General features: G+C 43.4%; 2 protein-coding genes across 3 annotated transcripts in view; both read right to left on the bottom strand.

Moving 5' to 3' along the window:
- Window positions 1–355: 355 nt before the first annotated feature.
- Window positions 356–157,653, bottom strand: LOC138680656 (enoyl-[acyl-carrier-protein] reductase, mitochondrial-like). The gene is made up of 10 exons (XM_069767966.1): window positions 157,471–157,653; window positions 136,277–136,374; window positions 106,935–107,066; window positions 84,490–84,633; window positions 81,386–81,488; window positions 41,526–41,628; window positions 41,265–41,338; window positions 39,654–39,714; window positions 13,373–13,445; window positions 356–750 (listed from the first exon to the last, which is right to left on the bottom strand). The coding sequence occupies exons 1-10, from the start codon at window positions 157,644–157,646 to the stop codon at window positions 587–589; spliced, it is 1,128 nt and encodes a 375-aa protein (XP_069624067.1). The 5' UTR covers window positions 157,647–157,653; the 3' UTR covers window positions 356–586.
- A 23,703-nt stretch (window positions 157,654–181,356) lies between these two features.
- The window catches only part of LAMA2 (laminin subunit alpha 2), a 1,496,617-nt gene continuing 1,389,615 nt past the window's right edge, over window positions 181,357–288,358 (bottom strand). For both annotated transcript variants that reach the window (XM_069726054.1, XM_069726053.1), the window contains 13 exons: window positions 287,433–287,553; window positions 269,215–269,391; window positions 267,647–267,792; window positions 230,785–230,961; window positions 222,240–222,402; window positions 212,683–212,742; window positions 209,401–209,510; window positions 209,028–209,217; window positions 206,357–206,512; window positions 192,471–192,624; window positions 191,788–191,918; window positions 185,618–185,840; window positions 181,357–181,673 (listed from right to left, as the gene is read on the bottom strand). In XM_069726054.1, coding sequence (XP_069582155.1) covers window positions 181,522–181,673; window positions 185,618–185,840; window positions 191,788–191,918; window positions 192,471–192,624; window positions 206,357–206,512; window positions 209,028–209,217; window positions 209,401–209,510; window positions 212,683–212,742; window positions 222,240–222,402; window positions 230,785–230,961; window positions 267,647–267,792; window positions 269,215–269,391; window positions 287,433–287,553 — 1,960 coding nt within the window. In that variant the 3' untranslated portion in view covers window positions 181,357–181,521. The remainder of the gene's footprint in view (window positions 181,674–185,617; window positions 185,841–191,787; window positions 191,919–192,470; window positions 192,625–206,356; window positions 206,513–209,027; window positions 209,218–209,400; window positions 209,511–212,682; window positions 212,743–222,239; window positions 222,403–230,784; window positions 230,962–267,646; window positions 267,793–269,214; window positions 269,392–287,432; window positions 287,554–288,358) is intronic.

Consider the following 288,358-nt stretch of genomic DNA (forward strand, 5'->3'; position numbering starts at 1 on the left):
AGGCGTGCATTGAGAGCTTGAGGCATAGCTGTCTTCCGGCTAGTCGGAAGCTGTGGTCACAAGATGGCGCCATGGGACCGGAGAGGCAATGCAGAAAAGTGACGACCTCGGAGGGAGAAGTTAATGGTTGGGGCAGGAACCTTACATTGGATTCACCACTCCAGCACTGGAAAAAACAAAACGCTGGAGCTTTAAGCCTATAGTCAGATTCATTGAGGTCTGTTCACTTTTCTTTTTTACTAGCATATAAAAGCAATTTGTCTTTTTTCCCCAAACCCATTACCTTAGCAGCTTTTACACAGAACTTCCAACAGGTGTCCATTACACAAATGAACAGGTTTATAGAGAAATTGCTTTACATTTTTATTTTGTCTAGTTTTAAATATATCCATTTTGCAAAACATAGTTGACATTCTGCAGACATCAAAATTTCTTAGAGATGAATGTCTAGTGTCATTCAAACTTGAAAATATTAGAATATAAATAGATCTAAATGTTTTTTTGCAAGTCTGGCCAGCCCTGGAAGAATGAGTAGAAGATTATTTCTACTCTTTCTGAATTATACAGGGCAGACATACATTCTGTATTAATTCATGATTAATATATGTTTGACACTATAAGGATCCATGCAGGCTTGTAGCGCTATTTTGTAGTCCCGGAAAGGTACTTCGGTGCATATGGGCTCCAAAAGTTGTCCTCTTCTTACCATCTCCGATAACGCTGAAGCCATAATGTTAAGTTTTGTTAGATCTACAAAGATAAGAAAGGTAAAAAAATGGGAATATGTGGTCATGGTGTTTTGTACAGTCTTCAATCTGAATTAAATATATGCTTTAAAAAAAAAAAAAAAGGCTGGTCTCACATGTTTATAATACGATAGTCATTTTATAAAATCGCTAAACCAAGTTAAGGCTCTACGTCCCCTTCCCCCCAGTAGTATGGGTCGATATATTTTCCTCCTCCAGGGTGGTGAAGTCTGGGAGAAGATGAGACAGCCTCCTGAAGTGAATGTCCCTCACTGGAGTTTTTGGTTCACCTCAGCAAGAAATGGGCTTCATGCTCCACAGTCTCCTGGAGGCACTGCTGGCAGAGTTTGCTCTCTCAGGGATTGTAGTTATGTCCACACAGGGCTGCTATCAAGGCATTACTATCCTTACTGCTGTATGGGGCCCTGTGAGCAGCAGTACAGAGGGGGGCCCATACCCCGCCTCTTATGCTTCTGTTCACTGGCCACCATCGTGCACTAAAGTGCACACACTTTGGCACTGGGGCCTGGGAGCCTCTCGCAGAGCTCCACTGCTGTCTAATCTTGATGACTGTGCGGCTCCAGCTCCCTTCGCCTTCTCTGGACTTCGGGTCAGGCGACTGCACGTATGTGCCAACATTGTATGAGGATGCTAGAAGCAGAGCTGTGCCTGCAGCGGATCATCGGGAAAGTAAGTATGAAAAAAATTTTTTTTTTCTTAAAATAAATTAAATGGGGGAGGGGAGGAAGAGAGGACTGCACATGATGAAGTGGGGGGAGGGGACTTGCAAGTAGGGTTGAGCGACTTTTAGTTTTTCAGGGTCGAGTCGGGTTTCACGAAACCCGACTTTCTCAAGTCGGGTCGAGTGAAATCGGCCGATCCTATTGAAAAGTCAGGGTCCGAGATCGGCCGAAACTCGAAACCCAATGTAAGTCTATGGAGGTTTTTTTGTTTTTTTTTTTACATTTCCTTCAGGGCGATATAGCAGAAAAGCCAGTAATTCAATTACCGGCTTTTCATTTCTCCTGCCAAAACCCGACATGATATGAGACATGGTTTACATACAGTAAACCATGTCATATCCCCCTTTTTTTGCATATTCCACACTACTAATGTTAGTAGTGTGTATATGCAAAATTTCAGCGCTCTAGCTCTTAAATTTAAGGGTTAAATCGCGGAAAAAATTGGCATGGGCTCCCGCGCAATTTTCTCTGCCAGAGTAGTAAAGCCAGTGACTGAGGGCAGATATTAATAGCTTGGAGAGGGTCCACGGTTTTTTTTTGCCCCCCCCCCGGCTAAAAACATCTGCCCCCAGCCACCCCAGAAAAGGCACATCTGTAAGATGCGCCTATTCTGGCACTTGGCCACTCTCTTCCCAGCAGAGGGCGCATCACCGCAAATGAAGGTAATAATGGGTCATTGACCTACATTACTGTTGTGAATTCTGTTGTCAAGCTCCCTCCTGTGGTCATGAATGGTACTTCGGCTGGTTCTGTCCATGGGCTTCCTCTGGTGGTTGTGAGTGGGGCTGCGGCTTCTGAGTTTCCTTCCACAGGTGACGAGGTTAATTCGTTAGCTGGCTGCTCTATTTAACTCCACTTAGATCATTGCTCCATGCCACCTGTCAATGTTCCAGTATTGGTCTAGTTCACTCCTGGATCGTTCTTGTGACCTGTCTTCCCAGCAGAAGCTAAGTTCCTGCTTGTTTTTCTCTTGTTTGCTATTTTTCTGTCCAGCTTGCTATTTTGATTTTTGTCTTGCTTGCTGGAAGCTCTGGGACGCAGAGGGAGCGCCTCCGCACCGTGAGTCGGTGCGGAGGGTCTTTTTGCGCCCTCTGCGTGGTCTTTTTGTAGTTTTTTGTGCTGACCGCAAAGTTACCTTTCCTTTCCTCTATCTGTTCAGTAAGTCGGGCCTCACTTTGCGAAATCTATTTCATCTCTGTGTTTGTAATTTTCATCTTTACTCACAGTCATTATATGTGGGGGGCTGCCTTTTCCTTTGAGGAATTTCTCTGAGGCAAGGTAGGCTTTATTTTTCTATCTTCAGGGCTAGCTAGTTCCTTAGGCTGTGACGAGTTGCATAGGGAGCGTTAGGAGCAATCCACGGCTATTTCTAGTGTGTGTGATAGGATTAGGGATTGCGGTCAGCAGAGTTCCCACGTCTCAGAGCTCGTCCTATATTATTGGTAACTATCAGGTCATTCCGTGTGCTCTTAACCACCAGGTCCATTATTGTCCTAACCACCAGGTCATAACACATTACCTTCATTCGCTGGGGTTTACAGCCACAAGCACAGCTGCATTAGCAGAGCTTGTGGCTGTAAAATATTTTAACCCCTTCAGATGGATTTACAACGTGGGACGTTACAGATCTACGGAAGGTATGGATATTGTTGGTTTATTATTTTTTATTTGTTACAGAGCGAGGGTCTTCAGCGAGTGGATTGAGCGTACAATAAAATATTAAAACAACCTGTGGTTTTATTTCATTAAAATACTTTTTAATAATGTGTGTTTTTTTAACCATTGAATGCAAATGGATTAATAATGGATAGGTGTCAGAATTGACGCCTCTCCATTATTAATCTGGCTTAATGTCACCTTACAATAGCAAGGTGGCATTAACCCTTCATTACCCCATATCCCACCGCTACATGGGAATGGGAAGAGAGTGGCTAAGTGCCAGAATAGGCGCATCTTCCAGATGTGCCTTTTCTGGGGTGGCTGGGGGCAGATGTTTTTAGCCAGGGGGGGGCCAAAAACCGTGGACCCTCTCTAGGCTATTAATATCTGCCCTCAGTCACTGGCTTTACTACTCTGGCGGAGAAAATTGCACGGGAGCCCACGCCAATTTTTTCAGCGATTTTAACCCTTAAATTGCCTTTAACCCTTAATTTTAATAGCTTTCAGCAATTTAAGGGTTAAATCGCTGAAAAAATTGGCTCTTTCTTTCGCTCTTTTGTTTTTCTTTCCCCTCTTTCTTTCTCTCTGTTCTTCCTTTCTCTTTCTGTTCATTCTTTCTTTCTCTCTCTGTTCTTACTTTCTCTCTGTCTCTGTTCTTTCCCCTCTTTCTTTCTCTCTCTGTTCTTCCTTTCCCTTTAACAACTATAGTCATTTTTCTATCTGGTCAGATTAATATTGAGGATCTGAGAGGCCAGTGGTACCTTTTTAACAACCCCCCCCCCCTTTTTTTCTCTGTTCGTTGGTTATAGGGCACTTCCTTCACTGTGGTACCCCTTTGTTTTTGTTTGACTAATTTGGCTTTTTACAATTATACCTAATAAAGGACAAGTTTTAATATGCACCTTTCTACACAGATAATCTATTTTGTGGATTGTTCAATTTCTGTTTTATATGCTAATTAAGGGAAACTATTACTACAGTGATGTATTTATTTTATTTTTTTGAGGATACTGTTTTAAATAGGGGAGGCGGTCCTGTTAATGTGCAGAGCAACACTGTCGCTTTTTCTCTTCTTCTGGTGTAGCTTAGACTTTGGGATAAAATTAAGTAATGTGTTCTGGAAGTGGTGCTCTAGAGAACTTTGTTATTTCCTGCAGAGGAGATGAGCCCTGGCTGGAAGACGTGATGGCAGTCTGTGCTGGATGAAGATTAAAAGCAAAGATGAAGGACTTCACCTAGAGATGTCACTGGTGAGTTAGTGTATTACATGTACACGCACACTATACACCGCATACTATATACAGCAGTCCAGTGTATAATGTCACAGGTGATCACTGTAATACCTGCACACTGACATTGTATACAGAGCTCCTGTGTAAAATGTCACCGGTGATCACTATATTACTTGTACACTGACACTATAGACAGAGCTCCTGTGTACATCACTGGTGATCACTGTATTACCTGTACACTATACACTATATACAGAGCTCCTGTGTATAATGTCACCGGTGATCACTATATTACCTGTACACTGACACTATATACAGAGCTCCTGTGTACGTCACTGGTGATCATTGTATTACCTGTACACTATACCTGTACACTATGCACTGAGCTACTGTGTACAATGCCACTGGTGATCACTGTATTACCTGTACACTGACACTATAGACAGAGCTCCTGTGTATAATGTCATCGGTGATCACTATATTACCTGTACACAGACACTGCATACTAAGTACAGATCTCCTGTGTATAATAGCACTTAAGGTGATATTAGTATTGTGGGTTTTTTTTGTTAATGATCAGTATTGTAGTATTCAGTCACTATGTGGTGGTAATTTGTTGTCCGGCTATGGTGTGGCGTTATTTGTTCCTTGTATGTGGTGGTAATATGTGGTCTGGTCATGGTGTTGTGGTATTTGTTTCTTGTATGTGGTATTATTCTGTCACTGAGGTGGTAATATGGTGTCTGGACATGGTGTGGTGGTATTTGTTCCTTTGTATGTGGTATTTTAGGTCACTATGTGGTGGTAATGTTTGGTTTGGTCATGGTGCAATGGTATTTGTCCCCTATTTGTGATATTATTGATCATTTTAAAAATTGAAAAATAAAAATATACCTAAATTGCATTGGATATTTTAACAAATGTTTAATACGTTAGAGTAGAGTAGAGCGTCGTGGTGGAGGCTTAAAAAATCTTTCCTATTTCCTAAATATATTCCTATTTAAAAGTGTATGTATTGTACATGTGCATCAGGTTAGGCTAGTAAAGAGTAAAGCAGATTTATTTGTACTGATTTTACGATGGGGGGCGCCATTTTGCTGTTCGCCTCGGGCAGCAGAGAGGCTAGGTTCACCCCTGATAGCTCCTGTGTATAATGTCACTAGTAGTGATGAGCGAGTGTAGTCGTTGCTCGGGTGACCTCCGAGTATTTATGACTGCTCGGAGATTTCATTTTCATCGCGGCAGCTGAATGATTTACAGCTACTAGCGTGCTTGATTACATGTGGGGATTCCCTAGCAAGCAGGCAACCCCTACATGTACTCAGCCTGGCTACTAGCTGTAAATCGTTCAGCTGCTGCGATGAAAACTAAAACTCCGAGCAGTCATAAATACTTGGACGTCACCCGAGCGTGCTCGGGAAAACAAGAGCAACGAGTACACATGCTCATCACTAGTCACAAGTGATCACTGTATTACCTGTACACTGACACTATATACAGAGCTTCTGTGTATCTCACTGGTGATCACTGCATTACCTGTACATTTACAGTAAATAAAGAGCTTCTGTATATAATGGCAATTTGTATTTTTTTTTACATTTGTGATCAGTATTGTAGTATTCGGTCACTATGTGGTGGAAGTATATGGTCTGGTCATGGTGTGGCTGTATTTATTTCATGTATGTGGTATTATTCAGTTGATATGTGGTGGTAGTATGTGGTCTGGTCATGGTGTTGCGGTATTGGCTGCTTGTATGTGGTATTATTTGGTCACTGTGTGATCTGGTCATGATATGGCTGTATTTTTCCCTTATATGTGGTAGTATTTAGTCGCTATGTGGTGGTAATATGTCATCAGGTCATGGTGTGATGGTATTTGTCTCTTGCATATGGCATTATTGGTCATTGTAAAAATAAAATTGTGACGTTCCCTTAAAGAAAAATATATAAAAATATGCCTAAAAAGTTTTTGGGATATTTTAAGAAATATTTAATAGGTTAGAGTAGAGTAGTGCCTGACCAAAAGAGTCTACCTTGTCCCAGTGGCGGCTTAAAAAATATTTTGGCCAGAACAAAAGCTGCTGGCTATGTATGTGATCTGGTGTTTGATGGGAACTGTTATTCTGATTGGTGAGGATGTCGTGCAGAAATTTAGTTTTTCCAAGAATGAGCGGTAGGACTGTGTAAGGTTCGAAGGGTTGAAAACGCAAAAAAGCACAGCAAAACCAAAAACACTCTGTTGCAAAAAAAATCACAGTCGACAGCAAGTGCTGGTAAAAAGATGGAAAAAACAGGGTATTTGGTTGATACGTTTTTTGCAAAAAATGTATATTAAGCCGCTCTACCAAACGTCAAGGTATACCCATATCAGAGCAGTCCTAGCTAATGTATGTAATCCCTATCTGATGTATTTAAAACCTGGTCATATGTACAATACCTGTATGAGCAGGATTCAGAAAAGGAATGTCCATGTGGACACGCTGGACAGAACGGCTCCTGTGCGCACAGCTCAAAAAAAGAAGGGTGGAGGCCTCCCCAGTTTTGATTTTTTTGCAACAGAGTGTTTTTGGTTTTGCTGTGCCTTTTTGCGTTTTCAAGTCTTTTGGTGGTGTGAACATGTCTCTACAGGCTTGTTCACTGTGCATGCAGCTCATGTGTTCTGGTTTCAAAAGGTTTGAAGGGTGTAGGTGGAGCTCGGGTAGAGCCTGGGTGGAGTCTCAGGGGGGCCTGAAAATTTTGCCAGTATGGTGCCCTTAAATTTCTAGTGGCAGCCCTGTGTCCAGATTCGATGAGTAGGCTGTGGGCACTCAGTCCATATATCGTCAATTTCTGTGATGTGTTCATGTTGCTCTACAAGACGCTGAGATATACCACTTTGTCTGTGTACCATCTTCTGGATTTTGTTTTTTGTCAAGCCATGCAGGTTGGTGGCTTGGATAGGCTGTTTTTTGATGGTTTGTGTTGGGGGGGGGGGGGGGGCTTTGCTCTCCCAGGATTTCTGATGATAGAAGCTGAGCTACTACTTTGTAGATGAGTCTTGAATGATAGCACATTCTTCAGGATCTCAAGGTGCGGTGGAAATCTGCCCAGTTCTGCTTCACAGTTGCTGTGTGATTTGCTCCGATGGACTTAGGGTACCGTCACACTATACCATTTCGATCGCTACGATGGTACGATTCGTGACGTTCCAGCGATATCGTGATATCGCTGTGTCTGACACGCAGCAGCGATCAGGGATCCTGCTGAGAATCGTACGTCGTAGCAGATCGTATGGAACTTTCTTTCATCGCTGGATCTCCCGCTGTCATCGCTAGATCGGTGTGTGTGACACCGATCTAGCGATCTAGCGATGCGATCCAGCGATGCGTTCGCTTGTAACCAGGGTAAACATCGGGTAACTAAGCGCAGGGCCGCGCTTAGTAACCCGATGTTTACCCTGGTTACAAGCGTAAAACAAAAAAACAAACAAACAGCACATACTTACATTCTGGTGTCCGTCAGGTCCCTTGCCGTCTGCTTCCCGCACTGTGACTGCCGGCCGTAAAGTGAAAGCAGAGCACAGCGGTGACGTGTGCTTTCACTTTCACTTTACGGCCGGCAGTCACTGAGTGCGGGAAGCAGAGACGGCAAGGGACCTGACGGACACCAGAATGTAAGTATGTAGTGTTTGTTTTTTTTTACGCTGGTAACCAGGGTAAACATCGGGTTACTAAGCGCGGTCCTGCGCTTAGTTACCCGATGTTTACCCTGGTTACCCAGGGACCTCGGCATCGTTGGTCGCTGGAGAGCTGTCTGTGTGACAGCTCCCCAGCGACCACACTACGATTTACCTACGATCACGGCCAGGTCATATCGCTGGTCGTGATAGTAGGTAAATCGTATAGTGTGACGGTACCCTTAGACAAGGTGTTTGTAGAACTTATGTGGAATATTTCTGTTGGCCTAGTGTCCCACTGTGACCAGTTTGAATAAGCAATTGCGCCTATGGTATCAAAGCATTTTAGCCAGAAGGATACAGGTGCCTTGAGATGGTACAGATGTTTTCTGATGGCATAGAAGTCTTTGCAATCCTTGTTTTTCAACAACTCTATGGCTTGCTTAAAGCTTCCTGATCAACTGAGTTTTAGGCCCAGGTAGGAGTGCTTGTTTGTTTCTGTAAGTGGACAGTTGTCTATTATGAAGGGAGATGGGCAGCTGGTTTCTGCTTTCTTTTCTGGCAAAACCATGATGTTAGCTTTCTTCCAGTTGATTGGCAGTGCCGATGTGGGGTTTTCAAATTATCTTGGATGCCTTTCTCAGTGATAACAGCATGAGGACATCAGCATTCATCAGAAATTTCACCTTGATGTCATGGAAGGTGATGTCACGGGTGTGTCAGAAACGGCAGACAGTCGCATAGCATCTGGCTGCAGAAGGTCTCTACTGTTAGCTTTGCAGATGCCTTCTTATTCCTTCAGACTCTTGGACCCAGTGGCAACCTCCCCTGGCTCTAATTAATACACCTGGACCTGGTGGACTTTCCTGGCTGCTTTTGGGAATCGCTGGTGATATTTGCATTTCCCCCTGTTGAAGCTTGCATTTAATCGTCAGTAGCTGTAATATGCCTGAAAACTTCAGCCTTGGGTTGTGAGACAGGCAACCCAGACTTCAATCAAAAACTGAAAAACATTGATATACAGATCCTCCTGGAAACATGGAGTGAAGCAGATAATGAATCCCTTGTCCTCACCTGATACAGAGAGCACTCTGTCCCTCTGAGTTCACTCTTTGGTGCTGTTGGAGGATGTCGGTGTTTTCTCTCTGAATCAGCTCAGAGGGACAGAGTGCTCTCTGTATCAGGTAAGGACAAGGGATTCATTATCTGCTTCAGTCCATGTTTCCAGGAGGATCTGTATATCAATGTTTTTCAGTTTTTGATTGAAGTCTGGGTTGCCTGTCTTACATCCCAAGGCTAAAGTTTTCAGGCCATGGATATTACAGCTACTGATGATTAAATGTGACATTGTAAGCGTGGTCTTTATCACCTCCATGTCAGTAATTGCTTTACTCTGTGTGGGGAGGGTGGTGTCTTCTATGGTTTGTTTCCCATGGCCTAATTTTGGGTACAGGTCACCGTTTCCAGTTTGCTGTGCATAGTCCGTTTTAAGTCTATTTGTTGGTGGTGCTCTTTCTACAGGTTTTTTATTCATGTGGGTTCCAGGTCACTGGACTCTGTTTAGCACTATGTCTTTGATTTCTTAGACAAGAACTCTGACTCCTTGGTTGTTGAGATGTTTATCACCATACAGGTGATGGAGATTTATGGCAGGATGTTGTGAGCGATGTCTGGTGTTGAAGTGATCTTGGCTGCTAGCTCTTTGATGTATTGGGCGATGTGTCTGGGGACATCTTTTCTTACCAGCAGAGATGACAGGATGATCTTACAGCCTGGGAACTTTTGTCTCGTAGGCTTTGCCTAGCTGGCACAATTGTCCAATATAGATTATAGATTACAGTGGGGCAAAAAAGTATTTAGTCAGTCAGCAATAGTGCAAGTTCCACCACTTAAAAAGATGAGAGGCGTCTGTAATTTACATCATAGGTAGACCTCAACTATGGGAGACAAACTGAGAAAAAAAAATCCAGAAAATCACATTGCCTGTTTTTTTATCATTTTTTTTGCATATTATGGTGGAAAATAAGTATTTGGTCAGAAACAAACAATCAAGATTTCTGGCTCTCACAGACCTGTAACTTCTTCTTTAAGAGTCTCCTCTTTCCTCCACTCATTACCTGTAGTAATGGCACCTGTTTAAACTTGTTATCAGTATAAAAAGACACCTGTGCACACCCTCAAACAGTCTGACAGCTCTTTGGTCTTCACCATAGTGGAGGACACCAGAAACAAAATTGTAGCCCTGCACCAGGCTGGGAAGACTGAATCTGCAATAGCCAACCAGCTTGGAGTGAAGAAATCAACAGTGGGAGCAATAATTAGAAAATGGAAGACATACAAGACCACTGATAATCTCCCTCGATCTGGGGCTCCACGCAAAATCCCACCCCGTGGAGTCAGAATGATCACAAGAACGGTGAGCAAAAATCCCAGAACCACACGGGGGGACCTAGTGAATGAACTGCAGAGAGCTGGGACCAATGTAACAAGGCCTACCATAAGTAACACACTACGCCACCATGGACTCAGATCCTGCAGTGCAAGACGTGTCCCACTGCTTAAGCCAGTACATGTCCGGGCTCGTCTGAAGTTTTCTAGAGAGCATTTGGATGATCCAGAGCAGTTTTGGGAGAATGTCCTATGGTCTGATGAAACCAAACTGGAACTGTTTGGTAAAAACACAACTTGTGGTGTTTGGAGGAAAAAGAATACTGAGTTGCATCCATCAAACACCATACCTACTGTAAAGCATGGTGGTGGAAACATCATGCTTTGAGGCTGTTTCTCTGCAAAGGGGCCAGGACGACTGATCCGGGTACATGAAAGAATGAATGGGGCCATGTATCGTGAGATTTTGAGTGCAAACCTCCTTCCATCAGCAAGGGCATTGAAGATGAAACGTGGCTGGGTCTTTCAACATGACAATGATCCAAAGCACACCGCCAGGGCAACAAAGGAGTGGCTTCGTAAGAAGCATTTCAAGGTCCTGGAGTGGCCTAGCCAGTCTCCAGATCTCAACCCTATAGAAAACCTTTGGAGGGAGTTGAAAGTCCGTGTTGCCAAGCGAAAAGCCAAAAACATCACTGCTCTAGAGGAGATCTGCATGGAGGAATGGGCCAACATACCAACAACAGTGTGTGGCAACCTTGTGAAGACTTACAGAAAATGTTTGACCTCTGTCATTGCCAACAAAGGATATATTACAAAGTATTGAGATGAAATGTTGTTTCTGACCAAATACTTATTTTCCACCTTAATATGCAAAAAAAATGATAAAAAAACAGACAATGTGATTTTCTGGATTTTTTTTTTCTCAGTTTGTCTCCCATAGTTGAGGTCTACCTATGATGTAAATTACAGACACCTCTCATCTTTTTAAGTGGTGGAACTTGCACTATTGCTGACTGACTAAATACTTTTTTGCCCCACTGTATGGCTGTTGCTTCTTCTATAGTTGAGCAGCGGATTTTGGAAACCCTTTTTCCTGAGAAAAGTCACGTTGTGTGGAGGTATTTTCTATTGTAGTCTATAATCTGGACTGTATCACGACGTGGTGATTGGCTTCTCCCATGTGGTCTTTTGTTTGCATTCTGTTTGCTGCTCTGTCATGTTGTAGGGGCCCGCTGTCGTTCTAGACTTGGGGTTTTTAAGATGTTTGGCTCTGGACCACCCTATATTTCTCGGTTACTTTCAGCATTGCTCGCTATATTTAGGTGGTTATTTAAGTTAGTGGTGTTATTGTTGTTGGCTCTCACTTTGTCTGCAACTTTCTTCTTCCCTGGGTCCCCCTCTTGGGTTACGGGTGGTGTCCAGCTGTTTAACCTTGCAAACTCTCCTCTTAGTTTTGCATTTTCTTGCCCCAGTTCATGTAGTTCACGTTTGATTTCCTGGACTGCTGAGTCTAGTACACACTTCAGTCTGGTTATCTCTGCATCTATGTGGTTATTTGTCTTTGGAGTTGCTCCTGAAATATTGTAAAACTCCTCTCCAGCTGTGACAGGCAATCTATGGGGTCTCCAGTGTGGGTGCGATCATCATTAGGGCTTTGGGCAGCAGAGGGATCTCTGGTGGTCCACTCTGTAGAAATCGGCTCTTCACTGTTCCTACATGCTGGCCTTACCTCTTTGTGTTTGAGCCTTGACTTTAATATGAGGAAATATTTATTCAAATGCCTGAAGGATGCCCTCATTGTCCGACATGACTATTGTGCCAGAGTGGTGTAAATTACTTGTGAGTGTGACGTAGTCATTCTGTTGGTCTTTTACTCTGATTTGTCAGACCCTGCTGATGCCACATTTTAAAATGTTTTTATAGTGTTTGCACAGGGCTGTGTGCCAGGCAGAAGGCTGCTCGCTATAGAAGAGGACATTTGTCTTTCTCTTATCTTCTTCCTTAAGCAAAAACGATTTCTGTTTTTTGCCTGATGGTGGAGTGTTTTATGGTCTTTCTTCCACTCATGCTCTTGTGGTCTATCGATGTTATCTCATGTCTCCCGAGCCGCTGCTGCTACAATACTGACCTCTATACTAGGCTCAGTTACAAGGCTAGGATTCTGTGTGTACAAAATTTGATTTATTTCCACATTTTCTTTTGGGCTTGGCCTCTAGAGGGAATCTATAGGGTTTGGACATGTAGAGAGATGTAGCAAAATGGCTTTACCTCTTGATGTTCAGCTCTGGGGTCTGTCAGACTTGATATTCTTTGCTGCATGCAGCCTGTGCTGTGAAGTGGGTACAGTTCTCGCTTGTCATCTAAAATTCCTCTTTAATCCCGGTTTCTTCTTTTCTTTCTTAGATATGTTTCAGTTCTGCTCACTTCTGCCTTCCATGGAGCCGGTATTTTCCAGATTTTGCCTTACAGGTTGTTTTTTGCAACGTATAAGTTGTTAAAATACCAGTAGCTCATGTTCAGTGCAGCTCACTCCTGGGAATCCTGGGTATTGCTCTCTCTTTTACTGTCTCGCTTTCTCTCTTTCTCGCTCTCCATCTCCCCTTCTTCACCTCTTCTCTGTAGCTATTTTAGACATAAGCCATGTTCTTTACTGACAGCTTTTCATAAATCTCATTATCATCACAGGCAGGATTACAATAAGAAGTAACACCTCTATACAATGCTGATTGCACAGAATTCACCATTCATAAAAGGTGATTTCACAGCTGACCCTAATCCACCACCTTTGCACTCACCCATTATATTCTTCACTAAAAAACATATTGTTGGAGACTATTGCTGTGAATGTTCATATGAAGTTCAGATACAGTATACAGAGTTGTCTATTTGATTCCAAACCTCTATAACACAACGGACTGACTCTGCTAGTGCTTCATGTTTACTTACCATGCATGTGGTTTCGCTTCCATTGTGTCATCCAAAAGCCACATACTTTCATGTTTTTAAATATTAATGCTTTCTAAAATAAAGCAAATGTTGATAATTTTATGTTCAGAAGACAGAAGAAAATTCTAGTAAAATAAGTATAAATTGTATCAATATTATAGACTCAAAGTCTGAAGAATGGCGCTGGTAGATTGCTGTAGGTAATTCCAGGAAATAAAATATGACACCCAAACAGCAATTTTAAGAGTTTGCTATTTTTCCAAAAACTGCATCATTCCCGAGACCCAAACCCAGGCAACAATTTCGATTTCAGTGGTTGGACTCCACCAAATCTAATAGTGGGTAAATTCCTTCAACACCTTCATGCCATGGCCGGTTTTAATTTTCCTGACCAGGCCAAATTTTTCAATTCTGACCAGTGTCAATTTGTGAAGTAATAAATCTGGAATGATTCAACACATCTCAGTGATTCTGACATTTCTTTTTCATGAAAAAATCAAAAATCAATAACAACCTAAAGGCCAAAGGAAATCAAGAATACAAAACAAATTACCTTAATCCTTATTGATATTATAGATAAAACATGACTTTAATCAATACCTTTAAAACCATGAAAGACAGCCACAGTCAAACATGACAGACAACCGTGCTCTCTGGATATAACCCTGGACAAAGCACAAAGAGAGAAAGACACGACCAAAAAGTGGTATGCACACCCAAAAAGTATAAGAATAAATATATAGTCTTTAATAGCACCTCAAAAAACAACAAACACAAAATAAAACCATTAAAAATGGCCTAAATGTAGGACCAATGGGCCCCACCCCTCAACAATGGTACAAAATATAACAAAATGCAACAATATATCAAAAACACTGGCATAAATGGCTAAATATAGCAACATATAGCGTCCTTAACACATGGTATATGGTATAACACAAGGCTGACAAGACATGTGACACATAGATCTAATAAACCCGATCACAAAAGGGGTAAAAGGGGTAATAGTATGCAGTAAACTTCAAATAAAGTGAAATCCAAAGGATTATTTACAAAAATCTGCACCTATAAATAATAGCATAACTGATATCGGGCATGTGCACATATTGTTAGTATCATACCAAGATGTAAGTCATAGTCATGGGGTACCCATAATAATAACCAACTAGCAATGAGTGTACCCCTGTAAAGTCAGTCAGAGAGACAGCTAATACTACCGGAAAGATAAGAGAGGTAGCGTAAATGCTGGCAGCTCAAGTCCGTAACCCATAGTCAATAGGACGCAAGACCAAGTAAGGGGTGAGGCGGGAGCCCCACGCGTATCGCTGCTAAGCGCAGCTTCGTCAGGGGAAGTGGGTAGTCAGTCATTTTAAGAGGTATATATACAGATAGATAATTATAGAATGGATACACACCGGTGTGCAGAACCGGGAAGAGACGCCAGGCGCGGCCCCCGCATGGAGGAAAACAGGAAGTGGCTATAGCCGGAAGTGTATATCGTTGTCATGGTGCCATTGCCCATACGCAACGAATACACAGAGGGGAGTGTACCACACACGCGTCGCTGAAAGCACCGTGGTCAGGCATAGAGACAGACACAACACCCGCTGCGTACAGAGGGAGGCAAAGACAGTCAAGTATAACAAACGTAAAAGTGAAGGCAAAATATATGAACAAATACATGGCTAACTCTAGATGACAATAATATTATATTCGGTCAGGGAACACCAACAGGAGTAATGACGGGCTAGTATTCAAACCCAAAGTGCAGATGGAAATATCATGCCATAAACCTCCTGAAAAATCGCATGAACAGGGGAATGGCAATAAATGGCATGGTGTTGCAAGTAAAGCAATACTGGCACCAGTTAGAAAAAATAATAAAACTATAAGTAATCGAAAAATAATGATCAGAAAGCAAAATACATGTACTGAAAAACTATTGGTGTAATAATATTGTGATGCATTCACGATGTATAGAATTGGACTGTGACAAAGATATTTGCACCAAGGCATAAGGTACCAAACTGTAACCAAGGACCTGATAATAAGGCACCGGACAATGTGATAGAAAAAAGCCCGGTATAGGTGAGTAATGAACCAACTAATACCCATATCACAGAGCAAATAGATAGTAAGCTGCTAAGTACAAATATAATAATCTTTATTATTAAATAGAAAATATATGAATAACAACCAATAAATTAAAATCGTATACAGTTCAGCAAGCAGTTATATATACTGGAAAAATTATTAAATAAAGAATATATGAATGATAACTATAAACCAATGCATTAAGACCATGTGCAGTTCAGCAGACAGTTATGTATATTAGAAATATGGACTAGCAAATGTGGACCCCAATATGCCAGTACTGAGAGATGTGAGCAGTTCATCCTTGCCAAAGTACATATTGCATGAAGGACCAGGGAAGGGATAGTTGAATAGTGACGGTCCAAATGTAGACGTCCCGTAAGTCGATGTAAGCAATGAGGAAGCCAAGAGATCCATCCAGAGTCACAATCCAAATGTAGACATCCTGTAAGCCAGTGTAGATATTGAGGAAATAATGAGATCCATCCGAAGTCAAGAAGGTACCATGATTAGCCAAAGCTAGGAGTCTCCACTTGGAGGAAGGACGACAGAACTGGGCCTGACTGCATGTGGGTGATCAGTCTTATGCAAGGTCCATGTCCCACCAGAATCAAAGAAAGGAGATGATATAATAGAGCTATATAGGCTCAGATGTAGACGACGGTCAATGGAAGCCTCGAGATGATGTGGTCCGATGATCAACAAAATAAAAAGCACCTAGGTGCATAGCATAACAGAAGTTGATCCTGTAAAGATAAATAAATGAGTACCATAGAATGGAAATAGAGTACTCTTATTCGCAAGGATCAGCATAACTGTATAAGTCCGATGATAGCCAGAAAACTGAGCACCCATCTCAACCCAGGAACCCTGTAAATAAGAGCTCTTCATTGAGGCCCTGTGGCGCCATAGACCTGAGGTTGAAAATCCACCTGGATTCAATCCGAAGCAGTAGCTTATGTGGATTCCCACCCCTCCCACCATATAGAACCCTCTGTAGGCCCACAACACTGATATTGGAAGTAGAACACCCATGGACTGCCAAAAAATGTGCAGCTACCGGGGTGAGGGGCTTACCCTTGCGTTGGTCTGTAGCCGCCAAGTGGATGGTAGACATATGTTTCTGTATCCTTTTTCTCAATTCCTGAGAAGTCTGACCCACATAAGGTTTACCACATGGGCAAATTATGACATAAACAACATCCCTTGTCTTGCAGTTGATGTAGTGCTTGAGGGAGTGGATAGTCGAGTCTACCGGATTAAAAAACGTATTTTTAGTGGGCGTCATAAAGGCACAAACATTGCACCCACCACAAGGAAAGGACCCCTTAAGTACTACCCCCCTATTTAATCTGACTGTGGGCCTAGAGAAGTGGCTGGACGTAAGTAAATCCCGCAAGTTTGGGGCACGTCTTGTCACAAGTAGCGGCCTGTCACTAGTGACCTCTGCAGTCTGGGCATCAGTCCTGAGTATAGACCAATGTCGATTAATGATGTTCTTTACCTGATACCAACTATTATTGTAGTCCGTGATGAATCTGGTGGTATGATCAGGTTTTCGTGGTCTGGGGGTCAGTAGTGATATTTGATCCTCCCGTCGTGCTCTCTGGAAGGCCGATGAGATCACTCGCTTTGGATATCCCCTCTGCTTGAAACGTCTCGTGAGATCGTGAGCCTGTGTTATAAAGTCGGCATCATGGGTGCAATTACGCCTCACCCGCAAAAATTGACTAATAGGTACACCCACCTTCGTATGTAGAGGGTGAAAACTATTGAATTCAAGCAGAGAGTTGGTAGCCGTGGCCTTGCGAAAGAGGTCCGTGATCAACCGATGACCCTCAACAGAGATCTTCAAGTCCAGATATGTAGCGGACACTGTAGACATAGAATGTGTAAGTAGAATGTTATAGGTATTCATATTTAGATCCTGCAAAAACTGTACACACTCAGTCTCAGTGCCCAACCACAGAAAAAACACATCATCGATGTATCGATGCCAGTGGCGCACTTTAGCTTGAAACATTGCAGAAGGGTATACCACCGTCTCCTCCCACCAGCCTAAGAAGATGTTCGCATAGGCTGGCGCACATTTAGCCCCCATGGCGACACCAGATACTTGAAGGTAAAAAGTCCGATCAAACAGGAAGAAATTGTGATGTAAGACAAATTTCAAGAGTTCAAGAAGGAACATATGATGTTGGGTGTCTTCCTGTTCCCTTTTAGACAGAAAAAAGGAAAGCGCATTGATGCCATCCGTATGCCTGATGTTAGAATATAAGGATTCCACATCACATGTGACCAAGTGAAAATCGGTGATGTGGAATCCTTATATTCTAACATCAGGCATACGGATGGCATCAATGCGCTTTCCTTTTTTCTGTCTAAAAGGGAACAGGAAGACACCCAACATCATATGTTCCTTCTTGAACTCTTGAAATTTGTCTTACATCACAATTTCTTCCTGTTTGATTGGACTTTTTACCTTCAAGTATCTGGTGTCGCCATGGGGGCTAAATGTGCGCCAGCCTATGCGAACATCTTCTTAGGCTGGTGGGAGGAGACGGTGGTATACCCTTCTGCAATGTTTCAAGCTACAGTGCGCCACTGGCATCGATACATCGATGATGTGTTTTTTCTGTGGTTGGGCACTGAGACTGAGTGTGTACAGTTTTTGCAGGATCTAAATATGAATACCTATAACATTCTACTTACACATTCTATGTCTACAGTGTCCGCTACATATCTGGACTTGAAGATCTCTGTTGAGGGTCATCGGTTAATCATGGACCTCTTTCGCAAGGCCACGGCTACCAACTCTCTGCTTGAATTCAATAGTTTTCACCCTCTACATACGAAGGTGGGTGTACCTATTAGTCAATTTTTGCGGGTGAGGCGTAATTGCACCCATGATGCCGACTTTATAACACAGGCTCACGATCTCACGAGACGTTTCAAGCAGAGGGGATATCCAAAGCGAGTGATCTCATCGGCCTTCCAGAGAGCACGACGGGAGGATCAAATATCACTACTGACCCCCAGACCACGAAAACCTGATCATACCACCAGATTCATCACGGACTACAATAATAGTTGGTATCAGGTAAAGAACATCATTAATCGACATTGGTCTATACTCAGGACTGATGCCCAGACTGCAGAGGTCACTAGTGACAGGCCGCTACTTGTGACAAGACGTGCCCCAAACTTGCGGGATTTACTTACGTCCAGCCACTTCTCGAGGCCCACAGTCAGATTAAATAGGGGGGTAGTACTTAAGGGGTCCTTTCCTTGTGGTGGGTCCAATGTTTGTGCCTTTATGACGCCCACTAAAAATACGTTTTTTAATCCGGTAGACTCTACTATCCACTCCCTCAAGCACTACATCAACTGCAAGGCAAGGGATGTTGTTTATGTCATAATTTGCCCATGTGGTAAACCTTATGTGGGTCAGACTTCTCAGGAATTGAGAAAAAGGATACAGAAACATATGTCTACCATCCACTTGGCGGCTACAGACCAACGCAAGGGTAAGCCCCTCACCCCGGTAGCTGCACATTTTTTGGCAGTCCATGGGTGTTGTACTTCCAATATCAGTGTTGTGGGCCTACAGAGGGTTCTATATGGCGGGAGGGGTGGGAATCCACATAAGCTACTGCTTCGGGTTGAATCCAGGTGGATTTTCAACCTCAGGTCTATGGCGCCACAGGGCCTCAATGAAGAGCTCTTATTTACAGGGTTCCTGGGTTGAGATGGGTGCTTAGTTTTCTGGCTATCATCGGACTTATACAGTTATGCTGATCCTTGCGAATAAGAGTACTCTATTTCCATTCTATGGTACTTATTTATTTATCTTTACAGGATCAACTTCTGTTATGCTATGCACCTAGGTGCTTTTTATTTTGTTGATCATCGGACCGCATCATCTCGAGGCTTCCATTGACCGTCGTCTACATCTGAGCCTATATAGCTCTATTATATCATCTCCTTTCTTTGATTCTGGTGGGACATGGACCTTGCATAAGACTGATCACCCACATGCAGTCAGGCCCAGTTCTGTCGTCCTTCCTCCAAGTGGAGACTCCTAGCTTTGGCTAATCATGGTACCTTCTTGACTTCGGATGGATCTCATTATTTCCTCAATATCTACACTGGCTTACAGGATGTCTACATTTGGATTGTGACTCTGGATGGATCTCTTGGCTTCCTCATTGCTTACATCGACTTACGGGACGTCTACATTTGGACCGTCACTATTCAACTATCCCTTCCCTGGTCCTTCATGCAATATGTACTTTGGCAAGGATGAACTGCTCACATCTCTCAGTACTGGCATATTGGGGTCCACATTTGCTAGTCCATATTTCTAATATACATAACTGTCTGCTGAACTGCACATGGTCTTAATGCATTGGTTTATAGTTATCATTCATATATTCTTTATTTAATAATTTTTCCAGTATATATAACTGCTTGCTGAACTGTATACGATTTTAATTTATTGGTTGTTATTCATATATTTTCTATTTAATAATAAAGATTATTATATTTGTACTTAGCAGCTTACTATCTATTTGCTCTGTGATATGGGTATTAGTTGGTTCATTACTCACCTATACCGGGCTTTTTTCTATCACATTGTCCGGTGCCTTATTATCAGGTCCTTGGTTACAGTTTGGTACCTTATGCCTTGGTGCAAATATCTTTGTCACCGTCCAATTCTATACATCGTGAATGCATCACAATATTATTACACCAATAGTTTTTCAGTACATGTATTTTGCTTTCTGATCATTATTTTTCGATTACTTATAGTTTTATTATTTTTTCTAACTGGTGCCAGTATTGCTTTACTTGCAACACCATGCCATTTATTGCCATTCCCCTGTTCATGCGATTTTTCAGGAGGTTTATGGCATGGTATTTCCATCTGCACTTTGGGTTTGAATACTAGCCCGTCATTACTCCTGTTGGTGTTCCCTGCCCGAATATAATATTATTGTCATCTAGAGTTAGCCATGTATTTGTTCATATATTTTGCCTTCACTTTTACGTTTGTTATACTTGACTGTCTTTGCCTCCCTCTGTACGCAGCGGGTGTTGTGTCTGTCTCTATGCCTGACCACGGTGCTTTCAGCGACGCGTGTGTGGTACACTCCCCTCTGTGTATTCGTTGCGCATGGGCAATGGCACCATGACAACGATATACACTTCCGGGTATAGCCACTTCCTGTTTTCCTCCATGCGGGGGCCGCGCCTGGCGTCTCTTCCCGGTTCTGCACACCGGTGTGTATCCATTCTATAATTATCTATCTGTATATATACCTCTTAAAATGACTGACTACCCACTTCCCCTGACGAAGCTGCGCTTAGCAGCGATACGCGTGGGGCTCCCGCCTCACCCCTTACTTGGTCTTGCGTCCTATTGACTATGGGTTACGGACTTGAGCTGCCAGCATTTACGCTACCTCTCTTATCTTTCCGGTAGTATTAGCTGTCTCTCTGACTGACTTTACAGGGGTACACTCATTGCTAGTTGGTTATTATTATGGGTACCCCATGACTATGACTTACATCTTGGTATGATACTAACAATATGTGCACATGCCCGATATCAGTTATGCTATTATTTATAGGTGCAGATTTTTGTAAATAATCCTTTGGATTTCACTTTATTTGAAGTTTACTGCATACTATTACCCCTTTTACCCCTTTTGTGATCGGGTTTATTAGATCTATGTGTCACATGTCTTGTCAGCCTTGTGTTATACCATATACAATGTGTTAAGGACGCTATATGTTGCTATATTTAGCCATTTATGCCAGTGTTTTTGATATATTGTTGCATTTTGTTATATTTTGTACCATTGGTGAGGGGTGGGGCCCATTGGTCCTACATTTAGGCCATTTTTAATGGTTTTATTTTGTGTTTGTTGTTTTTTGAGGTGCTATTAAAGACTATATATTTATTCTTATACTTTTTGCGTGTGCATACCACTTTTTGGTCGTGTCTTTCTCTCTTTGTGCTTTGTCCAGATTAGTTTACAGACCAGGTTTTTGCACCCTATCTTGATATGTGCGGGAGTGCACCCCTTACATATATATTTGCAAAAGCTCTGGATATAACCCTGTCACAAACCCTATATCACACTACCTATCAGCGGAGGTTGGCACCCTAATACACAAGCGAGATTGGTGCCCCCCGCTCACCTTCGGCTGCCCCTAAATCTCCTGTAATTGCCCTGGACTGGTGTCTCAATTAGGCTATCAATTACTCAGCAAAAAATAGATAAATAGGAGATAGAGGTTGAAAAGAGCCGATATTGGCTATTGCTTGCCAAAGACTAGATTGTGACAGGGTGAGAGACACAGACAAAAAAGTGCAAAAGTGCAAAAAAGTGCTCAAGTGTACATAAATAACCTCACTATGCTGCTCCCTGCTCTCATAGATCCTGCCTAACTGTGGGGGTTGGTACCCTACTGTTCAGCAGATATGGCTCCCCCACTCCATGACGGCTGCCCCTTAGAAGCCCTATGGGTAGCTATATAGGCAGGAATTATACACACTGATATGTTTTACATTAGAAGCCATATCCATATATGTCTGTCGTGTTTGACTGTGGCTGTCTTTCATGGTGTTAAAGGTATTGATTAAAGTCATGTTTTATCTATAATATCAAGGATTAAGGTCATTTGTTTTGTATTCTTCATTTCTTTTTCATGACACATTTGGCTTCATGATAGTAGTAAAATTAAGTCTATATGACTAGCGCTTGTTTATAAAAATATCGAAAATTTGACAAATGTTGAAAAACTCACAATTTTTGAACTTGGAATTTTTATGCCCTCAAAAAAGTCATACTGCAGAAAATAATAAATAGCATGTACCACATGTATGTATGTATGTGTATATATATATATATATATATATATATATATATATATATATATACTGCCACTTTACGGCAGCATTATTATTAAACATTTTTTTAGAAGGGTTAAAAAATGAGGAATACTTTTTATTTTTCGGTGAATATTGGGGTGTTCGCAGAACCAAAGTGAACCCTGAAAGGTTTGCTCATCTCTAGTAATGACAATTCAATTTCTGTGGAACCACGATGTACATCAATCTACTATATAATTTTCCAAGGGTCACTTCCATCTGTCTGTCTATCATGGAAATCCTAAGTCACTGATTGGTCGCGGTCAAACGGCCACGACAAATCAGCGACGGGCACAGTGCGGCCGCGAAATGGCCACTCCCTAGTCCCCTGCCATCAGTGCCCGCTCCATTATGCAGCGGTGTAACGCACTCCGTTAACGCTGCTATTAACCCTGTGTGACCAACTTTTTACTATTGATGCTGCCTATGCAGCATCAATAGTAAAAAGATCTAATGTTAAAAATAATTAAAAAGATTAAATCATTATATACTCACCTTCTGTCGGCCCTCAGATCTAGCCAGGCCTTTCCCGCTCCTTGCGATGGTCCGGTCCATGCATTGCGGTCTTGCGAGATGATGATGTAGCATTCTCGCGAGACAGCTACGTTATCATCATCTCTCAAGACCGCAATGCACTCTTGGGACCGGAATATTGGTAAACGCCTGGGCTGGATTTGGGGGCTCATGGAAGGTGACTATATAACTATTTTTTATTTTAATTCTTTTTTAACAGGGATATGGTGCCCACTTTGCTCTATACTGCGTGGGCTGTGTTATATACTACATCTCTGTGCTATATACTAAATCTTTGTGATATACACTATGTGGGCTGTGCTATATACTACGTGGCTGTGGTATATATTACGTGGCTGGGCAATATACTACATTGCTGTGCTTTATACTACGTGGCCTGGGTTATATACTGCATGGGCAGTGTTATATACTTTGTGTCTCTGTGCTATATACTATGTGGTTGTGCTATATACTACGTAGCTGTGCAACATATTACGTGGCTGTGCAATATACTATGTGGCTGTGCAATATATTATGTGGCTGGGCAATATACTATGTGTCTGTGCTATAATACTACTTGTCTGTGCTATATACTATGTGGCTGGGCAATATACTACGTGGCTGGGCAATATACCATGTGTCTGTGCTATATACTACATGGCTGGGCAATATACTACGTGTCTCTGCTATTCACTACATGGGCTGTACTATATACTATGTGGCTGGGCAATATACTACGTGGCTGTGCTATATACTATGTGGGCTGTGCTATATACTACGTGGCTGTGTTATATACTAAGTGGCTGTGGGCTGTGTTATATAGTATGTGGGCTGTGTTATATAGTACGTGGGCTGTTTTATATACTACGTGGCTGTGCTATATATTATGTGGGCTGTGTTATACGCTACGTGGCTGTGTTATATTTCTCTGCTGTATCTGTGCATCATGAATCGTGGTATGTGTTAAAGAGGGAGGCCCAAAACCTGGAGCCGGCCCTGGCTTCACTGATTAGTCACGCCCGGCCGTGAACAATCAGCGACAGTCGCAGTCCGCCTGCGAATTGGCGCAGAATTTGAACCATGCTTCGCTAGCTGGTCTTGGCCGGCCGAATCCGTTGTATAAATTGCATTATTCTGAAAACTTCATAAATAAACTACATTCATATCCTATAATACCCAATGCGTTAGAATCGGGCCACCATCTAGTGTACACATAAATACGCACAGATAACTATTACTATAAAAACTGCTAAGACATAAATACATGTTCATTAATAAACCAACTTCTCTGACTATTGGGAAAACATTAGAGGTAAACAAATCTTTTGAAATTCAAGCTAACCAGCTTTGCAAAATTCTTTTTTCTTTTTTAAAAATTTGATTTGCAATGAATCAAAAGAACCGCAAAGCCTTCAACTATCTTGAAAAGATGTGTAGATCACTCTAAGGTCCCCTAGGATTGTATGCATCCCATTTCAAGCTCCATAATGCAAACACACCCTAAGGCCACATGCGCATGTTGAGTATTTGAGTTTACCTCCGTATTCAAAAGCCAAAACAAGGAGTGGAACAGTCAAAGCAAAAGTGTAATAGAAACAAGTGCAACACTTCTGCATGTTTCACCCACTCCTGGTTTTGATTTACAAATTCTGTAGTATTAAACTAACCAAATACTCAACGTGTGTGTGCCGCCCGTGTCTGTAGCGCCACAAAATACCTACATGTGTGATATACTTATATATGTATTGCTAGTTATGGAGAGGGCTGGTTTTTCTGCTGGGAAAAACTGCATCCACATATATTATCTGATCCCTTACTGGAAGATAGAGCTCTTTAGCCTGCACCAGGAGGTGTGCACGATCCCTCAGAGGGGAGGAGATGCTTCTGACAGGTTGCCATATGCAAACTGCCTCTTCTGAGAAAAAGAGGACTTAACTCTATAGCGCCACCTGTTGGAAGTAGCGATCCTACAAGTCACAATCAACTCTTTGAGTCGTGCAATATGACTTAGGATACAAGCCAAATTAGTAGACACGGTGTTTTGGGCTGTTGGCCCTCGTCAGTGTGAAGCATGAGAACTAATTTGGCTAGGTGAGAGGCACTGGACTGGGGTCTAAGGGGTATCGTTTCTCCTAATGGAGAGTGACATACCATCTCTGGCTTGTCAAGGTAAGGAGGCTTATTCGCCATGCAATGCTCCTCTGAGAAATATAATATGCAAATTGCCTCTTCTGAGAAAAAGAGGACTTAACTCTATAGCGCCACCTGTTGGAAGTAGCGAAGAGGCAATTTGCATATTATATTTCCCAGAGGAGCATTGCATGGCGAATAAGCCTCCTTACCTTGACAAGCCAGAGATGGTATGTCACACTCCATAATGAGAAACACCGTGTCTGCGAATTGAGATACTAATTTGGCTTTTATCCTAAGTCATATTGCACGACTCGTTAAAGAGTTGATTGTGACTTGTAGGATCGCTACTTCCAACAGGAGGTGCTATAGAGTTAAGTCCTCTTTTTCTCAGAAGAGGGTGTTTTCCACAGGATTCAAGCTGCCTGCTCGAGGGAAGGGATTACACATCCAGTAACTGTTTACCTTGGATTCCTGGGAATTCAAGGAATGGTTTACCAGAGGTATAATTAGCAGCAGGAAGGCTACACTACGTCACAGCAGAGAAACTGCTGACCAAAACCCTGTATGGAATTGTAAAGAAGATTCTAGAACTGTTTGCAGAACTTCAGTAAAAGGTATCAACTGATCATTACCCTGTCTAATGCTGATTATTCTCTGCTGCACCATTCATGCTCCAACTCCCCTGGGAGCCAGTCCTAGTTGGGAAAGGGTTAATCATCTGGCACTGTCCATTACCACCTAAGTCCCAGGGATCCTCATCAGTGCCCGGCCATACCAGGCCGAACATCCCAACTTCAATCACAAACTCTTTTATTAATATTATTATGAAACCCACAATTGCCTAAGACTGGCGCATGCCCCCGGTCGGACATGACTAGCACTCGGAACCGCCGTGACCCAGTATCATTACCACAGCAGCCCGGCTGGGGCAGCACATGTGCACGTGGCCTTAGTAATGTCAAAGTAACCTCAAGATGTATAGTTGCAACTCCTATTGCAAATTAGCAGAATGTACAAACTTTCCTTTGTTTGCCACAAACAAAACAAGAACAATGTACAATTTAAATAGCTCAGCCCAAATAAAGTAACAAGTGATTTCTCTAAATTCAACAAAAAATGCTTCTTTTAATGACTAATATGGTCTCACAATTATTTAACCCTTTCATTACAAGCATTTTTAGTATTTAGAGCTCCCTAGGCATCATGGTCTTTCAAGTTATTCTCCTGCACATATGCACTTTATTGATTTCCTAATATCTCTGTGGATAATTTACATATTATCACATGATGTTGTTTACCTATTACTTGATACTGATTTTATAATCACATTTTGCATACCTTTGGTGCCTGGAATTCAAATTATATACTTTTTACCATTATTGTGTGTATACGATTTCAACATGTGATTGTCCCTTGGGTCTGCGTTCACTGTTTCACCTGGTTGTTTAACGCACTCTTACCAAATTTTATCTTTTTGATCATTTTAGTGGCATCCTCAAATGGTCTTATGTTATGATCTGGTGGCCTTGGAGAAGCATGAGACGTACTCTGGAGAAGGTGGAACCTGTACTGACCGCAAACCCTGCACTTAACAGCGCAACTAGAAGTAGCCGTGGGGGGTACCTAACACTCCCTAGACCCCTCGACACAGCCTAAGAAATAACTACCCCTAAAGACAGAAACAGGAAACCTATCTTGCCTCAGAGAAAATCCCCAAAGGAAAGACGGCCCCCCACAAATATTGACTGTGAGAGGAGAGGGAAATAACATACGCAGATATGAAATCAGGATTTAGCATAGGAGGCCATACTAGCTAAAAAGAAAAAATAGAACAGAGTACTATGCGGTCAGTATTAAAACACTAGAAAATATCCACCACAGAAAATACAAAACACCACATCTGACTAAAGACATGGAGGGTATATCTGCATCTCCAGAGAAATAGCTAGGCTGCAAAAAAATCCTTCACAGACTAAGCTGGAGAAGACAAAAACATGAAAATGCACAGATCTATAAGGTCCACAGCAGGTGGACAGCAAAAACAAAGCCAGGACTTATCTTTGAAGAAAAGCACAGCAAACAGGAGAGACCAGAAGGGATGTGAATCCTCCAAAAACAATGGACAACTGGCACTGACTAAAGGATCAAGCAAGGCTATATAGCCCAGCCCAGATTGCAAAAAATAGATACACCTGATAAATGCTGCAATCCAACTACCGCAGCACTACCACTCATAACCACCGGAGGGAGCCCAAAAGCAGAATTCACAACAGCACCCCCCCCCCCTTGAGGAGGGGTCACCGAACCCTCACCAGAGCCCCCAGGCCGATCGGGACGAGCCAAATGAAAGGCACGAACCAAATCGTCAGCATGAACATCGGAGGCAACAACCCAAGAATTATCCTCCTGGCCATAACCCTTCCATTTGACCAGATACTGAAGCCTCCGCCTCAAAAAACGAGAATCCAAAATCTTCTCAACCACATACTCCAACTCCCCATCAATCAACACCGGGGCCGGAGGATCAACAGAGGGAACAACGGGCACTACATACTTCCGCAACAAAGATCTATGGAACACATTATGGATGGAAAAAGAGGCTGGAAGGGCCAAACGAAAAGACACTGGATTGATAATCTCAGAAATCCTATAAGGACCAATAAACCGAGGCTTGAACTTAGGGGAAGAAACCTTCATAGGAACATGACGGGAAGACAACCAGACCAAATCCCCAACCCGAAGCCGGGAACCAACACACCGACGACGGTTAGCAAAACGTTGAGCCTCCTCCTGAGACAACACCAAATTGTCCACCACATGAGCCCACATCTGCTGCAGCCTGTCAACCACAGAATCCACACCAGGACAATCAGAAGGCTCAACCTGCCCTGAAGAAAAACGAGGATGAAAACCAAAATTACAAAAAAAAAGGCGAAACCAAGGTAGCAGAACTAGCCCGATTATTAAGGGCAAATTCGGCCAATGGCAAGAAAGCCACCCAATCATCCTGATCAGCAGACACAAAGCATCTCAAATAAGTTTCCAAAGTCTGATTAGTTCGCACGGTCTGGCCATTTGTCTGAGGATGAAATGCGGAAGAAAAAGACAAATCAATGACCAGCCTAGCACAAAAGGCCCGCCAAAACCTAGAAACAAACTGGGAACCTCTATCGGACACAATATTCTCCGCAATGCCATGCAAATGAACCACATGCTGAAAAAACAACGGAACAAAATCAGAAGAGGAAGGCAATTTAGGCAAAGGTACCCAAATGAACCATCTTAGAAAACTGGTCACAAACCATCCAGATAACAGACATCCTCTGTGAAACCGGAAGATCTGAAATAAAATCCATAGAAATATGCGTCCAAGGTCTCTCAGGGACCGGCAAAGTCAAAAGCAACCCACTAGCGCGGGAACAGCAAGACTTAGCCCGCGCACAAATCCCACAGGACTGTACAAAAGAACGCACATCCCGCGACAAATAAGGCCACCAAAAGGACCTACCAACCAAATCTCTGGTACCAAAAATCCCAGGATGGCCAGCCAACACAGAACAATGAACCTCAGAAATCACTTTACTAGTCCATCTATCAGGAACAAACAGTTTCCCCACTGGACAGCGGTCAGGTTTATCAGCCTGAAACTCCTGAAGAACCCGTCGTAAATCAGGGGAGATGGCAGAAAGAATCACCCCTTCCTTCAGAATGCCGACCGGCTCAAGAACCCCAGGGGAATCAGGAAAAAAACTCCTAGAGAGGGCATCCGCCTTAACATTCTTAGTACCAGGAATGTACGAGACCACAAAATCAAAACGGGAGAAAAACAGGGACCATCGAGCCTGTCTAGGATTCAGCCGTTTGGCAGACTCGAGGTAAATCAGATTCTTATGATCGGTCAGGACCATAGTACGGTGCTTGGCCCCCTCAAGCCAATGTCGCCACTCATCAAATGCCCACTTCATAGCCAACAACTCCCGATTGCCGACATCATAATTGCGTTCCGCAGGCGAAAACATCCGAGAAAAGAAGGCACACGGTTTCATCAAGGAACCATCAGAATTCCTCTGAGACAAAACGGCCCCTGCCCCAATCTCAGACGCGTCAACCTCAACCTGAAATGGAAGAGAAACATCTGGCTGACGCAACACAGGGGCGGAAGTATATTGGCGTTTAAGCTCTTGAAAGGCAGAAACAGCCGCAGAGGACCAATTCGTCACATCAGCGCCTTTCTTCGTCAAATCGGTCAGAGGTTTAACCACACTGGAGAAGTTGGCAATGAAACGACAATAAAAATTAGCAAAGCCCAAGAATTTCTGAAGGCTCTTCACAGATGTAGGCTGAATCCAATCATGAATGGTCTGAACCTTAACCGGATCCATTTCTATAGATGCGGGAGAAAAAATGAAGCCCAAAAAAGAATGCTTCTGCACTCCAAAGAGGCACTTTGACCCCTTCACAAATAAAGCATTATTACGGAGGATCTGATATACCATCCTGACCTGTTTCACATGACACTCCCAATCATCAGAAGAAATCAAAATATCATCCAAATATACAACCATGAATTTATCAAGATAACACCGAAAGATATCATGCATGAAGGATTGGAACACAGATGGAGCATTAGAGAGTCCGAATGGCATCAGAAGGTATTCAAAATGGCCTTCGGGCGTATTAAATGCATGTTTTCCATTCGTCACCCTGCTTAATACGAATAAGATTATATGCCCCTCGAAGGTCAACCTTAGTAAACCAGCTAACCCCCTTACTCCTAGCAAACAAATCAGTAAGCAAAGGCAACGGGTATTGAAATTTGACCGTGATCTTATTCAAGAGGCGATAATCAATACAGGGTCTCAAGGAGCCATCCTTCTTGGCAACAAAAAAAAACCTGCTCCCAATGGTGAATAAGATGGCCGAATATGCCCCTTCTCCAAAGACTCCTTAATATAGCTCCGCATGGCAGCATGTTCTGGCACAGACAGGTTGAAAAGTCGGCCCTTAGGGAACTTACAACCTGGAATCAAGTCAATAGCACAATCAAAGTCCCTATGTGGTGGAAGAGAACTGGATTTGGGCTCATCGAATACATCCTGGAAATCTGGCAAAAACTCAGGAATTTCAGAAGAGGGGGAAGAGGAAATTGACATCAAAGGAACGTGACCATGAACCCCCTGACAACCCCAACTAGTCACAGACATAGATTTCCAATCTAACACCGGATTATGTAGCTGTAACCATGGAAAACCCAGCACAATATCATCATGCAAATTATGCAACACCAGAAAACGACAATCTTCCTGATGGGCTGGCGCCATGCGCATGGTCAGCTGTGTCCAAAACTGAGGTTTATTTTTAGTCAGCGGTGTAGCATCAATGCCCCTGGCAAATTCTAAGTCCATTAAGTTCAGAGCGGCGCCTGAATCCACAAATGCCATAACAGAAAATGATGATAATGAGCAGATCAAGGTCACAGATAACAGAAATTTAGGTTGTACAGTACTGATGGTAACAGAACTAGCGATTCTCTTTGTACGCTTAGGGCAATCAGAAATAATATGAGCAGAATCGCCGCAGTAAAAACACAACCTATTCTGACGCCTGAATCTTTGACGTTCAGCTTTAGACAAAATCCTATCACACTGCATAGGCTCAGGTCTCCGCTCAGAGGACAACGCCACAGTGTGCACAACTCTGCGCTCACGCAAGCGCCAATCAATCTGAATGGCCAGAGACCTAAAATCACTCAGACCAGCAGGCGTGGGGAACCCCACCATAACATCCTTAATGGATTCAGAAAGACCCTTTCTGAAAATTGCCGCCAAGGCATCCTCATTCCATTTAGTCAGTACAGACCATTTTCTAAATTTCTGGCAATACGATTCTGCCGCTTCTTGACCTTGACACAGGTCCAGCAAGATTTTCTCAGCTTGATCCACCGAATTAGGCTCATCATACAATAACCCCAATGCTTGAAAGAAAGAATCAACATTAAGCAAAGCAGGATTGCCAGTTTCCAGGGAAAATGCCCAATCCTGTGGGTCACCACGCAGCAGGGATATGATGATTTTAACCTGCTGAATGGGATCACCAGAAGACCGGAGTCTTAATGCAAAAAAACAGTTTACAGTTGTTTTTGAGACTCAAAAATTTGGATCTGTCACCAAAGAATAAATCAGGAGTGGGAATCCTAGGTTCTAAGGCAGGAGTCTGAACAATATAATCTGAAATACCCTGTACCCTAGCAGCAAGCTGATCCACACGAGAAACTAACTCCTGAACACTCATGTTATTACTAGGTTCTGCAGCGACCCAGAGATTAAGAGGGAGGAACAGACCAAACAGGCTAAGGAAAAAAAATGGCTCAAAATCTTTCCTCCCTTCTTCTGAGATGCAATTAACTCAGTGGGCCAGTTGTACTGTTATGATCTGGTGGCCTTGGAGCAGCATGAGACGTACTCTGGAGAAGGTGGAACCTGTACTGACCGCAAACCCTGAACTTTACAGCGCAACTAGAAGTAGCCGTGGGGGGTACCTAACACTCCCTAGACCCCTCGACACAGCCTAAGAAATAACTACCCCTAAAGACAGAAACAGGAAACCTATCTTGCCTCAGAGAAAATCCCCAAAGGAAAGACAGCCCCCCACAAATATTGACTGTGAGAGGAGAGGGAAATAACATACGCAGAAATGAAATCAGGATTTAGCATAGGAGGCCATACTAGCTAAAAAGAAAGAATAGAACAGAGTACTATGCGGTCAGTATTAAAACACTAGAAAATATCCACCACAGAAAATACAAAACGCCACATCTGACTAAAGACATGGAGGGTATATCTGCATCTCCAGAGAAATAGCTAGGCTGCAAAAAAATCCTTCACAGACTAAGCTGGACAAGACAAAAACATGAAAATGCACAGAACTATAAGGTAAACAGCAGGTGGACAGCAAAAACAAAGCCAGGACTTATCTTTGAAGAAAAGCACAGCAAACAGGAGAGACCAGAAGGGATGTGAATCCTCCAAAAACAATGGACAACTTGCACTGACTAAAGGATCAAGCATGGCTATATAGCCCAGCCCAAATTGCAAAATATAGATAAACCCGATAAATGCTGCGATCCAACTACCGCAGCACTACCACTCATAACCACCGGAGGGAGCCCAAGAGCAGAATTCACAACAGTCTTAGTAATGGTCTCCAGCTGCCAATGGCAATTTTAAAGTAACTAAGCTCTAGTTTGCCTGCTTTGGAATATAGCAGTCAATACAGATGATTGAATATATGCACAGTTTAATTTCATTGCATTGTAGTGTCATAAATTAGGCTAGGAAAGACTGGAGGGTGTGCTTTGCTGAATAAGAACAGTGGAAATGCCCTGACACTTTTCTGGCCATGGGCATAATCTTCTTGAAGCCGAATTTAAAAAAAAAAAAATGTGTTGCCTGAACAAATTTAGGATGTACGCCACACAGAGCGCATGCCTTCTATTTCAAAACATAATGCAACCAGAATGTTATGACCATTGTTGCTTACTTTAAAACTCTCAGTCTGCTGAAAATCATCTTTTAACTTCCATCTTTTAAATTACATCTTTTTAATTATGATTCTGAATTAGACTGAATTCTAGAATGCATTTGGCTACTCATCACTACTACAATATTATCATCATCTGCACCATCTAATCGAGCTGTTCTCCTCTTCCCACAGGTATGCACTGACTTTACCCAGCTCTCCCTGGCTCCAGAATATCTCTGTATACTGCATTGATTTTCCATGGTATGCACTGACTTTACCCAGCTCTCCCTGGCTCCAGAATATCTCTGTATACTGCATTGATTTTCCATGGTATGCACTGACTTTACCCAGCTCTCCCTGGCTCCAGAATATCTCTGTATACTGCATTGATTTTCCATGGTATGCACTGACTTTACCCAGCTCTCCCTGGCTCCAGAATATCTCTGTATACTGCATTGATTTTCCATGGTATGCACTGACTTTACCCAGCTCTCCCTGGCTCCAGAATATCTCTGTATACTGCATTGATTTTCCATGGTATGCACTGACTTTACCCAGCTCTCCCTGGCTTCTGAATGTCTCTGTATATTGCACTGGCTTTTCTATGCTTCCCCTGGATCTGAGTGTCTTGGTGCAGCACATATAATCCTTTTAGTATGCTTTCTCACCTATGAGCTTGTTTCCATGACCTGTTTTGATGTATCTCATTGTGTGATCCTGGCATCTCTTTGAGTGGTCAGTCTTACCCCTCCCTCACTTTATGACCTTTGCTTAACTCTCTACATCTGGTCTCCCATACCCAGCCACCCCCTCATTCACACCTGATTGCCCTTAACTGGGGATATATTCACATGCAGGAGTCTGCTATAGACTCAGTCTGCTGAAAATCATCTTTTAACTTCCATCTTTTAAATTACATCTTTTTAATTATGATTCTGAATTAGACTGAATTGGACTGGAATTGACTGGAAGGTAACAGACTACTAACCACTACAATGTTTCGGTTTCTTTTCTCTTTCACCCCCATACTACTTTCCTTCTTACAATCTCCTGCAATCACTCCACCTAGTAAGGAACTAGTCATTTCTTCCTCCATACTCCCCAGCCATCTCACCTTCCCCTCAGAACTGTTCCTCCACATACAATCCTTTTTCTCCAGACACACACGGCCACATCATGTCCTATCCTGCTCCCACCTTCTAATGATCTGTCTGTTACTCCTCATTGCTGGTGACATATCCCCAAATCCCGGCCCTCCCCAATTCATCCCCACACTCGTTTCTAACCCCCTGCCACGATCCTCCGCACGTTTTCCCAACCACGACAACCTCATACCCATTCATCCAGCCCCCACTCCCCCGCTCCCCCTACTTGGAGCACTATGGAACGCACGCTCCATCTGCAACAAACTGCCATTTATCCATGACCTCTTCATCACCAACAAACTCTCCTTCCTCGGCCTCACTGAAACCTGGCTCACCCCCTCTGACTCGGCCTCTCCAGCTGCGCTCTCCTATGGCGGATTCCACCTCTCTCACACCCCTCGCCCCAGCAACAAACGCGGTGGAGGAGTTGGCTTGCTCCTGTCCGACACCTGCTCCTTTACTCCAATCCCGCTACCACCCTCCGCTACTCTTCCCTCGTTTGAGGTGCACTCTGTCCGCATCTATACCCCCTCCAACCTCCAGCTGGCTGTCATCTACCGCCCCCCAGAACTAGCCATCTCCACCTTTCTCGACCACTTCACCACCTGGCTACTTCATTTCCTCTCTGTTGACATCCCCACTATCATCATGGGTGATTTCAATGTCCCCATTGACACTTTCACCTCAGCTACCTCTAAACTTTTATCACTGACTGCCTCCTTTGGCCTCACTCAATGGTCCTCTGAGGCCACTCACAAAGATGGCCACACGCTGGACCTCATCTTCACCCGCCTCTGCTCCCTTACTAACCTCACTAACACACCCCTCCCCCTGTCTGACCACAACCTACTGACATTCTCGTCCCTCTCCTCTCCTAGTGTGCAACCCCCACTCCACAAACTCACTCACCCTCGCCGAAATCTCAAACATCTCAACTTACAATCACTCTCTGAGTCCCTTCTCCCTCTCACAGACATAGCTTCCCTTCATGACACAGATGCTGCTGCCACTTTTTATAACACCACAATAACAACAACACTCGATTCGGCCGCCCCACTCATGCATAGTAAAACTCGTACAATTAACAGGCAGCCCTGGCTGACCAGCCTGACCAAAGAATTGAGACGGGCTTCCAGGATTGCTGAGCGGAGATGGTAGCGATCCCACTCTGCCGACCACTTCACTGCATACAAGCAGTCCCTCGCCAGCTTCAAGTCTGCGCTCACTGCCGCAAAACAAACTTACTTCTCATCCCTCATATCCTCCCTGTCCCACAACCCTAAACAGCTTTTCAACACTTTCAATTCTCTACTCCGTCCCCCCGCACCTCCTCCTTCCCCCCTCATTTCTGCTGATGACTTCGCCTCTTTCTTTAAACAGAAGATCGATACGATCAGAGAAAGCTTTGGCCCACAGCGCCCACTGACCCTCTTAGCTGCTCAACCCTGCTCCTCCAAAACCAGCTTCTCCACCATGACAGAAGATCAGCTCTCCACCCTCCTGTCAAGATCACACCTCACCACCTGCACGCTTGACCCGCTCCCATCCCACCTCATCCCTAACCTTTCCACGGTCTTCATCCCAACCCTAACGCACCTCTTCAACCTCTCACTCACAACAGGTGTCTTTCCCTCATCCTTCAAGCATGCCAAGATCACACCCATCCTCAAAAAGCCCTCCCTCGACCCATCCTCTGTGTCTAGCTATCGCCCGATATCTCTTCTCCCTTATGCCTCCAAATTGCTGGAGCAACACGTCCATCTTGAACTGTCCTCCCACTTCTCCTCCTGCTCCCTCTTTGATCGGTTACAATCAGGCTTCCGTTCCCATCACTCAACTGAAACTGCCCTAACTAAAGTCACCAATGACCTACTAACTGCCAGGAGCAAGCGACACTACTCTGTCCTCCTTCTCCTGGACTTGTCTTCTGCCTTTGACACTGTAGACCACTCCCTTTTGCTACAAATCCTCTCATCCCTTGGCATCACAGACTTGGCCCTTTCCTGGATCTCGTCATATCTGACAGACCGAACATTCAGTGTCTCCCTCCCCCACACCACCTCCTCACTTCGCCCCTTGTCAGTCGGTGTTCCTCAAGGCTCTGTTCTAGGACCCCTACTCTTCTCCATCTACACTTTCGGCCTGGGACAGCTCATAGAATCCCACGGTATGCAGTACCATCTCTACGCTGACGATACGCAGATCTACCTCTCCGGACCTGACCTCTCCTCCTTGCTTACCAAAATCCCGCACTGTCTGTCTGCCATTTCAGCCTTCTTTTCTGCTCGCTTTCTACAACTGAACATGGACAAAACAGAATTCATCATCTTTCCCCCATCTCACTCTACCCCTCCACCAGACCTATCCATCAATGTCAATGGCTGCTCACTATCCCCAGTCCCACACGCCCGGTGCCTCGGGGTGATCCTCGACTCTGCCCTCTCTTTCAAGCCACATATCCAAGCCCTTGCCTCCTCCTGTCGTCTCAAACTCAAAAATATTTCCCGGATCCGTGCTTTCCTTGACCGCAACACTGCAAAAACGCTAGTGCATGCCCTTATCATCTCCCGCCTCGACTACTGCAACCTCCTACTCTCTGGACTCCCCTCTAGCACTCTGGCACCACTCCAATCCATCCTACACTCTGCTGCCCGACTAATCCACCTGTCCCCCCGCTATTCCCCAGCCTCTCCCCTGTGTCAAGCCCTTCACTGGCTTCCTATCGCCCAGAGACTCCAGTTCAAAACCCTCACACTGACATACAAAGCCATCCACAACCTGTCTCCTCCATACATCTGTGACATGGTCTCCCGGTACCTACCTACACGCGACCTCCGGTCCTCCCAAGACCTCCTTCTCTACTCCCCTCTCATCTCTTCTTCCCATAACCGCATCCAAGACTTCTCCCGTGCTTCCCCCATACTCTGGAACTCTCTACCCCAACACATCAGACTTGCGCCTACCATAGAAACCTTCAAAAAGAACCTGAAGACTCATCTCTTCCGACAAGCCTACAGCCTGCAGTGATCCTCAACCTACTGAACAGCCGCACAGCCAGCTCTTCCCTCTCCTAGTGTATCCTCACCCACCCCCTGCAGACTGTGAGCCCTCGCGGGCAGGGTCCTCCCTCCTTATGTACTCGTGTGCCTTGTTATCTGCTCATGTTTAATGTATTTGTCTATATTTGCCCCGTATTCACATGTAAAGCGCCATGGAATAAATGGCGCTATAAAAATGTATAATAATAATAATAATAATAATTTGTAGTTGACAGTAAGCAATGCCACATGCGATTTGCTGCTTAATGCACATAAACAACTTTTCGGCAGTATAGCTTTTGTCACCCATGTTCATAAGCTATAAAACAGCTTGGCAGTTCAGTCTTTTCATTCTTGTAATCTGCAAAAGGTAAAGAGCATCTGGAACGTTCTGTGTTGTGATAAAGTGATGCAAGTTGAGTAGGATATTAATGAGGTAAATAAACACAGCCTGGTGTTGGAACCAGACTAAGCACCCAATCATGAAATTATCATAAAATGTTCTGGTCGTAATAGTTTGAAACAATGGGTTATGGGCCCATGAATGTCTGTACTTGCACTCCATGTGTCAAGGATGCAGTGGCCTTTCAAGCTGATTGAGAACTCTAGAGACTGGCCTATGTTCTCCTATATGTAACAAATCAGATTAACATTTCTGTTTTTGAACCAAAATTTCCTTTTTTCCGAAAAACACCAACCGAGAAATGTTACTTTCTTGTTAAAAAAAAAATTAAAGCAGCAACTGGCCATAGTATTGGTGTTGGTGTATGCACACCAAATTAGACTAATTTAAAAGATGTGCAAATATCAATAGTATGTGACTTGTACACTTTGTGTGCAGACATGGCAAGTTATATTTTTTTCTTTCAGCGACATTGGTGGCTTGCTTCTGCATGAATGCCAAAAAATGTGTAATTAAAATGCAGAAACAGTACTTACACTTATCAAGCAAATAGCAGTGCCAGCTCTGAAATCTCTCTCCTTCTAAGCATTAAATCACTATATTATTCTCTTTTCTTCATGCACTATTCGTCACTACGGTGTCCTCACACACACTATTTGTACGATTTGTTCACTATTTTATAACTTTCCTATTTCTATGGCTAAGGTGAGCTGAGACATGTTCTCCCTATCCAGGTTTACCACAAAATAGCTATTGCATTCCCTGCTTCAACATTTCTGCAGGCTATGACAGTCCCTCCTGATTGGCTGACCAATCATGAGATGTGATAGCTGCAAGGTATCATGGGGTAGTCCACCTGCCTGTCTGTAGTGAAGGTCGCGTTATCTTTTTCTGGCTGATGCAATCTTATGCAAGGTGTAAAATGGCAGTGTCAATCTTAGTAGATTCAGATAAAGTAAACTTCAAATTGTTTAAATTCTTCCAGATCAGTGAATTCCTAAATTATTTTGTAAGGCTGATTTCACATTTGCGTTTACATCCGCAGCGTTTAAAATACATCCGCAAGTGGTGAAAAAAACGCATGTAAGCGCGTACAAACGCTGCATTTTTTAGACGCATGCGTTGTCGCATGCGGTTAAAAAAATGCAGCGTTTGTACGCGTTTACATGCGTTTTTTTCCTGCGTTTGCACTTTTGGTACGCATGATGAGAAATTTCACAAGCTGGTTTTTGTTCATTTTGCTTCACAAAAATCAGAATAAAAAGCAATCAAAAATGTCACGTGCACGAAAATGTTACTAATAAAAATGTCAACTCGTCCCGCAAAAAACAAGACCTCACATGACTCTGTGGACCAAAATATGGAAAAATTGTAGCTCTCAAAATGTGGTAACGCAAAAAATATTTTTGGGAATAAAAAGCGTCTTTCAGTGTGTGACAGCTGCCAATCATAAAAATCCACTAGAAAACCCCTTATAAATGGAAATCAAACCCCCTTCATCAACTCCTTAGTTAGGGAAAAATTTAAAAATTTAAAAAATGTATTTATTTCCATTTTCCCGTTAGGTCTAGGGTTTGGATCCCTTTGGGGTTAGGGTTAGGGTTTGGATCCCTTTGGGGTTAGGGCTAGGGTTAGGGTTTGAATCCCTTTGTGGTTAGGGTTAGGGTTTGGATCCCTTTGGGGTTATGGTTTGGATCCCTTTGGGGTTAGGGTTATTGTTTGGATCCCTTTGGGGTTAGGGTTAGGGCTAGGGCTAGGATTAGGATTAGGGCTAGGGTTAGGGTTTGGATCCCTTTGGGGTTAGGGTTAGGATCCCTTTGGGGTTAGGGCTAGGGTTAGGGTTAGGGCTAGTGTTAGGGTTTGGATCCCTTTGGGGTTAGGGCTAGGGTTAGGGTTAGGGTTTGGATCCCTTTATCACCTTGATGGTGGGGGGTGGCTTATCAGTGTCTAGACTTGTTTTTCTCTACGGAAACGCATGCGTTCAAAAACGCAACCAAACGCATGTGCTTAAAAACGCATGTGTTTACATAGACAGCAACGCTTTTTTTAACGCAAACCGTGCGCAATCGAACGCATGCATTTCCTGGCGGCAAATAGACGCCTCTAAAAATACTACATGTTGCATTTCTGCGCCAAGCCGCAAGCGACAAAAAGACGCATGCGTCGTCAAACGCAGCCAAACGCGAACAAGAAAAAACGGATGAGTTTTTAATGTTAAATATAGGAAAACACGATGCATGCGTTTATATGCGGTACAAACGCAGTGGCAAAAAACGCAAATGTGAAACCAGCCTTAATCTGTAATAAATACCCTATAGATACATTTGTTATTGACATGTTAAGAAAAAATGTGGTTAGTTAGTATTAAGACAGGTGCCATTCTGGAAAGTGGATAAATTGTAATAACTTCAATACTAAGGTGGGAAATGTGATCTGGTCGACAAGGTAATTAAGACTGATGCTTATGGTTCTACTAATGTATGTGAATACATACTGCAGGTAAAGGAGTTGGTTTTCTTGACATTCCTCCATATGTTACCATAGTGCTCCCATCCCTATGGAATACATAATAAAATGATTTGTAAGCATAATTTGTAAGAGGAACATGGGTTGCTATGTATATACTGTATAATATAGATATTTATAAATTATTTTTTATAGAAATAGGAAATATTTTTCATAATAGAAGTCAAACAAAATGTGCTAAGAAAAAAAGATTACTTCACAATGGGAAAAAGTGCAAAGCACTTTTTTTTTTTTAAGATTAATAGCTCTGTACTTATAAAGAGCCTTACACAATGATTTATGCCAAAAAAGCATGGCATCAACTCCTCCCTGGATCCTCAAGAAGGGTTTATTTAGGCTCAAAGGGATCTCCAACTAAATGATGTCCTGTATTTGTGTGACTGTTATGTGCTCAAGCATCCACTTCCCCCTATATATTTACTGGGAATCCGCTAGAATATGAACAGAAAAATATACATCTTGTTTTTTCCATTAAGAGCTGGTTATATTGAATAGGAACCTAAGCAGTTTCTCTGGAGTTACCCAGGACTGACCCCTCAGGAATAACTTGAGTGGATCACGTGTAGCTTGACCCTCTGACTGGATCTACACTTATTGTGGATCACATCCCCTAACAGGAGTACAGTCAACAGTCAGTTCCTGCTGCAACAACAGTTTACCTAAAGAAAGTCTATCACCAAGTTTATACTGCCCCATTCCCTTGGCAGTCTTTCCTTAGTAAAATAAAATAATTTAAAGGGCATTATCAAGTTTGGAAGTTATCGCCTATCCATGGGATAAAGGGTAACTTCCCGATAGCTGAGGTTTCAACTGCTAGGTCTTTCACACATCTCAAGAACTGAGGCTCTGACGAGCCCTGTGTAAATGGAATGGTGGTCGAACTGGCATACTCTCATTCCATTGGTCTTATGGCCGTGCCGAAGGCAAGACGAGAGCAGCGCTCAGCTATCACATTAAGAATAAATGGAACGAACAAATGCATTCGCTCAAACATGAATGTGCAAAAACTGTATATTCGTTCTAGCAGGTCTGCTCCAAGCACCACTGCCAGGGCCCTTTTTGTCTTAAAGGGAACCTGTCAGCTGATACATGCTGCGCAAACCCTTGTGTATGCCTGATGCTAGGATTCATAAGTCTGCAGTCATAAAGAGTGGCTGCAGACTTTTACCCTAAGACCTAACAACTCTTTTAACCCCTTTTCCTTTTTGGGCATTATATAAAGATGTTATTTGGATATTAAGTCGTTAAAATATAAATAATGTGATGGATAGACATAATTTTTCTACATTTGTATGGAAACCAGGCTCTGGGTAGCTATTCTGTTTGAGTGTTTTGCAAATGGGCACAATGCCCTTTATACAGATCAAATAAAGCTAGCTTTCTTATTGACAGGCAGTTTCATACTTCTTTCCTAATAAGTCCAAGTATCAGCTGCTGTACTAATAGGATTTCTCCAGCCGTGAATTGTAGACTGTATTCAGGTCTGCTTCCTAAACAAATCATATAGAGTCATTATCAGGTTACCAGAGTTGATTTTTACAGGTAATACACAATTTATACTCAGGTAAGTGACACCTACTTGAGATGGCAGAAGAGATTTCCAGCAGCGTTTCCTCCTACACAATTCAGAGCTAATTTCGGCCTTTCAACTTCCTGAAAAGGGATATGAAAGCGTGGTCAGCTTGCTTCGCATAGCTGTGTACTTTGTATTGATAATTACTTCATACTGTCACTTCTTATTGCTAGTTACAAGCTTGTACTGAAATCCAGCCACCGCGGATGCTTTACAGCTGTAAATGGAATCTAGAAAACGTACAGGGAGTACTGTGTACAGAATTACCTTAAACAGATTTGCCATTTCTGTTTTCTCCAGCATATCCTCAGTAATAACATAGCTGGCACCCAGGGACAATAGTTTCTCCTTCAATTCGGCCAAATTAGGTCTTCAAAGTACAAAGAAAATGAATATGGGTAAATAAATACAGCAGAAAAGCGAAAATAGTTTATCAAACAGCCACATTATTGATTACATTCATATTTTTTCAATTAAACTGGAATTACATTTGAAGCCAATAGAAGAAAAACAGGCTTGGTGCAAGTACAATATGAAGCATGGACGCAACTTTTTTTTTAATCTTATCCACTTTCAAAGGCAAAATATTATCTTGTGTTTTCTATTTCATCCTAAAAAGAGTAATAGTTATATGTCAGGTGGAAAAAAAGAAGTGAGTCTAGTACATACAACAGACTGTATAATCATTGTATAATCCTACCATGTTGATCTAGAGGAAGAAAAGGCTCTCCTATGAGGCAATTGCCAATTTTCTCAATAATTATGGTCAAAAAATCTTTCCCAAATTAAATGATTGGCCCCAAAATAAATGCCTGGATTACAGATCTAATCGCCAGGAATCCAGGACATATACAGTGGGGCAAAAAAGTATTTAGTCAGTCAGCAATAGTGCAAGTTCCACCACTTAAAAAGATGAAAGGCGTCTGTAATTTACATCATAGGTAGACCTCAACTATGGGAGACAAACTGAGAAAAAAAAAATCCAGAAAATCACATTGCCTGTTTTTTTAACATTTTATTTGCATATTATGGTGGAAAATAAGTATTTGGTCAGAAACAAAATTTCATCTCAATACTTTGTAATATATCCTTTGTTGGCAATGACAGAGGTCAAACGTTTTCTGTAAGTCTTCACAAGGTTGCCACACACTGTTGTTGGTATGTTGGCCCATTCCTCCATGCAGATCTCCTCTAGAGCAGTGATGTTTTTGGCTTTTCGCTTGGCAACACGGACTTTCAACTCCCTCCAAAGGTTTTCTATAGGGTTGAGATCTGGAGACTGGCTAGGCCACTCCAGGACCTTGAAATGCTTCTTACGAAGCCACTCCTTCGTTGACCTGGCGGTGTGCTTTGGATCATTGTCATGTTGAAAGACCCTGCCACGTTTCATCTTCAATGCCCTTGCTGATGGAAGGAGGTTTGCACTCAAAATCTCACGATACATGGCCCCATTCATTCTTTCATGTACCCGGATCAGTCGTCCTGGCCCCTTTGCAGAGAAACAGCCCCAAAGCATGATGTTTCCACCACCATGCTTTACAGTAGGTATGGTGTTTGATGGATGCAACTCAGTATTCTTTTTCCTCCAAACACGACAAGTTGTGTTTCTACCAAACAGTTCCAGTTTGGTTTCATCAGACCATAGGACATTCTCCCAAAACTCCTCTGGATCATCCAAATGCTCTCTAGCAAACTTCAGACGGGCCCGGACATGTACTGGCTTAAGCAGTGGACACGTCTGGCACTGCAGGATCTGAGTCCATGGTGGCGTAGTGTGTTACTTATGGTAGGCCTTGTTACATTGGTCCCAGCTCTCTGCAGTTCATTCACTAGGTCCCCCCGCATGGTTCTGGGATTTTTGCTCACCGTTCTTGTGATCATTCTGACCCCATGGGGTGGGATTTTGCGTGGAGCCCCAGATCGAGGGAGATTATCAGTGGCCTTGTATGTCTTCCATTTTCTAATTATTGCTCCCACTGTTGATTTCTTCACTCCAAGCTGGTTGGCTATTGCAGATTCAGTCTTCCCAGCCTGGTGCAGGGCTACAATTTTGTTTCTGGTGTCCTTTGACAGCTCTTTGGTCTTCACCATAGTGGAGTTTGGAGTCAGACTGTTTGAGGGTGTGCACAGGTGTCTTTTTATACTGATAACAAGTTTAAACAGGTGCCATTACTACAGGTAATGAGTGGAGGAAAGAGGAGACTCTTAAAGAAGAAGTTACAGGTCTGTGAGAGCCAGAAATCTTGATTGTTTGTTTCTGACCAAATACTTATTTTCCACCATAATATGCAAATAAAATGATAAAAATAACAGACAATGTGATTTTCTGGATTTTTTTTTCTCAGTTTGTCTCCCATAGTTGAGGTCTACCTATGATGTAAATTACAGACGCCTCTCATCTTTTTAAGTGGTGGAACTTGCACTATTGCTGACTGACTAAATACTTTTTTGCCCCACTGTATATTTTCATATGAGTTCTTTATTTTTTTTGCAGCCTTGTATCTTTTATGCTATATCAATTACGAGGAACCCAAAGTGACTGGTCAAAGAGGTAGGTCCAAGTGGCTTCTCTTCACCCTTCTCCCCTTGACTGACAAGTCCCTCTCTAACTAAATACAAATTTATGGGAGGAGTTCTGTCAGTCTAGGGGAGTGTGGCATAAAGTCACTGCTGTGGCCCTGCGTTTTTGACTAATTAACGGTCATGATAGGACTGGAGAGTAAACTGGGACCAGGGGCACCTTTCCTGGCCTTAGCACTAGGGGGCGCCCTAGCTCGTCCTGTTCCCCGGGATACCTCAGATGGTGAGGACGCCGGGGCCTTTGCCCTGTCTCCTAGCTGCAGCCTGCATCTGTCCACCTACCCCACCCATGGAAGAGAGGCGCTACTGTGTACCTTAGTACACCAACCCGACAGACAGGAGAGCAAAGACAAGGGTAAAAGAAAATTCCACTCACACAAAATATACTCTCACAAATAACAGAGGTATTAACCAGGGTGGGAAGGATGGGGGAAGAAAATAAGGCAGATAAGGATGAGGAATTTCCAAGCATACAAACCAAGCAACAGTTGCACAATAAACTCCTCCAGCTCTCCTTATCCACACCAGTTCCTCTCACTCCAGGCCTATGTAGCAAGTGCTAACTCAGACAAGGACCTGGCTAGAAGGCCTAGCTGTTATAGGAGAGAGGAGTGGCTAACCGAGCACAGCTGAATACAGGGATTTCCACATGGCCGATTAACCCCTGTCCTGCTGAAAGAAGTTTGTGTGTGTGCCACATGAAAGGCCCGAACAAGTCTGGCCGCATGGACGTCAAAAGCTGGAACCCACATCCTCTCCTCAGGACCGTACCCCTTCCAATGTACCATGTATTGAATTGACCAACGAACAAGATGGGAGTCTAAGACCTTTGTTATCTGGAACTCCAGATTACCATCGATCATGACAGGAGAAGGTGGCAGAGGTGAAGGTCCTGCAGATGTCACGTACTTCTTGAGAAGTGAACAGTGAAAAACATTACGGATTTTAAAAGAAGTTGGCAGTGCAAGTTGGAATACTACTGGATTGATGACAGCTAAGATTTTATAAGGACCAATAAACCTGGGACCCAATTTTCAAGATGGAACCTTTAGCTTAAATGGAACCTCTCACTCCTCCGGGGCCTATGAAAGTAAAAGAGCCACCTTCAGCAGCACTAAGGTTGCATTCTGTGAAGGTGGCTCTTATGTTTATTATCCCTAGGAACGCTGAAATAATGAGTTTTATAAATTTCCCGCCATACCTCTATTGAGTCAGGGAGATATGTTTTCACCCCCTGACTCAACTGCCTTTCAGCAGTCCATCATCCCCCTTCTGGCACCACCTCCTCTCTTTCTTGTGATGTCACCGGTGCCTGTGCTGTGCAATCAGTTCTTGGGCATGCACTGTGCGCGCTGCCTGGGAACTTTCATCAGTTGATGTAAGGATATCTTGCCTGCGTGTAGCGGAGGCCCCAGATTCCAAGCCCCACAGTGTGAATACATCAACACTGTAGGGTGGGATCAGGGGCCTCCACTACACGCAGGCGCAATATCCTTACATCACCTGATGCAAGTTCCCGAGCAGCACGCATGGCACATGCCCGAAAACTGATTGCAGAATGCAGGCACCGGTGACGTCACGAGAAAGAGGAGGCAGCGCCAGGAGGCCAGAGGGGGATGACGGAAGACTGTGAGGCAGTTGAGTCAGGGGGAGAAAATATACCTTCCTGACTCAATAAAGGTATGGCGGGAAATATTTAAAACTCATTATTTCAGTGCTTTACTTTCAGTGTAGCAAATTCACACCAGAAGTTCATTGTGGATCTCTAAATGATCCAATGTTGTCCTAAATGCTTAATAATGATAAGTATAATCCACCTGTGTGTAATCAAGTCTCCGTATAAATGCACCTGCTTTGTGATCGTCTCAGGATTCTGTTTGAAGCACAGAGAGCTTCATGAAGACCAAGGAACACAACAGGCAGGTCCGTGATACTGTTGTGGAGAAGTTTAAAGCCAGATTTGGACACAAAATTATTTAAAAACTTTAAACATCCCAAAGAGCACTGTGCAAGCGATCATATTGAAATGGAATGAGTATCATACCACTGCAAATCTACCAAGACCAGGCGGTCCCTCTAAACTTCCATTTCAAACAAGGAGAAGACTGATCAGAGATGCAGCCAAGAGGCCCATGATCACTCTGGATGAACTGCAGAGATCTACTGCTGAGGTGGGACAGTCTGTCCATAGAATAACAATGAGTCGTACACTGCACAAATCTAGCCTTTATGGAAGAGTGGCAAGAAGAAAGCCATTTCTTAAAGATATCCATAAAAAGTGTAGTTTAAAGTTTGCAAAAAGCCCCCTGGTAGACATACAAAACATGTGGAAGAAGGTGCGCTGGTCAGATGAATCCAAAATCAAAATTTTTGGCAACAATGCCAAAGGATATGTTTGGCGTAAAGGCAACGCAGCTCATCACCCTGAACACACCATCCCCACTGTCAAACATGGTGGTGGCAGCATCATGGTTTGGGCCTGCTTTTCTTCAGCAGGGAAAGGGAAGATTGTTCAAATTGATGGGGTAATGGATGGAGCCAAATACATGACCATTCTTGAAGAAAACCTGTTGGAGTCTGCAAAAGACCTGAGACTGAGATGTGTTTTCCAACAAGACAATGATCCCAAACATATAGCAAAATCTACAATGGAATGGTTCACAAATAAACGTATCCAGGTGTTAGAATGGCCAAGTCAAAGTCCAGACCTCAATTCAATCGAGAATCTGTGGAAAGAGCTGAAAACTGCTGTTCACAAACGATCCCCATCAAACCTCACTGAGCTCAAGCTGTTTGCCAAGGAAGAATGGGCAAGAATTTCAGTCTCTTGATGTACAAAACTGATAGAGACATACCCCAAGTGACTTGCAGCTGCAATCGCCGCTAAAGGTGGCGCAACAAAGTATTAAGTTAAAGGGGCTGAATAATATTGCACGCGCCACTTTTCAGTTTTTGAATTTCAACAAAAATTTTAAATACCCAATAAATTTTGTTCAACTTCACAATTGTGTTCCACTTGTTGTTGATTCTGCACCAAAAATTTACATTTAGTATCTTTATGTTTGAAGCACGATATGTGGGAGAAGGTTGAAAAGTTCAAGGGGGCCGAAAACTTTCGCAAGGCACTGTATAAACTAGCTGGAAGGAAAAAACAAGTCTTTCCCACCGAGGCTATGAGTACAGCCTAGTTGCCAACCTCCCCGGATCCTGGGCCCTCAAGTTTTCTGGCGGTTGTTTAACCCCTTCCCGACCTGTGACCCAGCGTATGCGTCATGAAAGTCGGTGCCAATCCGACCTGTGACGCATATGCTGTGTCACAGAAAGATCGCGTCCCTGCAGATCGGGTGAAAGGGTTAACTCCCATTTCACCCGATCTGCAGGGACAGGGGGAGTGGTAGTTTAGCCCAGGGGGGGTGGCTTCACCCCCTCGTGGCTACGATCGCTCTGATTGGCTGTTGAAAGTGAAACTGCCAATCAGAGCGATTTGTAATATTTCACCCATTATAACGGGTGAAATATTACAATCCAGCCATGGCCGATGCTGCAATATCATCGGCCATGGCTGGAAATACTAGTGTGCCCCCACCCCACCGATCGCCCCCCCAGCCTCCCGATCTGGCCGGTACACTGCTCCGGCTCCCCTCCATCCAGTGCTCCGCTCCCCCCCGTGCTCTTGTCCGCTCCCCCCGTGCTCCAATCACCCCCCCGTGCTCCAATCACCCCCCCTGCATTCAGATCCACCCCCCCGTGCTCCGTTCCACCCCCCCATGCTCCGTTCCAGCCCCCCCGTGCTCTGTTCCACGCCCCCCGTGTTCCGTTCCACGCCTGCCGCGCTCCGATTCCCCCCCCGTGCTCCGATCCCCCCCCTGTGCTCCGATCCCCCCTCCCATGGTCCCCCCCCACCCCATCATACTTACCGATCCAGCCGGGGTCCCGTCCGTCTTCTCCCTGGGCGCCGCCATCTTCCAAAATGGCGGGCGCATGCGCAGTGCGCCCGCCGAATCTGCCGGCCGGCAGATTCGTTCCAAAGTGCATTTTGTTCACTGAGATAGATTATATCTCAGTGATCAAAATAAAAAAAATAATACATGACCCCCCCCCCTTTGTCACCCCCATAGGTAGGGACAATAAAAAAATAAAGAAATTTTTTGTTTTCCACTAATGTTAGAATAGGGGTAGGGTTAGGGGTAGGGTTAGGGCTAGGGGTAGGGTTAGGGCTAGGGTTAGGGTTAGGGCTAGGGTTAGGGCTAGGGTTAGGGGTAGGGTTAGGGCTAGGGTTAGGGCTAGGGTTAGGGTTTCGGTATGTGCACACATATTCTGGTCCTCTGCGGATTTTTCCGCTGCGGATTTGATAAATCCGCAGTGCTAAACCGCTGCGGATTTATGGCGGATTTACCGCGTTTTTTTCTGCGCATTTCACTGCGGTTTTACAATTGCGATTTTCTATTTGAGCAGTTGTAAAACCGCTGCGGAATCCGCACAAAGAAGTGACATGCTGCGGAATGTAAACCGCTGCGTTTCCGTGCAGTTTTTCCGCAGCATGTGTACAGCGATTTTTGTTTCCCATAGGTTTACATTGAACTGTAAACTCATGGGAAACTGCTGCGGATCTGCAGCGTTTTCCGCAGCGTGTGCACATACCTTTAGAATTAGGCTATGTTCACAAGGTGCGGATTTGGCTGCGGATTGGCCGCTGCGGATTCGCAGCAGTATTCCATCAGGTTTACAGTACCATGTAAACATATGAAAAACCAAATCCGCTGTGCCCATGGTGCAGAAAATACCGCGCGGAAACGCTGCGTTGTATTTTCCACAGCATGTCAATTCTTTGTGCGGATTCCGCGGCTTTTTACACCTGTTCCTCAATAGGAATCCGCAGGTGAAATCCGCACAAAAAACACTGGAAATCCGCGGAAAATCCGCAGGTAAAACGCAGTGCCTTTTACCCGCGGATTTTTCAAAAATGGTGCGGAAATATCTCACACGAATCCGCAACGTGGGCACATAGCCTTAGGGTTAGGGTTGGAATTAGGGTTGTGGTTAGGGTTGTGATTAGGGTTATGGCTACAGTTGGGATTAGGGTTAGGGGTGTGGGGGGGTTAGTGTTGGAGGTAGAATTGAGGGGTTACCACTGTTTAGGCACATCAGGGGTCTCCAAACGCAACATGGCGCCACCATTGATTCCAGCCAATCTCGTATTCAAAAAGTCAAATTGTGCTCCCTCACTTCCGAGCCCTGAAGTGTGCCCAAACAGTGGTTTACCCCCACATATGGGGTATCAGTGTACTCAGGATAAACTGCGCAACAATTACTGGGGTCCAATTTCTCCTGTTACCCTTGTGAATCTAAAAAAATGCTTGCTAAAACATCATTTTTGAGGAAAGAAAAATGATTTTTTATTTTCACGGCTCTGCGTTGTAAACGTCTGTGAAGCACTTGGGGGTTCAAAGTGCTCACCACATACAGTGGGGCAAAAAAGTATTTAGTCAGTCAGCAATAGTGCAAGTTCCACCACTTAAAAAGATGAGAGGCGTCTGTAATTTACATCATAGGTAGACCTCAACTATGGGAGACAAACTGAGAAAAAAAAATCCAGAAAATCACATTGTCTGTTTTTTTAACATTTTATTTGCATATTATGGTGGAAAATAAGTATTTGGTCAGAAACAAACAATCAAGATTTCTGGCTCTCACAGACATGTAACTTCTTCTTTAAGAGTCTCCTCTTTCCTCCACTCATTACCTGTAGTAATGGCACCTGTTTAAACTTGTTATCAGTATAAAAAGACACCTGTGCACACCCTCAAACAGTCTGACTCCAAACTCCACTATGGTGAAGACCAAAGAGCTGTCAAAGGACAACAGAAACAAAATTGTAGCCCTGCACCAGGCTGGGAAGACTGAATCTGCAATAGCCAACCAGCTTGGAGTGAAGAAATCAACAGTGGGAGCAATAATTAGAAAATGGAAGACATACAAGACCACTGATAATCTCCCTCGATCTGGGGCTCCACGCAAAATCCCACCCCGTGGGGTCAGAATGATCACAAGAACGGTGAGCAAAAATCCCAGAACCACGCGGGGGGACCTAGTGAATGAACTGCAGAGAGCTGGGACCAATGTAACAAGGCCTACCATAAGTAACACACTACGCCACCATGGACTCAGATCCTGCAGTGCCAGACGTGTCCCACTGCTTAAGCCAGTACATGTCCGGGCCCATCTGAAGTTTGCTAGAGAGCATTTGGATGATCCAGAGGAGTTTTGGGAGAATGTCCTATGGTCTGATGAAACCAAACTGGAACTGTTTGGTAGAAACACAACTTGTCGTGTTTGGAGGAAAAAGAATACTGAGTTGCATCCATCAAACACCATACCTACTGTAAAGCATGGTGGTGGAAACATCATGCTTTGGGGCTGTTTCTCTGCAAAGGGGCCAGGACGACTGATCCGGGTACATGAAAGAATGAATGGGGCCATGTATCGTGAGATTTTGAGTGCAAACCTCCTTCCATCAGCAAGGGCATTGAAGATGAAACGTGGATGGGTCTTTCAACATGACAATGATCCAAAGCACACCGCCAGGGCAACGAAGGAGTGGCTTCGTAAGAAGCATTTCAAGGTCCTGGAGTGGCCTAGCCAGACTACAGATCTCAACCCTATAGAAAACCTTTGGAGGGAGTTGAAAGTCCGTGTTGCCAAGCGAAAAGCCAAAAACATCACTGCTCTAGAGGAGATCTGCATGGAGGAATGGGCCAACATACCAACAACAGTGTGTGGCAACCTTGTGAAGACTTACAGAAAATGTTTGACCTCTGTCATTGCCAACAAAGGATATATTACAAAGTATTGAGATGAAATTTTGTTTCTGACCAAATACTTATTTTCCACCATAATATGCAAATAAAATGTTAAAAAAACAGACAATGTGATTTTCTGGATTTTTTTTCTCAGTTTGTCTCCCATAGTTGAGGTCTACCTATGATGTAAATTACAGACGCCTCTCATCTTTTTAAGTGGTGGAACTTGCACTATTGCTGACTGACTAAATACTTTTTTGCCCCACTGTATCTAGATAATTTCCTTGGGGGGTCTAGTTTCTAAAATGGGGTCACTTGTGGGGGGTTTCTACTGTTTAGGCACACCAGGGGCTCTGCAAACGCAATGTGACGCCCGCAGACCATTCCATCAAAGTCTGCATTTCAAAAGTCACTTCTTCCCTTCTGAGCCCCGACGTGTGCCCAAACAGTGGTTTACCCCCACACATGGGGTATCAGCGTACTCAGGAGAAACTGGACAACAACTTTTGGGGTCCAATTTCTCCTGTTACCCTTGGGAAAATTAAAAAATTCTGGGCTAAATAATTATTTTTGAGGAAAGAAAACGTATTTATTATTTTCACGGCTCTGCATTATAAACTTCTATGAAGCACTTGGGAGTTCAAAGTGCTCACCACACATCTAGATAAGTTCCTTTTGGGGTCTAGTTTCCAAAATGGGGTCACTTGTGGGGGGTTTCTACTGTTAAGCCACATCAGGGGCTCTGCAAACGCAACGTGACGCCCACAGAGCATTCCATCAAAGTCTGCATTTCAAAATGTCACTACTTCACTTCCGAGCCCCGGCATGTGCCCAAACAGTGGTTTAACCCCACATATGGGGTATCACCGTACTCAGGAGAAACTGGACAACAACTTTTGGGGTCAAATTTCTCCTGTTACCCTTTGTAAAATAAAAAATTGCAGGCTAAAAGATCATTTTTGAGAAAATAATTTTTTTTTTTTATTTTCATGGCTCTGCGTTATAAACTTCTGTGAAGCACTTGGAGGTTCAAAGTCCTCACCACACATCTAGATTAGTTCCTTTGGGGGTCTAGTTTCCAAAATGGGGTCATTTCTGGGGTATCTCCAATGTTTAGGCACACAGGGGCTCTCCAAACGTGACATGGTGTCCGCTAATGATTGGAGCTAATTTTCCATTTAAAAAGCAAAATGGCGTGCCATCCCTTCCGAGCCCTGCCGTGCGCCCAAACAGTGGTTTACCCCCACATATGGGGTATCAGCGTACTCAGGACAAACTGGACAACAATATTTGGGGTCCAATTTCTCCTATTATCCTTGGCAAAATAGGAAATTCCAGGCTAAAAAATCATTTTTGAGGAAAGAAAAATTATTTTTTATTTTCATGGCTCTGCGTTATAAACTTCTGTGAAGCACCTGGGGGTTTAAAGTGCTCAATATGCATCTAGATAAGTTCCTTGGGGGGTCTGGTTTCCAAAATGGGGTCACTTGTGGGGGAGCTCCAATGCATAGGCACACAGGGGCTCTCCAAACGCGACATGGTGTCCGCTAACAATTGGAGCTAATTTTCCATTCAAAAAGTCAAATGGCGCGCCTTCCCTTCCGAGCCCTGCCATGTGCCCAAACAGTGGTTTACCCCCACATATGAGGTATCGGCGTACTCGGGAGAAATTGCCCAACAAATTTTATGATCCATTTTATCCTACTGCCCATGTGAAAATGAAAAAATTGAGGCGAAAAGAATTTTTTTGTGAAAAAAAAGTACTTTTTCATTTTTACAGATCAATTTGTGAAGCACCTGAGGGTTTAAAGTGCTCACTAGGCATCTAAATAAGTTCCTTGGGGGGTCTAGTTTCCAAAATGGGGTCACTTGTGGGGGAGCGCCAATGTTTAGGCACACAGGAGCTCTCCAAACGCGACATGGTGTCCGCTAACGATGGAAATAATTTTTCATTCAAAAAGTCAAATGGCGCTCCTTCCCTTCCGAGCCTTACCATGTGCCCAAACAGTGGTTTACCCCCACATATGAGGTATCGGCGTACTCAGGAGAAATTGCCCAACACATTTTAGGATCCATTTTATCCTGTTGCCAATGTGAAAATGAAAAAATTGAGGCTAAAAGAATTTTTTTGTGAAAAAAAAGTACTTTTTCATTTTTACGGATCAATTTGTGAAGCACCTGGGGGTTCAAAGTGCTCACTATGCATCTAGATAAGTTCCTTGGGGCGTGTAGTTTCCAAAATGGGGTCACTTGTGGGGGAGCTCCAATTTTTAGGCACACGGGGGCTCTCCAAACGTGACATGGTGTCCGCTAAAGAGTGGAGCCAATTTTTGATTCAAAAAGTCAAATGGCGCTCCTTCCCTTCCAAGCCCTGCCGTGCGCCCAAACAGTGGTTTACCCCCACATATGAGGTATCAGCGTACTCAGGACAAATTGCACAACAACTTTCGTGGTTCAGTTTCTCCTTTTACCATTGGGAAAATAAAAAAATTGTTGCTAAAAGATAATTTTTGTGACTAAAAAGTTAAATGTTCATTTTTTCCTTCCATGTTGCTTCTGCTGCTGTGAAGCACCTGAAGGGTTAATAAACTTCTTGAATGTGGTTTTGAGTACCTTGTGGGGTGCAGTTTTTAGAATGGTGTCACTTTTGGGTATTTTCAGCCATATAGACCCCTCAAACTGACTTCAAATGTGAGGTGGTCCCTAAAAAAAGGTTTTGTAAATTTCGTTGTAAAAATGACAAATCGCTGGTCAAATTTTAACCCTTATAACTTCCTAACAAAAAAAAATTTTGTTTCCAAAATTGTGCTGATGTAAAGTAAACATGTGGGAAATGTTATTTATTAACTATTTTGTGTCACATATCTCTCTGGTTTAACAGAATAAAAATTAAAAATGTGAAAATTGCGAAATTTTCAAAATTTTCGCCAAATTTCCGTTTTTATCACAAATAAACGCAGAGTTTATTGACCTAAATTTACCACTAACATGAAGCCCAATATGTCACGAAAAAACAATCTCAGAACCGCTAGGATCCGTTGAAGCGTTCCTGAGTTATTACCTCATAAAGGGACACTGGTCAGAATTGCAAAAAACGGCAAGGTCTTTAAGGTCAAAATAGGCTGGGTCATGAAGGGGTTAAAGAAGTGACGGGTAGGACATGTGCTCACAAAATTACCCTTTATGCAACAACAGAAACACACTCCTCCTTATGCTGGATTAATGCAAGTTTTCTAGGTTTGGATGCCGCAGCCACCTGCATGGGTTCCACAGTAGAGTCAGTACTGACCACGCTTAAACTTGGACCTCCTGCCCCCAGAGGTAACTCCCTATGTCTCTGGCAAAGAAGGCAATCAACCTGGATCGCCAGAGACATGGCCGCCTTAAGGGAGTCAGGAGTCTCATAGAGCGCTAACGCATCCCTTACTTTCACAAAGAGACCCTCGCAGAACTGACTATGGAGGGAAGGGTCATTCCACCTAGTGTCGGTGGCCCACCGCCAGAACTCGGAGCAGTATTCCTTCGCCAGATGGTCTACTTGCTGAAGTTGGTGCAGAGAAGACTCAGCCAAGGAGACGCGTTCAGGGTCATCATACACCAATCCCAAAGCCTGAAAAAAGCCCTCTTCTGTCTGGAGTGACTGAGTCAGATGAGAGAGAAAATTCCCATGCGTTTGGGTCCCCAAGCAGGAACGAGATAACAATCCCTACCTGTTGCTCCTCTGTTCCAGAGGTTACTGGACACAGCCAGAAATATAATTTGCAGGCCTCACGGAACACAACAAACTTGTCTCACCCACCAGAAAACCTGTCTGACAGCACGACCTTGGGCTCCACAATGGCTTGCCTGGAAGGCGAGATCCTCACACCATATATAACAGGGTGCTGTGAAACCACCATGTTTAAATCTGCCATCTCAAAACTGAGCTGCTGCAACTGCCCTGTCTGTGCTGTGATAGGATCCATAATGGATCAGAAAAAGGCTTTCGGTCACGATAGGACTGGCGAGTAAACTGAGACCAGGGGCACCTTTCCTGGCCCTAGCACTAGGGGTGCCCTAGCTTGCCCTGTTCCTCGGGATACCTCAGATGACAAGGATGCCGGGCCTTTGCCCTTGCCCTGTCTCCTAGCTGCAGCTCTGCATCTGTCCACCTCCCCCACCCCAGGAAGAGAGGCACTATTGTGTACCATAGTACATCAACACGACAAACAGGGGAACAAAGACCAAGGTAAAAGAAAATTCCACTCACACAAAATATACTCTCACAAATAACAGAGGTATTCACCAGGGTGTGAAGGATGGGGGAAGAAAATAAGGCAGGTAAGGATGAGGAATTTTCAAGCATACAAACCAAGCAACAGTTGCACAATAAACACCTCCAGCTCTCCTTATCCACACCAGCTACACTCACTACATGAAGGTCTATGTAACAAGTGCTATCTCAGACAAAGATCTGACCAGAAGGCCTAGCTTTTATAGGAGAGAGGAGTGGCTAACCAAGCACAGCTGAATGCAGGGATTTTGGCCGATTAACCCCTGTCCTTCTGAAAGAAAACAAACACATTTAATACACTAGAGAAGTGCTTCTTCTCAGCGGCGAAGCAGGAGCCATCAGACGCTGCGGTCTTCTGGCACTGTTCTGTTGCGTTAACTCTGTGACATTATCCTAGTTTAATCATCCCCGGCAGGCTTCTAAATGTATGTTTTCTCTTAAATGTCACAGCGTTAAACAATTGGAGATGGAAAACTGGAGCCAGTCTCTGATTCATGCTGCTTTTGGTTCAGATGTCAGGCTCTATTTAACCTCTTCCACACATGGCCAATTTCCATTTCTTTTTCTTTCTTTTTTCCTCCCTTTCTCTCAAGAGCCATAACTTTTTTATTTTTCTGTCAACATAGACATATGAGGACTTGTTTTATGCGAGACGAGTTGTACTTTTGAATGACACCATTCTTTTTATCACATCGTGTACTGGAAAATGGGAAGACAAATTCCAAAAGTGGTGAATTTGCCCAAAAAATCCATCACATTTATGACATTGTTTTTTTTGGGAATTGTTTTTATGGAGTACAGTTTGTGGTAAAAATGACCTGGCATTCTCCTCATCAGATTACGGTGACACTAAATGTGTATACTTTTTATTTATTATTTTACAGGTGGAAAAAAAATCAAAAATTAAAAAAAAAATGCTTTGATTGTGTCGCCATTTTCTGAGACGTGGAACAATTTAATTTTTTTGTTTTGTAGAGCTATGTGGACTTCATTTTTGCAGGGTGAGACAACATTTTTGTTGATACCATAGAGGGATATAACTTATTGATCTCTCACTTGCACCCACACAAGTCTATGGATGCATGTGAAACATTGGACTGCACTCGGATGTCATTCCAGTGCAGTCCGATTTACGCAAAGACTGGTAATGGAGGAGATGGAGAAATCACTTTCTCCATCTCCTCCGCAGCTGTGCTCTGATTCTCCCTCGTGAGAGCATTGGAGCACAGAGCTCTGACACTCACCACAGAGCTGGAGCCGAGGGACATTGGCATATCGCATCCATTGCTTTCGCTTCTGATGTTATACGCTTGTGTGATTCCAGCCTTAGTTGCAGTACCAAGAGAAGTTGCTACTTTACACACAGCAGGGTCTCGTAGACAATGTCTCGCAGACAATGAAGATGAAGCTGCGCTCTCCATAGTGCTATGGTCTGGTCCAAAGTGACCACATTAGCTATATTTTGCTTCTATGGGAAAAATATGCACAGAAAATTTTGCATATCTGCAAGAAAAATGGACATGTTGGGAATTTGAAGCATGCACTGCAGGTCAGTTTACACTGCATAAAAAAGCCCAGTGGGGAGATTTTTATATGGTAAATCCCATTCACACTTATGAACTGTAAGATGCTGCGTTTTTGATGCAACAAAAATATGTAGTGGCAAAAACACATCAATATCTGAGAAGCCGGCAGTGTTTTGGGCACAGTGGACATGTGCTGGTCCAAAGTGCTGCCTAAGGCTGTGCGCACACATTGAGGATTTCTGTGCAGATTTTTCTGCTAAGTTTTTAAAAAATATGCGCACTGCATTTTACCTGTGGATTACCCTTGGATTACCCGCGGATTTCTAGCGTTTTTTGTGCAGATTTCACCTGCGTTTTACCACCTGCTGATTCCTATAAAGGAGCAGATGTAAAACGCTGCGGGATCCGCACAGAGAATTGACATGCTGTAGAAAATACAAGGCATGCGGTATTTTCCGCACCATGGGCACAGCGGATTTGGGTTTACATAGGTTTACATGGTACTGTACAATGCATGAAAAACTGCTGAGAATCCGCAGCGACCAATCCGCTGCAGATCCGCAGCCAATTCCGCTACGTGTGCACTTAGCCTAATACTGAATGTCTACACATACCCTTAAAGTGAACCTGACTGCGGATATCTACTGTGTGACCCATGGGTAGCATGTGTCCGGCACCGGCTGTACGATCTAAGCCAGGTATGTTTGCCTCTGAAACACTGCGGCATCACAGAAAAAAACATGTCTGACTTCACCCCTCCGGCTGCCAATGACTGGTGTGTCTCTGTACTCGCACGCAGGAATAAACTTGTCCCTCAGTGGGAGCGAATGGGGAGAAGCCACCAGGGACCCGCCTGTCTGACTAGTCACCCGTGTGGCCTTGGTCCTCAGCGGGTCTTAAAGTATGTTTTCCCTGAAATGCAGCAGCATTTCAGAGTCAAACATACCTTTCTGGAATCATACAGTCAATGTCTGATACAAACGACCTGCGGAATGAGCAGCATGTATCAGGCATCAGATTCCTTTTAAGATCCCCCATAGGTGCCATTTATATCACATGACTATTATCCATATCCCTTTATCCCTTTAAGGAGCACTATAACTCCCAACATGTACAGAAGCTCCTATGGCATGCTGGGAGTTCTAGTTCACCACAGGAGTGGTGATTTTCTCTTGAATTAGGGTATGTTTCCACGGTCAGTAAATGTTGTGGATTGGACGCTGTGTACAGCCGCAGCATCCAATCCGCAGTGTAAAGATGTTACACCATAGTGGAGAGGATTTTATGAAATCCCATCTCCACTATGCGTGCAAGGACACCTATGGCTTCCCTGCGGAGACAGACATGTGACGCGTCTTTCCAGAGCGCAGCATGTCTATTTAGCTTAGGCTACTTTCACACTAGCGTCGGAATCTCCCCGTCGCAATGCGTCGGGGAGAGATTCCGACGCTAGCGTTTAACGCATTGCACAATGGAGGCAGCGGATGCATTTCTCCGGCGCATCCGCTGCCCCATTGTAAGGTGCGGGGAGGTGGGGGCGGAGTTCCGGCCGCGCATGCGCGGTCGGAAAAAGCGGTCCGTCAGGAGCAAAAAACGTTACATGTAGCGTTTTTTGCTCCCGACGGTCCGCAGAAGCACGACGCATCCGTCGCACGACGGATGCGACGTGTGGCAATCTGTCCCAAATGCGTCATCAATACAAGTCTATGGGGAAAAAACGCATCCTGCAAGCACTTTTGCAGGATGTGTTTTTTCTGCAAAATGATGCATTGTGACGGATTGCAGAAAATGCTAGTGTGAAAGTAGCCTTACGGAGACACTCAGTCTCCACAAGATAAATATCACCGTTCTATGTATAGGATGCGGTGATTCCGCACGCTTCAATGAACACATGCGGAATTACCGCACGTATAAAAGCCGGCAGCACTTACGACGGAGCGATTATGTGCTGCGTCCAAAGCACTGCCGTTACTGACTGTGGGGACGTAGCCTTAGTGGAATTGGAGCAGAGTGAACACAGCTTTTTTTTTCTTTTAATTCTATTAATGCTTGCCTTTTAGCAGCTTCTTTTTTCCTAAGTACAACTCCAGGGCTTTCTGTGCTTCTGCTCAGGACTTTAAAGGGACTCTGTCACCTGAATTTGGAGGGAACAATCTTCAGCCATGGAGGCGGGGTTTTCGGGTGTTTGATTCACCCTTTCCTTACCCGCTGGCTGCATGCTGGCTACAACATTGGATTGAAGTTCATTCTCTGTCCTCCATAGTACACGCCTGCGCAAGGCAGTTATTACCTGACGGTTTACTCCGTGAGCCCACCTCATACACTCGCTATCGACTTGCGCAGTACATGTACAGCGGATGTTGGTAAGGGGAGTGGTAGATTGGCTCAGTCAGTTGCTCACATAAATAGACACAGGAACTTTTCTCATTTATATATTCTACTGGTTTATTAAAAAGGTACAACAAGTATTCCAGTATCAGGGTCTTCCTAAAAGCTTGAAGTTTATTAGGTAAGTATAAAAATACATAGCAATTTGTCACAACCCCACAGGGAGATATTAGCGTTAGTGATGAGCGAAGGTGCTTGGATACCATCTTTTCCGAGCACGCTTGGGTGTTATCTGAGCATGTGGGCGTGCTCATATATTATTTTCGAGTCTGACTATTTACCTCCTAGACCGCACCCTGTGGTGGAGATATGGTGAACAGCCTCTCACCCACTCTTTAACTGTTCACAAAAAGAACAGCCCTTAACATGGCTGATTAACCCCTTTCAGCACTTAGTGTGCTGGAGCATTTTTCCCAGGTTCATATCATTGAAGTTATCATCCTCAGTGATACCTATATCTCCCTACTAGTACTTTACCAGTGACCTTCTAACAGGTGTTATAGGGACTCTGTCAGCACAGAATGACTGTTTAACGTAAAGGCATTTGGTGCACTCTTGGCCAAATATTTAAGAGCAACTACCCACCTGCATGTTTTCCATCTGTCTATGCCATATTTTGACCCTAAAAAGTCAATCAAAGAAGAGGAAGGATGGCGATAGAGGGAAAATAAGCAGGTGCAAAAGGTGCATTTAAAGGGACACTGTCCCCTGAATTTGGAGGGAACAATCTTCAGCCATGGAGGCGGGGTTTTCGGGTGTTTGATACACCCTTTCCTTACCCGCTGGCTGCATGCTGGCTGCAATATTGGATTGAAGTTCATTCTCTGTCCTCCGTAGTACATGCCTGCACAAGGCAATCTTGCCTTGCGCAGGCATGTACTACGGAGGACAGAAAATGAACTTCAATCCAATATTGCAGCCAGCGGGTAAGGAAAGGGTGTATCAAACACCCGAAAACCCCGCCTCCATGGCTGAAGATTGTTCCCTCCAAATTCAGGTGACAGTGTCCCTTTAAGTGGTTGGCTTTGCCATGATGCACAGACTGCCTGTAATTAGTTTGAACAGTCATTCTGTGCTGACATACTCCATTTAACCCCTTAGTGACAGAGCCAATTTGGTACTTAATGACCGAGCCAATTTTTGCAATTCTGACCACTGTCAATTTATGAGGTTATAACTCTGGAACGCGTCAACGGATCCCGCTGATTCTGAGATTGTTTTTTCGTGACATATTGTACTTCATGTTAGTGGTAACATTTCTTCGATATTACTTGCGATTATTTATGAAAAAAACGGAAATATGGCGAAAATTTTTAAAATTTTGCAATTTTCAAACTTTGTATTTTTATACCCTTAAATCAGAGAGATATGTCATGAAAAATAGTTAATAAATAACATTTCCCACATGTCTACTTTACATCAGCACAATTTTGGAAACAAAATTTTTTTTTGTTAGGGAGTTATAAGGGTTAAAAGTTGACCAGCAATTTCTCATTTTTACAACACCATTTTTTTTAGGGACCACATCACATTTGAAGTCATTTTGAGGGGTCTATATGATAGAAAATAATGAAGTGTGACACCATTCTAAAAACTACACCCCTCAAGGTTCTCAAAACCACATTCAAGAAGTTTATTAACCCTTTACGTGCTTCACAGGAACTGAAACAATGTGGAAGGAAAAAATGAACATTTAACTTTTTTTGCAAACATCTTAATTCAGAACCATTTTTTTTATTTTCACAAGTGTAAAAACAGAAATGTAACCATAAATTTTGTTATGCAATTTCTCCTGAATATGTCAATACCCCATATGTGGGGGTAAACCACTTTTTGGGCGCACCGCAGAACTTAGAAGTGAAGGAGCGCCGTTTGACTTTTTCAATGCAGAATTGGCTGGAATTGAGATCGGACGCCATGTCACGTTTAGAGAGCCCCTGATGTGCCTAAACAGTGGAAACCCCCCACAAGTGACACCATTTTGGAAACTATTTCAAAAACCTGACCTGCACATCCAAACATAGACTAAGTGTGAACAGGTGCTAAACCTAGAGTCGCCAACTCGTATATAGTTAAATAAATAAGGCAGCACACTGCAGCGCTAGAACATACAAACTTGAAATACGAAATTTGAACTGCATTACTGCATTAGAAATATGAAAAATGAGAGCGTTTAGCGCATAAAAATGGCCAATTTTATGTGTACCTGGTAGCCACTTTACGGCATCTCTCTTATACCAGGTCCTACGTTTGCCTTACCTCGCTGAGAATATTCTGTATGTTCTAGCGCTGCAGTGTGCTGCCTTATTTATTTAACCATTTTGGAAACTAGACCCCTTAAGGAACTTATCTAGATGTGTGGTGAGCACTTTGAACCCCCATGTGCTTCACAGAAGTTTATAATGTAGAGCCGTGAAAAAAAAAAATCGCATTTTTTCTACAAAAATGATCTTTTTGCCCACAATTTTTTATTTTCACAAGGGTAACAGGAGAAATTAGACCACAAAAGTTGTTGTACAATTTCTCCTGAGTACGCTGATACCCAATGTGTGGGGGTAAACCACTGTTAGGGCGCACCGCAGAGCTTGGAAGAGAAAGAGTGCCGTTTTACTTTTTCAATGTAGAATTGGCTGGAATTGAGATCGGACGCCATGTCGCGTTTGGAGAGCCCCTGATGTGCCTAAACAGTAGAAATCCCCCACAAGTGACCCCATTTTGGAAACTAGACCCCCCATGGAACTTATCTAGATGTGTGGTGAGAACTTTGAATGCCCAAGTGCTTCACAGAAGTTTATAATGCAGAGTCGTGAAAATAAAAAAAAAAATTTTTTCCACAAAAAAGATTTTTTAGCCCCCAAGTTTTTATTTTCACAAGGGTAACAAGAGAAATTGGACCCCAGAAGTTGTTGTCCAATTTATCCCGAGTATGCTGATGCCCCATATGTGGGGGTAACCCACTGTTTGGGCGCACGGCAGAGCTCAGAAGGGAGGGAGCACCATTTGACTTTTTGAGCGCAAAATTGGCTATCGTGTTTGGAGACCCCCTGATGTACCTAAACAGTGGAAACCCCCCAATTCTAGCTCCAACCCTAACCCCAACACACCCCTAACCCTAATCCCAACCTGATCCATAATCCTAATCACTAACCCTAACCATAATCACAACCCTTACCCCAAAACAACCCTAATGTCAACCCTAACCATAACCCTAATCAAAACCCTAAATCCAACACACCCCTAATCCTAATCTCAACCCTAACCTCAAACCTAACCCTAATCCCAATACACCCCTAATCACAACCCTAACCTTAACCCTAATCCCAAACCTAACCCTAATCCCAAGCGTAACCCTAATCCCAACCCTAGCCCTAACTTTAGCCCCAACCCTAACCCTAGCCCTAAGGCTACTTTCACACTTGCGTTGTTTGGCATCCGTCGCAATCCGTCGTTTTGGACAAGAAACGGATCCTGCAAATGTGCCCGCAGGATGCGTTTTTTGCCCATAGACTTGTATTGCCGACGGATCGTGACGGATGGCCACACGTCGCGTCCGTCGTGCACTGGATCAGTGTTTTGGCGGACCGTCAGCACAAAAAAACGTTCAATGTAACGTTTTTTTGTACGTCGCATCCGCCATTTCTGACCGCGCATGCGTGGCCGTAACTCCGCCCCCTCCTCCCCAGGACATAGATTGGGCAGCGGATGCGTTGAAAAACTACATCCGCTGCCCACGTTGTGCACAATTTTCACAACGTGCGTCGGTATGTCGGACCGATGCATTGCGACGGCCCCGTACCGACGTAAGTGTGAAAGAAGCCTAACCCTAAATTTAGCGCCAACCCTAACTCTAAATTTAGCCCCAACCCTAACCCTAAATTTAGCCCCAACCCTAACCCTAAATTTAGCCCTAATCCTACCCCTAACCCTACCCCTAGCCCTAACCCTAGCCCTAACCCTAGCCCTACCCCTAACCCTACCCCTAGCCCTAACCCTACCCCTAACCCTAACCCTACCCCTAGCCCTAACCCTACCCCTAACCCTAACCCTACCCCTAGCCCTAACCCTAACCCTAACCCTAACCCTACCCCTAGCCCTAACCCTAACCCTACCCCTAACCCTAATTTTAGCCCCAACTGCTCTCCTCCTGCCGGCCGGCAGATGGAGACAGATGGCCTGCGCATGCGCCCGCCATTTTCTTTTGCCGGCGGCCAGGAGGAGCAGCAGGAGGACCCAGAGACACAGGTGAGTATGGCAGGGTCCCCGAATCCCCCTATTTCTCTGTCCTCTGATGTGCGATCACATCAGAGGACAGAGAATTAGACTTTGACTTTTTTTTTTTTTTGCGGTCGCCGGTAAACAGTTAATTACCGGCGATCGCAAAACAGGGTCGGTAAAACCGACCCCGATCATGCTCTTTGGGGTCTCGGCTACCCCCGGCAGCCGAGACCCCAAAGATTCTCGCAGGGCCGGCCGGCGGGCGCACTGCGCATGCGCCCGCCATTTTGAAGATGGCGGCGCCCACGGGGAGCCACGAGGAGCATCGGGGGAGACAGGTAAGTATTGGGGGCCTACCTGGGACCCCTTTTCTCTGTCCTCCGATGTGCGATCACATCGGAGGACAGAGAAATTAAAAAGAAATCGCGTTTTTTTTTTTTTGCGATCGCCGGTAAACGGTTAATTACCGGCGATCGCAAATGCGGGGTGGGTTAAAAAACCCCCGAATCATGTTCTCTGGGGTCTCGGCTACCCCCGGCAGCCGAGACCCCAGAGAAAATCCGACTCTGGGGGGCGCTATTTACTTTTTCCACAGCGCCGTTAATTAATGGCGCTGTGGTTTAAGTACCCTTAGCGGCCGCCGTTAAAAGGCGTATCGGCGGTCGCTAAGGGGTTAAAGGAACTCTGTCAGCACAGGATAACTGTTCAAACCAAGTAAAGGCTCTTGATGATTCATGGCAGGGCCACTCGTTTAAATACATTTTCCCACCGACTTGTTTTCCATCTATATCCAGTGTTTTCTGATTCTATGAAGCCAGAGCTGTCAATCAAAAAGAAAGGGGTAGAGGTAGAGGGGAAAACAAGCAGGTGGCAAGGTGCACTTAAATGTTTGGCCATGGCAAGGGTGAACAGATCACTTTATTTGGCTTGAACAGACATCCTATGCTGACAGCGTCCCTTTAAACTCCAATGAACTGACCATTGCAACATCCTATGAGAATAGTGCATAATCTCACTTACTTTTTAGAATATTAACATTTTAATAATGATGTTAAAACCTTCTTGTTTCTAGTGTGTGGGAGAACACAGAATTAGGTAGAGTTTTCTTAATGTCTAGTGAGCTGGGATTTAAACATGTCTCAGCGTCTTGTAGGGAGGTTTCAGATGTCCTGTAGTCTGGTGTTCAGCAGTTCAGGATTACTGCTGTCACAAAAAGTAGAGTAATCAGAGCAAAAATCTTCAAAATGTTTTTACAGTTAGTATGAGTAACTACTGACAACACCTTGAACTATTTTTGTCTGACAACTCCTCAATCTGTAGAAGAATACAATGGTGGCTAGAACTTCACAGGAAAAGAGCAAAGTCAGGTACAGTGGGGCAAAAAAGTATTTAGTCAGTCAGCAATAGTGCAAGTTCAACCACTTAAAAAGATGAGAGGCGTCTGTAATTTACATCATAGGTAGATCTCAACTATGGGAGACAAACTGAGAAAAAAAAATCCAGAAAATCACATTGTCTGTTTTTTTATCATTTTATTTGCATATTATGGTGGAAAATAAGTATTTGGTCAGAAACAAAATTTCATCTCAATACTTTGTAATATATCCTTTGTTGGCAATGACAGAGGTCAAACGTTTTCTGTAAGTCTTCACAAGGTTGCCACACACTGTTGTTGGTATGTTGGCCCATTCCTCCATGCAGATCTCCTCTAGAGCAGTGATGTTTTGGCTTTTCGCTTGGCAACACGGACTTTCAACTCCCTCCAAAGGTTTTCTATAGGGTTGAGATCTGGAGACTGGCTAGGCCACTCCAGGACCTTGATATGCTTCTTACGAAGCCACTCCTTCGTTGCCCTGGCGGTGTGCTTTGGATCATTGTCATGTTGAAAGACCCATCCACGTTTTATCTTCAATGCCCTTGCTGATGGAAGGAGGTTTGCACTCAAAATCTCACGATACATGGCCCCATTCATTCTTTCATGTACCCGGATCAGTCGTCCTGGCCCCTTTGCAGAGAAACAGCCCCAAAGCATGATGTTTCCACCACCATGCTTTACAGTAGGTATGGTGTTTGATGGATGCAACTCAGTATTCTTTTTCCTCCAAACACGACAAGTTGTGTTTCTACCAAACAGTTCCAGTTTGGTTTCATCAGACCATAGGACATTCTCCCAAAACTCCTCTGGATCATCCAAATGCTCTCTAGCAAACTTCAGACGGGCCCGGACATGTGCTGGCTTAAGCAGTGGGACACGTCTGGCACTGCAGGATCTGAGTCCATGGTGGCGTAGTGTGTTACTTATGGTAGGCCTTGTTACATTGGTCCCAGCTCTCTGCAGTTCATTCACTAGGTCCCCCCGCGTTGTTCTGGGATTTTTGCTCACCATTCTTGTGATCATTCTGACCCCACGGGGTGGGATTTTGCGTGGAGCCCCAGATCGAGGGAGATTATCAGTGGTCTTGTATGTCTTCCATTTTCTAATTATTGCTCCCACTGTTGATTTCTTCACTCCAAGCTGGTTGGCTATTGCAGATTCAGTCTTCCCAGCCTGGTGCAGGGCTACAATTTTGTTTCTGGTGTCCTTTGACAGCTCTTTGGTCTTCACCATAGTGGAATTTGGAGTCAGACTGTTTGAGGGTGTGCACAGGTGTCTTTTTATACTGATAACAAGTTTAAACAGGTGCCATTACTACAGGTAATGAGTGGAGGAAAGAGGAGACTCTTAAAGAAGAAGTTACAGGTCTGTGAGAGCCAGAAATCTTGATTGTTTGTTTCTGACCAAATACTTATTTTCCACCATAATATGCAAAAAAAATGATAAAAAAACAGACAATGTGATTTTCTGGATTTTTTTTTCTCAGTTTGTCTCCCATAGTTGAGGTCTACCTATGATGTAAATTACAGACGCCTCTCATCTTTTTAAGTGGTGGAACTTGCACTATTGCTGACTGACTAAATACTTTTTTGCCCCACTGTACGTGTCACATCCTGGTTATTTGTCCATGTCATACCACCAAACCAATAGTGCGAAATAAGAAACTAATGAGATAGCACTCTCTCGTATGATGCAGATTATTCCAAGTGTCATTATTCTAATATTTACAAAATTTCGACTGCATATTTCAAACCCACAATGCTTTTTTCAGGCATGTAACCAAAATGTTGAATCAGCTGGAATAAAGTCACTTGGATTTTTGCATCATTTGAAAGAGGGCTCCACAATCTGTCACACAATTCAAGTAGGATCAGGACATTATTTTCATTCTGCTTTGCTTATATAGTGCTATCTTATTCCGCAGTGCTTTACAGACATTATCATTGCTGTTCCCAATGGGGCTCATAGACTAAAGTCCCTATCAATGTTTTTGGAATGTGGGAGGAAACCCATGCAATCACGGGGAAAACACAAAGTCCCTGCAGATGTTCTCCTTGGTGGGATCAGTAGAATTTACTTACAGATTTGGTGTGAGATAACCAGCTTTGAAAAAAAAGAAAACCCATAGTTTCTGTCTGGAGAGTTTATGGGTATGTGCACAACTGCACACGTTGCGGATTTGACGCTGCAGATTCGCAGCAGTTTTCCATGCGGTGTACAGTACCATATAAACATATGGAAAACCAAATCCGGTGTGTACATGCTGCGGAAAATTCCACGTGGAAACGCCGCAGTTTATTTTCCGCAGCATGTCAATTCTTTGTGCGGATTCCTCAGCGTTTTACACCTGTTTCATAATTGGAATCCGCAAGTGTAAAAGCGCAGGTGAAATCCACACAAAATCCGCGGTACATCTGCAGGTAATCTGCAGGGCGTTTTACCTGGGGATTTTCCAGAATCCGCGCGGAAAAATCCGCACACGAATCCGCAATGTCTGCACATACCCTATTGCTTATGTTTATATGTTTCACCATCAGATAGTGATGTGTTTTGCAGCCTACGGAACGGTTTCCTAGAATGGGACGAGAACGGAATTTGTACAGTTATAAATTAGAATACTTAAACGGTTATTTTACTGTGTTATCCTCAAGAACTTTCAAGCCTCCCGGCTTCCTGGTTGCCATGGGCAATAAGTGCCTGAAGATTGAAAGTCCAGACCAGAAGTATGGTATCACCACTGGTCAGAATTGTGCATTCTCCAATGCAGCAGCATCAAAGGAGCATAGGAACACTAAAGCTGGCCAAATTGTATGCTCCTTCAATCGGCTCAGCTTTAATCAGTGTTTACAGTGCTTTATTGAGAAGCGCTTGTGAGCACTGCACATGCTTGGCCACGCAGCTAGACTGCACCGGTGGCCGGTAACCAAGGCAGCAAGCATTAAACAATAAAAGCCTACACTGTTATGTGTGAAGTTTTTGCAAGCACTTTAACAATTTTAACGATTATTGATGTAGATGTAGAGAAATTTCCTATAATGACAATTATAGAAAGAAAAGTGTGGACACATCAGTACATTACTGGCATAAGTAGAACACCATATCAGAATATTTGATCTGCAGTTCTATAAAGTCTGGGATGGGGGGTCTTAGATAGTTTCGCACTGTGTGTACTACATTCTGGTATAACCCCCAACTTCCAGATTGTCCAAGTAATACTGTAACTGGCCATGCCCACTCAAATTACAGTGCTCGTTTCTAGAACTACAGTAGTTCTAAGCAAACATTGCTGTGGTACCGCAAGGAAGGAAGCATCTGTCGAGCTCCCAATGTAACTAAGCATAATTTTACATTTTTTAAAATATTTATAAGTGACAATTATAGGAAGGTTTTTAAATTATCATTTATATGATCGTTAATTCCAGTTTTCAGCCTACTGTTTACATGAGAGGATGTGCTAAAAATCAAGCATGATTTTTATGTCCTAAAAGATGCAGTCAATGAGTAATGAAGAGATTTTTTTATTGACTCACAAGATCCCAGCAACGACTGGGAACTCTCTCTCTGTCTATTTGGGAGTTTATCAGTCTGTGTAAGTTCTTATGATGAGTTTTTGGTGAGTTTTTAGCGCTGCATAAAAACGCAGTTTCTTACAGTTCAGTTACAGCAAAATTGATGGGATTTATAGAAATCTCATGTCTTTTTAAAAAAAAAAAATTTTTACGCACCATAAACTGATCCGTAGTGCGTGTTTGAAATCCACAACATGTTGGTTTCTCTTGCATATATGCTGAGTTTTATATAATCAATTTCAAGCAAACTGACAAAGTTACACCAAATAGAACAAAAGCGGCCATGAGGCATAGTCTAGCCAACTATATAATGGAAAAATCCAGCAACTAGTATAATTCCTATATCATAAACATGGAGTCATAGATTCACCAGATTCCAGGCTGATGAATGCAAATTTGCCTCCAGTAAATGCTGATAAAATGCTGCATTCATCTTTCCTTCAATTTTGACCAAGTTTCCTGTGCCTTTGTAGCTCACAAATCCCCAAAACATCAGCGACCCTCCTCCATGTTTTACAGTAGGAATGATGTTCCTTTCATCATAGACATTGTTGACCTCTCTCCAAATGTAATGTTTAGGATTGTGGCCAAAAAGTTCAATTTTGGTCTCATCACTCCAAATTACCTTGTTAAAGAAGTTATGAGGCTTGTCTCGGTGTTGTTTTGCATATTGTAGATACTTTGTGGCATTTGCACAGTAATGGCTTTCTGGCACCCTGACCAAGTAGCCCATTTTTCTTCAAGTGCCTCCTTATTATGCATCTTGAAACAGCCACATTGCTAGTTTTCAGAGAGTCCAGTATTTCAGCTGATGTTGTTTGTGGGTTTTACTTTGTATCCCGAATAATATTCTTGGCAGTTGTGGACAAATTTTTTGTTGGTCTACCTGTCCGTGGTTTTGGTTTTACAGAGCCCCTGATTTTCCATTTGTTAATCACAGTTTGAATGCTGTTAACCAGCATTATAAATTCCTTGGATATCTTTTTGTATCCCTTTCCTGTTTTATACAGTTCAGCTACCTTTTCCCGTAGATCCGTTGACAATTCTTTTGCTTTCCCCATGACTCACAATCCAGAAATGTCAGTGGCTGGATGAAAAATGCAAGAGTCTGTCTGGATCCCAGAAATTTACTAAGCGTTTATGCACACACACTGATTACAAGCAAACAGGTCACAGGTGAGAATGTTACCTTTAGCAGCCATTCAAACCCATGTGTGTCAACTTCTGTGCATTTTATCAGGCCAAAATCACCATGGTATGTAATCTTTTGATCAGGGTCATTTGGATGTTTTGGGTTGTCATTATGATTTAAGAAGAGAAAACACAGTAGTTGGACAATAAATGGCTTCACCCAACCACTAACCATGAGTGGAGGAAAAGTTTTGGTGTTATCATTCATATTCTCTGAAAAAAGGGCAAGGAAGCAAAAATTCTGCTGGAGTATGTAAATTTTTGAGCGCAACTGTAGATGGCAAAATGAGTGCAGATAAACAATTTAGGAAATGAATCAGTCCTTGTTTTCACTTTCACCTTACAATGATCATAAATGAGTAAGCATGAATGGTCTGAAAGAATGCAAAATGCAAGAGTTGGCAACTTGAGTATTTATTTTTTTTCTGGACAGCTTATAAAAAATCACGGATAGATAATATTTATTTGCAGACTCATTGCAGAACCATAGCAAATTATTTTAATTATAAGTGATATGTATCTACTAGGGTAGAGCGAAACGGGTCGGCCACTTTCAGAAGTCGCCGACTTTTGGCAAAGTCGGGTTTCATGAAACCCGACCCGACCCCTGTGTGGGGTCGGCCATGAAGTCGGCGATCTTCTGAATCTGGAATCGGATATCCGATACCGATTCCCGATATGTTTAAGATATCGGGAATTGGTATCGGAATTCAGATTTAAGTGTAAAATAAAGAATAAAAATAAAAAATATCGCTATACTTACCCTCTGACGCGCCCTGGTACTAACCGGGAACCTTCCTTCCTTCGAATCAGCGCTTTCAGGACCTTGCGGTGACGTCGCGGTTTGTGATTGGTCGCGCGACCGCCCATGTGACCGCCGCGCGACCAATCAGAAGCCGTGACGTCACCGCGACGTCACCGAAGGTCCTGGAAGCGCTGATTCTTAGGAAGGAAGGCTGCCGGAAAGAAGCAGGGCACGTCCGAGGGTGAGTATATTCCTATTAGGTATATACTCACCCTCGGACGTGCCCTGCTTCTTTCCGGCAGCCTTCCTTCCTAAGAATCAGCGCTTCCAGGACCTTCGGTGACGTCGCGGTGACGTCACGGCTTCTGATTGGTCGCGCGGCGGTCACATGGGCGGTCGCGCGACCAATCACAAACCGCGACGTCACCGCAAGGTCCTGAAAGCGCTGATTCGAAGGAAGGAAGGTTCCCGGTTAGTACCAGGGCGCGTCAGAGGGTAAGTATAGCGATATTTTTTATTTTTATTCTTTATTTTACACATAAATATGGATCGCAGGGCCTGAAGGAGAGTTTCCTCTCCTTCAGACCCTGGGAACCATTGGAAACCCAATGCACTGCATTGGGTTTCGAGTTTCGGCCGACCCCGACTTTTTTATAGGATCGGCCGATTTCACTCGATCCGACTTTTGAAAAAGTCGGGTTTCGTGAAACCCGACCCGATCCTATAAAAGTAAAGGTCGCTCAACCCTAGTATCTACAACCCATAATTCTGATCTGAAGACAATAACTGCACTTATTGTAAAATGGTGATAATTGCAGTGAAAATAATCTGTAGACATTTCTTCGGCTTCCAAAAAATCACACAGGATAAAAAGTGCCCTATTTAATGGACTGTTAAGGAATTTCGGGACAGTTGGCAACCCTTTTCACTTCCCCTTATTTTTTTTATTAGAAGAAGCACATGCCTTTTTTTTACACCAGGATGAATTCACAGATGCTCATTACTCAAACTGAGAAATTCATAATTCGAATGCTCATTTTGAGTAACTAGTATAATGGGAGTCAATGGGTAATCTGAGCATTTTTTCTGGCAGACTTTACAAGGTGGTATGGGGGCAGTGAAAATGTTGAAATGAACAGAAGGAGAACAGAATGGGGAAGATCCCTGGAAGCATCTCCTACTCGCAGATCGCTGCTGAGACCCATGGAATCACACTTTTACTCCACTTTAAGGACTGACAATAAAACATTCAAAATCGAAGAGAATTTGGAGATAACAGGAAAAAAAAGTCAATAAACAATATTTCCTGTATAATTTAAGTAAACCAAAACTTACATTTTTATTTAAAAAATGGAAATGTCAGTGTAATTTATGAAGGAAACAAGAAATGGCAAAAATGTGATGGATGGAAAAGGTTATCAGATACACCTTATATTAGATATAAAGGAGGGCTTCATACACATTCTGTTCAAATTGTCATGTAGTGGTACTCCTAGACTCATAAGGGCTATGCAGTAATTGCAATGCCTGCCAAAATTTATAAGCAGGGTCATCCATACACCCTTTAAGCCACTAACTGTAGTACCTCATTGTAATATTCTGAACAAAGTATAGTTGTGGCCCTCCTACACTCATAAAAAATATGCACAGTGCAAAGCCTGAGAAAAATTACAAGCAGGGTCATCCATACACCTTTGAAGGCATTCAAATATTGCAACAAAGTTTAGTTGTGGTACTCCTACACTCAAAGGCTCTGCACACAGTACAAAGCCAGGAAAAAATTATAAGTAGAGTCATTCAGTCATCCATAGACCCATGCAGGCAACAACTGTCAGGTCTCATTCAAATATTAAACATTAAAAACACTTCATGTTCTGCTGTCATCTGGTGGTGTGGAAAAGTGGGGGCTAATCCAATCTTTGTTCATTTTTATCAGAGTGAGCCTGTCAGCACTTTCTGTTAATAGCTTAAAGCACCTATCTCTTTTGACCCCTAACCTGCTCAAAACCTGCTCAAGCAAGACGCTAGAGGCAGGGCAGCACAATACCTCCAAGGCGTAGAGGGACAGTTTATGCCCAGTGTCCAGCTTTGAGACCCAATACCTGAAGGTTAAAGAGAAATTAGGTAGTATGCTGGTTTTGTTGATCAGGTATTGCTTGACCATCCTTAAAATGTTTCCCTCCTTGTCAAAAATACCAGTCATTAGGGCCTGTATGCTGGGATGGTGTCATGAAATTGACCCACGCCTTTGAAAGTGTTCCCCTGCCTCTACTCGGTGTCTCCCTCTCCTCTCCTCCTTGGTTGGGCAAGGAGGCTTGCCCCCTGCCACTAGCATTGTCTGATAGCACCATTTTAATAGACTTTTCTGCCTCAGAAAGGAAAGATGTAAGGTTCTCCTTGTAGGGTGGGCCTAGCAGGGTGAGAAACCATTACTCTTTTTTGGACAAGCTGAATGTAACACGTAGGCCACATGAAAGACAGCAGTACATAAAATCTGCCATAAGTGCCAAGTTCCCTACAGCCAACACTTCCCTGTCTGCACCATGATGACTACTCTCCATCTCTTACCCCTCATTCCCCTCCTCAGTCCATCCACGTAGGAGAGATGGGACGAAGCTTGTGTAGGTACTAGCCTCTATTGCTCTCCTGTTTCTCCTACTCCTCAGCCTTCACATTCTCATTGTTATTCATTCTGTGCTGAGCATATGAGATGAGGCAGGGATGGGTAGTATCTCCACCTAGTCTGCATGGAAAGCTTAAATATTAGCAGTGACTGTTTAAGTAGGCACAGAAGTCGGATCGTTGCACTGATGATGGCATCATCGCCGCTTATCATCTTTGTGGAGTTCTCAAGGTCTTGGAGAACTGCACAAATGTCAGACATCCATGCCCAGTCTTCAATTTTATTTGCAAAGGCTCACTAAAACACCCAACGACATGTTGGACCTGGTTTACCACAACTGACCTCTACTGTTCACAAAGCCTTGCCAGCACATGCAGTGTGGAGTTCCAGTGTGTGGGCACTTTGCACACCAGTCAGTGAGCTGGCATTTGCATGCAGTGCTACAGAACTGCCAGAATGGCAGCAGCTGTAGCTGACTTGCAGAAATGGCCATTGATGCTGCATACCTTGACCAGAAGCTCTGGCAAATTTGGGTAGGTTTTCAGAAATCACTTCACTACCAAGTTGAGCACATGGGCCAAGCATGGCATGTGTGTGAGCTTGTCAAGCTTCACATACGCCACCAGGTTGTGGTCATTAGTTTAGTGGCGAGAGCCACAGATCAAAGCCAGGACATGTCAGCTGTTTTGAACAGCTGACATGTGCCCGTAATGGGCGCGGGCAGAATCGCGATCTGCCCGCACCTATTAACTAGTTAAATGCCGCTGTCAAACACAGACAGCGGCATTTAACTGCCGCATCCGGCCGGGCGGCCGGAAATGACGGCATCGCCGACCCCGTCACATGATCGGAGGTCGGCGATGCTTGTACATTGTAACCATAGAGGTCCTTGGGACCTCTATGGTTACTGATCGCCGGTAGCTGTGAGCGCCACCCTGTGGACGGTGCTCACAGCACACCCGATTTTCTGCTACATTGCAGCGAACAGCAGATTGCTGCTATGTAGCAGAGGCGATCGTGCTGTGCCTGCTTCTAGCCTCCCATGGAGGCTATTGAAGCATGGCAAAAGTAAAAAAAAAAAAGTTAAAAAAAATGTGAAAAAAATAAAATATAAAAGTTTAAATCAACCCCTTTCGCCCCAAACAAAATAAATCAATAAAAAAAAATCAAATCTACACATATTTGGTATCACCGCGTTCAGAATCGCCCGATCTATCAATTAAAAAAAAGCATTAACCTGATCGCTAAACGGCTAAGCAAGAGAAAAATTCGTAACGCCAGAATTACATTTTTTTGGTCGCCGCGACATTGCATTAAAATGCAATAACGGGCGATCAAAAGAACGTATCTGCAGTAAAATGCGATCATTAAAAACATCATCTCGGCATGCAAAAAAAAAAAGCCATCAACTGACCCCAGATCATGAAAAATGGAGATGCTACGAGTATCGGAAAATGGCGCAATATTTTTTTTTTTTAGCAAAGTTTGGAATTTTTTTTCACCACTTAGGTAAAAAATATCCTAGTCATGTTAGGTTTCTATGAACTCGTAATGACCTGGAGAATCATAATGTTAGGTCAGTTTTAGCATTTAGTGAACCTAGCAAAAAAGCCAAGCGAAAAACAAGTGTGGGACTGCACTTTTTTTTGCAATTTCACCGCACTTGGAATTTTTTTCCCATTTTCTAGTACATGACATGCTAAAAACAATGATGTCGTTCAAAAATTCAACTCGTCCCGCAAAAAATAAGCCCTCACATGGCCAAATTGACGGAAAAATAAAAAAGTTATGGCTCTGGGAAGGAGGGGAGTGAAAAACGAACACGGAAAAACGAAAAATCCCAAGGTCATGAAGGGGTTAAACTGTATGGATGAAAAATTGAATCCATAAAATTCATACACATATTTCTGTATGGAAGAGTAATTGAATGACAAATTTTTGAATGTTTTTTTGGAGTGTTATATTCCACCGTAATGTCACAGAAAGCAGTCAATACTCTATGGATGATTAATTGAATCCAGACACATTTTTCAATGCTTTTTTGGAGTGTTATACACAACCGCAATATACCACAAAGCACAGAATACTATATGGATTAGTAATTGAATCCAGAAAAATATTTAACCTTTTTTTGGAGTGTCAAATACCACCGTAATGTAACAAGAACCGTGTTAAATCATATAGGTGACTAACTAAATCCAAAATGTAAAAAAAAAAAATGTACTCCAATATTTTGAAAGTTCAGTTGATGTAATCATACACTCATAAAGGCTTTGAAGAAAGTGAAAAGGCAGGGAAAAAATAATGAGGGTCATCCATAAATGCCTGAAAGGAAATATTTGGTGTGCCTCATTCAAATATTTTTAAAGTGTAGTTGCTGTACTCCTACACTCATAAAGGCATTGAAGAAAGTGCAAAGGTGGGAAAAGAATATAAGGAGGGTAATGCAATAGTCTTTTTCAGGTCTCTGCTTCCTCTTCTCTTTCCTTGGGAGGCTGGGAGTGCTGCCTCCACATGCCTCCTGGAGCCCGATTTAGAGGTACCTGGGCTTTACGTTACCCGGTTTTCCAGTAGTGCCAGAGCCCCCAACATGTAGAAATGGGCACCAGCCCCCTGTGTCACCTGCACTATTGCCTGCTTTCACATAAGAGGTGGGGAACCCCAAGAACAATCTTATCTCTGGGGGGGGGTGGTAGAAGCCCCATCTTTTGCCACCTCAAGGAGACTCTCCTAGGCCATACATTCCTCAGGAAAGTTTCATCCTGCTCCCTTCCTTCTCGGATCATGCCCACAGAATACCAGCAATGTTGCCCCTCCATTTTTTGGAACGTGACCTTGTTTCAGTAATCACCTCTTGCAGCCGTCTAGGCAAGTGTTCTGTCTCTACTGTCCACTGGTCCCAAACTCTTTGATGGACCCCCATCTTCACTGCCGGTCACACTTAACGACCTCCCGCCGGGATGCCAGCAGTTGGTACCTTTTGGCTGGATGGCCCAGTAGCATTTATCCATCCCTGGTCCTGGCCCACCTCCTTGTCCCTTCTGACCAGCCTAGGCCCTACAGTCCGCTCACTAGTTACCAGTTTCTGGCTGTCTCTTCTGCAGGTCACAAGAATCCCTGGTGTGAAAGCTGCGGTCTGGATTCGGGCCTTGGTGATACCAAAAAAACTTTTTCCGGACCACAGACTCCTACCACTCCGCAGTTTAGCCAACTTCGTCTGGCTCTGATATCTCTCTGGTCATTCCTTTGAAAGTCTCTCATGATTCTGTCATCTTTGATGCCCACTAAGTAAATTACACCATATGAAGTGTTAAAAGAAAATGTACCACAAAGCACGTAACACTGTATAGCTGAGTATTGAATCCAGAAAAATTGTATAATGCTTTTTTTGTGTTATATACTACTGAAATGTGTCACAGAGCATTTAATACTGTATGGAAGAGTAATTGAAGCCAGATAAATGTTTCAACACTTTTTTGGAGGGTTATATAATGCAGAAATGTACCACAAAACACGTAATAATGTATGGATGAGTAATTGAATCCAGAAGCATTCTACAATGCGCATCAAAATGTACCACAGAGCATGTAATACTGTATGGATGAGTAATTAAATCGAGAAAAAAAAATTCAACTCTTTCTTTGATTGTTATATATCAAAGAAGTGTCCAACAATGCACATAATACTGTATGGATTAGTAACTGACTGCAGAAAATTTTCTCAATGCTTTTTTTTTAGAGCCTTATATATCACAGAAATATACCAAAAAGCATGTAATAATGTATGGATGAAAAATTGAACCCCAAAACAATATTCAATGCTTTTTTGCAGCGTTAGATACCACCAAAATGTACCAAAAGCACAGAAATATTATATGGATAAGTAATTGAATAAAGAAAAATGTTTCAACTCATTTTGGAGTGTTATCAACAACAAAAATGTGCCACAAAGCACGTAATGCTCCATGAATGAAAATATAGTTAATTTTTTCACCCATTGAAAAAAAGTTGTCACGTGCAGCAGATACATATTTAGCAATTGACTGCAAACCCTAACCCCTGCTTTAGGGTCTGTAGTCTGTCACTCTCCCTGCTCATTCAACTGTCCCTCCTTTAGCTTGTTGATACAAGAAGCAAAACAGTCTGACTGTTCATAATCAGCACCAGTATCAACACTAGAGGACTCTGAGTCACTCAATTGTGCACACACAGCCCTGAACAAGCACTCCCTTCCTCCAATAAGAACTGACCCTGTGCTGTGCAATGGCGTCAGTAAGTCAAGTACGGTGGCGCCTGTTCCTTTATAACCTCTGATGATGTCATACTGCCAGCCAATCACAGTAATTCCACTACCAAGATGGCTACGCATGCTCATTAAGGCCGGTTTCACATTAGCCTTTCTGTGCTCAGCTTAGGCCTGCGTATTTCTTTTCTTAAGATCCCCATAGATCTGCATGCATCTTGCTTAGCTATATTTAACATTGTATACGCATATCTTGTATGCGGATGCATCCCCGCAAGATGCATGCGGATCTATGTGGATCTTAAGGAAAGAAGTACGCAGGCCTACACTGAATTCAGAAACGCCAATATAAAATCGGCCATACTGTTTCACGGGCGACAAACATGTGGGACTGGGATTCGAGTTTCAAATTTGAACCCCCGCTAACGAGTGCCAAGCCCCCAGATATTTCAGTGACATTCGAGTATCACCAAGAACATTCGCTCATCCTTATTTCTGATCAATCTTTTTTGCTCACATAAAGATTGGTCACAGCACAGATTTACTTTGAACAATGATCAAGAACAGACTTTAATTAGAGAGATCAAGGTCTCATGAAAATGGTGCTCAGTAGTGGGAAGACTCAAGTGGAGGAGTCCATCTGAGACATTATTATACCAAAATTGCCCTTGAATTTTTGGTTTTGTGTAAATCCAGAAATATTATAAAAGGCAAATGGGTTTCCCTTCACCTAATTAAAGAAAAAAAGATATATCAGGTCATACACAATCATTTTATAGGTTCTGTTAAAGTGTTTTATATAAGCTAAACATGTACAGTCTATTTTATCGCTTTCTGCATACATAATTATATTCTATTGCATTTTTTTGGGGCTAGAGAATTCTCATCACATATTTCCTGATCGCTTTGTAGCACCCACACTAATAAGAACAGCATATTATCTGTTTTACACAACATAGATTAACTGTGTGTCATGAGCACAGACCTTCTAATAGTTCTGTCAATAAATCAATCTGCTCCAGTACAGAGGCCTTAGTAAAACCCAGAGTGACTTGTTTGGCACAGGGATAAGTTTCCACATTGAACATAAGAGGGCAGTATATGACAACATGAAATAGATCATTTTTCTAGCTCTTTTTGTCTGTTTTAACCTTTGCCAATATGAACATAATACATGATTGTAATTGAAAAATCACAAAATAGTCAAATCCAAAATAGTCGAATTATCCTATGATTTATTGAAGCCGGGCCTTCCAGCTGCAGTGCAAAGGGCAAGCTCTTAGTTACCAATTCTGACTCCACGTAAGCTGTAGCTTAGTTTTATTTTTCTAAAGGGCACTGTTTGAATCAGATTCATAGAATCATTGAATTTTAGAGTTGGAAGGGACCTCAATGGTCATCGTGTCCAACCCCCTGCTCAATGCAGATTAGGAATCATGCAACATTTTTGGGAAATTGATACCTCACATTACATTTATTTAAAAGAGAAATATATAGACATACTGTACACTCACAGATATAGCCTGTCTTAAAATGGCAACTATGCATGAAATGCATAAAAATAACTTGATATATATTTTTATATATATATATATAGTGTGTGTATGTATATATATATATATATATATATATATAGTGTGTGTATTATTATTATTATTTATTTATATAGCACCATTGATTCCATGGTGCTGTACATGAGAAGGGGTTACATACAAGTTACAAATATCACATACAGTAAACAAACTAACAATGACGGACTGATACAGAGGGGCGAGGACCCTGCCCTTGCGGGCTTACATTCTACAGGATTATGGGGAAGGAGACAGTAGGTTGAGGGTTGCAGGAGCTCCGGTGTTGGTGAGGCGGTAGCTCCGGTGTTGGTGAGGCGGTAGCTCCGGTGTTGGTGAGGCGGTAGCTTCGTTGGTGATGAGGCAGCAGCGGTGTCAGTGCAGGCTGTAGGCTTTCCTGAAGAGATGAGTTTTCAGGTTCCGTCTGAAGGGTCCGACTGTGGTTGATAGTCGGACGTGTTGGGGCAGAGAGTTCCAGAGGATAGGGGATATTCGGGAGAAGTCTTGGAGGCGATTGGATGAGGAGCGAATAAGTGTGGAGGAGAGAAGGAGGTCTTGGGAGGACCGGAGGTCACGTGAGGGAAGATATCGAGAGATTAGTTCAGAGATATATGGAGGAGACAGGTTGTGGATGGCTTTGTAGGTCAGTATTAGCAATTTGAACTGGATACGCTGAGGGAATGGGAGCCAGTGAAGAGATTTGCAGAGGGGGGAAGCGGAGGAGTAGCGAGGAGAGAGATGGATTAGTCGGGCAGCAGAGTTAAGGATGGACTGGAGAGGTGCAAGGGTGTTAGCAGGGAGGCCACAGAAAAGGATGTTGCAGTAGTCAAGGCGGGAAATGATGAGGGCGTGCACAAGCATTTTAGTAGATTGGGGGTTGAGGAAAGGACGGATCCTGGAGATATTTTTGAGCTGGAGGCGACAGGAGGTGGAAAGAGCTTGGATGTGTGGTTTGAAGGAATGTGTATGTGTATATATATATATATATATATATATATATATATATATATATATAGTGTGTGTGTGTGTATATATATGTATATAGTGTGTATGTATATATATATATATATATATAGTGTATATATATATGTGTATATATATATATATATATATATATATATATATATATAGTGTAAATGTGTATATATATATATATATTGTGTATATATATATTGTGTATATATATATATAGTATATATATATATATATATATATATATATATATATATATATATATATAGTGTATATACAGTGGTATGTAAAAGTTTGGGCACCTCTAATAAAAATTACTGTTATTGTGAAGCAAGTTGAAGATGAAATTATTTCTAAGGACTTAACGTTACAGATGACACATTTCCTTTGTATTTTAGGCAAAAAAAATGTATATAGTAATTTTTTTTCATTTTAAAAATTAGAAAAAGAAAAATGGTACAATGCAAAAGTTTGGGTACTCGGAGATTTCTTTGTTCAGACAACTTTGAACAAGGTTTCAGACCTTAATTAGCCTGTAAGTCACCATCATCGTTAAGAAAAGCAAGATGATATAAATTGAAATAAAAACCCAGCCTCCTCTAATCTTGTGCCAAAAAACAGCAGCCATAGCTAAGCATCTGCCTATCACTGTGAAAATGTAAATAGCGGAGGCCCAAAAAGCAGGAGAATGCTATAAGAAGATAGCAAAGCGTTTTCAAGTTGTCCTTTCCTCAGTTCAAAATGTAATTAACAAATGGCAGTTAACAGGAAATCTGGAGGTCAAGATAAGGTCTGGAAGACCCAAAGTCAAGTCTACTCCAGCTGAGACACAATATCTGAACGCCGCAGGTCAAACACTGGAGGATGAACGTGAATGACCATACGGAATTGGGCTTTTACCGTGGTGATCAGGAGATGGGAGTGAACTGGTCCGTTACCAATGTAGACATACATTACACGGTGCAGGCCTGCCAGTGTGATGAGCATATATAGGGTACTAAGTAACTTGATACTAAGAACCTGCAGATTGGCTGGAAATTCCATGACCCCCATTAAGTGCCAGTATAATATTCGAAAATCCTTGAAGAGCGCATTGCAGTGATGGGCCTACATTTGTGAGTGCTGCCCGTGGAAGCTAGAGACGAAAGATATTAAAGCTCCATAAAAGCTAGCACAGAGGAGAAAATATTGAGACTGTTATATTGTTATTGTCATTGCCATTACTGCTAATATCCGTTGCTGACAGCTCCCTTTGCAATTGCGGACCAATGATGTCCCAGATGTGCTTAACGGTAGACAAATCTGGAGATGCTACACAGCTTGATAACATGTTTAGGACACGGAAGCTGCCCACAGTAGCATGAGCAAAATGTAGCTTGGCGTTGTCATGTTGTAAAACTGCTCCACTGAGACTTTGCGGAAATGTCTGTACCACAAGTTCCATGATTGATCCATATTGTAATGCAAGTGAAATTGCGCATCACATTCCAAGCCTAAGGTGACAAACAGTGTCTACTAATACCATCAGAAGGCATTTGTATGACATTGGGCTTATGAACTGAATGTAAAGCTAAAGGTGTCCCATTGACCCCAAGCCACTGCTCTCAAAGACTATCATGGTGGAAAGCAAGACAGCAATGGAGGCTGGAAAAGCATTCAGTATGGCACAACATTCCTCAAACAACGATTAATAACCTCGTTGACAGCATGACAAGATGTGTAAGCGCATGTATTTGGCATGTGAGTGGCACTGATTCTCAACACTGAATAAATCGAGATGTTTTGAAAGTTTTGTTTCATCATTTGCATATCATTAACATGTCTTTCAATACTGTGACTTCCACAGTTCCACAAGTTTGCCGTCTAACTTTTGAAATTGCAATGTTAAAAAGAAACACAAATATTCAAATGTAACCTGCATATTTCTTATAATTTTCACATACTTGCGTGGATTAGAAAGAATACTGATCATCTCTAGTAAGGAAAAACGGCGCTATTATGTATATATAGCATTATTTCTTTGTGAGCAATGGAAATATTAAGAATTAAATAATTCTTACCTATCTCTGATTACATTAATGGTATTCACACCCATCGAAGCACAAATCTGAATAACCGCTTGACCGACAGCACTGTTGGCTCCATTTTGAATCACTGTGTCTCCTAGTGCAGGTAAAAACAGTTTTCAATGGCAAAAATTAAGACCCTACAGATTATTATTGAAACATAAAGCACACGAGGCAACTCTGAAAATATGCAGATAAAATAAATAATATTGTGACATTTCTTAAATCCTGCATGTACTAATCCGAAACGTCTGATAAACTTGAACTTGCTTGCAACATAGAACTGTAATATAATGAGACATTTCACAAGGCTACTAGCACAAGGGTATGTTCTTAAGAGGCTGAATTTTTGAGGGAATATTTATAGCAAATTTTCCCCAAAAAACTTATTTGGCGCCGATTTACTATTTTCATGCAGAACAATCCCCATTCAAAGTCTGCCATGATTTTTCAATTAACATTTGGATGAGATTTGGTAATACTGTAACCGATTTTTAATTATTTTTCTCACTTACTGTATACAGCACCATTAATTCCGCTCACAGGAGTGTAGTTTCTCTCATGCGACAGAGCAGATCGATTATTTTATGACATTTGCGATCAATGTCTGTTCAGAGCTTTATCAGTGACAGCTTAGTGTGCTCTGGCTTCTCTCAGATGAGATAATCGGAGCAAACTGTCCGGAGACGGTGGAGAACAAAAATTCTCCACCATCTGATTGCAGTCCGATGATTTCCACGCACACATAGACTTGAATGGTTGCATGCCATCCAATTTGACCAGCAAATCGCAGCATGCTACAATTTTTTTCTCATGTGAACAAAAATGCTCATCAGCACTGCCCCATAGAATAACATTGGTCCAAGTGCTATCCAATAAAACTTCAGATAGCACTCACCCTGTATGTATACACTCGTTTGAGTCAGAATCACCTTTGGGGCTCACAGTCTAAATTCCCTATCAGTATGTCTTTGGAGAACATACAAGCTCCTTGTAGATGTTGTCCTTGGTGGGATTTGAACCCAGGACTCCAGAGCTGAGAAACTACATTGCTATGTATAAAGCCACCATGCTGCTAATACATTTGCATTTTTTTAAATCTCTGTAGAAAATCGGTGGCTTGTGTGTGACCATACAGTACCTTTAGGCAGGTTCCACATGTGTTACATTCATGATCTGACTACATACCACAATGCATGGTCATTAGTTCCTTACCTGAACTCAACAACCTCATCATGATCCCATTACTCTAATGAGGTTGGGTCAGGAGACCCACAGCCGGACTGGCATTGTGGTCTGTCCTTAAGGTACCTTCACACTAGACAACTTCACAACGATATCGCTAGCAATCTGTGACGTTGCAGCGTCCTGGCTAGCGATATCGTTGTGTTTGACATGCAGCAGCGATCAGGATCCTGCTGTGATGTCGTTGGTCGCTGCAGAAAGTCCAGAACTTTATTTCGTCGCTGGACTTCCTGCTGACATCGCTGAATCGGCGTGTGTGACGCCGATTCAGCGATGTCTTCACTGGTAACCAGGGTAAACATCGGGTTACTAAGCGCAGGGCCGTGCTTAGTAACCCGATGTTTACCCTGGTTACCAGCGTAAAAGTAAAAAAACAAACATTACATACTTACCTTCAGCTGTCTGTCCCCGGCGCTGTGCTTCTCTGCACTCCTCCTGCATCCTGTGTCAGCGTCGGCCAGCCGGAAAGCAGAGCGGTGACGTCACCGCTGTGCTTTCCGGCCGCTGTGCTCACAGTCAGTGCAGGAAAGCAGAGCGCCGGGGACAGACAGCAGAAGGTAAGTATGTAGTGTTTGGTTTTTTTAATGTTTACGCTGGTAACCAGGGTAAACATCGGGTTACTAAGCGTGGCCCTGCGCTTAGTAACCCGATGTTTACCCTGGTTACCGGGGACCTCGGGATCGTTGGTCGCTGGAGAGCTGTCTGTGTGACAGCTCTCCAGCGACCAAACAGCGACGCTGCAGCGTTCGACATCGTTGTCGGTATCGCTGCAGCGCCCCTCAGTGTGAAGGTACCTTTAGACAATGAATGTCAGACATGACCAACTGGTCTAAGAATGAGTGGAGATAATCTGTTAGGACATTTCCCTTATTAAAAACAGGTTGCTCTGTCTTCTCAAAGCTTTTCTACCTTTATGAACTTTTTAATATTTTTTTCTGACTCATAATGCAGAATTTTAGATACTTTTTCACCTTTCAAGGTCTTATCGATGTTGGATTAAACTATTTTTATCCTATATTCATATCTTCTAGATCATTAATAATATCAGATTAAGATCTTTACTTTGACATTTATTCCTATTTGTATCAGATATGGAGCTAATTCAATGGCTCTAAAAGGAATCTTTCTTGCAGTGTCGGTGTCGTGTGTAATGTTTGAAACCGATTTGGTTTCTATATTGTAATTCTGTAAAAGCTCATTAGATAAGGGTTAGTTAAAGAACTGAAAGGAGTCATCTGTTCCAGAGAGGGAGCTTTGTGACTCCGCCATATGTGGCGTACGAATTCTCCCTGCGCTGTAGACAGGTGAATATGAGTGTGGCAGCTGTAAATGTGAGAGCCTGTCAGATGTGTTTGACAACAACAGCTGTGTATTCTTTGGGAGTTCTGCATGCATATTTATTACCGGTTATTTATAACGTGTGTTCTCTAGTATATGTTTAATAAAAGTATTATTTGAAGAGGCATTCGAAAAATAAAAAGACCTTTTTACGATACGAATTTGAAGCTTAAAGGGAACCTGTCACCTGAATTTGGCGGGACTGGTTTTGGGTCATATGGGCGGAGTTTTTGAGTGTTTGATTCACCCTTTCCTTACCCACTGGCTGCATGCTGGCTGCAATATTGGATTGAAGTTCATTCTCTGTCCTCCATAGTACATGCCTGCGCAAGGCAAGATTGCTTTGCGCAGGCGTGTACTATGGAGGACAGAGAATGAACTTCAATCCAATATTGCAGCCAGCATGCAGCCATCAGGTAAGGAAAGGGTGAATCAAACACCTGAAAACTCCGCCCATATGACCCAAAACCAGTCCCGCAAAATTCAGGTGACAGAGTCCCTTTAAAGTGACATACCGACATTCAGAGTTTCAAAGTCCATGAGCATACGATAGCCAGTGCAAGGGTTAACACCGAGCGTTGCTGCGCTGAGGAGAGAGATGTCTTTACTTATGGAAATGACGTCACTGGTCTTGCAAACGGCTTCGGTTCTCCACGTACCTATTGTTTAAGGAAACAAATCTTACATGCGGCTCAGTAATTAAGTCGTAAATGATTCGAAAAAACAAAATTTCATCAACTGCGCTGATGCTGTAGCGAATAATGCTTCAAGGAGCATTTCTCAGTACAAAATGACTGTTCAAACCAAGCACAGGTGCCCAGTGCGCCATTCGCGTGGCCAAAAGGTTCAGTGCACCCCTCTACCTACTTTTTTCTATTTCGGACTCCTACTTCCTTGATTTACAGATTTAGCCTTATAGGAGGTAGAGGAATGGGAGATACTGATGCAAAAAAGTGGAAAGATGCACTGAACTATTTGACAACGCCAAGGGTGCCCAGAGTGACTGTGCTTTGTGCTGACAGACGCCTTTAAAAAGGACTTGTCCCTTTGGTTAGCAGTGAGTTAGGTGCTGCAGGTCAGTTGGAGGTATTGGCTGGAGGCCTATACAAAGAAAAGATCAACATTGATAGGCCATCAATACCTCCACCACCCTGCAGCATATAAAACAGCACTGTCCATATAAGTGAGTGTGCGACTGGTATTGCAGCTCAGTAAGGGGGGTGCGCTATCTCAATACACTTGTATTGAGTGAGGATATATATGTCTAGCCAGCACATGACCGACTGTATGCCACCCACATACCTCTGGTCACGCACCCACTGCTTCTACATTCGAGCCCTGGAGAATCCTTACAGAGCGCTGTGCATGCGATATGAGGATTCACAAGTCTGCAGTCAGATAGTCACTGCAGATTTGTAACCAAAGGTTTGACCGTGTATAGCAGATGTGGGTTTCTTACCTTGCAACTGTCCCCTTTCTGCACCCAACCCGTAGACCATTCTACCCTTTGAAATTTAACATTACTCATCAGTTCTTTGGATAATATTGGCCACAGCGGCCAGTTTATTAACAAACAATAACAAATAATAAATACATATCAATTATTGATATAATCTGTAACATGAGGGGAGGGTTCTTGGAGCTAAAAGATCTAGCTTTTATTTAGCAATATCCAATGAAGTTCAAGCACCATGTTACCCTCAGCCGTAAACCACCAGCTCGAGGGCACCAAACAACCCATTCAGGGAAGACTAACCACCAAAAGCTCCCAGGGTAAGACCCCGTCCAGAGCCCATAGCCGAATGCCAGATCAACTCCACCTCATTTTTACTGTCCAGAATTTACTCACAATTCCTTCCCCCGATGAATCAGCGTCAACTCCAGGAACCCCACCACATGCCAACCTAGCCACTGTGACGAAGTACTGCTCTACTCCATCTACTAAAACAACCATCATTCACATACAATTTTTTATCCTGCTCCACTCGTAACAAAAAATTTTATATTTACTTTTATTTTTTATTATATAATATATATACTATAAACAACCCCTTAAAAGATAATTGTAAATAATAATTCCACCACACCTTAATCCAAACCACCAACAACCAAAAGGGTGGTTCTTCACTCTGCGGTTTCTTTTTGAAAATGACGATATTCCTGCACTTTTTCCAGCCCAAACTAATCCCTAGGCCTGCCCCCCTATAACTCCCCTTCTTAACTTCCACCAACCCCTGTCCGTCTTCTGACACCTCCTGGAAACCCCTCCTAGCCAACTGCAGTCATGTGGTGCTTCCATCTAGCTATGCCTATTCCAGCCCCCATCTAGACAACCTCTTTAAGCTAAACATTCACATAAAAAGGTAGGCTAGTGATAATTATATGCATAGATAGGTAGATAGACAGAAAGACATTCATGCCTAATACAGATATGCTAGTAGGTTAATGATAGGTATTATTGAGAACTTTTTATTCTTCATGAAATAACTAGAAAGAGCATCCTTTCTTTATACTGTTCATGTACTGTTCCTCTGATATTCCTCTTAGAAACTTATGAATAAATTGACAACTGTTACAATTTGCTGTCAGTGTGTCCCTACAAACTCTCACACTGTTCAATCAGTGCTGATAGTGTCAGATCTGTCATGTAAATCTCTATTATCCTGCAGATATGGTGTTAATCTGCCGGTTAATAGTGTTCTGAACTTGCCCGTCACCCGCACTGATGGACCAGTTGCCAGAAGGAAATTAACTTTATTCCTCGCGGCAGGCTTGGGCTTTCAGTCATGAAGGTCCGGTTGCCATCAGCGCTCAGTGCATAGTGACTGGCGGTTGTAACCACGCCCACTGGCACTGACACACCCGACTCAGCAGTGCATCAGTTCAGAGCCGGCTGTCAGTCCCGGAGAGCAGTTACAGTCGCCACTATGCACTGTGCTGGTAGGTTTAATGTAGCTTAGAAAATCTCGAAACATTTGAATGTAATAGCTCCAATACTTCATCACATAGTGTAGAACACGTGTAGAGCTTCTGGCTCCGGTAACTATTCTTATGCCGAATCTGTTGCTAATAAACACTCATGTTGACTACACTTTTTGTGCTTTTTTCATCATATAAGCAATACATTAAATACAGTGAATTGCAAAGTAATATTATGCTACTACTCAGCAATACCATATGCCTTTAAGCATGAAATAGATTGGATTTGGAGAGTATTATTGCAACTTGATGTCTGTGCTAAATTGTTTAGAGAAAGGTTAGAGCGTTGCTATGTGTATTGATTTAGTATATATCTGGAACCTTTTATTTTCTCCTGTGGTCTTATTTTCTTGTTATTAGTGTATCTGGAGGGTAGACATTTTCATCCAACATTCAGAAATCGAGAGGCGCTGTATACTTACAATTTGCTGAATATATTTCCAAAGATAGATAATATAGAAAATAAACCCGATCTGCTTCACGCATCAAACCCATTATGCGTCTTCTTAAGAGCAGCTGATAATGGCACAAAGTATCATAAAGTTGGTTGGCTGGATATTGTCTATCATGTTCATCAAGATTACTTACCTCGAGAGTGGAGATTCAGCTGTCTCCTCCTGACAGCTGTGACACTTTCATCTCTGATGTTCCTGAAATTGGATATTCTTTACTAAAACTACCAGCAAGTGAAATAATAGGCTCCAGTTCTAATGGATGACAGCACCTGCCTTTTTATGAATTCCATTAGAGCTGCTTATATTGATGATACCTGTACATCTCTGCATATTTTGACATTTATTTGCCTGACACTAAAAGAAGAATTTTGATAGAAAGCAAAATGATTGATAGGAATGGTCGTTAATAAACTGAATAGGGAGGCAGCAACTGCCTGCTTTTTATGGAGATAAAGGCCTACACTATATAAGTGTTAGCTCACATGAACCTAACGAGTATTTATTCAGTGCTTGCTGGAAGAGGATTCTAGATATGCAGATTCATTGAAATGTTCTGTGAAGAGTGTATGACTGTAAAAACCTCAGATGTCAGAATTGGACTGGTGTCACCTATTCCTTTAAAAAAGTAATATAACTGTAAAGAAGAATGATAACTAATGAGATGAATCCTACATTCTACTGAGCAGAAGTATTTTTCCTATGTTCATCAGCAGGACAATTATATGGACCTGGGAATTGGGAATCAAAAAAGTTTGGATTGACTGGTACAGTAAGTAGTAATGAAGAACTGAGCCTCAGGTTCATACCACTACACTATACAAAGAACCACCAGAAGGTCATTCAACCGTAACCACTACACCTTACAAGAAAGATCCTCTAGATGGTCATTCAACCCTAACCACTACACCTTACAAGAAAGATCCTCTAGATCAGGGGTCCCCAACCTGTAGCTCGGGAGCCACAGATCTGAATGGGGTGAGATCCGAAATCCTTGAGCTTGGCATACTGCCTTGGTTTGATTTCAATGGAAAAGCTTTGGTTGTCATTATACTGGTAATGGGGGCTCTGGGTGCCAATACTGTGACTGTGTCGCTGGTTGTGGCTCGCGACCCTCTTTCATAGTTGGATGCGGCACTCAAGGTCTGAAAGGCTCTGCTCTAGATGGTCATTCAACCCTAACCACTACACCTTAAAATAAAGATCAACTAGAGTCTAGATGGTCATTCAACCCTTTTTCCAGTAAAAATGCCAACGAGACCATCAACCAATTTACCATCTTCCATGGTAAACGCATACTGTAAGTGTTGCTTCAGGTCTAAGAGGGGCAACATGGGACTCTTATGGATATGAAAGAATCTCAAAAGTTGGAGGCTTCTGTTGGGGTGTATCTGTCCTGGAATACAATTAAAGGGAACTGGTCATTAGGTTTTCCCAATATATAGTACAGCCACCAGCTTTAAGGCCTCTTTTACAGCATTCTAGTATGCTGCATGTAATTCCCCAATCCCCTCTGCATAGCACAAAAAAGGTCTTTCATTATACCCCCCATGTGGTGCTGCTTGATGAGTGTCTGAGATCTTGATCTGACGCCTCCTCTTTCATTGCAATCGTTGTCCTCCTGCTTGCATCATGTGGAAGACATGTCCTACATCATCCACATAGAGTCCCCAATCACACTCATGCACCAGCATACTTCATTGTGCCCCGTGGAGGGCAGAGCAAAGTACTGTACTGCACATGTGCTAGCTTTATTTATGGGTCATTGGCGCTCTTTGGTCTTTCTCGGCGCATGTGAATTACCATACATTGCCCAGAGTATGGTAGGAATGAGCGCGTTAATGACCTTCGATGACGTCGTGGCTTGTGATTGGTCGCGTGAGCGGTCACATGACCGCTCAGCGACCAATCACAAGCCGCGACGTCAATGAAGGTCCTTAACGCGCTCATTTTTAGGAAGGGAAGCATGGCGGTTGCAGCGGTGACAACCAGGGCCCGTCCGAGGGTAAGTATATCAATATTTTTTATTTTTATTCTTTATTTTACACATGTATATGGATCCCGATACCGATTCCCGATATCACAAAAATATCGGAACTCGGTATCGGAATTCCGATACAGCAAATATCGGCCGATACCCGATACTTGCGGTATCTGAATGCTCAACACTAGTGACAACCAAGAAATCAAACTCCATCAGGCTCTATTTATATACTTTAAATAAGTGTGAAATAAATGAAAAATACAGCTTCTTCTCTAAAGCACTTGGGGCACCCATGTGTTACATGATTGATAGAAGATTTAACCCTTTCCCGACATGCACCGTACACCTACTGCTCTGCCGGAGGTGCAGTATATGTTCAGTGTTGCAATTTCAGGTCACCGCGTGGCATTGCATGGTGACCAGCTTAAGATCGCTGCTGTCCCCGACAGCAGGCCATCCCTTTACTGTCCCCCTATATTGGGGATCGCTGTGATTGGCTGGTCAATTTAGACCAGCCAATTCAAACACTATGTCACTAAAGTTAAGGAAAAAAAACGTGACATGCTGTGATTGGTGCTGTGTAACACAGCACCAATCACATCCGTTACAATAGGTGGGGAGATTGCGATATCACCTCACCTGATTAACCCCTTTGGTGCTGATTGGCTGATCAATAGTTTCTGTCCAATGAGCACCAAAGAGGTTAATATAAAATAGTGATCACCCCCCTGCACACCATCTTCGTCTCCTATTTGGCATGCAGAGCGGTTGTATAGCCCCACTGTGTCACCTGAGTAAAAGATTCAATGGTGGCCAGTGCGATTCCCCCCTGTGATCTCCTGCCTCCTGTGCAGTACCCCCCCACTCCCCTCTCCCTTCCTCTTCCAATTGAATTTTTAGCGCACTTTTTGCACTTTTTTTGTGTATGTAGCGTCTTGCGCTGAGCATTTGTGCTCTTTCTGTGTTTGCAGCGCTCTGATCAGTATCGCTGCTTATCAGAGATTGCGCCTCGTGACTTTTTCTTTTTTTAGTTAGTTAGCGCAGTGGATGTCGCAGTGTTAGCGACGTCAGAATTTTTTAAAGAAAAAAATAATAGTAGTTAGTACAGCATAGTTTTAGAGGTAGCGAGGTAGCATAGCTGGCTCAGAGACAGAATTATGGCAAGGCACAGATCTGGCCAAGGTTACAACAGCATTTCTACAGTACTCAAGGTTCCTAAAAGCACAGTGGCCTCCATATTCCTTAAATAGAAGAAGTTTGGGACCACCAGAAGTCTTCCTAGACCTGGCCATTCAGCCAAACTGAGCAATCATGGGAGAAGAACCTTGGTGAGAGAGGTTAAGAAGAACCCCAAGATCACTGGGGCTGAGCTCCAGAGATGCAGTAGGGAAATGGGAGAAAGATCCACAAGGTCAACTATCACTGCAGCCCTCCACCAGTCGGGCCTTTATTGGCCCGACGGAAGCCTCTCCTCAGTGCAAGATATATGAAAGCCCACATAGAGTTTGCTAAAAAACACATGAAGGACCCCCAGACTATGAGAAATAAGATTCTCTGGTCTGATGAGATGAATATAGACCTTTTTGGTGATAATTCTAAGCGGTATGTGTGGAGAAAACCAGTCACTGCTCATCACCTGCCCAATACAATCCTAACAGTGAAACATGGTGGTGGCAGCATCATGCTATGGGCTTTTTTTTCAGTTGTAGGGACAGGATGACTGGTTGTCATTGAAGGAAACATGAATGCGGCCAAGTACAGAGATATCGTGGATGAAAACCTCTTCCAGAATGCTCTGGACCCCAGACTTGGCCGAAGATTCACCTTCCAACAAGACACTGACCCTAAGCAGACAACTAAAATAACAAAGGAGTGGCTTCAGAACAACTCTGTGACCATTATTGACTGGCCCAGACAGTGCCCTGACCTAAACCCAATTGAGCATCTCTGGAGAGACTTGAAAATGGCTGTCCACCAACATTCACCATCCAACCTGACAGAACTGGAGAGGATCTGCAAGGAAGAATGGCAGAGGATCCCCAAATTCATGTGTGAAAAACTTGTTGAATCATTCCCATGAAGACTCATGGGTGTACTAGCTCAAAAGGGTGCTTCTACTCAATACCGAGCAAAGGGTCTGAATACTTACGAACATGTGATGCTTCAGTTTTTTTTAAAATAAATTTGCAAAAATTACAACATTTGTTTTTTTTCAGTCAAGATGGGGTGCAGAATGTACATTAATGAGAAAAAAAATTAACTTTTTTGAGTTTACCAAATGGCTACAATGAATCAAAGATTGAAAAATTTAAAGGGGTATGAATACTTTCCGTACCCACTGTACAAGGACAAAAGGGATGTATTTATCTTTAACACCGTTCACCATGACAGCAGCTTCCTTGTCACTGTCCGTGGTACCATAACACAATTCCCAAAGTCAGTTGTATCTTGGATTACAATTGGTACATGGAGGGTGTAGATCTCTCAGATCAGGTCCTCAAACCATACAGTGCCATGTGAAAAGCTAAAAGTATGGTGCAAAAAATTGGCCATGCACATTGAATAAATGGCACTGTACAATGCTTTTGTGCTGTTCCGATCTGCAGGCAATACGGGGATCTTCCTTCAGTTTCAGGAGGTAGTCATCAAGGCCCTAATATTTGGCATTGAGGAAGGCTAGGGTCCCAATACTTCTGAAACTGAGAGTGCCCATTTTGTCCTAGGTCAACATTTCCCAGGAGAGGTTTCTCAAACAGCAAGTAAAGGACAATCACAAAAACAGTGCAGAGGGTGTCCGCAGGGACACAATTTATCATTGTGAAACCTGCCCTGAGAAACCTGTCCTTTGCATTAAGGATTGCTTTAAAGCGTACCACTCTTCTACAAATTAATAAAATTTGTTTTTTACCCTGTTGACACAACACACTTTTATAATCTGATGTACTCCACACAACTTACACACAAGACCACAATATAAATTCATGCACCAGTAAAACCAAAAGCATTAGAATTATTGCTATAAAACTATTCTTCTAGATAAATTTCTTCAGGAGTGTAGTTTCCAAAATGGGGTCACTTGTGGGAGGTTTCCACTGTGTAGTCACATTAAGGGCTCTGACGCCCTCAGACCATTCAAAGTCTGCAATCCAAAACATCACTCCTTCCCTTCCAAGCCCTGCCGTGCTCCCAAACACTGGTTCTATTCCACATAGGTGCATTAAAAGAGGTCTGGATACACATGATGAGAGCATTATACTGCCTCTGTACAAATCCCTAGTTAGACCGCACATGGAGTACTGTGTCCAGTTTTGGGCACCGCTGCTCAGGAAGGATATAATGGAACTAGAGAGAGTACAAAGGAGGGCAACAAAATTAATAAAGGGGATGGGAGAACTACAATACCCAGATAGATTAGCGAAATTAGGATTATTTAGTCTAGAAAAAAGACGACTGAGGGGCGATCTAATAACCATGTATAAGTATATAAGGGGACAATACAAATATCTCGCTGAGGATCTGTTTATACCAAGGAAGGTGACGGGCACAAGGGGGCATTCTTTGCGTCTGGAGGAGAGAAGGTTTTTCCACCAACATAGAAGAGGATTCTTTACTGTTAGGGCAGTGAGAATCTGGAATTGCTTGCCTGAGGAGGTGGTGATGGCGAACTCAGTCGAGGGGTTCAAGAGAGGCCTGGATGTCTTCCTGGAGCAGAACAATATTGTATCATACAATTATTAGGTTCTGTAGAAGGACGTAGATCTGGGGATTTATTATGATGGAATATAGGCTGAACTGGATGGACAAATGTCTTTTTTCGGCCTTACTAACTATGTTACTATGTTACATATGGGGTGTCAGCATACTTGGGAGAAATTGCACAATTTTGGTGGTCCATTTTCTCTTGTTACCCTTATGAAAATAAAAAAGGGGCTAAAAGATCATTTTTGGGGAAAAAATTGTTTTTTTTATTTTCCCGACTCAACGTTATAATTTTCTGTGAGGCACTCGGAGGTTCAGGATGCTCACCACATATCTAAATAAATTCCTTGTGAGGTATAGTTTCCAAAATGAGGTCACTTGTGGGAGATTTCCACTGTTTAGGCACATTAGGAGCTCAGCAAACCTGACATGATGCCCGCAGACCATTCCACCAAAGTCTGCAATTCAAAATGTCACTCCTTCCCTTCCGAGCCCTGCTATGACCCCAAACAGTGGTTTCCCCCCCACTTATGGGCATACTCAGGAGAAATTGACCAACATCTTTAGTGGTCCATTTTCTTGTGTTACCCTTGTGAAAGGAAAAACATTGTTGCAAAAAGATTGTTTCTTGTGAAAAAATTAGATTTTTTCTGTTCACGGCTCTACATTCTAGACTTCTGTGAAGAACCTGGGGGTTTAAAGTGCTCACCACACATCTAGATAAGCTCCTTGAAGGGTCTGATTTCCAATATGGTGTCACTTGTGGGGGTTTTCCAATGTCTAGGCACATCAGGGGCTCTCCAAACGCGATATGGCATCCGCTCTCATTTCCAGCCAATTTTGCGTTTGAAAAGTTAAAAAGTGCTCCCTCCCTTCCGAGCCCTGCTGTGCGCCCAAACAGTGGGTATCAGCATACTCAGGAGAAATTGCAGAACATCTTTAGTGGTCCATTACCTCCTTTTACCTTTGTGAAAATAAAAAAAATGGGGCTGAAAGACAATTTTTGTAACTAAAAAGTTTAATGTTTTTTTGCGGATTTTTCCAGACATTTCCCAATGCATTATATAGTGGGAAATCCACAAAAAATCCACAAAATTAATGAACATAATGCGTTTTTTTTTTACCGCAATGTGTTTTTTTCGCGGAAAAAATGCATCATATGCACAAAAATTGCAAAATTCATTCTAAATGATGGGATGCATAATGTATGCTGTTTTTTGCGGTTTTATAGCGTTTTTATTGCGAAAAAATGCAAAAAAGAACGTGAAAAATCAGCAGCGTGTGCACGCAGCCAAAGGGGCATAAAAATTCAAAGTTCAAAAATTGCTACATTTTCAAAATTTTTACCAAATTTCTGATTTTTTCACAAATAAAAGCCATATCAAAGAAATGTTACCACTATCATGAAGTTTAATATGTCACAAGAAAACATTCTTAGAATCAGTGGGATCCATTGAAGCGTTCCAGAGTTATAACCTCATAAAGTCACAGTGGTTAGAATTGAAAAAATGGCCTGGTCAGGAAGGTGAAAACAGGCTTTGGGATGAAGGGGTTAATATCACATTTTAATAGAAATATATATGGGACTACCGCTACGCCAGGTGATAAAAACTTTATCAGAAGGGTCAAGCAATTGCATGCTCTTGATCATTTCATTGTGCAATCCACACATTTGTCACAGGTCACAGGTGAGGATGTTACCTTTAGTAGCCATTCAAACCCACTTGTGTCAACGTCTGTGCATCAGGCCAAAATCACTAGGGTATGTAAACTTTTTTGACCATGATAATTTGGATGTTTTGCGTTGTCATTATGATTTAAAAAGAGAAAACACCGTAGTTTGACAATAAATGGCTTCGCCCAACCACTAACCATGTGTGGAGAAAAAGTTTTGGTGTTATCATTAGTGTTGAGCGATACCGTCCGATACTTGAAAGTATCGGATAGTATCGGCCGATACCCGAAAAATATCGGATATCGCCGATACCGATATCCGATACCAATACAAGTCAATGGGACATCAAGTATCGGAAGGTATTCTCATGGTTCCCAGGGTCTGAAGGAGAGGAAACTCTCCTTCAGGCCCTGGGATCCATAGAAATGTGTAAAATAAAGAATTAAAATAAAAAATATTGATATGCTCACCTCTCCGGCGGCCCCTGGACATCACGCTGCTAACCGAGAGGCTTCTTTGTTTAAAATGCGCGCCTTTAGGACCTGCGAATGACGTCCCGGCTTCTGATTGGTCGCGTGCCGCCCATGTGACCGGCACGCGACCAATCAGAAGCCGCAACGTCATTCGCAGGTCCTCAATTCCTAGAATTAGGAGTTTTTGTGAATGAGAATGACGTCGCGGCTTCTGATTGGTCGCGTGCCGGTCACATGGGCGGCACGCGACCAATCAGAAGCCGCGACGTCATTCTCATTCACTAAACTCCTAATTCTAGGAATTGAGGACCTGCGAATGACGTCACGGCTTCTGATTGGTCGCGTGGCGGTCACATGGGCGGCACGCGACCAATCAGAAGCCGGGACGTCATTCGCAGGTCCTAAAGGCGCGCATTTTAAACAAAGAAGCCTCCCGGTTAGCAGCATGATGTCCAGGGGCCGCCGGAGAGGTGAGCATATCAATATTTTTTATTTTAATTCTTTATTTTACACATTTCTATTGATCCGATACCGATACCCGATATCACAAAAATATCGGATCTCGGTATCGGAATTCCGATACCGCAAGTATCGGCCGATACCTGATACTTGCGGTATCAGAATGCTCAACACTAGTTATCATTCATATTCTCTGAACAAAGGCGAAGGAAGCAAAAATTCTGCCGGGGTATGTAAACTATTGAGCACAACTGTAGTCACATAGATTGAAAAAAGTCCTAGATCATCAAGTTTAACCTTTCTCCAGTAATTTTACATTTCATCACTAAATAACTATAAATCGTCCAGCCCTTTTCTAAAAGCATAGTCATAGTGTCTGCCATTACTACCTCCTGTGGTCGGGCATTCCACATTCTGACTGGTCTAACTGTAAAGAACCCTTTCCTCTTTAGCTGCCGGAATCACCTTTCTTCCACCAGTAATGAGTGCCCCCTAATCCTAAGTATAGTCCTTGGACGGAATAAGTCATATGCCAGTGTTTTGTACTGGCCTCACATAATTATACATGTAAATGAGATCTGCTTTTGAGGTGTTATTTTTCTAAGCTAAACAAGCCCAACTTTTCATACCTTTCATCATATGAGAGGCCTCCCATCCCTTGTAAAAATCTAGTTGCCCGCCTTAAGGCTATGTGCACACGTTTGGAATTGACACAGAAATTTCCGCGGCAATTCCGCATCTGTGCTGTAGGTAAAACGCATTCGGAATTGACATGCGTTTTCCCACTAAAACAGTAGCGTTTTACAAGCGTAATTAGCTTGCAGAATGCTAGCGTTTTCCAAGCGATCTGTGGCATCACTTGGAAAACTGATTGACAGGTTGGTCACACTTGTCAAACATAGTGCGTGACAAGTGTGACCAACTTTTTACTATTGATGCTGCCTATGCAGCTTCAAAAGTAAAAAAGATCTATTGTTTAAAATAATAAAGAAAATAATAAATCGTGATATTCTCACCTTCCGGCGTCCCCAGCAGTCTTCCCAGTCCTCACGATGCTCTCATTCCCAATGATGCCTAGCGGCAATGACCCCAGATGATGTAGTGGTCTTGCGAGACCCACGTCATCACAGGTCATTGCAACAAAGCATCACTGGGAACTCAAGCATCGCGATGAGTAGCAACGCTGCGAGGGACGCTGGAAGGTGAGGATATCACGATTTATTATTTTAATTATTTTTTTTTAACAATTATATGGTTCCCAGGGCCTAGAAGTGAGTCTCCTCTCCACCCTGGGTACCAACCGCACATGATCCACTTACTTCCCACATGGTGGGCATAGCCACATGCGGAAAGTAAGCAGATCAATGCATTCCTGTGTGTGTGGAATCCCTGCAATTCCACACAAAGAATGAACATGCTGCGTTTTTTCCGGAATGTAATTCCGCTGCGGAAAAAAACGCAACATGTGCACAAAAATTGTGGATTGCTTTCTAAAAATAGGATGCTTAATGTCTGCGTTTTTTTTCACGGTTTGATCGCATTTTTATAGCGAAAAACCTCGAAAAAAATGTGAAAAATCCTGATCGTGTGCACATAGCCTTAAACTGATTCTCACATCTGAATTTTCTATTTCAAATGTGGAGCCCAAAACTGGATCTCATATTCTAGTTGTGGTCTCGCCACTGAGCCAGTGATTTATATAGGGATAATAATACGTTGGGATCGCGGGATTTTGTCTCTCTTTTTATACATCCTAAAATCTTGTTTGCTTTTGCAGCTGCTGATTGACATTGAGCACTGCTGCTCAGCTTACTTGTACGAGAATACCCAAGTCCTTCTCCTGTTCTGTAGCCCTGAGTATACTCCCATGTAAATGCAGCAATAGAATTACTCTGCCCTAGGTGCATTACTTTACATTTATCTACATTAAACCTCATATGCCAAGTGTTTTTCCTTTCAGACTTCATATTCAGATCGTCTTAACATCCTAACAAAATTAAATTAAATTTGAAAATTATGCAGATGTAAAGTAGATAAAGTATATGGGAAATATTATTTATTAATTATTTTGTACAGGATGACCAACTGGCTTAAGGATATAAAGATTGAAAGTTTAAAAATTAAGATTTTTTTTCAAATTTTTCATAAATAAACACAAGCCATATCGAAAAAATGTTACCACTGTAATGAAGAACAATATGTTACAAAAAAGTTCTCAGAATCAGTGGAATCCGTTGAAGCGTTCCAGAGTTATTACCACATAAATTTACATTGGTCAGATTTCTAAAATGTGACCTGATCATTAAGGTCAAAATTAGTTTGGTCACTTAGGGGTTTATTGTAACCCTCTTGCAGAGGCACCCTAGTTCTATCCCTTGGCCTGTCCTTACAGTTCTGTCATATGCAGCTATGCTGCTGTAGCACATGACACTATATATGACACCATAAGGGTAAGTTCACACATGGTGTTTTTGCTGCGTTTTTTGCTGCTTTTTTATGCTAATTTTCAGCTGCTTTTTACAGTACCAGCAAAGCCTATGAGATTTCAGAAATCTCATGCACACACTTAGCTTTTTTCAGTATTTTGTGCTTTGCTGCGTTTTTTAGACATAGAGCATGTCACTTCTTTCAGCGTTTTTGATGTGTTTTTTCAGCGTTTTTTTCACCCATTGAGTTGAATGGGTGTTGAAAAAACGCAGCAAAATGCAGGTATTATTTGCTGCGTTTTTGCTGTTGAAAATCAAAGGACATTAGCATGGACAAAGAGGAAAAAATGCACCAAAAATGCACCTAAACCTGCATTTTTGACACAGCTTCTTTCCTGCCAAGAAGATCAGGTTTTGCAGCAGGAAAAAAGCAGCAAAAACGCCCTGTGTGAACTTATCCTTATACGGAACTCTACTTCTCCCTACGGCCTGTTTCACACGTCGGTGGCTCCGGTACGTGAGGTGACAGTTTCCTCACGTACCGGAGACACTGACACACGTAGACACATAAAAATCACTGCATCTGTTCAGATGTCAGTGATTTTTTGAGGACCATGTCTCCGTGTGCCAAGCATGGAGACATGTCAGTGTTCGTGGGAGCGCACGTATTACACGGACCCATTAAAGTCAACGGGTCCATGTAAAACACGTACTGCACACGGACGTTGTCCGTGTGCAGTCCATGTGCCGTGCAGGGGACAGCGCTACATTAAGCGCTGTCCCCACAACTGGTGCTGAAACTGCAATTCATATCTTCCCTGCAGCAGCATTTGCTGCATAAAAGATATGAATAATAGTGTTTAAAACAAAGATCTATGTGCCCCCCGCCCTCTCACCCCCTGTGCGCCCCCCCGCTGTTCTGAAAATACTCACCCGCCTCCCTCGTTGGCTGGCGCTGCTTCCTGTTCTGGCCGCATCTTCTCCTGTATGCGGTCACGTGGGGCCGCTCATTTACAGTAATGAATATGCGGCTCCACCTCCCATAGGGATGGAGCCGCATATTCATTACTGTAATCGGCGGACCCACACCGCTGATTAACAGCTTTCTGTGTACATTGTAAAGTGGTAGAAAGCTGCTGATCAGTGGTCGGGTTGCACAGAGCTGAAGGACTATGCAGCACGAGAAAAGTAGTCCTCTAGTGATAATCTCCTGCTGATATATCAGTCATTATATTGAAACTACAACACACAACCCAGCAAGCAGCACATCGCTGGAAGTCCCTTTAAATTCCCAGGTCATCTGGTTACTACATCACCTCATATGAAACACAGATCTGTGTGTATGAGAGTGACTGTGATCTCACGCTTACTAAAGTAATATATGGGAAATATGACATAAGAAAACATAAATTATTATGTGCCAAGAGAAGTACTTTGATGGGAAAGTATTTGTCAAAATTAGAAAATAATACTCAATTTAAACTGCTATTAAATAAAATTGTATCACTCCAAGATACCGCATGGAGAACCATGTTGTTACTGGGGTGGAGACAGAATGCGCTGCATGGGTATAACCTAAAGCAGAGGTGTCAAACTGCATTCCTCGAGGGCTGCAAACAGGTCATGTTTTCAGGATCTCCTTGTATTGCACAGGTGATAATTTAATCACCTGCACAGAATGATTCCAGCACCTTGTGCAATACAAGGAAAACCTGAAAACATGACCTGTTTGCGGCCCTCGAGGAATGCAGTTTGACACCTCTGACCTAAAGTATGATGGATGAATTGTGTCAATGAAACAAATTTATAACATAAATATATGATCAAACACAAATATCAAAGCAAGAAATAATTTTTCTGTGCACTTTAAAGATGAAGCATTATTTAGCCACTGAATTTCTACTAAAACCGCACACTTGTATTCAAGGCAAGCATTCACTGACTCCTATCCGAGGCTTATTGGAATCAGCGTGATATGGACACTTCTCAGTCGGAGCACTTTGATGTGACGGCAGCTCAAACATCAGTAATATTACCCATACTATGCTACTTCTTTTAGTTTCCACTATGACTTTATTACAGATAAAAAGCTCTCTTTTTATGATAATATTCAAATAATGACTCAGGGCCTGAGAGTGTAGAAAGCGTCAGTCGACTGGTGGTTTCTGCACTAGATGGATTCTAAAGGGTCTAAATAAAGCAAAGAATTTTAAAGAGATCACATGCTGGGGCTTTCATTTACTACAATATCCAAATAATAACCTGTTCTGAATATATAAATCCGTTCATAACGCGTCAGTGAAGTTAAAAGCAAAACTTTGCAGATCTTTGTGTGCAGCATGAGCCGGGTCTTATTGTAAAGCCAATAGTGTAAAATGGAAGAATAATAATAGAGTAAAATATGTGGAATTAATTTTAACAAACCTTCTTGCACATACATATATTCTCGATTTTAATGAGTTTTATTATTTCCATTGTATATATAGAAGGAAGCCATTGACAATCCAATGGCTTGTACAATGCGTTTTTGTTTTTGAAAACCATTCCAGCAAGGCCCCGGCATAACCAATCCTCTACGCACCGCATGCTGCGTTCCTGACGGGGTCTAATAATAATAATAATAATCTTTATTGATATAGCGCCAACATATTCCGCAGCGCTTTATAGTTTGAGTTTCAAACGCAAGTCATAAGTAACAATGTTAACAATAAAATAATTAAAGCACAATAGGACGACCCTGCTCATGAGAGCTTACAATCTACAATGAGGTGGGGGAGATACAAAGTACAGGTGTGTATTTACAATGATGTATTTACAATGATGGTCCGGCCATCTTCAGGGGGTGGGGGATAGATGGAGATAGTGAATTGGGCTACACACGAACCCTTACACATAAAATGACTTTTATTAGTGAACGTGATAGGCCGCTCTGAACAAATATGTTTTGAGGGAGTGCCTAAAACTATGCAAATTGTGAATGGTTCTCATTTCTTGGGGTAGACCACCAGAGGATTCACGCAGCGCCGAAAAGTCTTGGAGATGGGAGTGGGAGGTACGGATTAGTGCAGAGGGTAGTCGAAAGTCATTTGCAGAGCGCAGCGGTTGGTTAGGCCGATAGACCGAAATGAGGGAGGAGATGTAAGGGGGTGCCACACTGTGAAGAGCTTTGTGGGTGAGAACAAGTACTTTGAATTGTATCCTATAATGAATGGGCAGCCAGTGTAATGACTGACTAAGTGCGGCTGCATCTGAATACCGATTAGCTAGATAGATGACCCTGGCTGCTGCATTAAGGATAGACTGAAGAGGGGAAAGTCGAGTGAGGGGGAGGCCAAATAATAGAGCAATACAGTAGTCCAGGCGGGAGTGGATCAGGGCAACAGTGAGGGTTTTTATTGTTTCCATGGTGAGAAAAGGGCAGATTCTAGAGATGTTCTTTAGGTGTAAGGGGTGTGAGCCAGCAAGAGATTGTTTATGGGAAGTGAAGGAGAGATTGGTGTCAAACATAACACCCAGACAGCGCGCCTGCTGCCGGGGTGTTATTATGGTGCCACCCACAGAGAGAGAAATGTCAGATTTAGGGAGTTTAGTAGACAGTGGGAGCAGAAGAAGTTCAGTTCTGGAGAGGTTGAGTTTTAGATAGAGGGCGGACATGATGTCGGCGACTGTGGACAGACAGTCATTGGCGTTCTTTAGTACAGCGGGAGTACGGTTAGGGGATGAAATATAGAGTTTAGAGTCTCTGAGCTTTCTCTTCCAATTGGGATATCATGTAAACAATGTAACAATCTGATTGGTCTCAGTAATTAAATATCCATATAACATTTTGCTTTTATGTGCATAACATTGTTGTCATATGCTAGAAAAGAAGGCTCGGAAACCAGTCGAGGACCAGGTGGTATGTGGAACAAGATTTCCTTGAGTGAATAGAGAGGTCATTGAGCAGGCACCCTAAAATTCAATTTGCTATCTACAAAACTGCCCAATACACAGGTAGAGTGCTCAACTTCCTCTGAAAGTCCCATAGACTGTGAATGGCCCAATACCATGCATGGTCAACCACCTATCCATTCAAAAGAGGAATTCAATTACATTTTTAGTTATTGTTGTGACCCCCCCACTGATTTACTGAAAAGTAAAAATTTTCAAATATTCCTTACAGCTAGAATACCCCTTTCAATTAAAACTTTATCACAATGTGTTAGGTGTTGAGTTCCCGCCGCTGCACAAGGGGAATCTCGAACCATGTCCACTGCAGTCTCCCATTCTCCTCCAGCAGCAGTGGACCCTGCTCAGCAGAGACATCGATCCCAGGGTCTGGCTCAAGCTGATACTGTGCGCTTGGGTACTGCTACCTTTCCAGACTCTGCCTTTGTAGCCAGCACTGATCAGCAGCGAGCAGGCATTTCAGGGACTAAGTCCTGCTTTTCCCACACTGAGCATGCCCACGGGACGACCTCCCATTGGAGGTTGGGGGTCACATGCTCAGGTCCTGTTGCTGCTCCTATTGGACCATCAGGAAGGTCCCGAAGCGCTACTGCTATTAAAGGTTTGCATGGCTGCTCGGCCATGCGCTAGTGTAAACTTGTTAACTTGTGTGTGTGTGGATGAATGTCTGTTGATGGATGAAAGCTCCGAATCATTCCCATCCCTAGTGTTATTGCCTGCTCGCGAATGGTAGAGCTACCTAGCGCCCGACAGTGCTATCCTGCACAATTGCACAAGTTATTGAATCTAGTTAGTAGTGACTGCCAGAGCGGCACCGTGCGCAGATAGTGCACTTTCCTGGCCCTAGTTAGGGTGGTTAGTGGCGTCCGCCAGAGTGGCGCTGCACGCACTTCGGTGCGGTAAATGTTTACTTTAGTTGATTCCCTGGCACCACAGTAGCGGTGTCAAGCGCAAGAGATCTAGAGGGACCAGAGGCATAGCTAGGGTTTTGGTTCAGGGGGGCGAAACTTCTGAGTTGGCCCCTAACCAGGTGACCTTGATTACAACTCAGTGACGTGCCCTAATAGTGGAGGAGAACCTCAGCAGATGACTGCGCTGTTACTGAAGATAATCTCTGTATAAAGACCAATATTGATATTACCACCATATGGTCAGTGGTAGATACCAGCCCTGCAGAACATATAACAGATCACTGCACAGTTATAGATAATGACTTTTACCGCTGACGTCCTTTCTGATGGAATCGTTCATTTTTCCCATCTTTTCCATCTGGCGCAGACAGACATGACAATTTCTTCAAGCCAGGACTCATCTGCAGAGAATACAACACATTTCACTTCTCACATTCCAGCCCCATCACCATCTATTCTCAACCTGCACAAACTCCTCATCCTACTGATACCCCAAAACTTAGCTGCTCCTGTCGTATGTGTCCATATTACTGCCCCTGATACCCCAAAACTGAGCCGCTGCTGACGTGTGTCCCTATTATTGCACCTTATACCCCAATACTGAGCCACTGCTGCTGTATGTGTCCCTATTACTGCCCCTGATACCCCAATACTGAGCCTCTGCTGCCATATGTGTCCCTATTACTGCACCTGATACCCCAATACTGAGCCGCTGCTGCCGTATGTGTCCCTATTACTGCACCTGATACCCCAATACTGAGCTGCTGCTGCTGCTATATGTGTCCCTATTACTGCACCTGATACCCCAATACTGAGCCTCTGCCGTATGTGAACCTATTACTCCACCTGATACCCCAATACTGAGCCTCTGCTGTATGTTCCCCAATTACTGCTCCTGATACCCCAATACTGAGCCGCTGCTGCCGTATGTGTCCCTATTACTGCACCTGATACCCCAATACTGAGCCGCTGCTGCCGTATGTGTCCCTATTACTGCACCTGATACCCTAATACTGAGCCTCTGCTGTATGTGTCCCTATTACTGCACCTGATACCCCAATACTGAGCTGCTTCTGCCGTATGTGTCCCTATTACTGCACCTGATACTCCAATACTGTGCCACTGCTGCCGTATGTGTCCATATTACTGCACCTGATACCCCAATACTGAGCCGCTGCTGCCATATGTGATCCTATTACTCCACCTGATATCCCAATACTGAGCCTCTGCCGTATGTGACCCTAGTACTCCACCTGATACGCCGATACTGAGCCGCTGCTGCCGTATGTGTCCCTATTACTGCCCCTGATACACCAATACTGAGCCGCTGCTGTCGTATGTCCCTATTACTGCCCCTTATACCCCAACCAATACTGAGCCTCTGCTGTATGTGTCCCTATTACTGCGCCTGATACCCCAATACTGTGCCGCTGCTGCCGTATGTGTCCCTATTACTGCACCTGATACCCCAATACTGAGCCTCTGCTGTATTTGACCCTATTACTGCCCCTGATACCCCAATACTGAGCCGCAGTTGCCGTATGTGTGACTATTACTGCCCCTGATACCCCAATACTGAGCCGCTGCTGCCGTATGTCCCTATTACTGCCCCTTATACCCCAATACTGAGCCGCTGCTGCCGTATGTCCCTATTACTGCCCCTTATACCCCAATACTGAGCCGCTGCTGCCGTATGTGTCCCTATTACTGCGCCTGATACCCCAATACTGTGCCGCTGCTGCCGTATGTGTCCCTATTACTGCACCTGATACCCCAATACTGAGCCTCTGCCGTATTTGACCCTATTACTGCCCCTGATATCCCAATACTGAGCCGCAGCTGCCGTATGTGTGACTATTACTGCACCTGATACCCCAATACTGAGCCGCTGCTGCCATATGTGTCCCTATTACTGCACCTGCTGTGCAGTTCTCTGTGCCCTCTAAATTCTAAAGCAACTCTCTACAATATAGTAATGCCAGGTGCAAGTGCCCTAGAAAACAGTGCCCATATTTTGCCCCCTAGAAAGTAATATTGTCCGGTGTGCCCCTTGGACAGTCATAGTAACCTGAGTTCCCCTATAACAATAAGTGCCCACTTTACATTTAATAAAGTTCCGAGTCTCCCCCCTGTACAGCTCCCTTATACACAGCATGAAGCTCTCTTATACACAGTATATTGCACCCACACACTATACTGACTCCTTAGTAGCCCCCAAACTGTTTGATGGCTCCAACAATGTATAATGACCCCCACACTGTAATCTCCATACTGTATAATGGCCCCCTAGATAGCCTCCATATATAGTAGCATAATGCACCAAATAGTCCACAATATAGTAAAATGCACTCCCCTTAGGCAGACTCTATAGGCAGACACTGCAATAAGGCAGTACCCCCATATAGGTAGACCCTGTAATAAGGCAGTACCCCCATAGGCAGACTCTGTAGTATAAGGCAGCACCCCCATAGGCAGACTCTGTAGTATAAGGCAGCACCCCATAGGCAGACCCTGTAATAAGGTGGCAGACCCTGTAATAAGGCAGCACCCCTATAGTCAGACCCTGTAAAAAGGCAGCCCCCATAGGCAGACCCTGTAATAAGGCAGCACCCTCATAGTCAGACCCTGTAATAAGGCAGCACCCCCATAGTCAGACCCTGTAATAAGGCAGCAACCCAATAGTCAGACCCTGTAATGAGGCAGCACCCCTATAGTCAGACCCTGTAATAAGACAGCACCCCTTTAGTCAGACCCTGTAATAAGGCAGCACCCCCATAGTCAGACCCTGTAATAAGGCAGCACCCCCATAGTCAGACCCTGTAATGAGGCAGCACCCTTATAGTCAGATTCTGTAATAAGGCAGCCCCCCATAGGCAGACCCTGTAATAAGGCAGCACCCCCATAGTCAGACCCTGTAATGAGGCAGTCCATGTAGTAAAGCAGCACCCCCATAGTCAGACCCTGTAATAAGGCAGCCCTCCCATAGGCAGACCCTGTAATAAGGCAGCCCCCCATAGGCAGACCCTGTAATAAGGCAGCAGCACCCATTAAAAAAATAATAATAATAAATAAATATTCACCTCTCTTCTTCTTGGTTCCTGCGCTGCTCCCGCTGATCCCGCGCTCCCTCTCCCATCATTGCGATCAGCTGTAAAGGCTAAATGCCGGTACAGCTGCTGTTCCGATTACGGTGGGTGGCCCTCTGCTGGCACCGGGCCCCCCGCCTGCTCAGGGGCCCCATAGCGCCGATACAGTTACAGTAGCGTAGCTCCGGGTGGGCCCCCTCAGAGCACCGGGCCCGGGGCACCCACACCCTCTGGCCCCCCGGTAGCTACGCTACTGAGAGGGACTCTTACCCTGACTCTTGGGGCAGAGTTCTGTGTCGCCTTGCTTGTGCTCTCTGTGCGGTATCGCGGACCTGTGACTCAACAGGGTTCACTTCTTTCATACCACGTAAAGCTAACCCGTGTGTTTACTCACATTATACCGCCATATAGTCTGTCAATACCAAGCAGCAGGTGTCTTAGCTGCACAGTGGACCCCGGACTTGCGAACGCACCTTATATCATCTCTAATTATTATTTGGTGCGTTCTGCCAGTCCTAACACAATGTGTTCACAAAACTACACAAAAAAGTAAAACATATTTACAAACACTTTGAATATTTTCCATGCAGACACTATAATCCAAATCTTACTGGACTACTGACATCAGAGAGCAGTTAGACCTGGATTGGCTAATAACTATCTGCAGAGTTCAAATAAACCCCATTCAGACTCCAAGGAGGAGCCAGTAAAATACATGACTTCTTCTTTCAATGTGACAGACCTAAAACTCAAAATCTGAATAAAATTAGTAAACTAGAAAAAATAGTAGTATATTCTTAACATGTTTTTATAATAAAATGAGACAAATATAATAAAAAATGATTTGTTCCTTTTAAAAAAGACTTACCAAAGCCACAATCGACTGGTATAACCCAATCTCCTGTTTTAAATCCATGGACTTGGCAGCCAACTTTTATCACCTCCCCAACTCCCTCATTACCACCTATTGCTGGTACGTGCGGTAAAATTCCATAGTTTCCTGTACAGAGTTAAGGAAGGGAGTGAATAATAATCAGGAGAATGTGTCAACATATGAGATGAGGGCTTAAGTAGTAATTCAAATACTTATTAACATGCACTATTTGGGCAAAAGTATTGGGACAAGAGCTGAGCCGATCTTTCGAAAGTTAAAATTTGCTGACTTTGCCAAATTTTCCTCCAAAATGTATTTTGTGGCTTATAAATTTTAACAAATCTCAATACTGGAAAGCCTGTAATTACTTGAAAATTACATCTGGAGGAGAGAAGAGAAAGAGAGGACCCAGCTGACCATAAGATCTTACACTCAATAGGTGAGAGAGCGAGCTTGGACTCTAACCAAAAGAGAATAGACTCTACAGAAGAGAGAGTGAGGACCCTACTGACAATAAGAGCCTACACTCTACATTTAAGAGAGAGAAAGGATCTTGCTGATGATAAGAGCTTACATGTGTACAAGAGAAAAAAGAATTATGAAACTGTGAATTTAAGGAAATTTCAGTCAAACTCCATCTTCCTTGTATTGGACCGCTCATGTCTGATTGGGACATAACTCTTATTTATTGAATTCAGGTTTTTCATTTAATACAATTTCAATAGGTGTAAAAAAATTCTAGCCCCTAAAGCTTTTACTGAATTTGAGAGGAGTGTCATAGGATTTCACCTCTGTAATAAGTCAGTGTATTCCATGGTCAACTGTAAGAGGTAGAGTTGAGCGACCTTGACCTTTTTAGAGTCGAGCCGGGTTTCGCGAAACCCGACTATCTCAAAAGTCGGGTCGAGTGAAATCGGCCGATTAGGACGTAAAGTCGGGATCGACCGAAACACGAAACCCAATGCAAGTCAATGGGGCAGCATAGTCGGCAGTGAGTGGGGGCCAGGAAAACACCTAGAGTGCCCATTTTAATGTCAAAACCATCCATTCTTCTTAATGAAGCTTGTCAAGCGTAATTTACCTTATAATAATTGGAAGGCATTTGAAATTGGGGGTCATTTGGCTAAAGTTGTGGTGGGTAGGGCTGGTTCAAGTAATTAGTGGGCCCAGGAAATCTGGACCACGTCACGGCAGTGGAGCAGGGAGAGGTAAGTATTTCAACTTTGCAAGTGCTGTGAACCTGAGCAAGCAGGAGGGGCCCACTCGTTGGCATTGGCACTGGCACAGGGCCCCTCAAAGTACAGCGGTGTGTTTGCACGGCGGGGGCGCCTCCCACCGGCAGCAACACTTTTGCGTACTATGAGAGGCCCTGTGCCAGTGACGTTGCCAACTAGTATTCCTCCCCCCACCTGATGAAGGAACCTGCACTTTCATCTGCACCTTCCTCTTTGTCCCCGTGTAAGGTGGTATGGTATGCGGGAAGAGCAACCTGACTTTCAGCAGGGTCACAATGTTGTTGTGTAGCGTGCACGGGGAATGTTGCGTTATGGGTCAATGTACCAGCAGACTCATCTATCACTGGCTGGGCAATGGGCAGGATGAGGAGGAAACACAGATATAGGCCCAAAGAATAAAGTTGGCTAAATGCAGTTCAAAATTGGTAACACAGGAATAACCAGGGGGCATTGCAGTGGAGGACAACTGGAATGAGAGGCTGACACAGAGAGTAGGCCCAAATCAGTAAGTGGTCGAAATGCAGTTCAAAATTGGCAACCGTAGTAAACAGGCGGCACAGCTTTGTTCAGTGGAGGAGAACAGCAAGGAGTGGCAGACACCGATAGTAGGCCCCAACCCAACTAGTAGGCCAAATGCAGTCTAACATTAACAACTACTTAACGAGCGCCTGAAAACGGAATTTCAGGACAGGAAACCAGGAGAACAGCAAGGAGCGGCAGACACTGTTAGTAGGCCCCAAACCAACTAGTACGCCAAATGCAGTTGTTCCATTTAACCACAATTTAACGAGAGCCTGAAGATAGAAGCTCAGGAAAGGCAACCTGGAGAACACCTTGGAGTGGAACACACCATCTCTCTCCACCCCATACCCATTTTGTAGGCCTAATGCAGTGTAGTTTTCTACAACTACTAAACGAGAGTCGGAAGACCGAAGCAATGGCAAGGAAACCTGGGGAACACCTTGGAGTGTAACACACCATCTCTCTCCACCCGATACCCATTTTGTAGGCCTAATGCAGTGTAGTTTTCTACAACTACTAAACGAGAGTCTGAAGATCGAAGCAATGGCGAGGAAACCTGGAGAACACCTTGGAGTGTAACACACCATCTCTCTCCACCCCATAGCCAATATGGAGGCCTAATGCAGTGTAGTTTCCAACAACTACTAAACGAGAGCATTAAGATCGAAGCTCTGGAAAGGCAACCTGGAGAACACCTTGGAGTGGAACACACCATCTCTCTCCACCCTATACCCATTTTGTAGGCCTAATGCAGTGTAGTTTTCTACAACTACTAAACGAGAGTCGGAAGACCGAAGCAATGGCAAGGAAACCTGGGGAACACCTTGGAGTGTAACACACCATCTCTCTCCACCCGGTACCCATTTTGTAGGCCTAATGCAGTGTAGTTTTCTACAACTACTAAACGAGAGTCTGAAGATCGAAGCAATGGCGAGGAAACCTGGAGAACACCTTGGAGTGTAACACACCATCTCTCTCCACCCCATAGCCAATTTGGAGGCCTAATGCAGTGTAGTTTCCAACAACTACTAAACGAGAGCATTAAGATCGAATCTCTGGAAAGGCAACCTGGAGAACACCTTGGAGTGGAACACACCATCTCTCTCCACCCTATACCCATTTTGTAGGCCTAATGCAGTGTAGTTTTCTACAACTACTAAACGAGAGTCGGAAGACCGAAGCAATGGCAAGGAAACCTGGGGAACACCTTGGAGTGTAACACACCATCTCTCTCCACCCGATACCCATTTTGTAGGCCTAATGCAGTGTAGTTTTCTACAACTACTAAACGAGAGTCTGAAGATCGAAGCAATGGCGAGGAAACCTGGAGAACACCTTGGAGTGTAACACACCATCTCTCTCCACCCCATAGCCAATTTGGAGGCCTAATGCAGTGTAGTTTCCAACAACTACTAAACGAGAGCATTAAGATCGAAGCTCTGGAAAGGCAACCTGGAGAACATCTTGGAGTGGAACACACCATCTCTCTCCACCCCATAGCCAATTTGGAGGCCTAATGCAGTGTAGTTTCCAACAACTACTAAACGAGAGCATTAAGATCGAAGCTCTGGAAAGGCAACCTGGAGAACACCTTGGAGTGGAACACACCATCTCTCTCCACCCCATAGCCAATTTGGAGGCCTAATGCAGTGTAGTTTCCAACAACTACTAAACGAGAGCATTAAGATCGAAGCTCTGGAAAGGCAACCTGGAGAACACCTTGGAGTGGAACACACCATCTCTCTCCACCCCATAGCCAATTTGGAGGCCTAATGCAGTGTAGTTTCCAACAACTACTAAACGAGAGCATTAAGATCGAAGCTATGGAAAGGAAACCTGGAGAACACCTTGGAGTGGAACACACCATCTCTCTCCACCCTATACCCATTTTGTAGGCCTAATGCAGTGTAGTTTTCTACAACTACTAAACGAGAGTCGGAAGACCGAAGCAATGGCAAGGAAACCTGGGGAACACCTTGGAGTGTAACACACCATCTCTCTCCACCCGATACCCATTGTCTAGGCCTAATGCAGTGTAGTTTTCTACAACTACTAAACGAGAGTCTGAAGATCGAAGCAATGGTGAGGAAACCTGGAGAACACCTTGGAGTGTAACACACCATCTCTCTCCACCCCATAGCCAATTTGGAGGCCTAATGCAGTGTAGTTTCCAACAACTACTAAACGAGAGCATTAAGATCGAAGCTCTGGAAAGGCAACCTGGAGAACATCTTGGAGTGGAACACACCATCTTTCTCCACCCCATAGCCAATTTGGAGGCCTAATGCAGTGTAGTTTCCAACAACTACTAAACGAGAGCATTAAGATCGAAGCTCTGGAAAGGCAACCTGGAGAACACCTTGGAGTGGAACACACCATCTCTCTCCACCCTATACCCATTTTGTAGGCCTAATGCAGTGTAGTTTTCTACAACTACTAAACGAGAGTCGGAAGACCGAAGCAATGGCAAGGAAACCTGGGGAACACCTTGGAGTGTAACACACCATCTCTCTCCACCCGATACCCATTTTGTAGGCCTAATGCAGTGTAGTTTTCTACAACTACTAAACGAGAGTCTGAAGATCGAAGCAATGGCGAGGAAACCTGGAGAACACCTTGGAGTGTAACACACCATCTCTCTCCACCCCATAGCCAATTTGGAGGCCTAATGCAGTGTAGTTTCCAACAACTACTAAACGAGAGCATTAAGATCGAAGCTCTGGAAAGGCAACCTGGAGAACACCTTGGAGTGGAACACACCATCTCTCTCCACCCCATAGCCAATTTGGAGGCCTAATGCAGTGTAGTTTCCAACAACTACTAAACGAGAGCATTAAGATCGAAGCTCTGGAAAGGCAACCTGGAGAACACCTTGGAGTGGAACACACCATCTCTCTCCACCCTATACCCATTTTGTAGGCCTAATGCAGTGTAGTTTTCTACAACTACTAAACGAGAGTCGGAAGACCGAAGCAATGGCAAGGAAACCTGGGGAACACCTTGGAGTGTAACACACCATCTCTCTCCACCCCATACCCAATTTGTAGGCCTAATGCAGCCTACTTTCCGACAACTACTAAACGAGAGCATGAAGATCGAAGCTCAGGAAAGGCAACCTGGGGAACACCTTGGAGTGTAACACACCCTCTCTCTACACCACGGAAGGGCTGATTCTTAGGAAGGAAGGCTGTCGTAAAGAAGCAGGGCGCGTCCGAGGGTGATTATATTCTTATTAGGTATATACTCACCCTCGGACGCGCCCTGCTTCTTTATTTGTAATGAATGTTTATTTGCAATGTGGTTTTGACTTACTCTATTTTTTTGGTAAATAATGATTTTATTATTTTCATTGTTTTGCATCTTCTTGGCAATAATATAAAGAAGACGCGACAGGACAACACTCGGTGGATGCCATATCTGTGTTTTAAATTGAAAAAAACTTTCAGTTAACTACTTGCACGAGAAAGTTATTGTAGCTGGTGGCCATTTTTAGTACTGTACCAGATTTTTGTTGTATGTGTTTGTTTTTAATGTTAAAATGCCTGCATTTGATATCTCTCCAGTATTTTCTTTTTTATAAGCAAAACACCTATTTTTATATTTTCTGATGTTGGTTCCAGGGGAACACGGGCGGCAGTAGACAGGTCAGTGGAGGCCTAGTGGAAGGAGGGACCGCAGACAGGCTTCGAAGCCCTAACATAATAAATTGGGCTGGCTGTAGGCAATTTAAAATTGGTTCCAGGGGAACACGGGCAGCAGTAGACAGGTCAGTGGAGGCCTAGTGGAAGGAGGGACCGCAGACAGGCTTCGAAGCCCTAACATAATAAATTGGGCTGGCTGTAGGCAATTTAAAATTGGTTCCAGGGGAACACGGGCGGCAGTAGACAGGTCAGTGGAGGCCTAGTGGAAGGAGGGACCGCAGACAGGCTTCGAAGCCCTAACATAATAAATTGGGCTGGCTGTAGGCAATTTAAAATTGGTTCCAGGGGAACACGGGCAGCAGTAGACAGGTCAGTGGAGGCCTAGTGGAAGGAGTGACCGCAGACAGGCTTCGAAGGCCTAACATAAGAAAAATGTCAATACAATGGTATTGACAGTGCCAGGCATTGAAGGATGTCAGCGCATAGACTAAACATTGGTGGAGCTGTGAGAGAAAATTTTGCAAGTGGTAGAGCACTGTTTGAGCTGGGGGGGGACTGTCTTGTGGCCGGCGGTACAGGCCCAGGGCCCCTCATATTACAACGGTGTGTCTGACGTTGGGTTCGCACCACCACCGCCAGACACTTTATTGTACTATGAGGGACCTAGTGGCAGTGCCGTCGACCAAAAGCGGGCACACCCACCTCTTCAGACAAACAGTACTCTCACGGGTGCTGGCGCCAAGTGGCGATACCACGGCCCCGTGTGGGGACTTTGGCCATTTAGGGAGGTGTTAACATGTCGGATGCTGGACAATCAGGTGCTGCAAATTACGAGATTGGAAAAGTCGTTCAGAATAGTCCACAGGCAAGACCTTTACATAGGAAAGCTAGGTGTCAGCCGGGCAAGGTGGGGCAAAAGATTTCGAAATCCAGTTGTGGTTCATTTTAATGAAGGTTAGATCATCTACATTTTGGGTAGCCAGACGAGTCCTTTTTTCTGTTAGTATTGAACCTGCAGCACTGAATACTCTTTCTGATAGGACACTAGCTGCCGGGCAAGCAAGCTCCTGCAATGCATATTCTGCCAATTCTGGCCAGGTGTCTAATTTTGATGCCCAGTAATCAAATGGGAATGACGGTTGAGGGAGAACGTCGATAAGGGATGAAAAATAGTTAGTAACCATACTGGACAAATGTTGTCTCCTGTCACTTTGAATTGATGCTGCACTACCTGTCCTGTCTGCGGTCATAGCAAAATCACTCCACAACCTGGTCAGAAAACCCCTCTGGCCAACGCCACTTCTGATTTCTGCCCCTCTAACACCTCTGGTCTGCTGGCCTCTGCAGCTCGTGTTAGAACGATCACGGGCGCTGTGTGCAGGGAATGCCAGAAGCAAACGGTCAATAAGAGTTGATTGTTTGGTTGCTAATATTAGTTCCAAGTTCTCATGTGGCATTATATTTTGCAATTTGCCTTTATAGCGAGGATCAAGGAGGCAGGCCAACCAGTAATCGTCATCGTTCATCATTTTTGTTATGCGTGTGTCCCTTTTGAGGATACGTAAGGCATAATCCGCCATGTGGCCCAAAGTTCCAGTTCTCAAATCTGTGGTTGTGCTTGGTTGAGGGGCAGTTTCAGGCAAATCCACGTCACTTGTGTCCCTCCAAAAACCAGAACCCGGCCTTGCCGCGCCAACAATTTCCACTGGCCCCGGAAAAGCTTCCTCATTAAAAATATAATCATCCCCATCATCCTCCTCGTCCTCCTCCTCCTCTTCGCCCGCTACCTCGTCCTGTACACTGCCCTGGCCAGACAATGGCTGACTGTCATCAAGGCTTTCCTCTTCCTCAGCTGCAGACGCCTGATCCTTTATGTGCATCAAACTTTGCATCAGCAGACGCATTAGGGGGATGCTCATGCTTATTATGGCGTTGTCTGCACTAACCAGCCGTGTGCATTCCTCAAAACACTGAAGGACTTGACACATGTCTTGAATCTTCGACCACTGCACACCTGACAACTCCATGTCTGCCATCCTACTGCCTGCCCGTGTATGTGTATCCTCCCACAAAAACATAACAGCCCGCCTCTGTTCACACAGTCTCTGAAGCATGTGCAGTGTTGAGTTCCACCTTGTTGCAACGTCTATGATTAGGCGATGATGGGGAAGGTTCAAAGAACGCTGATAGGTCTGCATACGGCTGGAGTGTACGGGCGAACGGCGGATATGTGAGCAAAGTCCACGCACTTTGAGGAGCAGGTCGGATAACCCCGGATAACTTTTCAGGAAGCACTGCACCACCAGGTTTAAGGTGTGAGCCAGGCAAGGAATGTGTTTCAGTTGGGAAAGGGAGATGGCAGCCATGAAATTCCTTCCGTTATCACTCACTACCTTGCCTGCCTCAAGATCTACAGTGCCCAGCCACGACTGCGTTTCTTTCTGCAAGAACTCGGACAGAACTTCAGCGGTGTGTCTGTTGTCGCCCAAACACTTCATAGCCAATACAGCCTGCTGACGTTTGCCAGTAGCTGCCCCATAATGGGAGACCTGGTGTGCAACAGTGGCAGCTGCGGATGGAGTGGTTGTGCAACTGCGGTCTGTGGACGAGCTCTCGCTTCTGCAGGAGGACGAGGAGGAGGAGGAGGGGGTGCGAACGGCTACAGCCAACTGTTTCCTAGACCGTGGGCTAGGCAGAACTGTCCCAAACTTGCTGTCCCCTGTGGACCCTGCATCCACCACATTTACCCAGTGTGCCGTGATGGACACGTAACGTCCCTGGCCATGCCTACTGGTCCATGCATCTGTTGTCAGGTGCACCTTTGTGCTCACAGATTGCCTGAGTGCATGGACGATGCGCTCTTTAACATGCTGGTGGAGGGCTGGGATGGCTTTTCTGGAAAAAAAGTGTCGACTGGGTAGCTCGTAGCGTGGTACAGCGTAGTCCATCAGGGCTTTGAAAGCTTCGCTTTCAACTAACCGGTAGGGCATCATCTCTAACGAGATTAGTCTAGCTATGTGGGCGTTCAAACCCTGTGTACGCGGATGCGGGGCTAAGTACTTCCTTTTTCTAACCATAGTCTCATGTAGGGTGAGCTGGACTGGAGAGCTGGAGATCGTGGAACTAGCGGGGGTGCCGGTGGACATGGCAGACTGAGAGACGGTGGGAGATGGTATTGTTGCCGCCGGTGCCCTAGATGCAGTGTTTCCTACTACGAAACTGGTGATTCCCTGACCCTGACTGCTTTGGCCTGGCAAAGAAACCTGCACAGATACTGCAGGTGGTGCAGAAAATGGTGGCCCTACACTGCCGGAAGGGATGTTGCGTTGATGACTAGCTTCATTGGCCGAGGGTGCTACAACCTTAAGGGACGTTTGGTAGTTTGTCCAAGCTTGCAAATGCATGGTGGTTAAATGTCTATACATGCAACTTGTATTGAGACTTTTCAGATTCTGCCCTCTGCTTAAGGTAGTTGAACATTTTTGACAGATGACTTTGCGCTGATCAATTGGATGTTGTTTAAAAAAATGCCAGACTGCACTCTTTCTAGCATCGGATACCTTTTCAGGCATTGCAGACTGAGCTTTAACCGGATGGCCACGCTGTCCTCCAACAGGTTTTGACTTTGCCACGCGTTTTGGGCAAGATACGGGCCCGGCAGATGGAACCTGTTTCGATGTTGATGCCTGCTGCGGCCCCTCCTCCTCCGCTTCAGAACTGCTGCCGCCTGCACCCTGTTCCCCCAATGGCTGCCAATCGGGGTCAAGAACTGGGTCATCTATTACCTCTTCTTGTAGCTCGTGTGCAACTTCGTCTGTGTCACCATGTCGGTCGGTGGTATAGCGTTCGTGATGGGGCAACATAGTCTCATCAGGGTCTGATTCTTGATCAGCACCCTGCGAGGGCAATGTTGTGGTCTGAGTCAAAGGACCAGCATAGTAGTCTGGCTGTGGCTGTGCATCAGTGCACTCCATGTCAGATTCAACTTGTAATGGGCATGGACTGTTAACTAGAGTTGAGCGACCTTGACCTTTTTAGAGTCGAGCCGGGTTTTGCGAAACCCGACTATGTCCAAAGTCGGGTCGAGTGAAATCGGCCGATTATGACGTAAAGTCGGGATCGACCGAAACACGAAACCCAATGCAAGTCAATGGGGCAGCATAGTCGGCAGTGAGTGGGGGCCAGGAAAACACCTAGAGTGCCCATTTTAATGTCAAAACCATCCATTCTTCTTAATGAAGCTTGTCAAGCGTAATTTACCTTAAAATAATTGGAAGGCATTTGAAATTGGGGGTCATTTGGCTAAAGTTGTGGGGGGTAGGGCTGGTTCAAGTAATTAGTGGGCCCAGTAAATCTGGACCACGTCACGGCAGTGGAGCAGGGAGAGGTAAGTATTTCAACTTTGCAAGTGCTGTGATCCTGAGCAAGCAGGGGGGGGCCCACTCGTTGGCATTGGCACTGGCACAGGGCCCCTCAAAGTACAGCGGTGTGTTTGCACGGCGGGGGCGCCTCCCACCGGCAGCAACACTTTTGCGTACTATGAGAGGCCCTGTGCCAGTGACGTCGCCAACTAGTATTCCTCCCCCCACCTGATGAAGGAACCTGCACTTTCATCTGCACCTTCCTCTTTGTCCCCGTGTAAGGTGGTATGGTATGCGGGAAGAGCAACCTGACTTTCAGCAGGGTCACAATGTTGTTGTGTAGCGTGCACGGGGAATGTTGCGTTATGGGTCAATGTACCAGCAGACTCATCTATCACTGGCTGGGCAATGGGCACGATGAAGTGGAAACACAGATATAGGCCCAAAGAAGAAAGTGGGCTAAATGCAGTTCAAAATTGGTAACACAGGAATAACCAGGGGGCATTGCAGTGGAGGACAACTGGAATGAGAGGCTGACACAGAGAGTAGGGCCAAATCAGTAAGTAGTCGAAATGCAGTTCAAAATTGGCAACCGTAGTAAACAGGCGGCACAGCTTTGTTCAGTGGAGGAGAACAGCAAGGAGTGGCAGACACCGATAGTAGGCCCCAACCCAACTAGTAGGCCAAATGCAGTCTAACATTAACAACTACTTAACGAGAGGCTGAAAATGGAATTTCAGGACAGGAAACCAGGAGAACAGCAAGGAGTGGCAGACACCGATAGTAGGCCCCAAACCAACTAGTACGCCAAATGCAGTTGTTCCATTTAACCACAATTTAATGAGAGCCTGAAGATAGAAGCTCAGGAAAGGCAACCTGGGGAACACCTTGGAGTGTAACACAACCTCTCTCTACACCACGGAAGGGCTGATTCTTAGGAAGGAAGGCTGTTGTAAATAAGCATTGCGCGTCCGAGGGTGATTATATTCTTATTCGGTATCTACTCACCCTCGGACGCGCCATGCTTCTTGATTTGTAATTAATGTTTATTTGCAATGTGCTTTTGACTTACTCAATTATTTTTTTAATTATTGATTTTATTAAATTAATAGTTTAACATCTTATTGGAAATAATTTAAAGGAGACGCGACAGGACAACACTCGGTGGATGCCATATCTGTGTTAACAACTCCAAAAAACTTTCAGTTAACTTCTTGCAGGAGAAAGAAATTGTAGCTGTTGGACCTTTGTAGTACAGTTCCAGATATTTGTTGTGTGTTTGTTTTGATTGTTAAAATGTCTGCATTTGAGATCTCAACACGATCTTATTTTTTATAATCAAATTAATTTTTTAAATATTTTATTAGGTTGGTTCAAGGGGTACACGGGCCGCAGTAGACAGGTCAGTGGAGGCCTAGTGGAAGGAGGGACCACAGACAGGCATCGAAGGCCTAAAATATTAACACATGGCTGTAGTCAATTTTAAATTGGTTCCAGGGGTACTTGGGCAGCAGTGCCCTGGTCAGTGTAGTAGTAGTTGAAAGAATGGACCGCAGACAGGCATCGAAGGCCTAAAATAAAAAAATTGGGCTGGCTGTAGGCAATTTTAAATTGGTTCCAGGGGTACACGGGCAGCAGTGGTGTGGTCAGTGGAGGCCTAGTGGAAGGAGTGACCGCAGACAGGCATCGAAGGCCTAAAATAATAACACATGGCTGTAGGCAATTTTAAATTGGTTCCAGGGTTACACGGGCAGCAGTGGTGTGGTCAGTGGAGGCCTAGTGGAAGGAGTGACCGCAGACAGGCATCGAAGGCCTAAAATAATCACACATGGCTGTAGGCAATTTTAAATTGGTTCCAGGGGTACTTGGGCAGCAGTGCCCTGGTCAGTGTAGTAGTAGTTGAAAGAATGGACCGCAGACAGGCATCGAAGGCCTAAAATAAAAAAATTGGGCTGGCTGTAGGCAATTTTAAATTGGTTCCAGGGGTACACGGGCAGCAGTGGTGTGGTCAGTGGAGGCCTAGTGGAAGGAGTGACCGCAGACAGGCATCGAAGGCCTAAAATAATAACACATGGCTGTAGGCAATTTTAAATTGGTTCCAGGGTTACACGGGCAGCAGTGGTGTGGTCAGTGGAGGCCTAGTGGAAGGAGTGACCGCAGACAGGCATCGAAGGCCTAAAATAATCACACATGGCTGTAGGCAATTTTAAATTGGTTCCAGGGGTACACGGGCAGCAGTGGTGTGGTCAGTGGAGGCCTAGTGGAAGGAGTGACCGCAGACAGGCATCGAAGGCCTAAAATAATCACACATGGCTGTAGGCAATTTTAAATTGGTTCCAGGGGTACACGGGCAGCAGTGGTGTGGTCAGTGGAGGCCTAGTGGAAGGAGTGACCACAGACAGGCATCGAAGGCCTAAAATAATCACACATGGCTGTAGGCAATTTTAAATTGGTTCCAGGGGTACACGGGCAGCAGTGGTGTGGTCAGTGGAGGCCTAGTGGAAGGAGTGACCACAGACAGGCATCGAAGGCCTAAAATATTAACACATGGCTGTAGTCAATTTTAAATTGGTTCCAGGGGTACTTGGGCAGCAGTGCCCTGGTCAGTGTAGTAGTAGTTGAAAGAATGGACCGCAGACAGGCATCGAAGGCCTAAAATAAAAAAATTGGGCTGGCTGTAGGCAATTTTAAATTGGTTCCAGGGGTACACGGGCAGCAGTGGTGTGGTCAGTGGAGGCCTAGTGGAAGGAGTGACCGCAGACAGGCATCGAAGGCCTAAAATAATAACACATGGCTGTAGGCAATTTTAAATTGGTTCCAGGGTTACACGGGCAGCAGTGGTGTGGTCAGTGGAGGCCTAGTGGAAGGAGTGACCGCAGACAGGCATCGAAGGCCTAAAATAATCACACATGGCTGTAGGCAATTTTAAATTGGTTCCAGGGGTACTTGGGCAGCAGTGCCCTGGTCAGTGTAGTAGTAGTTGAAAGAATGGACCGCAGACAGGCATCGAAGGCCTAAAATAAAAAAATTGGGCTGGCTGTAGGCAATTTTAAATTGGTTCCAGGGGTACACGGGCAGCAGTGGTGTGGTCAGTGGAGGCCTAGTGGAAGGAGTGACCGCAGACAGGCATCGAAGGCCTAAAATAATAACACATGGCTGTAGGCAATTTTAAATTGGTTCCAGGGTTACACGGGCAGCAGTGGTGTGGTCAGTGGAGGCCTAGTGGAAGGAGTGACCGCAGACAGGCATCGAAGGCCTAAAATAATCACACATGGCTGTAGGCAATTTTAAATTGGTTCCAGGGGTACTTGGGCAGCAGTGCCCTGGTCAGTGTAGTAGTAGTTGAAAGAATGGACCGCAGACAGGCATCGAAGGCCTAAAATAAAAAAATTGGGCTGGCTGTAGGCAATTTTAAATTGGTTCCAGGGGTACACGGGCAGCAGTGGTGTGGTCAGTGGAGGCCTAGTGGAAGGAGTGACCGCAGACAGGCATCGAAGGCCTAAAATAATAACACATGGCTGTAGGCAATTTTAAATTGGTTCCAGGGTTACACGGGCAGCAGTGGTGTGGTCAGTGGAGGCCTAGTGGAAGGAGTGACCGCAGACAGGCATCGAAGGCCTAAAATAATCACACATGGCTGTAGGCAATTTTAAATTGGTTCCAGGGGTACACGGGCAGCAGTGGTGTGGTCAGTGGAGGCCTAGTGGAAGGAGTGACCACAGACAGGCATCGAAGGCCTAAAATATTAACACATGGCTGTAGTCAATTTTAAATTGGTTCCAGGGGTACTTGGGCAGCAGTGCCCTGGTCAGTGTAGTAGTAGTTGAAAGAATGGACCGCAGACAGGCATCGAAGGCCTAAAATAAAAAAATTGGGCTGGCTGTAGGCAATTTTAAATTGGTTCCAGGGGTACACGGGCAGCAGTGGTGTGGTCAGTGGAGGACTAGTGGAAGGAGTGACCGCAGACAGGCATCGAAGGCCTAAAATAATAAAACATGGCTGTAGGCAATTTTAAATTGGTTCCAGGGGTACACGGGCAGCAGTGGTCTGGTCAGTGGAAGTCTAGTGGAAGGAGTGACCGCAGACAGGCTTCGAAGGCCTAACATAACAAACTTGGGCTGGCTGTAGGCACTTTTAAATTGGTTCCAGGGGTACATGGGCAGCAGTGTATGGTCAGTGGAAGTCTAGTGGAAGGAGTGACCGCAGACAGGCTTCCAAGGCCTAACATAACAAACTTGGGCTGGCTGTAGGCACTTTTAAATTGGTTCCAGGGGTACACGGGCAGCAGTGGTCTGGTCAGTGGAAGTCTAGTGGAAGGAGTGACCGCAGACAGGCTTCGAAGGCCTAACATAACAAACTTGGGCTGGCTGTAGGCACTTTTAAATTGGTTCCAGGGGTACATGGGCAGCAGTGTATGGTCAGTGGAAGTCTAGTGGAAGGAGTGACCGCAGACAGGCTTCCAAGGCCTAACATAACAAACTTGGGCTGGCTGTAGGCACTTTTAAATTGGTTCCAGGGGTACACGGGCAGCAGTGGTCTGGTCAGTGGAAGTCTAGTGGAAGGAGTGACCGCAGACAGGCTTCGAAGGCCTAACATAACAAACTTGGGCTGGCTGTAGGCACTTTTAAATTGGTTCCAGGGGTACATGGGCAGCAGTGGTCTGGTCAGTGGAAGTCTAGTGGAAGGTGTGACCGCAGACAGGCTTCCAAGGCCTAACATAACAAAATTGGGCTGGCTGTAGGCACTTTAAATTGGTTCCAGGGGTACATGGGCAGCAGTGTATGGTCAGTGGAAGTCTAGTGGAAGGAGTGACGGCAGACAGTCTTCGAAGGCCTAACATAACAAAATTGGGCTGACTATAGGCACTTTTAAATTGGTTCCAGGGTAACACGGCCAGCAGTGGCCTGGTCAGTGTAGTAGTTGTAGAAAGAAGGGACCGCAGACAGGCTTCGAAGGCCTAACATAACAAAAATGTCAAAACAATGGTATTGTCAGTGCCAGGCATTGAAGGATGTCAGCGCCTAGACTACACATTGGTGAAGCTGTGAGAGATAATTTTGCTAGTGGTAGAGCACTGTTTGAGCTGGGGGGGGAACTGGCTTGTGGCCGGCGGTACAGGCACAGGGCCCCTCATATTACAACGGTGTGTCTGACGTTGGGTGCGCACCACCACCGCCAGAGACACTTTATTGTACTATGAGGGACCCAGTGGCAGTGCCGTCGACCAAAAGCGGCCACACCCACCTCTTCAGACAAACAGCACTCTCAAGGGTCCAAGCGCAAAGTGGCGATAGCACGGCCCCGTGTGGGGAGTTTGGCCATTTTGTGAGGTGGAAACATGTCGTATGCTGGACAATCAGGTGAAGAAAATTACGAGATTGGAAAAGTCATTCAGAATAGTCCACAGGCAAGACCTTTTCATAGGAAAGCTAGGTGTCAGCCGGGCAGGGTGGGGCAAAAGATTTTGAAATCCAGTTGTGGTTCATTTTAATGAAGGTTAGATCATCTACATTTTGGGTAGCCAGACGAGTCCTTTTTTCTGTTAGTATTGAACCTGCAGCACTGAATACTCTTTCTGATAGGACACTAGCTGCCGGGCAAGCAAGCTCCTGCAATGCATATTCTGCCAATTCTGGCCAGGTGTCTAATTTGGATGCCCAGTAATCAAATGGGAATGACGGTTGAGGGAGAACGTCGATAAGGGATGAAAAATAGTTTGTAACCATACTGGACAAATGTTGTCTCCTGTCACTTTGAATTGATGCTGCAGTACCTGTCCTGTCTGCGGTCATAGAAAAATCACTCCACAACCTGGTCAGAAAACCCCTCTGGCCAACGCCACTTCTGATTTCTGCCCCTCTAACACCTCTGGTCTGCTGGCCCCTGGAGCTCGTGTGAGAACGATCACGGGCGCTGTGTGCAGGGAATGCTAGAAGCAAACGGTCAACAAGAGTTGATTGTTTTGTTGCTAATATTAGTTCCAAGTTCTCATGTGGCATAATATTTTGCAATTTGCCTTTATAGCGAGGATCAAGGAGGCAGGCCAACCAGTAATCGTCATCGTTCATCATTTTTGTAATGCGTGTGTCCCTTTTGAGGATACGCAAGGCATAATCCGCCATGTGGGCCAAAGTTCCCGTTGTCAAATCTGCGGTTGTGCTTGGTTGAGGGGCAGTTGCAGGCAAATCTACGTCACTTGTGTCCCTCAAAAAACCAGAACCCGGCCTTGCCACGCCACCAATTTCCCGTGCCCCCGGGAAAGCTTCCTCATTAAAAATATACTCATCCCCATCATCCTCCTCATCCTTCACCTCCTCTTCGCCCGGTACCTCGTCATGTACACTGCCCTGACCAGACAATCGCTGACTGTCATCAAGGCTTTCCTCTTCCTCTGGTGCAGACGCCTGATCCTTTATGTGCGTCAAACTTTGCATCAGCAGACGCATTAGGGGGATGCTCATGCTTATTATGGCGTTGTCTGCACTAACCAGCCGTGTGCATTCCTCAAAACACTGAAGGACTTGACACATGTCTTGAATCTTCGACCACTGCACACCTGACAACTCCATGTCTGCCATCCTACTGCCTGCCCGTGTATGTGTATCCTCCCACAAAAACATAACAGCCCGCCTCTGTTCGCACAGTCTCTGAAGCATGTGCAGTGTTGAGTTCCACCTTGTTGCAACGTCTATGATTAGGCGATGCTGGGGAAGGTTCAAAGAACGCTGATAGGTCTGCATACGGCTGGAGTGTACAGGCGAATGGCGGATATGTGCGCAAAGTCCACGCACTTTGAGGAGCAGGTCGGATAACCCCGGATAACTTTTCAGGAAGCACTGCACCACCAGGTTTAAGGTGTGAGCCAGGCAAGGAATGTGTTTCAGTTGGGAAAGGGAGATGGCAGCCATGAAATTCCTTCCGTTATCACTCACTACCTTGCCTGCCTCAAGATCTACAGTGCCCAGCCACGACTGCGTTTCTTTCTGCAAGAACTCGGACAGAACTTCCGCGGTGTGTCTATTGTCGCCCAAACACTTCATAGCCAATACAGCCTGCTGACGTATGCCAGTAGCTGCCCCATAATGGGAGACCTGGTGTGCAACTGTGGCAGGTGCGGATGGAGTGTTTGTGCGACTGCGGTCTGTGGACGAGCTCTTGCTTCTGCAGGAGGACGAGGAGGAGGAGGAGGAGGAGGGGGTGCGAACGGCTACAGACAACTGTTTACTAGACCGTGGGCTAGGCAGAACTGTCCCAAACTTGCTGTCCCCTGTGGACCCTGAATCCACCACATTTACCCAGTGTGCCGTGATGGACACGTAACGTCCCTGGCCATGCCTACTGGTCCATGCATCTGTTGTCAGGTGCACCTTTGTGCTCACAGATTGCCTGAGTGCATGGACGATGCGCTCTTTAACATGCTGGTGGAGGGCTGGGATGGCTTTTCTGGAAAAAAAGTGTCGACTGGGTAGCTCGTAGCGTGGTACAGCGTAGTCCATCAGGTCTTTGAAAGCTTCGCTTTCAACTAACCGGTAGGGCATCATCTCTAACGAGATTAGTCTAGCTATGTGGGCGTTCAAACCCTGTGTACGCGGATGCGAGGCTAAGTACTTCCTTTTTCTAACCATAGTCTCATGTAGGGTGAGCTGGACTGGAGAGATGGAGATCGTGGAACTAGCGGGGGTGCCGGTGGACATGGCAGACTGAGAGACGGTGGGAGATGGTATTGTTGCCGCCGGTGCCCTAGATGCAGTGTTTCCTACTACGAAACTGGTGATTCCCTGACCCTGACTGCTTTGGCCTGGCAAAGATACCTGCACAGATACAGCAGGTGGTGCGCTAAATGGTGGTCCTACACTGCCGGAAGGGATGTTGCGTTGATGACTAGCTTCATTGGCCGAGGGTGCAACAACCTTAAGGGACGTTTGGTAGTTAGTCCAAGCTTTCAAATGCATGGTGGTTAAATGTCTATGCATGCAACTAGTATTGAGACTTTTCAGATTCTGACCTCTGCTTAAGGAAGTAGAACATTTTTGACAGATGACTTTGCGCTGATCAATTGGATGTTGTTTAAAAAAATGCCAGACTGCACTCTTTCTAGCATCGGATACCTTTTCAGGCATTGCAGACTGAGCTTTAACCGGATGGCCACGCTGTCCTCCACCAGGTTTTGGCTTTGCCACGCGTTTTGGGCAAGATACGGGCCCGGCACATGGAACCTGTGGCGATGTTGATGCCTGCTGCGGCCCCTCCTCCTCCTCTGCTTCAGAACTGCTGCCGCCTGCACCCTGTTCCCCCAATGGCTGCCAATCGGGGTCAAGAACTGGGTCATCTAATAACTCTTCTTGTACCTCCTGCGCAACTTCGTCTGTGTCACCGTGTCGTTCGGTGGTATAGCGTTCGTGATGGGGCAACATAGTCTCATCAGGGTCTGATTCTTGATCAGCACCCTGCGAGGGCAATGTTGTGGTCTGAGTCAAAGGACCAGCATAGTAGTCTGGCTGTGGCTGTGCGTCAGTGCACTCCATGTCAGATTCAATTTGTAATGGGCATGGACTGTTAACTGCTTCACTTTCTAAGCCAGGGACGGTATGTGTAAAGAGCTCCATGGAGTAACCCGTTGTGTCGCCTGCTGCATTCTTCTCTGTTGTTGTTTTTGCTGAAGAGGACAAGGAAGTGACTTGTCCCTGACCGTGAACATCCACTAACGACGCGCTGCTTTTACTTTTACCAGTTTCACGAGAGGAGGCAAAAGAGCTAGAGGCTGAGTCAGCAAGATAAGCCAAAACTTGCTCTTGCTGCTCCGGCTTTAAAAGCGGTTTTCCTAATCCCAGAAAAGGGAGCGTTCGAGGCCTTGTGTAGCCGGACGACGAACCTGGCTCCACAGCTCCAGACTTAGGTGCAATATTTTTTTCCCCACGACCACCTGATGCTCCACCACTACCACTACCCTCATTACCAGCTGACAATGAACGCCCCCGGCCACGACCTCTTCCACTAGACTTCCTCATTGTTTTAAAAACGTAACCAAACTAACGTTATTTGTTGCAGTCACACAACTTACACGGTGAGCTATAACTTCAGTATGATTTAGCTACCCCTTTACAGGTTGGTGAGACCACAGCGAAAATCAGGCCCAATGTTACACACTCTTTTTTTGGTGGCTGCAAATTAGAGAGATGCCCCACACGCAGGACTGTCACTGAAGCACAAATGTTAATATTAATGTCACACTATTATTTTTTTTTTATTTTTATTTTTTTCAGGAACACTTTAGAAACCCCCCCAAAAAAAAAACATTGATTTTTGCAGGGAGAATTTAGAAAACAAATGTAACAAACTATATGCTTTCTATGGGCCACTGAGTGAGAGATGACGCACACAGGAATCAGGAGTGGCACACAAGCCCAGAGGCCAATATTTTTCTACCAATGATTGATGGAGTTATTTTCTCTGGTAGATTTTGGAACCCAAATCAAGGAAAAAAAATATAGGCTTTCTATGGACCACAATTGGAGAGAGAGAGAGAGAGAGAGATGGCACACCCAGGAGTCAAGACTGGCACACAAGCAGAAAGGCCAATATTAATCTCCCACTGTTTTTTTTTTTTTTTTTTTTTTTTTTCAGGGAGACTTTAGAAAAAAAAATAATAAAAAAAATATGATTTTATCAGGAAGAATTTAGAAACCAAATAAAATAAAATGATTTTTTCAGGGAGAATTTAGAAAACAAATAAAACCAAAAATAGGCGTTCTATGGCCCACTGACTAAGAGAGAGAGAGAGAGATGGAACGCTTAGTACTGGCACACAAGCCCAAAGGGCAATATTAATCTCCCTTTTTTTTTCCAGGGAGAATTTCTAAAACCCCCCCAAAAAAAAAAATAGGCTTTCTATGGCCCACTATTTGTGAGAGAGATGGGACGCTCAGGACTGGCACAGATGGCACGCTCAGGACTGGCACAGAAGCCCAGAGGCCAATATTAATCTCCCTTTTTTTCTGGGAGAATTTATAAAACCAAAAAAATATTTAAATAGGCTTTCTATGGCCCACTATTTGTGAGAGAGATGGCACGCTCAGGACTGGCACAGATGGCACGCTCACAACTGGCACACAAGCCCAGAGGCCAATATTAATCTCCCTTTTTTCAGGGAAAATTTATAAAACCAAAAAAAAAATTAAATAGGCTTTCTATGGCCCACTATTTGTGAGAGAGATGGCACGCTCAGGACTGGCACAGATGGCACGCTCACAACTGGCACACAAGCCCAGAGGCCAATATTAATCTCCCTTTTTTCAGGGAAAATTTATAAAACAAAAAAAAAAAATTAAATAGGCTTTCTATGGCCCACTATTTGTGAGAGAGATGGCACGCTCAGGACTGGCACAGATGGCACGCTCACAACTGGCACACAAGCCCAGAGGCCAATATTAATCTCCCTTTTTTTCAGGGAGAATTTATAAAACCAAAAAAAAAATTAAATAGGCTTTCTATGGCCCACTATTTGTGAGAGAGATGGCACGCTCAGGGCTGGCACAGATGGCACGCTCAGGACTGGCACACAAGCCCAGAGGCCAATATTAATCTCCCTTTTTTTCAGGGAGAATTTATAAAACCCCCAAAAAAATAAAATAGGCTTTCTATGGCCCACTATTTGTGAGAGAGATGGCACACTCAGGACTGGCACACAAGCCCAAAGGCCAATATTAATCTCCCACTGTATTTTTATCAGGGAGAATTTATACACCCCACAAAAAAAAATACAGAAAAATGAAAAGGCTTTCTATGGCCCACTATGTGAGAGAGATGGCACACACAGGGATGGCACTCTAGCAGAAATGCCAAATTGCCAATCTTAATCTCCCACCAAAAAAAAAAAAAAAAAAAAACACAGGGAATGTCCTACAATTACTATCTCCCTGCCTGCAGTAATCTCAGCCAGGTATGGCAGGCAGCTACTATCTCCCTGCCTGCAGTAATCTCAGCCAGGTATGGCAGGCAGCAATAAGGAGTGGACTGATGCACAAATGAAATAAAAAGTGTGGACAAACAAAAAAGATAGCTGTGCAGAAAGGAAGGAACAAGAGGATTTGTGCTTTGAAAAAAGCAGTTGGTTTGCACAGCGGCGTACACACAGCAATGCAGCTATCAGGGAGCCTTCTAGGGCAGCCCAATGAGCTACAGCGCTGAGGGGAAAAAAAAAAAAAAAAAACTTCCACTGTCCCTGCACACCGAGGGTGGTGTTGGACAGTGCAAATCGCTGCAGCACAAGCGGTTTTGTGGTTAATGGACCCTGCCTAACGCTATCCCTGCTTCTGACAAAGCGGCAGCAACCTCTCCCTAAGCTCAGATCAGCAGCAGTAAGATGGCGGTCGGCGGGAACGCCTCTTTATAGCCCCTGTGACGTCGCAGACAGCAAGCCAATCACTGCAATGCCCTTCTCTAAGATGGTGGGGACCAGGACCTATGTCATCACGCTGCCCACACTCTGCGTTTACCTTCATTGGCTGAGAAATGGCGCTTTTCGCGTCATTGAAACGCGACTTTGGCGCGAAAGTCGCGTACCGCATGGCCGACCCCGCACAGGGGTCGGATCGGGTTTCATGAAACCCCGACTTAGCCAAAAGTCGGCGACTTTTGAAAATGTTCGACCCGTTTCGCTCAACCCTACTGTTAACTGCTTCACTTTCTAAGCCAGGGACGGTATGTGTAAAGAGCTCCATGGAGTAACCCGTTGTGTCGCCTGCTGCATTCTTCTCTGTTGTTGTTTTTGCTGAAGAGGACAAGGAAGCGACTTGTTCCTGACCGTGAACATCCACTAACGACGCGCTGCTTTTACTTTTACCAGTTTCACGAGAGGAGGCAAAAGAGCTAGAGGCTGAGTCAGCAAGATAAGCCAAAACTTGCTCTTGCTGCTCCGGCTTTAAAAGCGGTTTTCCTACTCCCAGAAAAGGGAGCGTTCGAGGCCTTGTGTAGCCAGACGACGAACCTGGCTCCACAGCTCCAGACTTAGGTGCAATATTTTTTTTCCCACGACCACCTGATGCTCCACCACTACCACTACCCTCATTACCAGCTGACAATGAACGCCCCCGGCCACGACCTCTTCCACCAGACTTCCTCATTGTTTTAAAAACGTTACCAAACTAACGGTATTTGTTGCTGTCACACAACTTACACGGTGAGCTATAACTTCAGTATGATTTAGCTACCCCTTTACAGGTGGGTGAGACCACAACGAAAATCAGGCACAATGTTACACACTCTGTTGTTGGTGGCAACAAATGAGAGAGATGCCACACACGCAGGACTGTCACTGAAGCGCAAATGTAAATATTAATCTCCCACTGATTTGTTTTTTTTTTTTTAAAAGGGAGACTTTAGAAAAAAAAAAATAATAAAAAAAAATGATTTTTTAAGGAAGAATTTATAAACCAAATAAAATGAAATGATTGTTTCAGGGAGAATTTGGAAAACAAATAAAAAAAAATAGGCTTTCTATGGCCCACTGAGTGAGAGAGGACGCACACAGGAGTCAGGAGTGGCACACAAGCCCAGAGGCCAATATTTATCTCCCACTGATTGATTTAGTGATTTTTTCAGGTAGATTTTGGAACCCAAATCAAGCAAAAAAATTAATAGGCTTTCTATGGCCCACAATTGGAGAGAGAGAGATGGCACACCCAGGAGTCAAGACTGGCACACAAGCAGAAAGGGCAATATTAATCTCCCACTGATTTGATTTTTTTTTTTTTCAGGGAGACTTTAGAAAAAAAAAAAAAAATGAATTTTTCAGGAAGAATTTAGAAACCAAATAAAATAAAATGATTGTTTCAGGGAGAATTTAGAAAACAAATAAAAAAAAAATAGGCTTTGTAGGGCCCACTGAGTGAGAGAGGACGCACACAGGAGTCAGGAGTGGCACACAAGCCCAGAGGCCAATATTTTTCTCCCACTGATTGATTTAGTGATTTTTTCAGGTAGATTTTGGAACCCAAATCAAGCAAAAAAATTAATAGGCTTTCTATGGCCCACAATTGGAGAGAGAGAGATGGCACACCCAGGAGTCAAGACTGGCACACAAGCAGAAAGGGCAATATTAATCTCCCACTGATTTGATTTTTTTTTTTTTTTCAGGGAGACTTTAGAAAAAAAAAATACAAAAAAATGAATTTTTCAGGAAGAATTTAGAAACCAAATAAAATAAAATGATTGTTTCAGGGAGAATTTAGAAAACAAATAAAAAAAAAATAGGCTTTGTAGGGCCCACTGAGTGAGAGAGGATGCACACAGGAGTCAGAAGTGGCACACAAGCCCAGAGGCCAATATTTATCTCCCACTGATTGATTTAGTGATTTTTTCAGGTAGATTTTGGAACCCAAATCAAGCAAAAAAATTAATAGGCTTTCTATGGCCCACAATTGGAGAGAGAGAGATGGCACACCCAGGAGTCAAGACTGGCACACAAGCAGAAAGGGCAATATTAATCTCCCACTGATTTGATTTTTTTTTTTTTTTTCAGGGAGACTTTAGAAAAAAAAAATACAAAAAAATGAATTTTTCAGGAAGAATTTAGAAACCAAATAAAATAAAATGATTGTTTCAGGGAGAATTTAGAAAACAAATAAAAAAAAATAGGCTTTCTAGGGCCCACTGAGTGAGAGAGGACGCACACAGGAGTCAGGAGTGGCACACAAGCCCAGAGGCCAATATTTATCTCCCACTGATTGATTTAGTGATTTTTTCAAGTAGATTTTGGAACCCAAATCAAGCAAAAAAATTAATAGGCTTTCTATGGCCCACAATTGGAGAGAGAGAGATGGCACACCCAGGAGTCAAGACTGGCACACAAGCAGAAAGGGCAATATTAATCTCCCACTGATTTGATTTTTTTTATTTTTTTCAGGGAGACTTTAGAAAAAAATAAATAAAAAAAAATGATTTTTTCAGGAATAATTTAGAAACCAAATAAAATAAAATGATTTTTTCAGAGAGAATTTAGAAAACAAATAAAACAAAAAATAGGCTTTCTAGGGCCCACTGAGTGAGAGAGGACGCACACAGGAGTCAGGAGTGGCACACAAGCCCAGAGGCCAATATTTATCTCCCACTGATTGATTTAGTGATTTTTTCAGGTAGATTTTGGAACCCAAATCAAGCAAAAAAATTAATAGGCTTTCTATGGCCCACAATTGGAGAGAGAAAGATGGCACACCCAGGAGTCAAGACTGGCACACAAGCAGAAAGGGCAATATTAATCTCCCACTGATTTGATTTTTTTTTTTTTTTCAGGGAGACTTTAGAAAAAAAAAAAAAGATTTTTTCAGGAATAATTTAGAAACCAAATAAAATAAAATGATTTTTTCAGGGAGAATTTAGAAAACAAATAAAACAAAAAATAGGCTTTGTAGGGCCCACTGAGTGAGAGAGGACGCACACAGGAGTCAGGAGTGGCACACAAGCCCAGAGGCCAATATTTATCTCCCACTGATTGATTTATTGATTTTTTCAGGTAGAACTTAGAACCCAATTCAACAAAAACAATAAATAGGCTTTCTATGGCCCACTATTTGTGAGAGAGATGGCACGCTCAGGACTGGCACACAAGCCCAGAGGCCAATATTAATCTCCCACTTTTTTTTTTTTTTTTCCAGGGAAAATTTATAAACCCAATAAAAAAAATAATAAATAGGCTTTCTATGGCCCACTATCTGAGAGAGAGAGATGGCACGCTTAGGACTGGCACACAAGCCCAAAGGCCAATATTAATCTCCCACTGATTGATTTATTGATTTTTTCAGGTAGAATTTAGAACCCAAATCAACCAAAAAAATAAATAGGCTTTCTATGGCCCACTATTTGTGAGAGAGATGGCACGCTCAGGACTGGCACACAAGCCCAGAGGCCAATATTAATCTCCCACTTTTTTTTTTTTTTTTCCAGGGAAAATTTATAAACCCAATAAAAAAAATAATAAATAGGCTTTCTATGGCCCACTATCTGAGAGAGGGAGATGGCACGTTTAGGACTGGCACACAAGCCCAAAGGCCAATATTAATCTCCCACTGATTGATTTATTGATTTTTTCAGGTAGAATTTAGAACCCAAATCAAGCAAAAAAATTAATAGGCTTTCTATGGCCCACTGAGTGAGAGATAGCACACACAGGAGTCAGGAGTGGCACACAAGCCCTGAGGCCAATATTTTTCTCCCACTGATTGATGTAGTGATTTTTTCAGGTAGATTTTAGAACCCAAATCAAGCAAAAAAATAAATAGGCTTTCTATGGCCCACTGAGTGAGAGATGACACAGACAGGGATGGCACTCTAGCAGAAATGCCAATCTTAATCTCCCACAAAAAAAAAGGAACTGTCCTTCAATTACTATCTCCCTGCAGTAATCTCAGCCAGGTATGGCAGGCAGCAATAAGGAGTGGACTGATGCACAAATTAAATAAAAAGTGTGGACAAACAAACAAGATAGCTGTGCAGAAAGGAAGGAACAAGAGGATTTGTGCTTTGAAAAAAGCAGTTGGTTTGCACAGCGGCGTACACACAGCAATGCAGCTATCAGGGAGCCTTCTAGGGCAGCCCAATGAGCTACAGCGCTGAGGGGGGGAAAAAAAAAAATGTAGCTTCCACTGTCCCTGCACACCGAAGGTGGTGTTGGGCAGTGGAAATCGCTACAGCACAAGCGGTTTGGTGGTTAATGGACCCTGCCTAACGCTATCCCTGCTTCTGACGAAGCGGCAGCAACCTCTCCCTAAGCTCAGATCAGCAGCAGTAACATGGCGGTCGGCGGGAACGCCCCTTTATAGCCCCTGTGACGCCGCGGACAGCAAGCCAATCACTGCAATGCCCTTCTCTAAGATGGTGGGGACCAGGACCTATGTCATCACGCTGCCCACACTCTGCGTTTACCTTCATTGGCTGAGAAATGGCGCTTTTCGCGTCATTGAAACGCGACTTTGGCGCGAAAGTCGCGTACCGCATGGCCGACCCCGCACAGGGGTCGGATCGGGTTTCATGAAACCCGACTTTGTCAAAAGTCGGCGTCTTTTGAAAATGTTCGACCCGTTTCGCTCAACCCTAGTAAGAGGTATTATTGAAAAGTGGAAGGAATGAGGAACCACCGCAACCCAGCTATAAAGTGGAAGACGACGTAAAGTTACAGAGCAGGATCACTGAATTCTGAGGTATATTATGTATAAAAGTTGCCAATAACACTGGACTTTGGCGTATTGGAAACATGTTCTGTGGAGTGACAAATCCACTTCTGTTTCTAGCAGTCTGATGGGTTTAGTGGGTACTAGGAGAATATTACCTCCATCACGTCATTATGTAATCAGTAAACTTTGGTTTAGGAGGTATAATGCTGTGTAGGTGTTTCTCAGGGTTTGGCCTAAGCCCCTTAATTAATTGAATAGAATACAGTCTCTCTCATAGACTGGATGTCTATTTAAAAAGCCCGCGGGCCATTATACATGCCCCCGGAAGAAGAATCATCAAAACGTGCGTTGGGGTGGGAGACACAGCAAATCCCTGGCTTATCACTGAGACAAAATGATTATTAAGCACCTTTTCCATTTGGTCCCTTTCTCTGCTGCTAGTTCAGGTTACCATCTAGTTTACGTGCACTGAGGCACTTTATGACCAATTGGTCTGCTTTATCCACTTGGACAGAGATTTAAACTCTGACATTGATTTCTATGCTCTTCTTTGCCTCTTTGCACGCTACCTGCCTAGTGTGTATATACTGTATGTATGTTACAAATATACAGGAAAGGCACTCCAATAACATTTGCCATTTATTTATTTTTGTAGAAACATTCCCATTGGCAGTTTTTGGCGCCTTATAAGACGTAATTTATGTATGGAACCATTTAGGTTTATTTAGGGTGTTACAACATTCCTTGATTAGTGGTAGTAGTCCCTTTTTGCCTTGTCTTTTGTTTGGACATGAGGCATCCTTTTATCTATTTTGAATTTATATTTTTTAATAAAATGAATTTGTAATACACACTCCTTTCTCCTCTCGTTCTGTGTGAGGGCATGGTGGGATTAGATATCATGTGTAGCAGTCCCAATACAGTTGTCCATATAGTGCAGTAGTGTCGAATTACGTACATTTTCATATATTTATCATATGGCCTGCTGTGATAAAAGGATACACCGCTATTTGAGGAGGCAAATGGAAATGGAACTGCAACAATATTAAAATTCCTATTCTCATTCTGTCTCAGTCCTGATCATTGCACACATAGACTCAATCAGCAGTGTGAAATATGTAGCAGATACTATCATGGTCGGACTGGGGTTCCCTAGTCCCATCAGGGGAATTGACTCTAGGGGCCCAAACTATGGTTACCATAAACGGTTTTATTACTTTTCATTTTTTTGCCTCTCTCGCTAAAACATGTGCCTTTTAGCAAGCTGTACAGCTCTGGCAGAGAAAATTGCACAGGAGCCCATGCCAGTTTTTTCCATGATTTTACCCTTTATATTAACACCTAGAGCTCCCAAATTTTGCACACAGACACTTCTAATATTATTAATGAGGGATATGTAAAAATGTAATGGATATGAAATGGTTTACTGTATGTAAACCATGTCTCATATCCTGTCGGGTTCGGTAAGGACTTTGCAAAAGCCGGCAATTGAATTATCGGCTTTTATGCTATCTAGCGCTCTATGAAATATAAATATATGTATATATATGTGTCTCACTGATTATATATATATATATATATATATATACATATATATATATGTATACTGTAAAGAGAAAACTTTTTGTTTCTCCAGCGATCAGTCCAATGGTAGAGTAAAATATACCTTTTATTTATCCATTAAAAAGTTCCAGATTTCTTTAGTTACAATATTGCATACATTCAATCCCTTATGGTCCCCATGGGGGGAAGGGATCATGGGGGATGGGATCATGAGGGGATGGGATCATGGAGGAATGGGATCATGGGGGGATGGGAATGGATCATGGGGGATGGGAGTGGATCATGGGGGATGGGATCATGGGGGGATGGGATAATAGGGGATGGGATCATGGGGGATGGGATCATGGGGGGATGGGATCATGGGGGATGGAAATCGATTATGGGGATGGGTTCATGGGGGATGGGAATGGATCATGGGGGATGGGATAATGGAGGATGGGATCATGGGGGATGGGATAATTGTAGGATGGGAATGGATCATGGGGGATGGGATCATGGAGGATGAGAATGGATCATGAAATCCCCTCCACTATGCTGTAACATCTGGACGCTGCGTGTTTGATGCTGCGGCTCTATGCAGCATGAAACACGCAGCGTTTCCTGACCATGGAAACACAGCCTAAGAAGAGTGCGGTGTGTGTGTGTGTATATCTTACATAGGAGGCCAAGATTGTGATCTGTGACGCATCATGTGTAAAATTAAAAAACATTGCTATTGTGCACTGTTGGCCAATGATGGGATCATGGGGGATGGGAATGGATCACAGGGGATGGGATCATGGGGGGATGGGATCATGGGGGATGGGATCATGGGTGATGGGAATGGATCATGGGGGTGGGATCATGGGGGATGGGGTCATGGGGGATGGGATCATGGAGGGATGGAATCATAGGGGGATGGGAATGGATCATGGGGAATGGGATCATGGGGGATGGGATAATGGGGGATGGATCATGAGGGATGGGATCATGGGGGGATGGGAATGGATCATGGGGATGGGATCATGGGGGATGGGATCATGGGGATGGGATCATGGGGGATGGGATCATGGGGGGATGGGATCGTGGGGGATGGGATCGTGGGAGATGGGATGGAGGCTGCACTCATCCTGACAAAAATGTATTGCAGTTTAGAAGCAGCAGAGATGTAGCCGGGCCAGCACTTTCAAAGAGGGTGTCACTGACTCAGCAGCTCACCACAGAGGCTGCCGTCGCTACAGTCTACAACTACAAGGTAGGACAGAAGGAGCCCGGAGAGCAGAGAGTGCCGCAGCCTAGAAGACAGTTGTGTGTGTCAGACTCATTCACAGAGTCACTCACACAACAGATGGCGGCAGGACAGCGGAAGCCGGGGCCCGGCAGAGCAGAGTGAAGTTAGTCATCGACTTCTGTCTACTCACCCCACAGCTGAGCCAGCACAGCAGCACACAGCGGAAGCCGTGAGGGAGCAGAGCGCGGCTTCATCACTTAGCCACCTAGAAAGCGGGAAAGCAGAGCGTGGTGCGTGTCACCGCCCACAAAGAACGTCAAGGTCCTTATCCTGCGGTGACAGTGAGGGAGCCTGCGTCGCCGAGGTCAGAGGTATGGTACGTGTGCGCGATACTGTAAAAACTTCGGACGTGCTTTTAAAGAGCCCACGCTTTTAAAGGGCCCCGGGGGCCCACCGGGCATTTACCCGCTACCCTGCCAGGCCAGTCTGACCCTGGATACTATATATAATATATCCAGGGTTATCACCAGTAAGATCATAATGGTTACAAATATATTGCCTTTAAAATTGCTTTTAGATTTTATTTTTAACAACCAGAAAAAGAACGCCAATGACTAGAATCTCATTAAGCAGCTTACCTTGCAACATATTGATATCTGCAGGATTAACTGGAGCTGCCAGCATCTTGATATGGATATCTTGATCTCCAACATGAGGTAGAGGGACTTTCTCCAATCTGCAAGAAACAGTGTCCCAACATACAGTAGATAAGTATGAAAGTTCCAAAAAAAGTTTTCTTTTTTTTTCTGCTGAACTGAATAATCTTTGACATATCGTGTGCCCATCATGTGTCTATTTGTCGCCAATATTTGAACGTTCATCATTATAAAAGAACCTGCATTGTGTTGTAATCTATGATTTTCTGGTCCTGATAAAGAAGTCTTAAGTACTTCAATACACGTAACCAGAATAAAGAAGAACTGCAAATACTTTTTGTTTGGATTTTGATCTATCAGATGTGATACCAGCAGTGCAGATTATCTGCAAATTCTCCTTCTATGGGATTTCCCGGTCTCGTGACCTGTTGGACCTGCAGCAGCTGGATTTATGTGTCATGGAAATTTTGTGTATACCCAACTAAATCAGGTTAGCATAACCTTCATTAACATTTTTATCTACCTCGGATAAAACCCTATTGCGCTGTTTTTCATCTCCTAGTTTTTTCCTAATGTCTAGAGATGAATGAGCACTAAAATGATCGGATGATCGTTACTCAAACCAAGCAAATTGTAATGCTCGTTTCAAGTAACAAGTATAATGGGAGTCAATAGGAAATCCGAGCATTTTTCCAGCAGACCCTACAAGGAGATCTGGGGGGAGTAAAACTGTTGAAGTGAATGGAAAAAGTGCTGAATAGAGTGAGAAATGCATGTGGAAGACCCCTGGAAACATCTTTTTCTCCCAGATCAAAGCTGAGAATAATGATGTCACACTTTTACTCCTCCACTTTAAAGACTGACTGTCAGTATCTAGTCCTGGAATCTGTTTCTCTTGCCCTTAGTTAACATGGATCTTGATGTTTCACGTTGGCCATCTTGCTTCCTGCCAAAGCTGTATATAAAGCCAGCACCTGTTCTGTTTCATTGCTTGTGTATTATGTTTTGGACCTTGTTCCTGTGCAGTCCCAAGCCTGGACTCATGATCCCTATTGGTTGTTTTCTAATGGCGGAGTCCTCTGCCAACCTGCACGTCTGGATCCCTGCCTGCTGACCGAGTGATTGCTGAACACCTGACTTCAGAACCCTCTGACTGACCACACCTGCGGTGAAGTAAGAACTCCAGCCAGCTAGTGTGTTCCTCTGCTCTGCAAGAGACTGTGTCTTGTGCACTCATTGCTCAGTGACTTTGCATGCTGTGTCACTGAGAATCAGCTCTGCTATTCCCGTTTATCAGATTGACTGAACATTTATCTGGGCTTATATGCTATATTGCATTCAGATCACAAATACAATATTGCTTGTTCAAACCATTGTGTCTGCAGTCTCTTTGACCTAGCCACTCGTGTCCAGTTGTATCCACTAGTATCGTGACACTGACAATAAAACATTCAAAATCATCGAGAAATTGGAGCGCTTTTTAGGAAATAATATAAAGTGGCATGGCAGGAATGAAAAGGTTTATTTTTACCACCTAAATTTTGATAACTTTTGAACATGCCAGTATATCAGTCGCTAAGGCCATAATTTGGCTGTGAATTGCCATGGCAAACACCAGGACCACACAATCAAGATCTTAGGGTACCAAAGGAATTAAAGAGGAAGCCCCAGCACTCTGTTAATCATCTAGATGTCATATTCACTGTTGACAGCAGCATTTCAGGGGTTAAGCGATCATAGTCGGTGACAACACTTATTGTGACTGATACAGCAAGTTGTCAGCTATAGTGTACAGCAGACAGCTACAGGATTGTAACCCATCAGGGGATGCTAGTCTCTTATATCGCAGGTCAGTAAAAAGATGTATTCTTGTCTCTTCTGACCAGCCTATGCCCCTCATTCACTCTCTATTTCCTGGATCCTGGCTGTCCTGTCCGTAGTCAATAAGGACCCCAGTGGTGAAGGCTGCAGCCTGGGTTCATACCTTGGTGGTTCCGGAAAAGTGGCTGGTTAGAGATCACAGACTCTTGCCACCTCTGCTGTCGTGCCAGCTTTCTCTGGCTCTGAGATTTCTTTGGTCACTACGTCGGGAGTCTTGTGTGATTCTGTCATCTTTGTCACCCACTAAGCATGTTACACTGTATGGATGACTACTTGAATCCAGTGTTATATGGCCCAAAAAATGTACTCTAGAGCTTGTAGTACTTTATGGATGAGAAAATTAATCCAGAAAAAATGTTGAACTCTTTTTCGGAGTGTTGTATGCCACAGAAATGTACCCAAGGGCACAGAATACTCTATAGATGAGTAAGTGAATACAGATACATTTTTGGACTCTTTTTTGGTGTGTTATGTAGTAAGGAAATATACCCCAGAGAGCATGGAATGCTCTATGGATGAGTAAGTTAATAAAGAAAACCTTTTCAATGCTTTTAATGGAATGTTATATGCCACAAAAATGTACCACAGAACTCAGAATACTCTATGGATAAGTAAGTGAATACATTATTTTTTTTTTCAATGCTTTTTTGGAGTGTTATATGTCACAGAAATGTATCCAAGAGCACGTAGTACTCTACAAGTGACTAATTGAATCCAGAAAAATGTTTCAACACTTCTTTTTGAGTGTTACATAACACCAAAGTGTACCACAGAAGCACTTAATACTCTATGGATCACAATATGCTCAGTTTTTTACATTAAAAGAAGAATGTGGTCAATTGCCCCAGCTATATATTTAGCAATAGACGGCAAAGCCCTAATCCCTTCCTAGAGACTGTATTCATCCACTCTCCCTTCTCCAGTAACTCTCTCTCCCTCCCTATGCTAAATGCAAAATGTATCTAATTCAAACAGCAAAGCACAAGATTAGCCCTTAGAAGATCTGTTAGTAAGATGGTTTAGCTTCAGCACCAGTAGCAACATTATAGGACTCTGATCTGTTAAACTGTGCACACACCCCTGGACAAGCACTCTCTCCCTCCAATAACAACTGTCACAGAGCTGTGCAATGGCGTCATTGTGCTGAGCGATGTGGCACCTGTCCTTTTATAACCCCTTATGATGTCATACAGCCAGCCAATCACAATAATGCCACTACCAAGATGGCTACCGAATTACAGTGACTTGCAGGCAATCCCCACATGATTGTAACAGGCGGGGATGTAGGCCGGGATTTCAGTTTTAAGTTCGAGCAACGGCTAATGCTCGCCAATGCAGAGCACCCAGATACTCGAGTGATATCCTAGTATCTTTGAGCACACTCGCAAATCCCTACTAATGTCCCAACATGACATCTTTATAAGTTACCTTCCTGTTACCCTACATTTTACATAAAACTGAAAAAAAAATTATGATCTCATGCGAATTATGTTTTCTCATTCTTATTTTTCTCCATTCAGTTATTGCTGTTGTTACTGTTTGCTCTTAAGTATCTCGCATGTGACCTTTTATACATTGGTTACTCCTGTATTACAGTTTTATAGCTCACTGCTGTCTTAGGACCGTTAAATTGGACCGTAATATTTATTGATTTAATGTATTATCTATTTATGGTCCCCCATGCACTGCAGCCAATTTTTACCATTTTGTCACAGTGCTCATTATAAGGGGCTATCCCATAGACACAGTTAGTGTTACTTCAATGAATTAATACTGTCACTTTATTGATGTGTGCTGTGGTATTTCTGGTGTAGATGGTCTTTGGTGGCTGTTTCTAAGTACACCTGCATAGTCCTATTTTTTTTATTACTTTTCGGTGTTTATATTATGTATTATTGTTCTAATAAAGATTGTTATATTTTACATACCTTTATTGACTGACCCTTCAGTTGTTCTTTATAGGTGTATGCTGCAATAGATTAGTCCGGCAATGTGGAACAATCCCACACCTGAGGTGCCTGTGCATTGGATTTGCTACCAGCGTGACCAGCACAGCTTTAAGGCACTGTTGAAGCTCCTCCACTAACAGCACAAGTGTGATCACCTGCTCTATGGACGTGTTCCATCCATCTTTTCCACAAATTGAGCATGAACCCATTATAATCTATAGTGCTCTTTACATGTCTACAAACTGAGTGTCTGTACATGACAAATTTGATCTTAGCCACAGATCAAATTTACCCATACTGAATGATTAGATGAATATTAGGAGCTATGAAATTTATTTATTCTTTTTCATAGAAGAAAGTCATTGATGATACAATAATAGTAAAAACTGAAAATACTGCTGAAAATGATAAAAACACTGATGACACTTGGACCATTTTTTGTCTACAAGAAAAAATCACTGACATCTGAATGAGGCCTTAGTGTACATTAATATTGTTTTTCATCTATTGACTGACATGCATTCATTGCATTACATATGTTCTGCCATCCTCCACGTATGATGCTGTGTTGATTCCAGCTTACAGCTAAACCCTCATCCACTTCCCAGTGAACAGACTGTATGGATTCTTAAGCATATAGTTATTGAGATGATGATGTGAACGATAACGGTGAACAATAATGGTGGACGATAATAGTGGGTGATATTGGTAAAAACTGCAAAGATTAAACACTGCATCAGTACTGGCACATCACAGCAACAAGAGCATGATACAGGGAGCAATTACATCAGCAACTAGGACATTACAGCAAAGAATGATACAGAGTGCATAATACAGAAATGCTACTAGCAATGCCCTACTCCATACAGAAATGCATCTACCTACTAATATGCAGAACAAAGAGCATTATCACTAAATTGGAGGATACAGAGCACAATATGCCTCACTTCACAATATGCAATACGGAGGCTGCATAAGGCTCACATATACAGACTCTGACACACATGATTGAATTATAACTCTCACCAGCATCCACTAGAGAGGAGGAGTAATTGTGGGGAGTGAGAGCTAGGAACATGTATGCATCACTAAGAAAGCCTGAGAAAGATGTCTGCATATCTTGTTTTCCATGGGAAGCTAACGGGGTGGTTCTAACCAGAACACACTGCTCTTTTAAAGGAGAAATACTCATGTATACAGAAAACAGGATAAATGGGTAACTAATGACCTCTAAGGGTTGTATCTGGTATTACACTATGAATATTTAACTGCTGCTCATAAATGGGCAGAACAACATATAACGCATTATGGATCAGCTTCAGATTTTGTCATATGTCATGGGGGTGCAAAAGTTTCCTATAAATGTCACAATGCATAAATGCCTGCAAAATTAACATGTATTAGATACGGTAATTATTGCTCCATTAAATTAATGTGGTGGGTACATGATAAAATCTATAATTTGCATAAAATCATGTTGTAATTCCATACATAGGATGAGAACCCTTAATTGAGAGGTTTTGAAGATGGTAAGTATAGGGAAGATTCAGTAATACATCAAAGGTTCTAAGGAGAAGTAATAGGAGCTTCCAGAAATCTAAGGTTAGGTTTTCTGTTAGTGTAAACCCTGTGGGATGATGCATCAAAGCAGAATTCTGGCGAAAGAGCTTTGAAAAAAATACACAAAATGTAGGCACAATCCAGAGATTTAGGCCACGTTCACACTATCAGTATTTGGTCAGTATTTTACTTCAGTATTTGTAGCCAAAACCAGGAGGAGAACAATTAGAGGTAAAGTATAATAGAAACATATGCACCACTTCTGTATTTATCACCCACTCCTGGTTTTGGCTTACAAATACTGAGGTAAAATACTGACCAAATACTAAACTATTGAGCGTGGACTTACTGTGTTAAAAACTTAGATGTCTTTCGGAGGCATTTTCTTTTCTTTCATGAGATAATTTTTATCTGTGAATTAACTTTTGCCATAGGGTTTAATTAAAAAATGTGAACTGCTCAGTTTTTTAACCTCTACGTGTCACAGATATTAAATGGTTTTTGATGCCAGGGCATGTAATTCTTATATTTCTTCTCCGGAATGATCTTCTAAGCTGATTTATGGTTACATAAAAGTTGGTTGCTTCAAAATTTCTTCTTATTGGGGTGGAATGTTTATTAGGTTACATTTATTCTAGCTAATGTAAAATTGTAAAAAAACGTTTTCAGAGATAACGGACAATTTTTCATCTGTATTGTCATCCATATGGCATTTGTTTTTATACATCAGCAAAGAATGACGTGTACTAGACCGAAAATAGATTCCTATGCTAATAATTGCAATGTATCCATAAAAATCGTATCTTGCTGTTGATCTGTATCTAAACTGATTTTTTTTGCGCACACATAGATGAGTATTATCCGAACTAGTCTAGTGCAGGCTGCATTTTTTTCATGCGAACATTCAGTCACAGTGAAAAAAATACAGTCACCTGAACAGTCTAATTGTATAATATTGATCTGAGTGCTGTCAGTTTTTTCAATGAACAGCACTTAGAGCGAAAATTAGGTAGTATAAATGTAGGCTTAAGAAGTTAGTGATCCTTTCCCACATTCATCTCAGTCTAGAGCCAGGTTGTGTCAAGACCTGTGGGAACCACTATCTAAAGATGTGATATGGATAGTGTTGAGCATTCCGATACCGCAAGTATCGGGTATCGGCCGATATTTGCGGTATCGGAATTCCGATACCGAGTTCCGATATTTTTGTGATATCGGGAATCGGTATCGGGATTAAGATTAACCCCTTAGTGACCGCCAATACGCCTTTTAACTGACCTGAGATATAAGAGACTTATATCCCCATACAGGTGACAATCCAGTAGCTGTCAGCTGTCCACTATAGCTGACAACTTGCTGCATCAGCCATGATCAGTGTTTGCACCATCCAAATCTATTTAACCCCTTAGATGCTGCTGTCAATAGTGACTACATCATTATAAACGGTTAACAGACTGTGGGGGCTTCCTCTTTATCCCAATTGGTGGTCTCAGATCATGATTGCATGGTCCTGATGTTTGTCATGGAAATTCATGACCAAATAGTGGCCTTAGAGTCTGTCGGCTGTAGTAACCTGTTCAGAAGTTAGTGACATTTAGGTGATAAAAATACACATTTTCATTTTTCCCATGCCACTTTGAATTAATTCCTGAAAATCACCCGAAGGGTTAACAAATGACCTGACTGCAGTTTTCAATATGTCAGGGGGTGCTGTTTTTAAAATGGTATCACTTGTGGGGATTTCCCTATATATAGGACCCCCAAATTCACTTCAAACATGGATAGGTCCCTAAAAAAATACATTTTGTAAATTTCCTTGAAAAAAATGTAAATTGTTGATACATTTTTAATCCTCCTAAAATGCTAACAAAATAAAATAACATTTTGCAAATGGTGCTGTTGTAAAGCAGACATGTGGGAAATGTTATTTATTAATGTTTTGCTGTGGTATGACTATCGGGATTAAAGGGATAATCATTCAAAGTTTGAAAATTGCAAATTTTTTAACATTTTTTTCAAATTTATGATATTTTTTATAAATAAACATAAAGCATATCAACCTAAATTTACCATTATCATAAAGTATAATGTGTCACGAAAAAACAATCTCAAAATCACTGGGCTTTGTTGAAGCGTTCCAGAGTTATTATCACATAAAGTAACACTGGTCAGATTTCAAAAATTTGGCTCCGTCACTAAGGGGTTAATGTGTAAAATAAAGAATAAAAATAAAAAATATTGATATACTTACCTTCTGACGCGCCCTGGTCGTCACCGCTACAACCGCCTTGCTTTCGTTCCGAAGAATGAGCGCGTAAAGGGCCTTCGATGACGTCGCGGCTTGTGATTGGTCGCTGAGCGGTCATGTGACCGCTCACGCGACCAATCACAAGCTGCGATGTCCTCGAAGGTCCTTAACACGCTCATTCTTAGGAATGAGCGCGTTAATGACCTTCGATGACGTCGCGGCTTGTGATTGGTCGCGTGAGCGGTCACATGACCGCTCAGCGACCAATCACAAGCCGCGACGTCATCGAAGGCCCTTTACGCGCTCATTCCTAAGAATGAAAGCAAGGCGGTTGCAGCGGTGACGACCAGGGCGCGTCAGAAGGTAAGTATATCAATATTTTTTATTTTTATTCTTTATTTTACACATGAATATGGATCCCAGGGCCTGAAGGAGAGTTTCCCTCTCCTTCAGACCCTGGGATCCATTACAGGATACCTTCCGATGATTGTGTCCCATTGACTTGTATTGGTATCGGATATCGGTATCGGCGATATCCGATATTTTTCGGATATTGGCCGATACCATCCGATACCGATACTTTCAAATATCGGATGGTATCGCTCAACACTAGATATGGACCATGCAATATTTTCAGTTTTGGGCACGAATCTCAGAGGTTTTTGTCAGCAAAGGTTGCAGAGATCTGCAATCAACGAGAGATTTATCTTTATTTTGTCATACACCTTGTGCTTGATTTTCTGCGTATAAAGAGTATGAAGCTGGTTATTGCCATGTTTGAACTCAATATTCTGCTGGAGTGAAAGCCCTTATACTCTGCTGGCAATCATCTATACTTCCGCAATACTACACCTTTAAAAGCAATTTGTATAGATGAATATGTTTTCATCTGTAGTGTGATTGCTTGCTGTATATTGTTCAATTAACTTATGTTACGCAATGGCGTAGGGTTATTGAATAGGTCACTGAGCAATGAGGCGATCATGAATTGCGAATGAGGAAAATACATGGCAGTGAAATTAGACGAATGTATGAAGTGCAGCTCGTAAGAATAGTTAAGTAGAAGCAAAATCATTGAAATAGTAGTCTGACGAGAAGTGAAAATGAGTTATTTGATACGATCAAAAACTAGGACCAGTAGGGACCCTAATGCAAATTTCCTCCAGAGACAAAAAAATAAATGAAGCCAAAATCAAGGAAATCCAAAACCTAATAAAAATGAAAGAGGATTATCAACTAAAAAAATCTCCCCCATCCCCCAAAATTCAGTCAGAACTGATAGAATTAAGACAGGCACTTAAAGCAGAGATTCTTTCCCATTATGACAATGTCATCAAATCTGATAGATTCAAAAATTACGCCTTTCTCAACAAACCGTTGAGCTTTATGATGAATAAATTAAAAAGAAAGAGAGTCAGCAATAGAATAGATAAAATTCTATCCTCAAAAAATAAGTTCCTTTCACTCCCACAAAAAATAGTGGAAGAATTTGGCAGATTTTATTCCTCCCTATACAATATTAAAAAAAATGAAACTTCGTCAGCACCGACTAGAATAGATTCTGAGGCCTTCTTCGCCTCTCTTAATCTCCCTAAACTATCACAAGAAGACCTTTTATCCCTTATGGCACCATTCTCACAAGAAGAGATTCTAAATACTATCACAAATTTGAAACCAAATAAAGCCCCTGGCCCCAACGGTTTTACAAACGACTACTTTAAGACCTTTGGCGAAATACTATCCCCCCACCTCTCTAGCATATTTAACAAAGCATTTATAGAGGGTACACTCCCCAAGGAAATGTTGGAGGCAACGATTGTTGTTATCCCCAAGCCAAAAGGAGACCTAAGCAATATAGCAAACTATAGGCCAATCTCCTTAATTAATACCGATATCAAGATTTACTCCAAAATTCTAGCAAATCGGCTTAACATCATCCTTCCGAGAGTGATTAATAGGGACCAAATAGGGTTTGTCAGGTCTAGACAGGCCACCGACGGCACAAGAAAACTCATCAGTATAATTAAAAAAATCAATTCAGGGAGAATCCCATCGGTATTAATATCACTCGACGCAGAAAAGGCTTTTGATCGCCTCAACTGGGAATATCTCAAGCTGGTTTTGGAAAAGTTCGGTTTCAACCCCCAGTGTCTGTCAGGAATTCTAGCTTTACACTCAAACCCCTCCGCAAAGATTTACGCCAACAATCACCTGTCTCCTTCATTCACTCTCTCGAATGGCACGAGACAAGGATGCCCCCTATCTCCCCTTTTATTTGCTCTGGCCATGGAGCCACTGGCTCAAATGATTAGGGATGATGAAAAAATATCAGGCATTGAATTTTCAAACGCTACTTGCAAAATAGGTCTATTCGCAGATGATATCATCCTCTCTCTTTCAAACCCAGTAAAATCCATCTCTAGATTAAATGAAATCCTCGATTCATTTTCAAAAATTTCTTATTTCAAGATAAACGTGAAAAAATCCCAAATTATGCCATTTAACCTAAGCAGATTCGAAATCAATGAAATTAAAAAATTATCTTCATGGGAATGGGCGGAGAAGAGCTTTTCATATCTGGGAAAATTCATCACTAGGAGGCTGGACTCGCTGGTTCCTGTCAATTTGGAGGCAATCATCAACAAATTATCAATGGAATTCAACTTTCACGGTGGAAAGGAACTGTCCTGGTGGGGTAGGGTCCTTGTTGTTAAAACATTTATACTCCCCAAAATAGCCTTCATTTTAAGGTCACTTCCCATCTTAGTCCCTCAAAACCATCTCAATTCAATACAACAAAGTTTCTACCGTTTTATCTGGGGGGATAAAAAAGCAAGAGTTGCTAGTAAAACTCTTCTCAAAAATAAATCTAGAGGAGGCCTTAGCATCCCCAACATTACGGCATACTATAATGCTACTCTTATAAGGCAATCGGTCCACTGGTGGTCGGAGGGGGAGTTACCTATTTGGGTGGACCTGGAGACATCGTTGAACTCAGACAGATCACCAAAAGATATCATCCTCGATAAAATCATGAACACAAAAAGATTTCAGTTCGTAACACACCCAGTTCTCTCTGCAACATTTTCGGCCTGGGATAGATTTTCAAAACCTAAAAGAGGCCCCCAAAGAATCCTCGCCTTAGCCAATATTCCAATTAAACTTATAGCATCATTTTTCAACCAATCAATTAGCTCCATTTGGGCTGACTCAGGAATTAAATTCCTCAAAGACATTCACGACGGGGAGAACTTTGTTTCCTTTTCCTCATTAAAAACCAAATTTAAAGTCCCTCCAAATTCCTTCACAGAATTCCAAATTATCAAGGATTTTACAAATTCATTTCTGGAGAGGAAGCCATACTTTTCCACTGCAGCAATAAATTTGTTCTCCAACATAGGGCATCCTATTTTCTGGAGCCACAAATATATTTATGATTGCTTCAACAACGACACTGACATGGAAAAAACCCCTTCTATGATTAGATGGGAGAAAGATCTCCACATAAATTTTCAAGGAGAGGAGTGGGAAGAAGCAGTCTCCAACGCATATGAAGCAACAATCTCCATGCCTGTAAAAGAATCATTCTTCAAAACATTACCAGATGGTACTTCACACCAGATAGAGTCCACCATATCGACGCAAAACAATCTCCAAATTGCTGGAGGAATTGCGGTCAGGTGGGTCATTTGCTTCATGTGTTCTGGAGTTGCCCAAAAATCACTCCCCTATGGAAAAAGGTTGGAGACTTGGTTTCTAAGATTATTGGAAAAGATCTCATACTCTCTCCCCAACTGACTCTTCTTTCATTAGAGATCTCTAAAATCCAATCTAGTCTCAGGCCGATAGTCATCCATCTTTTCCTCGTCACTAAAAATTTGATGGCCTCTAAATGGAAATCAGAAGAAGTTCCAACTCTACAAAATATCATTGATACTCTTATGCTCCATAGGTCCTACGAGGGCAAATTTGCTAGAGTCACCGGCAATCTGAGGAGGTTCGACAGGAAATGGGCACGTTGGAATGAAATATTCCCTTAAACCCCGCCCATATTTCATAATTTAGTACTTTATCGCATATCTTATTTAGGTACTACGATTTATTTCCGTTTCATGTTCCGAATTATTTATTTGTTATTATGGGCCATACTAAATGAACCCATACAGAGCAGGTGTTATTTTCTTACTGAGCACCAGATTACTACATTTTGTTTATTAATATAAGCATATTGCCTAAAATGTTACCGCAAATATGTGAATTTATACATGTATGTAAACTTGCTCTTTTCCCCCTACCGTTAGGGGTTTATTTTCTTTCCTTATTTTATTCCCTCCCCTCCCTCCCCTTCCTTTCCTTTTTTTTTTTTCCTTTCCAGTTAAAGGTAAAAGTCTAATAAAAATTATTGGAACAAAAAAAAAAAAAACTAGGACCAGTAAAATAATCATTAGCATAGAAAATTAAAAGATTAATGACATAAAACAACTGTGGAGCTGCAAAAGCAACAATAAAAAAGTAAAATCAGGGATATTATGTAAAAATGATTGAAGCAGAATGTCTATATCAATGATCTGCCCACATATTTTATTTTTTTTTATTTATATTATTTCAGTTCTCCAAAGCAAAAGGTGAATCTCACATATTACCGTATATAGAGTCATGACAAACAGGTAATCTATTTCAAGTGTTTATTTCTGTTAATGTTGATGATTATGATGATTATGGTTTACAGCCAATGAAAACCCAAAAGTCATTATTTCAGTAAATTAGAATACTTTATAAACACCAGCTTGAAACATGAACTGAAAATCTGAAATGCTGGCCTACTGAAATGTATGTTCAGTAAATGCACTCAATATTCGATCCTTTTGCATCAATTACTGCATCAATGTGGTGTGGCATGGAGGTGATCAGCCTGTGGCACTGGTTGGTGTTATGGAAGCCCAGGTTGATTTAATAGCAGCTTTCAGCTCGTCTGACTTGTTGGGTCTGGTGTCTCTCATCTTCCTTTTGACAATACCCCATTGATTCTCTATGGGGTTAAGGTCAGGCAAGTTTGCTGGCCAATCAAGCACAGTGATACTGTTGTTTTTAAAACAGGTATTGATACTCTTGGCAGTGTGGACAGGTGCCAAGTCCTGCTGGAGAATGAAATTTCCATCTCCAAAAAGCTTGTCGGCAGAGGGAAGCATGAAGTGCTCTAAAATTTCCTGGTACATGGCTGCGCTGACTTTGGTCTTGATAAAACACAACGGACCTACACCTGCAGATGACATGGCTCCCCAAACCATCACTGATTGTGGAAACTTCACACTACACCTCAAGCAGCTTGGATTGTGTGCCTCTCCACTCTTCCCCCAGACTCTGGGATGTTGATTTCCAAATGAAATGCAAAATTTATTTTCATCTGAAATCAACACCCAGGTGAGATGCTTCTGTTATTGTCTATTGCTCATGAGTGGCAGAAATTTCAAACTGATACTTAGCCTGCTGTATACCGTTACTAACAAAAGAAAGTATTTTTTTTTACTGTGGATGAGGACTGTATGCAATATAATATATGCTGAAAACAATTTCAAACTCAGATCTAGCCTGCTGTATGACTTTTGTCACAGAAAAAAAGTTTTTCTTTTACTCTGCTTGAGCTCTGCACACAGCTAAATTTCACCACCACTAAATGACAAGATATGGCATGCTGAATCACATTATCAGCTGGCAAAATTTTTTTATTTTTTACTGTGCAACAGCTCAAATCACAGGACAATTTCACCACCACTAAATGACAAGGTGAGATATGGCATGCTGTATCACGTTAGCAAGTGCAATTTTTTTTTTTACTGTGCAACAGTTCTGCACACAGAAAAATGTTACTGCCACTGAATGACAAGGTGGGATGAGGTGGGCTGTATCATGTTTAGTTACATAATTTATTTTTACTGTGCAACAGTTGCACGAAAAGAGGAATTTCACCACCACTAAATGACAGGGTGAGTTGTGGCGTGCTGAGTGACGTGAGCAACTGCCAAATAATTTTTTCTCACTGTGCAACAGGTCAAATCACAGAACAATTTCACCACCACTAAATGACATGGTGAGATATGGCATACCGAATCAAATTAGAAACTGCAAAATATATATTTACTATTTACTGTGCAACAGCTCTGAACACAGAACAATTTCAGTGCCACTAAATGACAAGGTGAGATATGATGTGCTAAATCATGTTAGCAATTGCCAAAAATTTTTTTTCACTGTCCAACAGGTCAAATCGCAGAACAAATTCACTGCCACTTAATGACAAGGTAGATGTTAGGTGTCGAGTTCCCGCCGCTGCACAGGGGGAATCTCGAACCACCTCCGCTGCAGTCTCAAATTCTCCTCTGGCAGCAGTGGAGCCTGCTCAGCAGAGATGTCGGTCCCATCGCCTTGCTCGGACAGATACTGTGCACTTGGTTACTGCTGCCCTTCCAGGTTCAGCCATTATAACCAATACTGTTCAGCGGCGAGCAGGCGCTCCTGGGACTAAGTCCTGCTTTTCTCCTTCTGAGCATGCCCAAGGGAAGACCTCTCATTGGAGATCGGGGGTCACACGCTCAGGCCCTGTAGCAGCTCCTATTGGTCCACTAGGAAGGTCCTGGAGAGCTGCAGCTATAAATGGTTCGCATGGCCACTAAATCAGTAATTGTGTGTGTGTGGATGTATGCCTGTTCTGGTGAAAGCTCTGAATCATTCCCATCCCTAGAGTTGATGAATGTTTACAAATGTTGGAGCTGTCTAGCGCCAGATAGTGCCATCCAGCACCAGGCACAATCTATACAGCATCTAGCCAGCAGTGACCGCCAGTGCGGTGCTGTATGCACTCTGTGCGGCTATCTCCAGTTTCTTCTGACAATCCATCAGTGTAGGGTGGGAACTCCCACTTGATCCCAGCATCTGACTCAGGGCATCCTCAGGCGCGGGCTCAAAAGCCACCGAGGGTCAGAGTGGGATCAATCTCCAACATAGTGGGGGTGAATTGCAGGGATCCCACTAGATTCCATTTGCGGCACCCTGTGACTGCTAACAGGGAACAGCGTTACCTTTATTCCTTGCAACACTGTGAAGCAACTTAGTTTGCTCATATACAGTTCAGGTGACGGAAACCATGTCTATTCTGGCATTGAACCACCATATAGTGCCGCCATTAACTAGAAGCAGGTTTCACTCCTACACGGTGGACCCCGGGCTGCGAACGCACCTTAACTATCATTATATTTACTCTGTGCGTTTCGCCAGCCCTAACAGTAAACTAGCGCCAGGGTCTGGCTAGTAATGGCGGACGATCATTGTCTACAACTGTACATCCAGCAGCTGGAAAGTAGGTTAGCGGCCCTTGAACGCACAACCTCGGCCGTGGAGGTCACTGCAGTAACTGTTCAGGCTGCTAGCATAGCTGCAGCCAGTTTGTTTACTGCCACCCGTGCTCCGACATTATCCCGTTTCCCTTTACCAGACAAGTTTGCTGGTGATAGTAAGCTGTGTCGGGGATTCGTGAGCCAGTGTGCCATACATCTAGAGCTCCTGGCTGCATGTTTTCCCAACGGGCTAAAGTGGGATTTATTATATCCCTTTTGTCGAACAGGAAGTTGGAGTGGGCAACGCCGCTGTGGGAGCGCGATGATCATGTGGTGCAGAGTGCTCCTCGCTTCCTGGACTCTCTGAAAGAGGTCTTTATGGGACCTCGTGTCACCCATGATATGGCGCTCAAACTGCTGGCATTGACACTGGGCTCATCCATGGTCAGTCAATTCGCCGTCCACTTCCGGACTTTGGCATCTGAGCTGGAGTGGCCAGATAAAGTCTTTATTCCAGTGTTCTGGAAGGGACTGGCTGACCATGTGAAGGATGCCTTGGTCACCAGGGCCATCCAGCACCAGGCACAATCTATACAGCATCTAACCAGCAGTGACCGCCAGTGCGGTGCTGTGTGCACTCTGTGCGGCTATCTCCAGTTTCTTCTGACAATCCGTCAGTGTAGTGTAGGGAACTCCCGCTTGATCCCAGCATCTCACTCAGGGCATCCTCAGGCACGGGCTCAAAAGCCACTGAGGGTCAGAGCAGGATCAATCACCAGCATAGTGGGGGTGAATTGCAGGGATCCCACTAGTTTCCATTTGCTGCACCCTGTGACTGCTAACAGGGCACAGCGTTACCTTTATTCCTTGTGAGTCTGTGAAGCAATAGAGTTTGCTCCTATACAGATCGGGTGATGGAACCCATGTCTATTCTGGCTTAGTACCACCATATAGTGCCGCCATTAACTAGCAGCAGGTTCCACTCCTGCACGGTGGACCCTGGGCTGCGAACACACCTTTACTATCACGTATATTTTTTGCAGGGTGCAGCCGGGCCCAAATTGTTCTGTACATTGTGGCCTCTGTTCACACGGGATGCATTTTAGCACTGGGCAGCCCGCCATAGGGCGTTATTAATAGGCTGTAGCCAGATGCTTTGTATTCCTTGTGTGAACACGCCACATACAGAGTATTTTATCTTAGTGCATTGGTGTACCACACGGCCAAACCCTTATTGAAGGCTGGCTGTTTCATTAGGTATTGCACCTGTGCATTTGCTATTTTGTTTGGGTCCGCTGCACCCTGCTTGTGCATTTGTATTGAGGCCTATTTAGACAGGTAAGCATCTTTGCCTGTTCTTGGTGTGTTTTTTCTTGAATGTGTCCTTTTTTGGTGTTTTTCATATCATTATATCATCCATTCAACCATTATAAATTCATGCTAAAAAGATACAACTCTGCCCTTCACCTCTCCAAACAAACCTATTTCAACACCCTCATCACCTCACTGTCAAATAAACCTAAACATCTCTTTGACACTTTCCAGTCCCTACTCAACCCAAGAGTGCAGGCCCCAACCACAGATCTCCGCGCTGACGATCTGGCCAATTACTTCAAAGAAAAAATTGACCACATTCGACAAGAAATCATCTCCCAATCTCTTCATACCATGCACTGTCCTCCCTCCCCCACTGCATCTGGTTCACTCTCTGACTTTGAACCAATTACAGAAGAAGAAGTAATCAGGCTCCTTGCATCTTCTCGCCCATCCACTTGCACCAGTGACCCCATTCTGTCACATCTCCTCCAGTGCCTTTCCCCAGCTGTCACCTCTCACCTAACAAAAATATTCAACCTTTCTCTCATGTCCGGTATTTTTCCCTCCTCATTTAAGCATGCCATCATACATCCTTTACTTAAAAAACCATCCCTCGACCAAAACTGTGCCGCTAACTATAGACCTGTCTCTAATCTTCCCTTCATCTCTAAACTCCTCGAACACCTGGTCCACTCCCGTCTTACCCGCTATCTCTCAGATAACTCTCTTCTAGACCCTCTTCAATCTGGTTTCCGCTCTTTACACTCTACTGAAACTGCCCTCACTAAAGTCTCTAATGACCAACTAACAGCTAAATGTAATGGTCACTACTCCATGCTAATTCTCTTGGATCTCTCCGCAACATTCGATACTGTGGATCATCAGCTCCTCCTCAATATGCTCCGCTCCATCGGCCTCAAGGACACTGTTCTCTCCTGGTTCTCCTCCTATCTCTCTGACCGATCCTTCACTGTATGTTTTGCTGGTTCCTCCTCCTCTCACCTTCCCCTTACTGTTGGGGTTCCTCAAGGATCAGTCCTAGGCCCCCTCCTCTTCTCTTTGTATACTGCCCCTATTGGACAAACAATCAGTAGATTTGGTTTCCAGTACCATCTCTATGCTGACGACACCCAATTATACACCTCTTCTCCTGTTATTACGCCGAACTTTTTAGAAAACACCAGTGATTGTCTTACCGCTGTTTCTAACATCATGTCCTCCCTCTATCTGAAACTGAACCTGCCAAAAACTGAACTCCTCATGTTTTCTCCCTCTACTAACCTACCTTTGCCTGACATTGCCATCTCCGTGTGTGGTTCCACCATTACTCCAAAGCAACATGCCCGCTGCCTTGGGGTCATCCTTGATTCTGAGCTTTCATTCGCCCCCACAGCCGATCACTGGCTCGCTCTTCTTATCTGCCCCTCAAATACATTTCTAGAATTTGCCCTTTTCTTACTTCTGACTCTGCAAAAACTCTTACTGCCTCACTTATTCATTCTCGTCTGGACTATTGTAACTCTCTACTAATCGGCCTCCCTCTTACCAAACTCTCCCCACTCCAATCTGTCCTGAATGCTGCAGCCAGGATCATATTCCTCACCAACCGTTACACCGATGCCTCTACCTTGTGCCAGTCATTACACTGGCTACCCATCCACTCCAGAATCCAGTACAAAACTACTACCCTCATCCACAAAGCACTCCATGGCTCAGCACCACCCTACATCTCCTCTCTGGTCTCAGTCTACCACCCTACCCGTGCGCTCCACTCCGCTGATGACCTCAGGTTAGCATCCTCAATAATCAGAACCTCCCATTCCCGTCTCCAAGACTTTACACGTGCTGCTCCAATTCTTTGGAATGCACTACCTAGGTTAATATGATTAATCCCCAATCCACACAGTTTTAAGCGTGCCCTAAAAACTCATTTGTTCAGATTGGCCTACCGCCTCAACACAATAACCTAATGATCCCTGTGTGGCCTATCATATAAAAAAAATAAAAAAAAGTTCCTCGTATCATGTTCTCATACACTTTATGCAGTTAATAGCCCTCTGTGTCTGTACTGCTACATACTTAGGCAGTTAACTGGTTCATGCAGCTTTACATGAACACCCGAGCCTTACACTATGGCTGGTCCGAATAACTAAAGCAATTGTTACCATCCACCTCTCGTGTCTCCCCTTTTCCTCATAGTTTGTAAGCTTGCGAGCAGGGCCCTCATTCCTCTTGGTATCTAATTTGAACTGTGATTTCTGTTATGCTGTAATGTCTATTGTCTGTACAAGTCCCCTCTATAATTTGTAAAGTGCTGCGGAATATGTTGGCGCTATATAAATAAAATTATTAATTAATTAATTATATTTACTTGGTGCGTTCCGCCAACCCTAACAGTGGGATACGGTGGGCTGTATCATGATAAGCTACATTAACATTTTTTTTGCTGTGCAACAGCTTTACTGAAAGATACATTTCACCATCACTAAATGACAGGATGAGATATGGCATGCGGAATCCTATTAGCAACTGCAAAAAATATTTTTATTTACTGTGTAAAAGCTCTAAACACAGAATAATTTCACCACCACTAAATAACAAGGTGAGTTATGGCATGCTGCATCATGTTAGCAATTGCCAAATTTTTTTTTTCACTGTGCAACAGGTCAAATTACAGGACAATTTCACCTCCACTAAATGACAAGGTGGGATAAAGCGTGCTGTATCACGAATGTAACTGCCAAAAGTTGTTTTTTTTACTCTGTATGAGCTCTGCACAAAGCTTATTTTCACACCACTAAATGACAAGGTGAGATATGGTGTGCTGAATCACGTTAGCAACAGGGTACTGCTAGGTATGAAAAGTTAGCATGAGGCTGTGATGCTCTAAGTTGTTTGGCAGCATTAATAGATCAACTAGCGTAATTTTTACAAGACAACACAATCATTTTAATGGTTTTGGGGGTAACGGTTTCTGCCCAGTTTCCTGTAACTCACACTTGCTGAGTTGCCTTTTTTGCTGCTTAATGCTGTTTATTTATTGCCTACAGCCAAAACTGTGCATGCTATAACAGTTAACGAATTTATTTGATAAATAGCCAAATCGTTGCTAAAATTGTGGGGTTCTTTTCCACAACTAATTTGACCATACTGTGTAATGAAATAAAAAAGGGAATTTTCAAATAGCTTTATTCATTGGTAATTAATGTCAACATCAGTAATCAGGAGAAGGAATAAAATAATTGTATTTCCACAAACTAAGCAGCAATGATACTCAGTATCATTCACTTTAATTATTTGTTTTCAAGCTTTACTGAAATAAAATCAAAAGCATTCTAATTATTTAGTTAATGGGAAAAAAGGTCGGCTAATTCCAGAGCAACAGCTTTTCTGAAGGATAAATGTCTAATTACTGCAGAAGAGCAACACAACTTATCATCATTAGGGAATGCATTGCAAGCAAACAGTGGTCTGTAAGGAGACACGAATGCACGCTGGTCAACAGATAACTTGCTGAACAACAGATTTTGTGCCTGAAATTCCTTATTAGATATGTCTGAATTTGTTGATTTAAAGCATTTATGTACCTTTGCAGACATTTATTTTGTCTAATCCATTGAAAACAAAATTTGTTGATAAATAAATATTCATTATTTTTTTGTCCACAGCATGTATGCAAAAAATGATTCATGGATGCAGAAAATAGACAAACCGCATGTAGGGTGTTACTAATTATTACTACTGTATATTTACTGTATATAAGCCATGAGACTGGACAGTCAAGGGGTGCGAGGTCAATAGCCAAAAGAGTACGTCATAGACTGACAGATGGGATGAAGGTGTAGTCATGAAATATTTGACGGTCAATATTCCAAGAAGGCAGCAGATCATAACAAAAGTTCTTGGCAAACAGATGGTCAAGACAAATCCTAAGTCGAGCAGCAAAGATCAGACTACCAGACAAGGAGCAAAGCTACAATTGGCCGTAATCAAAGGCAGAGAGCTGGTTAAATAGCCAGGTAATTCCTCTGGACAAGACACTTTGATGGAGCCCTGGCACACACTGGTGACCTCCAAACACTTACAGCTCAGCACGCCCTAACATCCGATTGGGCGGCTGAGCTGTCCGTCAACATACTGGCAGCTTAGCATACCCCATTCTTAAATTGGACTGCAGAACTTTAATTCACTGCATCCAGATAAGAGGAATTGTGACATCATCATAATATGGATGTGATAAAAGCTGCTTGCTGCTTTGGAGGTGAATGTGAAAGCCAGCTATAAACTATTCTGATTTACCCTAAGACTTTAAGACACGAGTATGTGTTAAATCGCATTATGTCACCCAAAGTGGTTTGTCTATATCAAAAAGAGGCTGATAAGGGGTTGGCTGATCTTAAACTACAAGTCTGCAGTTACTCTTTTTGACTGCAGACTTGGGAATCCTCACAGTGGGTGCACTGCGAGCTGTGAGGATTCTGCAGGGTACCGTCAATGGGAGTAGGCGGTCATTCAGAATAGACTGTTTCCAACCTCTTCCAATGCACTTGCATTGAGTTAGGCTATGCCCACCTATTCATCCTACTACATGTATTCAAATCACATTCTTGCATTTCCTCATCTGACATTCCCGACACCGGCAACAAAGAATTATTGCAGTGTGTCGGGCGCAATGTGAGGATTCACAACTCTGCACAAGTCACAGAGAGTGACTGCAGAGTTGTAGCTTACGACTGGATGAGTCCTTTAATACAACTAATCTACTGTGCAAAAGAAAGTGTGTTTGATTGTCAAAAAATGTTCAGCTCAAATATCACTATGCTATAAAAAATAATCAAATGTGGCATCATCTCCTCAAAAGTCAAAACACATGATCATTGAATTGCTTACTTTAAAACTTCCTTCCAAGGACCATGTCTTCTGTAGATGAGGCTTTCACAAGGTGTCTGGTTGGACCGTTTTGAGGATCTTCTGTAATTGAATTGACCGTTATAAAATGTATCATATTGTTTGGTCTTAGAACCAAACAATCCTTTTAGAAGTCTTAACACACCAGTCTTCTCCATATGTGTTATAAGGTAGCAAGCAGAAGAGAAGTTAGCTTCTCGTTTCAATGTATTTTCACAAAACGACTAGATGGTTACTCAATAATGCAAATTGCTTCTTCAGAGAGGAAGAAGACTTTAACTCTAGTGCCACCTATTTCCTAGAATTCTTTTGCAATCAGAATATAGTAAATGTTACATATGTTTCATTGAGATAGCAATACATTCTACTGAATACAACTACAACTAAATGTGAAAGACATACTGAATTCAGCAAGTCAAAAACTATGATACACAGTATTTTGTTAGCTATATGTTTATATTAGAGTGGTTACTGTGATTTATTAGATGTATTTTGGATAACTAAATTAATTATCTGCACAGATTTGCTAGCAACATTGAGAAATATAAAAATGACATGAACTGAAGCCAATTTGCTTTTAACCCCTTTCTGAGATGCGCCGTACATATATGGCACCACGGGAGCTGCGTTGTCGCAAACCACCATATACCATATATACTCGAGTATAAGCCGACCCCAGTATAAGCCAAAACCCATAATTTTGCCAAAAAAACTGGGAAAACTTAATGACTCAAGTATAAGCCTAGGGTGGGAAATGCAGCAGCTACTGGTAAATTTCAAAAATAAAAATAGATACCAATAAAAGTAAAATTAATTGAGACAACAGTAGGTTAAGTGTTTTTGAATATCCATATTGAGTCAGGAACCGCATTTAATGCTCCAGAAAGTTAATGATGGGCCCCATAAGATGCTTCGTAATAAAATATGCCCCATACAATGCTCCATAAAGGTTATGATGGGCCCCATAAGATGTTTCATACAAAAATATGTCCTATATAATGCTGCAAAAAGGTTGATTATGGCCCCATAAGATGCTCCATAGAACCTATTCACCCCATACAATGCTGCATAAAGGTTGCTTATGGCCCCATAAGATGCTCCATAGAAAATGTGCCCCATATAATGCTACGCAAACGTTGATTATGGCCCCATAAGATGCTCCATAGAAACATTTGCCCCATATAATGTTGCATTAAGGTTGATTATGGCCCCATAAGATGCTCCATAGAAAATGTGCCCCATATGATGCTGCATAAAGGTTGATTATGGCCCCATAAGATGCTCCATAGAAACGCTCCATAGAAACATTTGCCCCATATAATGCTGCGTTAAGGTTGATTATGGCCCCGTAAGATGCTCCATAGAAATATTTGTCCCATGTAATGCTGTATTAAAGGGAGACTGTCACCTGAATTTGGAGGGAACAATCTTCAGCCATGGAGGCGGGGTTTTTGGGTGTTTGATTCACCCTTTCCTTACCCGCTGGCTGCATGCTGGCTGCAATATTGGATTGAAGTTCATTCTCTGTCCTCTGTAGTACATGCCTGCACAAGGCAATCCTGCCTTGCGCAGGCGTGTACTATGGAGGACAGAGAATGAACTTCAATCCTATATTGCAGCCAGCATGCAGCCAGCTGGTAAGGAAAGGGTGAATCAAACACCCAAAAACCCCGCCTCCATGGATGAAGATTGTTCCCTCCAAATTCAGGTGACAGTGTCCCTTTAAGGCTGATTATGGCCCCATAAGATGCTCCGTAGACACATTTGCCCCATATAATGCTGCATTAAGGTTGATTATGGCCCCATAAGATGCTCCATAGAAACATTTGCCCCATATAATGCTGCATAAAGGTTGATTATGGCCCCATAAGATGCTCCATAGAAACAGCAGCTGCTGCTGCGATAAAAAAAAAAGACATACTCACCTCTTGTCCTGAGCAGGTGGGGACACCGGCACTTGCGATACTCACCTGTCCCAGTTCCACTGCTGCCCGCCGCTCTTTCTTCCGTCTCTCTGCAGTTACTGTTCACACTAAACACATCAGCGCGCTCTCTGACCTGAACTTCACAGCCAGATGATGTGGAACATGGAGCAGCGCATGGCGGTGGAACGGGGCAGGTGAATATCGCATGGCTCACCTCCCCTGTTATACTCACACTCCCGGCGCAGTCCCTGCTTCTCCGATGCGTCAGCGCCGGCAGCTTGTTCCTGTGTTCAGCGGTCACTGGTGCTGCTCATTAAAGTAATGAATATGTGGCTCCACCCCTATGGGAGTGGAGTCACATCCATATTCATTACTTTAATGAGCGGCACCACGTGACAGCTGAATAAAGGAAGAGCTATGGGCGCCGGAGAAGCAGAGACATGCAGAGACGTGCATGGAGCAAGTGAGTATGATAGACAGCTGCCGATCCCCCTTCCCCGCCGACCCCCTGGGACAATGACTCTAGTATAAGCTGAGAGGGGCACTTTCAGCCTAAAAAAATGGGCTGAAAATCTCGGCTTATACTCAAATATATACGGTAGGTACGGCACCTTGATCATGTGGGCTTACGTTGAGAGCCGCCATGATCGGGTATGGGTGTCAGCTTTATATGAGAGCTGACACCCTGCTTCAATGCTCACGATTGGAGCTAGCACCGATAGCAGACATTTAACACCTCTGATACCCCTCTGATACCGCTGTCAGTAGTGATAGCTACAGTATATCGAGGAGCATCGCAGAGGGAGTATGCTATGTGCTCCCATGGTCTGCATGATGCCCCAGGCCTCAAGATGGTCGCAGGGTCCTTCAGGGTCCTGCAGGGAAGTTGGCCTTAGGCTATGTTCACACTTTGCAGATTCCACTGCGGATTTTTCCGCAGCAGAATTCCAAAACCCGCAGTGAAAACCCGTCGCGGTTTTTACTGCGGATTTATCGCGGTTTTTACTGCGTTTTCTTCTGCGGATTTTCATCTGCAGTTTTCTATTGGTGCAGGTGAAAATCCGCAGAAAAGAAGTGACATGCTGCGGAATGTAATCCGCAGCGTTTCCGCGCGGTTTTTTCCGCAGCATGTGCACTGCGTTTTTTGTTTCCCATAGGTTTACATTGCACTGTAAACTCATGGGAAACTGCTGCAGATCCGCAGCGGTCAAATCCGCTGCGGATCCGCAGCAAAATCCGCAAAGTGTGAATATAGCCTAAGAGCACATGCTAAGAGCAAGAGCTGACATGCCTCCTCACCTGCTCTGATGCCCTACAGTGCTGAAGCATTGCAGAGTATCAGATCAGCGATCTGTCACAATACAGTGATGTCCCATCCTGGGAAAATGTAAAAAAAATTAAAAATAAAGTTTTTAAAATGTAAAAATTAAAAAAAAATCCCTCAATAAAGAATTTAAAAAAGAAAAAATATTTATCCAATAAATTCATTTTATGTAAAAAAAATAAAAAAAAAGTACACATATTTGCTATTGCCATGTCCGGAACAACCTGCTCTATAAAACTGACCCACTAGTTAACCCTCTCAGTGAACACCGTAAAAAAAATAAAGAATGAGGCAAAAATATGGCCGAATAAAAAGTGTAATAAAAACACGATAAAAAAAGACAAATGTAAATAAAAATGGTACCGATGAAAATGTCATCTTTTCCTGCAAAAAACAAGCTGCCATAAAGCTCCAGCGGTGAAAAACTAAAAAAGTTATAGCTCTCAGAATAAAGCGATGTAAAAATAATTATTTTTTCCATAACATAGTTTTTATAGTGTAAAAGCCCCAAAACATAAAAACATTATTTAAATGGGGTATTGCTGAAATCGTACTGACCAGAATAATAAAAGATAGAGTGCACTCTTTTTTGTATATTGTATATGGTGGTAGCTCCTCCTGGTATGCACCTATTCACACTAGTCTGGATGTACCAGTCAGTTTTTTGTCATTTGTATGTTAGCTTACTGACCCAGCACTCCGCCCTGCAACATGTGGTGATTATAATTAAAGCAGGTTCCTACTTACCCATAAATACAGGCTTTACTGAGAGAGGTGTCCACATCCAGCCAGGAATTCAGACATCAGCCTATGGGCTCATACCCATATGTGAGAAAAAAAGGTCCGATTTCTGGACCGAAAAAACGGAGGCAAAACATGCAAGTGTCATGTGAAGTCAATGCGATTTTTTTATCGCAACATCCGTATGACATCCGTATTACATCCGTATGCAATCCGTGTGCAATTCGATTTTAACATGAGCTTTTACATACAGCAGTTCTCTGACATTTATACATCGTTTTACAATGAAATATTGTTCAAAACACACACACATATATATATATATATATATATATATATATATATATATATATATACACATATATATATATATATATATGAGAGATAGATAGATAGATAGATAGATAGATAGATGGAAAAGCCGGCAATTCCTGTGTGCTTACAGTAAAATCACACTGACAGGTTGCAATAAAATAAATGTCTACACATAGTATAGGTAAATAATTATATATATATATATATATATATATATATATATATATATAGGGTTGAGCGACTTTTAGTTTTTTAGGGTCGAGTCGGGTTTCGCGAAACCCGACTATCTCAACAGTCGAGTCGAGTAGAATCGGCCGATTATCGTGAAAAGTCGGGGATCGACCGAAACACGAAACCCAATGCAAGTCAAGTCAAAACATGTACAGTGGCCATTTTAATGGCAAAAACATCCATTCTTGTTACTGAAGCTTGTCAATCTTAATTTACCTTATAATAATAGTAAGACATTGGAAATTGGGGGTCATTTTGCTAAAGTTGTGGGGGGTAGGGCTGGTTCAAGTATTTAGTGGGCCCAGGAAATCTGGACCACGTCACGGCAGTGGAGCAGGGAGAGGTAAGTATTTCAACTTTGCAAGTGCTGTGATCCGGAGCAAGCAGGGGGGCCCACTCGTTGGCATTGGCACTGGCACAGGGCCCCTCAAAGTACGGCGGTGTGTTTGCACGGTGGGGGCGCCTCCCACCGGCAGCGACACTTTTGCGTACTATGAGGGGCCCTGTGCCAGTGACGTCGCCAACGAGTATTCCTCCCCCACCTGATGAAGGAACCTGCACTTTCATCTGCACCTTCCTCTTTGTCCCCTTGTAAGGTGGTGTTGTATGTGGGAAGAGGAACCTGACTTTCAGCAGGGTCACAATCTTGCTGTGTAGCGTGCACGGGGAATGTTGCATTATGGGTCAATTTACCAGCAGACTCATCTATCACTGGCAGGGCAATGGGCAGCATGAGGAAGAAAAAACACAGATATAGGCCCAAAGAATAAAGTGGGCTAAATGCAGTTCAAAATTGGTAACAGGACTAACCAGGGGGCATTGCTTTGTTCAGTGGAGGACAACTGTAATGAGAGGCTGACACAGAGAATAGGCCCAAATCAGTAAGTAGTCTAAATGCAGTTCAAAATTGGCAACCGTAGTAAACAGGCGGCACAGCTTTGTTCAGTGGAGGAGAACAGCAAGAAGCGGCAGACACCGATAGTAGGCCCCTACCCAACTAGTAGGCCAAATGCAGTCTAACATTAACAACTACTTAACGAGAGCCTGAAAATGGAATTTCAGGACAGGAAACCAGGAGAACAGCAAGGAGCGGCAGACACTGTTAGTAGGCCCCTACCCAACTAGTAGGCCAAATGCAGTTGTTCCATTTAACAACTATTTAACAAGAGCCTGAAGATAGAAGCTCAGGAAAGGCAACCTGGAGAACACCTTGGAGCGGCAGACACCGTCTCTACAACCCAGATCCAACTTGTAGGCCTAATGCAGTGTTGTTTCAACAACTACTTAACACGAGCATGAAGATTGAAGCTATAGAGAGGTAACCTGGAGAACACCTTGGAGCGGCAGACACCGTCTCTATAACCCAGACCCAACTTGTAGGTCTAATGCAGTGTTGTTTCAACAACTACTTAACACGAGCATGAAGATTGAAGCTATGGAGAGGCAACCTGGAGAACACCTTGGAGCGGCAGACACCGTCTCTACAACTCAGACCCAACTTGTAGGCCTAATGCAGTGTTGTTTCAACAACTACTTAACACGAGCATGAAGATTGAAGTTATGGAGAGGCAACCTGGAGAACACCTTGGAGTGGCAGACACCGTCTCTACAACCCAGACCCAACTTGTAGGCCTAATGCAGTGTTGTTTCAACAACTACTTAACACGAGCATGAAGATTGAAGCTATGGAGAGGCAGCCTGGAGAACACCTTGGAGCGGCAGACACCGTCTCTACAACCCAGACCCAACTTGTAGGCCTAATGCAGTGTTGTTTCAACAACTGCTTAACACGAGCATGAAGATTGAAGCTCAGGATAGGCAACCTGGAGAACACCTTGGAGCGGTAGACACCGTCTCTTCAACCCAGACCCAACTTGTAGGCCTAATGCAGTGTTGTTTCAACAACTACTTAACACGAGCATGAAGATTGAAGCTATGGAGAGGCAACCTGGAGAACACCTTGGAGCGGCAGACACCGTCTCTACAACCCAGACCCAACTTGTAGGCCTAATGCAGTGTTGTTTCAACAACTACTTAACACGAGCATGAAGATTGAAGCTATGGAGAGGCAACCTGGAGAACACCTTGGAGCGGCAAACACCGTCTCTACAACCCAGACCCAACTTGTAGGCCTAATGCAGTGTTGTTTGAACAACTACTTAAAATGAGCATGAAGATTGAAGCTATGGAGAGGCAACCTGGAGAACACCTTGGAGTGGCAGACACCGTCTCTACAACCCAGACCCAACTTGTAGGCCTAATGCAGTGTTGTTTCAACAACTACTTAACAAGAGCATGAAGATTGAAGCTATGGAGAGGCAACCTGGAGAACACCTTGGAGCGGCAGACACCGTCTCTACAACCCAGACCCAACTTGTAGGCCTAATGCAGTGTTGTTTCAACAACTACTGAACGAGAGCTAGAAGATCAAATCTATGGAGAGGCAACCTGGAGAACACCTTGGAGCGGCAGACACCGTCTCTACAACCCAGACCAAACTTGTAGGCCTAATGCACTGTTGTTTCAACAACTACTTAACACGAGCATGAAGATTGAAGCTATGAAGTGGCAACCTGGAGAACACCTTGGAGCGGCAGACACCGTCTCTACAACCCAGACCCAACTTGTAGGTTTAATGCACTGTTGTTTCAACTACTTAACACGAGCATGAAGATTGAAGCTATGGAGAGGCAACCTGGAGAACACCTTGGAGCGGCAGACACTGTCTCTACAACCCAGACCCAACTTGTAGGCCTAATGCAGTGTTGTTTCAACAACTACTGAACGAGAGCTAGAAGATCAAAGCTATGGAGAGGCAACCTGGAGAACACCTTGGAGCGGCAGACACCGTTAGTAGGCCCTACCGAAGTAGTAGCTCCAATGCAGTTTTCAAATTCCTATAGGCTGAAAACCAGACTATTGACGCTCAGCTTTTTTCAGAGGAGGACAGCTGTATTGAGTGGCGCAGACAGACACACGTAGTAGGCCTTAAACAAAAAATTTGGCTCAATGCAGTTTAAAAAAGGTTCCAGGGGTACACAGGCAGCATTGCTCTGGTCAGTGGAGGACAAGTTCAATTATGGACTGCAGACAGACTTAGTATGCCTACAATTAAAAAAAGGATGCTCTATGCAATTTAAAATAGGTTCCAGGGGTACACGGGCAGCAGTGGTGTGGTCAGTGGAGGACTATTCGAAGGAGGGACCGCAGACAGGCTTAGTAGGCCTAACATAACAAAAGTTGGCTGTAGGCACTTTAAAATAGCTTCCAGGGGTACACTGGCAGCAGTGGTGTGGTCAGTGGAGGACTATTGGAAGGGAGGGACCGCAGACAGGCTTAGTAGGCCTAACATAACAAAAGTTGGCTGTAGGCATTTTAAAATAGCTTCCAGGGGTACACGGGCAGCAGCGGTGTGGTCAGTGGAGGACTATTGGAAGGAGGGACCGCAGACAGGCTTAGTAGGCCTAACATAACAAAAGTAGGCTGTAGGCACTTTCAAAAAGGTTCCAAGGGTACACGGACAGCAGTGGTCTGGTCAGTGGAGGACTATTGGAAGGAGGGACCGCAGACAGGCTTAGTAGGTCTAACATAACAAAAGTTGTCTGTGGGCACTTTAAAATAGGTTCCAGGGGTACACGGGCAGCAGTGGTGTGGTCAGTAGAGGACTATTGGAAGGAGGGACCGCAGACAGGCTTAGTAGGCCTAACATAACAAAAGTAGGCTGTAGGCCCTTAAAAATAGGTTCCAGGGGTACACGGGCAGCAGTGGTGTGGTCAGTGGAAGACCATTGGAAGGAGGGACCGCAGACAGGCTTAGTAGGCCTAACATAACAAAAGTAGGCTGTAGGCACTTTCAAATAGGTTCCAGGGGTACATGGGCAGCATTGGTCTGTTCAGTGGAGAACTATTGGAAGGAGGGACCGCAGACAGGCTTAGTAGGCCTAACATAACAAAAGTAGGCTGTAGGCCCTTAAAAATAGGTTCCAGGGGTACACGGCAGCAGTGGTCTGGTCAGTGAAGGACTATTGGAAGGACGGACCGCAGACAGGCTTAGTAGGCCTAACATAACAAAAGTTGGCTGTAGGCACTTTAAAATAGGTTCCAGGGGTACACGGGCAGCAGTGGTGTGGTCAGTGGAGGACTATTGGAAGGAGGGACCGCAGACAGGCTTAGTAGGCCTAACATAACAAAAATTGGCTGTATGCACTTTAAAATAGCTTCCAGGGGTACACAGGCAGCTGTGGTGTGGTCAGTGGAGGATTATTGGAAGGAGGGACCGCAGACAGGCTTAGTAGGCTTAACATAACAAAAGTTGGCTGTAGGTACTTTCAAATAGGTTCCAGGGGTACACGGGCAGCATTGGTCTGGTCAGTGGAGGACTATTGGAAGGAGGGATCGCAGACAGGCTTAGTAGGCCTAACATAACAAAAGTAGGCTGTAGGCACTTTCAAATAGGTTCCAGGGGCACACGGGCAGCAGTGGTCTGGTCAGTGGAGGACTATTGGAAGGAGGGACCGCAGACAGGCTTAGTAGGCCTAACATAACAAAAGTTGGCTGTAGGTACTTTCAAATAGGTTCCAGGGGTAAACGGGCAGCAGTGGTCTGGTCAGTGAAGGACTATTGAAAGGAGGGACCGCAGACAGGCTTAGTAGGCCTAACATAACAAAAGTTGGCTGTAGGTACTTTCAAATAGGTTCCAGGGGTAAACGGGCAGCAGTGGTCTGGTCAGTGAAGGACTATTGAAAGGAGGGACCGCAGACAGGCTTATTAGGCCTAACATAACAAAAGTTAGCTGTAGGCACTTTAAAATAGGTTCCAGGGGTACACGGGCAGCAGTGGTGTGGTAAGTGGAGGACTATTGGAAGGAGGGACCGCAGACAGGCTTAGTAGGCCTAACATAACAAAAATTGGCTGTATGCACTTTAAAATAGCTTCCAGGGGTACACAGGCAGCTGTGGTGTGGTCAGTGGAGGATTATTGGAAGGAGGGACCGCAGACAGGCTTAGTAGGCCTAACATAACAAAAATTGGCTGTATGCACTTTAAAATAGCTTCCAGGGGTACACGGGCAGCTGTGGTGTGGTCAGTGGAGGATTATTGGAAGGAGGGACCGCAGACAGGCTTAGTAGGCCTAACATAACAAAAGTAGGCTGTAGGCACTTTCAAATAGGTTCCAGGGGCACACGGGCAGCAATGGTCTTGTCAGTGGAGGACTATTGGAAGGAGGGACCGCAGACAGGCTTAGTAGGCCTAACATAACAAAAGTTGGCTGTAGGCACTTTAAAATAGCTTCCAGGGGTACACGGGCAGCAGTGGTGTGGTCAGTGGAGGACTATTGGAAGGAGGGACTGCAGACAGGCTTAGTAGGCCTAACATAACAAAAGTTGGCTGTAGGCACTTTAAAATATTTTTCCAGGGGTACACGGGCAGCAGTGGTGTGGTCAGTGGAGGACTATTGGAAGGAGGGACCGCAGACAGGCTTAGTAGGCCTAACATAACAAAAATTGGCTGTATGCACTTTAAAATAGCTTCCAGGGGTACACAGGCAGCTGTGGTGTGGTCAGTGGAGGATTATTGGAAGGAGGGACCGCAGACAGGCTTAGTAGGCTTAACATAACAAAAGTTGGCTGTAGGTACTTTCAAATAGGTTCCAGGGGTACACGGGCAGCATTGGTCTGGTCAGTGGAGGACTATTGGAAGGAGGGATCGCAGACAGGCTTAGTAGGCCTAACATAACAAAAGTAGGCTGTAGGCACTTTCAAATAGGTTCCAGGGGCACACGGGCAGCAGTGGTCTGGTCAGTGGAGGACTATTGGAAGGAGGGACCGCAGACAGGCTTAGTAGGCCTAACATAACAAAAGTTGGCTGTAGGTACTTTCAAATAGGTTCCAGGGGTAAACGGGCAGCAGTGGTCTGGTCAGTGAAGGACTATTGAAAGGAGGGACCGCAGACAGGCTTATTAGGCCTAACATAACAAAAGTTAGCTGTAGGCACTTTAAAATAGGTTCCAGGGGTACACGGGCAGCAGTGGTGTGGTAAGTGGAGGACTATTGGAAGGAGGGACCGCAGACAGGCTTAGTAGGCCTAACATAACAAAAATTGGCTGTATGCACTTTAAAATAGCTTCCAGGGGTACACAGGCAGCTGTGGTGTGGTCAGTGGAGGATTATTGGAAGGAGGGACCGCAGACAGGCTTAGTAGGCCTAACATAACAAAAATTGGCTGTATGCACTTTAAAATAGCTTCCAGGGGTACACGGGCAGCTGTGGTGTGGTCAGTGGAGGGTTATTGGAAGGAGGGACCGCAGACAGGCTTAGTAGGCCTAACATAACAAAAGTAGGCTGTGGGCACTTTCAAATAGGTTCCAGGGGCACACGGGCAGCAGTGGTCTTGTCAGTGGAGGACTATTGGAAGGAGGGACCGCAGACAGGCTTAGTAGGCCTAACATAACAAAAGTTGGCTGTAGGCACTTTAAAATAGCTTCCAGGGGTACACGGGCAGCAGTGGTGTGGTCAGTGGAGGACTATTGGAAGGAGGGACTGCAGACAGGCTTAGTAGGCCTAACATAACAAAAGTTGGCTGTAGGCACTTTAAAATATTTTCCAGGGGTACACGGGCAGCAGTGGTGTGGTCAGTGGAGGACTATTGGAAGGAGGGACCGCAGACAGGCTTAGTTGGCCTAACATAACAAAAGTAGGCAGTAGGCCCTTAAAAATAGGTTCCAGGGGTACACGGGCAGCAGTGGTCTGGTCAGTGAAGGACTATTGGAAGGAGGGACCGCAGACAGGCTTAGTAGGCCTAACATAACAAATGTTGGCTGTAGGCACTTTAAAATAAGTTCCAGGGGTACACGGGCAGCAGTGGTGTGGTAAGTGGAGGACTATTGGAAGGAGGGACCGCAGACAGGCTTAGTAGGCCTAACATAACAAAAATTGGCTGTAGGCACTTTAAAATAGCTTCCAGGGGTACACAGGCAGCAGTGGTGTGGTCAGTGGAGGATTAAGGAGGGACTGCAGACAGGCTTAATAGGCCTAACATAACAAAAGTAGGCTGTAGGCACTTTCAAATAGGTTCCAAGGGTACACGGACAGCAGTGGTCTGGTCAGTGGAGGACTATTGGAAGGAGGGACCGCAGACAGGCTTAGTAGGCCTAACATAACAAAAGTTGTCTGTGGGCACTTTAAAATATTTTCCAGGGGTACACGGGCAGCAGTGGTGTGGTCAGTGGAGGACTATTGGAAGGAGGGACCGCAGACAGGCTTAGTAGGCCTAACATAACAAAAGTAGGCAGTAGGCCCTTAAAAATAGGTTCCAGGGGTACACGGGCAGCAGTGGTCTGGTCAGTGAAGGACTATTGGAAGGAGGGACCGCAGACAGGCTTAGTAGGCCTAACATAACAAAAGTTGGCTGTAGGCACTTTAAAATAGGTTCCAGGGGTACACGGGCAGCAGTGGTGTGGTAAGTGGAGGACTATTGGAAGGAGGGACGGCAGACAGGCTTAGTAGGCCTAACATAACAAAAGTTGGCTGTAGGTACTTTCAAATAGGTTCCAGGGGTACACGGGCAGCATTGGTCTGGTCAGTGGAGGACTATTGGAAGGAGGGACCGCAGACAGGCTTAGTAGGCCTAACATAACAAAAGTAGGCTGTAGGCACTTTCAAATAGGTTCCAGGGGTACACGGGCAGCAGTGGTCTGGTCAGTGGAGGACTATTGGAAGGAGGGACCGCAGACAGGCTTAGTAGGCCTAACATAACAAAAGTAGGCTGTAGGCCCTTAAAAATAGGTTCCAGGGGTACACGGGCAGCAGTGGTCTGGTCAGTGAAGGACTATTGGAAGAAGGGACTGCAGACAGGCTTAGTAGGCCTAACATAACAAAAGTAGGCTGTAGGCACTTTCAAATAGGTTCCAGGGGTACACGGGCAGCAGTGGTGTGGTAAGTGGAGAACTATTGGAAGGAGGGACCGCAGACAGGCTTAGTAGGCCTAACATAACAAAAGTTGGCTGTAGGCACTTTAAAATAGATTCCAGGGGTACACAGGCAGCATTCGTGTGGTCGGTGGAGGTTTATTGGAAGGAGGGACCGCAGACAGGCTTAGTAGGCCTAACATAACAAACGTTGGCTATGGGTACTTTCAAATAGGTTCCAGGGGTACACGGGCAGCAGTGGTCTGGTCAGTGAAGACTATTGGAAGGAGGGACCGCAGACAGGCTTAGTAGGCCTAACATAACAAAAGTTGACTGTAGGCACTTTAAAATAGCTTCCAGGGGTACACGGGCAGCAGTGGTGTGGTCAGTGGAGGACTATTGGAAGGAGGGACCGCAGACAGGCTTATTAGGCCTAACATAACAAACGTTGGCTGTAGGTACTTTCAAATAGGTTCCAGGGGTACACGGGCTGCATTGGTCTGGTCAGTGGAGGACTATTGGAAGGAGGGACCGCAGACAGGCTTAGTAGGCCTAACATAACAAAAGTAGGCTCTATGCACTTGGAATTATCTTGCAGGGGTACACAGGCAGCATTGGTGTTGTCAGCGGAGGCCGATTGTAATGAGTGTCTGACAGTACTCCCAAAAAATAAATAGATGTTAATGTCTCGCAATACAACAAAACCAAAAAACAAAAGGGTGGCATACTTAGGTACAGGGGTGGGCTCCTCTGCTGTGTTTCTGACCTAGTAATTTGGCGCAAAGTATTTACTGGTGTAATTTTAGGACACTGCCCCTGACTATTTTAAGTAGCCTCATACATGTCAACACATTGGTATTGTCAGTGCCAGGCATTAAAGGATCTCAGCGCATAGACTAAACATTGCTGGAGCTGTGAGAGATAATTTTGCAAATCGTAGAGCACTGTTTGATCTGGTGGGGGGGAAACTGTCTTGTTGCCGGCGGTACAGGCCCAGGGCCCCTCATGTTACAACGGTGTGTCTGACGTTGGGTGCGAACCACCACCGCCAGAGACACTTTATTGTACTATGAGGGACCCAGTGGCAGTGCCGTCGACCAAAAGCGTGCACACCCACCTCTTCAGACAAACGGCACTCTCACGGGTGCTTGGCGAGACCACGGCCCCGTGGGGGGAGTTTGGCCATTTAGGGTGGTGTAAACATGTCGTATGCTGGACAAACAGCTGCTGCAAATTACGAGATTGGAAAACTCAGTCAGAGCAGTCCAGAAGCAAGACCTTTTCATTGGAAAGCTAGGTGTCAGCCGGGAAAGGTGGGGCAAAATAATTCGAAATCCAGTAGTGGTTCATTTTAATGAAGGTTATATCATCAACATTTTGGTAGCCAGACGAGTCCTTTTTTCAGTTAATATTGAACCAGCAGCACTGAATACTTTTTCTGATAGGACACTAGCTGCCGGGCAAGCAAGCTCCTGAAATGCATATTCTGCCAATTCTGGCCAGGTGTCTAATTTGGATGCCCAGTAATCAAATGGGAATGACGGTTGAGGGAGAACATCGATAAGGGATGAAAAATAGTTAGTAACCATACTGGACAAATATCTCCTGTCACTTTGAATTGATGCTGCAGTACCTGTCCTGTCTGCGGTCATAGCAAAATCACTCCACAACCTGGTCAGAAAACCCCTCTGTCCAACGCCACTTCTAATTTGTGCACCTCTAACACCTCTGGTCTGCTGCCCCCTGCAGCTCGTGTGAGAACGATTACCGGCGCTGTGTGCTGGGAATGCCTGAATCAAACGGTCAACAAGAGTTGATTGTTTGGTTGCTAATATTAGTTCTAAGTTCTCATGTGGCATAATATTTTGCAATTTGCCTTTATAGCGAGGATCAAGGAGGCAGGCCAACCAGTAATCGTCATCAGTCATCATTTTAGTAATGCGTGTGTCCCTTTTGAGGATACGTAAGGCATAATCCACCATGTGGGCCAAAGTTCCAGTTGTCAAATCTGCGGTTGTGCTGGGTTGAGGGGCAGTTTCAGGCAAATCTACATCACTTGTGTCCCTCAAAAAACCAGAACCCGGCCTTGCCACGCCACCAATTTCCAGTGGCCCCGGAGAAGCTCATTAAAAAAATACTCATCCCCATCATCCTCCTCGTCCTCCTCCTCCTCTTCGTCCGCTACCTCGTCCTGTACACTGCCCTGACCAGACAATGGCTGACTGTCATCAAGGCTTTCCTTTTCCTCTGCTGCAGACGCCTGCTCCTTTATGTGCATCAAACATTGCATCAGCAGACGCATTAGGGGGATGCTCATGCTTATTATGGCGTTGTCTGCACTTACCAGCTGTGTGCATTCCTCAAAACACTGAAGGACTTGACACATGTCTTGTACCTTCGACCACTGCACACCTGACAACTCCATGTCTGCCATCCTACTGCCTGCTCGTGTATGTGTATCCTCCCACAAATACATAACTGCCCGCCTCTGTTCGCACAGTCTCTGAAGCATGTGCAGTGTTGAGTTCCACCTTGTTGCAACGTCGATGATTAGACGATGCTGGGGAAGGTTCAAAGAACGCTGATAGGTCTGCATACGGCTGGAGTGTACGGGCAAACGGCGGATATGCGAGCAAAGTCCGCGCACTTTGAGGAGCAGGTCGGATAACCCCGGATAACTTTTCAGGAAGCACTGCACCACCAGGTTTAAGGTGTGAGCCAGGCAAGGAATGTGTTTCAGTTGGGAAAGGGCGATGGCAGCCATGAAATTCCTTCCGTTATCACTCACTACGTTGCCTGCCTCAAGATCTACAGTGCCCAGCCACGACTGCGTTTCTTTCTGCAAGAACTCGGACAGAACTTCCGCGGTGTGTCTGTTGTTGCCCAAACACTTCATAGCCAAAACAGCCTGCTGACGCTTGCCAGTAGCTGCCCTATAATGGGACACCTGGTGTGCAACAGTGGCAGCTGCGGATGGAGTGGTTGTGCCACTGCGGTCTGTGGACGAGCTCTCGCTTCTGCAGGAGGACGAGAAGGAGGGGGGGCGAACGCCTACAGCCAACTGTTTCCTAGACCGTGGGCTAGGCAGAACTGTCCCAATATTGCTGTCCCCTGTGGACCCTGCATCCACCACATTCACCCAGTGTGCCGTGATGGACACGTAATGCCCCTGGCCATGCCTACTGGTCCATGCATCTGTTGTCAGGTGCACCTTTGTACTCACAGATTGCCTGAGTGCATGGACGATGCGCTCTTTAACATGCTGTTGGAGGGCTGGGATGGCTTTTCTCGAAAAGAAGTGTCGACTGGGTAGCTCATAGCGTGGTTCAGTGTAGTCCATCAGGGCTTTGAAAGCGTCACTTTCAACTAACCGGTAGGGCATCATCTCTAACGAGATTAGTCTAGCTATGTGGGCGTTAAAACCCTGTGTATGCGGATGCGAGGATGTGTACTTCCTTTTTCTAACGAGAGTCTCATGTAGGGTGATCTGGACTGGGGAGCTGGATATCGTGGAACAAGCGGGGGTGCCGGTGGACATGGCAGACTGAGAGACGGTTGGAGACGGTATTCTTGCCGGTGCCCTAGATGCAGTGTTTCCTACTACGAAACTGGTGATTCCCTGACCCTGACTGCTTTGGCCTGGCAACGAAACCTGCACAGATACTGCAGGTGGTGCGGAAAATGGTGGCCTTACAGTGATGGAAGGAATGTAGCGTTGCTGACTAGCTTCATTGGCCGAGGGTGCTACAACCTTAAGGGATGTTTGGTAGTTAGTCCAGGCTTGCAAATGCATGGTGGTTAAATGTCTATGCATGCAACTTGTATTTAGACTTTTCAGATTCTGACCTCTGCTTAAGGTAGTTGAACATTTTTGACAGATGACTTTGCGCTGATCAATTGGATGTTGTTTAAAAAAATGCCAGACTGCACTCTTTCTAGCATCGGATACCTTTTCAGGCATTGCAGACTGAACTTCTTTAACCGGATGGCCACGCTGTCCTCCAACTGGTTTTGGCTTTGCCACGCGTTTTGGGCCAGATACGGGCCCGGCAGATGGAACCTGTTGCGATGTTGATGCCTGCTGCGGCCCCTCCTCCTCCGCTTCAGAACTACTGCCACCTGCGCCCTATGCCCCCAATGGCTGCCAATCGGGGTCAACAACTGGGTCATCTATGACCTCCTCTTCTATCTCGTGTGCAACTACGTCTGTGTTACCGTGTAAGCCGGTGGTATAGCGTTCGTGACGGGGCACCATAGTCTCATCAGGGTCTGATTCTGGATCAGTACACTGCGAGGGCAATGTTGTGGTCTGAGTCAAAGGAACAGCATAGTAATCTGGCTGTGGCTGTGCACTCCATGTCCGATTCAACTTGTATTGGGCATGGCCTGTTAACTGTTTCACTTTCTAACCCAGGAACGGTATGTGTAAAGAGCTCCATGGAGTAACCTGTTGTGTCGCCTGACGCATCCTTCTCTGTTGTTGTTTTTGCTGAACAGGACAATGGAGCGACTTGTCCCTGAGCGTGAACATCCACTAACGACGCGCTGCTTTTACATTTACCAGTTTCAGAAGAGGAGGTAAAAGAGCTAGAGGCTGAGTCAGCAAGGAAAGCCAAAACTTGCTCTTGCTGCTCCGGCTTTAAAAGCGGTTTTCCTACCCCCAGAAAAGGGAGCGTTCGAGGCCTTGTGTAGCCAGACGACGAACCTGGCTCCACAGCTCGAGACTTAGGTGCTATATTGTTTTTCCCACGACCACCTGATGCTCCACCACCACTACCATCATTAGCAGCTGGCAATGAACGCCCACGGCCACGACCTCTTCCACCAGACTTCTTCATTGTTTTAAAAACGTAACCAAAGTAACGGTATTTGTTACTGTAAAACAACTTACAAGGTGAACTCAAACTTCTGTAGGATTTAGATATCCCTTTATAGGTGGGTGAGACTGCAAGGAAAATCAGGCACAATGTTACACACTCGGTTTTCTGTGGCACAAAATGAGACAGATGCCACACACGCAGGACTGGCACTGTAGCACAAATGCCAATATTAATCTCCCACTATTTATTTTTTTCAGGGAGAATTTAAAAAGCAAAAAACAAAAAAACAGACACTAGGCTTTCTGTGGCCCACAATTTGAGAGAGATGGCACACACGACTGGCACAGAAGCACAAATGCCAATATTAATCTCCCACTATTTATTTTTTTTCAGGGAGAATTTAAACCACCCCCCCCCCAAAAAAAAAAAAGTAGGCTTTCTGTGGCCCACAATTTGAGAGAGATGGCACACACAACTGGCACAGAAGCACAAATGCCAATATTGATCTCTCACTATTTATTTTTTTTCAGGGAGAAGTTAAAAAACAAAAAACAAAAAAACAGACACTAGGCTTTCTGTGGCCCACAATTTGAGAGAGATGGCACACACGACTGGCACAGAAGCACAAATGCCAATATTAATCTCCCACTATTTATTTTTTTTCAGGGAGAATTTAAACCCCCACAAAAAAAACAGACACTAGGCTTTCTGTGGCCCATAATTTGAGAGAGATGGCACACACGACTGGCACAGAAGCACAAATGCCAATATTAATCTCCCACTATTTATTTTTTTTCAGGGAGAATTTAAACCCCCACCCCCTAAAAAAAAAACTAGGCTTTCTGTGGCCCACAATTTGAGAGAGATGGCACACACGACTGGCACAGAAGCACAAATGCCAATATTATTCTCCCACTATTTATTTTTTTTCAGGGAGAATTTAAAAACCAAAAAAAAAAAAAAAAAAACAGACGCTAGGCTTTCTGTGGCCCACAATTTGAGAGAGATGGCACACACGACTGGCACAGAAGCACAAATGCCAATATTAATCTCCCACTATTTATTTTTTTTCAGGGACAATTTAAAAAAGAAAAAACAAAAAAACAGACACTAGGCTTTCTGTGGCCCACAATTTGAGAGAGATGGCACACACGACTGGCACAGAAGCACAAATGCCAATATTAGTCTCCCACTATTTATTTTTTTCAGGGAGAATTTAAACCCCCCCCCCCCAAAAGAAAACAGACACTAGGCTTTCTGTGGCCCACAATTTGAGAGAGATGGCACACACGACTGGCACAGAAGCACAAATGCCAATATTAATCTCCCACTATTTATTTTTTTTCAGGGAGAATTTAAATACCAAAATAAAGAAACAGACACTAGGCTTTCTGTGGCCCACAATTTGAGAGAGATGGCACACACGACTGGCACTCAAGCACAAATGCCAATATTAATCTCCCATTTTTTTTTTAAAGGGAGAATTAAAAACCAAAAAAAAAAAAACAGTATTGCAGACACTAGGCTTTCTGTGGCCCACAATTGGAGAGAGATGGCACACACGACTGGCACTCAAGCACAAATGCCAAGATTAATCTCCCACTATTTATTTTTTTCAGGGAGAATTAAAAAAAAACAAAAATGGACTGTCCTACAATTACTGTCTCCCTGAAGTAATCTCAGCAAGGTATGGCAGGCAGCAATAACAAGGAGTGGACTGCTGCACAAATTAAATCAAAAGTGTGGACAAACAAACAAGATAGCTGTGCAGAAAGGAACAACAGGATTTGTGCTTTGAAAAAAGCAGTTGGTTTGCACAGCGGCGTACACACAGCAATTCAGCTATCAGGGAGCCTTCTAGGGCAGCCCAATGAGCTACAGCGCTGAGGAAAAAAAATGTAGCTTCCACTGTCCCTGCAAACAAAAGGTGGTGTTGGACAGTGGAAATCGCTACAGCACAAGCGGTTTGGGGGTTAATGGACCCTGCCTAACGCTAACCCTGCTTCTGACGAAGCGGCAGCAACCTCTCCCTATGCTCAGATCAGCAGCAGTAACATGGTGATTATAGCCCCTGTGATGCCGCAGACAGCAAGCCAATCACTGCAATGCCCTTCTCTAAGATGGTGGGGACTGAGACCTATGTCATCACGCTGCCCACACTCTGCGTCCACCTTCATTGGCTTAGAAATGGCGCTTTTCGCGTCATTGAAACGCGACCTTGGCGCGAAAGTCGCGTACCGCATGACCGAGCCCACACAGGGATCGGGTCGGGTTTCATGAAACCCGACTGTGCCAAAAGTCGGCGACTTTTGAAAATGAACGATCCGTTTCGCTCAACCGTATATATATATATATATATATATATATATGAGTGAGACACATATATATACAGTATATATATTTATATTTCATACAGCACTAGATAGCATAAAAGCTGGTAATTCAATTGCCGGCTTTTGCTATCTCTTTCCCAAACCCATATCCCTTATTTTATTACATATTTTGCACTAATAATGTTCCAAGTGTATGTGTGCAAAATTTGGGAGCTGTAGCTGTTAAAATAAAGGGTTAATTCACAGAAAAAACTGGCGTGGGCTACCGCACAATTTTCTCCGCCAGAGGGAGAAAGCCAGTGACTGAGGGCAGATATTAATAGCCTAGAGAGGGACCATGGTTATTGGCCCCCCGGTTAAAAAAAATCTGTCCTGTAAGATGCACCTTTTTCGGCACTTAGCCTCTCTCTTCCCACTCCCCTGTAGCGGTGGGATATGGGGTAATAAAGGGTTAATGTCACTTTGCTATTGTTCCTTGTGCAAGGAGGAACAGGAGGAGCACTGCCAGAGCCCTGCAAAATGACCTCCAGCAGGCCACAAATGTGCATGTGTGTGCACAAACGGTTAGAAACCGACTCCATGAGGATGGTCTGAGTGCCCGACATCCACAGATGGGGGTTGTGCTCACAGCCCAACATCGTGTAGGACGATTGGCATTTGCCACAGAACACCAGGATTGGCAAAATTCGCCACTGGCGCACTGTGCTCTTCAAAGATGAAAGCAGGTTCACACTGAGCACATGAACAAACATGACAGAGTCTGGAGACGCCATGGAGAGTGATCTGCTGCGTGCACATCCTTCAGCATGACTGGTTTGGCAGTGGGTCAGTAATGGTGTGGGGTGGCATTTCTTTGGAGGGCCGCACAGCTCTCCATGTGCTCGCCAGAGGTAGCCTGACTGCTATTAGGTATTGAGATGAGATCCTCAGACCCTTTGTGAGACCATATGCTGGTTCGGTTGGCCCTGGGTTCCTCCTAATGCAAGACAATGCCAGACCTCATGTGGCTGGAGTGTGTCAGCAGTTTCAGCAAAATGTAAGCATTGAAGCTGTGGACTGGCCCACCGTTCCCCAGACCTGAATCCGATTGAACACATATGGCACATCATGTCTCACACCATGCACCACACACTGTCCAGGAGTTGGCAGATGCTTTAGTCCACGTTTGGGAGGAGATCCCTCTGGAGACCATCCACCGCCTCATCAGGAGCATGCCCAGGTGTTGTAGGGAGGTTATACAGGCACAAGGAGGCAACACACACTACTGAGCATCATTTCCTTGTCTTGAGGCATTTCCACTGAAGTTGGATCAGCCTGTAATTTGATTTTCCACTTTGATTTTGAGTATCATTCCAAATCCAGACCTCCATGGAGTATTCATTTTGTTTTACATTGATCATTTTTATGTTTTATTGTTCTCCACACATTCCACTTTGTAATCAATAAAGATTTGCAACTGCAAGTATTCATTCAGTGATACCTAGGATGTGGTATTTTAGTGTTCCCTTTATTTTTTTGAGCAGTTTATATATATACAAAATTAAAAAAAGGAAAATGGGCAGATGGGTAGTACCTAGCAGAACCCCCTTCACCTCCCTATCACAGCTTGTAAATCCTTCCTGCAGCCAGCCAAGAATATATCAATTCTTGTTTGAGGGATGTTCTTCCATTCTTTCTTGGAACATTCTTCCAGTTCTCTGATATTCCTGGGTCTTCTTGCATGTATTTCTCTTTTAAGGTCTATCCACAGATTTTCAAAGATGTTCAGATCACGATACTGTGGAGGCCATTGTAAAACCTTCAGCTTGCATCTATGAGGTAGACTATTGTGGATTTTAGGATCATTATCCATTTGTAGAAGCCATCCTTTTTTCAACTTCAGCTTTTTTACAGATGGTGTTATGTTTGCATCAAGAATTAATTGAAATTTCATTGAATCCATTTGTCCCTCTACCCATGAAATGTTCCCGGTGTCATTGGCTGCAACACAACCCCAAGGCATGATTGATACACCCCCATGTTTAATTGTTGGCAAGATGTTCTTTACCTGAAATTTTGTGCCCATTTTTCTCCTTATATACAGTACAGAGCAAAAGGTTGGACACACCTTCTCATTTAAAGATTGTTCTGTATTTTCATGACTATGAAAATGGTAAATTCACACTGAAGGCATCAAAACTATGAATAAACACATGTGGAATTATAAACTTAACAAAAAAGTGTGAAACAACTGAAAATATGTCTTGTGTTCTAGGTTTTTCAAAGTAGCCATCTTTTGCTTTGATGACTGCTTTGCACATTCTTGGCATTCTCTTGATGAGCTTCAAGAGGTAGTCACCAGGAATGGTCTTCCAACAATCTTGAAGGAGTTCCCAGAGATGCTGAGCACTTGTTGGCCCTTTTGCCTTCACTCTGTGGTCCAGCTCACCCCAAACCATCTCGATTGGGTTCAGCTCTGGTGACTGTGGAGGCCAGGTCATCTGGCGCAGCACCCCATCACTCTCATTCTTGGTCACATAGCCCTTACACAGCCTGGAGGTGTGTTTGGGGTCATTGTCCTGTGTTTAACTGCGGAAAGAGCAACTTGAAAAAGCTTTGTTATCTTCTTATAGCCTTCTCCTGCTTTGCGGGTCTCCATCATTTTCTTTTCTTTTTCAGAGTTCTAGGCAGCTGCTTAGAAGAACACATGGCTGCTGATTTTTGGCACAAGGTTAGAAGAGGCTGGGTTACAATATTGCTATGTGAAACTTACTTGCTTGAGGGCACACAAAAGTAAAGCAACTCTCAAAATAGGGCTAGTTTTTGTAAAGACTTGGTGACAAACTATTGATTCTTCATTTTGCAAACTTCTGACATTTTCCACCTCCCTTACAAAAACTGATCATGTTTGTATGGATGGACAAAAAGCCTCATATGAAAAACTTAAAGGGACACTGTCACCTGAATTTGGAGGGAACAATCTTCAGTCATGGAGGCGGGGTTTTTGGGTTTTTGATTCACCCTTTCCTTACCCGCTGGCTGCATGCTGGCTGCAATATTGGATTGAAGTTCATTCTCTGTCCTCCGTAGTACATGTCTGCACAAGGCAATCTTGCCTTGTGCAGGCGTGTACTATGGAGGACAGAGAATGAACTTCAATCCAATATTGCAGCCAGCATGCAGCCAGCGGGTAAGGAAAGGGTGAATCAAAAACCCCAAAACCCCGCCTCCATGGCTGAAGATTGTTCCCTCCAAATTCAGGTGACAGTGTCCCTTTAAGGCATCTTCTGTTTGCACAACCTGTGTATATTGCCTGTTTAAACAATTAAATGTGCATGCAAAGTTTGAAACTACGGTATTTAGTTGCTGGTTACCTCCGCTAACCATCCATATCCCCCCCTAACCAGATAGGATGAGGTGACTTGTGAATTAATAAGGCTATGTTTGCTTTTCAGAGCTCAAAACAAGTTCAATACTGTCATATGAGACCTCCAAGTTTTCTACATGTATTTTTCAGGCAATTAGAGGTTCTTCATCATTAGAAATTCAGCAAAGTTGGCAAACACGAATTTCAAACAATCTGTTCATCTCGAATCATGGTATGACGAATGTGAGAGTTGATGTACGGTGGCTCAGTGGTTATCACTGCAGCCTTGCAGCTGGGGGTCCTGGGTTCAAATCTTACCAAGAACAACATCTGCAAGGAGTTTGTATGTTCTCCCCATGTTTGTGTGGGTTTCATCCGGGTTCTCCGGTTTCCTCCCACATTCCAAAGATATACTGTTAGGGAATTTAGATTGTGAGCCTCAGTGGGGACAGTGATGATAATGTATGTAAAGCGCTTCAGAATATGATAGCGCTACATAAGTAAAGCATAATATATAAGCAAAGCATAATGTAGTAGTAGTTGGGTTATTTTGTGCATGTATTATTTGGTGCTCAAGTATAGATTCTGGTACAGCATGATAATCTGTGTTCCCAAAGCAACCTGAATTATTAAACAATGGAAATCACTAGACATTGTTATTACTATTACATGAGCAATGATACCTCTGAAAAATGGTCATGTTAATAATGTGTTGAGGTTATTTTACATTCCACGTGTACCTGTCCTCTAGAAAATATCTAACTGAGGTTCCACAACAAATGAATATCCTACACCAAAATAGTTTGCCACTACTGAGCTATGCCATTCTTATTTTAACAATAATACTGCTCTCCAACCACGCCACATCCTTGGCCACATAAAGAAATACAGACTTTTTTGAACAAATAATTGAAACACTTATATTGTTTAAAGAAATGCTCTTTATTTAACATATGGGGAAAATATTAAATCTTGAACAACATTCAAAATATAGGATATGGCACCTTTTGAAGTTCAATTAATGTTACGTGCGTACAAGCACACATCATAACATGGGACTGTTGCAGATATTGGTCTCTATGGCAGCTCTGAGATCAAGGACATGATAATGGCTGCACTCCTTTTATTTCCAACGACTTGGCAAAGTTGATCTCCTGCGGTTTGGCGGTGCCTTTGGCAAGTTTGAGATCTTTAATGCACCCTTTAAAGCTCACTTGAGTGGTCAGGCCAAACTGCTTCACATCATCTGCAGATAAGAGACAGAGGGCTGATTAATAAAGCCATAGCCTTGTACTATTAATTCTTTTTATGTTACAGGAATAAAAATCCTATGAGCACATTATACTTTACGCGACTTTAACATTTAAAAGAAATGTAGCAGTTATCAGGAGTGCAAGAAAAAGATCTTAAGATTCATAAGCTCTGTCTGATAGCAGTGTATTACATTTATGCAAACCTCTAAAACATATTAATATTTAATACAGTTACATGCTTATCTATTATATTTAAAATCTTTATTAAACACGAGCCAAATGTAGATGTGAGGCCATAAATGTATAATAAGCCATATTACAGAATGTCCGCACTTAAAAACCGATCATACTACATTGTGAAAATGCACAACTTCTCATTAGTCTTTGGTTTGATAATGGTTCCTCACAAAGTACTGTTAATTTTCTGATATTACTAGTGAAGTGTGTTATTACAGATGATCACCAAGTTTCCTTTAATATTGCAATAAAGCCTATGTGTTCTAAGGAGACAAAATAAGACACCAATACATGTATGTGGTCCTACTATACCTCTATATGTCTATGTTTTCATGAGGTTCTCTATAACATCAACTGAAAGCAAATTTGTGGTAATTACAAAGTATGGTAATTTTAATTTTCCCTGATACTTGGCTGCAATGCAAAGTGTGTGTGTGGACGCTCCTTAAAAACATGTACTGTATGTTGTGGGCATGGTGCTGGATCTTCAAATTTGGAAGACCATTCATCTGTAAATGGATTCTACAGCTCCAGTAACAACAGAAGCTAAAACACCATTTCGTATAATCTTTTCTTTCCAAGATTTCTGCATTTTCAAAGTTATTTGTTTGCGACAATTAGCCACTACTGGTAATGAATGTAAAAAGTTTTTTCCTTAGGTTTTCATGATAATATTTTAACATTATAGCTCTGAGCTTACTGTGCTTATAGTCTGGGCCGGTTTTATAAAAAGTGGGGCCATGGGCAAAAGTTTAAAGTGGGGCTCCAAATGTTCACATATTTCACCATCACACCGAAACATTTCTGTTGTGTTTACATGTGCTGACTGAGTTCCAGCTGTTAAACGAGCGTGATTGACAATATTGAAGTCGTTTGACGCTTGTTCCTCGATACAGTACAATGCGCCATATAGTACATGTAGTATAATGCACTATCCATGGTCCTTGATAGAATATAATGCAGCCCCTCTCAGAGTATACTGCAGCCCCCCAGAGTATAATGCAGCCCCCTCAGAGTATAATGCAGCCCCCTCAGAGTACACTGCAGCCCCCTCACAGTATACTGCAGCCCCCACACACAGTATAATGTAGCCCCCACATAGAGTATAATACAGCCCCTTAAGCATATAATGCAGCCCCCCACACACAGTATAATTCAGACATGCACATCATAGTGTAGCTCCCAACACACAGTATAATGCAGCCCCCTTGGAGTATAATGCAGCCCTCCTCAGAGTATACTGCAGCCCCCTTCATAGAGTGTACTGCAGCCCACTCATAGAGTATAATGCAGCCCCCCACACATAGTATAATGTAGCCCCCTCAGACTATAATGCAGCCCCCTCAGAGTATACTGCAGCCCCACATGCACACAGTATAATGTAGCCCCCTCAGAGTATAATGCAGCCCCCCACATACAGTATAATTCAGACACACAGCATAGTGTAGCCCCCCCACACAGTATAATGCAGCCCCACTCACAGTATACTGAAGCCCCCCACACAGTGACACAGTATAATGCAGCCCTCCTCATACAGTATAATGTAGCCACACAGTATAATGCAGACACACACAGTATAGTGCAGCCCCACATTATAATGCTGGCCCCCACACACACAGTATAATGCAGCCCCCACACACATAGTATAATGCAGAGACACACAGACTATAATGCAGACACACAGACACACAGTCTAGTGTAGCCCACACAGTACACACATGTACATACACACACACACACACACAATACTCCCCTCTCCTCCTTGTTCACCGCACTGCTGCAGGCTGTGCTCCAGTCTCAGCAACTTCTCTCCTGGCACAGCATGGTGCACAATGATATGATATCATTGTGCTCCCACTGAGTTACTAGCAGACTGGGAGTGATGGGAGAGGAAGCGTCAGCTGACATTCTCTCTATCACTGCGTTCAACTGTATCGACATCTATGATACCGATAAGTTGAATGCGCAATGTGGGGGTGCCGAGCCCAAAATCAGCCATGTGGTGTGCATATATTATTTGCTAGAGTTGAGTGAATTTGCAAGGGTCCCTGCTTATTCAGTAAACCGAATAAGAACCTGGCTTCCTGGATCGCTCCAGCTGATCAGCTGTTCTGCTCCGCAACTGCATGTGTCGTGGCTGTGTGACATTCATGACACATGCATGGAGAGCCTATGCGTTGGGCTCTCCGTGCATGTGTTGTGATGGTCACACAGCCGTAACACATGCAGCTGTGGAGCCACTTGCTCAATTCTGTTAGCGGCATGAGACTGGCTGGGGCCCCTGGAGGAGGGGGAGCCCTAGACAGCAGCTTGGTATGCCTGCCCCTAACGTCAGCCCTGCTTATAGTAGCCTGTCAGTACAATTAGGTACATTAACCAGTGGTATGGATCTAAGCTGTATGGTGTTATATTCCTAAACATGCCTCTGGATAAATTGTAAGCATTAGTACAAGTAAGAAATGTGACTTTGAAAGCAACTGTGCTCCACGCCTTTCAGCTAATTGTGCAGTGCTGCAGTTGCTACTAATCAGTGTCCTTGATACTATCACACCAATACAGCTTTTTTATTAATACTAATGCTGATAATTTAAAGAGTTATTCCTAGAGTTGAAAGTTATCCCTTATCCAAAGAATAGGGGATCATTTACTGATCACAGAAGGTCTGACAGCTGGGATTACTAATGATTTCAAGGACTTTTGACCCTGGAGACCATGCTATGTGGAGCTCTATCATGAATAGAAAAGATATGCACATGCTTAACCATTGTCTATGCGACTGTTGTAAATAGATCAGTATTATGCTTTGTTTTCTACCACAGTCTCATAGACAATGAATGGAGAGGAAGTCAAGCATATGCACCACTGCTCTGTTCAAGACTTACCTCTGTAGAACACTAGTTTCCATGTTCCACAGCCCCATTTTTAGAATCGCTCGGTGTCCCAGCGGTGATAACACCAGCGATCTGTAAGTTCATAGCATGAAAAAACTTAATTCCAGGAATAACTCTTCAATCAAGTGCATGTTAAGCATTGTATCACCATACAGCAGGGGTGTCAAACTGCATTCCTCGAGGGCTGCAAACAGGTCATGTTTTCAGGATTTCCTTATACTGCACAGGTGATAATTTAATCACCAACTCATTATTTGTGTATGTGATTAAATTATCACCTGTGCAGTACAAGGAAATCCTGAAAACATGACCTGTTTGCAGCCCTCGAGGAATGCAGTTTGACACCCCTGCCATACAGTATACGGCATGCTCAAAAAGGGAAGCAATGAAAAAACAAACAGTTTTATATGGAAGAAAAATTAATTGAACACCTGGAAAAGGATCAAGATGTACGAAAACCACCTGTAACTAAATTTAACTTATTAGGTTCCAAAAACTTTACTTATATTAGCGAGGCAAAGTTTTTTTAAAAAAAGCTTTTTGCTGCTCTGCAGCCACTATTACATTTTGTGTCCAATTAAACATGTGCAATTTGTTGAAAGGTTCACTTCAAGCTCAATCATAACTTCACCGACCTGCTCAGATCCTACCTGTCGGAAACCTACTAGTAGGATTCAACTTACTGGTTGCTAATTTCGATTGAATAAACTTAATTGATTTTTTGATAATTTACCCAAAGGGAAAAAAACTGTCACGTGATCATTCTATATTTAAGTGCTAGAATAATCTGACAGATCAATTAGACTTACCAGGATATCCTCCTACAAAGACTGGATCATTGGTGTCTGTAGATGTGGAGGCAGCATTTGGACTTGCAGCTTCTACTTTGTTGTCATCAACAATCATCTCTAAACGATGCTTTATTTTATTTGCCATCACTTTGTGCCATTGTCCATTACACAAGCTACCTGGCACCTCAGGATCATAAACTGCTGTGAAACGGCCAGCTCCATTATCGGCATGGAAAAGGAGCTAAAGGAAAATCAAAATGTCAGAAAAAAAAGGCATGATGTTTGCATCCAAATGTGCTGTCTAACTAAACAGACATGACTCCTGGTTTACTCAAATTTTGACGGTACTGTTTATCCTGCTTGAATGTACATTAAAAATGAATCTATTGAACAAAATGAATGTTGTGTATTAAAACCGATACATTGGCTTTATAAAATACTAAAAATCTTTTCTTATCAATAGCCCTTTTGAAATTAAATCTGGTTTGGCTATCAGCTGATTTTAACATCCTCGATTAAAAAAACCCAGTATAAACATTACGGGAGGTGGCAATTGGCTAATCATTGAAAAGCAATGTAAGTCTAAACCTTTTTGACAATACAAAATACAAAATCTTTGGTATGTAGCCAGCTAAAATATATGCTGAAGAACAGAATTTGATGTTTCAAGAACATTTTTGCAAGAGGGTACAAACCAATCTAGCTAACATGTTGTTCATTCATACTTATGTTCTACATATGTGCAGTTGTGCGAAAAAGTGTTTGCCTCCTTTCTAGTTTCCTATTATTTTGCATGTTTGTCACATTTAAATGTTTCAGACCACCAAACAAATTTAAATAATAGACACAGGGCACTGTATGAAAAAGTGCCACCTAAAAACTAATAACTGACAGTGCAACACTTAGTAGCAACAACAGCAACCAAGCATTTGCAATAACTGGTAATGAGTCTTTTACAATGCTCCGGAAGAACTTTGGACCACTCATTTTTGCAGAATTGTTGTATTTCAGCCACAATGGAGGGTTTCCAAACATGAACAACCTTTTTAAGGTTACAACATTGTATTCGGATTAAGGTTAGGACATTGACTAGGCCTTTCCAAAGTTTTAATTTTCTTTTGCTTAAGCCATTCAGAGGTGGACTTGCTGGTGTATTTTGGATCATTATCCTGCTGCATAACCCAAGTGCTCTTCAGCTTGAGGTCACAAACAGATGGCCAGATATTATCCCTCAGGATTTTTTGGTAGACAGCTGAATTCATGGTTCCATTTACCACATCAAGTCTTCAGTATCCTGAAGCCACAAATAATGCCCAAGACCATCACACTGCCACCATATTTTACTGTTGGTATGTTCCTTTCCTGAAATGCTGTGCTACTTCTACGCCAGATGTGATGGGACATACACCTCCCAAAAAGTTCAACTTTTGTCTTGTCATTCCAGAGAGTATTCTCCCAAAAGTTTTGGGGATCATCAAAATGTTTTCTGGCAAAACTGAGACAAGCCTTTATGTTTTTATTGCTCAGCAGTGGTTTTCATCTTGGAACTCTGCCACATCAGCCATTTTTGCCCAGTCTCTTTTTTATGGTAGAGTAATGAATACCGACCTTAACTTAACTGAGGCAAATAAGACCTGCATTTCTTTGAATGTTGTTATGGGAACTTTTGTGACCACTTGAATGAGTTGTCACTTTGATCTTGGGGAAATTTTGGTCAGTCAGCCACTCCTGGGAAGGTTCCATGTTTTGCCATTTGTGAATAATGGCTCTGACTGTGGTTTGCTGCAGTCAATAAGCTTGAGAATTGGTTTATAACCATTTCCAGACTGATAAATCCCAATTACTTTGTTTCTCATTTGTTCCAGAATTAACTTGGATCACTGCATGATTTCTAGCTTTTGAGGAGCATTTGGTCTACTTCACTTTGTCAGGCAAGTCCCATTTAAGCGATTTTTCCTGATTGAGAACAGATGTGGAGGTGATGAGGCATGAGGCAAGGGAATTTGAACTCAGGTGGATCAATTTTTTACGCAGGGCCTTGTAGGTTTGGATTTATTTTTCCCTTAATACCTTAATAATAAAGACCTTTATTAAAAAATTACATTTTGTGTTTATTTGTGTTATCTTTTTCTAATATTTACAGTTTTTGGTGATCTGAAACATTTAAGTGTGACAAACATGCAAAAAGAATAGGAAATCATGAAGGGGCAAACACTTTTTCACATAAATGTATATAAATTTATGTCGCGGCTGATGGGCTCTCATGAATTGGCCAATTTATGCGCCAAGTGTCTTCATTTTTGAAAGTTTATTCTACAGTATATAGCAATGACACAGTTTAAATTTTACCTGTTCAAAGTTTTCATACATCTTAGCATTTACAGTGTACAGCTGTATTCTTTTGTTTTTATATATATAAAATATATTTTTCCCCTTAACGACTGCTGATACGCCTTTTCACAGCGGCAGTTAAGGGTACTTATTCCTCAGTGCTGCTTTTTAATAGCGCTGAGGAATAAGGGTATAGCGAACCCAGTGTCAGAAAATCTCTGGGGTCTCAGCTATCAGGGGTAGCTGAGGCCCCCGGAAAACATGATTTGGGTGAGATTTTATCGTCCCCAGTGTTACAATTGCCGTTATTTACCCAATAAAGGTGGCTACCAAAAAAAGGCTTATTTTCCATTTATTTCTCTCTCCACTGATATGATCTAGCATACCAGAGGAGAGAGAAATTGGGTCCTTTGAGACTCCACCGGTACCTCCTGTGTCCCTGGACCCTTTGACTCTGTCACTCGGCGTCTTCTTCTGGGAGGAAAATGGCAGGCGCATGTACAGTTGGTTCATTTTGATCACTGTGGTAAACCCTATCACAATGATCACAATAAAAAAATAGTAAATCAAACCCCCTTTATCACCCATTTAGGTAAAAATAATAAAATAAAAAAAGTATTTTTTTTCATTAGGGTTAGGATTGGGGCTAGGGTTAGAGTTAGGGTTGGGGTTAGAACTGAGGCTATGGTGGGGGTTAGGGTTAGGGCTGGGGTTAGAGCTAAGGTTATGGATGGGCTGGGGTTAGGGTTGGGGCTAGGGTTAGGGCTGTGTTGGAGTTAGGATTGTGGTGTTGGGGTTAGAGTTGTGGTTGTGGCGGTTAGAGTTGTTTTTAGAGTTATGGTTGTGGTTATGGTTGGGATTATGGTTAGGGGTGTGTTGTGGTTGGGGTTAGAATTGGGGGTTTCCACTGTTTAGGTACATCAGGGGGTCTCAAAATGTGACATGGCACCCACCACTAATTCCAGCCAATGTTGCGTTCAAAAAGTCAAATGATGCTTCCTCACTTCTGAGCCCTGACATGTGCCCAAACAGTGTCTTTCCTCCACATGAAGGGTATCCGTGTACTCAAGAGAAATTGCACAACAAATATTGTGGTACATTTTCTCTTGTTACACTTATGAAAATAAAAAAGTTTGGGTCTAAATTAAATTAAAAAAAAAAGTAAAATGTTATTTTTTTCTTTCCATATTGCTTTAGTTCTGGAGAAGCACCTGAAGGGTTAATAAACTTCTTGAATTTGGTATTGTGCACTTTGAGGGGTGCAATTTTTAGAATGGTATCACTTTTGGGTATTTTCTGCTATATTGACCCCCAAACTCACTTCAAATGTGAGGTAGTCCCTAAAAAAAATGGTTTTGTAAATTTTATTGGAAAAATGAGAAATTGCTGGTCAACTTTTAACCCATATAACGTCCTAACGAAAAAAATAGTTTTCCAAAATTGTGCTAATGTAAAGTAGACATGTAGGAAATGTTATTTAATAACTATTTGTGCTATTTGACTCTCTGATTTAAGGGCACAAAAATTAAAAGTTTGAAAATTGCAAAATTGTAAAATATTTTTGCTAAATTTCCGTTTTTTTTTTCTTAAATAAATGCAAGACATAGCGAATAAATTTTACTACTAACAGGAAGTACAATATGTCACAAAACAATCTCGGAATCAGTGGGATACATTGAAGCATTACAGAGCTATAACCTCATGAAGTGACAGTGGTCAGAATTGTAAAAATTGGCTTGGTCATTAAGTACCAAAATGGCGCTGTCATTAAGGGGTTAAAATATATATACAATATATGTATATAATGTGTGTTCTCTAAAGATATACAAGGTAGATGAGGTTGACTTCCTTTATTTAAATCTGTATTCTTATCTCTACAGGTATGCTCAAAAGAAAGAACAGAGCATGGTATAAAACTGATATAGCAAATGGGTGAAAGCCTCAGGGTACCGACCCATTATCCACCATATATATGGCAAAAAATGTGTGATAGTGAAAAAACTGTAGTCTTTATTTACCCATGTATGTGCAATATTTCAGCTGTGAGCCTTTCTCACATGGCTTCAGAATGGCTCACAGTTTGAAGAGTCGAAACGTTGCACATACATGGATGAGTGCTGCCATTTTTTGCAGTATATACATGAATGTTCCAAAGTTTAGGGTCACATAGAAATTTTGTTATTTTTGAAAGAAAAGCACAGTTTTCTCCAATGAAGCTAACATTAAATGATTCAGAAATAAATTGTATACACTGTTAATGTGGTAAATGACTGTTCTAGCTGCAAACGTCTGGTTTGTAATGCAATATCTTCATAGGTGTATAGAGGCCTATTTCCAACAACCATCACTCCAGTATTCTTATGGTACTTTGTGTTTGCTAACTGTGTAAGAAGGCTAATGGATGGTTAGAATACCCTTTACAACCCTTGTGCAAGTATTTTAGCACAGCTGAAAACAGTTTGGCTGATTAGAGAACCTATAAACCTGACCTTCCTTTGAGCTAGTTGAGAATCTGGAGCATTACATTTGTTGGTTCCATTAAACTCTCAAAATGGCCAGAAAAAAAGAACTTTCATGTGAAACTCGACAGTCTATTCGTGTTCTTAGAAATGAAGGCTATTGAATGTGAGAAATTGCCAAGAAACAGAAGATTTCCTACAGTGATGTGCACTACTCCCTTCAGAGGAAAGCACAAACAGGCTCTAACCAGAGTAGATGAGAAGTGGGAGGCCCGCTGCACAACCGAGCAACAACCGAGAAGCTTCATTAAATAGTACACGCAAAATGCCAGTGTCAAGGTCTAAAGTGAAGAGGCATCTCCGGGATGCTGGCCTTCAGGACAGAATGGCAAAGAAAAAGCCATATCTGAGACTAGCTAATAATAGGAAAAGATCAATATGGGCAAAAGAACACAGACATTGGACAGAGGAAGATTGGGAAAAAGTGTTATGGACAGATAAATTCAAGTTTTAGGTGTTTGGATCACAGAGAAGAATGTTTGTAAGACACAGAACAACTGAAAAGATGCTGGAAGAGTGCCTGATGCCATCTGTCAAGCATGGTGGAGGTAATGTGATGGTCTGGGGTTGCTTTGGTGCTGGTAAAGTGGGAGATTTGTACAAGGTAAAAGGGATATTGAATAAGGAAGGCTATCACTCCATTTTGCAACACCAAGCCATACCCTATGGACAGAGCTTGATTGGAGCCAATTTCATCCAACAACAGGACAATGACCCAAAACACACCTCCAAATTAGGCAAGAACTATTTAGGGAAGATGCAGGCAGCTGGCATTCTATCTGTAATGGAGTGGCCAGCGTAGTCACCAGATCTCAACTACATTGAGCTGCTGTGGCAGCAGCTTGACCATATGGTGCACAAAAAGTGCCCATCAAGTCAAACCAACTTGTGGGAGGGGCTTCTGGAAGAATGGGGTGAAATTTCTCCAGATTACCTCAGCAAATTAACTGCTAGAATGCCAAAGGTCTGCAATGCTGTAATTGCTGCAAAGAGAGCATTCTTTGACAAAAGCAAAGTTTGGAGGAGAAAATTATTATTTCAAATAAAAATCTTTTTTTCGAACCTTGTCAATGTATGGACTAGATTTTAAATTACTTTTCTATTAATTTGGCAACTCATTTGATTAATAAAAGTATGAGTTTTCATGGAAAACACAAAATTGTCTGAGTGAGCCTAAACTTTGGAACCGTAGTGCATCTCTGGAGGGAAATTATTCTTTACTATTCTGTACTATGCAAAGATGGAATTCAATTACACTAGAGGAGTTAGATTTAAATTAAAGTCCAGGATGATAAATTATAGCTAGCCCATATGTAAGTAAATATACAAGTCACTTACCTGACCATCCACCAGTTCAATTCCCAGTCCATCCATCTTTTTGCCACTTATTCCAATAAGAACACCATTACTCCTTGTTGTTCGGAATTCTAGTTCTACTAGCAGATCTGTACCTACTTTAAAAGCTCCCACTGAAATACACAAATGCAACATATCAGATAGTTATACGACACATACAATACTAAAACATAATATTATATTGTAAGCATTACCAAGCAGAAATACGTACTAAAAGTGCTAAAAGTGCACAGAATTTTGCCGATGTGTTTTGGCATAAAATTTCAAGATGTAAAATAAAAGCTAGAACCGCTTCAACCTTCCAAACTGCACGTTCAGTACTTAGAATCTGACAATAGGTTAAAGAAAAGTGACTGCAATTATTTTTCTGATACAGAAGCACAAATGGCTTTTATGGCTGTGAAGACAATTATAGCTTTGTATCCTGGCTATTCTTGGCCCTGATCCACCATAATATGCCATTGTTCTACATTTTAAGATTATGAAAAGTATATTTCTGAACATTAAAACATTAGGTTATGGCTTATTGTCTTATTGGTTGCAACACTGAAGCCTGTCTTGTGACCTCTTCATTTCAAGATCGATTGAGGACACCAGAGTTCAAAATTCTCAGCAATCTTTTGTTAATGTTATCTTAGAGATATAACATGATTCAAAATAATTACCTGTCTTTGCAAACCCTGATCCATCAAAATATGTTCCTTTCTGTGGATTAGCAAAGCACGAGCCAACATTAAAGCTTGAGGTGGGGTTATTAAAGTCTGTATTTCCTTCTACCATTCTAAAGTTTCGGATGCAGCCATCAATACTGTAAAGAACCTGGAGCAAAACAAAATGCATAATGCTCAAGTTAATGCTATATTTTGTAAATTTGTGTCAAGAAATTTAAAAGGTAAAGGTGTAAAAACAATATTCCTGAATTAAAATGATCTTTTACTGTTTATGTTCTTTAACCAGACTGCTGAGACATCAAGGAGCCGGTCAAGTAAAAAATGCATCAAGAAGAAAAGTAGGTTCACATAGAGTCTATGTTCAGCAAAATTATAACACAATGATGCTAAGTTCTAAGTCAGATTTAATACCTAAGGCACATTGCATGCTGAAAACTAAAAGAGTCTACCATGTTGCTTTTATATGCAGAAAAGGGATTTCAGGCTATTTTAGTATGCCAGTGTAATGCACCAAGAGTTGTATCAAGAGCTATCACGAACATTGATTAATGTCCACCACTCTCTTTTATGTCAATGATGAGATGAATATCTGCTGCGTGCAGGAATAACTTTCCAACAAATGTATCTGACTCTAGAAAAAATAATTTTAAATGCTGTAGACCATTTTCATAGTTATCTTCATTTGTCTGGCAGCTGTCTTGAGTAGGGTTGAGCGAAACGGGTCGTTCATTTTCAAAAGTCGCCGACTTTTGGCAAAGTCGGGTTTCATGAAACCCGATCCGACCCCTGTGCGGGGTCGGCCATGCGGTACGCGACTTTCGCGCCAAAGTCGCGTTTCAATGACGCGAAAAGCGCCATTTCTCAGCCAATGAAGGTAAACGCAGAGTGTGGGCAGCGTGATGACATAGGTCCTGGTCCCCACCATCTTAGAGAAGGGCATTGCAGTGATTGGCTTGCTGTCTGCGGCGTCACAGGGGCTATAAAGGGGAGTTCCCGCCGACCGCCATGTTACTGCTGCTGATCTGAGCTTAGGGAGAGGTTGCTGCCGCTTCGTCAGAAGCAGGGATAGCGTTAGGCAGGGTCCATTAACCACCAAACCGCTTGTGCTGTAGCGATTTCCACTGCCCAACACCACCTTCGGTGTGCAGGGACAGTGGAAGCTACATTTTTTTTTTTTCCCCCTCAGCGCTGTAGCTCATTGGGCTGCCCTAGAAGGCTCCCTGATAGCTGCATTGCTGTGTGTACGCCGCTGTGCAAACCAACCGCTTTTTTCAAAGCACAAATCCTCTTGTTCCTTCCTTTCTGCACAGCTATCTTTTTGGTTTGTACACACTTTTTATTTAATTTGTGCATCAGTCCACTCCTTATTGCTGCCTGCCATACCTGGCTGAGATTACTGCAGGGAGATAGTAATTGAAGGACACTCCCTGTTTTTTTTTTTTTTTGTGGGAGATTAAGATTGACATTTCTGCTAGAGTGCCATCCCTGTCTGTGTCATCTCTCACTCAGTGGGCCATAGAAAGCCTATTTATTTTTTTGCTTGATTTGGGTTATAAAATCTACCTGAAAAAATCACTACATCAATCAGTGGGAGAAAAATATTGGCCTCAGGGCTTGTGTGCCACTCTTGACTCCTGTGTGCATCATCACTCACTCAGTGGGCCATAGAAAGCCTATTTATTTTTTTGCTTGATTTTGGTTCTAAAATCTACCTGAAAAAATCACTACATCAATCAGTGGGAGAAAAATATTGGCCTCAGGGCTTGTGTGCCACTCCTGACTCCTGTGTACATCATCACTCACTCAGTGGGCCATAGAAAGCCCATTTTTTTTTTTTTTGCTTTATTTGGGTTCTAAATTCTACCTGAAAAAATCAATAAATCAATCAGTGGGAGATTAATATTGGCCTTTGGGCTTGTGTGCCAGTCCTAAGCGTGCCATCTCTCTCTCTCAGATAGTGGGCCATAGAAAGCCTATTTATTTTTTTATTTTTTTATTGGGTTTATAAATTTTCCCTGGAAAAAAAAAAAAAAAGTGGGAGATTAATATTGGCCTCTGGGCTTGTGTGCCAGTCCTGAGCGTGCCATCTCTCTCACAAATAGTGGGCCATAGAAAGCCTATTTATTTATTTTTTTTTGGTTTTATAAATTCTCCCTTAAAAAAAAAAGGGAGATTAATATTGGCCTTTGGGCTTGTGTGCCAGTCCTAAGCGTGCCATCTCTCTCTGTCTCTCAGATAGTGGGCCATAGAAAGCCTATTTATTATTTTTTTTATTGGGTTTATAAATTTTCCCTGGAACAAAAAAAAAAAGTGGGAGATAAATATTGGCCTCTGGGCTTGTGTGCCACTCCTGACTCCTGTGTGCGTCATCTCTCACTCAGTGGGCCATAGAAAGCCTTTTTTTGTTTTATTTGTTTTCTAAATTCTCCCTGAAAAAATCATTTTATTTTCTTTGGTTTCTAAATTCTTCCTGAAAAAATCATTTTATTCTATTTTTTTTTTCCTAAAGTCTCCCTGAAAAAAAAAAAAAAAAAAACAAATCAGTGGGAGATTAATATTGCCCTTTCTGCTTGTGTGCCAGTCTTGACTCCTGGGTGTGCCATCTCTCTCTCTCTCCAATTGTGGGCCATAGAAAGCCTATTATTTTTTTAGCTTGATTTGGGTTCCAAAATCTACCTGAAAAAATCACTACATCAATCAGTGGGAGATAAATATTGGCCTCTGGGCTTGTGTGCCACTCCTGACTCCTGTGTGCGTCATCTCTCACTCAGTGGGCCATAGAAAGCCTTTTTTTGTTTTATTTGTTTTCTAAATTCTCCCTGAAAAAATCATTTTATTTTATTTGGTTTCTAAATTCTTCCTGAAAAAATCATTTTATTCTATTTTTTTTTTTTTCCTAAAGTCTCCCTGAAAAAACAAAAACAAAAAACAAATCAGTGGGAGATTAATATTGCCCTTTCTGCTTGTGTGCCAGTCTTGACTCCTGGGTGTGCCATCTCTCTCTCTCTCTCCAATTGTGGGCCATAGAAAGCCTATTATTTTTTTAGCTTGATTTGGGTTCCAAAATCTACCTGAAAAATCACTACATCAATCAGTGGGAGATAAATATTGGCCTCTGGGCTTGTGTGCCACTCCTGACTCCTGTGTGCGTCATCTCTCACTCAGTGGGCCATAGAAAGCCTTTTTTTGTTTTATTTGTTTTCTAAATTCTCCCTGAAAAAATCATTTTATTTTATTTGGTTTCTAAATTCTTCCTGAAAAAATCATTTTATTCTATTTTTTTTTTCCTAAAGTCTCCCTGAAAAAAACAAACAAAAACAAATCAGTGGGAGATTAATATTGCTCTTTCTGCTTGTGTGCCAGTCTTGACTCCTGGGTGTGCCATCTCTCTCTCTCTCTCCAATTGTGGGCCATAGAAAGCCTATTATTTTTTTTAGCTTGATTTGGGTTCCAAAATCTACCTGAAAAAATCACTACATCAATCAGTGGGAGATAAATATTGGCCTCTGGGCTTGTGTGCCACTCCTGACTCCTGTGTGCGTCTTCTCTCACTCAGTGGGCCATAGAAAGCCTTTTTTTGTTTTATTTGTTTTCTAAATTCTCCCTGAAAAAATCATTTTATTTTATTTGGTTTCTAAATTCTTCCTGAAAAAATCATTTTATTCTATTATTTTTTTTTCCTAAAGTCTCCCTTAAAAAAAAAAAAAATCAAATCAGTGGGAGATTAATATTTACATTTGTGCTTCAGTGACAGTCCTGCGTGTGTGGCATCTCTCTCATTTGTTGCCACCAACAACAGAGTGTGTAACATTGTGCCTGATTTTCGTTGTGGTCTCACTCACCTGTAAAGGGGTAGCTAAATCATACTGAAGTTATAGCTCACCGTGTAATTTGTGTGACAGCAAAAAATACCGTTAGTTTGTTTACGTTTTTAAAACAATGAGGAAGTATGGTGGAAGAGGTCGTGGCCGGGGGCGTTCATTGTCAGCTGGTAATGAGGGTAGTGGTAGTGGTGGAGCATCAGCTGGTCGTGGGAAAAAAAATATTGCACCTAAGTCTGGAGCTGTGGAGCCAGGTTCGTCGTCTGGCTACACAAGGCCTCGAACGCTCCCTTTTCTGGGAGTAGGAAAACCGCTTTTAAAGCCGGAGCAGCAAGAGCAAGTTTTGGCTTATCTTGCTGACTCAGCCTCTAGCTCTTTTGCCTCCTCTCGTGAAACTGGTAAATGTCAAAGCAGCGCGTCGTTAGTGGATGTTCACGGTCAGGGACAAGTCGCTTCCTTGTCCTCTTCAGCAAAAACAACAACAGAGAAGAATGCAGCAGGCGACACAACGGGTTACTCCATGGAGCTCTTTACACATACCGTCCCTGGCTTAGAAAATGAAGCAGTTAACAGTCCATGCCCATTACAAGTTGAATCTGACATGGAGTGCACTGATGCACAGCCACAGCCAGACTACTATGCTGGTCCTTTGACTCAGACCACAACATTGCCCTCGCAGGGTGCTGATCAAGAATCAGACCCTGATGAGACTATGTTGCCCCATCACGAACGCTATACCACCGACCGACACGGTGACACAGACGAAGTTGCACACGAGCTACAAGAAGAGGTAATAGATGACCCAGTTCTTGACCCCGATTGGCAGCCATTGGGGGAACAGGGTGCAGGCGGCAGCAGTTCTGAAGCGGAGGAGGAGGGGCCGCAGCAGGCATCAACATCGCAACAGGTTCCATCTGCCGGGCCCGTATCTTGCCCAAAACGCGTGGCAAAGCCAAAACCTGTTGGAGGACAGCGTGGCCATCCGGTTAAAGCTCAGTCTGCAATGCCTGAAAAGGTATCCGATGCTAGGAAGAGTGCAGTCTGGCATTTTTTTAAACAACATCCAATTGATCAGCGCAAAGTCATCTGTCAAAAATGTTCAACTACCTTAAGCAGAGGACAGAATCTGAAAAGTCTCAATACAAGTTGCATGCATAGACATTTAACCACCATGCATTTGCAAGCCTGGACTAACTACCAAACGTCCCTTAAGGTTGTAGCACCCTCGGCCAATGAAGCTAGTCAGCAACGCAACATCCCTTCCGGCAGTGTAGGGCCACCATTTTCCGCACTACCTGCAGTATCTGTGCAGGTTTCTTTGCCAGGCCAAAGCAGTCAGGGTCAGGGAATCACCAGTTTCGTAGTAGGAAACACTGCATCTAGGGCACCGGTGGCAACAATACCATCTCCCACCGTCTCTCAGTCTGCCATGTCCACCGGCACCCCCGCTAGTTCCACGATCTCCAGCTCTCCAGTCCAGCTCACCCTACATGAGACTATGGTTAGAAAAAGGAAGTACTTAGCCTCGCATCCGCGTACAAAGGGTTTGAACGCCCACATAGCTAGACTAATCTCGTTAGAGATGATGCCCTACCGGTTAGTTGAAAGCAAAGCTTTCAAAGCCCTGATGGACTACGCTGTACCACGCTACGAGCTACCCAGTCGACACTTTTTTTCCAGAAAAGCCATCCCAGCCCTCCACCAGCATGTTAAAGAGCGCATCGTCCATGCACTCAGGCAATCTGTGAGCACAAAGGTGCACCTGACAACAGATGCATGGACCAGTAGGCATGGCCAGGGACGCTACGTGTCCATCACGGCACACTGGGTAAATGTGGTGGATGCAGGGTCCACAGGGGACAGCAAGTTTGGGACAGTTCTGCCTAGCCCACGGTCTAGGAAACAATTGGCTGTAGCCGTTCGCACCCCCTCCTCCTCCTCTTCGTCCTCCTGCAGAAGCGAGAGCTCGTCCACAGACCGCAGTCGCACAACCACTCCATCCGCAGCTGCCACTGTTGCACACCAGGTCTCCCATTATGGGGCAGCTACTGGCAAACGTCAGCAGGCTGTATTGGCTATGAAGTGTTTGGGCGACAACAGACACACCGCGGAAGTTCTGTCCGAGTTCTTGCAGAAAGAAACGCAGTCGTGGCTGGGCACTGTAGATCTTGAGGCAGGCAAGGTAGTGAGTGATAACGGAAGGAATTTCATGGCTGCCATCTCCCTTTCCCAACTGAAACACATTTCTTGCCTGGCTCATACCTTAAACCTGGTGGTGCAGTGCTTCCTGAAAAGTTATCCGGGGTTATCCGACCTGCTCCTCAAAGTGCGTGGACTTTGCTCACATATCCGCCGTTCGCCCGTACACTCCAGCCGTATGCAGACCTATCAGCGTTCTTTGAACCTTCCCCAGCATCGCCTAATCATAGACGTTGCAACAAGGTGGAACTCAACACTGCACATGCTTCAGAGACTGTGTGAACAGAGGCGGGCTGTTATGTTTTTGTGGGAGGATACACATACACGGGCAGGCAGTAGGATGGCAGACATGGAGTTGTCAGGTGTGCAGTGGTCGAAGATTCAAGACATGTGTCAAGTCCTTCATTGTTTTGAGGAATGCCCACGGCTGGTTAGTGCAGACAACGCCATAATAAGCATGAGCATCCCCCTAATGCGTCTGCTGATGCAAAGTTTGACGCACATAAAGGATCAGGCGTCTGCAGCTGAGGAAGAGGAAAGCCTTGATGACAGTCAGCCATTGTCTGGCCAGGGCAGTGTACAGGACGAGGTAGCGGGCGAAGAGGAGGAGGAGGACGAGGAGGATGATGGGGATGATTATATTTTTAATGAGGAAGCTTTTCCGGGGCCACTGGAAATTGGTGGCGCGGCAAGGCCGGGTTCTGGTTTTTTGAGGGACACAAGTGACGTGGATTTGCCTGAAACTGCCCCTCAACCAAGCACAACCGCAGATTTGAGAACTGGAACTTTGGCCCACATGGCGGATTATGCCTTACGTATCCTCAAAAGGGACACACGCATAACTAAAATGATGAATGATGACGATTACTGGTTGGCCTGCCTCCTTGATCCTCGCTATAAAGGCAAATTGCAAAATATAATGCCACATGAGAACTTGGAACTAATATTAGCAACCAAACAATCAACTCTTGTTGACCGTTTGCTTCTGGCATTCCCTGCACACAGCGCCCGTGATCGTTCTCACACGAGCTGCAGGGGCCAGCAGACCAGAGGAGTTAGAGGGGCAGAAATCAGAAGTGGCGTTGGCCAGAGGGGTTTTCTGACCAGGTTGTGGAGTGATTTTGCTATGACCGCAGACAGGACAGGTACTGCAGCATCAATTCAAAGTGACAGGAGACAACATTTGTCCAGTATGGTTACAAACTATTTTTCATCTCTTATCGATGTTCTCCCTCAACCGTCATTCCCATTTGATTACTGGGCATCAAAATTAGACACCTGGCCAGAATTGGCAGAATATGCATTGCAGGAGCTTGCTTGCCCGGCAGCTAGTGTCCTATCAGAAAGAGTATTCAGTGCTGCAGGTTCAATACTAACAGAAAAAAGGACTCGTCTGGCTACCCAAAATGTAGATGATCTAACCTTCATTAAAATGAACCACAACTGGATTTCGAAATCTTTTGCCCCACCTTGCCCGGCTGACACCTAGCTTTCCTATGAAAAGGTCTTGCCTGTGGACTATTCTGAATGCCTTTTCCAATCTCGTAATTTTCTGCACCTGATTGTCCAGCATACGACATGTTTACACCTCACTAAATGGCCAAACTCCCCACACGGGGCCGTGGTATCGACACTTGGCGACAGCACCCGTGAGAGTGCAGTTTGTCTGAAGAGGTGGGTGAGCCCGCTTTTGGTCGACGGCACTGCCACTGGGTCCCTCCTAGTACAATAAAGTGTCTCTGGTGGTGGTGGTGCGCACCCAACGTCAGACACACCGTTGTAATATGAGGGGCCCTGGGCCTGTACCGCCGGCCACAAGACAGTTTCCCCCCACCCCAGCTCAAACAGTGCTCTACCACTTGCAAAATTATCTCACAGCTCCACCAATGTTTAGTCTATGCGCTGACATCCTTCAATGCCTGCCACTGACAATACCATTGTATTGACATTTTTGTTATGTTAGGCCTTCGATGCCTGTCTGTGGTCACTCCTTCCACTAGGCCTCCACTGACCACACCACTGCTGCCCGTGTACCCCTGTAACCAATTTAAAATTGCCTACAGCCATGTGTTATTATTTTAGGCCTTCGATGCCTGTCTGCGGTGACTCCTTCCACTAGGCCTCCACTGACCACACCACTGCTGCCCGTGTACCCCTGTAACCAATTTAAAATTGCCTACAGCCATGTGTTATTATTTTAGGCCTTCGATGCCTGTCTGCGGTGACTCCTTCCACTAGGCCTCCACTGACCACACCACAGCTGCCCGTGTACCCCTGGAACCAATTTAAAATTGCCTACAGCCATGTGTTATTATTTTAGGCCTTCGATGCCTGTCTGCGGTGACTCCTTCCACTAGGCCTCCACTGACCACACCACTGCTGCCCGTGTACCCCTGTAACCAATTTAAAATTGCCTACAGCCATGTGTTATTATTTTAGGCCTTCGATGCCTGTCTGCGGTCACTCCTTCCACTAGGCCTCCACTGACCACACCACTGCTGCCCGTGTACCCCTGTAACCAATTTAAAATTGCCTACAGCCATGTGTTATTATTTTAGGCCTTCGATGCCTGTCTGCGGTCACTCCGTCCACTAGGCCTCCACTGACCACACCACTGCTGCCCGTGTACCCCTGTAACCAATTTAAAATTGCCTACAGCCATGTGTTATTATTTTAGGCCTTCGATGCCTGTCTGCGGTCACTCCTTCCACTAGGCCTCCACTGACCACACCACTGCTGCCCGTGTACCCCTGTAACCAATTTAAAATTGCCTACAGCCATGTGTTATTATTTTAGGCCTTCGATGCCTGTCTGCGGTCACTCCTTCCACTAGGCCTCCACTGACCACACCACTGCTGCCCGTGTACCCCTGGAACCAATTTAAAGATGCCTACAGCCATGTGTTATTATTTTAGGCCTTCGATGCCTGTCTGCGGTCACTCCTTCCACTAGGCCTCCACTGACCACACCACTGCTGCCCGTGTACCCCTGGAACCAATTTAAAATTGCCTACAGCCATGTGTTATTATTTTAGGCCTTCGATGCCTGTCTGCGGTCACTCCTTCCACTAGGCCTCCACTGACCACACCACTGCTGCCTGTGTACCCCTGTAACCAATTTAAAATTGCCTACAGCCATGTGTTATTATTTTAGGCCTTCGATGCCTGTCTGCGGTCACTCCTTCCACTAGGCCTCCACTGACCACACCACTGCTGCCCGTGTACCCCTGGAACCAATTTAAAATTGCCTACAGCCATGTGTTATTATTTTAGGCCTTCGATGCCTGTTTGCGGTCACTCCTTCCACTAGGCCTCCACTGACCACACCACTGCTGCCCGTGTACCCCTGTAACCAATTTAAAATTGCCTACAGCCATGTGTTATTATTTTAGGCCTTCGATGCCTGTCTGCGGTCACTCCTTCCACTAGGCCTCCACTGACCACACCACTGCTGCCCGTGTACCCCTGTAACCAATTTAAAATTGCCTACAGCCATGTGTTATTATTTTAGGCCTTCGATGCCTGTCTGCGGTGACTCCTTCCACTAGGCCTCCACTGACCACACCACTGCTGCCCGTGTACCCCTGGAACCAACATCAGAAAATATAAAAATAAGTATTTTGCTTATAAAAAAGAAAATACTGGAGAGATATCAAATGCAGACATTTTAACATTAAAAACAAACACATACAACAAAAATCTGGTACAGTACTAAAAATGGCCACCAGCTACAATAAATTTCTCCTGCAAGTAGTTAACTGAAAGGTTTTTTCAATTTTAAACACAGATATGGCATCCACCGAGTGTTGTCCTGTCGCGTCTTCTTTATATTATTGCCAAGAAGATGCAAAACAATGAAAATAATAAAATCATTATTTACCCAAAAAATAGAGTAAGTCAAAACCACATTGCAAATAAACATTCATTACAAATAAAGAAGCAGGGCGCGTCCGAGGGTGAGTATATACCTAATAAGAATATAATCACCCTCGGACGCGCCCTGCTTCTTTCTGACAGCCTTCCTTCCTAAGAATCAGCCCTTCCGTGGTGTAGAGAGAGGGTTTGTTACACTCCAAGGTGTTCCCCAGGTTGCCTTTCCTGAGCTTCGATCTTCCGGCTCTCGTTTAGTAGTTGTTGGAAACTACGCTGCATTGGGCCTACAAATTGGGTATGGGGTGTAGAGAGATGGTGTGTTCCACTCCAAGGTGTTCCCCAGGTTGCCTTTCCTGAGCTTCGATCTTCCGGCTCTCGTTTAGTAGTTGTTGGAAACTACGCTGCATTAGGCCTACAAATTGGGTATGGGGTGTAGAGAGATGGTGTGTTCCACTGTAGAGAGATGGTGTGTTCCACTCCAAGGTGTTCCCCAGGTTTCCTCTCCATTGCTTCGATCTTCCGGCTCTCGTTTAGTAGTTGTTGGAAACTACGCTGCATTAGGCCTACAAATTGGGTATGGGGTGTAGAGAGATGGTGTGTTACACTCCAAGGTGTTCCCCAGGTTTCCTCTCCATTGCTTCGATCTTCCGGCTCTCGTTTAGTAGTTGTTGGAAACTACGCTGCATTAGGCCTACAAATTGGGTATGGGGTGCAGAGAGATGGTGTGTTACACTCCATGGTGTTCCCCAGGTTTCCTCTCCATTGCTTCGATCTTCCTGCTCTCGTTTAGTAGTTGTTGGAAACTACGCTGCATTGGGCCTACAAATTGGGTATGGGGTGTAGAGAGATGGTGTGTTCCACTCCAAGGTGTTCTCCAGGTTGCCTTTCCTGAGCTTCGATCTTCCGGCTCTCGTTTAGTAGTTGTTGGAAACTACGCTGCATTAGGCCTACAAATTGGGTATGGGGTGTAGAGAGATGGTGTGTTCCACTGTAGAGAGATGGTGTGTTCCACTCCAAGGTGTTCCCCAGGTTTCCTCGCCAATGCTTCGATCATCATGCTCTCGTTTAGTAGTTGTTGTAAACTACGCTGCATTAGGCCTACAAATTGGGTATGGGGTGTAGAGAGATGGTGTGTTCCACTCCAAGGTGTTCTCCAGGTTGCCTTTCCTGAACTTCTATCTTCAGGCTCTCATTAAATTGTGGTTAAACGGAACAACTGCATTTGGCGTACTAGTTGGTTTGGGGCCTACTATCGGTGTCTGCCGCTCCTTGCTGTTCTCCTGGTTTCCTGTCCTGAAATTCCGTTTTCAGGCGCTCGTTAAGTAGTTGTTAATGTTAGACTGCATTTGGCCTACTAGTTGGGTTGGGGCCTACTATCGGTGTCTGCCACTCCTTGCTGTTCTCCTCCACTGAACAAAGCTGTGCCGCCTGTTTACTACTGTTGCCAATTTTGAACTGCATTTCGACTACTTACTGATTTGGGCCTACTCTCTGTGTCAGCCTCTCATTCCAGTTGTCCTCCACTGCAATGCCCCCTGATAAGTCCTGTGTTACCAATTTTGAACTGCATTTAGCCCACTTTATTCTTTGGGCCTATATCTGTGTTTCCTCCTCATCCTGCCCATTGCCCAGCCAGTGATAGATGAGTCTGCTGGTACATTGACCCATAACGCAACATTTCCCGTGCACGCTACACTGCAAGATTGTGACCCTGCTGAAAGTCAGGTCCCCCTTCCCGCATACCATACCACCTTACACGGGGACAAACAGGAAGGTGCAGATGAAAGTGCAGGTTCCCTCATCAGGTGGGGGGAGGAATACTAGTTGGCGACGTCACTGGCACAGGGCCTCTCATGGTACGCAAAAGTGTTGCTGCCGGTGGGAGGCGCCCCCGCCGTGCAAACACACCGCTGTACTTTGAGGGGCCCTGTGCCAGTGCCAATGCCAACGAGTGGGCCCCCCCTGCTTGCTCAGGTTCACAGCACTTGCAAAGTTGAAATACTTACCTCTCCCTGCTCCACTGCCGTGACGTGGTCCAGATTTCCTGGGCCCACTAATTACTTGAACCAGCCCTACCCACCACAACTTTAGCCAAATGTCCCCCAATTTCAAATGCCTTCCAATTATTATAAAGTAAATTACGCTTGACAAGCTTCATTAAGAAGAATGGATGGTTTTGACATTAAAATGGGCACTCTAGGTGTTTTCCTGGCCCCCACTCACTGCCGACTATGCTGCCCCATTGACTTGCATTGGGTTTCGTGTTTCGGTCGATCCCGACTTTACGTCATAATCGGCCGATTTCACTCGACCCGACTTTTGAGATAGTCGGGTTTCGCGAAACCCGGCTCGACTCTAAAAAGGTCAAGGTCGCTCAACTCTAGTCTTGAGTGTTCAAGTCTTGAAAAGATGTTGGCAGTCAGCAAAAAATAGTTTACCTCTAATCTTCTTTGGCCACATAAATTCTCTATTGGTGTACGACATTTTGGTAAATATAATGCTATTCATGGCAAATGGCAACACGTTACCCAAACAGCCATTTTACTTGTACAGTACAAGGTTTACAATTACTGCTTTCTCTCGTGGAGACTGGCAAACTGAGATTTACAGGCTTGGCAATCTGCGCTTTGAAAAAGGTAAGAAAAATTGCCTGTACAAGCTTGGCAGTTGGTTCAAGGTGAAGCAGTATTCCCAGATCTCCATCTGCCAACTTAGTTACCTACACTGCACTGATAAGGGATAGAACACTGATACAACCATCTGCAGAAGGGTTTCATCTCATTTTAATGAAGACATTGGATTGTCTAAAAATTATGTTGTAAGGCTTGATAGGTCAATGAGTGGCACTTTTTTCAATGAATGTTAGCTGACATGTAAACCTCACATTCTATGACTATGGGCTACGGCCAGAAATGCATTCGAATTTTAGATTCTTTTTAACCTGACTGAACAATACCTATCCCTTTTAATAAAATGAAATAAAAATATAATTTTTTATTCATACCCAGCCTATGGATCCTTTTTTCCTAAACTCCTATGATGGTCAACGGACGTAGATCCTGGCTGCACTGCTGAGATGCAACCGCCCTCATCATATGGTGATGCAGATTTCATAATTTGCACTTTTTCTCTAAGTGTCCTATTGCTAGCTTGGAGACCTCCGCAAGGGGAAAAGTGTTCCTTAACTCTCCCAAAGAACTTTCGCTTAGCCAATCAGTACAGTATTCTGGACAAATGTATGAAAGAAGCCCATAAAAGTTGCCTGGTGTCTTTTCCTTTTAAAGAAAATTCTGGTTTGGTAAGTATCTTAAATCTTATGGAAAATGCCAAATAAAGGGTCACCTTATAGGGTAGCGGACTTTAATGGATGGCTCTAGATAGACGGTTTTCCTATTCTCAGAAGAAAGCATATGTTCACATAAGGATAAGCCACGAGATCACTGCAAGATGCCGACAAGCTAATAATAATATGTTGGAGACTGCATGGGTCTGTATAATGCAGTAAACTGCTGCTTTAATCCCATTTCAGTAAGTAAAGCGTTTTTCAGTTAGATGTTGAAAATGTGATTTTCTGGCCAGTGAATTTATTTATATGAAATGAAATGAATCATTTTTAATATGTAAATCGTTTTTACGACATCATGAATGAAAGTAACTGCAATATGCAGATGATAACAGAGGAAATCATGTAGGACACATTATTTGAAAACAAACTTTATGCAGGAAAAAAATTACATCTTACGAAATATTATTGGAGTTACAATAACCTATAAAATAACAAGTTCTAGTCCACTTCACCTTTTGTTGGCGCAAGCCATTTAAAAGGAAAATGCTTGCTTTTCAAACAAATGGTACATAATAGCGAGAGACTAATGTATTCTCAACATGTCACTCCCACAGTCACAGCTAAAAAGGTAATAAAACTAATCTAACCCACAACATGCATAATAAAACACAAAGGAAATATAAAATCAGACTTCACTCTTACCGGGCCAATCCTCTTGGTAGTATAATTAATAGGCAGTCCGCCAACGTACAGCATGCCCACCACATCCAGTATGTCTGCTTTCTTTGGACTGTTTGTACTATTTCCAATTCCATCAACAAATAGATATCCTGTCTGCTTTGTTCTGAATATGTTTATCTAGGGGGAAAAAATTTTAAAAACAGACAGATGACTTTTTAAACAAATTAGAGGTAATTTAAAATAATTTCCTTTCACATAGAATTTCTTACATGGTCTTGGAGTCTTATACTTCTATACTTTCCTTTAACTTTAATATTTTATTATGGTAAGCTCATTAATAAATTGGGAGGACAGAGAACAGATTTCTCATGACCATTATTTTACCATGCTCCACATAAATTACATAACTGACTATTCCATTGTCTCGCCCTATCTTATTGCCTGTGTGAACAAAGCCTAATGCTGACTGATAAAGCAAGCTGCAGGATAATAATCACTAGAGCACATTCAATAATTTACACCATTTCTAGTCTTGTTCATCCTTCATACAGACTAAGAGGAAATTCAGCTTAATGAAATGTGTTCCTATAAAAAAAATAATAAAAATGTTTTATTTTAATTCCCTGGGAACGTTATTCATCAAAAATACTGGAAGCTTGTCCCTTATGTTATTCTGCTTCAATGGTTGTTGTGTAAAACCATTGTGGAATCACCTCATTTAGACAAGGGGAATGGTAGACTCTATTACATATCACCTTTTTGCAACCTTCAAATTCTAATTTTATGTAATGCAAAGTAGTAAATTGGTAACCACCAGACCGAAGCATATGAATCAGATGGCTAATGACATAAAACAATGAAACCTTTTCAGAAATACTCTCCCGAATATTCTTGATTTTCCTTTAACACATGTCACATTTGAGCAGGCCATAAAACATAATAAAAGTCAGGAGAAGAGACTGACTTTGAGCATTTCAGCTAATAATTGCTTAATAAAATAATTATGCATAACTGATCATTTGTCATGGCTAGCGGCAGGCTATTGTCTGCCGAAAGTGTGATTCAGAGTGTTGGATATTTTCACCCATCATCGACTTAAACAAGGCAAATGTGGCTTGATTAGACAATTATAGTCAACGTTTTGCTACTTGCCGAAGCTTAATTAGTTGTTGTACACATTTTCTCTTCAACCTTATAACAGTAAAGCTCCAAAAATTCATGGCCCTTGACCTGTACATTAATGTTGTGCTATATTAAAATAATAGTTGGCTAAAGCTTCTGATCCTGCAACTTTGCAAACAGGATCATGGGGTGCATTAAAAGAGGTCTGGATACACATGATGAGAGCATTATACTGCCTCTGTACAAATCCCTAGTTAGACCGCACATGGAGTACTGTGTCCAGTTTTGGGCACCGGTGCTCAGGAAGGATATAATGGAACTAGAGAGAGTACAAAGGAGGGCAACAAAATTAATAAAGGGGATGGGAGAACTACAATACCCAGATAGATTAGCGAAATTAGGATTATTTAGTCTAGAAAAAAGATGACTGAGGGGCGATCTAATAACCATGTATAAGTATATAAGGGGACAATACAAATATCTCGCTGAGGATCTGTTTATACCAAGGAAGGTGACGGGCACAAGGGGGCATTCTTTGCGTCTGGAGGAGAGAAGGTTTTTTCCACCAACATAGAAGAGGATTCTTTACTGTTAGGGCAGTGAGAATCTGGAATTGCTTGCCTGAGGAGGTGGTGATGGCGAACTCAGTCGAGGGGTTCAAGAGACGCCTGGATGTCTTCCTGGAGCAGAACAATATTGTATCATACAATTAGGTTCTGTAGAAGGACGTAGATCTGGGGATTTATTATGATGGAATATAGGCTGAACTGGATGGACAAATGTCTTTTTTCGGCCTTACTAACTATGTTACTATGTTACTATGTTACTAGATGCAGTTCCCAGCGATCAGAGACTGCAAGGACCTTGGAGAAAAGACAGAAATGTTTTTTAACAGCTTCTGTCCTCTCTTTTGTTGGTTAAATTGTGTCAAGGAGCGCTAGGCTGTGAATATTAGCATCGGCACTTTCAATGCTTTTGTAAGTGTCTGCACTACATCACAGACCCAGTTCAGGTGGCACAGCCAAGGGCTGTTGCCTCCAGTAGGAGAATTGTATGAATTCCCCTGTTATAGGATCCAATCAAACAACCATATTTTCTTCTGACTTCTATGAATTAAAAAAAATGGAGAACACTAGGACAAATGATAAACTGAGATGTTCTGATGAGTTTTTTTCATGTGGACCAAATTTGCATGCTGCAATTTTTATCACGCTAACTAGTCTATTACGTATTTCAGATGAGTCTCACCCATTTAAGTCTATTGGTGTACAAAAATTGGATCCCTATCAGATCATCCATATGGCATCTGATTTTACCAGATATAACTTTAAAATGTTTTATATTTTCTTTAAAAAAGTTTAGAATGTTCTGCCAGATTTTAGAATGATGAAAATGTCAGTATCGTAACTGAAAAACTGTTGGAAGTCCAAGCTCACAGACTCCACCAATGTTAACTTTTTGACTTGTCAGACCACTTTGAGTGGAATTCTCCTTGCAATGAACATTTTTTTTATGGGCATGTCTATAAATACTATAATCACATATAATAGCATAATTTGATTAATTCTACCTTGTGCCACTCTCCATCATTCACTTTCTTAGGAACCATTGTGGTAGTGTCTCCACTTCCAAGGTCATATCTAAAGTGTGCCATTCCATCTTTAATCTGAATTGTGGCAAAATCAGCATGATTGATCCGTGCCATGTAGAAGATCAAACCTGAATCAGCTGTAGTGCGAAGCTCAAGTTCTATTGATAAGCTGCAAAAATAAAGTATTAAAAATAAACACTGGAAAGCAAAAAAATGCATTAAATAAAAACATTCTCCTTGCAATTTTGCAGCTTAGTCCACTTCACTTGAATGGACAAGATTGTGAATATCCTTATATATAAAGACATTGTGAACAACTTGTATAATCAAGCCAGCAGGGAATAAGACTTACCTGTTTTTCACTTTGGTATCATCAAATGCAAGTGCAATGTGGCTGTTTTTGGAAAGCCCAAACTGTTTTCCTCCCTGTATAATTTCTGGCCTTATGTCGGGTGCACAACCCTTGAAGAAACAAATAAGATCTACATAGAATCTATATGCATTTTTTTCCATTTTTACAATTTTTACGATTTTCTTTAGTTAAAGAAAAGAGCAGCAATGTTAGGCTGGGGTCACACTTGCGAGTGCAATGCGAGAAACTCGCGCGAGTCTTTTGGCTCAATACCCATCACTGCCGCCGCCACTATTGACCGGAGCATTCAGCTGCATGTATTTCTATGCAGCTGAATGCTCCGATCCCGAGTGCTGGTGGTAGTGCTGGGTATTGAGGCGAGAGACTTGCGCGAGTTTCTCGCATTGCACTCGCAAGTGTGACCCTGGCATTATAGATATATACAGTATACCTATGACTCTGCGGGGATCCTATAATCATGATCATACCATTTGGACTGAGAGCATGACTAAATAAGCAAGAAAAACTTCAGTTTCAAGTGAGACCAAAGTTCAGCCTTTCTGGAGACTTTTCATGCATCAAATTAAATGTGTCTTGTTATTAATTTTTTTTTCAGATCATGCAAAATAGTTTTCAGTTTAGTTATTTTTTTTAAAGAAATGCTCCTATGTCTAGGTATTGCTGTCATATTTTTGTTGTGGTGTCCCTTGCTAATCGATTGATTCCCGTTCAGAAAAACACTTAATGTGTCTCATGCTGGTGACGGGTTTTCCAATTCTTTTTGTCTGGAGAACGCAGAGATCATTGCAAAGCCTATGTACGGCACAATGGCATCTCATTCTAGCACAGTTGTGAGTTACTTCAATTCTCTTTAACAGTGCAATTAGATGGTCGTATTACACGGCTGAGTGCTGTCTGATGTTTTATTGGATAGCACTCTGCGCAGTGTTATACCTTGGGGCAATGCAAATCTGTGATATTTTTTTCAACAATCACAGCATGCTGTGGACTGCTTCCTAGTGCAGTCCGATATCCACGGACTCAGACAATGGAGAAGATGGAGAAATTTAGTTCTACATCTTCTCTGCACCTAGGTTGCAATTCTTTCATGTGAGACAATTGGATCAGTACCTGGAGTGCGCCTCTTAATGAAGTTAGTCCTTTTTACTACTGCAAGACTGGTATAGTGTGATAATGCGCTATGCCAGCCTTGATGAATCAACCCCAATGTCTTTTTCAAATGGGTAAATCCGAAGGTGTTTTCAAGAGGAAGAAGCTTCAGGAAATGCCAACTTTTTTTCTTAAAGCATCTATTTTATCTTTGTTTTATCCTTTCCACAGCACTTTTTCAACATAGCGGGCATTTTTTGAACCACTTTTCCAGCATTTTTGTGGCATCTTTTGTACTGACATTTTCTGGATGGAACAGCAATATCTGGACAAAGGAACATTTTTGTCACATTACTACAATTGAAAACTAGTTATATTTTTCCTGATCGAATAGAAACATTAATATTGAAAAGTAATAAAAAACCCTTTTATTTTCAATAACAGCACATGCAATTAGAAATCCTTCTGCGTAAAGTCAGCATTCATTGGGTATTCATTAGGTATTGAGAAGCAGTCTCCTCATGTTAAACTCTGCTTATGCAATCAATTTTTTTTTATCAATTTTGCAATGATCATTGCTCATATTTGCAAAAGTCATATGCTGTACAGAATTCTGATGACTAAACTTTCGACTTATTTCTGTGAATTTATTGGGGATGTGTAACTGAAAAGAAAGGATGTGTGGAAACCCTTGTGGTCAGGGTGAATTTTTGCATACATCCTGTATTAAAGAGGTTACAAGGCATGGGAAAGTTTCTCCTGTGAGAGCCATTGTTTCGCTGGCGTTTATAGGAGATTGTGATTTTCACTATACATAGCAGTGTTATGTATAGTTCAAGTGATCGGATGATTGCAGCTTCCAGTGTCCCAACAGGACTAACAAATACTGTAAAAAGTGGAAAAATGTTTTTTAAAAATATGAAAAAAAAATCCAACTACAAAAGTTCAAATCACCCCCCTTAAAAATAAAACAAAAAAACATATTTTGTAAAGTCACGTTCAGAAAAATCTAATATATTAAAATATAAAATAAATTATATTGGTAAACAGCATAATGAGAAAAGGAATTGAAACATCAGAATTAAGTTTTTTGGTCGCTGCAACATTCCAATAAAATCCAATAAGAGGAGATAAACACATCATATCTACCCCAAAATGGTATCAGCAAAAATGTCAGCTCAGGGCTCAAAAAATAAGCCTTCACATAGCACCAAAAAGTGAAAATGTAATGGGTCTCATAAAATGCTGAAAAAAGCAAAATGTTATTTATTTATTTTTTTTTACAAATTTTCTAATTTTTATTCACCACTTAAATTAAAAAAAAATGTTTGGAATCTGAGTACTCCTACTGACCTGGAGACTCATATTGTCGGGTCAGGTTTACCATATAGTGAACATAATAAAAAAAAAAAAAAACCCATAGTATAATTGCACTATTTTGGCAATTTCAACGCACTTGGATTTTTTCTCCACATTCCAGGGGAACATAACATAAAATTAATGGTTTCATTCAAAAGTACAACTCATCCCACAAAAAAAAAGCCCTAATATGGCTATGGAGATGAAAAAATAAAGTTATGGCTCTTGGAAGAGGGGGAAGAAAAAAATGAAAAAGAAAAAAATCCAAAATTTCAAAGTCTTGAAGGAGCTAAAAAAAAGAATTATCTTAGACGTTAAACCTATATAAGTAAAAGAAGCAAAATGGCATGCAAAGGTGGATTTTTACGTTAAACATATCCAGATCCATTTTGCTGTATTTTATTTTTTTGGTTTCTAGCAAATTGTGGGGATATTTGCAGAAGGTAAACTATATGCAATAAGAAGCAGAGGGGTGCTTGGAGCAAATGCATGTTCCTGATTTATGCAGTCATAAAAAGAACCCTGTTTCTGATTATTTTCAAGCCATCCTAAATGTGTCTATCGTGATTGTGTAGTTCGCAAAAACATTTGGCAGACTGGCACGCTAGGACATATTTCCATTTCTTTTGCTATAGGGGACCCTGGAAGAGAATAATTGTAAGTTGAGGTAGTCCTATTACATCCTTCATTCTGCTCACAGTACAAAGGAATAAAGAAAAAGAGGAAATAGAAATGATTAGGTCTGTGTCACTAAAAAGGTAATTCAGAGAAACGATAAGGAGCCACGTTAAGCAGGCAAGAAGGAATGGATACCGTTGCGGAATCATGCTCATCTGTGATATTGGCACTCTTCTCTTCAGATGTGTCAGGCTCCTACGGTGCAGCAAATAAGAGGCAAAGCAGATGTTAGAATCGCCATACTGTGTGAGGCAAATTCAAAACAAGACTAACACTTACAAAGGCAAACAATTACATAAATGGCATTTCTCAATATAATGCGTTCACATGGTATAAGCACGATAAACTCATTTACATTTTTCTTTTATACCAGTTTATGAATAGATGTACATCATGTAATAATCGTGTCTGCCATTCAGGTCAATATTAGTCATTTCGAGGTATTATGTATTAACGCTAGTGTGCCCAAAATTGCTGTTGTATTTTTTTTGCTCAATTTCTATCATTTGCTTATAACTATTCGTTAAAATAATTGAAATATCAATGAACTAATCATTAACCATGGCAATCAGGAACTCTAGTGAACGCATATACTTTCAAGTCAAACAGAATATTTATTACATCCGGTTTACATTAATTGCAATAATTTGATGTAACTGCATGCAAAAAAAGTTACATCTTAGGACAATGTCCAAGTAACTATGTGCTCTTGTGTTGTACTAGTCATGCTTGCATATACCGTTGGATTGGCCCACTGGGTACCAGGGAAAGGGCTGTCGGGTCAAGGTCCAAACAAAATATTGCAACCCAATGACGCAACAGAAGCAAAACATATTTTAAATTGACGTTAGAAGCAATAGTTTGCGACTATTTCCATTGCCGAATAATAAGTTCCTATTGAACCCTATTATTATATGCATATGGGGGATGGTTTTAGGGGGTGTTTATGTGGCAATCGCAACCAGCCTCTGGTGCATTTAGGGGCGCAAAAATCCTTTTGCTACATAGGAAGATACCAGTATTACAAATAACACATGATAGGTCAATGCCCTATTAAACAAACGACATTAGAGCCCTGGAGGTTTGAGTTTTGCTTCTGAGTGTGCTTACCAGCAAGTAAATAGTTACATATATAGTATACACTGTATACACTCCTCAACATTGAAATTGCAACATCAAGAAGGAAAAAGTCGACTTATGGAAATCACAGGATCGATGGACATATTAACCCCTTCATGACCCAGCCTATTTTGACCTTAAAGACCTTGCCGTTTTTTGCAATTCTAACCAGTGTCCCTTTATGAGGTAATAACTCAGGAACGCTTCAACGGATCCTAGCGGTTCTGAGATTGTTTTTTCGTGACATATTGGGCTTCATGTTAGTCGTAAATTTAGGTCAATAAATTCTGCGTTTATTTGTGATAAAAACGGAAATTTGGCGAAAATTTTGAAAATTTCGCAATTTTCACATTTTGAATTTTTATTCTGTTAAACCAGAGAGATATGTGACACAAAATAGTTAATAAATAACATTTCCCACATGTTTACTTTACATCAGCACAATTTTGGAAACAAAATTTTTTTTTGTTAGGAAGTTATAAGGGTTAAAATTTGACCAGCGATTTGTCATTTTTACAACGAAATTTACAAAACCATTTTTTTTAGGGACCACCTCACATTTGAAGTCAGTTTGAGGGGTCTATATGGCTGAAAATACCCAAAAGTGACACCATTCCAAAAACTGCACCCCTCAAGGTACTCAAAACCACATTCAAGAAGTTTATTAACCCTTCAGGTGCTTCACAGCAGCAGAAGCAACATGGAAGGAAAAAATGAACATTTAACTTTTTAGTCACAAAAATTATCTTTTAGCAACAATTTTTTTATTTTCCCAATGGTAAAAGGAGAAACTAAACCACGAAAGTTGTTGTGCAATTTGTCCTGAGTACGCTGATACCTCATATGTGGGGGTAAACCACTGTTTGGGCGCACGGCAGGGCTTGGAAGGGAAGGAGCGCCATTTGACTTTTTGAATCAAAAATTGGCTCCACTCTTTAGCGGACACCATGTCACGTTTGGAGAGCCCCCGTGTGCCTAAAAATTGGAGCTCCCCCACAAATGACCCCATTTTGGAAACTAGACACCCCAAGGAACTTATGTAGATGCATAGTGAGCACTTTGAACTCCCAGGTGCTTCACAAATTGATCCGTAAAAATGAAAAAGTACTTTTTTTTCACAAAAAAAATCTTTTAGCCTCAATTTTTTCATTTTCACATGGGCAACAGGATAAAATGGATTCTAAAATGTGTTGGGCAATTTCTCCTGAGTACGCCGATACCTCATATGTGGGGGTAAACCACTGTTTGGGCACATGGTAAGGCTCGGAAGGGAAGGAGCGCCATTTGACTTTTTGAATGAAAAATTATTTCCATCGTTAGCGGACACCATGTCGCGTTTGGAGAGCTCCTGTGTGCCTAAACATTGGCGCTGCCCCACAAGTGACCCCATTTTGGAAACTAGACCCCCCAAGGAACTTATTTAGATGCCTAGTGAGCACTTTAAACCCTCAGGTGCTTCACAAATTGATCTGTAAAAATGAAAAAGTACTTTTTTTCACAAAAAAATTATTTTCGCCTCAATTTTTTCATTTTCACATGGGCAGTAGGATAAAATGGATCATAAAATTTGTTGGGCAATTTCTCCCGAGTACGCCGATACCTTATATGTGGGGGTAAACCACTGTTTGGGCACACGGCAGGGCTCGGAAGGGAAGGCGCGCCATTTGACTTTTTGAATGGAAAATTAGCTCCAATTGTTAGCGGACACCATGTCGCGTTTGGAGAGCCCCTGTGTGCCTATGCATTGGAGCTCCCCCACAAGTGACCCCATTTTGGAAACTAGACCCCCCAAGGAACTTATCTAGATGCATATTGAGCACTTTAAACTCCCAGGTGCTTTACAGAAGTTTATAACGCAGAGCCATGAAAATAAAAAATAATTTTTCTTTCCTCAAAAATGATTTTTTAGCCTGGAATTTCCTATTTTGCCAAGGATAATAGGAGAAATTGGACCACAAATATTGTTGTCCAGTTTGTCCTGAGTACGCTGATACCCCATATGTGGGGGTAAACCACTGTTTGGGCGCACGGCAGGGCTCGGAAGGGATGGCACGCCATTTGGCTTTTTAAATGGAAAATTAGCTCCAATCATTAGCGGACACCATGTCACGTTTGGAGAGCCCCTGTGTGCTTAAACATTGGAGATACCCCAGAAATGACCCCATTTTGGAAACTAGACCCCCAAAGGAACTAATCTAGATGTGTGGTGAGGACTTTGAACCCCAAGTGCTTCACAGAAGTTTATAACGCAGAGCCATGAAAATAAAAAAAAAAAATTATTTTCTCAAAAATGATCTTTTAGCCTGCAATTTTTTATTTTACAAAGGGTAACAGGAGAAATTTGACCCCAAAAGTTGTTGTCCAGTTTCTCCTGAGTACAATGATACCCCATATGTGGGGTTAAACCACTGTTTGGGCACATGCCGGGGCTCGGAAGTGAAGTAGTGACATTTTGAAATGCAGACTTTGATGGAATGCTCTGTGGGCATCACGTTGCGTTTGCAGAGCCCCTGATGTGGCTTAACAGTAGAAACCCCCCACAAGTGACCCCATTTTGGAAACTAGACCCCGAAAGGAACTTATCTAGATGTGTGGTGAGCACTTTGAACCCCCAAGTGCTTCATAGAAGTTTATAATGCAGAGCCGTGAAAATAATAAATACGTTTTCTTTCCTCAAAAATAATTATTTAGCCCAGAATTTTTTATTTTCCCAAGGGTAACAGGAGAAATTGGATCCCAAAAATTGTTGTCCAGTTTCTCCTGAGTACGCTGATACCCCATATGTGGGGGTAAACCACTGTTTGGGCACATGCCGAGGCTCGGAAGTGAAGTAGTGACGCTTTGAAATGCAGACTTTGATGGAATGCTCTGTGGGCGTCACGTTGCGTTTGCAGAGCCCCTGATGTGGCTTAACAGTAGAAACCCCCCACAAGTGACCCCATTTTGGAAACTAGACCCCGAAAGGAACTTATCTAGATGTGTGGTGAGCACTTTGAACCCCCAAGTGCTTCATAGAAGTTTATAATGCAGAGCCGTGAAAATAATAAATACGTTTTCTTTCCTCAAAAATAATTATTTAGCCCAGAATTTTTTAATTTTCCCAAGGGTAACAGGAGAAATTTGACCCCAATATTTGTTGTCCAGTTTCTCCTGAGTACGGTGATACCCCATATGTGGGGGTAAACTACTGTTTGGGCACATGCCGGGGCTCGGAATTGAAGTAGTGACGTTTTGAAATGCAGACTTTGATGGAATGCTCTGCGGGCGTCACGTTGCGTTTGCAGAGCCCCTGATGTGCCTAAACAGTAGAAACCCCCCACAAGTGACCCCATTTTGGAAACTAGACCCCGAAAGGAACTTATCTAGATGTGTGGTGAGCACTTTGAACCCCCAAGTGCTTCATAGAAGTTTATAATGCAGAGCCGTGAAAATAATAAATACGTTTTCTTTCCTCAAAAATAATTATTTAGCCCAGAATTTTTTATTTTCCCAAGGGTTACAGGAGAAATTGGATCCCAAAAATTGTTGTCCAGTTTCTCCTGAGTACGCTGATACCCCATATGTGGGGGTAAACCACTGTTTGGGCACATGCCGAGGCTCGGAAGTGAAGTAGTGACGCTTTGAAATGCAGACTTTGATGGAATGCTCTGCGGGCGTCACGTTGCGTTTGCAGAGCCCCTGATGTGCCTAAACAGTAGAAACCCCCCACAAGTGACCCCATTTTGGAAACTAGACCCCGAAAGGAACTTATCTAGATGTGTGGTGAGCACTTTGAACCCCCAAGTGCTTCATAGAAGTTTATAATGCAGAGCCGTGAAAATAATAAATACGTTTTCTTTCCTCAAAAATAATTATTTAGCCCAGAATTTTTTATTTTCCCAAGGGTTACAGGAGAAATTGGACCCCAAAAGATGTTGTCCAGTTTCTCCTGAGTACGCTGATACCCCATGTGTGGGGGTAAACCACTGTTTGGGCACACGTCGGGGCTCAGAAGGGAAGTAGTGACTTTTGAAATGCAGACTTTGATGGAATGCTCTGCGGGCGTCACATTGCGTTTGCAGAGCCCCTGGTGTGCCTAAACAGTAGAAACCCCCCACAAGTGACCCCATTTTAGAAACTAGACCCCCCAAGGAACTTATCTAGATATGTGGTGAGCACTTTGAACCCCCAAGTGCTTCACAGACGTTTACAACGCAGAGCCGTGAAAATAAAAAATCATTTTTCTTTCCTCAAAAATGATGTTTTAGCAAGCATTTTTTTAGATTCACAAGGGTAACAGGAGAAATTGGACCCCAGTAATTGTTGCGCAGTTTATCCTGAGTACACTGATACCCCATATGTGGGGGTAAACCACTGTTTAGGCACACTTCAGGGCTCGGAAGTGAGGGAGCACCATTTGACTTTTTGAATACGAGATTGGCTGGAATCAATGGTGGCGCCATGTTGCGTTTGGAGACCCCTGATGTGCCTAAACAGTGGTAACCCCTCAATTCTACCTCCAACACTAACCCCCCCACACCCCTAACCCTAATCCCAACTGTAGCCATAACCCTAATCACAACCCTAACCACAACCCTAATTCCAACCCTAACCCTAAGGCTATGTGCCCACGTTGCGGATTCGTGTGAGATATTTCCGCACCATTTTTGAAAAATCCGCGGGTAAAAGGCACTGCGTTTTACCTGCGGATTTTCCGCGGATTTCCAGTGTTTTTTGTGCGGATTTCACCTGCGGATTCCTATTGAGGAACAGGTGTAAAAAGCCGCGGAATCCGCACAAAGAATTGACATGCTGCGGAAAATACAACGCAGCGTTTCCGCACGGTATTTTCTGCACCATGGGCACAGCGGATTTGGTTTTTCATATGTTTACATGGTACTGTAAACCTGATGGAATACTGCTGCGAATCCGCAGCGGCCAATCCGCAGCCAAATCCGCACCGTGTGAACATAGCCTAATTCTAAAGGTATGTGCACACGCTGCGGAAAACGCTGCAGATCCGCAGCAGTTTCCCATGAGTTTACAGTTCAATGTAAACCTACGGGAAACAAAAATCGCTGTACACATGCTGCAGAAAAACTGCACGGAAATGCAGGGGTTTACATTCCGCAGCATGTCACTTCTTTCTGCGGATTCCACTGCGGTTTTACAACTGCTCCAATAGAAAATCGCAGTTGTAAAACCGCAGTGAAATGCGCAGAAAAAAATGCGGTAAATCCGCCATAAATCCGCAGCGGTTTAGCACTGCGGATTTATCAAATCCGCAGCGGAAAAATCCGCAGAGGACCAGAATACGTGTGCACATACCGAAACCCTAACCCTAACCCTAGCCCTAACCCTACCCCTAGCCCTAACCCTAGCCCTAACCCTAACCCTAGCCCTAACCCTAGCCCTACCCCTAACCCTACCCCTAACCCTACCCCTAGCCCTAACCCTAGCCCTAACCCTAACCCTAACCCTACCCCTAACCCTATTCTAACATTAGTGGAAAAAAAAATTTCTTTATTTTTTTATTGTCCCTACCTATGGGGGTGACAAAGGGGGGGGGGTCATGTATTATTTTTTTTATTTTGATCACTGAGATATAATCTATCTCAGTGATCAAAATGCACTTTGGAACGAATCTGCCGGCCGGCAGATTCGGCGGGCGCACTGTGCATGCGCCCGCCATTTTGGAAGATGGCGGCGCCCAGGGAGAAGACGGACGGGACCCCGGCTGGATCGGTAAGTATGATGGGGTGGGGGGGACCACGGGGGGGGGATCGGAGCACGGGGGGGGGATCGGAGCACGGGGGGGGAATCGGAGCGCGGCAGGCGTGGAACGGAGCACGGGGGGCGTGGAACGGAGCACGGGGGGGCTGGAACGGAGCATGGGGGGGGGTGGAACGGAGCACGGGGGGGCTGGAACGGAGCATGGGGGGGTGATTGGAGCACGGGGGGGTGATTGGAGCACGGGGGGAGCGGACAAGAGCACGGGGGGGAGCGGAGCACTGGACGGAGGGGAGCCGGAGCAGTGTACCGGCCAGATCGGGGGGCTGGGGGGGCGATCGGTGGGGTGGGGTGGGGGCACACTAGTATTTCCAGCCATGGCCGATGATATTGCAGCATCGGCCATGGCTGGATTGTAATATTTCACCCGTTATAATGGGTGAAATATTACAAATCGCTCTGATTGGCAGTTTCACTTTCAACAGCCAATCAGAGCGATCGTAGCCACGAGGGGGTGAAGCCACCCCCCCTGGGCTAAACTACCACTCCCCCTGTCCCTGCAGATCGGGTGAAATGGGAGTTAACCCTTTCACCCGATCTGCAGGGACGCGATCTTTCTGTGACACAGCATATGCGTCACAGGTCGGATTGGCACCGACTTTCATGACGCATACACTGTGTCACAGGTCGGGAAGGGGTTAATGATATGCAAATGATGAAAAAATCTAACCAACATTTTCAAAACATCTCAATTTATTCAGTATCGAGTATGAGCACCATGTGCAGAAATCACAAACACACCATAGCATACTATCAATGAGGTTATCAATAGTTGTCTGAGGTATGTTCTGCTATGATGAATGGACTTGGACATGCAAATCATCAAGAAATGCTGCAAGTCTTAGAAGTATGCTAGCACCTGCCGGCTGCTCATAATAGCAAAAGCAACATGACGCCTTGTGTTCTTTAGGTTGTATTGAAAATCGTCTCCTGTTATGCTTCGGAGAAATGGCCAGACTATTAATACCACAATTGATCCATTCTGTGCTACAAGTGAAATTAGTTGGCACACACGAAGTGTAAGGCATCAAACAGTGTCTACATAAAAAATAATTATGCGCTTACACGACATTGGGTTGCAAGCCAGATGTCCAGCCACAGGAGGTCCATTGATGTCATGCTACAACTCTAAAAGCAGAGAGCAAGGCAGCAATGGAGGCTGGAATGGAGGTCTTTACTTTTCAGCAATGAGAACCGCTTTTACATTGGATGCAATTCTAGCTGGAGAATGGTTTGAGACTACATAGGCAGCATGATGAAAAAGTCTTCATGAGTGAACATCACACCTGTACTACTCCTGCGAACATGGTGTGGGGTAGCATAATATACAGCAGCCGGATCCCTCTTGTCTTCATTCCAGGTACACTAACAACTTGACATTACATTGCTATGGTCATGGAACCAGTGATACAGCCATTTCTCAAAATCGACCCAGAAACAGTTTTTAAACATGACAACAGGTTGAAGGTATGCTACTGTGAGCAGCCTATGTGGCCTAAACATGCTACTATGGCCTCCAGCATCTCCGTTCAAGCACATTTGGCACATAATTTGTTGACAATCATAAAGGGAGTTGTCAGAAATGGATCTTGATGATTTGTGTGCCCAAGTGCATTCAACATAGCAGAACATTACTCAGACAACCATTAATAACCTCATTGATAGCAGCCAAGGTGTGTAAGTGCTTGTATTTCTGCATGTGGTGCTCATACTCGATACTGAACAAATCAAAATGTTTAAAAAAATTGTTTCCATTTTTTTGATCATTTGCATATCATTAACATGTCTGTCAATCCTATGGTTTTCCATAATTCCATGGCTTTTCCTTCTTAGTGTTATCAATGCATATCATTATACATGTATACTGCATCAAAAGTGTACAAGTTCTACATTGATGACAGGAAAGCCCTCTTGGTCATTTTCCTACTAAGGAAATCAGAGGCATAACTAAAACCTCCTGGGCCTCAATTTAATACGTCTAATGTGTCCACAAACTACCATGTGCTGGAATGGTCGTTTGTGGTAAAGGTATATTTAGGCTTACCATGTACTAGGTACTTGTGGTAACTGCAACATCTGCACTCTCGAAAACCACCCGCTTCCCTTTGAGATTAAAATTCTCAATCTGACCCTACTTATTCAGTGGAAGTTTTATAAATTCAGGCTCTTGTTTCATTTAACATATGGACTTTCTATTTGGAATTTACTGAAGATAATATGACAATGAGCTGAAATCCTCAGATTACAGGAATTTTAGCAATGTCAGACATTTGATGACAAATCTAGTAATCCGTAAAAAGAGACCGGTATTAAAAATAAATCATTAAAAGCCAGTTAACAGTAATATTTTATGAACTATTAATACAATTATATATCATTTTTTATAATCATGTTTGACAAAAGAATAAGAGGATATAAGATTACTTTTTAAGGATTACATTTATGCATGACAGCACTCCATGCCAATATTAAGGATATTCTGACCTGAAGGCCATGATAATCTGAAGATTTTTGTGTCCAAGGGCAAATACGAGGTAAGATTTGGTGATAGAAGTTCAGCTTTAAGCCTTTTACTCTATACATTTGATATTTACTAGTAAACATTTATGAGCTTTGTCTACAAGTTGTTTTGTAAAATTGTAAAAATAATCTGTAATGTAAATGCTACCACTATGTACTGCCCTCTTCAAGCTCATAAAGAACTAGGGCTTAACTCTGACTATATATGCTTGAATATTATAAATCAATATCTGTTTCTAAAAGCTGACATATTTACTTTAAGTATATTGTAGTTTAGTACTTACGGTTGATGGGACAGGACCTGGGGGACTGGGCATGATTTGCGGTGACTTTGTGGCACCAGGGAGGGGTAATGCTCCATTTTCATCTAAGTCAACTTCTTCATCTGTAAGGCACTGTCCAATATCTGCATTCTCAAAAGATACAGGTTGTGCAAAGTCTATTGGCCTATTAGGATAAAAATTAGCATGTAACTGCAGAGATTTTGTGTATTAAAAATGAAAAAGCTATTACGTACAACTGGCTTGTCTTTTTATGAGACATGATTTATATTATCATGAGTATAAAAATAACGAATATCCATAAAAGAACCATTTAGCATTAGAAACACTGGAAAGTAAATGAACAAAGATACTAAAATGGACTCAATCATACATTGTTTTATGCATTGTTTTTAACAAGTTTGTCTAATGAGAATGTCTGAACTGAATAATAAACCTGAAATAGCTATAAAAATATTTAGCAAATAATATAAAAAATGAATGGAAGCGTGTTAAATAGTGAAGATTCATGCTATTTGGTTAGATACATAAATAGTAATAGGTCTTCAAAAATAGGTCATTAATAGTAATTGGTGGATCGCTTTGTGCAACCCCGGTCCCGGTCAGTGCTTTACGGCTGTGCACAGCATATGCATTAATTTTCCTAAGCTGTCAAGTTCCCTGGTTCAGCGTATTGCCAGCCTTGATTGACGTCATTTATGCAGAGTGCAGTGCACAGGCGACATCTTGCCAGCCAAGCTAATCATACGCTGATCCTAAGTTCCAGGATGGTAAGGAAATTCTTTCAGCGCCTGCTCATGGCCAGAGAGCACGAACCAGTCTTGTACGAAGTGATCTGCTCATTTATAGTCACTAATTCTATGTATAATTTAGGAAGGCAGACTATTAGGCTATGTGCACAAGATGCGGATTTACTTGCAGAAATTTCTGCAAGGTTTCTGCATCTCTTGGCAGAAAAACGCACTGGAAAATACGTGCATTTTTGTTACGTTTTTGTAGTTTTTTTGTAGCTTTTTTGTTGCAGATTTTCATGCGGTTTTTGAAGCTCCGCCACTCACACATTATTCCTCCATAATTTTTTTGGAAAAAATGTGGTCAATTTAAGGAGCGTTGTGGCTATAGAGCACACTGCAATAGATGAGTGGTGAACAAACCTTTTATTGAACCACTACGCGTCTCGGCATCGGACTGCTACCTTCCTTAGGTGGATTTTTCCTTCATAAGACATCATTACCTTTGACAATTCTTCAGCATTTTTGGAAGCAAATGCGCAGCAAATCTGCAAACCTTTTTACACCTGCATTTTTGCTGCCGACTTGACTTACTCAAAGTCCGCAAAAAGTATTCACATGCTGCAGAAAATAAAACGCTGCAAATAAGGATGGAAATTTCTGGATCATGTGCACAACACTTCAGGAATGTCATTGATTAGCATTGCTTAAGTGATCCATTGTGTTTTTGGAGCAGTTCCGTGCTGAAAAATATGCTGCAGAAACGCTACAAATCTACATCACGTGCACATAGCCTAAGGCCGGGGTCACACTTGTGAGTTCAATGCGAGAAACTCACGCGAGTCTCTCGCATCAAGTCACAGCACTGCCGCCGGCAATAGGGATCGAAGCGTGCAGCTGCTCAGAAATACATGTGTGGCACCCCAGGAGTCAGGTTGCGACAGTGGCGTTGCCTCCCTCACAGGGGGTTATGCCATGCCTGGAAGCAAGAAGGGATTCCTTTAGCAGGTACACTGGCATACAACACCTTTTCTGACTCCAGACCAGAAGGGGAGCTCTAAACCTGGTTTCAGGGTAGCTTCCCTATAAGTTCTGGCCTGGAGGAGGGGTTAGAGAGCTCAGTGTGAGACAGTGAAGGGAGAGGAAGCATGTGAGGAGAGCCTGGGAGTGGAGCTGCGACTGAACTCATCCCAGGATTGAGCATAACAGAGCAGACACCGGAGTCCGTGGTTGTTTTGGGAACTGCATGCCCCTCAGCAAATCCAGAGGACAGGAAATTGCAGGTCTTCTGGCCACAACTGACACCCAAAGGCACAGCCGCATATCGGAGCCCGGAGTCACCACAAGGGAGTGACACCTGGAAAAGGCTCAAGCCACCTGACATGCGGGTAGCGTTTCACACTAAGTGGACAGAGAGGGACTTGAGGAGAACTACAAGCGTCAGGAACCCAGAGAACAGTGCATTAGGGAGGCTTCCAACTCCACCTAGCTAGGGGAATTCTGAACTTCTTCCAGTCTGCCTGGATCTCTAATACCACCTATTCCCTGTGTAGGAAAGCACCTACAATTAAGGTAAAGAAACTACAGTCCCTGCGTCCTGCAATTATTCTTTCACCCCAATGTCCACAACCCCTCATAGACTGTTCTGGCAGCCCTGGGGCCCCACGTTCCCATTAAACAGCATCGGCCCTCTCTAGTCAAACACCACAGGTGGCATCACGAATAATCCCTTACAAATGTTTCCTTCATCCCTTTTATTGCTGCTGTGACCACCTCTTTATGAGCCGTCTGACCTGGTTCCGAGTACCCCACTGCCCTAGCAGGTGTTTTACATGCAGCCGCAAACTCCGGTCCCGAGTGCCAGTGGCAGTGAAGGGACTTAATTTGAGAGACTTGCGCGAGTTTCTCGCATTGAACTAGCAAGTGTGACCCCGACCTAAGCATGATTGTGGCGTACTACTGCTGCAATGAAAATTGGAGTGGAAGACTCAATCCGTGAATAATACAAACATTCAAGTCACATGGAGGTGCTTGACTGGCAGAGTCAATGTGACTTGTGTAAACTGATTGATCTGTTATATATTGCACTATATAATCTTACTATCTCGATTTTCTTTTAATCTTGATGCACTGCAAATAAAAGAGGGCAGTTTAATGCCCCTACATCATAATTTTATATTTGTGTTACGGTACGTGCCCATGATCAGGAACAGAAGTGTTTTGGAAAAATGCTGCTTTGTACAGCACACACAGTACATTGGATTTATAGAATTCCCATGTCCACTCTGCTTCTATTTAACAGCGCATAAACTCACCCATGGCACAGGTTTATTAGCAACAGCATGTCAATTTCTGTCATGGAGATGCGAGTCTACGCAACAAAAATCTCCACAATGGATATGTATTGAATGCGGTAAATCTACATTGTTCAGCGAACACATGCGGATTTACCTGCATAATTAGAACACAGCACTTTGGATGCAGGAAAATACTACCTTATCATGGGAACATAGCTTTAAAGAGGTCAAATAAGTTCAGTGGAGTCCTAAGAGACCATTGAGTATTATACATGTATTTTCTGGACAATTAGAGGCTTTGTTGTATTGGGGTTCACAGCTAATTTATTTGCTACAAATCAAATTTTTGGGTAAAGCTCTGCAAACCTTGCTAATTCAAATTTTAACCCCTTTAAAACCTATAATGTATAGTTTCATCATAGGTCATCTCCCCCTCTTTGATGCTGGCTCCGGCGCCGACCCCACATCTTTTCAGGCACATGACAGCTGATTTGATCACCTGTCATGTGCCTCTAACAGCCGCGGGTGGATACAAGATCCACCTGCGGTTCTGAACATATTAAATGCCGCTGTCAATCTTTGACAGGGGCATTTAACATGCGCACGTTCTGGAAGTGCATAACTGTCACATGATAGCAGGGCACCGATGGGTTGGCATGACAACCCGAGGGTCTGGTAGAGTCCCCGATCCTAGGGAGACTTCTGAAGCTAGTGAAAGAAAAAAAATGTTTTTAAAAATATTTAAAAAAAATTAAAATATAAAAGTTAAAACTACCTCCCTTTTGCCCTATTCAAAATAAAACAATTAAAAAATCAAAAATACACATATTTGGTATCACTGAATTCAGAAATACACGATCTATCAAAAAATCAAAATAATTAATCCGATCGGTAATTGACGTATTGAGAAAAAAATCATAACTCCAGAATTATGCTTTTTGGTCACTGCAGTAATGCAATACAGTGCATTAACAGGTGTTCATAGGATCATATCAACCCCAAAATAGTGTCGATAAAACATCAGTTGGTGCACAAAAAATAAGCCCTCATCCAGCCCCAGATCCCGAAAAATGGAGACTCTATGGGTCTCGGAAAATGGTGGCATTTGTTTGTTTTTTACAAACTTTGGATTTTTTTTTCCACCACTTAAATAAAAAAGAGCCTATACATGTTTGATATTTGCCATCTTGAAATGACTTGGAGAATTATATTATCAGGTTAGTGTTAGCATTTGGTGAACATGGTAAAAAAAAACAGTTGTTTTTTTTTTTAGCAATTTCACAACACTTGGAATTTTTTTCAAATTTTCCAGTACACTATATGGTAAAGCCAATAGTGTTTTACAAATGAACAACTTGTGCTGAAAAAAATCAAGACCTCAAATGGCCAAATTGATGGAAAAATAATAATGATATGGCACTGGGAAAAAGGGGAGCAAAAATGAAAACTAAAAAATGGGAAAACCCAATGTGGTGAAGGAATTAAAAGATCTACTAATCCCTAGTATATTCATATGCTGAAGATTCATTGCAGAAATGTATTTAACTTATCTGATTAAGATTATTTTAGTAGAATGCACAAGGATTTTTGCAAGCCCAATTTAGGTAAATAGGACAGTAGCAGAAATGTAAGCAGCAAATTTGTAGCCTGAAAATACACTGTACTCATAGAAGGTATTTCTTCTGCGCTTTTTTGCGCTCTACTAGCTCATCACACATTCTGCTCTTTGTACTCACAGGAGATTATGGGTACATATCCAAAGGCTATGTATACAGTTGATTTTCTGCCACATAAATTGCATTGTGTGGCTCAGAATTGCTTATCATAATATGATTTAAGATTAGTATTAGTAAATTAATGCTAAGACTATCACCATGGCTACTGTATCCCACAGCATTTCCACAAACAAATTATGCAGCAATATACTGTATACTGCAGACTCCCTGATTTGCAAGGTTTGACTAGGAAAGGTTTGAAAAAACTAAAGAACAGCAAAAACATTACTCTGGTGTGGCTTCCATATTGGCATTCCGTATTAGTATTCCTTAGTATCTGGATCAAGGCATTGCAAACTTGCTCAGCCAGCTCTAAAGTGCATTCTTTTACACTTCTTGTGATTCCTAATCAACGTGACATCATAAAGTTATGTTATGACTGGCAATGGGTGAACCCGTGGATGTTCTGGTATGTCGGATTTGGCCAAACATTTTTAAAAAGTTTGGTTTGGGTACCAGAACAGTACCCGAACTCAAACCTGAACCCAGACCCCATTTAAATGAATAGGGGGCCAAAACATCAGGCGTTTCCCACGCTGTCATCTGTCATATGCGCTGGATAGCAAAAATAGAGGGGACCTAACTTTATTTTATTATTTTATTTAATTATTTTTTGCACCCATGAATACTCTCATCATCGTATGCCTGTGACCTTTTTACTGCAGATCAGAGTGCTGCGTTTCCCATGTTGTCATTCAGATACACCTTGTGAGCCAGCAGCTGTGACTGGCGGTAAAAAGGTCACAGGCATTCGCTAATGAGAGTGCTATTCTCATTATTGTAAGTCCAGTGTCACTGATAGCAGCGAGAGCAGGCGTATGATGATGAGAGTATTTATGAGTCGGCGTCAATGCAATAAATAAATAAATAAAGAGGGTGGTAAGTGTTTATTTCAAATAAAGGATTTTTCTTTGTGTTTATTTTAATTAAAAGGACTTTTTTTTCTGTGTCTTTATTTAATTTTCTATATGGGGTTAGTAATGGGGGTGCCTTATCCATGGGGGGTGCCTCTCCATTACAAACCCCTGGGCTTGATGTCAGCGGCTATAAAACAGCTGAAATCAAATCAAAACCTATTACCCCACTTGCCACCACACCAGTGCAAGTGGGAAAAGTGGAGGCTAAACGACAGATTAATGCACCATTTCTGAGGTGGCTGAGAACTGATGTCTTGGAGGGGGCCAATATCCATGGCCCTTTCCTAGGCTATAAATATCAGCTCACAGCTGTCTGTTTAGTCTTTGCTGGTTATTGAAGATAGGGGGACCCCATGTCATTTTTTTGGGGGAACTCCCCTACAATAACCAGGAAACATTAAGCAAACAGCGGTGAGCTGATTTTAATACCTTTATGGATATTGGCCCGTTCCCAGAATATTAAAATCATCCCCCAGCCATCAGCTTTACCTCAGCTGGTTATGAAAATTACAGGTGACTTCACACCATTTTTTTCATGTTATTTTTTAATTATTACCAAGTACAGTAAAGTCACTTTAGTTCATAACAGCCGATTCTCTTACTTTGCAAGTTCCAGTGCTGAACTGATGAACAATCGTGAGTCTGGCACTAGGCACTCATCAGTCCGACACTCAAGCTACTCTGAGACCTGGTGGCTGTGAACTATGGTAAAGGTACCGTCACATTAAGCGACGCTGCAGTGATATAGACAACGAGCCGATCGCTGCAGCGCCGCTATTTAGGTCGCTAGGAGACTTCAAACACAGACAACAGCAGAACAATGCAGGAGCGATCCAGTGATGTACTTATCGTTCTCGCTGGTTGTTGCTCCATGAAAAACATTGCAGGCATCATTGCTTTTGCTGTCAAACATGACGAATCACGCTGACCTGACAACCAAATACAGTTCTGGACTTCTAGCTACGACCAGAGATGTCACAGCAGGATCCTGATCGCTGCTGCATGTCAAACACAACGGGATCGCTATCCAGGACGCTGCAACGTCACAAATCGTTGTCGTTCTTGTTGTAAAGTTGTTCAGTGTGAAGGTACCTTAAGGTTACCTGAATTCACAGCCACTGGGTGTCCCAGCAGATGCAATGCCTGGAAACTCGTTGGTAACTTTGAGGGACATTGAGGGTTGCTGTAGTTTCCATCTACTGGAACCACTGGAGGCTGTGAACTAAGATTACCTTGGGTGTGCATTTTACTATACTTATTAATAAATAAGAAAATAAATGAAAAAATTGCATGGGTTCTCCCCCCGGCAAACCAGGAGACACTGAGATGGGGCTGAGAACTCAGGTGTAGAACTGAGCGGTGATGTCAATAAAGTGAGAAGAATTCATAGTAGATGAACTCCGGTTATATAACTGAAGTGAGACCTGGCTGACCAAATTATTTTCTATATTTTAACTTAAATTTGACCTAAAACAACATTACATTTTCACACAAGCCCTAAGAGTACATAAAGAGAACCAAGTTAAACAAATGAGTATCAAATGTTTGACTTTCTTATTCTTATTGAAGAAAATGATTCAATATCATATTCTGTGAGGGGCAAACGTATGTAGATATTTAGGATTATAGCAGATAATTTGAAGGTGTAGTTATAATCTAGTGTTTTCAAACAATGAGGATGACAATCAGGTGTGAGTGAGAAACTTTTATATTTATAGAATCTATCAAAGTCTTCATAAGCCTTGTTTTTTGGAAATGTATCATAGCTCAAGCAAAGGATATTTCATAGAACCTCAGAAAAAGTTATTGATGCTCATCAAGGTGGAAAAGGTTACAAAGCCATCTCTAAAGAGTTCGGAATTTAACAATCCATAGTTATACAGATTGTGTAGAAAAGAAGACATGACAATTATTAAAAAAAGAAGAAATGTCCAGCTTCACCGAATCCGTAAAAAAAGAGTTGTCTTTATTCACAAACGTTAAACATGGAGGATACAGACTTTAGCACGAACCATATAGGTAGGAATCTCAATGCATTTCTGGAGACTAAGCTCCCTTAAGATTGCCTTTTGCAGGCATGTACTACGGAGGACAGAGAATGAACTTCAATCCAATATTGCAGCCAGCATGCAGCCAGCGGGTAAGGAAAGGGTGAATCAAACACCCGAAAACCCCGCCCCTATGGCTGAAAATTGTTCCCTCCAAATTCAGGTGACAGAGTCCCTTTAATCCTATAGAAATATTGTGGAAGGATCTAAAGCAAGCAATTCGTGGAAGAAAACCAACCAACATAACAAATATGAAGCAGCTTCAAGCCTATGTGCAGGATTAATCAACAATGACAGGAAATGTTTACATGCAGTTATTGATGCATAAAGGGATCTCACCATATACTGAAAGCAAAGGTTCACAGAATTTTGCAGCTCACAAAAATGTGCATTGGATCATTTTCCTCATTTAAAAAATGTGAAAGTCTAATATTTGTTACTCATTTGTTTAATTTTGTTTTTCCTATCTACTTTTAGCATTTGTGTGAAAATCTGATGTAGTTTTAGATCAAATTTATGCAAAAATATAAAAAATTCTGAAGGGTACACAAACTTTGAAGCATTAATGTATCTATAGAATATGAGTTTGCAGCTAAAGATCCTGGATCTTCACTTGGGGATTTCATTTTGACCAAAAGTATCTAACAATTGCAGAGTTTACCTGTCATTAAACCATATGAAATAATGTTTCATTGAAGATTTTCTTGATAGAATCAAGTTAAATGCATGCTTGACAAGAAAAAGTAATTGCACAATACGACAAATGTATTGAAAGCTTACACTGCGTTGATCAATAGGTCCCAAATGCATCCTTCAAATGGTGGTATGTTCTTGTACATGGGAAATTGTACATCAGATGGGATTCCTCCTACAAATAGCTTTTTCACACTTATTGTATGACTAGCTGGTAATTTCAGTGTCTGGTTTTTATCCTCATCGACTTGCACTGTAAACGTGCTGCAAAAATATAAGTGAATAAAGTGAGTCAAGTGAACCACATTGTCCCAAAAATACAGATGCCGTCTGTCACGCACAAGTCAAGGTCAATAAAAAAAAGTCTTCTACAAATCTACATTTCACAAAATACGGCAAATTTAATTTTTTACATTAGTACAATTCTCTTTTCTTAGTCTTGAAAACTGTTTGAAATGCTGGAATACACAAATCGAACAAATCATTATGCGTCTATAAGTTTATGTTAATGCATGTAGCGGAAGATGAACCTGTTGAAGACTGTATTTTGGCACAGCAGTGTAAGTGGTGATAAAATGTTCTGCTAATTATCTGATCTGTTTAAGAAATGGGATTGCAGCTGATTCTTTCTGTTGTGTATGCACCAAACTGTAGAGGAAAGTGACTTGGGTATAGGACAGAATTTGTAAAGTCTTGCTTTGAGACATGATTACATTTGGTGGTAAAACAGCATGGGGCCACATCTGCTCGAATTATTGTTTCCAGGAGGGAGACACTTCTATATTAGTTAAATGAAAAATCAACACACTGTTGAATATTCATACAGTAGGACACAAGAAATAGATGTGAGCAGACTGTAAAATGTATCCACATACAGGTAACCATAGAAGACAATACATACACCTTTTAATAGAGGATGGTAGAAATTGAGCAGCTTCATATATATATATATATATATATATACATATATAAAGTTGAGTGTATGTATGTGTGTGTATGTATCGAGCCACGCCCTCTCCACATAGCCATGCCCACTCCGCATAGCAGGCACAGGCCACATCTAGCTCCGTCATGTCTAGAATGGAGTTGCTCCAGTGAGGTAATACGTCAAGGGAAAGGGAGGAGCCTCATGGATAGAGATGTGAGGGGGAAAATGAGAGACGTGAGATGCTACTGCAGTATGAGACTGTGTATAGAGAGGCGTGAGGCGCTGCAGGTGGAGGCTGTGTATAAGGCCATATTCACACGTTCAGGATTTGGTCAGTATTTTACTTCAGTATTTATAAGCCAAAACCAAGAGTGGGAGAAAAATGCAGAAGTGGTGACGTGTTTCTAATGAACTTTTCCTCTGATTATTTTACTTCAAGTTTTAGCTTACAAATACTGAGGTAAAAACAATGGCCAAATAAAATGTGAACGAGTTCTAATACAGGAGGAGATGGCACACGGGTATGTACTATACACAGGAGGAGATGACATACAGGTATATACCATATGCAGGGGGAGATGACATACAGGTATTCAGTGGGTACGGAAAGTATTCAGACTCCTTTAAATTTTTCACACTTTGTTTCATTGCAGCCATTTGGTAAATTCAAAAAAGTTCATTTGTTTTCTCTTTAATGTACACTCTGCACACCATCTTGACTGAAAAAAAAACAGAAACGTAGTAATTTTTGCAAATTTATTAAAAAAGAAAAACTGAAATATCACAAGTAGGGTTGAGCGAAACGGATCGTTCATTTTCAAAAGTCGCCGACTTTTGGCAAAGTCGGGTTTCATGAAACCCGATCCGACCCCTGTGCGGGGTCGGCCATGCGGTACGCGACTTTCGCGCCAAAGTCGCGTTTCAATGACGCAAAAAGCACCATTTCTCAGCCAATGAAGGTGAACGCAGAGTGTGGGCAGCGTGATGACATAGGTCCTGGTCCCCACCATCTTAGAGAAGGGCATTGCAGTGATTGGCTTGCTGTCTGCGGCGTCACAGGGGCTATAAAGAGGCGTTCCCGCCGACCGCCATCTTACTGCTGCTGATCTGAGCATAGGGAGAGGTTGCTGCCGCTTCGTCAGAAGCAGGGATAGCGTTAGGCAGGGTCCATTAACCACAAAACCGCTTGTGCTGTAGCGATTTCCACTGTCCAACACCACCTTCGGTGTGCAGGGACAGTGGAGGCAACATTTTATTTTTTTTTTTCTCAGCGCTGTAGCTCATTGGGCTGCCCTAGAAGGCTCCCTGATAGCTGCATTGCTGTGTGTACGCCGCTGTGCAAACCAACTGCTTTTTTCAAAGCACAAATCCTCTTGTTCCTTCCTTTCTGCACAGCTATCTTTTTTGTTTGTCCACACTTTTTATTTCATTTGTGCATCAGTCCACTCCTTATTGCTGCCTGCCATACCTGGCTGAGATTACTGCAGGCAGGGAGATAGTAATTGTAGGACAGTCCCTGTTTTTTTTTTTTTTTTGTGGAGATTAAGATTGGCAATTTGGCATTTCTGCTAGAGTGCCATCCCTGTGTGTGCAATCTCTCTCACATAGTGGGCCATAGAAAGCCTTTTCATTTTTCTGTATTTTTTTTGTGGGGTTTATAAATTCTCCCTGATAAAAAAAATACAGTGGGAGATTAATATTGGCCTTTGGGCTTGTGTGCCAGTCCTGAGTGTGCCATCTCTCTCTCAAATAGTGGGCCATAGAAAGCCTATTAATTTTTTTTTTACTGGGTTTCTAAATACTCAAAGAAAAAATAAAAAAAAATCAGTGGGAGATTAATATTGCCCTTTCTGCTTGTGTGCCACTCCTGACTCCTAGGTGTGCCATCTCTCTCTCTCAACTAGTGGGCAGTCACTGGGCCATAGAAAGGCTATTTTTTTTCTTTTTGTTGATTTGGTTTCTAAATTCTACCTGAAAAAATCAATAAATCAATCAGTTGGAGATAAATATTGGCCTCTGGGCTTGTGTGCCACTCCTGACTCCTGTGTGTGCCATCTCTCACTCAGTGGGCCATAGAAAGCCTATTTTTTTTTTGGGTTGATTTGGTTTCTAAATTCTACCTGAAAAAATCAATAAATCAATCAATCAGTGGGAGATAAATATTGGCCTCTGGGCTTGTGTGCCACTCCTGACTCCTGTGTGTGCCATCTCTCACTCAGTGGGCCATAGAAAGCCTATTTTTTTTTTGTTTCTAAATTATTCCTGAATAAATCATTTTATTTTATTTTGTTTCTAAATTCTTCCTGAATAAATCATTTTATTTTATTTTGTTTCTAAAGTCTCCCTGAAAAAAAAAAGTCAGTGGGAGATTAATATTGCCCTTTCTGCTTGTGTGCCACTCCTGACTCCTGGGTGTGCCATCTCTCTCTCTCAAATAGTGGGCACTGGGCCATAGAAAGGCTATTTTCTTTTTTTTTTGGTTTCTAAATTCTCCCTGAAAAAATCATTTTATTTTATTTTGTATCTAAATTCGTCCTGAATAAATCATTTTATTTAATTTTGTTTCTAAAGTCTACCTGAAAAAAAAAGTCAGTGGGAGATTAATATTGCCCTTTCTGCTTGTGTGCCACTCCTGACTCCTGGGTGTGCCATCTCTCTCTCTCAAATAGTGGGCACTGGGCCATAGAAAGGCTATTTTCTTTTTTTTTTTGTTTCTAAATTCTCCCTGAAAAAATCATTTTATTTTATTTTGTTTCTAAATTCTTCCTGAATAAATCATTTTATTTAATTTTGTTTCTAAAGTCTCCCTGAAAAAAAAAAGTCAGTGGGAGATTAATATTGCCCTTTCTGCTTGTGTGCCACTCCTGACTCCTGGGTGTGCCATCTCTCTCTCTCAAATAGTGGGCAGTCACTGGGCCATAGAAAGGCTATTTTTTTTCTTTTTGTTGATTTGGTTTCTAAATTCTACAAGAAAAAATCAATAAATCAATCAGTGAGAGATAAATATTGGCCTCTGGGCTTGTGTGCCACTCCTGACTCCTGTGTGTGCCATCTCTCACTCAGTGGGCCATAGAAAGCCTATTTTTTTTTGGGTTTATTTGGTTTCTAAATTCTACCTGAAAAAAATCAATAAATCAATCAATCAGTGGGAGATAAATATTGGCCTCTGGGCCTGTGTGCCACTCCTGACTCCTGTGTGTGCCATCTCTCACTCAGTGGGCCATAGAAAGCCTATTTTATTTTTTTGGTTGATTTGGTTTCTAAATTCTACCTGAAAAAATCAATAAATCAATCAGTGGGAGATTAATATTGTCCTTTCTGCTTGTGTGCCACTCCTGACTCCTGGGTGTGCCATCTCTCTCTCTCTCAAATAGTGGGCACTGGGCCATAGAAAGGCTATTTTCTTTTTTTTTTGGTTTCTAGATTCTCCCTGAAAAAATCATTTTATTTTATTTTGTTTGTAAATTCTTCCTGAATAAATCATTTTATTTAATTTTGTTTCTAAAGTCTCCCTGAAAAAAAAAAGTCAGTGGGAGATTAATATTGCCCTTTCTGCTTGTGTGCCACTCCTGACTCCTGGGTGTGCCATCTCTCTCTCTCAAATAGTGGGCACTGGGCCATAGAAAGGCTATTTTCTTTTTTTTGGGGTTTCTAAATTCTCCCTGAAAAAATCATTTTATTTTATTTTGTTTCTAAATTCTTCCTGAATAAATCATTTTATTTAATTTTGTTTCTAAAGTTTCCTTAAAAAAAACAAAAAAAAACAGTGGGAGTTTAATATTGACATTTGTGCTTGAGTGACAGTCCTGCGTGTGTGGCATCTCTCTAATTTAGTGCCACAGAAAACAGAGTGTGTAACATTGTGCCTGATTTTCCTTGCGGTTTCACCAACCTGTAAAGGGATATCGAAATCATACAGAAGTTATAGCTCACCGTGTAAGTTGTTTGACAGCAACAAATAAAGTTACTTTGGTTAAGTTTTTAAAACAATGAGGTAGTCTGGTGGAAGAGGTCGTGGCCGTGGGCATTCATTGTCAGCTGGTAATGATGGTAGCGGTAGTGGAGCATCAGGTGGTCGTGGGGAAAAAAATATTGCACCTAAGTCTGGAGCTGTGGAGCCAGGTTCGTCGTCTGGCTACACAAGGCCTCGAACGCTCCCTTTTCTGGGAGTGGGAAAACCGCTTTTAAAGCCGGAGCAGCAACAGCAAGTTTTGGCTTACCTTGCTGACTCAGCCTCTAGCTCTTTTGCCTCCTCTTCTGAAACTGGCAAATCTAAAAGCAGCGCGTCGTTAGTGGATGTTCACGGTCAGGGACAAGTCGCTTCCTTGTCCTCTTCAGCAAAAACAACAACAACAAGAGAGAAGGATGCAGCAGGCGACACAACGGGTTAATCCATGGAGCTCTTTACACATACCGTCCCTGGCTTAGAAAGTGAAACAGTTAACAGGCCATGTCCATTACAAGTAGATTCTGACATGGAGTGCACTGATGCACAGCCACAGCCAGACTACTATGCTGGTCCTTTGACTCAGACCACAACATTGCCCTCTCAGGGTACTGATCCAGAATCAGACCCTGATGAGACTATGTTGCCCCGTCACGAACGCTATACCACCGACCTACACGGTGACACCGATGAAGTTGCACACGAGCTAGAAGAGGAGGTTATAGATGACCCAGTTGTTGACCCCGATTGGCAGCCATTGGGGGAACAGGGTGCAGGCGGCAGTAGTTCTGAAGCGAAGGAGGAGGGGCCGCAGCAGGCATCAACATCGCAACAGGTTCCATCTGCCGGGCCCGTATCTGGCCCAAAACGCGTGGCAAAGCAAAAAACTGTTGGAGGACAGCGTGTCCATCCGGTTAAAGCTCAGTCTGCAATTCCTGAAAAGGGATCCGATGCTAGGAAGAGTGCAGTCTGGCATTTTTTTAAACAACATCCAATTCATCAGCGCAAAGTCATCTGTCAAAAATGTTCAACTAGCTTAAGCAGAGGTCAGAATCTGAAAAGTCTCAATACAAGTTGCATGCATAGACATTTAACCACCATGCATTTGCAAGCCTGGACTAACTACCAAACGTCCCTTAAGGTTGTAGCACCCTCGGCCAATGAAGCTACTCAGCAACGCAACATCCCTTCCGTCACTGTAAGGCCACCATTTTCTTCACCACCGGCAGTATCTGTGCAGGTTTCTTTGCCAGCCCAAAGCAGTCAGGGTCAGGGAATCACCAGTTTCGTTGGAGGAAATACTGCATCTAGGGCACCGGCGGAAACAATACCGTCTCCAACCGTCTCTCAGTCTGCCATGTCCACCGGCACACCCGCTAGTTCCACGATCTCCAGCTCTCAAGTCCAGCTCACCCTACATGAGACTCTAGTTAGAAAAAGGAAGTACTTATCCTCGCATCCGCGTACACAGGGTTTAAACGCCCACATAGCTAGACTAATCTCGTTAGAGATGATGCCCTACCGGTTAGTTGAAAGCGAAGCTTTCAAAGCCCTGATGGAGTACGCTGAACCACGCTACGAGCTACCCAGTTGACACTTTTTTTCCAGAAAAGCCATCCCAGCCCTGCACCAGCATGTTAAACAGCGCATCGTCCATGCACTCAGGCAATCTGTGAGTACAAAGGTGCACCTGACTACAGATGCATGGACCAGTAGGCATGGCCAGGGACGTTACTTGTCCATCACAGCACACTGGGTGAATGTGGTGGATGCAGGGTCCACAGGGGACATCAATTTCGGGACAGTTGTGCCTAGCCCACGGTCTAGGAAACAGTTGGCTGTAGGCGTTCGCACCCCCTCCTCCTCCTCCTCCTCGTCCTCCTGCAGAAGCGACAGCTCTTCCACTGACCGCAGTCGTCAAACCACTCCATCGTCAGCTGTCACTGTTGCACACCAGTTGTTCCATTATGGGGCAGCTACTGGCAAGCGTCAGCAGGCTGTATTGGCTATGAAGTGTTCGGGCGACAACAGACACACCGCGGAAGTTCTGTCCGAGTTCTTGCAGGAAGAAACGCAGTCGTGGCTGGGCACAGTAGATCTTGAGGCAGGCAAGGTAGTGAGTGATAATGGAAGGAATTTCATGGCTGCCATCTCCCTTTCCCAACTGAAACACATTCCTTGCCTGGCTCACACCTTAAACCTGGTGATGCAGTGCTTATTGAAAACTTATCCTGGTTTCTCCGACCTGCTCCTCAAAGTGTGTGGACTTTGCTCACATATCCGCCGTTCGCCTGTACACTCCAGCCCTATGCAGACCTATCAGCGGTCTTTGAACCTTCCCCAGCATCGCCTAATCATAGACGTTGCAACAAGGTGGAACTCAACACTGCACATGCTTCAGAGACTGTGCGAACAGAGGCGGGCTGTTATGTTTTTGTGGGAGGATACACATACACGGGCAGGCAGTAGGATGGCAGACATGGAGTTGTCGGGTGTGCAGTGGTCGAAGATACAAGACATGTATCAAGTCCTTCAGTGTTTTGAGGAATGCACACAGCTGGTTAGTGCAGACAACGCCATAATAAGCATGAGCATCCCCCTAGTGCGTCTGCTAATGCAAAGTTTGACGCACATAAAGGATCAGGCGTCTGCATCAGAGGAAGAGGAAAGCCTTGATGACAGTCAGCCATTGTCTGGTCAGGGCAGTGTACAGGACGAGGTAGTGGGCGAAGAGGAGGTGGAGGACGAGGAGGATGATGGGGATGAGTATATTTTTAATGAGGAAGCTTTCCCGGGGGCACTGGAAATTGGTGGCGTGGCAAGGCCGGGTTCTGGTTTTTTGAGGGACACAAGTGACGTAGATTTGCCTGCAACTGCCCCTCAACCAAGCACAACCGCAGATTTGACAACTGGAACTTTGGCCCACATGGCGGATTATGCCTTGCGTATCCTCAAAAGGGACACATGCATTACTAAAATGATGAACGATGACGATTACTGGTTGGCCTGCCTCCTTGATCCTCGCTATAAAGGCAAATTGCAAAATATTATGCCACATGAGAACTTGGAACTAATATTAGCAACAAAACAATCAACTCTTGTTGACCGTTTGCTTCAGGCATTCCCAGCACACAGCGCCCGTGATCGTTCTCACACGAGCTCCAGGGGGCAGCAGACCAGGAGTGTTAGGGGTGCACACATCAGAAGTGGCGTTGGACAGAGGGGTTTTCTGACCAGGTTGTGGAGTGATTTTGCTATGACCGGAGACAGGACAGGTACTGCTGCATCAATTCAAAGTGACAGGAGACAACATTTGTCCAGTATGGTTACAAACTATTTTTCATCCCTTATCGATGTTCTCCCTCAACCGTCATTCCCATTTGATTACTGGGCATCAAAATTAGACATCTGGCCAGAATTGGCTGAATATGCATTGCAGGAGCTTGCTTGCCCGGCAGCTAGTGTCCTATCAGAAAGAGTATTCAGTGCTGCAGGTTCAATATTAACCGAAAAAAGGACTCGTCTGGCTACACAAAATGTTGATGATCTAACATTCATTAAAATGAACCACAACTGGATTTTGAATTCTTTTGCCCCACCTTGCCCGGGCGACACCTAGCTTTCCTATGAAAAGCTCTTGCCTGTGGACTACTGTGAATGACTTTTCAAATGTCTTAATTTGCAGCAGCTGATTGTCCAGCATACGACATGTTTACACCTCCCTAAATGGCCAAACTCCCCACACGGGCCGTGGTATCGCGACTTGGCGCAAGCACCCGTGAGAGTACTGTTTGTCTGAAGAGGTGGGTGTGCCCGCTTTTGGTCGACAGCACTGCCACTGGGTCCCTCATAGTACAATAAACTGTCTCTGGCGGTGGTGGTGCGCACCCAACGTCAGACACACTGTTGTAACATGAGGGGCCCTGGGCCTGTACCGCCGTCCACAAGAGAGTTCACCCACCCCCAGGTCAAACATTGCTCTGCCACTTCCACAATTATCTCTCACACTTCCACCAATGTTTAGACTATGCGCTGACTAGAGTTGAGCGACCTTGACCTTTTTAGAGTCGAGCCGGGTTTTGCGAAACCCGACTATGTCCAAAGTCGGGTCGAGTGAAATCGGCCGATTATGACGTAAAGTCGGGATCGACCGAAACACGAAACCCAATGCAAGTCAATGGGGCAGCATAGTCGGCAGTGAGTGGGGGCCAGGAAAACACCTAGAGTGCCCATTTTAATGTCAAAACCATCCATTCTTCTTAATGAAGCTTGTCAAGCGTAATTTACCTTATAATAATTGGAAGGCATTTGAAATTGGGGGTCATTTGGCTAAAGTTGTGGGGGGTAGGGCTGGTTCAAGTAATTAGTGGGCCCAGGAAATCTGGACCACGTCACGGCAGTGGAGCAGGGAGAGGTAAGTATTTCAACTTTGCAAGTGCTGTGAACCTGAGCAAGCAGGGGGGGCCCACTCGTTGGCATTGGCACTGGCACAGGGCCCCTCAAAGTACAGCGGTGTGTTTGCACGGCGGGGGCGCCTCCCACCGGCAGCAACACTTTTGCGTACTATGAGAGGCCCTGTGCCAGTGACGTCGCCAACTAGTATTCCTCCCCCCACCTGATGAAGGAACCTGCACTTTCATCTGCACCTTCCTCTTTGTCCCCGTGTAAGGTGGTATGGTATGCGGGAAGAGCAACCTGACTTTCAGCAGGGTCACAATGTTGTTGTGTAGCGTGCACGGGGAATGTTGCGTTATGGGTCAATGTACCAGCAGACTCATCTATCACTGGCTGGGCAATGGGCACGATGAAGTGGAAACACAGATATAGGCCCAAAGAAGAAAGTGGGCTAAATGCAGTTCAAAATTGGTAACACAGGAATAACCAGGGGGCATTGCAGTGGAGGACAACTGGAATGAGAGGCTGACACAGAGAGTAGGGCCAAATCAGTAAGTAGTCGAAATGCAGTTCAAAATTGGCAACCGTAGTAAACAGGCGGCACAGCTTTGTTCAGTGGAGGAGAACAGCAAGGAGTGGCAGACACCGATAGTAGGCCCCAAACCAACTAGTAGGCCAAATGCAGTCTAACATTAACAACTACTTAACGAGAGGCTGAAAATGGTATTTCAGGACAGGAAACCAGGAGAACAGCAAGGAGTGGCAGACACCGATAGTAGGCCCCAAACCAACTAGTACGCCAAATGCAGTTGTTCCATTTAACCACAATTTAATGAGAGCCTGAACATAGAAGCTCAGGAAAGGCAACCTGGGGAACACCTTGGAGTGTAACACACCATCTCTCTCCACCCCATACCCATTTTGTAGGCCTAATGCTGTGTACTTTTCTACAACTACTAAACGAGAGTCGGAAGACCGAAGCAATGGCAAGGAAACCTGGGGAACACCTTGGAGTGTAACACACCATCTCTCTCCACCCCATACCCAATTTGTAGGCCTAATGCAGCCTACTTTCCGACACCTACTAAACGAGAGCATGAAGATCGAAGCTCAGGAAAGGCAACCTGGTGAAAACCTTGGAGTGTAACACAACCTGTCTCTACACCCCATACCAAATTTGTAGGCCTAATGCAGCGTAGTTTCCACCAACTACTAAACGAGAGCCGGAAGATCGAAGCTCATGAAAGGCAACCCGGGGAACACCTTGGAGTGTAACACAACCTCTCTCTACACCACGAAAGGGCTGATTCTTAGGAAGGAAGGCTGTTGTAAATAAGCATTGCGCGTCCGAGGGTGATTATATTCTTATTCGGTATCTACTCACCCTCGGACGCGCCATGCTTCTTGATTTGTAATTAATGTTTATTTGCAATGTGCTTTTGACTTACTCAATTATTTTTTTAATTATTGATTTTATTAAATTAATAGTTTAACATCTTATTGGAAATAATTTAAAGGAGACGCGACAGGACAACACTCGGTGGATGCCATATCTGTGTTAACAACTCCAAAAAACTTTCAGTTAACTTCTTGCAGGAGAAAGAAATTGTAGCTGTTGGACCTTTGTAGTACAGTTCCAGATATTTGTTGTGTGTTTGTTTTGATTGTTAAAATGTCTGCATTTGAGATCTCAACACGATCTTATTTTTTATAATCAAATTAATTTTTTTTATATTTAATGATGTTGGTTCAAGGGGTACACGGGCAGCAATAGACAGGTCAGTGGAGGCCTAGTGGAAGGAGTGACGGCAGACAGGCATCAAAGGCCTAACATTGGGCTGGCTGTAGGCAAGTTAAAATTGGTTCCAGGGGAACACGGCCATCAGTGGCCTGGTCAGTGTAGTTGTAGTTGAAAGAACGGGACGCAGACAGGCTTCGAAGGCCTAACATAACAAACTTGGGCTGGCTGTAGGCACTTTTAAATTTGTTCCAGGGGTACATGGGCAGCAGTGTATGGTCAGTGGAAGTCTAGTGGAAGGAGTGACCGCAGACAGGCTTCGAAGGCCTAACATAACAAACTTGGGCTGGCTGTAGGCACTTTTAAATTGGTTCCAGGGGTACACGGGCAGCAGTGGTCTGGTCAGTGGAAGTCTAGTGGAAGGAGTGACCGCAGACAGGCTTCCAAGGCCTAACATAACAAACTTGGGCTGGCTGTAGGCACTTTTAAATTGGTTCCAGGGGTACACGGGCAGCAGTGGTCTGGTCTGTGGAAGTCTAGTGGAAGGAGTGACCGCAGACAGGCTTCGAAGGCCTAACATAACAAACTTGGGCTGGCTGTAGGCACTTTTAAATTGGTTCCAGGGGTACACGGGCAGCAGTGGTCTGGTCAGTGGAAGTCTAGTGGAAGGAGTGACCGCAGACAGGCTTCCAAGGCCTAACATAACAAACTTGGGCTGGCTGTAGGCACTTTTAAATTGGTTCCAGGGGTACACGGGCAGCAGTGGTCTGGTCTGTGGAAGTCTAGTGGAAGGAGTGACCGCAGACAGGCTTCGAAGGCCTAACATAACAAACTTGGGCTGGCTGTAGGCACTTTTAAATTGGTTCCAGGGGTACACGGGCAGCAGTGGTCTGGTCAGTGGAAGTCTAGTGGAAGGAGTGACCGCAGACAGGCTTCCAAGGCCTAACATAACAAACTTGGGCTGGCTGTAGGCACTTTTAAATTGGTTCCAGGGGTACACGGGCAGCAGTGGTCTGGTCTGTGGAAGTCTAGTGGAAGGAGTGACCGCAGACAGGCTTCGAAGGCCTAACATAACAAACTTGGGCTGGCTGTAGGCACTTTTAAATTGGTTCCAGGGGTACACGGGCAGCAGTGGTCTGGTCAGTGGAAGTCTAGTGGAAGGAGTGACCGCAGACAGGCTTCCAAGGCCTAACATAACAAACTTGGGCTGGCTGTAGGCACTTTTAAATTGGTTCCAGGGGTACACGGGCAGCAGTGGTCTGGTCAGTGGAAGTCTAGTGGAAGGAGTGACCGCAGACAGGCTTCCAAGGCCTAACATAACAAACTTGGGCTGGCTGTAGGCACTTTTAAATTGGTTGCAGGGGTACACGGGCAGCAGTGGTCTGGTCAGTGGAAGTCTAGTGGAAGGAGTGACCGCAGACAGGCTTCGAAGGCCTAACATAACAAAATTGGGCTGGCTGTAGGCACTTTAAATTGGTTCCAGGGGTACATGGGCAGCAGTGTATGGTCAGTGGAAGTCTAGTGGAAGGAGTGACGGCAGACAGTCTTCGAAGGCCTAACATAACAAAATTGGGCTGACTGTAGGCACTTTTAAATTGGTTCCAGGGTAACACGGCCAGCAGTGGCCTGGTCAGTGTAGTAGTTGTAGAAAGAAGGGACCGCAGACAGGCTTCGAAGGCCTAACATAACAAAAATGTCAAAACAATGGTATTGTCAGTGCCAGGCATTGAAGGATGTCAGCGCCTAGACTACACATTGGTGAAGCTGTGAGAGATAATTTTGCTAGTGGTAGAGCACTGTTTGAGCTGGGGGGGGGAACTGTCTTGTGGCCGGCGGTACAGGCACAGGGCCCCTCATATAACAACGGTGTGTCTGACGTTGGGTGCGCACCACCACCGCCAGAGACACTTTATTGTACTATGAGGGACCCAGTGGCAGTGCCGTCGACCAAAAGCGGCCACACCCACCTCTTCAGACAAACAGCACTCTCAAGGGTCCAAGCGCAAAGTGGCGATAGCACGGCCCCGTGTGGGGAGTTTGGCCATTTCGTGAGGTGGAAACATGTCGTATGCTGGACAATCAGGTGAAGAAAATTACGAGATTGGAAAAGTCATTCAGAATAGTCCACAGGCAAGACCTTTTCATAGGAAAGCTAGGTGTCAGCCGGGCAGGGTGGGGCAAAAGATTTTGAAATCCAGTTGTGGTTCATTTTAATGAAGGTTAGATCATCTACATTTTGGGTAGCCAGACGAGTCCTTTTTTCTGTTAGTATTGAACCTGCAGCACTGAATACTCTTTCTGATAGGACACTAGCTGCCGGGCAAGCAAGCTCCTGCAATGCATACTCTGCCAATTCTGGCCAGGTGTCTAATTTGGATGCCCAGTAATCAAATGGGAATGACGGTTGAGGGAGAACGTCGATAAGGGATGAAAAATAGTTTGTAACCATACTGGACAAATGTTGTCTCCTGTCACTTTGAATTGATGCTGCAGTACCTGTCCTGTCTGCGGTCATAGAAAAATCACTCCACAACCTGGTCAGAAAACCCCTCTGGCCAACGCCACTTCTGATTTCTGCCCCTCTAACACCTCTGGTCTGCTGGCCCCTGGAGCTCGTGTGAGAACGATCACGGGCGCTGTGTGCAGGGAATGCCAGAAGCAAACGGTCAACAAGAGTTGATTGTTTTGTTGCTAATATTAGTTCCAAGTTCTCATGTGGCATAATATTTTGCAATTTGCCTTTATAGCGAGGATCAAGGAGGCAGGCCAACCAGTAATCGTCATCGTTCATCATTTTTGTAATGCGTGTGTCCCTTTTGAGGATACGCAAGGCATAATCCGCCATGTGGGCCAAAGTTCCCGTTGTCAAATCTGCGGTTGTGCTTGGTTGAGGGGCAGTTGCAGGCAAATCTACGTCACTTGTGTCCCTCAAAAAACCAGAACCCGGCCTTGCCACGCCACCAATTTCCCGTGCCCCCGGGAAAGCTTCCTCATTAAAAATATACTCATCCCCATCATCCTCCTCATCCTCCACCTCCTCTTCGCCCGGTACCTCGTCATGTACACTGCCCTGACCAGACAATCGCTGACTGTCATCAAGGCTTTCCTCTTCCTCTGGTGCAGACGCCTGATCCTTTATGTGCGTCAAACTTTGCATCAGCAGACGCATTAGGGGGATGCTCATGCTTATTATGGCGTTGTCTGCACTAACCAGCCGTGTGCATTCCTCAAAACACTGAAGGACTTGACACATGTCTTGAATCTTCGACCACTGCACACCTGACAACTCCATGTCTGCCATCCTACTGCCTGCCCGTGTATGTGTATCCTCCCACAAAAACATAACAGCCCGCCTCTGTTCGCACAGTCTCTGAAGCATGTGCAGTGTTGAGTTCCACCTTGTTGCAACGTCTATGATTAGGCGATGCTGGGGAAGGTTCAAAGAACGCTGATAGGTCTGCATACGGCTGGAGTGTACAGGCGAACGGCGGATATGTGCGCAAAGTCCACGCACTTTGAGGAGCAGGTCGGATAACCCCGGATAACTTTTCAGGAAGCACTGCACCACCAGGTTTAAGGTGTGAGCCAGGCAAGGAATGTGTTTCAGTTGGGAAAGGGAGATGGCAGCCATGAAATTCCTTCCGTTATCACTCACTACCTTGCCTGCCTCAAGATCTACAGTGCCCAGCCACGACTGCGTTTCTTGCTGCAAGAACTCGGACAGAACTTCCGCGGTGTGTCTATTGTCGCCCAAACACTTCATAGCCAATACAGCCTGCTGACGTATGCCAGTAGCTGCCCCATAATGGGAGACCTGGTGTGCAACAGTGGCAGGTGCGGATGGAGTGTTTGTGCGACTGCGGTCTGTGGACGAGCTCTTGCTTCTGCAGGAGGACGAGGAGGAGGAGGAGGAGGGGGTGCGAACGGCTACAGACAACTGTTTACTAGACCGTGGGCTAGGCAGAACTGTCCCAAACTTGCTGTCCCCTGTGGACCCTGAATCCACCACATTTACCCAGTGTGCCGTGATGGACACGTAACGTCCCTGGCCATGCCTACTGGTCCATGCATCTGTTGTCAGGTGCACCTTTGTGCTCACAGATTGCCTGAGTGCATGGACGATGCGCTCTTTAACATGCTGGTGGAGGGCTGGGATGGCTTTTCTGGAAAAAAAGTGTCGACTGGGTAGCTCGTAGCGTGGTACAGCGTAGTCCATCAGGTCTTTGAAAGCTTCGCTTTCAACTAACCGGTAGGGCATCATCTCTAACGAGATTAGTCTAGCTATGTGGGCGTTCAAACCCTGTGTACGCGGATGCGAGGCTAAGTATTTCCTTTTTCTAACCATAGTCTCATGTAGGGTGAGCTGGACTGGAGAGCTGGAGATCGTGGAACTAGCGGGGGTGCCGGTGGACATGGCAGACTGAGAGACGGTGGGAGATGGTATTGTTGCCGCCGGTGCCCTAGATGCAGTGTTTCCTACTACGAAACTGGTGATTCCCTGACCCTGACTGCTTTGGCCTGGCAAAGATACCTGCACAGATACAGCAGGTGGTGCGCTAAATGGTGGTCCTACACTGCCGGAAGGGATGTTGCGTTGATGACTAGCTTCATTGGCCGAGGGTGCAACAACCTTAAGGGACGTTTGGTAGTTAGTCCAAGCTTTCAAATGCATGGTGGTTAAATGTCTATGCATGCAACTAGTATTGAGACTTTTCAGATTCTGACCTCTGCTTAAGGAAGTAGAACATTTTTGACAGATGACTTTGCGCTGATCAATTGGATGTTGTTTAAAAAAATGCCAGACTGCACTCTTTCTAGCATCGGATACCTTTTCAGGCATTGCAGACTGAGCTTTAACCGGATGGCCACGCTGTCCTCCACCAGGTTTTGGCTTTGCCACGCGTTTTGGGCAAGATACGGGCCCGGCAGATGGAACCTGTGGCGATGTTGATGCCTGCTGCGGCCCCTCCTCCTCCTCTGCTTCAGAACTGCTGCCGCCTGCACCCTGTTCCCCCAATGGCTGCCAATCGGGGTCAAGAACTGGGTCATCTAATAACTCTTCTTGTACCTCCTGCGCAACTTCGTCTGTGTCACCGTGTCGTTCGGTGGTATAGCGTTCGTGATGGGGCAACATAGTCTCATCAGGGTCTGATTCTTGATCAGCACCCTGCGAGGGCAATGTTGTGGTCTGAGTCAAAGGACCAGCATAGTAGTCTGGCTGTGGCTGTGCGTCAGTGCACTCCATGTCAGATTCAATTTGTAATGGGCATGGACTGTTAACTGCTTCACTTTCTAAGCCAGGGACGGTATGTGTAAAGAGCTCCATGGAGTAACCCGTTGTGTCGCCTGCTGCATTCTTCTCTGTTGTTGTTTTTGCTGAAGAGGACAAGGAAGTGACTTGTCCCTGACCGTGAACATCCACTAACGACGCGCTGCTTTTACTTTTACCAGTTTCACGAGATGAGGCAAAAGAGCTAGAGGCTGAGTCAGCAAGATAAGCCAAAACTTGCTCTTGCTGCTCCGGCTTTAAGAGCGGTTTTCCTAATCCCAGAAAAGGGAGCGTTCGAGGCCTTGTGTAGCCGGACGACGAACCTGGCTCCACAGCTCCAGACTTAGGTGCAATATTTTTTTCCCCACGACCACCTGATGCTCCACCACTACCACTACCCTCATTACCAGCTGACAATGAACGCCCCCGGCCACGACCTCTTCCACTAGACTTCCTCATTGTTTTAAAAACGTAACCAAACTAACGTTATTTGTTGCAGTCACACAACTTACACGGTGAGCTATAACTTCAGTATGATTTAGCTACCCGGAGGATGTCGAGTCCATATGGGTTGAAATTCATGGTGGGAAAAATGGTAACAAAATTCTCATTGGGGTCTGTTACAAACCCCCAAATATAACAGAAAGCATGGAAAGTCTACTTCTAAAGCAGATAGATGAAGCTGCAACCCATAATGAGGTCCTGGTTATGGGGGACTTTAACTACCCGGATATTAACTGGGAAACAGAAACCTGTGAAACCCATAAAGGCAACAGGTTTCTGCTAATAACCAAGAAAAATTATCTTTCACAATTGGTGCAGAATCCAACCAGAGGAGCAGCACTTTTAGACCTAATACTATCTAATAGACCTGACAGAATAACAAATCTGCAGGTGGTTGGGCATTTAGGAAATAGCGACCACAATATTGTGCAGTTTCACCTGTCTTTCACTAGGGGGACTTGTCAGGGAGTCACAAAAACATTGAACTTTAGGAAGGCAAAGTTTGAACAGCTTAGAGATGCCCTTAATCTGGTAGACTGGGACAATATCCTCAGAAATGAGAATACAGATAATAAATGGGAAATGTTTAAGAACATCCTAAATAGGCAGTGTAAGCGGTTTATACCTTGTGGGAATAAAAGGACTAGAAATAGGAAAAACCCAATGTGGCTAAACAAAGAAGTAAGACAGGCAATTAACAGTAAAAAGAAAGCATTTGCACTACTAAAGCAGGATGGCACCATTGAAGCTCTAAAAAACTATAGGGAGAAAAATACTTTATCTAAAAAACTAATTAAAGCTGCCAAAAAGGAAACAGAGAAGCACATTGCTAAGGAGAGTAAAACTAATCCCAAACTGTTCTTCAACTATATCAATAGTAAAAGAATAAAAACTGAAAATGTAGGCCCCTTAAAAAATAGTGAGGAAAGAATGGTTGTAGATGACGAGGAAAAAGCTAACATATTAAACACCTTCTTCTCCACGGTATTCACGGTGGAAAATGAAATGCTAGGTGAAATCCCAAGAAACAATGAAAACCCTATATTAAGGGTCACCAATCTAACCCAAGAAGAGGTGCGAAACCGGCTAAATAAGATTAAAATAGATAAATCTCCGGGTCCGGATGGCATACACCCACGAGTACTAAGAGAACTAAGTAATGTAATAGATAAACCATTATTTCTTATTTTTAGTGACTCTATAGCGACAGGGTCTGTTCCGCAGGACTGGCGCATAGCAAATGTGGTGCCAATATTCAAAAAGGGCTCTAAAAGTGAACCTGGAAATTATAGGCCAGTAAGTCTAACCTCTATTGTTGGTAAAATATTTGAAGGGTTTCTGAGGGATGTTATTCTGGATTATCTCAATGAGAATAACTGTTTAACTCCATATCAGCATGGGTTTATGAGAAATCGCTCCTGTCAAACCAATCTAATCAGTTTTTATGAAGAGGTAAGCTATAGGCTGGACCACGGTGAGTCATTGGACGTGGTATATCTCGATTTTTCCAAAGCGTTTGATACCGTGCCGCACAAGAGGTTGGTACACAAAATGAGAATGCTTGGTCTGGGGGAAAATGTGTGTAAATTGGTTAGTAACTGGCTTAGTGATAGAAAGCAGAGGGTGGTTATAAATGGTATAGTCTCTAACTGGGTCGCTGTGACCAGTGGGGTACCACAGGGGTCAGTATTGGGACCTGTTCTCTTCAACATATTCATTAATGATCTGGTAGAAGGTTTACACAGTAAAATATCGATATTTGCAGATGATACAAAACTATGTAAAGCAGTTAATACAAGAGAAGATAGTATTCTGCTACAGATGGATCTGGATAAGTTGGAAACTTGGGCTGAAAGGTGGCAGATGAGGTTTAACAATGATAAATGTAAGGTTATACACATGGGAAGAGGGAATCAATATCACCATTACACACTGAACGGGAAACCACTGGGTAAATCTGACAGGGAGAAGGACTTGGGGATCCTAGTTAATGATAAACTTACCTGGAGCAGCCAGTGCCAGGCAGCAGCTGCCAAGGCAAACAGGATCATGGGGTGCATTAAAAGAGGTCTGGATACACATGATAAGAGCATTATACTGCCTCTGTACAAATCCCTAGTTAGACCGCACATGGAGTACTGTGTCCAGTTTTGGGCACCGGTGCTCAGGAAGGATATAATGGAACTAGAGAGAGTACAAAGGAGGGCAACAAAATTAATAAAGGGGATGGGAGAACTACAATACCCAGATAGATTAGCGAAATTAGGATTATTTAGTCTAGAAAAAAGACGACTGAGGGGCGATCTAATAACCATGTATAAGTATATAAGGGGACAATACAAATATCTCGCTGAGGATCTGTTTATACCAAGGAAGGTGACGGGCACAAGGGGGCATTCTTTGCGTCTGGAGGAGAGAAGGTTTTTCCACCAACATAGAAGAGGATTCTTTACTGTTAGGGCAGTGAGAATCTGGAATTGCTTGCCTGAGGAGGTGGTGATGGCGAACTCAGTCGAGGGGTTCAAGAGAGGCCTGGATGTCTTCCTGGAGCAGAACAATATTGTATCATACAATTATTAGGTTCTGTAGAAGGACGTAGATCTGGGTATTTATTATGATGGAATATAGGCTGAACTGGATGGACAAATGTCTTTTTTCGGCCTTACTAACTATGTTACTATGTTACTATGTTACCCCTTTACAGGTTGGTGAGACCACAGCGAAAATCAGGCCCAATGTTACACACTCTTTTTTTGGTGGCTGCAAATTAGAGAGATGCCCCACACGCAGGACTGTCACTGAAGCACAAATGTTAATATTAATGTCACACTATTATTTTTTTTTTATTTTTATTTTTTTCAGGAACACTTTAGAAACCCCTCAAAAAAAAAAAAATAGATTTTTGCAGGGAGAATTTAGAAAACAAATGTAACAAACTATATGCTTTCTATGGGCCACTGAGTGAGAGATGACGCACACAGGAATCAGGAGTGGCACACAAGCCCAGAGGCCAATATTTTTCTACCAATGATTGATGGAGTTATTTTCTCTGGTAGATTTTGGAACCCAAATCAAGGAAAAAAAATATAGGCTTTCTATGGACCACAATTGGAGAGAGAGAGAGAGAGAGAGAGAGAGATGGCACACCCAGGAGTCAAGACTGGCACACAAGCAGAAAGGCCAATATTAATCTCCCACTGTTTTTTTTGTTTGTTTTTTTTTTTTTTTTTTTCAGGGAGACTTTAGAAAAAAAAATAATAAAAAAAATATGATTTTATCAGGAAGAATTTAGAAACCAAATAAAATAAAATGATTTTTTCAGGGAGAATTTATAAAACAAATAAAAACAAAAATAGGCGTTCTATGGCCCACTGACTGAGAGATGACGCACACAGGAGTCAGGAGTGGCACACAAACCCAGAGGCCAATATTTTTCTACCAATGATTGATGTAGTTATTTTCTCTGGTAGATTTTAGAACCCAAATCAAGGAAAAAAAATATAGGCTTTCTATGGACCACAATTGGAGAGAGAGAGAGAGAGAGAGAGAGAGAGAGAGAGAGAGATAGATGGCACACCCAGGAGTCAAGACTGGCACACAAGCAGAAAGGCCAATATTAATCTCCCACTGTTTTTTTTGGTTGTTTTTTTTTTTTTTTTTTCAGGGAGACTTTAGAAAAAAAAATAATAAAAAAAATATGATTTTATCAGGAAGAATTTAGAAACCAAATAAAATAAAATGATTTTTCCAGGGAGAATTTATAAAACAAATAAAAACAAAAATAGGCGTTCTATGGTCCACTGACTGAGAGATGACGCACACAGGAGTCAGGAGTGGCACACAAGCCCAGAGGCCAATATTTTTCTACCAATGATTGATGTAGTTATTTTCTCTGGTAGATTTTGGAACCCAAATCAAGGAAAAAAAATATAGGCTTTCTATGGACCACAATTGGAGAGAGAGAGAGAGAGAGAGAGAGATGGCACACCCAGGAGTCAAGACTGGCACACAAGCAGAAAGGCCAATATTAATCTCCCACTGTTTTTTTTGTTTGTTTGTTTTTTTTTTTTTTTCAGGGAGACTTTAGAAAAAAAAATAATAAAAAAAATATGATTTTATCAGGAAGAATTTAGAAACCAAATAAAATAAAATGATTTTTTCAGGGAGAATTTATAAAACAAATAAAAACAAAAATAGGCGTTCTATGGCCCACTGACTGAGAGATGACGCACACAGGAGTCAGGAGTGGCACACAAACCCAGAGGCCAATATTTTTCTACCAATGATTGATGTAGTTATTTTCTCTGGTAGATTTTAGAACCCAAATCAAGGAAAAAAAATATAGGCTTTCTATGGACCACAATTGGAGAGAGAGAGAGAGAGAGAGAGAGAGAGAGAGAGAGAGATAGATGGCACACCCAGGAGTCAAGACTGGCACACAAGCAGAAAGGCCAATATTAATCTCCCACTGTTTTTTTTGGTTGTTTTTTTTTTTTTTTTTTCAGGGAGACTTTAGAAAAAAAAAAAATAAAAAAAATATGATTTTATCAGGAAGAATTTAGAAACCAAATAAAATAAAATGATTTTTTCAGGGAGAATTTAGAAAACAAATAAAACCAAAAATAGGCGTTCTATGGCCCACTGACTGAGAGATGACGCACCCAGGAGTCAAGACTGGCACACAAGCAGAAAGGCCAATATTAATCTCCCACTGTTTTTTTTTTTTTTTTTCAGGGAGACTTTAGAAAAAAAAATAATAAAAAAAATATGATTTTATCAGGAAGAATTTAGAAACCAAATAAAATAAAATGATTTTTTCAGGGAGAATTTAGAAAACAAATAAAACCAAAAATAGGCGTTCTATGGCCCACTGACTGAGAGAGAGAGAGAGATGGAACGCTTAGTACTGGCACACAAGCCCAAAGGGCAATATTAATCTCCCTTTTTTTTTCCAGGGAGAATTTCTAAAACCCAAAAAAAAAAAAAAATAGGCTTTCTATGGCCCACTATTTGTGAGAGAGATGGGACGCTCAGGACTGGCACAGATGGCACGCTCAGGACTGGCACAGAAGCCCAGAGGCCAATATTAATCTCCCTTTTTTTCTGGGAGAATTTATAAAACCAAAAAAATATTTAAATAGGCTTTCTATGGCCCACTATTTGTGAGAGAGATGGCACGCTCAGGACTGGCACAGATGGCACGCTCACAACTGGCACACAAGCCCAGAGGCCAATATTAATCTCCCTTTTTTCAGGGAAAATTTATAAAACCAAAAAAAAAATTAAATAGGCTTTCTATGGCCCACTATTTGTGAGAGAGATGGCACGCTCAGGACTGGCACAGATGGCACGCTCACAACTGGCACACAAGCCCAGAGGCCAATATTAATCTCCCTTTTTTCAGGGAAAATTTATAAAACAAAAAAAAAATTAAATAGGCTTTCTATGGCCCACTATTTGTGAGAGAGATGGCACGCTCAGGGCTGGCACAGATGGCACGCTCAGGACTGGCACACAAGCCCAGAGGCCAATATTAATCTCCCTTTTTTTCAGGGAGAATTTATAAAACCAAAAAAAAAAATAAATAGGCTTTCTATGGCCCACTATTTGTGAGAGAGATGGCACGCTCAGGGCTGGCACAGATGGCACGCTCAGGACTGGCACACAAGCCCAGAGGCCAATATTAATCTCCCTTTTTTTCAGGGAGAATTTATAAAACCCAAAAAAAAATAAAATAGGCTTTCTATGGCCCACTATTTGTGAGAGAGATGGCACACTCAGGACTGGCACACAAGCCCAAAGGCCAATATTAATCTCCCACTGTATTTTTATCAGGGAGAATTTATACACCCCACAAAAAAAAATACAGAAAAATGAAAAGGCTTTCTATGGCCCACTATGTGAGAGAGATGGCACACACAGGGATGGCACTCTAGCAGAAATGCCAAATTGCCAATCTTAATCTCCCACCAAAAAAAAAAAAAAAAAAAAAAACAGGGAATGTCCTACAATTACTATCTCCCTGCCTGCAGTAATCTCAGCCAGGTATGGCAGGCAGCTACTATCTCCCTGCCTGCAGTAATCTCAGCCAGGTATGGCAGGCAGCAATAAGGAGTGGACTGATACACAAATGAAATAAAAAGTGTGGACAAACAAAAAAGATAGCTGTGCAGAAAGGAAGGAACAAGAGGATTTGTGCTTTGAAAAAAGCAGTTGGTTTGCACAGCGGCGTACACACAGCAATGCAGCTATCAGGGAGCCTTCTAGGGCAGCCCAATGAGCTACAGCGCTGAGGGGAAAAAAAAAAAAAAAAAAACTTCCACTGTCCCTGCACACCGAGGGTGGTGTTGGACAGTGCAAATCGCTGCAGCACAAGCGGTTTTGTGGTTAATGGACCCTGCCTAACGCTATCCCTGCTTCTGACAAAGCGGCAGCAACCTCTCCCTAAGCTCAGATCAGCAGCAGTAAGATGGCGGTCGGCGGGAACGCCTCTTTATAGCCCCTGTGACGTCGCAGACAGCAAGCCAATCACTGCAATGCCCTTCTCTAAGATGGTGGGGACCAGGACCTATGTCATCACGCTGCCCACACTCTGCGTTTACCTTCATTGGCTGAGAAATGGCGCTTTTCGCGTCATTGAAACGCGACTTTGGCGCGAAAGTCGCGTACCGCATGGCCGACCCCGCACAGGGGTCGGATCGGGTTTCATGAAACCCCGACTTAGCCAAAAGTCGGCGACTTTTGAAAATGTTCGACCCGTTTCGCTCAACCCTAGCGCTGACATCCTTCCATTCCTGCCACTGACAATACCATTGTGTTGACATGTATAATGGTAATTAACATAGTCAGGGGCAGTGTCCTCTATTTACCCAAGTAAAAACTTTGCGCCAAATTAGTAGGTCAGAAACAACGCAGAGGATCCCACCCCTGTACCTAAAGATTGCACCCTTTAGTGTTTTCGCTGGATTTTAATGTGAGACATTCACATTTATGTATTGTTTTGGACTACTAACTGGCAGACACTCATTACAATCATCCTCCGCTGACCAGGCCACTGCTGCCCGTGTTCCCCTGGAACCAATTTAAAATTGCCTACAGCCATCTGTTATTATGTTAGGCCTTCGATGCCTGTCTGCGGTCACTCCTTCCACTAGGCCTCCACTGACCAGACCACTGCTGCCCGTGTTCCCCTGGAACCAATTTAAAATTGCCTACAGCCAGCCCAATTTTTTTATGTTAGGCCTTCGAAGCCTGTCTGCGGTCCGTTCTTTCTACTACAACTACACTGACCAGGCCACTGCTGCCCGTGTTCCCCTGGAACCAATTTAAAATTGCCTACAGCCATCTGTTATTATGTTAGGCCTTCGATGCCTGTCTGCGGTCACTCCTTCCACTAGGCCTCCACTGACCAGACCCCTTCTGCCCGTGTTCCCCTGGAACCAATGTAAAATTGCCTACAGCCAGCCCAATTTTTTTATGTTAGGCCTTCGAAGACTGTCTGCGGTCCGTTCTTTCTACTACTACTACACTGACCAGGCCACTGCTGCCCGTGTTCCCCTGGAACCAATTTAAAATTGCCTACAGCCAGCCCAATTTTTTTATGTTAGGCCTTCGAAGCCTGTCTGCGGTCCGTTCTTTCTACTACTACTACACTGACCAGGCCACTGCTGCCCGTGTTCCCCTGGAACCAGTTTAAAATTGCCTACAGCCATCTGTTATTATGTTAGGCCTTCGATGCCTGTCTGCGGTCACTCCTTCCACTAGGCCTCCACTGACCAGACCACTGCTGCCCGTGTTCCCCTGGAACCAATTTTAAATTGCCTACAGCCAGACCAATTTTTTTATGTTAGGCCTTCGAAGCCTGTCTGCGGTCCGTTCTTTCTACTACTACTACACTGACCAGGCCACTGCTGCCCGTGTTCCCCTGGAACCAATTTAAAATTGCCTACAGCCAGCCCAATTTTTTTATGTTAGGCCTTCGAAGCCTGTCTGCGGTCCGTTCTTTCTACTACTACTACTACACTGACCAGGCCACTGCTGCCCGTGTTCCCCTGGAACCAATTTAAAATTGCCTACAGCCAGCCCAATTTTTTTATGTTAGGCCTTCGAAGCCTGTCTGCGGTCCGTTCTTTCCACTACTACTACACTGACCAGGCCACTGCTGCCCGTGTACCCCTGGAACCAATTATAAAGTGCCTACAGCCCAATTTTTTTATGTTAGGCCTTCGAAGCCTGTCTGCGGTCCGTTCTTTCTACTACTACTACACTGACCAGGCCACTGCTGCCCGTGTTCCCCTGGAACCAATTTAAAATTGCCTACAGCCAGCCCAATTTTTTTATGTTAGGCCTTCGAAGCCTGTCTGCGGTCCGTTCTTTCTGCTACTACTACACTGACCAGGCCACTGCTGCCCGTGTTCCCCTGGAACCAATTTAAAATTGCCTACAGCCAGCCCAATTTTTTTATGTTAGGCCTTCGAAGCCTGTCTGCGGTCCGTTCTTTCTACTACTACTACACTGACCAGGCCACTGCTGCCCGTGTTCCCCTGGAACCAATTTAAAATTGCCTACAGCCATCTGTTATTATGTTAGGCCTTCGATGCCTGTCTACGGTCACTCCTTCCACTAGGCCTCCACTGACCAAACCACTGCTGCCCGTGTTCCCCTGGAACCAATTTTAAATGGCCTACAGCCAGCCCAAATTTTTTATGTTAGGCCTTCGAAGCCTGTCTGCGGTCCATTCTTTCTACTACTACTACACTGACCAGGCCACTGCTGCCCGTGTTCCCCTGGAACCAATTTAAAATTGCCTACAGCCAGCCCAATTTTTTTATGTTAGGCCTTCGAAGCCTGTCTGCGGTCCGTTCTTTCTACTACTACTACACTGACCAGGCCACTGCTGCCCGTGTTCCCCTGGAACCAATGTAAAATTGCCTACAGCCAGCCCAATTTTTTATGTTAGGCCTTCGAAGCCTGTCTGCGGTCCGTTCTTTCTACTACTACTACACTGACCAGGCCACTGCTGCCCGTGTACCCCTGGAACCAATTATAAAGTGCCTACAGCCCAATTTTTTTATGTTAGGCCTTCGAAGCCTGTCTGCGGTCCTTCCTTCCAATAGTTCTCCACTGACCAGACCATGCTGGCCGTGTACCCCTAGAACCCAGCTGAAAGTGCATGGAGCCTCCTTTTTTTCTTTGTTTTATATTTAGAAAGCCCAGATGAACTACGCTGTACCACGGTTCAAGCTACCCAGTCGGCATTTCTTTTGCGAGAAAAGCCATCCCAGCCCTCCACCGGCATGAAAAAGTCTGCATTGTCATAGCACTCAGGCAATCAAACAGTAGAAAGGTGCACCTGACAAGAGACACATGGACCAGTAGGCATGTCCACAAAAAGTTACGTGTCCATTACGGCGCACTGGGTTAATGTGTTGGATGCATGGTCCACAGGGGACAGCCTACAAAGTCTGTCTGCAGTCCCTAATTCAAATTTTCCTCCGCTGACCACACCACTGCTGCCCGTGTACCCCTGGAACCAATTTTAAAGTGCCTACAGCCTAATTTTGTTATGTTAGGCCTACTACGCCTGTCTGCGGTCCCTCCTTCCAATACTCGTCCACTGACCACACCACTGCTGCCCCTGGACCCCTGGAACCTATTTTTAATTGCATAGAGCATCCTTTTTTTAATAGTAGGCGTACAAAGTCTTTCTGCGGTCCACTATTGAAATTGTCCTCCACTGCCCAGAGCAATGCTGCCTGTGTACCCCTGTAACTTTTTTAAGCTGCAGTGAGCCACATTTTTGGTTTAAGGCCTACTACCTGTGTCTGTCTGCGCCACTCAGTTCAGCTGTGTTCCTTTGAAAAAAGCTGAGCGTCAATATTCTTGTTTTCAGCCTCTAGGAATTTTAAAACTGCATTGGGGGTACAACTTTGGTAGGGCCTACTAACGGTGTCTGCCGCCCCAAGGTGTGCCCCAGGTTTCGTCCACATTGCTTCGGTCTTCCGACTCTCATTTAGTAGTTGTAGAAAACTGCACTGCATTAGGCCTACAAATTGGGTATGGGGTGTAGAGAGATGGTGTGTTGCACTCCAAGGTGTTCCCCAGGTTTCCTCTCCATTGCTTCGATCTTAATGCTCTCGTTTAGTAGTTGTTGGAAACTACGCTGCATTAGGCCTACAAATTGGGTATGGGGTGTAGAGAGATGGTGTGTTGCACTCCAAGGTGTTCCCCAGGTTTCCTCTCCATTGCTTCGATCTTCATGCTCTCGTTTAGTAGTTGTTGGAAACTACACTGCATTAGGCCTACAAATTGGGTATGGGGTGTAGAGAGATGGTGTGTTACACTCCAAGGTGTTCCCCAGGTTTCGTCCACATTGCTTCGGTCTTCCGACTCTCGTTTAGTAGTTGTAGAAAACTACACTGCATTAGGCCTACAAATTGGGTATGGGATGTAGAGAGATAATCTGTTCCACTCCAAGGTGTTCCCCAGGTTACCTCGCCATTGCTTCGATCTTAATGCTCTCGTTTAGTAGTTGTTGGAAACTACGCTGCATTAGGCCTACAAATTGGGTATGGGGTGTAGAGAGATGGTGTGTTGCACTCCAAGGTGTTCCCCAGGTTTCCTCTCCATTGCTTCGATCTTAATGCTCTCGTTTAGTAGTTGTTGGAAACTACGCTGCATTAGGCCTACAAATTGGGTATGGGGTGTAAAGAGATGGTGTGTTGCACTCCAAGGTGTTCCCCAGGTTTCCTCTCCATTGCTTCGATCTTCATCCTCTCGTTTAGTAGTTGTTGGAAACTACACTGCATTAGGCCTACAAATTGGGTATGGGGTGTAGAGAGATTGTGTGTTACACTCCAAGGTGTTCCCCAGGTTTCGTCCACATTGTTTCGGTCTTCCGACTCTCGTTTAGTAGTTGTAGAAAACTACACTGCATTAGGCCTACAAATTGGGTATGGGGTGTAGAGAGATGGTGTGTTACACTCCAAGGTGTTCTCCAGGTTGCCTTTCCTGAGCTTCTATCTTCAGGCTCTCGTTTAGTAGTTGTTGGGAACTACACTGCATTAGGCCTACAAAATGGGTATGGGGTGTAGAGAGATGGTGTGTTCCACTCCAAGGTGTTCCCCAGGTTTCCTCGCCATTGCTTCGATCTTCATGCTCTCGTTTTGTAGTTGTTGGAAACTACGCTGCATTAGGCCTACAAATTGGGTATGGGGTGTAGAGAGATGGTGTGTTGCACTCCAAGGTGTTCCCCAGGTTTCCTCTCCATTGCTTCGATCTTCATGCTCTCATTTAGTAGTTGTTGGAAACTACACTGCATTAGGCCTACAAATTGGGTATGGGGTGTAGAGAGATGGTGTGTTGCACTCCAAGGTGTTCCCCAGGTTTCCTCTCCATTGCTTCGATCTTCATGCTCTCGTTTAGTAGTTGTTGGAAACTACGCTGCATTAGGCCTACAAATTGGGTATGGGGTGTAGAGAGATGGTGTGTTGCACTCCAAGGTGTTCCCCAGGTTTCCTCTTCATTGCTTCGATCTTCATGCTCTCGTTTAGTAGTTGTTGGAAACTACGCTGCATTAGGCCTACAAATTGGGTATGGGGTGCAGAGAGATGGTGTGTTGCACTCCAAGGTGTTCCCCAGGTTTCCTCTCCATTGCTTCGATCTTAATGCTCTCGTTTAGTAGTTGTTGGAAACTACGCTGCATTAGGCCTACAAATTGGGTATGGGGTGTAGAGAGATGGTGTGTTGCACTCCAAGGTGTTCCCCAGGTTTCCTCTCCATTGCTTCGATCTTCATGCTCTCGTTTAGTAGTTGTTGGAAACTACACTGCATTAGGCCTACAAATTGGGTATGGGGTGTAGAGAGATGGTGTGTTGCACTCCAAGGTGTTCCCCAGGTTTTGTCCACATTGCTTCGGTCTTCCAACTCTCGTTTAGTAGTTGTAGAAAACTACACTGCATTAGGCCTACAAATTGGGTATGGGGTGTAGAGAGATGGTGTGTTACACTCCAAGGTGTTCTCCAGGTTGCCTTTCCTGAGCTTCTATCTTCAGGCTCTCGTTTAGTAGTTGTTGGGAACTACACTGCATTAGGCCTACAAAATGGGTATGGGGTGTAGAGAGATGGTGTGTTCCACTCCAAGGTGTTCCCCAGGTTTCCTCGCCATTGCTTCGATCTTAATGCTCTCGTTTAGTAGTTGTTGGAAACTACGCTGCATTAGGCCTACAAATTGGGTATGGGGTGTAGAGAGATGGTGTGTTGCACTCCAAGGTGTTCCCCAGGTTTCCTCTCCATTGCTTCGATCTTCAGGCTCTCGTTTAGTAGTTGTTGGAAACTACACTGCATTAGGCCTACAAATTGGGTATGGGGTGTAGAGACGGTGTGTTCCACTCCAAGGTGTTCTCCAGGTTGCCTTTCCTGAGCTTCTATCTTCAGGCTCTTGTTAAATAGTGGTTAAATGGAACAACTGCATTTGGCGTACTAGTTGGTTTGGGGCCTACTAACAGTGTCTGCCGCTCCTTGCTGTTCTCCTGGTTTCCTGTCCTGAAATTCCATTTTCAGGCTCTCGTTAAGTAGTTGTTAATGTTAGACTGCATTTGGCCTACTAGTTGGGTTGGGGCCTACTATCGGTGTCTGCCACTCCTTGCTGTTCTCCTCCACTGAACAAAGCTGTGCCGCCTGTTTACTACGGTTGCCAATTTTGAACTGCATTTCGACTACTTACTGATTTGGGCCTACTCTCTGTGTCAGCCTCTCATTCCAGTTGTCCTCCACTGCAATGCCCCCTGGTTAGTCCTGTGTTACCAATTTTGAACTGCATTTAGCCAACTTTATTCTTTGGGCCTATATCTGTGTTTCCTCCTCATCCTGCCCATTGCCCAGCCAGTGATAGATGAGTCTGCTGGTACATTGACCCAAAACGCAAAATTCCCCGTGCACGCTACACAGCAAGATTGTGACCCTGCTGAAAGTCAGGTTCCTCTTCCCGCATACCATACCACCTTACACGGGGACAAAGAGGAAGGTGCAGATGAAAGTGCAGGTTCCTTCATCAGGTAGGGGGAGGAATACTAGTTGGCGACGTCACTGGCACAGGGCCTCTCATAGTACGCAAAAGTGTTGCTGCCGGTGGGAGGCGCCCCCGCCGTGCAAACACACCGCTGTACTTTGAGGGGCCCTGTGCCAGTGCCAATGCCAACTAGTGGGCCCCCCCTGCTTGCTCAGGATCACAGCACTTGCAAAGTTTAAATACTTACCTCTCCCTGCTCCACTGCCGTGACCTGTTCCAGATTTCCTGGGCCCACTAATTACTTGAACCAGCCCTACCCCCCACAACTTTAGCCAAATGACCCCCAATTTCAAATGCCTTCCAATTATTATAAGCTAAATTACGATTGACAAGCTTCAGTAACAAGAATGGATGTTTTTGCCATTAAAATGGGCAGTGTAGGTGTTTTCCTGGCCTCCACTCACTGCCGACTATGCTCCCCCATTGACTTGCATTGGGTTTCGTGTTTCGGTCGATACCCGACTTTTCGCGATAATCGGCCGATTCCACTCGACTCGACTTCTAAGATAGTCGGGTTTCGCGAAACACAACTCGACTCTAAAAAGGTCAAGGTCGCTCAACCCTAATCACAAGGTCATAAGTATTCAGACCCTTTGCTCAGACACTCTATTTAAGTCACATACTGTCCATTTCCTTTTGATCCTCCTTGAGATGGTTCTACTCTTTCATTGAAGTCCATGTGTGTTTAATTAAACTGATAGGACTTGATTTTGAAAGGCACACACTGGTCTACAGTCTAAAGATGGGTGGGCCATTTATTTGGATACACCTGGATGGGCCATTTATAAAATTGCAGTAAAAAATGGCCAACTTCAAAATGGCCACCATGATCACCACCTATCTTGAAAAGTTTTCCCCCTCCCATATACTAATGCGAAAAACAGGAAGTTGATATCGCCAACCATTCCCATTTTATTTTGGTGTATCCATTTACATGGCCCACCCAGGTGTATCCATATAAATGGCCCACCCTGTAACTAAGACCTCACAGCTCACAGTGCATGTCAGGTCAAGTGAGAATCATGAGGTCAAAGGAACTGGCCAAGGAGCTCAGAGACAGAATTGTGGCAAGGCACAGATCTGGCCAATGATACAACAGACTTTCTGCAGTACTCAAGGTTCTTAAGAGCAAAGTGGCCTCCATAATCCTTAAATGGAAGAAGTTTTGGACCACCAGAAGTCTTCCTAGACCTGACCGTCCAGCCAAACTGAGCAATCATCGGAGAAGAGCCTTGGTCAGACTCAGAGAGGTTAATACGAACCCCAAGATCACTGGGGCTGAGCTCCAGAGATGCTGTAGGGAAATGGGAGAAAGATCCACAAAATCAACTATCACTGCAGCTCTCCACCAGTCAGGCCTTTATGGCAGAGTGGCCTGACGGAAGCCACTCCTCAGTGCAAGACATATGAAAACCTGCAGATAGTTTGCTAAAAAAACACATGAAGGACTCCCAGACTATGAGAAATAAGATTCTTTGGTCTGATGAGACGAAGATAGACCTTTTTGGTGATAATTCCAAGCAGTATGTGTGGAGAAAACCAGCCACTGATCATCACCTACCCACAGTGAAACATGGTGGTGGCAGCATCATGCTATGGGGGTGTGTTTTAGCTGCAGGGACAGGTGACTGGGTGTCATAGAAGGAAATATGAATGCAGCTAAGTACAGAGATATCCTGGAACACCTCTTCCAGAGTGATCTGGACCTCAGACTTCGCTGAAGGTTTACCTTCCAACAAGAAAATGATCCTAAGCACACAGCTAAAATAACAAACGAGTGGCTTCAGAACAACTCTGTGACTATTCTTGACTGGCCCAGCCTGAGCCCTGACCTAAACCCAATTGAGCATGTCTGGAGAGACCAGAAAATGGCTGTCCACTAACGTTCACCATCCAACCTGATGTAACTGCAGAGGATCCGCAAGGAAGAATGGAAGAGGATCCCCAATCTAGGTGTGAAAAACTTGTTGCATCATTCCCAAGAAGACTTATGGCTGTACTATCTCAAAAGGGTGCTTCTGCTCAATACTGAGCAAAGGGTCTGAATACTTATGACCATGTGATATTTCAGTTTTTCTTTTTTAAGAAATTTGCAAAAATTACTACATTTTTGTTTTTTTTAAGTCAAGATGGGGTGCAGAGTGTACATTAATAAGAAAAAAAAATGAACTTTTTTGAATTTACCAAATGGCTGCAATGAAACAAAGAGTGAAAAATTTTAAGGGGTCTGAATACTTTCTGTACCCACTGTATACTATATACAGGAGGAGATGACACACAGGTATATACTATATACAGGAGGAGATGACATACAGGTACATACTATATACAGGAGCAGATGACACACAGGTACAGTTAGGTCCATATATATTTGGACAGAGACAACATTTTTCTAATTTTGGTTATAGACATTACCACAATGAATTTTAAACAAAACAATTCTGGTGCAGTTGAAGTTCAGACTTTCAGCTTTCATTTGAGGGTATCCACATTAAAATTGGATGAAGGGTTTAGGAATTTCAGGTCCTTAACATGTGCCACCCTGTTTTAAAAGGGACCAAAAGTAATTGGACAGATTCAATAATTTTAAATAAAATATTCATTTTTAGTACTTGGTTGAATACCCTTTGTTGGCAATGACTGCCTGAAGTCTTGAACTCATGGACATCACCAGACGCTGTGTTTCCTCCTTTTTGATGCTCTGCCAGGCCTTCACTACGGTGGTTTTCAGTTGCTGTTTGTTTGTGGGCCTTTCTGTCTGACGTTTAGTCTTTAACAAATGAAATGCATGCTCAATTGGGTTGAGATCAGATGACTGACTTGGCCATTCAAAAATATTCCACTTCTTTGCTTTAATAAACACCTGGGTTGCTTTGGCTTTATGTTTTGGGTCATTGTCCATCTGTAGTATGAAACGGCGACCAATCCATTTTGCTGCATTTGGCTGGATCTGAGCACACAGTATGGCTCTGAATACCTCAGAATTCATTCGGCTGCTTCTGTCCTGTGTCACGTCATCAATAAACACTAGTGACCCAGTGCCACTGGCAGCCATGCATGCCCAAGCCATCACACTGCCTCCACCATGTTTTACAGATGATGTGGTATGCTTTGGATTATGAGCTGTACCACGCCTTCGCCATACTTTTCTCTTTCCATCCTTCTGGTAGAGGTTGATCTTGGCTTCATCTGTCCAAAGAATGTTCTTCCAGAACTGTGCTGGCTTTTTTAGATGCTTTTTAGCAAAGTCCAGTCTAGTCTTTTTATTCTTGATGCTTATGAGTGGCTTGCACCGTGCAGTGAACCCTTTGTATTTACTTTCATGCAGTCTTCTCTTTATGGTAGATTTGGATATTGATACGCCGACCTCCTGGAGAGTGTTGTTCACTTGGTTAGTTGTTGTGAAGGGGTTTCTCTTCACCATGGAGATAATTCTGCGATCATCCACCACTGTTGTCTTCCGTGGGCGCCCAGGTCTTTTTGCATTGATGAGTTCACCAGTGCTTTCTTTCTTTCTCAGGATGTACCAAACTGTAGATTTTGCCACTCCTAATATTGTAGCAATTTCTCGAAAGGGTTTTTTATGTTTTCGCAGCGTAAGGATGGCTTGTTTCACCTGCATGGAGAGCTCTTTTGACAGCATGTTTACTTCACAGCAAAACCTTCCAAATGCAAGCACCACACCTCAAAACAACTCCAGGCCTTTTATCTGCTTAATTGAGAATGACATAGCGAAGGGATTGCCCACACCTGTCCATGAAATAGCCTTGGAGTCAATTGTCCAATTACTTTTGGTCCCTTTAAAAACAGGGTGGCGCATGTTAAGGAGCTGAAACTCCTAAACCCTTCATCCAATTTTAATGTGGATACCCTCAAATGAAAGCTGAAAGTCTGATCTTCAACTGCATCTGAATTGTTTTGTTTAAAATTCATTGTGGTAATGTCTATAACCAAAATTAGAAAAATGTTGTCTCTGTCCAAATAGATATGGACCTAACTGTATATACTATATACAGGAAGAGATGACATACAAGTATATACTATATACAGGAGGAGATGACACACAAGTATATACTATATACAGGAGGAGATGACATACAAGTATATACTAAATACAGGAGGAGATAACATACAGGTATAAACTATGTACAGGAGTAGATGACATACAGGTACATACTATATACAGGCGAGATTACATATTTTACCTCAGTTTGAATAAGCCAAAACCTCAAGTGGAAGAATAATACAGAAGTGTTGAAGGGTTTCTAATATACTTTTCCTCTGATTGTTTTACTCCAAGTTTTAGCTTACAAATACTGAGGTAAAAATACTGACCAAATAACGTGTGACCGAGGTTTAATACAGGAGGAGATGACACACAGGTATTTACTATATACAGTGGAGATGACATACACATATATACTATATACAGGAGGAGATGACATACAGGTATATACTATATACAGGAGGAAATGACATACAGGTACATACTATATACAGGGGAGAAGTCATACAGGTATATATTGTATACAGGAGATGACATATAGGTATATACTATATACATTGGAGAAGACATACAGGTATATACTGAGGGGAAAACGAGAGGTGTGAAGTGAAAATGAGAGGTGTGAGGTGAAAATGAAGTTGTGAGTGCAAAATGAGGGTAGTGAGAGAAAAATAGTGGAGTGATCGGAAAATGACAGATGTGAGGTCAAAATGACAGATGTTGGGCAAAATTAGAGGAGTGAGGGGGGAAATGAGAGGTGTGAGGGGAAAATGAGAGGTGTGAGGGGAAAATGAAAGGTGTGAGGGGGAAATGAGAGGTGAGAGGGGGGAAATGAGAGGAGTGAGGGGGAAAATGAGAACTGTGAAGGGGAAAATGAGAGGGGTGATGGGAAAAGGGGTAAGGTGCTATAACTAGCCACAGTTAGTTACTATGCCCAGGCAGCGCCGAGCTCTTCAGGTAGTATTCTATAAAATCATACTTCAGACAAACAAGGATGGGAAGGTCTTTAGGACTTTTTATCTGAAACATAAGTTGAGCACTCATACTTGAAAATTAGTTTTTACTAAAATATGGATTTTGGAGTCATGCGTTCATAAAGTGCATGAGAAAGTAATTACAGAAATTTTTACACTAGTTGGATTAAAACCATTGGAGTATTGTCCATCTTCACAATGACATTCCAGCAATTGCATGGAAAGACAAACTACTACTCCTAATGTGTGCAAGTACACAAAATATAAATTACTCATGTCTCACTTAAACTTGTTCGGACTGAGCTGTTGCAAAATCAAGACGAAAGTGTTGTGACTATATGGGTATTCCAAATATCAAAGATGGTATGGTTCCCAGTTGTTATAATATTACAGTGGAAATACTTTTACATGCTGACTGACCATACAACTATTTTCTTATGATAAAATATTACTATCCATCTTTTAAAAAGAATTGCCACTTTTTATGAAATGCAAGACCTCTATATTTACAAAATACAGAGTCATAGATTGCATATTTCCTTTTCAGAATCTATATTAGATTTTTGCATGGATAGAGAAGAATTTATGTGCCACGTGCTGATTTTAATAGAAGTAATTTTAAATTGACCTACTGTATGTACTTCTTTGAACCATAATGAATTATAGGACACAATAACAATTATGGTGGAGCTTCTTTGTCATCAGCAAATTTTTGCTCCAGTTGATGCCTTCAGTGAGGTATTGAATATAACAACAAACAAATTTAAGGATGAAATCCATAAAAGTCCAAAGACATAGATGATTTTTAATAAGCTATAGGGTCAGGATCACAAATGACTTTAGTATATACCTCATTTAAGGTACATTTCCAGAACAAGGAGTCCTGAATGTATTTGAGTAATCACACAATTTTGCTTCATTTTCTTACCACAGTGTCATTTTTCAGCAATTCATCCCTATCTGCAGTAGACTTTGTCTCTAATTCTTGTTTATTCTTGTGCACAACTCTGGATTGTTTAAATCAACGATCCCAATGTGTAGTTGATTATTTTATATTATAGGGGTTGTCTGGGCCATGTATAGAGCTAGTGATGGAGTGCAACATGCAAAAATCATGTAATGTGCTGAATACTAACAGTGTGAAATAAACTCACGGTTTGGATTTAGCTACTACTATGTTTGACACTCCAGCTGGTCGTCACATTGATTCTCAGACAGCATGTGATTTGTGTAATTTGCATATTTGCGATCAAATGCTGACTGCCTTCTCTTTCACTTTTCTCAATTAAAATAATTATGGATGATGTGTCTACTTTTATAACATAGTTACCATTACTGAAACCTCAATAAAATTTGAATGTCCTTTTTACTTTTAGATTTTATATATTGAGCTTTTTCAGAATTTTTTTTTTAACTTAGAAGTGAAGGTCTATTTGAAAGTCCTATTTAGACAGGGAAATCTTGAACCATTAATAAAAAGTGCTTGTTTCTCTGCCTGTAAAGCTGGCCAAACAAAACTTATGGGAACAGATCAATTGCTAGTACGAATATTCTGTTCTCATACAGAATGATGCTTTCATCAGCACTAGAGAAGAGTGAACCTGAACTTCAAAGTTCAGGGTTTGTACCTGACCGTTTCTGGTGGTAAACTCCAAACACAGACTTCTCCTGGAAGTCAGTTTTATGTTCGGAGTCCCAGAGGAAGTCTGGGAGTAGATACAGTTTTCCTGTTCTGGTACCCGCACCGATCTTTAGACTAAAATTCGGGTCGGGTACCAAAACCCAAACTTCTACGGGGTTCACTCATCCCTAGTCAGCACATACCCTATTTACTTGGGACAATGTGCTGCTTATAACCATGAAAATTATAACTGTGTAAACAATGATGGACATCAATGATTATCAGCTTGCCTAAATGGGGCTTTACAATTATTTGTATAATAACAATATTTGGCTATCATGATGGTTAATGTCAAAGCCTTTGTGCTTTAACCATTGGGTTATTATTGGGTTTTCACAGAAAGTCCTATACACTAATACTAGTCAAAGAAAAATTAAATTACATATCAATAAGAATAATGTATACTGGCAGTAGCTTTAAGACATCATTGTGTTACTTACTTTCTTGATCTTTCTATTCTGATGGAATGTTCTTTGCCATCATGAAATTGTTCTTTCTCAGACTTAATAGTTATTCGATGTATCTCTTTAGGTCCTGGAACAGAAACTTCCAATTTCCCTTTTCTTAACAGGATTGCATAAAAAGCCTGAATGGGGAATCAGATGTTCATATTAGATTTAGGAACGAGGGTGCTATCAATCATTCTAGGTTTTGGGTAAGGGAAACCTATATCATTGTACAAGCAGTCCAATCTGTGAATGGTATCGTATAGAGAAGAAGAGTTTGTTAGAAAAAATAAGTAAAATTGTACAATACTCTTTTGAATCCCTGGTGTTTGATTACATAGGAGTCCAATGGGCGGTCTTACTAGTGATTGACAGCTATCTCTATATGCACAATCATACAGGGATGACTGTTAGTCACTATTAGGCCGGAGTCACAGTACAGCGAGATACGGCCGAGTCTCGCAAGTTAAAATCAAGCTCTGGCACTGGCTCTCTGGAGCGTGCGGCTCCATGTATTGCTATGCGGCCGCACACTCCGCTCTGGAGTGCCGGTGCCAGAGCTTGGTTTTAACCTGCGAGACTCGGCCGTATCTCGCTGTACTGTGACTCCGGCCTTAGTACCACACACTGGATTTATTAGCATACAGTGGGGAAAATAAGTATCTGATACACTGCCAATTTTGCAAGTTTTACCACCTACAATAAATGGAGAGGTCTCTGGTGTCCTTAGATAGTTTTTTGGTCTTGGCCATGGTGGAGAGGTTGGAGTGTGAATGATTGAGTGTGTGGACAGGTGTTTTTTATAAAGGTAATGAGTTCAAACAGGTAGAAGTATTGAGTGCAAAGTATTAGAGCTTCTTAAAGAAAAATTAACAGGTCTGCGATAACAAGAATTCTTACTGGTTGGTAGGTGATCAAATACTTATTTCATGCAATAAAATGTAAATTAATTATTTAAAAATCATACAATGTGATTTTCTGGCTTTTTTTTTTAAGATTCAGTCTTTCACAGTTGAAGTATACCTATGATAAAAATGACAGACCTCTCCATTCTTTTGTAGGTGGGAAAACTTGTAAAATCGTCAGTGTATTCAGTATTTATTTTCCACACTGTATATACACTAGAAACCTCAATAAATAAAACTCAAGTTTTCCCAACATTGTTCTCCAGCTACTGAGCATCCTACTTGCAGAGCAGATACCATTTTCATCAGGACAGGTGCCCATGAAACAGTTTTAGGAACGCAAACTAGAATTTTTTTTAAATTAAACTAGTAACTGCTTTTTATACTTTTATTTTTTTTTCCACAGTATGCACAATAAGAACTACACTTACAGCACAGCATACAATTTTATCGTAGTCTCTGATTGTAGAGAAAAAAATTAAACTGCACTTTTTAAAAAACAACAAATGGTACATCAACATAAACCAAGATACTGGTAATCAAAAAGAAACTGTTTTTGCATTAATTAGCCCCTGAGTGGTCTATGGAAACAGTATTGATATATCCATAGAGCTATTTTGAACTACAAAAACGAAACTTCAGAACACTGTTGCTTACCTGACCACTTTGTCTACGCTTTCTTCTTGGCGATATAAGCGTTCCCCCATTGCCGAATAAAATCATTCCTGACTCATTTTTAGTACTGAATGACAATGTAATTTCTGTTCCCGCATCTAATGACACTGGTGGCACTTCTATGAAACCAGGTTTTGAAAAACTGACTGATAGCACCTTCTGTAATTGAAAAACACAGAAACCACAAATGTAACACGCATATACAGATAGCATTTTATAAAGAAGAAAATGGGCAACTTTATACATCATATTGGAACAAAGTAACATATTATCAAACAAATTTTCATGGATCTTAGAGACAGCTCTGATGGCGGCCCTGTATATTTGCATATACATATACAAGGCCTCCATCAAAGCATTACTACCCTTTCGGCTGTATAGGGCCCACGAGGAGAGGGGCCTGGTCCAGGTTGATGGACACATATGAGGAGGCAAGATGCAGACATATGGGAGGCTGAATGGAGACATATGAGGGGGCAGGATGGAGACATATGATGAGGCAGGATGGAGACATATGGGGCAGGATGGAGACATATGAGGAGGCAGGATGGAGAAATATGGGGCAGAAAGGAGACATATGAGGGGGCAGGATGGAGACATGAGGGACAGGATGGAGACATATTGGGGGCAGGATGGAGACATATGGGAGCAGGATGGAGACATATTGGGGCTGCAAGGAGACATATGGGGCAGAATTTAGACATATAAAGGGGCACGATGGAGAAACATGGGGCAGGATGGAGACATATAAGGGGGCAGAATGAAGATATTTGAGGGGTCAGGATGGAAACCTATGGGGTCAGCATGGGAGTACATATGGGAGCAGAATGGAGACACATGGGGCCAGGAATCAGACACTTGGAGGCCAAGATGGGGACATTATTACAGGAATGTGCAAGGATATAGGACATTATTACTGGAGGGGCTAATTAAGGGATATTATTACTGTTTTTAATGGGTTGGGGGTTCCAGTTACTGTGCAAGGTGACACTGTTGTTTTTTGTCTTCATCTGGAGTACTGTAGAAGTTGTGGAAAAAATGCATAATGTGCTCTAGATAACTGTGTTTTTTCTGCAGAGACAAGTCCTGGCTGGAAGAAGTGATGGTAGTCTGTGCTGGATGAAGAAGCAAAGCGAAGATGAATATCTTCAACTAGAGACATCCCTGGTAAGTCAGTGTGCTACCTGTACATTGATGCTATACACTATATATTATATACGGAGCTCCTGTGTATAATGTCACCAGTGGTCACTGTATTACCTGCACACTGACACTATATACAGAATTCCTTTGTATAATGTCACTAGTGAGTCACTATTACCTGTACACTGACACTATACACTGAATATTATGTACAGAGTTCATGTGTATAATGGCACTTCTGGTAATATTAGTATTGTGTTTTTTATTAATGACCAGTATTTTAGCATTCATTCACTATGTGGTGGTAATATGTGGTCATGGTGTGACGGTATTCCTCCCTTGTATGTGGTATTTGTTGATCACTATATTGTAATAATACATGGTCTGGTCATGATGTGGCGGTATTTGTTCCTTGTATGTAGTATTATTCGGTCACTATGTGGTGATAATATATGGTCCGGCCATGATGCGATGGTATTTGTCCCTTGTATGTGGTATTATTGGTCATTTTCAAAAATGTATGTGACATATTTCCTTAAAGAAAAGAAAATTAAAATATACCTACAAAAAAGTATTGGATATTTTAACAAATTCTTGTTAAAACGTGGTGCAGAAGTGGAGTTTTTCCAAGAAGGGGACGTGAGACTGTGGAAGGTTTGAGGGGAGGAGGTGGAGCTGGGGTGGAGCCTGGGCAGAGTCTCAAGGGGGCCTGAAAATTCTGACAGGGCACTTAAATTTCTCGTGGCAGCCCTGTATATATATATATATATATATATATATATCTCAAAAAATTTAAGGGAACACTAAAATCCCACATCCTATATATCACTGAATGAAATATTACAGTTGTAAATCTTTGTTCATTCCATAGTGGAATGTGTTGAGAACAATAAAACCTAAAAATTATAAATGTAAATCACAACTAATATCCCACGGAGGTCTGGAGTTTGAAAGATGCTCAAAATCAAAGTGGAAAATTAGGTTACAGGCTTATCCAACTTCAGTGGAAATGCCTCAAGACAAGGAAATTATGTTCAGTAGTGTGTGGCCTCCACGTGCCTGTATGACCTCCCGACAATGCCTGGGCATGCTACTGATGAGGCGGCGGATGGTTTCCTGAGTGATCTCCTCCCAGACCTGGACTAAAGCATCCGCCAACTCCTGGACAGTCTATGGTGCAACGTGACATTGGTGGATGGTGCGAGACATGATGTTCCAGATGTGTTCAATCGGATTCAGGTCTGGGGAATGGGCGGGCCAGTCCATAGCTTCAATGCCTTCATCTTGCAGGAACTGCTGACACACTCCAGCCACATGAGGTCTGGCATTGTCCTGCATTAAGAGGAACCCAGGGCCAACCACACCTGCATATGGCCTCACAAGGGTTCTGAGGATCTCATCTCGGTACCCAATGGCAGTCAGGCTAAATCTGGCGAGCACATGGAGGGCTTTGCAGTCCTCCAAAGAAATGCCACACCGCACCATTACTGACCCACTGCCAAAGAGGTCCTGCTGAAGGATGTTGAAGGCAGCAGATCGCTCTCCATGGTGTCTCCAGACTATCGCGTCTGTCACATGTGCTCATTGTGAACCTGCTTTCATCTGTGAAGAGCACAGGGCGTCAGTGGTGAATTTACCAATCCAGGAGTTCAGTGGCGAATTCCAAGCATCCTGCATGGTGTTGGGCTGTGAGCACAACTTCCATCTGTGGACGTCGGGCACTCAGACCATCCTCATAGAGTTGGTTTCTAACCGTTTGTGCAGACACATGCACATTTGTGGCCTGCTGGAGGTCATTTTGCAGGGCTCTGGCAGTGCTCGTCCTGTTCCTCCTAGCACAAAGGCTGAGGTAGCGGTCCTGCTGCTGGGTTGTTGCCCTCCTACGGCCCCCTCCACGTCTCCTGGTGTACTGGCCTTTCTCCTGGTAGCGCCTCCAGCCTCTGTGCACTACGCTGACAGACACAGCAAAACTTCTTGCCACAGATTGCATTGATGTGCCATCCTGAATGTGCTGCACTACCTGAGCCACTTGTGTGGGTTGTAGAGTCCGTCTCATGCTACCACGAGTGTGAAAGCTCAACCAACATTCAAAAGTGACCAAAACATCAGCCAGAAAGCATTTGTACTTAGATGTGGTCTGTGGTCCCCACCTGCAGAACCACTCCTTTATTGAGTGTCTTGATAATTGCCAATAATTTCCATCTGTTGTCTATTCCATTTGCACAACAGCATGTGAAATTGATTGTCAAACAGTGTTGCTTCCTAAGTGTACAGTTTGATTTCACAGATGTTTGATTTACTTGGCGTCATATATATATGTTACGGTCAGCAGAATGCACTAAATAAGATATGATAATAAAGTGCGTTCGCCACCCGGGGTCCACCCTGCAGAGACGGTATACTGCAGCTAAGAGGACAATAACGAAACAAGCAGCGAGCATAACTGACTCGCACTGAGCTAAACGTCACTCAGTGGAGAAGCACGTAGCTGTGCCAATCGCACACAGCGACGCAAAAGAAACTCTGCAGCAGACCTATGTTTACAGGCACACAGCCGCAGAGTGATAATGGTGCTAAATGAGAACCCTGTTAGCTTCAGACGTGTACGCAAGCGCCACTGGGGCAATCGGAACTGGTAGTGGACTCCAAGCACTCAAAGAACTCCTCTCCGGAGAAGCTGGAATTCTAAAGGCCTGATGCCAGCCATGAATTCGTATACACAATCTCCTCTCCGGTGGAGCTGGAATCCTAAGGGCACTAAGCCTGCACTGAGCACATACAACCGAGTCCACAATACCGATAGATTCCTCACACAGACACAGAACATAAATTATCTTAGTGCACCGACGGGCGCACCAAAGATCGTTTTATAGATTTTGTCAATCAGACAGGACCTTGCTCACAGGCCAATCCAGAGCCGGACCAGGACCTGAACCTTAACATGTGACAGCCAACGACCAAAGAGAAGTCACCTCACGAGCATTCCCAGTGAAGCGAAATCTGGAATTAGTCTCAGATGAGATCGCTCACTTCAGTCACTTATTAGTTACCATAGCTGAACCCAGAGAGGCAGCGGTAACCATGCTCACAGACTGACAAAGAGCAAGACCAATGTCTTTGCTGAGCAGCATCCACTGCAGTTGGAACAGAATGGGAGAACGCAGAGGAAGACAAGGCTTTGGATCTATCCTGTTCAGGGGAAGAATCCCCACAAAAATTGTTAATTTATTCTATAAACTCCTGACAACATGTCTCCGTATTTCCAAGCAATACATTTTGTATTTTTTTTCAGAAAAGAAGAAATGGTCAAAATGAAAAAAAAAAACAGTGCTTTCAGACCTCAAATAATTCAAAGAAATCAAGTTCATAATCATTTAGAAACAACAATGCTAATGTTTTAACTCAGGAAGAGTTCAGAAATCAATATTTTGTGGAATAACCATGATTTTTGATCACAGCTTTCGTGCGTCTTGGCATGCTTTATATAGTCTTTCACACTGCTTCTGGCACAAAAATTTAAGCAGTTCTTTGTTTGATGACCTGTGACTATCCATCATCCTCTTGATTACATACATTCCAGAGGTTTTCAATGGGGTTCAGGTCTGGAGATTGGGCTGCCCATGACAGGGTTTTGATATGGTGGTCTTTTAATTTTTGCCAGAGCTGTATATAGCTCAGCAATACATTGATTTTTCCGGTGGTACTAGTGGTATGACGATATGACAATTTTTCCAAAGTGTCCCAGGAACTGTTTATCAACATGACAATGTCAGACGATATGTTGCTTGTGCTAATGTAAGCTGCCTACATGGCACATCCTGCATGGCCTAAACATGCTACCATGGCCCGCAGCATAATTTAAACCAATGTTTTGTTTATGGAAACAAAAAGAAAGAATATATAGTAAGTAATTGATTATTCAACATTTTACTTTCTATTCTTTTTGAATGATTGATGCACATGGAATAGTTTTACTGTGGGACAGCAAATTAGTTGAATGGCTTGCATGAGTATGCTTAGATGTTGTTCCCCTAGTGATAACATCTGATCAGGGCCGGCGTCATCAACCGGTGTACCCGGGCAAGTGCCGGGGCCCTGGTGAGAGAGGGGGGCCCATTCAAGGCCGGCGTTAAGGGCAGGCAGCTGCCAGTGCCTGGGACCACCGCTCCCCCAGGGGCCCTCAGCTAGCGGTACATCACGGAGCTGACTCGGCAGAGGAGGGGGAGCGGCTGGGGGCTGTCTAATTATACTCACCTACTCCTGGCGGCTGGCGCGGTCCCTGCAGGTCCCCGGCTCCCCAGCTTCCTCCTGTACTGAGCGGTCACATGGTACCGCTCATTACAGTAATGAATATGCAGCTCCACCTCCCACAAGGGTGGAGCCGCATATTCATTACTGTAATGAGCGGTAACGGTGACCGCTCAATACAGGAAGAAGCTGCCGGCGCCGGGAAGCAGGGACTGCACAGCGCCAGGAGCAGGTGAGTATAACAGGGAGGGGTAGCGCTGCGCGATATTCACCTGCTCCTCGCTCCAGCCGCCACTCCGTCTTCCATGCCTTCAGCAGTGATGCTCAGGTCAGAGGGCGTGATGATGTGGTTAGTGCGCGCCCTCTGCCTGAGCGTCAGTGCAGAAGACGCTGAAGAATATAAGGTGAACATTGAAAGTGCCGAGGGCCTGAGCGATGGAGAGGTGAGTATGTGATTTTTTTTTTAAGGCAGCAACAGCAAATGGGGCAAGTGTCTGTATGGAGCATCTTATGGGGCCATAACGTTTGTGCAGCACTATATGGGGCAAGTGTCTCTATATACTACATGGCTGTTCTATATACTACGTGGGCCGTGTTATATACTGCGTGGGCTGTTATATGCTACGTGGGCTGTGCTATATACTAGATGGCTGTTCTATAAACTATGTGGGCCGTGTTATATACTATGTGGCTGTGCTATATACTATATGGGCTGTGCTATATACTACGTGGCTGTGTTATATGCTATGTGGGCTGTTATACACTACATGGCTGTGTTATATGCTACGTGGCTGTGCTATATACTACGTGGGCTTTGTTATATACTACATGGCTGTGTTTATATGCAATCATGAATTGCGGTATGTGTTAAAGGGGGGGCCCACTGAGACTCTTTCGCCCGGTGCCCTCAAAAACCTGGAGCCGGCCCTGTGTTATGATCCGGTGACCTTGGAGCAGCATGAAAACTTTCACTGGAGTAGGTGGTAACTATACTGACCGCAAATCCTGATCTTAACACCGCAACTAGAAGTAGCCGTGGGGTGTACCTAACAAGCCCTAGACACCTCGTCACAGCCGGAGGACTAAATACCCCTAAAGATGGAAATAGGAATACTATCTTGCCTCAGAGCAGAACCCCAAAGGATAGGCAGCCCCCCACAAATATTGGCTGTGAGTAGGAGAGGAAAGACACACAGTCAGAAAACAGGATTTAGCACAAGAGGCCGCTCTAGTTAAAATAGGAAAGGATAGGACAGAGTTCTGTGCGGTCAGTATTAAAACCCTTCCAAAAATATCCACAGCAGATTATACAAAAATTCCTCCATCTAACTAAAGACGTGGAACGTATATCTGCAACTCCAGAGACTACTAAACTCAGAGCAGGAATACAATCAAAAACAAGCACACAGCTTGTGTGCCATAGAAAAAGAAACAGACACTTATCTTTGTTGAATTGGCAGCTAAGCAGGAGAAGCCAGACAGAGATCAAATCCTTCCCAAGAAACATTGACAACTAGCAAGGACTAAAGAGTCCTGCAAACCTAAATACTCCAGTCAGAACTGCAATCAGTAGATACAACTATCCAGGACTGCAGCCCAGAGACAACAGCATTACCACCTACAACCACCGGAGGGAGATCAAAAGCAGAATTCACAACAGTACCCCCCCTTGAGGAGGGGTCACCGAACCCTCACCAGAGCCCCCAGGCCGATCAGGATGAGCCAGATGAAAGGCACGAACCAAATCAGCGGCATGGACATCAGAGGCAAAAACCCAAGAATTATCCTCCTGGCAAGGGTTGAGCGACTTTTGTTATTATAGGATCGGGTCGGATTTCACGAAACCCGACTTTTTCAAAAGTCGGGTCGAGTGAAATCGGCCGATCCTATAGAAAAGTCGGGGTCAGGGTCGTCCGAAACACGAAACCCAATGCAGTGCATTGGGTTTCTAATGGTTCCCAGGGTCTGAAGGAGAGGAAACTCTCCTTCAGGCCCTGCGATCCATATTATTGTGTAAAATAAAGAATAAAAATAAAAAATATTGCTATACTCACCCTCGGAAGCGCCCTGGTTGTAACCGGGAGCCTTCCTTCCTATGAATCAGCGCTTGAAGGACCTTTCGATGACGTCGCGGCTTGTGATTGGTCGAGTGAGCGGTCACATGGGCGTCACGCGACCAATCACAAGCCGCGACGTCATCGAAAGGTCCTTCAAGCGCTGATTCTTAGAAAGGAAGGCTGCGGGTTAGAACCAGGGCACGTCCGAGGGTGAGAATATTCCTAATAGGTATATACTCACCCTCGGACGCGCCCTGGTTCTAACCCACAGCCTTCCTTCCTAAGAATCAGCGCTTGAAGGACCTTTCGATGACGTCGCGGCTTGTGATTGGTCGCGTGACGCCCATGTGACTGCTCACGCGACCAATCACGAGCCGCGACGTCATCGAAAGGTCCTTCAGGCGCTCATTCTTAGGAAGGAAGGCTCCCGGTTACAACCAGGGCGCGTCCGAGGGTGAGTATAGCAATATCTTTTTTTTTTATTCTTTATTTTACACTTAAATCTGAATTCCGATACCGATTCCCGATATCTTAAACATATAGGGAATCGGTATCGGAATTCCGATTCCAGATTCAGAAGATCACCGACCTCATGGCCGATCCCACACAGGGGTCGGGTCGGGTTTCATAAAACCCGACTTTGCCAAAAGTCGGCGACTTCTGAATCTGGCCGACTCGTTTCGCTCAACCCTACTCCTGGCCATAGCCCTTCCATTTGACAAGGTACTGAAGCTTCCGCCTCGAAAAACGGGAATCCAAAATCTTCTCAACAACATATTCCAACTCCCCATCAACCAACACAGGGGCCAGAGGATCAACTGACGGAACAACGGGCTCCACATATTTCCGCAATAAAGATCTATGGAAGACATTATGGATAGCAAAAGAGGCCAGAAGCGCCAGTCGAAAAGACACCGGATTAATAATCTCAGAAATCCTATAAGGACCAATAAACCGAGGCTTAAACTTAGGAGAAGAAACCTTCATAGGAACATGACGGGAAGACAACCAGACCAGATCCCCAACCCGAAGCCGCGAACCAACACACCGACGACGGTTAGCAAAACGTTGAGCCTACTCCTGAGACAACACCAAATTGTCCACCACATGAGCCCAAATCTGCTGCAACCTGTCAACCACAGAATCCATACCAGGACAGTCAGAAGGCTCAACCTGCCCAGAAGAAAAACGAGGATGAAAACCAAAATTACAAAAGAATGGCGAAACCAAAGTAGCCGAACTAGCCCGATTATTAAGGGCAAACTCGGCCAATGGCAAGAAAGCCACCCAATCATCCTGATCAGCAGACACAAAGCATCTCAAATAAGTCTCCAAAGTCTGATTAGTTCGCTCGGTCTGACCATTTGTCTGAGGATGAAACGCAGAAGAAAAAGACAAATCAATGCCCAGCCTAGCACAAAAGGCCCGCCAAAATCTAGAAACAAACTGGGAACCTCTGTCGGACACAATATTCTCCGGAATATCATGCAAACGGACCACATGCTGAAAAAACAACGGAACCAAATCCGAAGAGGAAGGCAATTTAGGCAAAGGCACCAAATGAACCATCTTAGAGAACCGGTCACAAACAACCCAGATAACCGACATCCTCTGGGAAACCGGAAGATCGGAAATAAAATCCATAGAAATATGCGTCCAGGGCCTCTCTGGGACCGGCAATGGCAAAAGCAACCCACCAGTACGGGAACAACAAGGCTTGGCCCGCGCACAAGTCCCACAGGACGGCACAAAAGAACGCACATTACGCGACAAAGAAGGCCACCAAAAGGACCTACCAACCAAGTCTCTGGTACCAAAAATGCCAGGATGACCAGCCAACACGGAACAGTGAACCTCAGAAATCACTCTACTAGTCCATCTGTCAGGAACAAACAGTTTCCCCACAGGACAGCGGTCAGGTTTGTCAGCCTGAAATTCCTGAAGAACCCGTCGTAAATCAGGGGAAATGGCAGAAAGGACCACCCCTTCTTTCAGAATACCGACCGGTTCTAAGACCTCAGGAGAATCAGGCGAAAAACTCCTAGAGAGGGCATCAGCCTTAATGTTCTTAGAACCCGGAAGGTAGGAGACCACAAAATCAAAACAGGAAAAAAACAAGGACCATCGAGCCTGTCTAGGATTCAGCCGTTTGGTAGACTCAAGGTAAATCAAATTCTTATGATCGGTCAAGACCACAATACGGTGCTTAGCTCCCTCAAGCCAATGTCGCCACTCCTCAAATGCCCACTTCATAGCCAACTCCCGATTGCCGACATCATAATTGCATTCAGCAGGTGAAAACTTACGGGAAAAGAAGGCACACGGTTTCATTAAGGAACCAACAGGATCCCTCTGAGACAAAACGGCCCCTGCCCCAATCTCAGAAGTGTCAACCTCAACCTGAAACGGAAGAGAAACATCCGGTTGGCGCAACACCGGAGCAGAAGTAAATCGACGTTTAAGCTCCTGAAAGGCAGAGACAGCCACAGAGGACCAATTCGCCACATCAGCGCCTTTCTTCGTCAAATCGGTCAAGGGTTTAACCACGCTGGAAAAATTAGCAATGAAACGGCGATAAAAATTTGCAAAACCCCAAAATTTCTGAAGGCTCTTCATGGATGTGGGCTGAATCCAATCATGAATGGCCTGAACCTTAACCGGATCCATCTCTATAGACGAGGGAGAAAAAATAAAGCCCAAAAAAGAAACCTTCTGCACCCCAAAGAGACATTTAGACCCTTTCACAAACAGGGCATTGTCACGAAGGATCTGAAATACCATCCTGACCTGTTCCACATGAGACTCCCAATCATCGGAAAAAATCAAAATATCATCCAAATATACAATTAAGAACTTATCAATATAAGTCCGGAAAATATCATGCATGAAGGACTGAAAAACAGATGGAGCATTAGTGAGCCCGAATGGCATCACAAGGTATTCAAAATGGCCTTCGGGCGTGTTAAACGCAGTTTTCGATTCATCACCCTGCTTAACACGAACAAGATTATAGGCCCCCCAAAGGTCAATCTTCGTAAACCAACTAGCTCCATTAATCCTAGCAAACAAATCGGTAAGCAAAGGTAAAGGGTATTGAAACTTGACCGTGAATTTATTCAAGAGGCGATAATCAATACAGGGTCTCAAGGAACCATCTTTTTTAGCAACAAAAAAGAGCCCCGCTCCCAATGGTGAAGAAGATGGCGAATATGCCCTTTCTCCAAAGACTCCTTAATATAGCTCCGCATAGCGGTATGTTCAGGCACAGACAGGTTGAAAAGTCGACCCTTAGGAAACTTGCAGCCTGGAATCAAGTCAATAGCACAATCGCAGTCGCTGTGCGGTGGAAGGAAACTGGACTTGGGCTCATTGAATACATCCTGAAAATCAGACAAAAACTCTGGAATTTCAGAAGAGGAAGAATAGGAGATTGACATCAAAGGAACATCATTATGAACCCCCTGACAACCCCAATTAGTCACAGACATGGACTTCCAATCCAACACAGGATTATGTACCTGCAACCACGGAAAACCCAGCACGATAGCATCATGCAAATTATGCAACACCAGAAATCGACAATCTTCCTGATGGGCTGGCGCCATGCGCATGGTCACCTGTGTCCAAAACTGGGGCTTATTTTTAGCCAAGGGTGTAGCATCAATGCCCCTTAAAGGAATAAGGTTCTGCAAAGGCTGCAAGGGAAAACCACAACACCTGGCAAACTCAAAGTCCATTAAGTTCAAGGCGGTGCCTGAATCCACAAACGCCATGACAGAAAATGATGACAATGAGCAGATCAAGGACATGGATAACAGAAATTTAGGTTGTACAGTACTGATGGTAAATGAACTAGCGTTCCTCTTTGTCCGCTTAGGGCAGACTGAAATGACATGAGAAGCGTCGCCACAATAATAACACAACCTATTCTGACGTCTGAATCCTTGTTGTTCTGTTTTAGACAGAATCCTATCACACTGCATTGGCTCAGGAGTCTGCTCTGAGAACAATGCCACAGCGTGCACAGTTCTGCGCTCCCGTAAGCGCCGGTCAATCTGAATGGCCAGAGACATAGAATCACTCAGACCGGAAGGCATGGGAAACCCCACCATAACATCTTTAATGGATTCAGAAAGACCCTTTCTGAAAATTGCCGCCAAAGCATCATTATTCCATTTAGTCAACACAGACCATTTTCTGAATTTCTGACAATACAATTCTGCCGCCTCTTGACCCTGAGACAGGGCCAACAAGGTCTTCTCAGCTTGATCCACGTAATTAGGTTCATCATTTAATAATCCTAAAGCCTGAAAAAAGGAGTCTACATTAAGCAAAGCCGGATTCCCAGATTCCAGGGAAAACGCCCAATCCTGCGGGTCGCCACGCAGCAGGGAGATGACGATTTTAACCTGCTGAATGGAATCACCAGAGGATCGAGGTCTCAGAGCAAAAAATAGTTTACAGTTGTTTTTAAAACTCAAAAATTTGGACCTGTCTCCAAAAAACAAATCAGGAGTAGGAATCTTCGGCTCTAAAACAGGAGTTTGAACAATATAATCAGAAATACCCTGTACCCTAGCAGCAAGCTGGTCTACACGAGAAACTAATTCCTGAACATCCATGCTTGCACAAGGCTCCTCAGCCACCCAGAGATAAAGAGGGAAGAGAAGATAAAGCAGACTGAAGAAAAAAAAATGGCTCAACACCCTTCTTCTGAGATGCATTTAACTCATTATTGGCCAGTTGTACTGTTATGATCCGGTGACCTTGGAGCAACATGAAAACTTTCACTGGAGTAGGTGGTAACTATACTGACCGCAAATCCTGATCTTAACACCTCAACTAGAAGTAGCCGTGGGGTGTACCTAACAAGCCCTAGACACCCCGTCACAGCCGGAGGACTAAATACCCCTAAAGAATGAAATAGGAATACTATCTTGCCTCAGAGCAGAACCCCAAAGGATAGGCAGCCCCCCACAAATATTGGCTGTGAGTAGGAGAGGAAAGACACACACAGTCAGAAAACAGGATTTAGCACAAGAGGCCGCTCTAGCTAAAATAGGAAAGGATAGGACAGAGTTCTGTGCGGTCAGTATTAAAACCCTTCCAAAAATATCCACAGCAGATTATACAAAAATTCCTCCATCTAACTAAAGACGTGGAACGTATATCTGCAACTCCAGAGACTACTAAACTCAGAGCAGGAACACAATCAAAAACAAGCACACAGCTTGTGTGCCATAGAAAAAGAAACAGACACTTATCTTTGCTGAATTGGCAGCTAAGCAGGAGAAGCCAGACAGAGATCAAATCCTTCCCAAGAAACATTGACAACTGGCAAGGACTAAAGAGTCCTGCAAACCTAAATACTCCAGTCAGAACTGCAATCAGTAGATACACATGTCCAGGACTGCAGCCCAGAGACAACAGCATTACCACCTACAACCCTTGGAGGGAGCCCAAAAGCAGAATTCACAACAGCCCTGCATCTGATGATCACCAGAAGGTAGAAAAGACAGAACTGCCTATAAATTGTATACAAATACACTGCCAACAAAATCTATAACATTGTGTTATTAGGGACATAGTCACAGGGGAGAGTCTCATCACAAAAATTTAAGTAAAGCCATGTTTGCTCTAGGTACTGCTTAACACCAGAACAAATCTTGGAAAGAAGCAGGACATGGTGCTTATTGGCCCTTATATCCTATTCTTGACACATATGATAACTCAATTCTATGAGTGAAAAAGGGAATCTCTATACAGATTCTTACTACTCAGTAAAATGAATAATACAGTAAACTGAGCTTAGATGGTTCTAATGAAGATAAAAATGCTAAGGTTGGTGATGATATTTATAATTATAATTATTAATGCCATCCATTATTTAGTGACCTTGATCTGTACAAGAATACAGAGTCAATCATTGTCCCAATATAGTAAATATACCACACAGAGTAAATTAATAAAAGCCTATTGGAAAAGAATGATTGCGTCTGCATAAGTAGATACATGACAGTGCTATCTTATTATTTGTTGCTTATAATAAAGTTGTTTTACAACCTTCATCAGAAACCTAATCCATAAACTATGTGAAATGATCTCTGCTGAAAAGAATACAGATATTATAGTAATGCTGTAAACCGGCTGCGAATGAGATGTAACAGGATTATAAATCTCTGTTTTGTTTTTTTTCAAAGAAGTTCAGTCTGAAAAATAAGTTTAATTAACTACTGCAAGAGTTATTGGATTATACTAACAGAAAGTCCAAGCAGATCTTTAAGCTATGCTGTGTCTTCCAAGCATCTTGGAAAATCATGTTTTAATCAGTGTTTCTTTTAATTTTATTTTACATCTTACTTCAGATTTCCAGATGTAATTGCTTCTGACCATCTTAGTGTTCTTTTTTTATTTTTTACTCTTGCATAAAAACATTTAGCATCATCAACACCATAGGAAATGGTAGCTAAAATTTAATTTGAGTATGGGTGCAGTTCCCTCCTTGTCTTTGCATTGCTTCAGCACTCCAACAGTATACCACAATCCGATGTAGGTCTTATGTGGAATTAGGTGTGCACTCTGATCTCCTATCCCTATACTGTAAAATCCTAAAATGGTATTACTTGGACATCCCTCAATTTTTAAAATGGCTATGATAGGCCCCTGATTGGCTACTTTAGACTGTGTGATATGATAGCTGTAAGGCATTATGGGGAACACTGTGCTGCTACCCCGTACACTTTTAGCCTGGTCTCTGAGTCTTCAACAGTGTATTAAGGGCACCATTATTTATTTTGGCAATCCTTGTGAACCAAATTGCAAAGTGTTATAATTCATGGGACCTGTAAATCTAAGGAGATTCGACTTGAAGTCTATCCTACGTGGATTGATGAACTCATCTGATACCTATAAATCAATGTCTGTTGAAGAAAAACACATCAAAATGACAAAGCTTACAATAGCATCTTAAAACCTAACACAATCCAAATCATACATCACTGTGAGTTTTGGTCATTCTCATAAAACTGCACTTCTGCTGCATACATGAGATATTATACGCTAACTCTCTACAAAAGGATAGTTTGAGCTTCATATTCTATGCCCTGTATGTATAAGGAAAAGTATGAGAGTATTTTTGGCAGTCTATCTTTTTATAGCGATATTAGTTTTAACAGATTTATGCTTAAAGCTTTTGTAAAATTTTTATTTTTGCCTCAGGCCGGTTTCACATTCGCGTTTTGCTGATCTGCGGAGGGCTGCGGACTTTCTCCATGAGGCCCCGCCCTCGGTCTCACCTCTGCCGCTAGCTCCGCCTACTTCTGCATGCGGCATGCATGTGGCCTGCGTACCTATCTTTAACATTAGGTACACAGGTCGTGCCGCTATATGCGGATGCTTCCGCATGCATCGTTTTGACAATGCGGTGACCAGCGTAGGACGCAGCTTGTAGCAATTTTTTTTTTCTCCACATCATCAAAACGATGCATGCGGAAGCATCCGCATACAGCTGCACGACCTGCGTACCTAATCTTAAAGATAGGTACGCAGGCCGCATGCCGGGCGCATGCAGAAGTAGGCGGAGCTAGCGGTGGAGGTGCGGCTGAGGGCGGGGCTTCACGGAGGAAGTTCGCAGCCCTCCGCAGATCAGCAAAATGCTAGTGTGAAACTAGCCTAATAAATAAAAAAACAAATATCATGTCTTGATAGAAAAATAATTTAATGCTTTTTTAGCTCTGGAAACTAAACTTCAAATCTTCAAAACACAAATTTGTCAGATATTGTGTAAAATTGTCTAGGCCTTCAAAGACCCTTTTTTTCTTTGAGATTTGTGATGAAGAGCATTGCTTAGAAACTCTACATTAAATATAGCAGCTCGTCAAGACTTGTGTTTATTTCTAGATGTGTTTTTCACGTTTGCTGGGTAAGTTTCTCTTCAAATACCATTAGCAAGTCGTGGGGTTAGGATGACTTCCTCCAGTGGTCTAATAAATAGGTCTGACTGGTTTGGTTCAGAACGAGCATCTTGCACAAGAAAATCATAGCTTAGGGAGCTTTCTACTTGAAAGGGAGTAAGAAGCATTGTGCAGGTGTAGGACAGGACCTTTAGAAAGTAGCACAAAATTGTTGAAGCTTTTGATTACTAATAATGACTTTGATTGAAACCTGCTTGATGATACTGACATATTACCACCGTTGGACGTCTTCGTATTTCATGGAGGTTCAATTACAAATTTTAGTCCATTAGATGACATAAATGCTTTGTACTGAAGTTATTGATGGAGGTGTTAGATATTTAACAAAAGTGTCCCAAAGGAAATATTTTCCTATGCTTTCTCTCAATGTATGGTATCTACAATACTGCATATTCTATTACATAGATCTATACGATAATGAATAAGGACTAAGTCTGAAATGAATCACAGGCAGTTTGAATCAGAGACTGACTCCATCGTTGAAAGTATATTAATGTTTCATTCTGAAGTGCTATGTCTAAGAACATGTAATGCTTGAAACGTGTTGGACAAGTGTTTATATTTTTAATCTTTCCTATATATTTTAGGGATATCAATAATGTTTTTAACCCCTATCTGACCTCGGACGGGATAGTACGTCTGAGGTCAGATCCCCTGCTTTGATGCAGGGCTCCGCGGTGAGCCCGCATCAAAGCCGGGACATGCCAGCTGTTTTGAACAGCTGACATGTGCCCGTAATAGGCGCGAGCAGAATTGCGATCTGCCCGCACCTATTAACTAGTTAAATGCCGCTGTCAAACGCAGACAGCGGCATTTAACTACCGCATCCGGCCGGGCGGCCGGAAATGACGTCATCGCCGACCCCCGTCACATGATCGGGGGTCGGCGATGCTTCTCCATTGTAACCATAGAGGTCCTTGAGACCTCTATGGTTACTGATCATCGGTGGCTGTGAGCGCCACCCTGTGGTCGGCGCTCACAGCACACCTCCATTTCTGCTACATAGCAGCAATCAGCAGATCGCTGCTATGTAGCAGAGCCGATCGCGTTGTGCCTGCTTCTAGCCTCCTATGGAGGCTATTGAAGCATGGCAAAAGTAAAAAAAAAAAGTTAAAAAAAATGTGAAAAAAATAAAAAAAATATAAAAGTTTAAATCACCCCCCTTTCGCCCCAATCAAAGTAAATCAATAAAAAAAAATCAAATCTACACATATTTGGTATCGCCACGCTCAGAATCACCCGATCTATCAATTAAAAAAAAGCATTAACCTGATCGCTAAACGGCGTAGCGAGAAAAAAATTCGAAACGCCAGAATTACGTTTTTTAGGTCGCCACGACATTGCATTAAAATGCAATAACGGGCGATCAAAAGAACGTATCTGCACCAAAATGCTATCATTAAAAACGTCATCTCAGCACGCAAAAAATAAGCCCTCAAACAATCCAAGATCACGAAAAATGGAGACGCTACGAGTATCGGAATATGGCGCTTTTTTTTTTTTTTTAGCAAAGTTTGGAATTTTTTTTCACCACTTAGATAAAAAATAACCTAGTCATGTTTGGTGTCTACGAACTCGTACTGACCTGGAGAATCATAATGGCAGGTTAGTTTTAGCATTTAGTGAACCTAGCAAAAAAGCCAAACAAAAAACAAGTGTGGGATTGCACTTTTTTTGCAATTTCACCGCACTTGGAATTTTTTTCCCATTTTCTAGTACACGACATGCTACAACCAATGATGTTGATCAAAGGTACAACTCGTCCCACAAAAAATAAGCCCTCACATGGCCAAATTCACGGAAAAATAAAAAAGTTATGGCTCTGGGAAGGAGGGGAGTGAAAAACGAACACGGAAAAACGAAAAATCCCAGGTCATGAAGGGGTTAAGAAAGATTATTTCCTCTGTAATGGCTGAATATCTCACTTCCTATATAAGTGTTTTTACCTGGGAAACGTCTCATGGTCTCTTCCGTGAACCTTCCCCCCGCTAGGATTATTCAATTACCTGCACTGGTAAGCTGATGTTATCTTTTATCCTTAGCTTAAGTTTGAATCAGAGAGTCTCCATCATTGCATATATTTATGTTTAATTCTGAAATGTTTTGTCATATCAGAGGAAAACTACTTTTAGCATGGAGCTTGGAACCGAATGCGTAAGATAATTAGACCTGGCTCTGCTTTCATATTTTCAGGAATCCGGCAAAAATATCTAGAAACCCTAAACATTGCCTAATTTGGCACACATGAAAAAAACACAGGTGAGCACACAAAAATAGACTTCAAAAAGGCACAAATGGAAATATGAATTTCGTGAAAATAAAAAAAAGGTGCAGGACACAACACTTGACAACAATAGGTGCTAATGCAATAATAAATAACTATTGTTCTTTATTACCTACTTTTAAAATACATTGTAAGATCAAAATTGCAGACATACAAAGATAAAAATATAGACATATAGAAATCTATCCTTAGGATATTTAATGTCTGATCGTCAGAGGTCGAACACTCGGCACCCCCAGCGATTCTCGGTGTTGGTCGCTGGCCGGAAGAACTCGCTTGTGGAGATTGTTGTGTTTTGGTAGTGGCTGAGGCTTGGTACTGCACATCCGCCTCCTATTGATTTGAATAGAATGTGAATGTGTAGTACAAAGCCTCCTCCATTACCAGAAGATGGCCATCTCAGCAAGTGAGGACTTCCAGCTGCCTAAGGATAGGTAATCAATGAAAAAGTAGTGGACAACCTCGTTAAGAAAAACGTGATGCAGACAAACCTACCTCAGTAGCACAACCTTTAGTTAATCCTATGTAATCAGAGCTGCTAAGTAAGTTGTATGGTGTTCTGGAGACTTCAATATCCTTCAGACAGCCAGCATATTTCTTTAGATTAACCTCTGGCCTAAAGAGAAAAAAAATAATATTAATTTGCCAATTAATATTTCTATACAAAACCTCAGGAAAATGCATGCTGTATTATCTCCAAATATTATTCTGGCTTCATTCAGTATTTGCAACTTTCCTCCTTTGACTATACATGTCAATTTATAAGATGAAAAAAAGGATAAAAGGATAGCGTGACAAATTTTGTGCAACTCACTATACATGTCAGATTTTCGCTTCTTTACATATTGGCATGGGATTTAAACATATACATAAGTGTAATGTACCTGAAAATAAAGACTTTACAGTTTCTTTTGATTCCCTTCTTAGGCAGAAAAAAGTCTAACCCACACATGGTACATACTATGAACTATTTTTATGGAATTAGAGTTTAATACTTATAGCGCTAAGCAGTTAGAACATTTGTCTGGTTTAGAAAAATAATTTAGACAAGGCGGCTATCCAGGGCCATATTTAGAGTTTATGCTGCACTAGGCACTTTTAGTGCTGCCTCCCCCATTGGTGAGTATGACACTATTGGCAGTGACTTTGGCAAGGATCGCTGATGTGAAAGGAGCCTTTTGCAGCAGTTCCGGCAGTTTTTCCGCATCTGCCACGTAACAGATCACTTACGGCAACACTGCGTTCGGCCTCATTCATTCCCTATGGGATTTGCGGACATTTGTGGCACTTGACGCGATCTGGCAAATGCGGTATCATACCTCTCAAATTTTGAAGAAGGAAAAGAGGGTCAAAATTTGCAGCATGCGACGTGCGCCGCGGCAAATTTTAGGCCATGCCTCTGACCACACCCATTTCACAAC

The sequence above is a fragment of the Ranitomeya imitator genome, chromosome 5 (genome assembly GCF_032444005.1).
Source record: "Ranitomeya imitator isolate aRanImi1 chromosome 5, aRanImi1.pri, whole genome shotgun sequence".
Taxonomy (NCBI): Eukaryota; Metazoa; Chordata; class Amphibia; order Anura; family Dendrobatidae; genus Ranitomeya; species Ranitomeya imitator.

What these genes read in the sequence shown, in the direction of transcription:
- LOC138680656 (XM_069767966.1), bottom strand. Translation starts at nt 157,646, where the DNA reads ATGGAGAAGACTGGTGTGTTAAGACTTCTAAAAGGATTGTTTGGTTCT. An exon ending in AGATATCAATATGTTGCAAG is followed by an intron (nt 107,067 to 136,276) that starts GTAAGCTGCTTA and finishes AACTCTGTACAG; the next exon opens with GAAACTATGGAATTTTACCG. An exon ending in AATCTCTTCTGCCATCTCAA is followed by an intron (nt 39,715 to 41,264) that starts GTAGGTGTCACT and finishes TGTATTCCATAG; the next exon opens with GGATGGGAGCACTATGGTAA.